General features: G+C 34.1%; 22 protein-coding genes, 1 long non-coding RNA gene and 4 other non-coding genes across 43 annotated transcripts; 15 read left to right on the top strand and 12 right to left on the bottom strand.

The window, feature by feature from the left end:
* Positions 1-4,428: 4,428 nt before the first annotated feature.
* Positions 4,429-18,814, bottom strand: LOC130641450 (NCK-interacting protein with SH3 domain-like). Its single transcript, XM_057448257.1, has 14 exons — positions 18,792-18,814; positions 18,469-18,670; positions 17,662-17,762; positions 17,312-17,484; positions 15,621-16,167; positions 15,215-15,341; positions 14,914-15,075; positions 12,368-12,454; positions 11,889-12,027; positions 10,508-10,588; positions 9,763-9,891; positions 9,598-9,690; positions 8,970-9,142; positions 4,429-8,645 (listed from the first exon to the last, which is right to left on the bottom strand). Exons 2-14 carry the CDS (start codon positions 18,634-18,636, stop codon positions 8,457-8,459), a joined length of 2,169 nt encoding a protein of 722 aa, XP_057304240.1. The 5' UTR covers positions 18,637-18,670; positions 18,792-18,814; the 3' UTR covers positions 4,429-8,456.
* Positions 18,815-19,409: 595 nt separating this feature from the next.
* On the bottom strand, positions 19,410-31,836 carry LOC130641480 (ubiquitin carboxyl-terminal hydrolase 3-like). Its single transcript, XM_057448295.1, has 16 exons — positions 31,712-31,836; positions 31,128-31,188; positions 29,097-29,180; positions 28,931-29,017; positions 28,768-28,849; positions 27,514-27,611; positions 23,370-23,489; positions 22,936-23,049; positions 22,307-22,448; positions 21,847-21,898; positions 21,502-21,588; positions 21,309-21,427; positions 20,718-20,840; positions 20,471-20,541; positions 19,937-19,977; positions 19,410-19,759 (listed from the first exon to the last, which is right to left on the bottom strand). The coding sequence occupies exons 1-16, from the start codon at positions 31,803-31,805 to the stop codon at positions 19,608-19,610; spliced, it is 1,527 nt and encodes a 508-aa protein (XP_057304278.1). The 5' UTR covers positions 31,806-31,836; the 3' UTR covers positions 19,410-19,607.
* A 2,712-nt stretch (positions 31,837-34,548) lies between these two features.
* Positions 34,549-46,260, top strand: LOC130641357 (zinc finger RNA-binding protein-like). 3 transcript variants are annotated; one of them, XM_057448138.1, is made up of 16 exons: positions 34,549-34,928; positions 36,961-37,145; positions 37,711-37,794; positions 38,178-38,345; positions 39,248-39,458; positions 40,641-40,780; positions 41,072-41,301; positions 41,676-41,784; positions 42,865-43,006; positions 43,094-43,279; positions 43,772-43,830; positions 43,909-44,110; positions 44,608-44,690; positions 45,324-45,531; positions 45,644-45,741; positions 45,862-46,260. In XM_057448138.1, the coding sequence occupies exons 1-16, from the start codon at positions 34,652-34,654 to the stop codon at positions 46,000-46,002; spliced, it is 2,523 nt and encodes an 840-aa protein (XP_057304121.1). In that variant the 5' UTR covers positions 34,549-34,651; the 3' UTR covers positions 46,003-46,260. The 3 variants fall into 3 exon arrangements, 2 of the variants coding, with proteins under 2 accessions (XP_057304121.1, XP_057304113.1); XM_057448130.1 differs by lacking the exon at positions 37,711-37,794 and adding an exon at positions 37,428-37,679 and having other exon boundaries at positions 34,550-34,928; XR_008982453.1 differs by lacking the exons at positions 37,711-37,794; positions 44,608-44,690; positions 45,862-46,260 and adding an exon at positions 37,428-37,679 and having other exon boundaries at positions 45,644-45,715.
* LOC130641376 (E3 ubiquitin-protein ligase NEDD4-like) lies at positions 35,090-103,850 on the top strand. 4 transcript variants are annotated; one of them, XM_057448170.1, is made up of 30 exons: positions 35,090-35,095; positions 83,631-83,703; positions 83,811-83,896; positions 84,596-84,677; positions 84,750-84,788; positions 85,077-85,130; positions 85,706-85,756; positions 87,314-87,375; positions 87,726-87,832; positions 87,983-88,056; positions 93,541-93,660; positions 94,642-94,709; positions 94,893-94,998; positions 95,281-95,325; positions 95,960-96,027; positions 96,143-96,338; positions 96,540-96,593; positions 97,078-97,132; positions 97,901-97,962; positions 98,141-98,206; positions 98,655-98,818; positions 99,125-99,193; positions 99,974-100,095; positions 100,346-100,416; positions 100,561-100,730; positions 101,463-101,523; positions 101,861-101,920; positions 102,032-102,139; positions 102,431-102,600; positions 102,981-103,850. In XM_057448170.1, the coding sequence occupies exons 2-30, from the start codon at positions 83,632-83,634 to the stop codon at positions 103,081-103,083; spliced, it is 2,565 nt and encodes an 854-aa protein (XP_057304153.1). In that variant the 5' UTR covers positions 35,090-35,095; position 83,631; the 3' UTR covers positions 103,084-103,850. The 4 variants fall into 4 exon arrangements, with proteins under 4 accessions (XP_057304153.1, XP_057304145.1, XP_057304135.1 ...); XM_057448162.1 differs by lacking the exon at positions 35,090-35,095 and having other exon boundaries at positions 83,584-83,703; positions 96,146-96,338; XM_057448152.1 differs by lacking the exon at positions 35,090-35,095 and having other exon boundaries at positions 83,585-83,703.
* LOC130654899 (small nucleolar RNA SNORD57) lies at positions 41,823-41,886 on the top strand. Its single transcript, XR_008984514.1, has one exon. It is a non-coding gene; the product is annotated as a small nucleolar RNA SNORD57 (small nucleolar RNA).
* On the top strand, positions 42,175-42,237 carry LOC130654905 (small nucleolar RNA SNORD57). The gene has a single exon (XR_008984515.1). It is a non-coding gene; the product is annotated as a small nucleolar RNA SNORD57 (small nucleolar RNA).
* Positions 42,577-42,640, top strand: LOC130654873 (small nucleolar RNA SNORD57). Its single transcript, XR_008984510.1, has one exon. It is a non-coding gene; the product is annotated as a small nucleolar RNA SNORD57 (small nucleolar RNA).
* On the top strand, positions 51,113-56,804 carry LOC130641420 (T-box transcription factor T-like). Of its 3 annotated transcripts, none has more exons than XM_057448228.1 (6): positions 51,113-51,262; positions 54,046-54,260; positions 55,368-55,635; positions 55,714-55,848; positions 56,047-56,323; positions 56,420-56,804. In XM_057448228.1, exons 2-6 carry the CDS (start codon positions 54,088-54,090, stop codon positions 56,692-56,694), a joined length of 1,128 nt encoding a protein of 375 aa, XP_057304211.1. In that variant the 5' UTR covers positions 51,113-51,262; positions 54,046-54,087; the 3' UTR covers positions 56,695-56,804. The 3 variants fall into 3 exon arrangements, with proteins under 3 accessions (XP_057304211.1, XP_057304202.1, XP_057304219.1); XM_057448219.1 differs by lacking the exon at positions 51,113-51,262 and adding an exon at positions 53,207-53,822; XM_057448236.1 differs by lacking the exon at positions 51,113-51,262 and adding an exon at positions 53,934-53,957.
* LOC130641399 (asparagine--tRNA ligase, cytoplasmic-like) lies at positions 68,415-77,227 on the bottom strand. Of its 4 annotated transcripts, none has more exons than XM_057448190.1 (18): positions 76,864-77,227; positions 73,821-74,011; positions 73,326-73,576; positions 73,110-73,199; positions 72,866-72,944; positions 72,482-72,639; positions 72,153-72,239; positions 71,942-71,998; positions 71,803-71,843; positions 71,360-71,596; positions 71,123-71,192; positions 70,833-70,898; positions 70,644-70,672; positions 70,418-70,502; positions 69,992-70,039; positions 69,646-69,729; positions 69,402-69,464; positions 68,415-68,675 (listed from the first exon to the last, which is right to left on the bottom strand). In XM_057448190.1, the coding sequence occupies exons 2-18, from the start codon at positions 73,993-73,995 to the stop codon at positions 68,475-68,477; spliced, it is 1,821 nt and encodes a 606-aa protein (XP_057304173.1). In that variant the 5' UTR covers positions 73,996-74,011; positions 76,864-77,227; the 3' UTR covers positions 68,415-68,474. The 4 variants fall into 4 exon arrangements, with proteins under 4 accessions (XP_057304173.1, XP_057304192.1, XP_057304183.1 ...); XM_057448209.1 differs by having other exon boundaries at positions 73,821-73,906; positions 76,864-77,205; XM_057448200.1 differs by lacking the exon at positions 73,821-74,011 and having other exon boundaries at positions 76,864-77,208.
* On the bottom strand, positions 88,949-90,538 carry LOC130641440 (zinc finger C4H2 domain-containing protein-like). The gene is made up of 4 exons (XM_057448247.1): positions 90,472-90,538; positions 90,141-90,306; positions 89,897-90,039; positions 88,949-89,475 (listed from the first exon to the last, which is right to left on the bottom strand). Exons 1-4 carry the CDS (start codon positions 90,495-90,497, stop codon positions 89,148-89,150), a joined length of 663 nt encoding a protein of 220 aa, XP_057304230.1. The 5' UTR covers positions 90,498-90,538; the 3' UTR covers positions 88,949-89,147.
* Positions 103,851-108,032: 4,182 nt separating the features above from the next.
* Positions 108,033-115,752, bottom strand: LOC130653807 (kelch-like protein 2). Its single transcript, XM_057456346.1, has 7 exons — positions 114,559-115,752; positions 113,840-113,888; positions 113,551-113,615; positions 112,869-113,016; positions 112,399-112,532; positions 109,100-110,409; positions 108,033-108,969 (listed from the first exon to the last, which is right to left on the bottom strand). Exons 1-7 carry the CDS (start codon positions 115,570-115,572, stop codon positions 108,516-108,518), a joined length of 3,174 nt encoding a protein of 1,057 aa, XP_057312329.1. The 5' UTR covers positions 115,573-115,752; the 3' UTR covers positions 108,033-108,515.
* Positions 115,753-116,475: 723 nt separating this feature from the next.
* Positions 116,476-127,771, top strand: LOC130653718 (uncharacterized). The gene is made up of 5 exons (XM_057456266.1): positions 116,476-116,488; positions 116,931-117,106; positions 117,475-117,562; positions 119,982-120,065; positions 126,299-127,771. The coding sequence occupies exons 1-5, from the start codon at positions 116,476-116,478 to the stop codon at positions 127,600-127,602; spliced, it is 1,665 nt and encodes a 554-aa protein (XP_057312249.1). The 3' UTR covers positions 127,603-127,771.
* Positions 127,772-128,125: 354 nt separating this feature from the next.
* LOC130641314 (WD repeat-containing protein 41-like) lies at positions 128,126-139,454 on the top strand. 2 transcript variants are annotated; one of them, XR_008982446.1, is made up of 16 exons: positions 128,126-128,264; positions 128,512-128,624; positions 129,734-129,782; positions 131,360-131,494; positions 131,977-132,039; positions 132,458-132,572; positions 132,979-133,044; positions 133,922-134,038; positions 134,374-134,531; positions 134,646-134,700; positions 134,850-134,919; positions 135,298-135,368; positions 135,620-135,681; positions 135,784-135,859; positions 136,674-136,742; positions 138,693-138,773. XR_008982446.1 is itself a non-coding variant. In XM_057448061.1 (16 exons), exons 1-16 carry the CDS (start codon positions 128,208-128,210, stop codon positions 138,768-138,770), a joined length of 1,350 nt encoding a protein of 449 aa, XP_057304044.1. In that variant the 5' UTR covers positions 128,126-128,207; the 3' UTR covers positions 138,771-139,454. The 2 variants fall into 2 exon arrangements, 1 of the variants encoding a protein (XP_057304044.1); XM_057448061.1 differs by having other exon boundaries at positions 135,620-135,677; positions 138,693-139,454.
* Positions 139,455-140,372: 918 nt separating this feature from the next.
* Positions 140,373-143,035, bottom strand: LOC130641347 (cAMP-regulated phosphoprotein 19-like). Its single transcript, XM_057448118.1, has 3 exons — positions 142,815-143,035; positions 140,875-140,970; positions 140,373-140,759 (listed from the first exon to the last, which is right to left on the bottom strand). Exons 1-3 carry the CDS (start codon positions 142,839-142,841, stop codon positions 140,517-140,519), a joined length of 366 nt encoding a protein of 121 aa, XP_057304101.1. The 5' UTR covers positions 142,842-143,035; the 3' UTR covers positions 140,373-140,516.
* Positions 143,036-143,169: 134 nt separating this feature from the next.
* On the top strand, positions 143,170-154,768 carry LOC130641324 (glycosylated lysosomal membrane protein A-like). 3 transcript variants are annotated; one of them, XM_057448093.1, is made up of 5 exons: positions 143,170-143,738; positions 147,384-147,480; positions 148,233-148,661; positions 152,472-152,980; positions 153,389-154,768. In XM_057448093.1, exons 2-5 carry the CDS (start codon positions 147,403-147,405, stop codon positions 153,561-153,563), a joined length of 1,191 nt encoding a protein of 396 aa, XP_057304076.1. In that variant the 5' UTR covers positions 143,170-143,738; positions 147,384-147,402; the 3' UTR covers positions 153,564-154,768. The 3 variants fall into 3 exon arrangements, with proteins under 3 accessions (XP_057304076.1, XP_057304067.1, XP_057304060.1); XM_057448084.1 differs by lacking the exon at positions 143,170-143,738 and adding an exon at positions 145,306-146,409; XM_057448077.1 differs by lacking the exon at positions 143,170-143,738 and having other exon boundaries at positions 147,307-147,480.
* Positions 154,769-155,496: 728 nt separating this feature from the next.
* LOC130641338 (protein disulfide-isomerase A5-like) lies at positions 155,497-158,977 on the bottom strand. The gene is made up of 5 exons (XM_057448108.1): positions 158,826-158,977; positions 158,115-158,196; positions 156,788-156,908; positions 156,243-156,452; positions 155,497-155,977 (listed from the first exon to the last, which is right to left on the bottom strand). The coding sequence occupies exons 1-5, from the start codon at positions 158,957-158,959 to the stop codon at positions 155,862-155,864; spliced, it is 663 nt and encodes a 220-aa protein (XP_057304091.1). The 5' UTR covers positions 158,960-158,977; the 3' UTR covers positions 155,497-155,861.
* A 2,692-nt stretch (positions 158,978-161,669) lies between these two features.
* On the top strand, positions 161,670-165,064 carry LOC130641294 (ras-related protein Rab-1A-like). Its single transcript, XM_057448036.1, has 2 exons — positions 161,670-161,968; positions 163,550-165,064. Exons 1-2 carry the CDS (start codon positions 161,699-161,701, stop codon positions 163,985-163,987), a joined length of 708 nt encoding a protein of 235 aa, XP_057304019.1. The 5' UTR covers positions 161,670-161,698; the 3' UTR covers positions 163,988-165,064.
* Positions 165,065-165,263: 199 nt separating this feature from the next.
* LOC130641303 (follistatin-like) lies at positions 165,264-173,517 on the bottom strand. The gene is made up of 5 exons (XM_057448049.1): positions 172,697-173,517; positions 169,676-169,864; positions 167,415-167,603; positions 166,617-166,835; positions 165,264-166,385 (listed from the first exon to the last, which is right to left on the bottom strand). Exons 1-5 carry the CDS (start codon positions 172,761-172,763, stop codon positions 166,153-166,155), a joined length of 897 nt encoding a protein of 298 aa, XP_057304032.1. The 5' UTR covers positions 172,764-173,517; the 3' UTR covers positions 165,264-166,152.
* Positions 173,518-185,396: 11,879 nt separating this feature from the next.
* LOC130641249 (protein lingerer-like) lies at positions 185,397-205,643 on the top strand. Of its 2 annotated transcripts, none has more exons than XM_057447981.1 (24): positions 185,397-185,470; positions 190,562-190,679; positions 192,138-192,221; positions 192,310-192,426; positions 192,720-192,918; positions 194,127-194,300; positions 194,601-194,658; positions 194,789-194,877; positions 194,983-195,030; positions 195,540-195,601; positions 195,678-195,811; positions 196,113-196,580; positions 196,689-196,971; positions 197,424-197,831; positions 197,983-198,169; positions 198,402-198,487; positions 199,275-199,331; positions 203,060-203,153; positions 203,521-203,580; positions 203,692-203,849; positions 204,079-204,145; positions 204,280-204,354; positions 204,479-204,540; positions 204,635-205,643. In XM_057447981.1, exons 2-24 carry the CDS (start codon positions 190,611-190,613, stop codon positions 204,896-204,898), a joined length of 3,303 nt encoding a protein of 1,100 aa, XP_057303964.1. In that variant the 5' UTR covers positions 185,397-185,470; positions 190,562-190,610; the 3' UTR covers positions 204,899-205,643. The 2 variants fall into 2 exon arrangements, with proteins under 2 accessions (XP_057303964.1, XP_057303955.1); XM_057447972.1 differs by having other exon boundaries at positions 204,079-204,169.
* Positions 199,585-201,968, bottom strand: LOC130641287 (uncharacterized). Its single transcript, XR_008982443.1, has 2 exons — positions 201,345-201,968; positions 199,585-200,735 (listed from the first exon to the last, which is right to left on the bottom strand). It is a non-coding gene; the product is annotated as an uncharacterized LOC130641287 (long non-coding RNA).
* Positions 205,644-206,190: 547 nt separating the features above from the next.
* On the top strand, positions 206,191-209,121 carry LOC130641268 (leucine-rich repeat-containing protein 61-like). The gene is made up of 10 exons (XM_057448007.1): positions 206,191-206,383; positions 207,072-207,161; positions 207,438-207,494; positions 207,596-207,656; positions 207,727-207,812; positions 208,102-208,170; positions 208,376-208,444; positions 208,663-208,719; positions 208,802-208,858; positions 208,946-209,121. The coding sequence occupies exons 1-10, from the start codon at positions 206,293-206,295 to the stop codon at positions 209,026-209,028; spliced, it is 720 nt and encodes a 239-aa protein (XP_057303990.1). The 5' UTR covers positions 206,191-206,292; the 3' UTR covers positions 209,029-209,121.
* Positions 208,608-255,439, bottom strand: LOC130641232 (laminin subunit alpha-1-like). Of its 2 annotated transcripts, XM_057447953.1 has the most exons (52): positions 254,836-255,439; positions 253,961-254,206; positions 252,859-252,927; positions 251,515-251,592; positions 251,004-251,232; positions 250,338-250,456; positions 249,968-250,058; positions 248,919-249,019; positions 248,666-248,771; positions 248,197-248,249; positions 243,393-243,501; positions 242,634-242,736; positions 241,180-241,252; positions 239,559-239,843; positions 238,838-238,944; positions 238,598-238,674; positions 238,206-238,349; positions 236,166-236,393; positions 235,465-235,571; positions 234,990-235,167; positions 234,515-234,664; positions 233,803-233,954; positions 233,073-233,186; positions 232,578-232,689; positions 231,570-231,766; positions 231,312-231,485; positions 230,706-230,822; positions 229,876-230,089; positions 229,122-229,330; positions 228,279-228,463; positions 227,751-227,889; positions 227,557-227,662; positions 227,167-227,394; positions 226,407-226,649; positions 225,541-225,672; positions 219,581-219,769; positions 218,839-219,155; positions 217,974-218,145; positions 217,774-217,883; positions 216,963-217,351; positions 216,501-216,686; positions 216,230-216,389; positions 213,759-213,914; positions 213,238-213,392; positions 212,355-212,537; positions 211,829-212,056; positions 211,422-211,626; positions 210,818-211,157; positions 210,383-210,499; positions 210,252-210,298; positions 209,483-209,720; positions 208,608-209,311 (listed from the first exon to the last, which is right to left on the bottom strand). In XM_057447953.1, exons 1-52 carry the CDS (start codon positions 255,151-255,153, stop codon positions 209,175-209,177), a joined length of 8,622 nt encoding a protein of 2,873 aa, XP_057303936.1. In that variant the 5' UTR covers positions 255,154-255,439; the 3' UTR covers positions 208,608-209,174. The 2 variants fall into 2 exon arrangements, with proteins under 2 accessions (XP_057303936.1, XP_057303944.1); XM_057447961.1 differs by lacking the exons at positions 242,634-242,736; positions 243,393-243,501; positions 248,197-248,249; ... (7 more) ...; positions 253,961-254,206; positions 254,836-255,439 and adding an exon at positions 241,574-241,681.
* On the top strand, positions 213,620-216,222 carry LOC130641277 (uncharacterized). The gene is made up of 2 exons (XM_057448018.1): positions 213,620-213,930; positions 214,549-216,222. Exon 2 carries the CDS (start codon positions 214,557-214,559, stop codon positions 215,106-215,108), a length of 552 nt encoding a protein of 183 aa, XP_057304001.1. The 5' UTR covers positions 213,620-213,930; positions 214,549-214,556; the 3' UTR covers positions 215,109-216,222.
* On the top strand, positions 241,875-241,946 carry Trnag-ucc (transfer RNA glycine (anticodon UCC)). Its single transcript has one exon. It is a non-coding gene; the product is annotated as a tRNA-Gly (tRNA).
* On the top strand, positions 244,586-248,279 carry LOC130641258 (galactosylceramide sulfotransferase-like). The gene is made up of 4 exons (XM_057447995.1): positions 244,586-244,942; positions 245,521-245,673; positions 246,252-246,473; positions 247,116-248,279. Exons 1-4 carry the CDS (start codon positions 244,677-244,679, stop codon positions 248,023-248,025), a joined length of 1,551 nt encoding a protein of 516 aa, XP_057303978.1. The 5' UTR covers positions 244,586-244,676; the 3' UTR covers positions 248,026-248,279.
* A 5,814-nt stretch (positions 255,440-261,253) lies between the features above and the next one.
* LOC130631600 (uncharacterized) lies at positions 261,254-263,288 on the bottom strand. 2 transcript variants are annotated; one of them, XM_057444422.1, is made up of 4 exons: positions 262,910-263,288; positions 262,531-262,566; positions 262,052-262,070; positions 261,254-261,438 (listed from the first exon to the last, which is right to left on the bottom strand). In XM_057444422.1, exons 1-4 carry the CDS (start codon positions 263,266-263,268, stop codon positions 261,415-261,417), a joined length of 438 nt encoding a protein of 145 aa, XP_057300405.1. In that variant the 5' UTR covers positions 263,269-263,288; the 3' UTR covers positions 261,254-261,414. The 2 variants fall into 2 exon arrangements, with proteins under 2 accessions (XP_057300405.1, XP_057300397.1); XM_057444414.1 differs by lacking the exon at positions 261,254-261,438 and having other exon boundaries at positions 261,722-262,070.
* Positions 263,289-272,631: 9,343 nt separating this feature from the next.
* LOC130653624 (tripartite motif-containing protein 59-like) lies at positions 272,632-273,341 on the bottom strand. Its single transcript, XM_057456176.1, has 3 exons — positions 273,063-273,341; positions 272,801-272,907; positions 272,632-272,717 (listed from the first exon to the last, which is right to left on the bottom strand). Exons 1-3 carry the CDS (start codon positions 273,332-273,334, stop codon positions 272,632-272,634), a joined length of 465 nt encoding a protein of 154 aa, XP_057312159.1. The 5' UTR covers positions 273,335-273,341.
* Between the last annotated feature and the right edge of the window lie 2,914 nt (positions 273,342-276,255).

Here is a 276,255-nt window from a genome sequence, read left to right as displayed (position 1 = left end):
GAAGCATTTGTCTGGGTGTAAACCCAGGGCTGAAGAAGATTCACCGCAAGCATAAATTGTGGTCACAGCTCTGCCTTTATTAGTTGTTAATTTCCGCGCATAACAAACGCGACACCTCTTCTTTGACCTGTGTTCCTTGCCTCCAGCACCAACTGGCACTAAAGTTGGGAAATGCCCCCCTGTGAGCCTTGAAACATCATTATTTGTTTGTTGTAGTGGTCCATGCTGAACGGTGACCATAAGCTTGATACACTACATAAGGTAATCAATGTATGATAGCTTATCATTCCTAAGAAGTTCGGCATGGATTTTTTGGGCATTCAAAGCAGATTGAAGTATCAGGCGAAAGACAATTTTCTTGTACCACTTGTATGTTTTACAAAGGGCTTGCACATTATGGAGTTGTTGATCAACGCAGTCAACTCCACCCATGTGTTGATTGTAGCCTTTTGTAATAACGGATTTGATGATTTGATTTCCATCTTTGTCAGCTTTTCCAGTTTCTGTCATAGCAGAGTTATGCAGCGTGGATAGCATGTAAGCAACTTTCTGCTTTTGTTAGACTTGTCCTTGCTGGCACAGAATTTACACGCACCATCAATTTTGACATCAATTTGGCATATTTATGCTATGTATAATTTTAATGCCGAATTCCAGATAGATAAAAGTAAACTACAGTATTCTGTCTTATCCAGGTATAAAAATAAAACGAACTGTGTAATAGAAATACAAGTATAAAGGAAAATCATATTTTTAATAAAAAATCCTGATAATTAATATTGTGGAAGTTTCCTTGCACTCTCCCCAGAGTGACACTAAAGAGATCTGACTGCATATCAATTAGTGTATGATCATGCTTACTAGGTTGTGAGGAAAAGATTTTGTTGTTTATATTTTTATAAATGCATGTATGTGTAAAAAAGTGTAAAAGAGAAGAAAAAGTGAAAACACAGAAGATGCTAAAGACACAAAAGGTCATGGGTACCTTCTCATATTTCATTATGCTCTTTTCTTTAAAAACCAGGCTCAATGCTCATTGCCTTCCACTAGAGTGCATGTTTTTTAATATAATGTCGGGATCTTGTCTTCTTAAAAAAAGATCGCAAAGATTCTTAAACAAAACACTAATAATAAAAACATGACCAATTAGAGCCATGCTTCCCCTGTTTGGCCTCTTCTGTTTGTTTGTTTTACAACTCTTTTTTACTATGCTACATGGTTATGATACTGAGTTTTATATTTATCTATTAGGCACCCATATGCCAAATAATTAGGTCCCAAACCTCTTAGAGTTTTAGATATTGGTTATTACTCAAAACTACTTCTAAAAATCTCTGTAAAATTCTTTGGTAATCGGAAAAATATATTAACTTTCGTAAGTTAATTAAGTTAAAACTTGAAACTCACAAGACAACTTTATTTCGATGAGGGAAATATTTTTGAGAATTTTGGTCACGTGATTAATCGGATTAGCCAATTTAAGTAAAAACCGGAAAATATGTTAAATAACTTTTATTTGGCTGTCAGAAACTTCAAACAGAATGCTCTAGAACGAAAGTAATTGTATTTTAGGCAGATAGTGGCATATTAGCAGCCCTTGTAATTAGAATTTTTTTACGTCAGCAATAAAACTGCCGATGTGAGATACATTTCAACTGATTTCCGTCGGCATTGCATCGGCAATTTTTTTTAGTGAAATTTTTAAGCTGGCAATAACTTTCATCATTCATGTTTTATTAGAGGTAGACCTCAATAAGCATCATAATTTCAATGCAATGAACTCCTAAGACGGTGATAAATGGGAATTGGCATAACTTCAAATGGCGAATTTCGTTAGGTTAATAGTTCACTGCTTTTTATGTTTCTACATGAACTTATTAGGTTAGGACATCATAAGATTGCATATCGTAGAAGTCGCCGATGACAAGCTTTGAAAATGCTTGTCACAGGCACAGTTTAATATGAAGTAAAACTGTACAGGAGACTTAATTGTTAGAGTCTTCATAGAACCTCTCTACTCACAAAACCGAGGGCAGGGCTGACTTATTGCCTGCTGTGTCGTGTGGGAGACAGAACTTCTGGACTTCTTTTTAATACAATATACTATTTTTTTCGATTATTATTACTAAATATATTTGATTTCTCTTTCCCCATTTAAAAGGATTTTTTAAACTTTATTCAAAAATTTTTGTTCTTTGGTATTACATCACGAGAACATTCGTCCGAAAGCTGTACACGACACCTAACCTCTCCCATGTTCTGGTTATATTTAACTTGCATGGGTACGCACTCTTCTTGCAGTATTCTCTGTGACCATAAAGATCAGAATGAGGCATGGTTCCAAATTGTCTTCCGTCTTTCGTCTGAGTGTAATACACCAGCCAAGCATAAGAGTGGCATGAAGGAAAGGGGCCGCAACTTTAATGTTCTCAAGCGTATGATCCGCCAACTCCGTAAATCCGATAACTCTGTGAAACTGCTTTCGAAGCCTACAACTTACAACAGCTCTGTCTACCATTTTTAATGAATGAATTCGATTCAGGGGGGTTTGATACTACCACTTAATCATTTTAGGGGCGTCGGAACTCGCGCATGACAAAAATTTGGCACTAAGTTCAGCCGGCTACAACTTTTTGTGATTTTCAAGTCAAGCGCGACGGTGGTCATTTTTTATATATATTGTTATCTCAGTTAATTGATTATAATTATGGTCATGTTATATATACCTTTACTGAGGTTCCAATGATTCGAGAATGTTTTCAAATGAATATTTTAATTTTTAAAATATTTTTGCTAGTCATCAGAAAGCAAACGTGTTTTTCAAATTTCACGGAGTTGAAGGATCCATTACGGCATTATCAGATGATAGTATATGTCGGATCCGGCTTATTTGTCCACAATTAAATGTATTTTTTTCTTGTCATACCCCCCGAACGGTCCACGACAGATAGCGCTACGATAATAAAAGTTTCAAATAACCGATATGTTGACGTTATGGATATAAGGACGTTAAATGTGTTTTTTTTCACGGAGTTGGCGGATTATACGCAATACGTTTTTCATAATAACACCGACCATTTTTAGCTCAGCCTAATGGCCTAATTTACTGAAAATCGACTTTAATTATTTTGTAGTCGCATTGAGTTAAGAAGCTCAAGCAAAACCAAAATTATTGTTATTTAAAAATTTCACAACAAAATTACGTCGGCAAATTTTTTGCCGACGCAACATCCGTATCTTTGTATTTTACGTCGGCAATTACGTTGGCAGTCCTTTAATATTATGAACAAAACCAATAGAAATTAGTTTTGCTTTAAATTCTTCCGATTTATCATCAAATTTTTTAATAGATTTTCTTCTTCTTTATTTAACATTTTAAGATAACCTTCTATTCGTTTCAACTTTCTTTATTTTAATTTAAGAGCAAATACTTAGAAAATCAAAGTGACACTATATTTCCTTGTTAACCACTTTTGTTTCATAAAATAATGTGATAAAGGATTTGAACCAGTTTGGCCTCCAAACCAAAATCAACAATTGTATATTTTTCACGATTCTTATGTTGTGTGTACAATATACACGTTAACAATTTTCACAACGATACAGACAAATTTGTCAAGCGAGTGGTGTTGCTTACACAAAGGTTGCAGCTCTTGCAAGTTTTAATTAAAAATGACATTGATAATATATGTAATTTGATGAAAAAAGAATATATGTTTTGGCATCCTTGAACTGCATGTTGTACAGAAATAGCTAATAATCTGTTCACATTTTTTTGCTTTGCTGACATAAGCCTGATTCACACTTACTTGCGTCTGCACTGCTTCTGCGTTGCTTCAATCTTGCGCACCCTGTGAACATAAAAGAAGTAAGTAACACAAGAACGACGCAACAATGCAAGAATATCAATTTTTTTATATCTTGCATCGTTGCGTTGCTCTTGCTTCACTCGAAGAAAATTTAAAAAAAATAATCATTTCGCTGAGAGAAGTGAATAAAGTCAAAATCATGACAACTGAAAATGAACAAAAATTGAGTGAAGCAGTTAGAAAATACCCCGTGTTATATAATAAACAAGACAAAAGTTTTAAAGATAAAAACAAGAAAAAACTTGCTTGGGAGAATGTAGTCAAAGAAGCAAGCTTGTTAGTGGTACGTAAATAATTTTTTTAAAAATACTTAATTTTTGTTGCTGTTGTTGTTGAATCTATTATATTGATATACCGTATTTCCTCTAATAAGCGCCGCGGCGCTTATTTAATTTTTGTGATTTTAGGTGCGGCGCTTATTAGAGGGCGGCGCTTAATAGAGGGCGGCGCTTATTTCGAAATTTCAGATTTCAAGTTTCTGAAGTTTTTGCCTATTCTTCAAATTCAATCCGTTGGTTGAATGCTATCCTTAGTAAAAGTTTTTTTGATAGATTTGGGGTTCTATAGAGGGGTAAGTAACGTACGAGAAAGAAATAACGGGTGAATTATCGTGTCTTTTCCTGTTCTCTTTCTATCAAATATAACAAAGATAATTTCAAACATCAATTTCTTCGTCGCTTTCTTGATCAGAGTCAATCAAATGAAACGGCCCGCATGCATCCTCAACATCCGAATCTGTTATGTTCTCAAAAGGATTTATTTGACTCTCTTCCTCTTGCAAGATATTCAGGGATTCTCTTAGCCGTGATGCCCCATCAGGACAAGCTCCCTCCTTTTTAAAACAGTGGATCTTGTCATCTTCTATATAAGACTATAGAGTTCGAATAAAAGCATTGAAATCTCATTTTCTCTTGATTTTCTAATAAGCGCCGCATTTGAGGGTGCGGCGCTTATTAGAGGGCGGCGCTTATTTCGAAATTCGAATTTTAGGTGCGGCGCTTATTAGAGGGCGGCGCTTAATAGAGGGCGGCGCTTATTGGAGGAAATACGGTATGTTAAGTACAAAGCATATTCCAATAATGTTAATTTACTTTTCTTTTGGCCAGTATTGCTGAAAAAATGTTCCTAAACATAAGAAATAGATATGGGAGAGAAAAAAGGAAGAGGAAAACAAAACAAAAAGTGGTGCTGGAGCTGAAGAAGCTAAATGGCCTCCTATTTTAGGTGCATTAGGCTTGCTAGAACCATATATTATTGAAAGGGAAACAACTTCTAACTGGCATGGCAACAGTGAGACAATAAGCCAAGACGAAAGCAATGAGATGGAGAAGGGAATTGGTGATTATGATGACAATATTTCAGTAGCATCAGAATTTTCAAACCCATTTGTAAGTGTAACAAATCCTAGTATCAGTTCCAAATCCACCAAATCAGCCATAGAAACTGAAATATCCTCTATCACAGGAAGAGAGCAGTTTCAGAAAAAAAGAAAAGTAGAATCTGATATGGAAGTCCATTTAATACTGAAGCTGAAGGAGAGATTAAGTTTTAAGAAAGACGAAGATCAGTTGTATGGAGATTTGTTAGCAACGAAATTAAAGAAGCTTTCAAAAATGGAAAAGCTGAAAGCAAAACATGAAATTGACAACATTATGTTCAAATTTCAACTTCAGGATGAAGCAGACTCTTTGTCAAAACAACACACCTATACTAGTGAAATATTGAGAAGCCCCCCACCAACCCCTTCATCCCCAATAGAAGTTTCAAGCCCTGTATACCAACCGCAACAACAATCCACCAATCAAATACTTTTGCCTGGTATAAATTCGTTCCAAAATTACCAGCCCCAAAGAAAACAGCAATTCAATGCACACTACCAAAACCCAACATATCTGAATATGTTAAAAGTGATAGCTCTCAAGACCAACAATGAATGTTGGCCTATTTAGAAGAATGAGAGAAAGGGGAATAACATGGACTAAAAGATTTTATGTATACAAATATTATTGTTACTTAACTAAAGAATACTTACAAAATCTAATAAAACTTATTCTTTGAATTGTCTTACCACTCCCCTGCTTCTTACATGTTCCCATTGCCAAGAGAGTGAACCTTCCATAGAGTTGATGTACGATTTTAAGTTTTCCCTGACCCCTTTAGCAGAATTAGGTGGTTGAGATCCTCTTATAGGCGGAATGTTGGTTAGTAAATTACTTTGACCATTAGAAACTAAGCGTCTCCATTCACCTTCCTTAATCTGTCCTTTGTCATCCCAGGTGTCAATTAAACCAGTCAGGCAATAACCAGCACTATTTGTTTGACGCAGAAATTTATGCAAACAAATTGCTGCTTGACTAGAATTTCTGCGTTTTCTGCCTTTGTTTGTATTGGTTGCATGAACACTTGTCAGTGTGCAGCTAGTATACCAAATGCATTCTCAATAACTCTTCATGCTCTTGACAATCTGTAATTAAAAAAGGCCTGGTTTTCTTGGATACCTTGACCAGGATAAGGTTTCATGAGTTATTTTTGAAGTGGGAATGCATCATTGCCAACTAAGTAATAGGGAATTGGACCAAAAACTGGCCAATTTTCAATACATTTGGGATTAGGAAGATTCATTTCTTTGTTAAAAAAAGATTTTCCAATAGCTGACCTGCGAAACTCACCACTGTCATTATTGGAACCATAATTCCCTATATCGAAAAACGAAAAAATATAACGGGCATTGCAAATTGCCATTAATACGAAGCTAAAAAAGCCTTTGTAATTATAATAAAGAGACCCACTAGTGACTGGAGCCTTTATCCTTACATGCTTCCAATCTATGGTTCCATGTGATAGATTCTAAACATCATAGAAATCTTTTGCAAAATATTCTTCCAATCACCTAACAAGAGTATATTAAAAAATTGAAAAATAACACTTAAAATAGAATAAAATACATGTTGTGAGCTAAGATCATTTGCGTAAGACTATCATGTAAGACAACGTGAATTGGAGGAAGAAAAACAAAACTTTGTAGATTAACAACATGTGTAGCCATTACAGAGGCCTGTTAACTGATGAGTCATGATGGCATCAAGTGATAATCCTCACTAAAATAGTCACAAAATTATATTATTTTATTGAGAGATTTTTAACACAAATACTGAGAAACATACCAAAGCATAGGAATCGAAACACCTTCAAAGATATATTTCCATATACACCAATTAGAATGGTGTAAGAAAATCATACTTACATCTCATCCAAGATGTCACACAATAAAATGTATTTGTTAATTGTCTCATGTTGATTTAGCATTGTCTTCTTATCACATCTTAATGGCCAAGAAAGTTCAGCACTTCCATCATTGTTTAAAACAAGAATACCATTCTAAACAATATTGACTATAAGTGTGTCCGCAGTTTAGTTCTTTTGGTTTATGACAGGTGTCTAAGCAAATATTACATTCTAATATCGCAGTAAGTTGAACTTTTGATAAAGCCATATTACTATAGAAAATTTTCAATTCTCCTAAAAATTAAATTTTATTATATAACACTTTGTTGACGTTACGGAATAATACAAAGTGCCAACTTTTCACTCACTGATATATAAAGTACTTTTGTTCAACAATGTTAGAAATAGAAGAAATGTAAGTTTTTAACAATAACAAAGAACTCATTGAAAATCTATCTTCCAAAATAAACAGCAATTAGCAAGATTTGGCACAACCAAACAACATAAGATCCTATGCTCTAACTATTAAACATTGACAAGTGCACCTTCACATTGACAAATTGTGTGAAACCAACAAAAAAATTGCTGAAATGACTTCTTGCGGAAACAAAAATTTGACAACCTTCTTTTTTACCAATTATAAAACACTACTCATATAACATTCACATTGCTAGTAGAAAAACACTAGACTAGTAGACATTAATTTAATCACAGGAATTTAACCTTGCTTCCTTGTCACATAAGAACAACAAAATAATTTGAGAATATAAATCCGAACAATTCTTCTTATCTAAAATATACATGTATACAAAAAGTTTTTAAAAAACTGTGCCATAAATAATAAACTATAAATGATATATACTATATAATCGATAAAATATAATTAAATTAATGACTATAATATTTATGCGCAAAATATTTTATTTAGACCTAACCTGACTTTAGAATGGCACTGTTACAGTCTTGACCATACCAGTAAATATTGAAATTTTAAACAGGGCAATTGTGTAATATGTTTTCCACTTACTATCTTCCTGTACTAACGATATGGGTAACAGAAAGTATGAATACTCTGAATTTCTCTCGCTGGACAAAACTGTTTAAAATTTCACCTGAAAAGCCAAAAAATTTATTCTTACAATTAAATTAACATTAAGGTAGTCCATCTTTAAAGGAAGGCAAAATATATTCAATACTAATTATTAAATTTTTGTCATTTTAAAAGAATTAGCTTTACCTGCTTCAATGTGTATGTGTACACAATACAAAAGATATAGTCACAACAAAAAGAAATAAAAGGTATTAACACGTTCCCAAAATAAAGAATTGCTACCAAAGACAACATAAAATTTGAAGAAAATTTTAGGAAAAAGACTGTGCAAAGCGTGTCATAATTTCTCGAACAATATAGACGTCCACTTCACTTTCTGTTTCCCTGTTGCTTAATATTTCTGAAAAGCATCGCTTGAATTCTTGTGAACGATGCTTGTGTTCATGGTAATGAGTTGTGTTCAATATACTGTGAAACAGAGACAGATATTCGGTCCGAACCTAAAGAGAAGGGGGAATAGGAAACAAACCTTTACATAAAAATAAAGCCATGCTTACATGTGGTAAATTGCTTGTGAACATGTACCCACAAATTCCTGTCTAATGTGCAAAGATTATAGCAGTAAGAAAAGAGCTTAAATCTGAAACCAAAATCAAAAGTAAAGACACAAACTCAAAAGGTTCTTTACAACACCAAAAGAAATAGCTACATCGCTGACCCATTTACACCAATGCTAAACAAAGCATTGATGGTTGTTGAAAGAAGTAATTCTTTGCATGAACTCTATGGAAAAACATAATCTCAAAAAGCAAGGTAAAATGTACCCTATCTTTCTTTTGTCTGTCAGTAAGTTGTCTCAAAATGATGTCGAAGAGGACATATAAGTCGTTAGTGAAGAACATTCCAGATGTTTTTGTATCCGCAAAGACATCCATCAGAAATTTCACGACTGAATCTGGACATCTATCGTTGAACTCAAATAAAGCAGTTGGGTCATCTGAAAGGGAAAAAAAATCTATTTCAAATACAAGGCGAGTTAAAAAGCAAAAACTCCACTTAACAAAAGCTATAATTACAATTTTTGCAAAAAAAACTTCAGCATTCTCTATGTTTTCGGTCTGATTTGTTTTTGACCCCTTTAATATTATAGACATAAGTAATAAAAAATGAAAACAAAACAATAAGTTTGTCTTTCTATGAAAAAGCTAGGGTGAACTCGAAAGTTTATTAAACCCTTATTTTGACAAAAAACCTAGACCATAGCAGGCTGTTTACTAAGTCTTAGACTTGCTCAAAGTATTGCATAGAAAATAAGCAAACACAAATTCTTTAAGTTCTTTTATTGCAAAGTGAAGAAAAGTAGAGGAGATGAAAGATGAAAAATGAACTGTTATAAAAAAAGGTTTTGGGAGTTCAAGGAACATTTTGAAACAACATTCGAAACAATCTTACTTTCTCTATTGAGCAGTAACAACACTTTTTCTGACAACGTTCTGAACACATTTCGTCTTGACATAACTTGCATGACAGTGTTTACTTTTGTTGCTGGAAATATCAATCATAATGTAGTTATTTACTTTCTTAAGATTGCGCTAATGTCTGACATCACCTACTTACTTTTAAAATGTAGATTATATGACAACAACAATCCAACCAAACCGTCTGCGACTTCGTCTTCTGTGTCAGCATCAGGAGGATCTTCAATTTGATTGAGTACGAACTCAATAAAATCCTCATTAAACTGAACTGGAAAAAAACTTAAGTCTTAACATTCTAAAGCTATCCTTGTCGATAGATAGACAACTTACTGTGGCGAGAAATTTACAACTGGATTTGCTGAGTGTTTAATGTTAAAAAAAAAACACAACAAAAATATAAATTTGTGACCTGCACGAGTTATATACAAGCGGTTAAAAGGTTTTTAGGTTTAAAAAAATAATTTCTTTGTTCCTCTTAAACACACTTTATCAAATTTGTATTATTTGTTCCCACAATACTTTCAATAAGTAAATGACATACAAAATAGCCCATAAGTTTGCACACAGACACAACTTATGGCGACACTGCTTGTAAACTGGATAAATAACCTTATTTTGAAGTTTAAAATTGTTTTCAAGGAAAATGTACTATGGGCCAGAGAAATTTGTCCCACAGTGCAGAAGGTCCCCATAGTGTTAGTTAGCAACGCACAGAAGTCCTCATAAGTCGTATAAATGCAAACACATGCAATTGCATGTGTCATGTTTTAATTTTATATGCACCAGACTCTCAGTACACTCCTTTAGTTATGCGCATGTTCCTATTTCTGAGTTTAGTAATAAAGTAGCAACAACTGAGTATGGTAATAAAGTCAAAATCTCACCATAATGATGATATGGCACAGGTTCACCAGTAGAAAATAACATGGTTAGTAAAAAGGATGAACTCACAAACTTGAAAATATCTAAAAAAAAATGAACGCAGAAGAAAACATTATGTGCATTTAGCTCAAAATTATTAGTGAAAAGAACAGAGTACTGGTCTCAACAGCCGAGCTTGACACGGCCGTTATTATTCTAAAATCATTATTATTCTAAATTCTATTATTCTACACATTTTAACTTGTTTGTAAAGGTTGAGTGGAGAAATTTTGGTGCAAAAATATCATAACCCTGCAACTTCCAAATTTATTCTTAAAATTGGTTTGCAGATATAATACCCACAATAAAACAACCAAGATAGCAGGCTTATTTTTCTGCTGGCTCTCATGGTTAATTGTTGATGTCAGCAAAAATTGAAATATGGTTTTGAATTTAGTGGGTTTAATTAGGTCGACGTTATTTCATACTGTTGTTAATTAGGCAAATAATTTAGAGGATAATTAAAATTTTCTTAACAGGCAAAACGAACACAATGTGTTTAATGTGATAAAGGGCGAAACAAGGAATTATTGTCTGTCTATAAGACTGTCCTAGCTGACAAATATGCCTAAGAATGTGAACAAAAAATGGTTTTGTTTGACTTTTTTTTCTTATATTTTTTTTTACATGCTAGTTCTGTTATGTTTTATCTCATTCTAACTCTTTTTTCAATTAATACCCACAACTGTTTTAATCAAATTAACATAAATTCTTGGTATTTTTAATTTCAGTAAGAGTCCCTGTTTTAAAATACGTTAATCTCTCATATGGTAATAATAGCGATTCTAAAGGTTTCAATTATGTTCAATTACTTGCATAGACAATGATTTATCATGTATTAAGACTAATCACCTTGTTTTTGGGTTTTCTGTAGCTTTCATAGGGCGTTAAAATAAACATATTTCCTTCACCAAAATAGGATGGGAAATATTATCTCAAAATATATATGCGCACCTTCAAACATAAAACTGTAAGAAAAAAAACTGTATGGTGCAATATTGTGTGTTTAGGCGTTAAAATGAGGCAAAAAAAAACATACACAGGTCATTTGTGTATAGAGTCAGGGTTTAATCACCACCTCTAAAGCTTCAAAATTTTCTATCAAAGCTATATTACAACTATTAGGAGAACTATTTCCCCTCTCATAAGAGATATCATTTACACTGTGTTTAATAGCTTGGATAACATTTTTTTATTGTGTAGTAATTTGTAATCAAGAGTTTGTAGCAAATTTTAGAATAGTAAACAATGATGAAAAGAAAAATGTAAAAATTAGTAAAAGAATTAGGGAAATTAAAGCCATGACAACTAGTGTAAAATAAAGTGATAAAAAAAATTACTCACCAGCTTGATCTTGTAGCATATCTTGTGCAAGCTCAGTGGGTAGAACGGAACAAAGGAGCTGTGATATAAACTGTTTACCAAGTTGACAGAAACATCCAAATGCATGAAGAAGAGATATACGAAGCTTAGAACGAGATTCCTAATAAAGAAAAAAGTCACATAGAAGGAGCAGAGCATATCTAGCGTAGACCTCTGAAGATATTTTGTAATCAGAACTACTTGTCGTTAGGCCGTGGAAAATTCAATAGGGGAATTGTCTGTTGTACAATATTTTCCGCACCACTATTTCATAACGCTTTCCCTTCTGTTAACAGGAAGTAACAAAATTTATTTGGATGGCAGTTATTTCTATGATTATAGGTGCAATTACAATCTGGATAAAAAACCCCTGGGTTTGAAATTGTCTTACAGACAGTGAGTTTTGTAAAAGATGAAATCAAGATAATTTAGTCTCTTATGGCAATGACAAGTTTTCTCACCATTTGATAGTATAATATTAGATCATTGATGTATCGATACTCATCTTCTTCCAAAACAGAACGACATATACTTGGATCAATTTCGTCCTTAAAAAAAGTTCACGCCAACATTATTAAAGGCTACTCAGTAATATTACACCACATTAAGTAGTAGGAAGAACAAAGTAGTTGAATCAGTGTATCGATGGACTGTGTTCAGACTTAAGACGATAAATTTATAAAAAAAACTACGCAAAGAAGCTATTTATTTGAAAAATGGTGTTCACAAGTTGGTTCAGACCGGTTTTCAAAAATCTTTAATACTGTGTTTACAATTATGCAATCTTATCCAGACTCATGAGTCTAGTTACTAAAAATAGACATTTAGTGGAATCGCATTTACATCAGATTTTACAAATTTATACAGATTCAGCATGAAAACGATAATAAAATAAAAAAATGTTTTTTCTAGATTCATTAGAATTCGCAATAATTGCTTGGATCCGTATAAATTTTGTAATGTAAACTGACAATATGGTATTTATCTGAATAAATTTGGTACAATACACGAATGCAAAAATTATGCATTTTTCTGTATGTGTGGAAACAGATGAAAACGAATAAAATATCTTTGGTTTCAAACTATTACATTTCTGTTTGAATCCAGATACTTTCTTGGAATCCGTATAAGTGCTTAGTGTAAACGTAGTATAAAAGTTTACTTTAGACAAAAAGTCATGCAAAACAGGGCCGACTTCTCATAAAAGGTAAAATAAAGATTTTGACATAGCTGTGAATAAAAAAGAGAAATTGCTGCACAAAAATCTTTTACTAAATACATGGTTCATTAATAATCTTAATATTCATCTCATCTCATCTGTTGACATGTAGGTACATCAAATTTAAAGGGGAATTAAGCCCAGATATTTTTTTTTCAGAAATATCTTTTACAAAGCCTACATATTTTGATGGTATATAAAAAAAATTGAAGTTTTTTGAATTTACATCTTTTCTAGCATAAAGTTGACAACAGTAATCGCCATGTAAAAATCAAAACAATATCTGCGGTGGAGATCTATGACGTACTTTACGTTCATTACAATTTTTTGATATCTTCTTTTTTTTTAAAGTTTTTACACAATGTGAATAAACATAACAATTCAAAAAATATAACTCTAGTCCGTTGTACTTTATTTCGCTTTTTCGTTGTTGTCCAACCCATGCTAGCATGGAAAACGGATGTTAAGCCGAGAATGATGATGATGATGTTGTTATTGTTTGTTTAAAAATGCTGAATCAAAGTTTAAGTTACAGTGTAAACCAGGATAAAAGATAAAATATTCAAAAGAAATTTATTCATTTATCAAAACTTCTTTGAAACAAATTGTTATTTGAGGCACATGGCCTCTCCTCTTTTTAATTGCTACTTAAGGAATGGCATTATTTTTAATTTAATTAAATAATCTGCGATGGTGTGTATTTTTATAGCATGTGGACCTGTAAGATTATAAAGCGAAAAGTGAGAAAATAAGAAGATACAAAGAATGTTTTATTTTTGTGTAACTATGAAAAATATGGTCTTTCAAATATTTACGAGAAATATATTTTTTGGAGACTTCCTTATTCATATATAAGGAGAGTTCGCAACATGTACAGGTACACCAATGCAAATTTTCAAGTCTGCTTAAATTTAATTCTTCTTCGCTATCACTAGATTCATAAGTCACTTTTTCAAGTTCTGCTTTAGAGTATTCAGGCTCATTCATGTAACATCCTGTTACCGACGTTTCAGAGTCACTTGAATGATCTACAAATAGGAGAGTCAGAGCAGGAGCTTAAATTTTCCATATCTCACTGCTTGCCTCAGTGCAAGCTTAAGGTAGGTTTCCATAAGACTGCATTTTCCGCTCAAACGGAAAAAGCTTGAGAGCTTTTCTCACAGGCATGCACAATGAAGTAGAATGACCGCTGACTCGACGTAAAAATATGCTCCCGAGCTTTTCTCAAAAAATTGAACTCATTCAACTTTTTCAGCGCGTATTTTATCTCTTGAGCTTTTTAACCAATGAAATTCAACAAAATGTAAAGAATTGCACAATCCAATTTCTTAGTTGTTGTTTCCTGTTACATCTTCTTTTAATTCGCTGCCAAAAAACACAATGTTTCATAGCCAAAGGTTTTTTCTGTTTACGGCAGCCATTTTATTCTAAACATCTTTTCTCTCAAGCGGGAAATTGATTTCCATAAGTTCAAACACAAGAGAAAAATGCTCCTTAGCTTTCTACGCTCGAGCGAAAATCGCAATAGTATGGGAAACCTACCTTTATGCTTCTTCAGCGTAAAATACGTCACGGTATATGGTGCTTACCGTTCGCTTATAGATGGGGTAAGTTTTATATTAAATCAATCAAAATAATATTTATTTTTCAAAATTTTGACCAGACTTTGGGAAACGAACATAATGTTAACCGAGATAATGCTATTTAAGTTTGAGGCTTAATTCCCCTAAAAGTTGTTGCAAATCTGTGAGTACCAAGAAGCCACTGATAAATTAAATGCACTACTACCATGATGCTCATCAAATTCTCCAGCAACTCCTTGATCACTAAGAAATCTTCATGTATGGCCCAATTTCGTTGCTGGGAGTCCTCTTTATGTTCTGTTAATTGGTTCAACACATCGTACAGCCGGTTTGCATCTTCCTCAGCCAAAGAGCCTTTAAACACATTCTAAAATTATGTACAAAAAACAAATTTCTACAGACAAGACAAAAAAGATTTCGCCTAGTGCTATTTTATTAACCTGGTGGGAGACAGCAATTATCTTTGTCCAATTGGAATGCAAAATAATCTGGAAAAAATATCTTACCAACTTATCATCCTGAATTTGCTTTATAATTTTCTTTAGTGGTTCAGAGATTGAGGGTACTTCGTTTCCAATGGTTTGTAGAACACAACGTATGGCTGCTAACGATTTATTAAAACTCATCTTACACCTAAAATTATTTTTGTTTCCTTAATGCTGTTTACCTACAGTTTGAATGAATACAATAAAATTTAAAATAAGATGCTTTGAAAAAGTAGCAATCAAGAACATCTAGTCAACAATCTTAATTAAGAGAAGTAGGATCCCTGTTGATCACTGTTAAAGATATTTTGGCTTTGTGATGTTTCATTTACTATTAGATATGTGGAAGAATTGATTTACAAATGGCAAAAATACCAACTACAATAACAACAAAAACATTATGTAGCAACGGCCTCAAATACTATACCTTCCTCTTACAGCATCAATAAGTTGTTTCCCCAAATCCTCGGGTACATAGCATTCTGTATCTTGTTGCAACAAAGACTTTGAAGTTATTGTACTCATGTCACTGGACGCAAAGGAGTCTCTCGATATGGTGTCATGTGGCACAAAAGAAAAACTTTCTGTATTTTTAGTACTTGGAGATTTTTGTATCAGGTTATCAACTTGTTTTGATTTTACATTTTCATCTGATCGGATAGTTTTGAAACTTGATTCACCCATTCTGGAGATTGTTATGTTACTTCCCTCAATTACCTTTAGCTTAACATCTTTTGTTGTTGTGCTCTTTGAAGTATTTACTTGATCCTTTTTACCAGAAGATGGTAAATATACCTGATGTGTACCTGTGGGACTGGTTAGGCTTTCATTTGATGACTCAGAACTGTTTCGTTTCGAAGGTTGTTTCATATTAAGAGGACTAATGTCCCCTTTATTAACTTGTATATTATAAATCTTACTACTGGCACCATTAGCGTTTGCCTCTGATGAAGCATCAGAAGTTGGTGCGGCATCTAAAAATCAAAAAGAAATGCCTTATGACTGAAAATTAGCAAAAGAGAATACTTTTAATATTTAATACTTAAATTTATAAACTGCCTGTTTTGGGAAGTATGTTTAGGCTTTAAAAGATGGGAATTCCACAACAAATTTGTATCACTCTTGGCAATTGTTGAGTGCCGACATGAATCAAAAAGGCTCAAATCCTTGAATTTTATCAGGCTATTGTGTTCACAAAAATGTATGGGCGCCACCGTAGAGAATTAGTCAATATTATTGTGATTGTTGTTAGCATAATGTAGATTTGCCACTTAATAAAGAACAACATCAAAAGCACCACCTCTACGCAAAATCCATAATAAGAATGCATGATGAACTTAAAAAAACATCTTCTATATCATGAAATAAATCCAAAAATAAGATCGTTTAAAAATCAGTTCAATTAAATATTATATTAAATATTAAAAGACTTATTATCTATTTATTTACCTGTATATTTTTAAATTTTTAAAGAATTATTAATTAATAATTGTAATTAATTTTCCAATACTGATTCGGAAAATTGAAGAAACAATTACTTTGACCTAATTTTTTCAGTTAACTTGTGGACGTGCAGAAACTTGACATGTTAATAATCCTACGCAGTTACTTATAGTGGGTTATGTATGTGTTGAACAACAACTCGCGTGAAAAGAACAACTAGCGTGAAAAGAACAGCTCGCTAAAAGCACCAGGCTTCCTCTAAAAATTCATTAGACATGTATAGTATAACTTAAATATGAAAACCAAGAAGGAAGTATTATTTTCATTACAAATTCAACATGCATAAGAAAAATAAATCATCACTGTATGAAATTATAACAGCATTGTTAAACGCTGCCCTTTGAATTTTCAAATTATTCTGCTCAGCCAATAATCTTCTATACTAAAATGGCTCTTTAATTCATGTTACTAAAAATCTTTCACTTATAATTCAAAAAACACACAATGGATCGAGGTTTTTATATGCCACACAAGGAATATCATTGTTTAAAACATCTTCAATATTGTGCATCTTTAGTTAAATCATGTTAGCCACCTTTAAGACTCTAGCCCATACAACATCACAGCAGGTCTGCGAGGAAAGTGGTTAGATAACTGGTTATTACTGTTATTTACCTTTAAAACCAGGTGGCAGAGGTGCAGAATATCTTTTGGTTGACTTTCCTTTTTTAATACTGTTTACAGGTGCTTGTGGAGCAAGTCTCTTAGGTTGGTGTGGAATTTCAGCAGTTGGATTAGTCCACAAACTCTTTCCTGATGAGATAGCTTCGCGATTTACCATCAGTTTTCTGTTAAGAGTAACAGAAGGGTACACTTTGTCATTAGGGTTTCCATTTAATTGCCAACACAAAATTCAAAATTTTTCCAGATTTGATCAAATCAATTTGACCATTTTCAATTAATTTAAGTAAAATTAAATTTAACAAAATAAAGCATTTTTAAATTTTTGTGGCGTGTGTACTTACTGTATATTTTTCCTCACAGTTTCATTCCAAACTGTATCACGAGAGTTATGAATAAGTTTAATTGATTCATCTATTGACTTGAGTACATCCTTCTGACTGATCTAGAAAATAAGGGTAATTATAACAAAATATGGTCAATGGCATATTTAGTAAATTTGATACTGTGATATACAATTCTTTACTTTTCTAAATGTATTTTGTCTAAAAATTTCTAATAATAATTTTAGTATTTTAAGGCGGCTCCCACTTTAACAAATCCATTTTTTTTCTAAACATTTTTTGTACAAAGATCTTCTGTAAAATATTTTTTTTTATAGTTGAAATAAAATAAATTAGGAAGTGGGAAAAAACAGGGAAAATTTATTTATTTATTTTTAATTTTATTTCTATTTTTAAAAACTTGTTGGCACGCATTTTATTTCGAAGTTGAAGAGAACCTTTAACTTTTGAAATAAATTATACAATGGTAGTAAATTATTAAAACATTTCACACTTATTACATATCAAGTAATTCCTTTCTCTTTTTTTAAGTGGAAATCCGCCCTTAAAGATATTTTTCTAAAAAGAATTTAAAATGTAAGGTGTCAAAAATAATGTTTATTTCTACACTCTGCGTGACATTAATTTTAGGTTCCCCACTACCATTTTTCTCAAGATAACATTAATCTATCCGTGCGTTCTACCTCTGTAACATTAACTAAATTTTGGAATTTAAGTGGGATTTGTGTGGGATTCAACACCTTATAAAATTACCATTTTTCTTTTTTCCCTAATAATTAAAATTTAATAAAAAATTACAATACAAACCTTATTTATTTCCAAGTATGAAGCAGGCACAAGACCAGTAATGCCATTTGTGCTCAACATCGACCACCAATGCTCATCAATTTGTTCAATCAAATTAAACTCATCTCCAGGTTTAAAGGAGAGTACATTTTTGTCAGCATTGGTATGTGAATAAAGCGCCTTGTACATAGCATAAAATTAATATGATATTATCTCAGTTCTCCTAAAAAAAGAAGAAAAATATGATAAAAAAACAGTGCAGAAATACGTGTAGATGACAGACAAAAGATTCCACGATAAAACTTTGCCTTTCAATAGTAAAAAATTTGGAAAAAAATAATCACCAATATTGTGTTGCTACTTTAGGCTCAGTGATGGTTTCACGTTGTCGATTTATTATTCAAACTTTTACAGTTAGGTATGTCACCCATATAAACTTTTCGTATCTAACATTTCTGCATGAAAAAAGACGGAAAAAGACAATGGATAAGAAGATGAATTATATTGTAAACTATATATACAATAAATGCAATATTTTTTTATATTATTGCACACATAATTATTAACAATATCCAGTCAAAAGAAAACAAATACAGCTTATCTAAAATTGTGTATCCAACAGGTACAAAACAATTTAAAACAATTTTGGATCAACATTCAAAAAGGAATTTTTAGGTTTCTAACAATGCAGAAACTAAAAACAGCAATTTGAATCTTGAACATGCAGAATATCAAAGAAGAAAGTATATAAAAAAAAGTTGGAAAACTATCAAGCAGCAGAGGGGGAAGTTTATTTGAAACTAAAGAGTAACAACCTATTTATGAAAAAAGAAAAGCTGTTTCTGTTAGATGATCTTTTACACAATTTTTACTAAATAAATACAAGAAGACAACTTTTGCTCCACCATCAGTTCAAATACTTAAATATGGACCTGTTATTATTCTTAAAATAAAACACATGGTAAGGTGAACAAATTTATTAGTAAAATGCCATTTTATGCAATACTAAACATCAAATGATTCACAAAAAATAATAGATTCAATGACAAAAACTCAAACAACTAAACCAAAAAATACACACAAAACAACAACAACACGCTGTCATTTAAAACTAATATAAAATTTTAAAAACATTTAGAAAATCATTCTATCTATTATAATTATTTGGCTCGCTTTACATTTTCTTTAATACGTTCAATAATGTTCACATCAGGATACTGTCTTGTGTAGAAGAGGATGTAACCTTTACAGTGTGTGATTGAGTCTTCGCTTGTTAACGAAACTGTACTATCATTGAAGTTATACCAAGCACCTAAAAGCACAGAAGATATTAAAATTAGGTGCAGCAAGGTTTAATATCTTTACATGCTTATTTTGGCACACATTAGGGCGGCATAAAAAAGCTGTTCTTGAATTAATGTAGCTCGGCTTTCAAATGCTGACACACATTATTATAAAGATTATAATACAAAATGGTTTCACAACTAACCTTCATGCCTAGCATAGGTTGTATAATGCCCAGAACCAGCCCTAAAAACAAAATATAAAGATATAATAGACTGTAATTTTTTGATGTTCCAAAGTAACTTTCTTTTGTTTACATCACTTTTGTTTGCGCACACACAATCAAAGATAAATTATTTTAGAACAATTTTACTATAATCAACATGTGGCATAAATTAATGGTAATGTTATACATTTGCATAATATATTACATCCAAGAACAAAAAGTACAAAGGCATAAGGTGTGTAACATAATATCAGATACACTTATAGAATGATGTTTTGCTTTGATTGCTGAAATTTGAGATTATGTTCTATGTTAGTCTTAGAGTATTCTTAACTTGCCAATGGTGATCATGGTTTATTTCGAAAAAACATTTAGCAGGAGAAAACAACTTTAGTGACAAGCATAGAAGAAAAAAAGAAACAGCACAAATGGAATCATTTCCAATGCATAAGTTAGGACTAAACCTTACTAAAATATAGAAGAGCAATTTCTTTCAAAGGAGAAAACACATACCCGCTACCATGATGAACAACAGCAGCTGCTAAGTCATAGACATGTGCCTTTGTTGATAGTCTATGTTGTTTCTAAACAAATCAAAATAAGAAAAAGTGATTGGTATGAAGCAACGCTGAGTCATAAGTTTTAAAAAAAACTCATAAAGGAGTCATAGTATCACTAAAGCTTTTTTAAGTATTGTAGAAACTTCATGTCAACTTGGCCTGATGTAAGAGGTATAACAACAAAACATGAAAAGACTTACTTGTCCTTGTTTTAGCATGTAACTATTCATATTTAACTCTGTGATTGGAAAACGAACAAATGTGTCCACTTTCGTTCGACCATGAGGTGAATAACGAAATCGTTTTAAATGAAGACATAATACCTAGCAAATATAAAAAAATAAATAAACATTCTATAAAAAAAAAATGATGCAAAATTTTATTTAAAGGCAGCATTGAAGAATATGTTAAAAAGGTTTACTAACAATTTTGAGCCTAAATGATCGAGATAGCAACTTTAGCAGTTTTATTTCCAGACGTTAAAGACTTTGCAAATTCTTAAAAACATTGAAAAGATTCATTAAAAAGAGGTGAAAAAGATTCAAAATGAAAATAGATGATAATTAAGCTGATCACTTTACCATTTTTACTGGTTTTAATTTTACAGTATCATCTATGATTAATAATTGGCGAGACTTTAATTTACTCATTTCCAGTTTGCCTGGATATTATTTTAACTACCAAGTATTGTGTGGGATGTATTAATTAGCAAAGTTTTGAAGAGAGTTTTGAAAAGTTATCATTTTTTGTAAATCTAAGAAGTGTTTTTACAAATAATTGTAACATTATACGTTAGGCAGCTGTAATAACCAGAATTTTTTCGTTGACGGCTGCTTCTTTTTACATTTCTCACATGTGTACCATTCGGATTCATCAAGTTCTTCAACTTCGATAAAACGTTGTAAACAATCTAATAAATAAGCATAACAAATAAGGAATGTCACTAAAATGTGAAAATCCATTTTATAAACAGCTGCAACATACCCGTTAGATGACAAACTTTGGATTTAGGTTCTAATTTTTGACCACTCGATTTCTTGGACGATTTACATGGAATGTCAAGAGATAAATCTAGAGTAAGGGAAAAAATTATTAGCAAATCAACATTCAGAGCACTCGCATATCTCAAAAAAAAAAAAAAAGGATTCAGATAAGGAAATTGTTAAACTAGTTTTATACATGACAATATATCAAAAATTTGTGTACAGCTAAAGATGCTGCTGTTTTTTCCCTTGCTGCAAATCAAAGAACTTGAATTGAGCACAGATCTGTGCCCTGATAAAGAATTGAGCACAGATTAACTATGGGAAATCTTTTATTCCTACTTACCCCAATAAGGTTCTTTCTTTTTTGAAATGGTTCCACATTTTAGACAGGTTACCTGAAAAGAAAATTAAAAATATATTTAGAGCATTTGGCATTTATTTAAATTATTGAAAATGAATAAGAATTTATTAACTTCAGTTAACATGAAAAAAGAATTAAAAGAACAGAAAAAAGATGGGTTTCTATTTTAATGAAATTGGTCAAATCTATCAACGTTGATCAATGCAGAATTAGGATTGCTTTCTACTTTTTCTCAATCAATGGCTATTTTCAATGAATATAAAGCTAGATCCCTATTAAATTCTTTTCCAGTAAAAAAAGTTCCTTCGGAAAGTTTTATTGGTACACAGTAAAAATTGAGATCAGTTCTGGTGCTTTTATCATAGAAAATCAACAAAAGGTAATAAAGTTTTTAGTAGTTGTGGAACGTTTAAATAAAGCATTAACCAATATTCATTTTTACCTCACTTTGTAGCTGCCCACCAAATATTCCAGATACAATTGTATCACGGCCATTCGAAAAAATATTAGTTTGTAACAATTCAGTATGAACTCGATCTAACAGATAATGCATAAATTCATGTGCGTCATGTTGTTGGTAACCTCTAAACAGAAAAAATGTCATTAAACAACACATAGCAACATTAGTAAACAAATACTCCCTTAGTTACAAATACTTAACCCTTTAACTAAAGACCTTAGAGGTAACATTAATGTCATGTAATAAGACCTCTTATAAGTTGATTTTAGGGCAAAAAAGTAAAAAAATATTATATATATATGTATTTTGTTGACTGTTTCATGGTATTCGTCAATTCAGATGTTTATCCTTATTTTATCAAAGATTTCTATCCCACAGTAAAACATTATAGCCTCTTGGAGCTTATTTACTCATTTTCTGCCATTTAGTAGGTACATATATAATATACATGTGTTACACGTTAAATTTACAAATGGAATGCTATTAATCTTAGACTGTTTTGTGTGTGCGAACATTTAAAAAACAAAACAAAAGAAGAAGAGAGTGTAGTAATAGAGAAACAGTTGGCAATGCACCACAACTATCAGTAAAATTCTTCCACATTAACCAACCTAAAACGTGGAACAACTTTCCAAACAACAGAAAATAATGCATCTGGGGATATAGCTGCAGTTGCACCTTGCCATAAAGCGCAAAGAATTTTACGAAGTTCCTCCACCAAAGATCTAAAAATACAAAGTAACCATTCTTAAAATTGATTAACTATCAAAATCACAAGAGTATCACCAAATCTGAATTTTGGCTACCCTGTAGTATGGTGTATTCCTGCATTTGATATCAGTCCTGTAACAGGTTTTTTTGTTTTTGTTTCAAATTTTTATTTTGGACAAATTTAAATTAAATAAAAAAATTGATTCTAATATTACTATTATGCTCGGCAATCGATGTTTGTTTAACTTTGGCTAAAAATGGTATTTAAAAAAGGGAAACTTTAAGGAAAGTTTTGTGGGGCATAAAATGCTTTTTTGGTAAAACCACAACTTACAGATCGTCAGGTTGATAGCTACGAGTGTAATATTTTTTAATCTTTCCATTGTCTCCTTTCTCATCGTTTAACTCGATTGCAGGAAGCTCCTTGAAATAGCAGCTGAAGTGTTTTAGATTACTGAAAAAAAAAACAGTACTTATACGAAAAAGTTTAATAAGACAAAAGAACAAAGCACAGAATGCAGAGCTGTTCAAGAAAATGTCGCATAGCACATACACACACACACAAGCGTTCATACACTCAAAACAACGTAGGTGCAATATCAAATCTGCCTGTAAAACATTATGAGAACTTGACCAATTCACCAAATCCAGAAGAATGCCTGAAACGGTTATCATCATTCTCGGCTTAACGTCCGTTTTCCATGCTAGCATGGGTTGGACGGGGTATATTAATGACCCTCTTCCAATCTGATCTAGACTGTGTTAGATCTAAACTCAACTTCCTCTCTATCAAGTCTGTCCTTATAACCTCCTGCCAAGTCTTTCTCGGTCTGCCTCTGGGCTTTGCCCCAGGAACTATCAAGTCTCTACACTTTCTTACCCAATTATCCTCCTCCATTCTTTCCAAGTGCCCCAGCCAATTCAATCTTCTTATCTGGATAACATCTTTAATTCTACGGAGACTTAGCCTGCTTCTTAGCTCATCTGAACTCTTTCTGTCTCTCAGACTGGCATTACACATCCACCTAACCATTCTCATATCATTCCTTTCTAAACGGTCAAGATCTTCCTGCTTCACTGCCCATGTCTCACTACCGTACAACATAACACTTCTTACACAGGCCTCATACAACCTACCTTTTACCTCAATTGACAGGACTCTGCTAGTCAATAAAGGAAGTAACTCTCTAAACTTTTTCCAAGCAGAACCTATCCTGCAAGTAACACTTCTTCCAACACCCCCTTCACTGCCCAACATATCACCTAAGTAACAGAAGTTCTTAACTATCTCTAACGAGCCACTGTTGTACATCATTAAAGCTGGAAATACTTCATTCTCTATAATCTCACCTTTGCAACGCTTGCATACAAACTGTATGCCAGCTCTTAACCTTCCACTAATACTACTGCACTTTTTATGTACCCAATGCTTGCAAGTCTGACAAAAAATTGAGTTACTACCAACCCCTTTCCTGCAAACTCCACAAGGCCACTTTCCAACTACAAGGTCACACTTGGCTGCAATGCTACTTATCATGACTTTAGACTTTGCTGTGTTTACCTTCATCCCTTTCTCTTCTAGTCCTTTCTTCCACTTCTCAAACTTTTCAACTAATTCTTCCATCGACTCTGCTATGAGAACCAAATCATCTGCATACAATAACTCCCATGGACAACCTGTTCTGAACTCCATCGACAGCGCTTCTAAGACTAGAATAAACAACAAAGGACTAAGTACAGAACCCTGATGTACACCAACATTTACACTAAATTCATCACTAAGTGAATCGTTAATCCTGACACGACTTCTAGCATTGCTGTACATAGACTGAACCATCGTAACTAGCCACTCATCCACACCTAATTTTCTCATAGCCCACCAAATAACTTTACGTGGCACTCTATCAAAAGCTTTCTCTAAATCTACAAAGGCAAAATAGAGATTCTTTCTCTTTCCTAAATACTTTTCCTGAAGCTGTCTGAGTAAAAATATTGCATCTGTAGTGCCACGCCCTGGAACAAAACCAAATTGCATCTTATCTATATCAATTCTTTCTCTAAGTAACTTATCAATCACTCTTTCAATAACTTTCATTACTTGATCAACCAACTTCAAACCTCTATAGTTACCCCTTTCTAATGCATCACCCTTGCCTTTGAAACAATTCACTATTACACTCGACTGCCACTCACTCGGAATAGCACCATCCTTTATAATCTGGTTAGCAAGACTTGTAATAAGCTCAACTCCAATATATCCAGATGCTTTTACCATCTCTGCAACAATACCTGATACTCCTGCAGCCTTGCCAATCTTCATTTTCCTAATAGCCTCCACTACCCATTCTGTCTTGATCTGCATAGCTGGCCCTTCTACGACATCATCATCAGACAAATTATCCTTGTCCCAATCAAACTCAGTGTTAAGCAACCTCTGATAATGATTCTTCCAAGCTACCCTTTTCTCCTCCTCTGTGCTAGCCAAAACACCATCATCATTACGTATACACTTCTCACCTACAATATCTTGATTAGTCTTCTTCATTTGCTTTGCTATCTTGAATACCTCATTGCGCTGGTCTTCCCTTCTTAACACATCTGCAAATCTGTTTCTCTCTGCTTCTGATTTTGCCTTATACACTGCTGTACGAGCCCGACGCTTAGCTTCTAAGTAAATATTTTTACTACCACCTGACTTCCACTCTTTCCAAAGTTTCCTCTTTTCCTTTATACACTGGTCAACCTCATTATTCCACCACCAGGTCTGTCTATGTCTAGCTGGTCCTTTCGTCCACCCACAGGTATCATCAGAAGCTTCTAGAAGACAATTCTTCAAAGTAGTCCAAGTATTTTCAACATTGTCACTATTACATTGACTATTGTAGGCTAACTGCTAAACTTTTGCACTAAATTGTCTTGCTACAATCTCTTCCTTCAGCTTCCAGACTTTTCGACGGGGCCTGTACTTTCCCTTGGCTTCTTTGACACTTTTCAAGATAATATCACAAACAACACTCTTCCCCCAATATAACTTTCACGTCCTTCACCACTTTCTTGTCTGACTTTCTAACCAAAAAGTAATCTATCTGTGTCTTACAACCACCTGACTCATATGTTATCAGCCTACTCTGTCTCTTACTGAATGATGTGTTGCAAACCACCATGTCCGTTGCCATTCCAAACTCAAGCAATCTCTCCCCTTCCTTATTTCTGCTCCCAAATCCATAGCCTCCATGCACACCTCTATAACCTTCAGATGACTTCCCAACATGACCATTAAAGTCGCCGCCCACCATGACAAGTTCAGTGTCTCCAAACTTTGATGTGACTGCTATTAACTCATCATAAAACTTATCTTTATCTTCCTCACTGAGTCCACACTGTGGAGCATAAACTGACAGACAAGTGACAATCCTATTACCTATCAAAAACTTTATCACTATAATACGACTATTAACACGCATAACATCTATTACTTTTTCTACCCACTTCTCTGCAACGAATATGCCAACTCCTCCATATCCATCACTATTACCAATCCAAAAAAGCTTATACCTTGCCCTCCTACCTTCCACAAATCTCACTGAAGCTCCTCTCCACCTAACTTCCTGAACACAACACATATCAACAGATCTACGTTCTAACATTTCAACTACTTCACCTGCTCTACCTCTCAGAGTACCAACATTTACACTAGCCATCCTCAACCTAGTGTTATCTACCTTGTGATGTGATAGCTTGGTAACGGTCTGACGATGCTCACATCTGACATCTGTCCTACCGTGTGCGACACCTTCACTCCTTAGAGTTCCAGCCCCGTTTACGCAGTTTGTCTGATTAACTATTCTTACGGCCATTATTAAAGAGTTTTGGCATTGTTTTACAGCTGGATGCCCTTCCTAGCGCCAACGGTTCACAGACCAGACTGGGTGTTTTTTAAAGTGACACCATCACTATGTGGCATTTCATGGGACTTCCACAATCGCCCCTTTAAACTAAGGTATGGTGGAGGACGTTCAACTCCTCTCTTGTCTCTTAAAAAGACCCTTCACCATCTTAAGGAGACCCTTCACCATAAATATATCGATATTCATATATCGATATATGATATTTGCTACATACAAATCACAAAAAATCTTGCTCAGGGAGATCTAAGAATGGGAAATAGGAAATCAATAATGCATCTTCTTCAGGGGGGATACTACTATTCCTCTAAATAGCGTTGCCCTCCTCCAATGTAGTCAGTGAGAAATTGAAACTTTTCGTTTTGTTTTTTCCATAGAGAGATTTAATTCCTGCTGGCTAGCTCACATGGACTAAAAAAAGGTTCAATTTATTGGACATGACAGTTGACATCATCAAGCTGACATTGTTATTTAATAAAAAATATGTACTAAATCTCTGCTAAGTTGTTGATTTGAGAAAATGGTTCCTCCATCCAATAGCAAACAGAAAAAATAATACATCTATTTACAAACCTTAGAGACTGTAAAATAGCATTCATAAAGCATGTATTTCCAAGGTTCCGAATTCCAACAGTCTTTAATTTTTTGGGTGAATTGCTGTACATGTTTTCCTACAAATAAGAGGTTTAAAAGAATTTACAAAACGTTTAGAACAAAGATGAAAACAGAGCTTATATGTAACAATTAAATTAAAAACAAAATAATCAAGATTTAAAGCGGTGAAATGTACCATGTTAAATGTGTCTATAGTGCTTAGTGCACTACAGCAAAGTTTGGTACATTTTTTTATAGCCTAAGATGTTGACCTGATTTCACTAATGACAACATATATAACTCACTTTGTTTAGCCACATGTTAGTTGTTTTAAGATTTTGTTGATAAAAGAAAAACAGTTATGGCAAATAATTCAAGCTCACAAACAGGATGGTATAGCGACTCTCTCAATCTTAACTTCCTTTTCTACATGTCCGAAAAATTATGCATGACTATGCTGTCATTTTCATAAATTTATTGTTTATTTTGCAGGTCATCACAAGCAAATAGGCAAAAATATGCTTGGTTTTCAAATTAAAAAAAATCTTTATCCATGTGGCTTAAATAAGACTTCAAAATTCATTTAGAAATTTCAGCTACATTTTAACAAAATTATACAGAAAAAAAAATTATACAGCGTTTAAAATTGTTTGAATAAAAATAACACTTGCGGCATAAAGAAAAAAATCAATTAAATTCGAGCCTGCTATGGTCCCCAATTGTTTTTTCAAATGAAGAAATTATCTACAATTAAATCCATGATAAAATGTCTGTTCCGCCTGAAAATGCAGCTTTGCAGACTTGCTTTATCCGTGTTCCGTCGGCATTCACCTCCACATTAGTTAAGAACTGCATGGCTGGATTTCTTATGTAAAACCTGGTTACCAACGACGAAGGAGCCAGGCAAGAGAGATTTATGTCTATGAGGTTTTTTAACTAAGTCAGGAGTCAGGTATGAGATTTAGCTAGGATGGTCAAGAAGGCTATGAATAGGCTTGCTCATGAATTAAAATGGATTTTACAGGTTGATTTTGAAAACTCAATATTTATTTTTCAGGCGTGCGATTAATCACACACCTGAAACAATTTAGGCGTGTGCCAAGGCATCTCCTGAAAAAGACTGCTTCATCTTGAACTGATGAAAATATAGACATTACACAGTTGTCTTTTAAAACTGTATAGCTTGGTTTGTTTATTTTTTAAATTTAAAAGCGAAAACAACAATAATCTTACTTTTGATGAAGATTTTAATAACTTTTTAGGAGTTTCTGGATGCAGTAACTGTTCTTCTGTTCGTTTTCTTCTTTTTCTTTGACTGAAACATAAAACAGAACATCCTCTAGTCATTTGAAATTTTGAAGCATGCCAACAATTAATTTCATAAAATCCTACTTACTGTGGGATTTCAGTTTGCAGTGCAGTTCGTATTAACTCCACTGTTCCAGTTTCAGTATCATTAATGACAAAATCATCGCATTGATAGCTACACAAAATTAGGAAAAAGTAGATAAACAGAGGATGAAAATGCAGCATAAACTTGCTTCAATGATTTTGATACTTACCAAAACACCATAAGTGAAGCATCAATGCATACAAAATGAAATTCATTGGATTCACCATGTGCTTTGCAATGTCCATTCACATACCTATACCAGACATTTGAAATTGGTTTATATGATGGACAATTTCACGACTTTCAAATATTTAAGACAATAAATAATTACTTGTTAGCTCTGCTAATCAAGAGATAAAAAAATCTTAATTTTCCTTTGTATTAGGGTTTAATGACGTTCCAAGGTAAAAGTGTCAATTTCAAACAAATATAAAAAATATTCTGAAAAAAAAAATTTTAGATCAATGTTATCAAGGTAGAAACATTCAAGCACAAAAAACAAGGCTTCAATATAACTAAAACAAACATAGGCCATTGTTAAAAATATGTTTGTTTCTTGCAACCAGCACATAAAATAAGCCAAGCAGCTGTTATTTTTTTTTAAAAAAAACACGAGATAAACGTATCATATTTATTTCAAGAGTCTCTGTAAAGTATATTCAGGAGAACTTTTTTTAGGAATTTTAGCCTACTTTATGTGAATTTCTTAAGATAGAAACATTTCTAAAATACTGAGACATAATACATGAATTACATTTTATTCTTTCAATATTTGTTACTGTTTACATAAAATTAAATAATTGACTAAAGTCTATTATTTTTATACATGTACTAGTTTGTTGGTTCAACTTTTATTTCTACATTTTACAGGAAACAAACATATGGTCCTACAATGGGTAAAAAAAAATTTCAAATAAAAATTTCAAAGGTAGCAACTGCTTGAAAATTATAATGGCTGTATTAACTTATATTTGTATACTGACAAAGAAAACTGCTACCTGTCCCTTTAATCTTTGATAAAAACAAACATAAACAAAACTTTATTTTGTTTGGCCATGTCAAAGCACAGCTTTGTTCATTCTCAATGTTTGTGCAGTTAAAGACTGGGTAAAAAATTAATATGCGTAATTATAAGTTTGACATCAGTGGTCATATACTACTTTCAGGACTGAAACAAAAAAAACATTAACCCCCTGAAGTAACACTGAGATGCCTTTGTCATTTTATTCCTTGTGGGATACATATGTAGATTGCATTCTATTCGTTCAATACATACTTTCAATATGAACCCGTTAGAGCGAGTTGACTCGAAAACCCAGCATAGTTTTAATGATTCTGAAGGGGTGTAAGTCGTGGCATACCCTCTTGTAGGATACGTCAAGAGTACCCTAGTCCCAACGGAAGTTCAAGAGGTGGATAGTTCTTGGAGAGGATACAAGTAAAGTAATAAAATGTATTTATTGTAATAACTCTTAAGGTCGGTCAGGATTTTTTTTAAAGCATGTCCATCTACGATTTATTATTCTTATATTTTAAAAGAATGTGCCAAATATGTACCACCAAAAAAATCCAAAAATGTAGTTGGTTGCATGATCTAACAGTAATATCACTTCTGTATTTTCCTTCTCCTTTTACGTAATTTTTTTCCAATGTGTAGGCCCTTAATTTTTTCAAAGTTTTGAAAGGAAGAAGAAAAGTAATAAATTATTCTTTCGAATTTTACCTCTTGGTGATGGGGGTAAAACTCACATTTTTTCCGATAAATACATTCATTTCCTTGAGACCTATTGGTTTTGTGTTTTGATGGAACATGACCACTGACGTAAATAGAATACATATTACAAAAGCCTTGTTTTTGTTTTTAAAATAGAGAATGTGAACGGAAGCATAAAGGGGAAGCTTCGAAAATCAGAAAAACAACATTAGAGCTTGGAAATTTTATTCTTCAACTTCTAACTTGAAATTCATAAATAGTAAGATTTGATCTTTCAGTTAACTGAATACTTGATTTAAGCAGTCACTACCTTTAACAATTTAAAGTTGTCAAATAACTTGTATTCGTTAGCAGCTATCAGTGTATTGCAAACCCACCTAATGCAGAATAAGCAATAGATGTCTCCCAGTTTTAAATAATGACAAAATGATCGTAGTTTTTAATACTAATAATTATTATGAAATCACCATAACTAAAAACACAAACCTGCCACATAAGACCATACCACATTTTAAACACATCCATGGACTTTTATTTGAACGGCATTCTAAAAAATAAAAAATTCAAATCAATTTTACAACACAGCATAGTAGTCAATGCTCAATGACTAGAACAGCAAACCACAGTTATACATGATGGCCTTGTTGTGAGTATTTACAGCTTTCACTAAAAGCCATGTCCCACTGCACAGTCAGATACATCAACCTACCTGTTCAATCTACCATAATTTTCAAAATAAAATTATGACACTTACAAAAGATAAAAAAGATGATTATGGGAACTGATTTGTTATTTTACTGATCTTTATTGTTTTCAAAAACTGCCGCAATCCTTTTATTTACCCAACATAATACGAACAAAGCAGTTAAGGCATGGCATAATAAAAATCACAATTTAAATATAATACAAATATGTCGATGTATAAATGAATGCCTCATGACAAGTTCAGTAAACCTAAACAATGTATATGCACACATAAGCCATCAGGTATAGATACACAAAGTTGTTATATTGCCATAATTAGCGCCATATCAAAATGGTCATAAAAAACTGAAATATTACTCTATTACCTGCACATGTCCATAAATTTCTATTTTCTTCAATTAACTTTCTTACAAAGGTAGGTGATATATCAACAGCTTTGTCTAAGTGTTTACATTCCATTTTAGGGTAACTAAAATCAGATTTTCATTAAGCATTTATAAAGACCACAGTTAGTAGTTTGTCATTTTCAAACACACAGAAAAACAAAACTGTGCTAAATACGAAGTCAAAAACAAATTTAGCATTTCACTAACATTTGCAGACTTTCACTCGATTTTAGGAATTGGTAAGCAGCATAAAATCAAAATATACTTTGTCAAAATTGAAACAACAGCCGTAAAGTAAATCAGTTGGTCCTGACTGCAAGTTAGCTCTTATATAACCCAATTGTAAACATTAGAACTTGAGCAAGATGACACTATCCTCAATGCCAATACTACCTACGGATGAGTTGCACATGTTTACAATAGCTTTGTATTTATACGAGCATCCTGACAGGCAAGAATGGAAGGACCACATATGGCAAATTGGCTATTTAGTCCTGGTCAGAAATGGCGTGCAGTGACATGTGTACTCCTTCAGGCATGCCTTAATTAAATTTGGCATGCTATCCTTTCCTCACCCCAGCTTAGTCCTAGCCAGTTATCAAAATTTCAATTTTTGCACATATTAGAACACTGTGGCTATTTTAAAGCAACATATTTTTAGCGTTCTAATCTTGACGTAAAGCCTTGTTCTCAAATTAGTCTTTTAGCTTAATGTTTAGTTTATAAAAAGTGAGTTTTGATGTTTTGGCATTTAACATTTAAAAAAGTGAAATATATAGCTTTTCTAAATTTTTCCTTTCAAAGATTTTCTTATTTACCAGAAAAAACTATATTTATATATAAAAAATAAAAACTGTAAAATAATATGCAAGAAAAAGCATTAGTTCAAATGCATTAATAAATACTGACATTCAACACAGAAAAAACATTTAATTAGATAGATTTTAGGTTTTTCCATCATGATTTAATTTAACCACAAGTGGTTACAATGTAAACTGTTTTTAACGATGCTTAAATGTTTGTCATATAAATTTTCCCTTAGGCACTTTTAATGGTTACAATGCAGCACCAAGTAACAAAGCCATGCTCTAGAAAAAAAATTTTGTTTTGTCGTTATATTTTCAATATCTTTTGAACAAGGACTTCTTATGTCAATTTTACCATCTTATTTAAAAGTACCTTAGCCATTACGTAGGCAAATGTCCAGTGCTGACCAAAATTACAGAGGTTGTAGTTTTTTTAAAAGTTTAGGTGATTGAAGTAAAAAGGGCATTGCAGTGGCATGATTTTAATTCAAACTTATGTTATTATATACATTTCTTTTAAGTAGTTAAAATGCTACATAAAGGGAACAAGAAAATAGTGAAATTTGTTTAACCACACGCCTATGATGCTTTTATGCCTGTCTTTTTGACAATCATACGTCTTTTCAGAACTACAACCATATTCAATTTTCCTGCAAGTCGTGCAAGTTAGACTTTGAACCTTCAATTTTAGGGAACTAAGTGCCTTGGATTTGGAATGTTTTGAACATTATATAATTTTGCTACAAAACAAGACCTAAGAGGCTTAAGCCATCATCAAAAATATGTCGAGTTCGCATCATGTAGACCCTGCAAAAATGAGTCAGTCGGGCGTATTTTTCCCCGGTATTTTCAGATCAGAGCAAGCAAATTCGTTCCCAGGGCCAAGACAGTACAGCGCCACTCGATATCGTTTGTAGACCATTTTTCGCCGCCCTGTAAACTGTCAGTAGCCACAGAAGTGCCCTAAAGAAATTAATTCTTACCGAAATTAATTTTCGCGAGTTTTTGTCAATTTTGCATAAATTCGTTCTTGCGAAAAAAAATTTCTTTTTAAAAAATATTTCGCGAAATTTTTTCTCGGTCTTTTTCCGACTTACTGACTCAGGTTTTTATTACCAAAAGTGAGTCGGTCGGAGGACGCGAACACAATTATTTAGCACTTTCTGTAGGCTTAGCTACTGAGAACAGGAGGTCAAAGCCTAACTTGCTCCACTTGCAAGAAAATTAAATACAGCTGTGCCAATTTTCTGAATGGTGTGTTGCACATCATCGGTAATTAGGGAGAGTGATGCGCTGCTTGTGTGCATGATTTTACTCCTGACTTACTAGGCCTACTATTTAGGATAATTTATAGTTTTTAAGTAGTCTAATATTGAAAATGCATTTGAGTTGTTTTTTCTCAATATTATCTTTTCTCCATTTAAGAGCAGACTTTACCAATTTTAGCTTCAATATTATTTTACTTAATATCATCAATCTTTGCAGTCTGCTGTTTTATACAGAATCGTTCTTTAAGAAATACTGGCTTAAGTGAGAGGGAATATATCAAATTGTTTTTTCGTAATAACGCGTTTGTACGGCTTGAACAGCAGCATACACGCGACAGCTCTGGCACTGCTTGGGGCTAACGGCTACAGGATGGACAGTAGTGTACCCTAAAATCGTTATTCTAGTCGCCTTTGTATCAACACACACATTTTTTTCATTACTACAGGTCATTTCTGTTAATTATGTGGCTAGCTATGCTCTTTTTGATAGTATGAAGCCGACCAAAAAACCGACCAAAACACACAAACGGAGACTACTCCGGTTACCATTATTCCAGTTTAAGGAGCCTGGTTTCACGCCACTCTACAAATGATTGGCCTAAAGATTATATATTTTTTTAGAGAAAGATAGACCATGTCAGTGATGTCGCTTCATATATTTATATGGACCGCCATTATGATTCTTCCTAATATGGTATTAATAGGCCCATAAATGTTATAAATCATCCCAACAAAGGCCACGGCACCTCGTTCGATTCCTTTTCCACGATTTAGAAAAAGCGTGGAGCTCGCGCTGGGCATTGAATGATAGCTATTTTTTGAGTTTAACCATCGTTTTAGCGGACATGGCAAATTATGGATATGGCTATGGAAATTATACTTCGCAACCGCAGCAGTACTCAACTGGAACTTATGTGTCACAAAATGCCTCCTATGGATATTCTGCGCAGCAACCTGCAGCCTCAAGAGTAGTTCAGGGTTATCAACCCGCAGGCAATACAGGATATAGTGCAGGATATGCCCAACAACCTCAAGTTCAATCAGCAGGAAGTGGTGGTTATGGGTATTTTCAAAGAGCTTCTGATCAAAACACTGCATATGTTGCCACACAAAAATCACAAGGTATTCTTTCTTACGAAAGCAGCTGTGTTTGTTTAATGTGAGAATTATTTGAAAGCCTATTTTAAAATAGCCTAGTTAACTAAGCTTTCTTCGAGTTGATAAAATGAGTTTCTCTCAAACAAAAGCTTACACACGAACGAATGACTCAGCGAAAACCCTGAGTTTAAATTGAACAATGTGACTAATCGCTTCGGAGGCCATTTTATTTCATCTGTGAGTGTTTTACCAAGCTTGGCCAAATCTGACTCAGGTAAAAACTTTGTAGAATACTAATGTTTGTTAGGGTGAGTGAAACCACTCGCTCGGATATTCGAGGTGAAAAGGGCTTTCCCCGATAATAATCACGTGAGCAGAGAACAATAGAATGAGCACGAGGGTGCCGATAAGCCGCATACGCCGTAAAAAGTGCGGGCGTTTTCGGGCGAGTTCAGCGTTTTAAAAAAAATTCAGGTATTTGCCTGAAAAAACCACATAGTCCCTAACAATGCCCGAAAAAAAAAGATTCACCATAAATAAAAGTATAAAAATTAAAATGAACTAACTATATGGTAGCTAAATTCTTAAAAGAACTGTTTTTTATGATTTTTGATAAGATTTACTTGATAAATAACTTATATATAAACAGCGCGTTCTTTCAACTGTCGTCCGCCATGTTTATGTACAAGGTGTTGCATTTCGGGAATGTTCCGGGCGTGTTCGGGAAAGTGCGGGCGGTTTCGGCGGACAACCGTCAATTTAATTCGAAAAGTAGCGCGAACTCGCCCTTATATATGCAGGCATTTGTGGCTTATCGGCACCCTCTTGAATTAGCCAATCAAAAAGCTTGGCCAGATTTTGGCCGCAGAAAAATCGTTTGAGAACCAATGTAATTTTTCCCACCTTAACTACTCCGATTTCCCTGTGGTACGAAAAATTATGCTGGGTCTCCTGGCTAATTTTATAATTTAAATTGTTGCAATAGATGAGTTGCGGCTTGACGTAATGTTTTGATATTGCATTGAGAACAATAGACATGTGCACAAGCATGTGTACGGGCAATCAACATAAACAACAGACAGTGACAATAAAAATATTAAGTGAAAAAATAACTGACACTAAATTCGGCAATGTCTGCTTTTAAACCGTGGCGCCGTAGATTAGTGGTTATAGCTTTCATACTGTGTGCAGGAGACCAGGGTTCAATTCCTCTTGCTGGCAATTCAATATGGGCGAGTGAATGTTGCCATAGCCTGGGGTTAACCCAAGCCATGTGAGGGAAATTGGGAAGATGGCACACTGCGTGGCCCGTTGAATGCTGCACGGGTCTACGTTCGTAGCTCAAAATGAGCATTAAATATTCTAGGACCCCCCATCTAAGCCATGGCCCCTCTTGGAAATAATAGAAAGGGTATATCCCTAGATATTTGTGAGGCTAGCCATGTAGAATATGCACATCACTTTAGGATTATTAGACATGGTATATCCCTCAATATTGTGAAGCTAGCACGACAAAAAATCTAAAAATTTTAAAGAAAACCGAAATGCTGTCAGAAGTTAGAGCTTTCTCCAGCAGTGCAATACTCAAAATCTTCATCAATTTTAACTATCTTTGTTATTACTATTTCTTTAATAATTACATAATCTTTTCTGCATAATTTCACAAGTTCGAGCACTGAAACTATGTTTATTTGTGACATTTTGAGTTTAAGAGAAATTGTCAACACCAAATATTTTAAAGTTAATAGTATTGCAAAAAATACAGATATATAGTCTGAAAATTACTTTAAGTAACTACTTTAAGGAAGAAAATTTTCACTAGAATTTAATTTCATGAATTGCCAAGAATCAAACTTTTGGGGGAATTTATTTGGCTATCTCATCAAAAACATATTTATTTTTTTTGTGCAAGTTTACTTTTTTCTCATAATTACTTAAAACCAAATTTTCGTGAGAATTTATTTTCGTAAATTTATAATTTTAATTTTAAAAAGGGTTACTGTCATCTGAATGAAGAATTGAAGCTATTTTAATTTTTTATCCTGTCCTTTCCTAGCATATGGTTATGCAAATACTGCTGCTGTAAAGCCATCCTATGTAGGTGGAACGACAGTCTACCAAAAACCACAAACATATGTTGCAGCAGCTCCAGCAAGCTCAACATTTACTGGCTACACAGTTCAGAGATCTAACACAGGAGGACCTTCGTATAACAACACCTCATCATATCAAAAGCCAAAAGTAGGTGCCAATGTTATTTTCCATTTTCTTGGTTTATACCAACTGTATAATCAAAATGGAAAATTTCTGATTTAAGAATTCACAGCTATAGTAGTTATTGAAAGCATTTTCAAGTGAGCTATTATCACATCTTGAAAATTCGAGAATTTCCTATTACCTAGTGTGGGAAATCAACAGTAAATGTTGTTTTGTGTTGCCCTACTTCCTTTTATTCCATTTTGGTTTTTATTTGCAAAACATGGTAAATCTGGTTCTGCATTTTAATTTTCTCTTAATTTCTAGCCTACTTCAACTGCTCAAAAGGGACCAAGTAGTTCTCACCAAAATGCTTATGAAAAAGTGGTTTACAATGCAGCCACTTCATTTCTAACACAACAAGCTCAGTCGTCAAAGCCTCCATGGCAGAAAAATGAGAAACCAACATTTAAATTGCAGAATCAGAAATCGGGTTGGCCTCAGCGATCGAGTGGTCCCCCAAAGCCACAGCAACTCCACTACTGTGATGTTTGCAAAATCAGTTGTGCAGGTCCCCAGGTATGCAGTTTATGTACAATTTTTCTTTCAGTATTATGGGTCGGTGCGTCCACAACCAAGGACCCAGCAACTGCATTATTGTGATGTTTGTAAAATCAGTTGTGGTGGACCTCAGGTATGTCCAATTTGTGTATGCAGTACAAAAGTCTTTTTTTTGCATGCACCAGCAGAGCTTTAATATTATTGTATTAAATGACTCCTCCTTATTGCATGCTATATCAAATGGCTGTGGCTTACCCCCAAATAGTCTTGTTATGACTAATATTTGGTAAAACATTGCCAGTCAATAATTAATAATTTAAATAATAATTTTTTCTTAAATATGTTAAGAAAAATTATTAATTCAAGGTTATTTTGTTGGAGACTTGGCCTCTTGCTATATTTGTAGAAACTCTTTTCCCTGCCCGTATTAACATATTGTGGACTTTTGTCCTGTTTATACTCTGCATTGTAGAGAATAAAATATGTTGTTACGAACATTGTAATGTGGAATTTTAGACATACAAAGAGCATTTGGAAGGTCAAAAGCATAAAAAGAAAGCAGCATCTTCTACAAGCGATATCAAGAATTTACCACCTGGTACATACAAATGCGAGCTTTGTGATGTCATATGCACTGGGAAGGATGCATTCAGTGCCCATGTAAAAGGAGCAAGTCATATGAAGGTAACAGTGTTTTACATTAACTGCCTCTGCATTGCTTGTTTGTTAATACCCTGCTAGTATAGTCAAAAGGAAAAAAGTCTCAAATAGCTTTAATCATTTTACCTAACCTTGCGAAAACTATGCTCTCAGTGCATTTAAAGTTAAGACCTAATATACACAGTCTCTGTTGTGAAAAAAGCATCATGTAACTGGCAAATAGGGATCAGCTTTTAACACCTCCCCCTTTTTATAAAAGGTGTGGTTCTGTTCATATGCTTTTGCCATTTGGTTTTTTCTGCAAATGAGTTCCTTTGTGACAAAATTATACAGAGTACACAATTTATAAAATATAAAAAACTTGGGTGTTTTTCGAAGAGTGTAAAAACGGAGCAAACAGGGATTGATCTTTCACTAAGAGAAAAAGTTTGTGAAAGGTTTTTGATTAAAATATCGATCAAAAAGAAAAATCACTGTAAGATATGGTCACAATATTAGGACTTGTTTTTAACATTTGTGTAGATAGGTGTGTTTATGCGCTTAAAACTTTTAAATGGAAGTATTTTTTAATAAGTGTTCTTTTTACACAACAGTGAATAAAATGCCTTTGAATGCTTTTAAATTTGTGGTTATGCTTATTCCATTTGTAACAAGTAAAAAATTCACTGTGTTTCATGGGACAGTTGAGAAGCAAAAACCTTTTTCTTTTTAAAAATCTTGAGAAGAAGTAAAAATTGCTTTTTTACCATTTGACTTTCCATAATCTAATTTACTTTTAATTGTTCTCATTTCTAACAAGGTGACCAGCAGTTCTTGAATCGTTTTGGATTTTTTGGCTTTTTTTCAAAGTTCTGTTCGCCATCCTATCTAACTTGTTTGTATGTTCTCCTTATCCATTCTTATTATTAATATGCATTGATTTATAGACATTGAAATTACATCAGAAACTCGGAAAACCCATTCCGGATATTAAAGTGCCTGAAGATGCAACACCTGCTGCAAAAAAGGTTGTCAAGACAACAGCTCCAAAAATCAATTTTGTTGGTGGAACCAAGCTCACATCAACTGGTGGTGAAGAAAAAATTGAAACTTTAGAAGAAAGTCAAAATGAAATACCTGTAGAGGGTGAACCTGTGGGTAAGAGTCCTCTTTCATGTTTTTAACAAGAAATTATTTGGCCCAATTTATAACTTGCATATTTTACATGAGCACGGTACCATTTCAATACTGTTTAACACAATTATAACAATATCATTATTACTTTTGACAACGTTGATAAAAATACATTGCATTTTTACCTGGAAAATTTTGTGCTTGGTTTAACATGGCCTGGACAAATTCGACATGCAGCCTTCTATATATATTTGTTTTCTATAATAACTAACTGCAAACCAGTATAACATACAACATAACGTGGAAAAAGATTAAAAGAAACAAAAACTACTTTACTTCAGACTTCGTAAAGCGCTATTTTGCAATGTGCCCAATGTTTTTTTAAACTTATGGCAATATAAATTTTCTTACCTTATTTAAAAGTAGCAATTATAAAAAAAAGAAGAATATCATCTAAGTTTAATTATATGTTTTACTTTTTTTTAGCATTTAATAATTCAATCCTGGGTACTAAGACAAGTCAAATTTTTAAAACCCTCATAAATAATCTTAAGGGAAATAATAATATTTATGTTTCTTTCAGTAGCATTTTTATGATTTTAAAATTCAACTTTATATATTAAAACTTACTACAATATTTTATCTTTTTATAGTCAGTTAAAAAATAATTTTATAGTAACAGAATATTATTTTAAGTAATGAATTTGGTGAGCATCCTTGCGTTATAATATTAAATATTGTTTGTTTGTTCCACAAGTAGTTACAAAGTTTAACAATTTCACGTACATTTTTTTGTACATTGGATTAAATTCTTGGCTGTGAACTTTGAAACTTGTTCTTTGTATGTTTCCCACTCCAAATAGCCTCTGTGCGGTGTACAGGGGTAAAGGAATATAGTTCTGACTCTTTCTTTTTAAAAAAATTATTTTTAAAAAAAAAATTGCATGCACTGAATTATTCCTACCTAAAATCTTACGAAATTTATGTGCATAAAAAAGTTAAATTCAAAATTCATCTACAGTAAATTCAAAAAAAGCTAAATGTTGTTGTTAATTCAGAGGGCTGCAACATGATTTTTTGGGGTACTGAGAAGAAAAGTAAACATGTAACCACTGCCTGTCCCAGGTAGACGTATTAGTGTATTATTATATAACGTGGTTCCTAACAACAAGTCAAGGATCAGAACTAAGTTTTTTATTTATTTAGGTGAAACTTATGTAGAAGACATTAAAAGTGATGTTGGAAAAATCATAGGCTTTAAGTGTACCTTGTGTGATTGTCGGTTTAACGATTTGGTTGCAAGAAATGCACATATCAAAGGCAGAAGACACAGACTAAACTATAAAGTAATGTTTTTGTTGTTAAAATTGAATTGTCTATCCTTCCTGTTCCTCCCAACAAAGGCTAATATATAACTTACCTTTTATTACCACCCGTTTATTTTTCAATAATTTCTTGCGAGTCCCAAAAACTCAACTAAGTTTGATTGCTAAGTTAGCATCATAGTTTGTTTAATACAGTATTAAACCATGGAAGCAACCTACAAATCAGTTGCCTGTGTTATGTTACAAAATTCTAGTGGAACCAGATCTTATTATCAAAAATCTTTTGATTTGATCAAGTTTTTGCTATTTTAGAAAAAAGTCGATCCTAAGCTTGTGGTTGATATGAAAGCAAGTCGTAGTGGAACTGGACGAATGAGTAGATCGGGTAGCTTGGAAGACAGGTCAAAAAATACTCGCCAGGAAATGGTGTGGAAACAACGGCAGCAACAACAAATGAGGTGGGAGCAAGAATTGCGGTTACGAGAGGAGGAGTTGAGAAGATGGGAACATGAAGAGTTCATGAGAAGAGCTAGTGAGGATAGGTTAGTTTGAAAATTTGTATAATCTGATTGAAATTTTTTGCAGCAGGTTACTATCATTTGAAAAACTTATAAAACTGAGTGTCCTTGCTGAGTTATCTTCTTTTTTTTTAATTTACAGAAAATCTGGGATCTGCAGTAGTCTGATTTTAAGGAACCACTGTGTTTTGTGCATGTAAGATCTTGTATTGATAGGGGCAATAAGTAAATATAGATTATTTTCAATGTTATTCCTTTTACTGCAGATTTTTTTCCCATACTATATATTTGTTGTCCTAATACTTTCCTAAAAATCTTAGTAAGATGCAGAAACATCAGGGAACATTGTTTTCTAATAACCTGAGATAAATATCTAAGTGTGTGCAATATGTGATTAGGTATTGGACCAGACCAGATCGTCACCGAATGCACGAGCTGGAATATTATGAGTGGGAAAGGAAAGAGAAGTTTAATGACTCACAAAACATGTTTGGACCACCACAAGGGGTGAGAACACATTAATTTATTGCTTTAAGGCTTCTACTTCCAAATGATGAAAAGTTTTGCCTGACAATGATGAGGGTAATAATGATTTAATGAGCCTGATGGAAATAGATGACCTAATATTTCATTTGAGAATGTTCAATAAATAAGTTAAGAATGCTTAACAAATAAGTTAACATTCCCGCAACGTTCCCTTGCATCAGGACAATAGTTATGTTGTGTTTATAACAACAACTGTCAGGCTAGTCATAAAGACACAACAGTGGCAGTTTTTGTTATGTTTTCTAGTTATTTTGGCAGAACAAAGTTTAAGTAAGCAGTATTTTACTACAAACAGCTATAAATAACCAATCAAAATTGTGTTAGTAAAAGCAGAAGCACTTACCTCACCTTTCCAAATGATGATGATTTTTCCTGATAATAATGAGGGTTAAAATGATTTAATGAGCCTGATGGAAAATGTAAACAAAATGTGTTCTGTTCCAAAAAATGATCGCACCCACTGTTTTTTTAGTCTGTAGTTTTTGTGCAAATTAAATTTGCATACCCATATAACTAGGGGGTGCCTAGTGTCTAGGAAATCAGGTAAATACACAATAATCCCCTGGTAAAGGACACAATAAGCCCCTGGTGAATGACACAATAATCCCCTGGTGAATGACACAATAATCCCCTGGTAAATGAGTTATTTTCAAGTCACTTAAATATTGACTGAAAAATTTTAAAACACAGAAAAATTTTAAATCTGTTGCCACCCTAAGGGAAAGTTTTTATTTGCTTGCTAAAAAAACTATTTCCAGATGATGAAAAATTTTGCCTGACAATGATGAGGGTAAAAATGATTTAATGAGCCTGATGGAAATAGATGACATTGAGCAAGTTCATTGATGCAAAAGTCAAATTGATTCTGGAGATTGTTTTTCATTCTTGTTGTTTCAAATAAATTTTCAGTACTAGATATACAGTAGATACCGAATGATTCTATAAACAAGAAATAAAGAAACCAAAGTAACAATGTTTAATCACTGTAAAGTTCAAAATATTTTTCTATATTAAAAGTTGTTAATTTTTTCATCTTTTTAGCCTCCTCCTCCCACTCCAGATGATCGACTTATCATGAGTAAACATGCTGAGATATATCCTACTGAAGTAGAGCTGAAACAAGTCCAGAATATTGTTGCAACTGCAGAAAAGGCGTTAAAACTTGTATCTGACGCACTTGAAGGTTAGTTTTGAGGGTTTTTTTCCTGAAAAAATCACTTTTCACAATTCAGTCTATGACATAGTAATTACCTATTTTTACTTTATTTAGAAGAAGGGAACAAGACTGGAGATAGTGCAGTAAAAATTGAAAGCACTGAGATAAAAATTGAGCCCTTGATAAAAGATAAAGATAGTTCTACTCGTTTGTTAAAAGGCGTTATGAGGGTTGGTGCCCTTGCTAAAGGGCTGCTTCTTCGTCGGCAACTCAATGTTGATTTAGTTGTTTTATGTGCAGGTATGTTGGTGAATCTTGCACTTTGACATTTCCATGATTTACTTCACCTTTGCTTTTTCCTCACCATTTGTTTAGTTGTTTTATGTGCAGGTTTGTTGGTGAGTCCACATTAAAATTAAAGCATGTGACACCTGGCGTTACCACTGTTTTTTTATTGCAATGCATATTCTAAGTGGTTTTCTTTGATACACAGCTTCTTCACTCAGTGATACAAATAACCTGCACGAAACTCCACAAACATTTGGCACATTACTTCTGTTTGCTATGGAATGTAAAATTTAGCAAAAGTTCTCACTCCTGTGAACAGCTTATGTTGCGATGTAAATTATTCAGATTAGTTGTTTTATTAAGAAATAGGTGTTAGCATATGCAGTTAGTGATGCAAAAAGGTGAGAATGAAAATAACTAGCTGTCAAGATACACTTCATATTATATTTTTCTTTCTCACGTAAAGTTCTTCATTGTGATTTTAAATTTTATTTTTAACTTTAGAGAGACCCACATACACTTTACTAAAAAATGTTGCCAGACTTGTTCCAGAGAAATTAAAGGTACTTCTGACAACAATCTTTGTCTCAAGTTGTTTATTCCACACACAAAATGCCCATTCTACGTTTTGCAATTTTTAGATTGCTGGACCAGATGAAAAATACAATATGTCCGTCAGTACTGCAGAATGTGCCCTTCTTATTTCTTCCACTACTGAGCCCAAATGTCAGATTAAAGTTGTTTTGACGTCCCCAACAATACGGGAGGAGGAAGAAGCAGCCTCTAAAGATGGCAGTAAGCCTCCAGAAGCAGCTGCTAAAACAGAACTAGTAGTAAAACAAGGTATTTTTTTTGTTTTGGTCCTCTGTTTGAAAGGCATATTTAAAAGTCTTTTTGAAATAACTCACGTTTGCGTTTTCAACAAAGGATTTGATTCCTCTTTTGATTGTGCAGATACTAACTTGTATAATGTTCGTTTGTTTAAGACGTCAGTCAGTTTAGTGTAGAGGATGTGGTTGGGAGATCAGTGAGAATGTTTTAACAGTGCACCTTTGCTCAATGGACAACCTTGTTAATTCTTTAAATACTCAACTATTTTAATCTATTCTATTCGAATTGTTTTTATTCTACAATTATATCTCCCTATTGGTGGGCAAACTCTTTAAAAAAAGACATTCATTTTTATTTCTCTTTTTTTTTATACTGTCATTCTTTCATTTGTTTTTTATTTAACTAAGCCATAAATTTGATTCTTCGTTATTTTGTGCTCCCCTTTTTGTCCTGAGCGTATGTGCTTAAACATACTGTTGGAAACTCGCACTGTCACTTCTTATTAACAGAGCCGGTTGATCCGAAAGATGCTTTGGACAAAGAGAAAGCTCTCCAAGCTTTAGCTGCCTTGCGGCATGCTAAGTGGTTTCAGGTTCGGTTGCTTACTTTTCTATTTCCGCCTCCTTCGTTTGCTCTACTAATGCAAGTATTTGTCACCATATTGTTTTTACTATGTCACAATATCAATTCATGGCATAAATGCTAATATCGTTATGTTCTTTTATTGTTTTTGAAGAAAGAGGCCTTGGCCAGGGTAAAACATGTTCCTTCGTATTGTTTATTTGGAGAGTAAATTTTAATAATCCGTCTTTTCAATTGTATTTTTATTTTCTATTGCCACCCTGCGGACGGTTTTAAAAGAGATATTTCAAAATTTATTTTAAGGACCTTGTTAATTGAACAATGCAGCAACCATTATAGATAACAAAAATTGTTTTGATATTGTGACCTCGCAGATACCTGGATTTTGCATTGCAAAGGCCTCCTTATTACGATATAGAAGCTTGTACCAACCATTTCAGATTTATCTATCCTTTTTCAACCTTTTGTAAGTTTAGTCATGTGTTGGTTGGTACTGCGCTTACTGCAGTGAAACAAGAAAGCCTTTGAAAAATGTCCGTAAGCAAACTTATGAGGTGATGTAAAAACGTCACAAGTGTAAGACTAAGGAAAAGATTGTGATGTCTGCGTTGTAGTTTCTTATACATGTGTGTTCGCTGTTCAGGCTCGTGCCAATCACTTATCGTCGTGCGTTATCACGATCCGCATTATGCGGGACATGTGCCAACGCGTTGCTGCATTCAAGCCATTGAACAATTGGGCAGTAGAACTTTTATGTGAAAAAGCCTTGGCTAGCAGCTTTCAACCACTTGGTCCTGGTGAAGCCTTTCGACGGGTATTGGAGACGATTGCCTCTGGAATTCTTTTACCAGGTATGGTCATGCTTGACTTTTGTAGGAGTTTTAAGAGCTGCTTCTTACTATCGCTACCCTTTAAGTACACAACCACGGCATCAAGAGCTTCTTTTTTTGTTATTTATGTCAGGTGGGCGAGGGTTATTGGATCCATGCGAGAAAGAAAAGTTTGACGCAAGCGGTTATCTGACTGTGCAAGAAAGGGAAGATGTCACGGCGGCCGCACAGGTAATTTTAAAGTTAATTTATTGGGGAAGTCAAACTTTTACATGTTCGAAAAGTCGTGAATTGGCTTTGCATGGTAAGTATTAAGTAGGAGATTTTTAACTGAAGTTACTGCTTTTTTAGCAAGCCCTTCGCCTGCAAGCTTTCAGGCAGCTTCACAAGATTCTTGGTGTGGAACCGTTAAAACCGATGTCGAAGCTAAAGCGTCCGGCTGACTCTTCGCCAGGCGAAGAAGGTGAAAATAAAGTGGCGAAGAAAGATTAAAAAGCTTTCGAGATATATTTAATTCGTGAAGAAACACTGAATCAATAGAAGCCTCGTTTCCAAGGCGAAGAAATTAGTTTGTTAGAAAACTCAACTACGTTCCCTTCGAGAAATTGAAGATTCGTATAATTAAAGATATTTTGTTGAGACTTGGGTTGTTGTAGACAAACGTTGTCAGTACGTTGTGCAAGATGTCACAACTGATGAGTAATTTGCTTATCTGTCAACGTGTACATATTTAAGAAAAATATTCAAACAGACGCTTGTTTTTTATAAGCCTAGCCAATACATGTCCTGTTTTTTGCAGATTTGTTTCTACTGCGTCAAATTTTTAATTTAGTAAGACAAGTTTTGTTAGCGCTGAAAGAATACAAGAAAGGATTAAGGCTATAAAGTCCACCTTGCTTTTTAGCGCATGGCACATTGTGCAGACTATTATTTGACATTGCACAGTAATAGTTTGTGTCGCTTGATTAGCGCCGAGTTAGTCATGTGATTCTCGCTTCCATAACAATTCAACCCAGTGATTAGGTATGACTTGTTACGTTATGAAGCGGCATTGCTCACTTGGTATTAACATCCACTTGTTGCTTCGTTTATATTAATTGGTTTTCTCTTACGTTAATAACATTTGGTGATATAAATATTTTATTTGTTTTAAGGTATTTCACAAGTTCTTACAAATAAATTACCGACAAGTGTAGTTTTCAGTATTTTAATCATGCGATTTTAAAACTAGCTGACTGGTTTTTATCAACGTGAACGTCGTCCTTGTTAACAGGGTTTGGTGCCGAAAGCCATTGGTTGCCCACTTTATCACATACAAAATGCCCGGTGAACGAGGTTTAATTTTTTAATTTCAAAAAAAAAAATTGAAAGAAATTTTAAGTGAGCAACAGGGATTCCATGGCTCTGTCAAATTTCTTTATATATTTTTGAGAGCATAATTTCTGGTATAGTGTTTCATTTGTTTTGAGATTCTATTACGAAGTGTAAATAAATATCATCTCACGCCATGATTGGGCGTATTTAGCAGAAAAATGTAAATATTCAACTCCCTAGATTAGATACCTGAGCTTAGTTGTAACGTGAATTATTACCTGACTGATACAAAAACCCGCTTATTGTGAAAAAATCCGATGATTTGATTGGTTTGCGGCTTATTTTAACGGGTCTTTGTGTGAAGTCATACTGACCGGTTTAGGTAGCCATGATTAAAATAGCAACATAAAAACGTCAACAAATAAAAAAAAATTTTGATAGCACATAAAAAATATAAAATTGGCTCACTTAAAACCATCTTTTCGTTTCAATTCACATAAACAATGATTCGAATTTCTTTTGTGTACTTACAAAGTTTTAAAATCAAACGATCTTAAATTCGAAAAGTATCAAAATCGAACATGCGTTTTTTTCCTTGGTGCCTTGGGAATAGCAACTAAAATATAGCATTGTTTTGTTCACAAATGAATATTTATTTGCAGACCAGTTACAGTCCGGTAATAAAACGGGTCAAGGGCACCTCGGGCTTTGTATTTTACAGTACAACATCAAAACCGGTCAGTATCCGTTAAATAGCTTGATTTTAAACTCGTATTTCATGTAATAAGAAAAGATCAAAAGAATACCGACAGGGTCCTCACCTTGCAGAATAAATACGCGTCAAAAAAATACTTAAGATTTATCAAAGAACATGCATTTGTTCTTAATACGCCACATCTGAAACGTGATTTCTACCTCATTTCTGGAGAGCTTTGGAATATTTCATGGTACCCTCCTTATATTTCATGCTTTTCGGAAATGATCTTTGTTAGTTAAGACTGAAGGTGAGAAGATTTATCGTGCATAGTCATATGTCAAGGTTTGCTAAAACTTATTTTGTGCTAAGGAACGCACAAAATAACGATGGGCATATTTCCTTTATTTACTCAACAGTAACGTGTTTTGTTTTTGTCATCCACGTGTTGTTTCTCCTTAACCGTGAAACGTCAGTGGAAACTATGCAAAATGGTTAGATATTGTGAAATAAAAATAAAATATGTATCAAAATCGGTGACTATCGTGAAAGTGCGTGCACTTTCACGATAGTCACCAGTAAAAATCAAGTCACAGTATGAAATAGCATGCAGAACTCAGAGGACGCGTAGCATACGAAGATAGAAGGCCGTCTTGCTGTAACAGGTTCTACGTCGTTTAAAACCGTGTATATTGCTGGTTGTAGCCTATCATTTCCAATCAATGCAAGACAAACTACAGGTACCCCGTAAAAGCCTACTCAGGATCAAATGCATATAAATAAAGTATTTTGATTGGCAACTTGTGCTGCCTATAATTTAAACGTGTCTGATTCACAATCGCTGACGACAACATAGCACAAACATCTTTGTGAAAACCAGGTCGATATAACATGGGGTTTTAACTATACGATGCATTGTTTTGTCATGATCGAAAAAAGCGATGCTAATCGCTTCACTAAAGAAAAACTTCTGTTTGGTATTTGAGCGTCAAAATTGACACTCTCTTTGATGTTATTGTTCGTGTATTGTTCACATGACATCTACAATAGTAACGTTTAAAAATGGAGTCCACTGTGTTTAATTGTATTGACAAAGCTGTGATATTTTTACCACCTTCGTTTTTCATTTTCGTTTCTTATGCTATCATTCTTATAATTGATTTAACATGTTATTATTATTTGTTTATTGTGATTCTATATATTATTTAGTTATTAATAAGTTTTTAATGTTTAAAGCCAAAACGTACGCATCTAGAAAGATTGGAGTTTGTGATCCTCGTCCCCAGGGTTTGTTGCTTATATGTCAAAAACCCCTGGGGACGAGGTTGAGTGTCTGTAACTTGAGAGTGTAACAATTTTTCTGTCTACTGATGATTACAAGGCGGCAAAAAGTGGCCCCAGGATTACAGGCTCCTCTCTAACCTTTTTTATACAAGATTTTCAGCCAGCCCGAAATACCAATGTTCATCAAAAAGGTAGTTGTTTTTGTGTTTGCTAGGAAAATGCGAGAAAAACAATCATTTTCTAAATTCAGATTGTTTTGTTGGTAGAAGAGCGCTGGAACATGAATGCGGACATTACAAACTTTCAGACGTCGCAGGACTGAGCACTAGCAAGGAGCTTGTAGGGACAAACTTTGCCGGATAGGGAGGGATAATAATCACAAACGATATATAGTTATATAGTCTGGCACACTTGTCTAGTTCACTAACTATTTTGAACCCAGTAAAATGTGCACTTGTTTTAACTTTTAGGAGAACCTGATGTCTGTCTTTTCGGCTTAAAAATATTTGCACTGTGAGAAAAAGTGTTTTTCAACCTTATATCTTAATCATTTCACCGACATTTTTGTACAAAGTTCGCACATACCCCTCGCAGGATTTCTTAAACTTTCAATACTACCGACTTTCTATATTCTTTACAGAACGATAGCTCTTTGTTTACGGCCTCAATATATAGCGCTGTGCTAAAGCTTGAACCGAAACTGTCATGGGAGGTGTGCCGATGAATCTTGATAAAAAATATCCCATTCTTGCTGCTAACATGAAATAAGCGCCGTAGGAAACCTCATACTTCCACTTTAATGTCAAGCAAATTTGCGTCTATTGAAATAATACAACGTGAATCTCTTTCATGTTTTTATTTGTAACAAGAAATGACGTCATATAAAATTTCAAGATGGCTACTCTGCTAATAGAAGATTGCCGAATTTATGCGACGATATCGATTTAGCATCGGATTGTAATCAGAGATGAATACAGTAAACATCCTCTTTAAAAACTATACGATTAAGTCTGCTTAAAATAGTAACAAAATATTTTTATCTTTTCTAAAAATGCTTCCGTACGTGCTCGTCACTAACTCTAAGGAAGGCGTCACCTCAATTTTTGTTGTCCTATTTTCTTAATAGGATTATGACGACGTCAAAATAAAATGCATAATGTGACCAAGCAAAAAGGGGAGGGAGGACTTCTAACATCAGACTTGAGGAAATTAAGAGGAGTCAATCTTTACAGCGTTTGTAGTTGATTTCCTTTTCATAAGCCAGAAAATTCTTGAACGGCTGCCGGAAATGCAAGCAATACTTTTCAATGTAAACTTGTCTGTAGGAATTAAGCAGTTTCTAAAATCGAGAAATACTACACCTAACAAACTTTGACCAGCCAGCTATAAATTTCAGGAAATCAGCTTGCAGTCCTATAGTTTTATTTGTTTTTATATAGATCACAAAAGTTCACCTAGTGCCTTCGTCTTCTTCGGCTTTTAACAATTGCTAGATCTCAATAAGCAGAATCCTTGTTTCCAGGGATTTTTGCCTTTCTGATAAGTAATAAAATGGCATAAATCAAATATAAAAGACGAAAATCCCTGGAAATGAGGCTGCTTTCAACATCGGTTGTAATAAATATGGAAATGAGACTGGACGCTGAGTATTTCCAAGATACTAACTTTGTTAATTTTTTTTTTGAAGGTTTCTTCCCAATATAAAAAGTCTAACAAGCACCAGGTTGTTCAGGATGCTACTCTGCAACATGCGAAGTGCAATATTAAAAATAGAAATTCTGTTGTCTCTTTAATATCGAATTTTTAATCTAAATTTGCACCATGTGTCTAAACAAATTTCCTTTTTACACTCGACATTATAATACAGCAGTATATTGCAAAAAAAAAACATATGAGGAAAATAGGTTTATGTATTTCTAAATTAAAACTAATTTTTCGTTTCCTTTGTTACAATAAATGTACGAAAATTTATTTTATAAATTTGATTAACCGTGACAAAACGATCGAAAGAGGTAATCCAATTCTCCATGTCTTGTTTATTAAGTGTTATTATGAACGCATTGTTATAAAGTATGCTGAGTTCATGACGCTTTACATTGAACCGAGCGACGTCCTCAATTAGTCATTAATTAGACACAATAACTTTGCAATTAACACTTAATAAATAACCAGATTGTTTTCTTTCTTTTACAAAACTAAACCGAGAAAGTTTCTTTGCAAAAAGAATATTAAAATAACCTCAATTCTTGTCATATTTTGTTGATGAACATTCTCACTTTCAAAGGTTTCGGTGTTACTGTGAAAAACCAAGCCACATAAGTAATTCACAAGTTCTAAAAGATGTTGTAATCTTCAAACAGACCACATTTGTTACCATTGGTTGCCATTATGAATTAAAGAGGAGCAAATTCGACAAAGTCTCTGAGCATATGTTGTTAATGGGTGCTTTTTGAGGTCAAAGTAAGTCGGCATTTATACACTTTGGTTTGTGCTAAAAATAATTTGTAAACTTGCCGATGTTGCCATAGCAATATGCAGTGGTACATTGAAATTTATTTATTTACACTTTGTAGTTTAAGAAAACAAACTAGTTTCCAAAGCTTTTTTTTTTTAGTGCTAATTTCTTTTTGCTGCATACAGAACCAAAACCTAAGCGTTGTCAAAACACAACAAAACGCAAAAAATTTCTTCTTTCCCTTTCACTTTTAAAAATGAAAAGAAAACCTGGAAACGAGGTTGGACAAAAAATTTGCTGCAATGCTGCAATATATTGAAAACGGTTAGCTACTTTTAGTTTAAGCAAAATCAAATTGTTTTCCTAGATAAAATTCTTGTCCACTCGACAAGCTCACAAGACATTGTAAAATTTAAGTTTCCTTATTTTATAACAAGATATAGAAAGGAACATAAATTCTTTATATTTCTAAATTTCTAAAAACTTTTCATTTCCTGGCTACGTACCATTTATAAGTCCTATATCACGGTAAGCAGAATTTTAGCAAGACAAAATCTGCGCAAAGCTGAGTGAAAAAGTTACCTAGTGTGAAACAAGCCTAAAATTAAAAGTCATGCAAAAGTAAATGAGAAATTAACCAGTGTGAATCACACCTGTAAGGTCATTACTTAATTTGGTGCTCGCTCTTCCGATCAAGTAAAAAAATACTGAAATCTGATCAAAGGGTGCTTATACGCAAAAGGTATACATTGGGGAGGTAGGGACGAAGTTGTTGAGGACACACTTATTTATTTTTTTGCTGAATAAGCACGCAAACCATGCAAAAATTCCCGCGTATTGTGTTAATCTCCCCCTCAGGGCTTATAAACACAATATTGTAACATACCAGCCACGCATGTTGTTGAATCTTTTAATGATTAGCGACCCTATGTAAAATATTTTCTTTGAGGCGCCGAATAAAACGGTTTTATTCTCGTTAAATAACCCTTGGGAAACAATCTTGATCGACTTTGTTAAAATAAATAGATAATGAATTTTTAGATGTTACACAATGCAAATAAATTCTAACATATGTGAAATGTTACAGAGTGTATTGAATTCCCACGGCTGAGAACAAAATTTTATTTCGGCTCATTGTTAATTATCTCGCCAATTTGAATAAATTAATTGTTTTGAAAAAGTCGCCGACATTTCTGAGCCTAACTGCAAAGCATTCTTTTCTGTTTTTGTTGATCTGTTTTCTACGTGTTAATACTATGCGAACATTAATTTAATAATTCTTTGTAAATAAAAAGTTCTATTTCCTTTTATATTTCTTTTTTCTCTCTCTTTTTTAATATTCTAAAAAAGATTATTTATAAAAAGCAAGTTTACGTAACTCATCAAGTTTGCATCAACAAATTTAATACGCTTAAACTCGATAGAATACGATAATTTCTCACAAGTTAGCGTTACTTCTCTACGCTATTCAATTCGGCAACTATATCTTGTTTCTACCAATATAAAAGTTTTATGTAGTTGCACTTCTTTTTTATCCTAAACCCTCCATCTTATGATAAAAACACAAGCTTAAAAGGCAAAATGTCAAATCAGAAATAGCGAAACAATATTTTATATCGACTATTCGCAGTCGGAACAAAATTTAATTCGACACTTGCTACAGACACTCCGCTGGTTTTCAAACAACTATTCGTGATAATCTCTCGGTGGAGCAGCACCAATACTGGTTTCTATTCGTTACAATGTAATTAAAATAAACGAATAACATTTCTGCAGAAGCGTACCTTAGTGTAGAAAGGAAGGATAATATTTCCCTAGAGCTTGTTTTTAGCGTTCTAATATATAACTCGCGCAAAAAAAGTACCCGTGTTGTTGTGTATATAGAAATGCTATACCAAAAAAGATCATCATATTATAAGTATTTTTGTTTACAAAACAAACACTTTATTGGTGATTCCTCACTCCCTTTTTCCACGTGATTGCCAACTTCACACCTAGAAAAACACCACCATTTCTTCATCTTAGTACACCACACGGTTTCTGAAGCTCGTTACCAAACTCCTTTCACCTTTTTCATAGAAAACGAAACACGCTTTCATTGTTTGTTTTTTGCGAGGCATATAGAAACCATGTCAGGCAGCTAAAATATTAATTTTCATTCACGTGTTATAATTTTAAGCTCGTTAGTGTGTTATTTTAGCTGTATATAGATGATACAAAGTGCGAATTTCATTATCCCTTCAATGCACTCACCAGCTAAACGGTAAATTTTTAAAAAACACCGCTATAATAAATTAGAGTGATTACTTAGTACAAATTAAAAGGCCACCGACATTTCATTGAAAACAATGGGACAAACAATAACATAACGATCTGAAGTTATTATATCTAGCTTGGTCTATTCGGATTGCTTTTGATTTCGATGTGTAATGTTCTCGCGGAAATAGCATCTAACGACGAGAGGCATAATTAGTTCTTCAGTTGATTATTTGATCTTCTACCGTGAACACCTCAATTCTTATACGAGGTGAAGTGTTGCGTACAACTTCGGGTGCGAAGAGAAAGGTATGAAAATTAATAAATAAATAAAAGATTTTGTGTTTATGTAGCAGGTCTTTCTATACAAGTTTAGCACCTTTTAACTAATAACACACAACCGCGGGGAGGCTTTTCATCAGTTTGCATGTGACCTTGGAAGAGGTAGGAAGAGGCCTCAGCGTATGTGTGATTATGTTAAAGTCTTTTACAGTTGTTATTTTTTTTAATAATTACTTTGTTATTTTTTTAGAACAAAATTTTTTTGGAAACGAGTGCGAATAGAATCATTATCATGAAGTCGGACTTCTCCATGGCCGCCATTCTAAGGGAAACTGATAAAAGTGTTACAACAAGGAAGGAGAAATTAACGAAAGATCCTCAACTTTGCGTGGCTCTCGAAGATGCAGACCTATGGAGGAGCTTTCACCGTATGACCAATGAAATGATCGTCACAAAAAATGGAAGGTAGAACATGTACTGATTTACCTTTATATTTAAATATTTTTTTAAATTTATCTATGTGGTTTTTTTTCATTTTGTATATTTTGGTTCGCTGAAATAAGCTAAAGTGTGAAATGTATATGACCGGAGAGTTTAGCAAGAAGTAACCAGTCGGTTTACTTATCACCTTAGTGAATATTTCAATTTGTTGTGATCAGTATGCGAAAACAAAGCAGAGAAAAAGGAGCGGGTGCGAAATTCTTAATCTCACGTGTTCACACATGCTACTTTTCAATGTGGCATTGTAAATTGTGTTTTGATTTCTCATTTGATAAGTTCCCGTGTAAATATTTTACTGTGAAATTGACCACGCTGCTAGGTGACCGTCTGACTTTAATTTTTTAGCGCGAAAACACTTTTGAAAATTTCTTTTCATGTATGCGGTACACAGATAATATAAACTTAAATTTCTACAGCTACAATAAATAAAATTAGAGATGGTATCGTAAATGTATTAATAACTGTACGTTTAATTAAAACTACGCATTTTTTCCGTCGTTTCTTTTGGTTTTCTTTGAACAATAACCGAAAGTCCCTCAATTTTTGCAAGGTAATTGCACATCACATACTTCCAGCCGCAATTGCACAAACAAATTAATAATACTAAATTGTTGTTAATTTTGTAACGATAATTCTGTTTCCGTTTTGAAGACGAACATATTTGCATTTACAGCGGCTTAGCATAGCTGAAATGAGACTATAGAAATGCTATTTTTAATCAGTCTCACTTTGATAAAAAATACTCAAAATATAATCACGGAAAATTTGTCTGCATCAAATTAAATATATATTTAGAATGTGTTTAATTAACTGTAATAGGTTACATTTACGAAATATCAGAAGAAAATAATATGTTTTTAAGATATTAATCACGGCGCATGCTATTACTATCTGTTATTACTGCCGCCGACCAAAGTAAAATGTTTTCGCGACAAATAAAACGTCACTTTGTTATTTTCGGCATCCGGTATGTTAGTATTGAATGCAGATTTAAACAGAATTCCAACTTCCTTTTTTTTTCCTTTTAACTTTTAAACACCGAAAATGCAATTTTATCTCTTGTTTTTATAGACGGATGTTTCCCGTTTTAAAATCCGGTGTAAGTGGGCTGGAACCGCAAGCTATGTATTCGATTATGTTGGATTTTACACCAGTGGACGAACATCGCTGGAAATATGTGAACGGCGAATGGTCTCATGCTGGAAAACCAGAACCAACGCCCCCAAGTAAAGTGTACGTACACCCCGATTCCCCGAATTTTGGGACGCATTGGATGAAAAGCCCAATAGTTTTCTCCAAAGTAAAACTAACCAATAAAGAAACGACCAATGGACAAGTGGTAATTAAAAAATTTTAAAGATTTATTTTTTTCATCAAAGTTAAACATTTTTTTAATTTATTTTCTTTTTCTTTTTAGCTGATGTTAAATTCGCTACACAAATACAAACCGCGGATTCACATTGTAAAAGTTGGCAGTGGTGAAAAGGTGGTTTCAACGCATTCTTTCACAGAAACAGAATTTATCGCCGTAACTGCTTATCAGAACGAAGAGGTGGGCTCTTTTTTTTCTTAAAACTTTATGAAGCAATATATGAGATTTCTCGTTTCCTCCACACAAAAAGCTACCGCGATTTAGCAGGTTTCTTGTTCATGAGAATTATCTGGGATTTATAGGATAAGCGCTTGCTAAAAAAGCCTTTATAACAGGAATATGTTTATTTGTTTAATTTTGATCTTAATTCTGGTTTAGATAACTAATTTGAAAATTCGTTATAATCCTTTTGCGAAAGCATTCCTTGACGCAAAAGAAAGAAATGATCACAGAGAGTTTATCGAACGCCGAGGTTTGTGTAGTTGCTGTACGACAACAAGATTACCGCTGACCTATGGTTTCACAACGCATGCGCATCATCCACTATCACCTATTGCGTCACCACATTACCTCAGCGGATGCGATAAGATTATGATGAGACATCATCCGTACGCACGATCAAACAACCCTGCACATAGACAATCTCTCTCGATATGTAAGTACCTTCTGATACTAGAATGTTTTTTAGAAATGATATGCTTATTCCACTATAAGTTTTTTGACTTTATATTGTAATTCTTTTCTTTTGTAGGTCATCCGTCATATGTACGTCAAACTTACGAAATTCCGTCACCAACAAAAACGCCTTCATCGGCATGCTCAAGATATTCGCCCACACACTTCAAATACGGGGACGACGATTTACACCGACATTCGATAAGCCCACCTATCACGCATCGTCATTCGCCGCCGACACTAGTTAGAAGTGACGTGTTGTCGTATCATGAACAACTAAGAATAAAACTTGAAGCGTCTAATGTTCATCACCGGCACGGACATATTGAATTACGTCATTCCAGTAGGTGACGTGTCGAGTTTTGACAAAAACATTGTAAATAATAAAAAAAAGATGTTTTCAGATTCTGTTGTATAGAACACTTATGTAAATATGAAGATACACATTCACAAATTTATAATTTTGTATTCTAATTTTAAACACTGGACTCTCCCATCTCTTTCTCCTTCCCAGGACTCTTTCTTCAGATAATAAAGATACGTGAATGCGGAACGACTTTTTACAGGTTTTTTTCAGCTTCGAGAGAAAAGGTAAGGAATGAACTCAGGGCAAGTAATGCGGAATTAATTAACGTTTTCCAATTTGGCTCAAATTGAATTTCCGCATTATCTTAAAACCATACAGGAGTTTTCCGTCTTTTACGGCGTTCTAAGGCGTTTACTTGTCTTACGTAGTGTGACTATTATCTAACAGAAACCTCACTGTTAAGAGAAGAAATACATAACTTCTCTAAAAGCTTCTAATTCGCATTTAAAATTTCCATTTTTTAAAAGAAAGCACTTGTCCGCCAAACAAACAAACGACTCTCGCATTTTTTTAAAAAATCCTGAAATTTTTATAAAGGGAATTATGGAGAAAAATGTATATACATCTAATGCATCGAGAACGAAGCAATGGATGAGCATCATTCCAACCTGAAGTAGCAAAATATAAGAAAAAAAAGAAAAAACCGGAAATTTAATACCAACAATGGGAACAGAATGTTAAGTAAGGTCCATACGACAACAACAAGGGACAAATAAGCAACATCTGAAACTTAAGCAACATTAAGCCTAAGTCCCGCGCTTTAGGTTGGTTGATGTCATTCGTGACAAACGTGAAGCAGAGAAACCAGTCTAGCGGTTCACAAACCCGGTGGTCGAATTTACGACAGATGAAAGAAGTTACAGATGCGCCAAGACACAGTAATAAACTTGGCAAAATAAGTGTCATTTTTCACGATAATCCATTAGTTACGTTCAGAACAATTAACATGTGAATTATGATGACAGAAAATACATTCCAAGAGCTCGTGCATAAAAGAAAAACATGTGTATATTTTTTTTTAAGATTCTACAGACTCTAAAACCTTCGCTGGCCCTTTTTACGTCAGTGTTACTGTTTGAAGCTAGAAATGCAAATCATTTTAATTCAACTGAGTAATAAAGCCTAAATGTTTTCCGACCTCATTCTCAAGGAATTTTACCCTTATCCCTCGTGAAAGGTTGAAGACCTTTGTAACCAGGATCCTACTTCTTTAGAGGATTGCACGGGCTGTTTTACACGTCCCAAGCCCTTTTTTTACCAACTTGGTTGTAACGTTGTCCCGGTTTGCCCTGAGAACGGGAGTGCTTTATTACAATTTAAGGGCCATTTTTGTTTAACTCTTTCTCCTAGGACACAGGTTCAAAGCAGTTGTAATAGCTACAGCATTATCAGACACATTAAAATTGGTGATGGGAATATTTTTTAAATGCAACAAATCCAAAAACAAGATCTTCATATCTTAATTCTAGAAGAGTAATAATGCGACCACAAATTTGATGACATGACATCACCTACCACGTGACACACGTGTGTGGGAAACCCGTGTGTTGTCTAATAACAGAAAGGTTTCGTTACGTCGCCTCGGCACCCTCGTCCCCAGGGTTTTTTGTCTTTTTGTTATGACCCTAGGGATAAGGGTGGTCGCCTCGGCTCTTCCTATGTTTATTCTACTAATGTTTTCTTTTCACATTTTTTACGTATGAAAAAAAATATTTAGCCTACACAGTCGAAAAATTTTGAAGAAATAAAAAATGGTAGGCTTGAGATGAAATTTATTATTACAGGACGTCCATCCTAAATTACAGCGTTCTCAACTGTTGTTACCTTAGTTACAACGTTTATTACACGACGACAACGACGGTTTTTTAAGTAATTCTTAAAAGATTGCTAAAAGATGTTTAACATCTTAACATAAATTTTTAAATTTATATAGTTGCGGTCACTTATCGGGGTTCATTAAATTCTTTATTTAAAGCCTAAAGGAAGAAAACTTTCTTTAACCTTTTGCTTATGTCAAAGCCGCTGGATTTTTGTATTTTCTTGCGGTTGCAGTGATTTTTAACGGACATCTAATTTTAATGTCTCGGACACGTCCGTCCGTTTACCTTGTATTGGTTGCGTCACGTAAAAATAATTGCGGAGAAGATAATAATTGATCGTGCACGTATGATGTGGAACATAGAGATCGAATAGTAGCTGCAGTTTTTCGAGATCAGATACATTTTACTAAAACATAGAATAGCGCGAAGCCTTTTGGCAGTTGTAAATTCCTTAGTGACTAAGAATTACAGCAAAAGAGATGATTTAGTTGACTAGAAATTTTACTAGAAATAAGAAGAATGTAGGTTTAAGTCTCCATTTCGTTGCTCTAGTGCTGTTACCCCATTTGGAGCTACCTAATTGACCTGCGAACTTTTTAACAAGCATGTTACTGCCGTCATACTGATATCTGGTGATGGTGTAGCATAGCCACAGTCGTGGGAGAAGGAGAGCCAGTTGTTAGGATGGAAACCCTAAGAGCGTAAACTTTCCGTAACTACCTTACAATCAAGCGCTTTCACAAAAACATCTTTAAACCCAACCTCGATCCCAGGGCCTTATATCAAAAAACGCTACAGGCCCTGGGTTCGAGGTTTGTTAAAACCTGTAGAGTCGCGTCTAAAGGTCAGTGATTTTTAAATGATTTTTAACATTTTGACAACAACAACAACAGCAACAAAAAAAAAACAAAAAAAAACGGTGCACAGACATTTTTAAAAATAAGTTTTATCTAAGTTTTCTCTTTGGGATAAATACTTTCCATTATACAATATTTCCTTTCTTACATTCACCGATCAACGAGCTGAGATGGAAGATCAATTAGCGTTTGTTTTTTTCGTGAAAGAAGAAATCAGAAATTTCCTACTTTTAATTAATAAACAACAGCAGATGTTAATTACAGCTATCGTGCGCATGCGTAATGAAGTTGTTTCGTCACGCACGTGTTTATTTAGAGGCACAGAATTTATGCTATTTTAAACATTAATTGCTCTGCATTGTGTTTTGGTAATTTGTTTTTATAAAAACTGTCTGCAAACAGGGAACACAGTCTAGTATGGGGTCGAGATAATCGAAGTTAAAAACCAAACGTGTTTTTAAAAAGCAGAACCGTTGTCACGACGTTTTACGGTGATGAAGGATAGGTTAAGCCGGAAGTTCTTTAACCTTTGATAAAGACCTAGAAAAATATTGTACGTGTACCTTTAACCCATTTGCGTATTGCATTAGTCAATTGCAACGTAACTAGACTGTATATAACCTAATTTTCTGGCGTTACGTTTATAACTGTACGTGTCAACAGAAAAAAAACTATTTTTTACAAAAAATTAATTGTTTGGTTTTTTTCAAAACCAATCATTGCTAACCATTTTGACCTGACAAGGTCATAGTTCAAAATATTCTGAGATGTCTGACATTCTATTGACGTACACGGATTAAATCAACTTTTCCGAATTAAATAAACAAATTGGTATCAGCGAGACAAAACAAGGCAAAATCTTGTTCGTTTTGACACGGTTAAAGCGGCTTTTAACAAAAGCCTTTTTAGCCGCAGCTACAAACGTTAAAATGCAACTCTTTTTAAGACGAGTCAACGCCCCAAGCGTTTGAAGCGGACATCTTTTTCAACAACTAATCAAAAGACAGAAAACACTACCATCTTTAGTATTATATAAAGTACCGTCGTTCAAGCGCAAAATGCGGCCAAGAACGCTCTTATTGAAACGGACCCTACAATTGGACGCAGAAATTTTAAAGTTTTCAAAATCTAATCGTTACTTAAGAGTCAAAATTTGTAAGAGTGGGGCACGTCCTGATATAAATTTGTTTCCTTATATTTCGGGGTATGTTGTAATACCGCCTGCAATACAAAAACAATACAAAACTTAAGGTTCAAAATTTTATAATGATAGAGTGATAACCAATTTTAATAACTAGTCGCTAGCCCGTGAAAAATCTACGGGTTCGCCCGTCCTTTTTATACCGCATTGCGTGCTTCTCGCTATTGCGCAGCTAAGCTACCATTTTGCGTGACAGACAGACAGACAGACGGACGGACGGACGGACGGACGGACGGACGGACGGACGGACGGACGGACGGACGGACGGACGGACGGACGGACGGACGGACGGACGGACGGACGGACGGACGGACATATCTTAATTCATATCTTAATTCTAGAAGAGTAATAATGCGACCACAAATTTGATGACATGACATCACCTACCACGTGACACACGTGTGTGGGAAACCCGTGTGTTGTCTAATAACAGAAAGGTTTCGTTACGTCGCCTCGGCACCCTCGTCCCCAGGGTTTTTTGTCTTTTTGTTATGACCCTAGGGATAAGGGTGGTCGCCTCGGCTCTTCCTATGTTTATTCTACTAATGTTTTCTTTTCACATTTTTTACGTATGAAAAAAAATATTTAGCCTACACAGTCGAAAAATTTTGAAGAAATAAAAAATGGTAGGCTTGAGATGAAATTTATTATTACAGGACGTCCATCCTAAATTACAGCGTTCTCAACTGTTGTTACCTTAGTTACAACGTTTATTACACGACGACAACGACGGTTTTTTAAGTAATTCTTAAAAGATTGCTAAAAGATGTTTAACATCTTAACATAAATTTTTAAATTTATATAGTTGCGGTCACTTATCGGGGTTCATTAAATTCTTTATTTAAAGCCTAAAGGAAGAAAACTTTCTTTAACCTTTTGCTTATGTCAAAGCCGCTGGATTTTTGTATTTTCTTGCGGTTGCAGTGATTTTTAACGGACATCTAATTTTAATGTCTCGGACACGTCCGTCCGTTTACCTTGTATTGGTTGCGTCACGTAAAAATAATTGCGGAGAAGATAATAATTGATCGTGCACGTATGATGTGGAACATAGAGATCGAATAGTAGCTGCAGTTTTTCGAGATCAGATACATTTTACTAAAACATAGAATAGCGCGAAGCCTTTTGGCAGTTGTAAATTCCTTAGTGACTAAGAATTACAGCAAAAGAGATGATTTAGTTGACTAGAAATTTTACTAGAAATAAGAAGAATGTAGGTTTAAGTCTCCATTTCGTTGCTCTAGTGCTGTTACCCCATTTGGAGCTACCTAATTGACCTGCGAACTTTTTAACAAGCATGTTACTGCCGTCATACTGATATCTGGTGATGGTGTAGCATAGCCACAGTCGTGGGAGAAGGAGAGCCAGTTGTTAGGATGGAAACCCTAAGAGCGTAAACTTTCCGTAACTACCTTACAATCAAGCGCTTTCACAAAAACATCTTTAAACCCAACCTCGATCCCAGGGCCTTATATCAAAAAACGCTACAGGCCCTGGGTTCGAGGTTTGTTAAAACCTGTAGAGTCGCGTCTAAAGGTCAGTGATTTTTAAATGATTTTTAACATTTTGACAACAACAACAACAGCAACAAAAAAAACAACAAAAAAAAACGGTGCACAGACATTTTTAAAAATAAGTTTTATCTAAGTTTTCTCTTTGGGATAAATACTTTCCATTATACAATATTTCCTTTCTTACATTCACCGATCAACGAGCTGAGATGGAAGATCAATTAGCGTTTGTTTTTTTCGTGAAAGAAGAAATCAGAAATTTCCTACTTTTAATTAATAAACAACAGCAGATGTTAATTACAGCTATCGTGCGCATGCGTAATGAAGTTGTTTCGTCACGCACGTGTTTATTTAGAGGCACAGAATTTATGCTATTTTAAACATTAATTGCTCTGCATTGTGTTTTGGTAATTTGTTTTTATAAAAACTGTCTGCAAACAGGGAACACAGTCTAGTATGGGGTCGAGATAATCGAAGTTAAAAACCAAACGTGTTTTTAAAAAGCAGAACCGTTGTCACGACGTTTTACGGTGATGAAGGATAGGTTAAGCCGGAAGTTCTTTAACCTTTGATAAAGACCTAGAAAAATATTGTACGTGTACCTTTAACCCATTTGCGTATTGCATTAGTCAATTGCAACGTAACTAGACTGTATATAACCTAATTTTCTGGCGTTACGTTTATAACTGTACGTGTCAACAGAAAAAAAACTATTTTTTACAAAAAATTAATTGTTTGGTTTTTTTCAAAACCAATCATTGCTAACCATTTTGACCTGACAAGGTCATGGTTCAAAATATTCTGAGATGTCTGACATTCTATTGACGTACACGGATTAAATCAACTTTTCCGAATTAAATAAACAAATTGGTATCAGCGAGACAAAACAAGGCAAAATCTTGTTCGTTTTGACACGGTTAAAGCGGCTTTTAACAAAAGCCTTTTTAGCCGCAGCTACAAACGTTAAAATGCAACTCTTTTTAAGACGAGTCAACGCCCCAAGCGTTTGAAGCGGACATCTTTTTCAACAACTAATCAAAAGACAGAAAACACTACCATCTTTAGTATTATATAAAGTACCGTCGTTCAAGCGCAAAATGCGGCCAAGAACGCTCTTATTGAAACGGACCCTACAATTGGACGCAGAAATTTTAAAGTTTTCAAAATCTAATCGTTACTTAAGAGTCAAAATTTGTAAGAGTGGGGCACGTCCTGATATAAATTTGTTTCCTTATATTTCGGGGTATGTTGTAATACCGCCTGCAATACAAAAACAATACAAAACTTAAGGTTCAAAATTTTATAATGATAGAGTGATAACCAATTTTAATAACTAGTCGCTAGCCCGTGAAAAATCTACGGGTTCGCCCGTCCTTTTTATACCGCATTGCGTGCTTCTCGCTATTGCGCAGCTAAGCTACCATTTTGCGTGACAGACAGACAGACAGACAGACGGACGGACGGACGGACGGACGGACGGACGGACGGACGGACGGACGGACGGACGGACGGACGGACGGACGGACGGACGGACGGACGGACGGACGGACGGACATATCTTAATTCATATCTTAATTCTAGAAGAGTAATAATGCGACCACAAATTTGATGACATGACATCACCTACCACGTGACACACGTGTGTGGGAAACCCGTGTGTTGTCTAATAACAGAAAGGTTTCGTTACGTCGCCTCGGCACCCTCGTCCCCAGGGTTTTTTGTCTTTTTGTTATGACCCTAGGGATAAGGGTGGTCGCCTCGGCTCTTCCTATGTTTATTCTACTAATGTTTTCTTTTCACATTTTTTACGTATGAAAAAAAATATTTAGCCTACACAGTCGAAAAATTTTGAAGAAATAAAAAATGGTAGGCTTGAGATGAAATTTATTATTACAGGACGTCCATCCTAAATTACAGCGTTCTCAACTGTTGTTACCTTAGTTACAACGTTTAGTACACGACGACAACGACGGTTTTTTAAGTAATTCTTAAAAGATTGCTAAAAGATGTTTAACATCTTAACATAAATTTTTAAATTTATATAGTTGCGGTCACTTATCGGGGTTCATTAAATTCTTTATTTAAAGCCTAAAGGAAGAAAACTTTCTTTAACCTTTTGCTTATGTCAAAGCCGCTGGATTTTTGTATTTTCTTGCGGTTGCAGTGATTTTTAACGGACATCTAATTTTAATGTCTCGGACACGTCCGTCCGTTTACCTTGTATTGGTTGCGTCACGTAAAAATAATTGCGGAGAAGATAATAATTGATCGTGCACGTATGATGTGGAACATAGAGATCGAATAGTAGCTGCAGTTTTTCGAGATCAGATACATTTTACTAAAACATAGAATAGCGCGAAGCCTTTTGGCAGTTGTAAATTCCTTAGTGACTAAGAATTACAGCAAAAGAGATGATTTAGTTGACTAGAAATTTTACTAGAAATAAGAAGAATGTAGGTTTAAGTCTCCATTTCGTTGCTCTAGTGCTGTTACCCCATTTGGAGCTACCTAATTGACCTGCGAACTTTTTAACAAGCATGTTACTGCCGTCATACTGATATCTGGTGATGGTGTAGCATAGCCACAGTCGTGGGAGAAGGAGAGCCAGTTGTTAGGATGGAAACCCTAAGAGCGTAAACTTTCCGTAACTACCTTACAATCAAGCGCTTTCACAAAAACATCTTTAAACCCAACCTCGATCCCAGGGCCTTATATCAAAAAACGCTACAGGCCCTGGGTTCGAGGTTTGTTAAAACCTGTAGAGTCGCGTCTAAAGGTCAGTGATTTTTAAATGATTTTTAACATTTTGACAACAACAACAACAGCAACAAAAAAAAAACAAAAAAAAACGGTGCACAGACATTTTTAAAAATAAGTTTTATCTAAGTTTTCTCTTTGGGATAAATACTTTCCATTATACAATATTTCCTTTCTTACATTCACCGATCAACGAGCTGAGATGGAAGATCAATTAGCGTTTGTTTTTTTCGTGAAAGAAGAAATCAGAAATTTCCTACTTTTAATTAATAAACAACAGCAGATGTTAATTACAGCTATCGTGCGCATGCGTAATGAAGTTGTTTCGTCACGCACGTGTTTATTTAGAGGCACAGAATTTATGCTATTTTAAACATTAATTGCTCTGCATTGTGTTTTGGTAATTTGTTTTTATAAAAACTGTCTGCAAACAGGGAACACAGTCTAGTATGGGGTCGAGATAATCGAAGTTAAAAACCAAACGTGTTTTTAAAAAGCAGAACCGTTGTCACGACGTTTTACGGTGATGAAGGATAGGTTAAGCCGGAAGTTCTTTAACCTTTGATAAAGACCTAGAAAAATATTGTACGTGTACCTTTAACCCATTTGCGTATTGCATTAGTCAATTGCAACGTAACTAGACTGTATATAACCTAATTTTCTGGCGTTACGTTTATAACTGTACGTGTCAACAGAAAAAAAACTATTTTTTACAAAAAATTAATTGTTTGGTTTTTTTCAAAACCAATCATTGCTAACCATTTTGACCTGACAAGGTCATGGTTCAAAATATTCTGAGATGTCTGACATTCTATTGACGTACACGGATTAAATCAACTTTTCCGAATTAAATAAACAAATTGGTATCAGCGAGACAAAACAAGGCAAAATCTTGTTCGTTTTGACACGGTTAAAGCGGCTTTTAACAAAAGCCTTTTTAGCCACAGCTACAAACGTTAAAATGCAACTCTTTTTAAGACGAGTCAACGCCCCAAGCGTTTGAAGCGGACATCTTTTTCAACAACTAATCAAAAGACAGAAAACACTACCATCTTTAGTATTATATAAAGTACCGTCGTTCAAGCGCAAAATGCGGCCAAGAACGCTCTTATTGAAACGGACCCTACAATTGGACGCAGAAATTTTAAAGTTTTCAAAATCTAATCGTTACTTAAGAGTCAAAATTTGTAAGAGTGGGGCACGTCCTGATATAAATTTGTTTCCTTATATTTCGGGGTATGTTGTAATACCGCCTGCAATACAAAAACAATACAAAACTTAAGGTTCAAAATTTTATAATGATAGAGTGATAACCAATTTTAATAACTAGTCGCTAGCCCGTGAAAAATCTACGGGTTCGCCCGTCCTTTTTATACCGCATTGCGTGCTTCTCGCTATTGCGCAGCTAAGCTACCATTTTGCGTGACAGACAGACAGACAGACGGACGGACGGACGGACGGACGGACGGACGGACGGACGGACGGACGGACGGACGGACGGACGGACGGACGGACGGACGGACGGACGGACGGACGGACGGACGGACGGACGGACGGACGGACAGACAGACAGACAGACAGACAGACGTATACGGGTATTATAATATAGATAGTCGTTATCCTGTGGAAAAATCCACGGGGTCGCCCGTCCTTTAAATTATCCCGTTGCAACAAAGTGGACAGAAATATATCGCATTTGGTATTGGTGCGCATTTTAAAAATTTCGTGTTTCCGTTACGGGACACGGTTTTCGCGGACACACAGACAGACAGACGACGGCTATTATTAAAGAGATATTCAAAATTAGGTGTCCGATGGAAATTTGTTGTTTACAATTATTTTGCCTATAGGCGAATGTGCCTTGATGTAACCACACAAGTTACCTTTTAACTTCTATTAGTATGTGGTGTGTACTATTGAATTAGAAGAAAAAATTCATGTAGTCTATTGTGAAAAAAATCGTTCCCTAGATAGCGACGTTGATATCAGACAAAAACCATGGAGACGAGGATGCGTTTTTTGAGTTAACTAGGGTGACCAGGGTGGACTTCAGTTTTGCCCCTCACCCCCTCGGAGACTACGGGTATGGAGAGAGACAAAGGGGTGGTTGAAACAAAAAGAATATTTCTTATCAGCTAAAAATTTCTCTTTCGCGGATTAAATTGAAGTGAGAGAAGTTTATTACGTTTTTCCATTTTCTTAATCAGGCGTATATTCATAGCTTTCTGTGTCTTTTTACAGTACACGTATTTTTTTGTAACTGCACACAATTCTGCAAAAAAAATTCTGCAAAATGACCAATACTTGATATAAACAAACTTGTTTTTGACCTACGCGGACCCAACTTCGTCATTAGGGATTTTTGTCTCTCATTGGTGCTGCGCTAATTGATAGGCCTGACCAACTCCAGGACTCGGATTTTTTAATGTTTTTGCGATTTTGACTATTGTGAGAAATTTTGCTTGTATTTATTTCAGCAAGTCCACAAGACAACAAGGACCAAAGCGGTATTTGAAGGACACGACTACGAACTTGGCAAATTTACTCTTTTCGGCCTAAGTTGAAACATACCTTACAGAATCTTTCATTTTTCAAAAATAAATCGCAACCTTGTCCCCAAAACTATTTTAGCTTTCAGGACGTCAAAATATAAAAAGCTTAATAAGTCCAAGGGAAGAGGTTGCTTTCTTTATTCCTTCCATTTATAAAAGAACTTAATAAGACAGATCTTTAACATAAGCATCAGAGACAGCGTAAGACGTATTTTGCTTGAACACAACAGAAATCACCCTTAAAAGTAACATTTAAAATTAAACTAAAAATCATTAGTTTAAAAACTAATATTTTTTGTCCGTTTTTTAACCAGGGAAAAGTGGGTAGCGGAGAGTCATGCATCTCATCGTCGTGATTATAAAAAACGTTCACGCATGACCAGGGAACCTTTTGCACGCTGTTTTTTTTATAAAAATAAAAAGATTTTAACCATGCTGGTCATTTTTCTATTGTTCTACACGTAGACCTATTGTTTTCAACCTGAAAATCCAACCTGGTATTTTTATAAGCATATTCCTATTTAAAAAACGCTCAATAATTTTAAGCATTTAGAATGAGTGACAATTTAGGGCGGCCAGCGAATTTTAAAATTCCAGGACTTTTTCGGAAAAATTGATTTTCAGGTCGATTTTTTAATTCTAAGTATAGTATTCAAAAAAAATGTTCCGAACCAGATTAATTAATTCGAGCTGTAAAATATATGGTTCTAAATGAAAGCGCACACATACTGTTTTCGCAGGACTATTTTCTAAAATGGTTGTTTTTCCAGATTATTCAGGACCAAGCCCTTTGGCAAATTAGCTAGAATTTTCCGGGTTTTCCAGGTCCTTATCCTAACACTAGTTCGCAGGACCTTTTTCTAAAATGGTTGTTTTTCCTCCAAGCTAATTTGCCAAATTATCTCAAATTTTCCTGATTTTACCAGGCGCTAATTCTAACACTAGTCCATCCTATATTAACAACGTGAATCCCCCAAACAAGTAACAACAAAATAATGCAACAATATAACTAAAACATCATTCTTTCCAATACCTTCCCCTACATCAAAACAAAAATATTTTCTATCTAAGGTGTACAACGCCCTATAAATCGCGGGTAGAAGCACACATCTCGAATATGGTAACGATTGGTCAACCAAGTGACAAAACGATCTAAGCCGAGGCCGTAACCTCCATGAGGGCAGGTTCCATACTTTCTCTGGTCGGTGTACCAGTAATAGGGAGACGGATCCAGCTTCTGTTTTTGAAACGCTTCCATCAGCTCATCCTGTAGTGGAAAAAGAGCCATATGACACAGAACTAACACAACATGGGTAGCGATGCAAAAATTTCATGTTAATATAATTATAGAAAGGTTGTCGCTTCTTTACGATTCATATTGCTCTCCCAACCTTGCTATAAAATGGACTTTTTCGTGCCAAAGTTTGTTTGTACTGAAGCTTGTTCGGTAATACTTTACCCCGATTTTGCGATACCTTCCATAAAGAAAAATTTAGGTTCGAAAACTCAGCTAACCAATTCACATAACCGATTTTATTTTATTTTTAGGAAACCCACCTATCTACTTAATTTAATTTAGATATTTCTATCTAAATTAAAATCATCAATATCAAAGACATCAACGTCTTATTCACTTGGCAAGGTAAAATAAATCACAACCATCATGAAAGCACAGCAATTTAATGACTCTGTTGCATCACTGCTTTTTACAAAGAAAAAAAAAACAAAAAAAACAAATCGTTTCATTAAAAACAATGAATCATGTCTGAAGATTGAAAAATGACGTGGAGGTAACTAACATTCCGCTTAGCTTGACTGAGATTAAGCAATACGAAAGAGGCATGTCATCAAATATTATTAGTTACACTATATTTGCCAGCCTACATGGCCACACACACACAAATAAAATCATTTTCATTTAATTAGAAATTCCACCGGCTGGCTGTGTAATAGTCTGGGCAGTTCATTAACATGTCACATATTCGTCACTTACATTATTATCCATTCTCATGGAACCACCAACAATTTCACCCACACCAGGCATTAGTAAATCGACCTGCAAAAATATAAAAATAAGTAAGGGAAAAGACAAATGATGGACTCTTTGCTATAGTGTTCTAAGCAATGACTTACAAAACCGTGACGATCATACACACAAAAGAAGAACAAACATTAAACCACGTAAGAACACAAAATATAAAAAGACACACACACACACAAACAAAACTATCACTTACCGCCTCCGCAACTCGTCTATCTTTAGGGTCCTTCTGCATGTAGAATGCTTTCACATCAGCAGGAAATCGTGTAAGCAAAATTGGCTGCAATACAAACAAAAAATAACATGCATCAAACTAAAAGTTCTAGATAAAATAAGTAGGCTTACACGGACAGAAACAGGTAGGCTTGCGCGGACAGAAACAGGTAGGCTTGCACGGACAGAAAAAAGTAGGCTTGCACGGACTGAAACAGGTAAAGTGCCTTAAACGGTGCGATTTATTCATACACATGCAATGCGATTTTGTTGAAGCCAGAGCCTTCTCAACAATTGCATAATGCTTGAAGCAAATAAAGTGGACATACCTCTCCAATAGCATCTGTCATTCTTCTTTCAGGCATCTCTGGAATATCCTAAAATAGTTAAGATTGATAGATGTATTCCATACCAACCCATTCTACAACACAAGGGGCAGGCTTTAAGCGACTCTTTTGTTGAATATAATCTGCTACAAATTCAGACAAGTCCTTAAATTGACAGCCATTAAGGACAGGCAGAACATTACCTAGCGGCAAACAAGAAAACATCATTATATACATGTGCTCGAACAACGAAACTTAGGTGTAGGACTTTCACGTTCTCCATTGAGTCCACATCACACTTTAAGACGTGAAAATCCATAAAGAACAACTTTTAGTAGAAACTAGATTTACTTTTTATAACCAGACAAAGATAACACCGCTTTATATTTTCTAATAACAAAGAATATACAAAACAGAACGAAACCATACCTCTCCAAATTCATAAAACGTTCCATCTTCTTTTTTGTAACCATCAGCTTTTAACCACTCAATAGCATCACTGTAACTCATGCGTCTACAAATATAATAATAGAAAGTATTAGCGACCACGAATCTAACCATTAAAATGCAAATGTAGGGCGTATACAAAGATTTGGGAGCGCATTTTTCACTGGACTTGGCAGCGCACTGTTTAGTTGACAATGAATGCACTTACTTAAAAGGTCTTTTAGGAGGTTGAAAGTCCTAAACGAAAATTAAATTAAATGATAAATTTAAAATAAAAGCTGCGGTGCGGATAAATATTTGTTTGGTCGTTTATACTGAAAATAATGGAAAAAAAAGCAATTCAAGATCAAAATTTAAATTTTGATTAATTATAACAACGTATTAATGCTTTCCTCACCGGATAAAGATCTTTTAGCAGCAACCCTTCAGGACTCTTTAAAAATCGATCAACAACATCACACACCTAAAACACAAACGAATGTATTTAAAATAAAATAACTTTTAATTGTTTGGCGGCAAAAAAAAAAAAACTCTTGTATTCTTATTGTGTCCCTGCCTTCGTAATAATATTAATCAAGGAAGATGAAAAAAATGACTAAGTAATGAAACTAAAAGTGTAGAAACCATTTCTAAAAAGAAGAACCTCTTATGAGATTATCAAAAGTGAAAAAATTGTAGTTTTCTTACCAAATCCTCTATTCTTGTCAGCAGTTCTTCAAAATCAATGAACGGGCATTCACCTTCTATATGGGTATATCTAAATTTAAACTCAAGTTTAAGAAAGGCGAGAATTTGACTGTCAAGAGAATGCTTGACAGAATGCCAGTGGAAATAACAAAACTTGTCAGGTCAGAAGTCTTAAAATCTTCAAAGTCATGGACTTGACACAAATCAACAATTAATTATTCTATAAAGCATACATACTCAGCCAAATGCCTTCTCGTTCTCGACGTCTCAGCTCTATATGATTGAGCAATACAAAAGCAGTCGCCGACAGCAGGTATGGCAGTTTCAAGATACAACTGAGACGATTGAGTCAAATATGCCGGATCACCAAAATAATCAAATTTAAATAATGTGCTACCACCTTCGCATTGTGTTTGTACCATTGTAGGCGGCGTGACCTCCACATATCCTCGGTCAAAATAATGGTCTCTAAAACTAAAAAAACAAAACAATCAGTACATACAGAATAAAATCCAAAAGAATGAAATTAATTTTCAGTAGAAATTATACCAAAAATGTGCTACTCAGTAACATAAAAAAACTGAAGGTAGGATATTCATTCTATGAATATTGAATGCAAAAATTGCATTAGCGTGTAATTTATGTTTTAAGAATATATAAATATATTTTTATATATTTACCATTGTGTTACTCTTGATCTTACGCGTAATATTTTTGAAAGCTAGAAAAGAAGATGATATAGTTTAAAACATCACCTTGTCACAGCAACAAGGACACAGTTTAGTTAAGTTAAGGGTTACAGTCAAAAACAGGTCTTACATGTTCACCTCTAAGAGCAAGATGCCTATTGTCTAACAATGTGTCTACATTGGAATTCTAAATGGAATAACAGAGAAACAATTAAAATACCTCAATACCTTGATAACATCTCTGAGGTGCCAGGACGATATCAGTTGTTGATATTAGTTTTATCTTTGCACAGATAAAAGTAAAACAAACATTGACAGTCATACTATTTATAAACTCTTACTTCGTTTACTAAATTGTCTGCACCACCTGGTGGAGCAAACCCAACCACCTCCCAATAATCTACAATTAATTCATGACCTCCTGGAGCCTAAAACAATATAATAACAATTTCTTTATATGTTAATATTTATTTGACTTGATGAGGCAGGACAAATGCGATATCTTATTTAAAACTGCCTTAGACAGTTTGTTAAACACCTTCCCTGATTTTTGACACCAAATTCTGAATTTTTTTCTTATACCCCAATGTTTGCTAGAAACAATGCTTAGTTAACGGTTCCAAACAGGTACTTTAATGACCACAAAAGAAATACATAAGCTCAGACTTACTTCTTTTCCCTCAGGAACTTCTTTTAACGTACCAAACACAGCCACAGTGGACTCCGTACTAAGCCTAACAGCATTATAAGTTTGACACAGCTTCTCAGCAAGAACACACTGCAAAAATCCAGTACCATCTCTTAGCACAATGAACATAAGATTTTTGCCTAAACTTAACAAAATCTGATCACATTCAATGCAATATTCCATGTTGTTGGTTGTTTGCTTTACGATTATGATTTAAACACTTGATTCTTTTAGAAAGTTCTCAGTTGGATTGAATCTGGCTATATGTAATAATTTTCTTGATTGGAGAAGCATCTTTTGTCACAAAAATTATAAAAGCATCGTTCTAATTAAAAACTACACAAAAATTCTAAAAATCATATGTACCTTGCTGTCTTACGCGATGCGCCCATCCAAACAATTTGACTCGCTGTTCTCTGTGGTCCTTTGTGTCTCTGATTTTTATCTATAAATGTACCATTATTAACAGAGGATTTGAATGATAAACATGTGAAAAGCAAACATGTGAGTCCTTTGCACTCTGAAAGCATTTTTAAACTAAATAATAATATATAGATCCCAAATCATTCACAATTCAAATTAAAAGGGGTGAAAAACATGTGAAACTCACTCGTTTTGCTACAGGCAGCAATTTATCCTCCTCTATGATGATTTTTTTTGCTTCTTCTAAATTCTTTTCATGTTGAGCAGCTTTTTCAGCCTAAATTATATAATTACTGTGTCACAAATTTGGTTTCTACAAAGAGCAAACCCAAAGATTGAGCAAAAAATATCAAAAAAAGTTAGCTGCTAAATCTTCAAACAAAACTTAAAAAAAATTTAACACCTCTCTTTTCTCACGATCTTCAGCTTTCCTTTTTTCTTGACCGAACAGCTTAGTCATTTTCTTTAACTGTGCCTTAGCTATAACTTCAAATCCAGACTTTTCAGCATCTTTTACGTCGACCATTATTTGTGGAAATGGTTCAGATTTTGCATGTCGCATCGCTTGGAGTACAGTCTTGTATGGTTTACCTTCTGTTCCATCTCCAGTTTCATCATTGCCACTCTTTTCTGATGTATAAATTGGAGGCATGTCTAGAGGATAATAAAAACTCTCTTTTAGTTTGATGAAAACCATCAATAATATTTTATACAAAAAAACTTCTTTTTAGCCACTTTTCTGACCGTTTTTATTTACTGCAAAAAACGGTCACCAAGTGTAAACAAATGGTATCAACATGTACACTATACTGTTGCAATTTATTTAATGGCTGTGTATAAAGTATCATATTGATCTATACTAAAACATATAGATAGGCAACATATGTATCAGACTAACCTCTAATTCCTAAAGTGCAAAGTTTTTGTGTGGGAAAAATGATTGGGAAGACTTGTGCTCGAACTATATGCAGAGGTAATGTTTTTCTAAAATTTGAAAAGTGTCTCTGAACAAGCCTTGAAGCTGACAGTATACGTGTGGCTGATAGTCTGGTTAACAAATAGTTACAGCTCATTCCTTTCAGCAAAGACCTGAGATAAAAATGAGACATTGCGTACTATGATGTAAACAACATTTCAAAAAAATAAACATTTTACTTGTTCATGATTTTTTCTAATTCTTTAGTCTTTTGTAGTATATTTAAAGAAGAGAAGGACAGTATTGTAATTAAACACATGAAATATATATCCATTTTGTCAGACATCCATTTTTTACAAATCATATCCATGAAGAAGTGCCATACAAATTGTCCATGCTTCACATCTTTTTAATGTTAAAAGAGGAGGGGGTGGGATTATGTGGCGTTAAAATCAACAATGTTAAAATTGGCCTTTTGTGCAGATTTTAAGGAATCACAAATACTAAATGGTAAGAAATAGAGAACACAAAACAGTTAAAATTGGTGATATAAACAAACACAGGTAAAATATTTTATTAATACTAGTCAAACCAGTTAAAACCCATCTTCAGAAGATAACCACCTCTCTCTTCTTCTACTAATTCCCCTGTTTTCAGTACAAATGATACTATGATGGCTAAGTTTAAACAAATGTTTGTGTAAAGGTATTCAAAGACTTTTCTATACACAACTTTGGAGTGCCTGGGGTTGTTGTTCTACTAATAAATTTTTATTTAAGTAGAGGTATGCACAATATATTGTACAGGATTATACAATTATATACAATATATTGTAGGAGTGGAAACTGTTGGGTGCACCTTGTAGGCTCTGTGTCTATTGACCACATTCTTCTATTATTAAGGATTTAAAGGGAGGCATGAAAAATGATGCTGTGTGGTCGTTCGCACACCATAACTAATTTCAAAATATTTTGGTATTTGATGTTTGCATGCCAAGAAATTCCATGGCGTGCAGTGGCTGTTTGCATGTGCAGAATAACAAATCACAAATTGTTTACTGAAAGGCACAAAGGCCGAATGGATTATACAGTGGTTGCATTTTTTGTCATTACTTCTTTCATGCAGAAAACAATTGGGAGCGTCTGAGCTTGTGACTCAGTAGTAGAAGTACCTTCCTTGTTCAGGTAGCCAAAATGTTTTTATATTGATAACTATTATATTGATCTTCTTTAATTAATCTTTTTTAACATTAGTCAACTGTTTTACGTTTCAAAATGTTAATCAAAAAATCCAATTCGTTGGCTACCTGCCATTAAGCATCTGTTATAATAATACTAGTCAATAACCCGTCAAAAAATCCGAAGAGGCCACACGTCAGCAACATATCAACTCTGCGGGCAACCCAGAATGAAGCTGCATGCAGCCATTTTGAACACACAGAATACGGCTATTAATATAGAGACAGAAACTGGGCACGTCTATCTGTAACTGGAAAAGTAGATGTGTTTATTTTTCCTTGATGTAGCCAAAAAGGTATGTCCTATTTGTTAACTGCCTACATGCTATGGCATGATGTTAATGAATTTAGACTTCAATTTAATAAAAAAGATTAATAAAGCAATTGCATTGCACTTTTATGTTTAAGGCATAATATGTTAAAATCGCTAAAAATAACTGCCGTCATCTCCCCACATTGGTAACTAGGGGCTACCTGAGATCAAATAGGGTAAATTCCCCAAAGCTGGGCCAACTTACTTGTTTCTGAACACATGGGTTGATGACTTTATCAAAAAAACCTTATAACCCAATATCTCTGTATCCGTTTAATAAAGGTACATGATCATTTACATTTTCTTGATCAGAGTATAAAATCTATACAATACAGGAAACTGGTATACAAATCAAAATGCAAATAACTGTTCTTTTTCATTGTCATTGTGCCTAAATGGATTTTTCCACAAGCTTTATCAATTAGTTGTTAAATAAACATGTTTTTGGTGTGTGAATTATTGCTGAATTGTGAATTAAGTCAAAACAAAATATGGCACTGACACTGTGGTCAAACAATCCAGAAAAATGTTTCAAGAAAATCATATCATAAATTTAGAAGGGTATTCTGTTTTCCCCCAAATATGACTTTATTCTTATGTTTGGGGCCTAACAAACATTGTGGTCAAATGTTCCTAAAACATTTTTGTTTGAAAGTCATATCAAAATTCAGGTGAGTGTATTTTTTGCACCAGATGTGATTGCCATTGCCACAAGAATACAGACTTGCAGTTAGTGTTTTTTATAGATGAATTCTGTTGTTTACATTTTCAGCTGTAAGCTCCTTTGGTTTTGGCATTTGCGTGGCAGGAAAAAAGACGAGGGCACTAGGCGAAGCAAAGTTATAACCAGTCCATTTCTTAGCAAAGGTATTCTTAGGTCTTTAAATGAATTCAAATAAATCAGAAAGCATTAATCTACACACAATAATAGTTTATAACCCCAATGATGTTATTGTGAGAAGAAATCTACAGGAAAAGACCTTTCTTCACCAAATCCTAGCATCTTTTTTCCTGCCATGCAAATGACAGAGCCAAAGAGCTTACCACTGAAAAGTAAACAAATGACGCCACACTGGAATCCGTATGCCTACCACCACCAACCTTTGTGTAAAAAAATTGCCTCTTGGAAAAATCAATGGAGTATTTTTAAGGGCAACTTATGGCTCAGGCAGGTGTCATATTTATGTAATAATACAAGACAAAAAAAAAAAGAAAATATTGATTAGTTAGCAGTTTGTTTTTAGTTTATTTATTTATGAATGTCTATGAAATTGCTGAGCTGGTAAGTTACTAGTTACTTTACAAGAAGATCCATCAAACCATATAAAAGCCCCCTGTTTTCATTAATTCTTGTAATTCTTAGAAGAGACAGAGCAAAATGAGGCACTCGTTGATCTTTTATCTAACTAGCTACTAGCTAGTAGGATAAAAGAGATGAAGAAAACAAAAATTTATAAGCTCAACAATTTGATTACCTGAAACACTCATATTTTTAACTTTCTCAACAACGTCTTCCTGAGGCATAACTAGTTAGCACTAGAGCTTTAAATCTTTGATTTACTACTTTATTTAACGTCTTCTAAACTGTCCAGTTCCGTTTTGATCTTTTTTGTTGTTTATCACAATCCGGGCTGATGTAACACGTGAATGATGAAATGAAAGCTCTTCGCCGCCGGAGTTTATAACACAACAATGTTGTCTGGTCAATCAATCCTCCAATCATTCATCTCTTGTTATCATATTATAACTTCGAAAAGGTTCTTTTATTCTAAGCATGTTATCTTGTTTAAAATATGTATTTTTTATTTTAAATTTTACATTTTAATTGTATATATATCCGAGAGGAAGGGTGTTCTCACTGTTCGGTAAAATCTGCAACTTTGTTTTTGTTCTGGCTATCCATTTCAGAAGCTTAATAATGGTTAAGTACAAAAGTTTTTATGCTTGTGTTCATGTCGATTTTACACGGAAGTATGACATAAGCCATCTTGGCTATAGCCCTATAATAGTTTTTTAAGAAAAAGCAGATTTGTTTATTCTCTTCGCTTTTCTCTCCTCCTCCAAACCCTTAAACTCTTGTGTGCAGCTATTATTGTTAGCTATAGTTTTCAGCAAACAATTTAAACCTGGAGGATCTTTCATATAGTTAGGACTGCTCAATCAGTACTTTTATGTTGTGGTATATTGGCAAGCCAGGCTGAATAAACCTCATAAGAGGAAACCCACTTTTACATAAGTGTGAGCTTTTAAATTGAAGTCACTGCTTCAAAAGTGAAAGTAATTTATTGTAAAACTTCCCTGGTTATAATTTGATTTAAATTTATTCTGGGTGCTACAAAATGCTAAGTTGGTAACACAGTACAAAAAGTATGTGTATTGGTGGTTACACACAACTACTAGCTAGTTGCAACTAGTTAGCTAGCTATAGCTAGGTAATACTTGTATATTAAAAAATATTTATTTTTTTCTGTTAATTAAAATGATTGTGTAATTTCTACACAATCCTAGAATAGAATAATATTAATATATACAATATTTTTTAAATACATTTGCAAAGAGAAAACACAACATTCGAATATCTAAATAAGTGCTTGTGACAAATTCGTGTTAATATGTTAATATTATATTAGGTTAAGAATGATCTAGAATAAACAATAAACATCTACCACATACATATACTGTGTATATAGCTATCCTTTATCCTCTCCTCAGTGAAAACAGGATTAAAATCTCACTAAAATGTGTACAGAAAGGGTATTCCTTCAGTTCAGTATTTTTAAGAAATGTAGAGAAGGCCATTCGTTTAATCCTTTGTTGTTAAAATCTACCATCATGGGTGGTGGATTTGGTTGTCTTAGTACAGGAGTTGGTGTGATCTCATCACAGGTCTTACCAACTGTTGAAAATGAGGCTGGAATGAGGCCAAGTTTTATGCAAGCTTTCTGACTGATGAACAGGCTCTCTGTGTCCTTTAAATAAAGAAATACTGCAGCCAGGATGGTTGTAATGTTCTGCCCGGATTGCGAAAACGGCCTGTTTACAACTGGGACAGCCCGATTATGTACGCATGGTCCGATTATTTTTTTTTTGCGCTGGTTATGTAGTGGTGACCGGATTATGAACGCTGATATAATAGCTAGCCAGGCAGGCTGTGATTGGCATTTTCTTCGAACTTTTGTGAATTAAACATTCTCTGGAAGATAGAACATCCCCCAAAACTAGACATGGCGAAAGAAAAAAGTCTCGACGTAATTCTTAGTATAAACCAACCTCGTCCCCAGGCCCATTTTTCTCTTTTTGACGATCTCGGACGGCGAGAAGAAATGAATCATTTCTTCGCGCCGTCTCGGATATCAAAAAGCGAAAAATTGCCCTGGGAACGAGGTTGAGTATAAACTACTCTTGTAGTAAATACATTTCAACATAATATACTTTGAAGTAACTAAATTTCATGGAACCTAAATTATTCTTTTTGCGGGAATTAAGTTTGGTGAAAAGTTATTAAACTTGCGAATCCCAAAATTTAGTGCTTGCCACGAAATTTCGTTTCATTTGAGAACAACAACAACTTTGCCACCAGGGCTATTTGCTTGTCAGAAGTGATGACAAAGGATATAAAAGCGGTCAGCCCCGATTATATTTGTTCTATCGGCCTTCCCGATTATGTGAGTGAGAAATAATATAAAAATATCCTATATAAGCCGGTCGGCCCCGATTACGTTCGTTCTATAAGTCTCGAATAATATTTGACTGTCATACATAAGTCGGCCTGCCCTGATTATGTTAGTTCTATAGTAAGTGGGAAATAATATCAAACTGTCTTATATAAACTGGCTTGTCCTGGTTATGTTCCTTTTATAAGTGCCAAATAATATTTTTTGAGTAATAAGCCGGCCTGTCCTGATTATGTTGCCCTGATTATGTATTTTCTGCCCTGTTCTTAACCGGGGCAAGCTGCCGTACTTAATCAGGGCAGCGTTTATTATCCGGGCAGAACAGTAACGTTGTTGTTGGCAGCCTGTGTTTTTGATGGTGCGTGTGTTGATCCCTAGAAAAATGTCAAACCATTTGTAGTCTTTCGTATACAAGGAGGCTGTGACCAGGATAAAAGGTTATGGGTTTGATAAATGATGATCCCAACAGTCCTTTATCTCATTATAGGAAAGGTGATCAAGGGGTATTATTGTAGGCTCTGTGAGGTCATTTGATTGCCACAGACTATCAAATATGGCATTTCTGTTGCTTGATGGCTTGTCAGCTCTGCACATATTTTCCATGTGTTAGAGGTATAGTTGCAAAAGTGGCACTTCTGTTAAAGGCTGGGCATTCCTTTTTCTGATGTTTATAGAAGTATTGCCCCCATGCCAACTCTTTTCGTAGTAACCACAGATGCTATTCCTTTTCTTCACAGCGTCGTTTTTGCTTTTTTTGTGCTGATTCCTCATGCTCTCAACGCCACGAGATAGGAGCTTGTTGGCAGATCTCTTCCCTGCTTCTTTCACCTCAATGAAGCGAAATATGTCCTCCTAGGGGCTGATCCAGAAATTTATTTTGGACGTCGATAGCACCGCAGATAAAATTTTTTTTAAGGCAACAAAAATACATGGCTTTAGGATATCCTTCGTCTTCTTTTTTAGTATAGAACATAGTTTCTTCATGAAAATACATATTTCTGTGATTGAAGTTATAAAAATACAATAGAAGATCTAAAATATCCAGAAAATTAGAAATAAAGCAATTCTCAAGCATTTTAAATTACGTGTTTCTAATTTGGGATTAGATGTCCCCAAAATCAGTATCCTGATGTCCAAATTGTCCTGGATCAGCCCTTGCCTCCAATACATATCTTGGTTTGATTCCTGAGATGTCAAGCTGGATGTCGTTGTCAGCTATCCCTCTAACTAGTGTGTCTTGTAGGATTTGGTGTTTTCCTCAGTAATTGCTAGTTTCTTGATAACAACAAGAACCTGGTCCTCTGATTTTTTAGTTAGGCTTCCCCCAGCTTCCCTGGTCAAACCTTCCAAAGATCTTTCTCACAACACTTAAGGTTTCTGCCTATAACATTAGTCGTGTTTTTGTAGTCGCCCTGTCGTTGTGAGGAAATATGATTTCTATTTTTTCCTGGAAACTGCTGATGGTATGGTGGGCTGATATTTCTTTTCAATTTTTGCAATAACCAGGGCAGAAACAGTGTCTATATGAACGGCAGAGCAATGTATCTGCAGCAATTTAGCAGCCAGTTAATCGTTTACATCTGTGGTGACGTTCTCTCATCAGGGAATGGACATTAATGTACGGCATTGTGAGCAAGTGATAAAAAATATGGAAGACTTTCCTACCTCAAGTCTCCCTGAAAGGTGGGTGCTTGTAAAGAGCGGTCTTTGTAAGGAGTGTGTGTCTTCTGCAAGTTGTGTGTAAGGATGTTTTGTACCACAGTTGCTCGAACTGATTAGTTTTGACATGTAATCTTACTGTTTACTTAAAGCCATATGATATGATTTTAAACTTTTAATGTTTTTGTGACTAATTAAGAAATATTAATTGGATGGAGGTCGTTGTTAAGAAGAGTTGGAGTGGCTGGGTTTTTTTGCAGAGTGATTTAAGATTTTAGATCAACTACAACTTGATTTTTTATGTACTGTAGGTAGCTATGCTTTAGAGATTCTCTGGCAATGTTATTTGTCTACATTTATAGCTACCATTATAGTTGCTATGAGGCTGGAAGTTATGCCATGCTGTATAAATCTCGTCTTTAAAGCTGGCCTCCAACCTTATAACAAGTTAATCTTAATCGAAAGAGATCATAAAAACATTACAGAAAGTATTATTTAATGAGCAACTTATAAAATAAAAGCACAAAAAGTATTTATTTATTCTATGTTTTCTAAAACCTTGAGCTTTGATTGTCGTTATTGCAGCATTAAAAACACGCTTTAAAATCTTGTATAAAATATCAGGATACCTCATGACGTCACAAGAGCCAAAAGAGGTTCAGACCGCATTCTTGCAGCATGAAAACTATGAAGAGAGATTTCGGAAATTAAATTTTTAAAATTTTTTTTGCTATCATAATTTTGATTAGCTTAAAAAATCTTTTAAATATCGTAAACATGGTTGTGTATAATAACATGTAAAAAATACAGACTGTCAAAGGATAAAAATAAAACAGGAAGTTTTCCCTAAGCTAGTTTAACTATGCTAAAATTATTATAAAAGTCATTGTTTTAATCAGTCGATTGAGATACCAAATCGTCTAATGACAACAAATTAATAATCACATTTTTGTAACCACAAATTCACAATCACATTCTGAATCTTACAATATTGATATCGAGGCAGAAGAAATCTATGTCAATTTTAATGTATGTAATCTTGGTGTTTGGGAAAGAGTAAATTGTCAAAACGCAAACGGAACCCTGCTGTCAGCGCAATTATGGAATATAAGGATTTTTTGATACCCAAAGCGTTTTTGCGTGCCATATCTTATCTATTATATTAACATGCAGTGGACAGAGAGAAGGATTGCCAACCTTGAATATAACGAGCCTTCGTCACACCTGCGTAAAGACCCTGTGAAGATCAAATTGTAGAAAACTCTCATGAATAACATAACTTTATTTATTTATTTATTTTAATTTGGAAACCCCATTTTAAGTCGTTTTTCAGAAACCACAGGCCCTTCCAATATATCCTGTGTAAACTCCATCAGGCTCGAATTAAGCACACAAATTTTTGTTACTCAAAACAATTGAATCAAAATCTTTGTCACTCACAATGCAATATTCATTCACAATATTATTTCTAAATTATCTAAAGAATATATTTTTGAATTATATACTTAATAATCAGCTTAGGCAAATATAAGGTTTATAACAGCAAAAACACTTATTTGTGGTCATTTGACTGCAACTGGCGCATTTACACCATGACGTAGTGATAAGGTTAAGCCTTAGCTCTGATATTTCTTCACCGCTATCACTGCAATATGTTTCCAACGATGAATCTGATAAACACCCGCTTTGTTTTAAGTCAAACTGGAATCCAATTACATCGTTAAAAACATTCTGATTCCGACTCATTCTAAAGCAATGTTTACGCTATGTCAGAAAACCTTTTACCAATTTTTTAACAAAATGTTTACGCTTTGCAAGGATGATTTTTGACAGTTTTATAGCAAATTCCAGCAAGGTTTTAGATGATCTTTCAAGAAATAACTTTTGCAAATAATAATTTTAAATAATTTTAACGAATTAACATATTTGTTCAGTCATTGTTATTGAATAATATAGATATTACCATGTGGACAGCTACGTTTCGACAGCTACAGCTGTTATTGAATGGCAAAGATCGTAATAATCTTTGGCTATTTATTAGTTGGGGAGATAAATAGAGGATCTAAATCGACCAATCACATCCCAGCCATTAAAGTAACTAACTTTTTACAGACCAACTGGAGGCAATCGATTGATTAAAATCTTTCCGTTTTCTAAAAGTTTGCTTTATGTTACATTTATTTTTTTAAAAGCTCGCTTGTCTCTAATCATATTTCACTTTGTCTAAATATTCGCTTTCCAAAGTGCGGGTTACCATATTAGAAGCTGTTGATTGTTTATTTAAAGGCCAATTATTATGGTGAAAAACCTTAATGTAAGTTTCCATACAACTGCATTTTCTGCTCTAGCAGAAAAAGCTCGGGAGCACTTTGTTGTTGAGTTCAAACTTATGGAAATCAATTTGCCGCTTGAGAGAAAATATATTTAAAATTAAATGGCTGTCGTAAACAGAAACCTTTTCGAAATTTAAAAATAACAGCTTTGTTTTTTATGGCAACAAAATAAAAGAGGACGTAACAGAAAGCGGAGCGGAAAATGCAGTCGTATGGAAACCTATACCTTTAGACAGTAGGAGTAGTGATATAATTATCCTTTAAAAGAAATTAGTGAGTAAAGAAATTGCGAACTAGCTTTCATGACTAAGCCTTCGTGACTTCAGCCAAAAATTGTGAAATAGTTTAAAATTTAAGTCTATAACACAAAAACATTGATTATTAAATTAAAATAATTTATAATATTTTAAAATTATTATCAAGACAAACTTCTTATATTCCTTAGGTTAAAAAAAACCTCGTGAGAAACAAACAAGCCACATCAAAATAAATGTATCTTCTTTTTTAGAAATATGAATTATTATCTGTATGTAGTTTTAATTGCACCATGTACTCAATTTTCTTTTTATTTATACAGATGTCAACTAATACACAAATTTTAGGTGGAACAGATTATGGTTTTAGAAGAAGAATATGGGGACTTCCTGCGGTATGCTTAATGTCATAAAAAATGTTTTTGATTTATTCTCCAAATAAACATTAAAGGTCTGCGTTTGTCAATTTCATTTCATTTTTTAAATGTTTTCTCTGTCTTAGACCGAGGAAGGACCCAATGTCAAAATATTAAAGGTCAAAATAATTGCAGGTGTAAACTTAGCAAAGAAAGATATTTTTGGATTGAGGTATATATTTTGCATCAATTTTTCCTTACTTTTTTTTTTGCAATGTTCATGGGTGAAAATCCACCCACTGAGTTAGCAATTTTTTGTAGACTTCAAGCTTGGACAACTAATAATACTCATAATAAATTTAAATTTGTCAGTTTGCATACTCTTCTGATTCACGTTAATTTCATGTTATAATTATATTCCTCGCTCTTTGTGTTTTTTTCTGGGAAGATATTTTAATTACTATGACAGTTCATTATAAATATCACTTTTCACTTACTTATAAATCAGTTGAAACCTAGTCTTTGTTTGCTGAATAAGTGTTGTATACCCTTCATTCTCCATGTTTTTTAAACAAGGCATTAAATCCCGAAGTCGAATTAGGTTTGTAAAGACTTCCAAAGAAGTGTATAAAGCAAACTTTCTTGATACTTGTATTTTTTAATCAAGGCCTGCCTCAATCTTCGTTCTAATTGTTTTTACAAACATTGTAGTAGACATTTATCATTTTTTGTTTATGAATTATTCTGAATTTATAAAATTTTAGACTCAAATTTTTAGTTCTTTTAATGCTAACTTAAAATATTTAAGCAATAAAGAAAATCTAATTATAAATTGTCAAGGGTGCTTGCTGAAAAAAAAATCTGCCACTTTAAAATGAAAAAACAATTATACTAGACCCTATGTTTCTTACTACAAAAATTTTTTTTCTAGTGATCCATACTGTGTGATCAAATTATTTGATCGTGAAAGAAGTAAAGTTCTTGCAACCCTTCAAACACCTGTGCAAAAAAAGGTAACACTCATTATATTTTGAATCTCTTTTCTTGCGTGGGAAGGACAATTAATGATTTTTGTTTGCCTTTAGACTTTGAATCCCCATTGGAATTCAAGTTTCTTTCTCAGAGTAGGTGTCCTTTTTTTGTTCCTGATTATTTTGCAACTACCTTTTGTGTAGTATGTGTCGACTGGTGATAACATATAAGATTGTTAAAACATTTTTCACTTAAAAAATGCACTTTTTTTTTCTTGAAGTGTTGCTTAATATAAAACTAAGGAACCTTTCACCATCACGCAGAAAATTAATTTTACATTCACTGTGAATGAAAGGAAATTGTTTGATTATTTCAAAATTGTTCTAACCTTTTTAGTGTATCTTTATTTTTCATAAAAACCTTTGTTTCTATCCCTCTAGGTTGATAAAGAAAACCATAAATTATTATTTGAAATTTTTGACGAAAATCGATTGGTAAGTTGTTTCTTCCAAGAAGTGAAATAATTTTTTATATATGTATATATGCAATTACTGTGGTAGTATTATAAATAAAACAAAAAAATTCACCGTCAAATTGATGTCATAAGCTATTAATGTCTAACGATGTACAAAAAATCACTCACTCACTCATTCAGTCATTCTAACGCATGTGATCAGAATTGGGAATTAATCATATACCTAAAATCCAGTGTTGCTCCTGCAAAAGTTTATTTTTTTCTTACTATTTTTAACAGAGATAAACTAAATTGTTTATAGTGAGATTATCCCTAAAATAATCTACAATAATAGAAAAATAACAGAAAGAAATAAGACAGTCTGTGCTTATTGTAACACCCTCCTTTATTATGATCTTTAAACTTTCGAATGAAAAAAACTCCAAATGTAGACGCTCCTATTAAAGAACTAATGCCAGGACATAAATTTCATGTAAGTAAAACTTCCACAGAAAATTAATAATTTAATTTGGTACTGGTAGATTGTGAAGGTAAAATACATTTTAAAGAACTGAAATTCCAATAATATTTTTACAAATGTTTTTATTTATTTAGACAAGAGATGATTTTCTTGGAGAAGCAGAGGTGCCACTAAACAATATACCTGTAAGCTTGTGTTTCAAAAAGTTTAATAAGTTTATTTATCAATGCTTGGTGATAGACGATTTTCCTTATCCTTCCCAATGACAGAAATTAGTTTTTGGTTGTAAAACATGTGTTGCTACTTAAGGAGATCCTAAAATGAAATGGTGTTTAACAAGTCATTCTAAATCTCTTGCTCTAAAAGATGTTTAAATATAATGAAAATTTTAACCTTTTTTTATCGCATCCTAACTTATCAATGTATAAATATTATAGAGTTGAATTAATTAACATAAAATACATAACATGGAAATGGCACTCTTTTGCTCTTTAAGGGAACCCTAAATTTTTGCTAATGTCCCCATAACTAGTGAATTTACATTACAATTTTTCAGGTAAGCCTGTAGAGACACAAAAAATCTGCTAAACAATGTTTAAAGTTTTACAACATAGTTTAACATCATTTTGTACTTTTTAAGTATGTGCCTAGGCTGCTTTGATGGTAGTTGGTTTGAGCTTTTTTATATTATTGTCCTAACTAAAATGTTTTGAGATTATTAATTGTTACAAGCTTCTTCATCTTATCATAGTCATGCATAATCGAATATTTCTTTATTTTGTAATATAAGCATCTCTCTAAATGTCTTAATCAAAGTTTAATACTGTCAGTCAGTATTGCTAACCTAAAAGTCGACACACCTGTGTTTCAGTGCATCCTTTTTATTCCTACCTATACTTTAAAATGCCACTATTTAAAGATTTGAAACCATCCTATTATTTACAGCCATGAAAATTTAGAAATTTAAATAACTTTTTTTATTTTACCTGGTTTATATTATTATATTTATTCAAATTTGATTTGATTGTTAATTTTTTGTAAAAACAACTTATGTTACCTTTGAAAAAGTCTTATCTGTTTGCCTTGACTAAAAAATATCAAATGTCAAAACGAAAAAAATACCTTTGCTATTGTCACCTATATGTGGGGTAACACTGTACATAATACTGACTCCTCGGTTCCCTCAAGGGCAACGCTAAGCTAAATAACAGGGTGACCACTCCTTCTTAAATTCCTTAAATAACCTTAGAAAAAGAAAGTCTCCTTAAAAGTACTTAAATATACTTAAAAAAAATTGAAATTTTAGCTATTCTTCTTAATTTCTCCTTATTTCTTAATTTTTCTGATCGTAACTTTTTTTGGAAATGTGTTCATGGATTGTTTATCAAAAGTGAAATAAGACATATTTCTTTGTTACATAAAATCCTATATTTTCTATCTTTAACGGCATAATTTATATGTATATTTGTATAATAAGTATAATTTTCTTATCATAGAACATAATATGTAACATTAAAGATAGAGAACTAATTAACCATCTTTTTTTATTTTTTTATTCTAGTTCGCAGCAAAATATCCTTAAAAAATGTCAATTTGTCTCCTTAATTCTCCTTAATATCCTTACTTTTGTTCTCATTTTATTAGCGGTCACCCTGAGTAAGTTTACTAAGGACTGCAAACTTTTGTAGACAGATTGTATGCCAAAGGTCTGGTATATTTATGAATGTTCTAACAACTTTTAGGAAGATGCTGATTTTGATGACGAAAGAACTGGTGCAAAATCTTACCTTCTCCAAGGTCGCAGGTTGGTCTTTTACATTCTTATAATTTTTCGATCAGGAAAGCAGTAGTTGTAATTTTAAATAAGGTTTTCTATTAAGTTTTGTCCATCATTAAACACATACTTCTTTTTTTGTGTTTTTTTATTCTTCATCCTTCTGTACCTAGTTTGAAGTCTCGTGTGCGTGGGCATATTAATGCCTGCCTGGCTTATCAAGTTACTCATTTCGATGGTGAGTTTCTATGTGAAAGGATGAGACTAGGTGTATAGAGGAAAACGAATTGCAAATTTTTTTGTGAAAGCTCACTTTTCACACTTCTAGCATTCAGTTTCATCCTTTCTAATTTCAATTTTGTTTTTTTCGATATGCACAGCACAAAATCACGTGTTCGAGGAGAGATAAAAGTATCACTACTCTATACGGCTAGTCGTACCAGTCAGCAGGAAGACCTTAGAGAAAGCAGTCAGGTTGAAAGTGTTGGTAAGGCTGCATAGTTTTTAGGGTTGTGTATTGAAAGAACGTTTCTTATCTGATGTTGTTTGATAATTAGATTTACATGTAATTAAATTTCTTTGTCAGAGGGACTCTTTTTTACATGTTGTTATTGTTGTGATTTAATTTGGTTTTTAGAGAGAGATGGTTTTCATGCAGCAGCAATTGCACGCGATCTTGACAGAATAATGACCCTGCCTCGTCCAGAAGAGGTTAGTTTACTATGTGTATACATGTGTCATTCTTTCAGATAAATTAAGAGACCTTTGAAAAGTTTGATAGCTTTTTGTATAATGTCTGTTTCAATATAACAAACTAGTCGATAAAGCCCATTGAAAAATCCACTGAGGCAATGAAAAAGAAGCGTTTTTTGAATTTTTATGACGTCAGCAACCCATCCACAAAAAAAATAATTCAGAAGCTTGTTTTCACGTTGGCTCTATTGTGTAGAGCTTAAGGCGGTGATCAAGAAAATATATAGGATCATGTACTTTTGATAAACGGTTGCAGAGATATTAGGGTTTAAAGGTTTTTTGATGACGTCATCAACACGTCTACTTTCGAAACGGATTTAGGGACCCAGGTTTGGGAAAATTACCCAAGTTGGTCCTAGGTTATCCCTAGTTACCCATGCGGTAAAAAATCATTGACGTCACCATCTTGTTTCCAAATTATGTGGCCTCAAAGTTTTAGGTGCACTGTAATGGCTTCATTATTTAAATTAAGATATTGACGTTAAAATAGTAATATTAACGTTGCGCCGTAACGTCAGATAATTTAACAGTTGAGACATAATTTTTTTCGGCTACATCAAAGGAAAATAAAGACATCCACTTTGCCTGTTACAGACACACAAACACACAGACACACTCTCCGTATTATTATAGAGATGACAGGAAATTGAAATAGGAGATAGGGAAGCTATATTTTATCACTTAGGACCAGGGTTTTCTTCCTTCTATATTTAACATGTTTTGTAAAATGTGCATGTGTTTAAAGAACATTACCTTGTCTGCTAATTTTGCTTTGCTTAAACATGCACAAATTATGTTCTTATTACCAGACGCGTGTCACAGTATTGTGGTTCATGTTATGATAGCATAGTTACAGTGGTGAATTCTTCCTGCTCTTTGCAACCACAACCTATTTACATTAATTAAAAAATACAATATTTTACATACAAATATACAGTTTCTAAATACAATATTGTGCTTATTTTGTGAAAAAGGAGTTAGATTTTAAAAGATGTTTGTTAAATTAGCTTATCTATTATAAGCTTAAAAAATGTTTAATGTCTCCATTGTTAGTCGCTTGCTTTTCTCTTCTTTGGATTCTTTGAATGACTTTTTGCTTTACATATCGGACAGACTGGTGCATTTCGGTGTATGCTGTGCTTGCACGACATACATGTTTTCATTGGTGGGCCTTTCGCAGAGCGAGGCATAGCTGAAAATACCTTTGCTGGTTGCTGTGGCATCATGTAGGAGGTTATTTTTGAAGTGGTAACCTGTGTTGGACTACTTGTACTTGTTGGACTTGGTATTAGTGTTGGACTTGGTGTAGATACTCTGCTTCCTTTGTTAGTTGTGTATGCTTCGTTAGCATCTGGGTAATGAATAACTGGTATCTCCCTAAATATCATATGTTTTCAAATTTATTTTATAAAAAATGGATGATTTCGCATTTTCAATACTTTAAAGACACAAACCCCAATTTTGAAAAATCTTAAGGATAAACGTTAGGGCTGCGAGAGAAAATTATTTCAAATTGTTTATTGGTGTACCTTTTGTAAAATTTTGTGAAACAACTTTATTGAAAGGTGAAAAGTTTGACATAAATAAATATAAATATGGCTTTTAATTTACTCGATGGTCTGCTGTTTACTATGGATCTTTAATCTCAAGTTATAAGCAATCCCCATGGTTATTCTAAAATTAACCTAATAACTGAGTGTAGATTAGTATAAAATTTGACACTAAATTTTTGCATTAATTTCATGTCTCGTTAGTTTTTACTGCAAGTAGTATGCAGTAAGAAAATCTATGAAAGTACCTGTTTAATCTTTTGTGACTTTCATCAATATTCTGCTCCAGTCTATTCAGATGTACGTCTGTTTTTAAGGGATGATGTCGACCGTAGCATTGTAAACGGGAATGCTCAAGTTGGAGCTCTTTATCTCTCATGCACAAACGTATCTAAAGAAAAAGTAACCAGTTTATTACATGCGGTATAAAGCAAACAAACAAAAAATTATTTCTGTGGGGTTTTTAAATTTCCTTTTTTAGGGTTGACGTACATGTTTCAAATCTTTTTGTAACAGCTTCACTGCATCGAGATGTAACATTTCCTCTCTTTGCAACATAAGTTCTTCATGTCGTAGTTGATTCAGTTGCTCTTCCTCTTTCTGTATTACATACATGTCATGTGATGTAAGAGACTTTTCATGATAAGTGAATATTTCTCTAGAAATAAAAAGAATAATTTTGTAACAAGTCTGGAGATTTCTGGAGAAATGGCTGGATGCAAATAACATTGTTAATTTTGTGTGAAGTTTGTGTAATAATGTCAAACATTCTCCTAAAAATACTTTATGGGTGGTTTAATCGAAAGGTTGAAATGTAACATACCTTGTATCTCGCTTGCACTCACTCATTTTAGGTTCAAACGTTTTTGTTCTTATGCTTTCACAAGACTGTGTGTTTACTAGTATCAACACCTTTTTATATATGCACACAAAACAAAAGAATGTAAAGAGACTAGCTTTCTTTTAAATGAAACCTATATAATGTGATTTTTAGAGGAGAGATTCCTTGTTGTTTATTTTTTTTTGTATTTATTTATTAATTAGATACTTCTTATTTTAACTTTGTCACACCTGTTGGAATTGAAATAATAGAGTCCTGTAGTGCAGTGTGAAGTAGTGGAAAGAAAGAGGAAAGATATACCAAATGCAGTGTGTAAATAAATAGATATATAATATGGGAAGGATTAAAAGATTAGATTATATTTCTTTAAAATTTGATTTGTTATTTATTATTTTTGTATTGAATGTTGTATAGTTAAGGAAAACAAAGGAATTTTAAAAGTTAGTCAAATAAAAATTGAATTCTTGATTTAATAATTCATGGATGATTAATAGAAGAGCAAATTCTATGCTGTTTTTATCCAATCTTTCTTTGACAAAATATGAATTTATTATTTCTTAATCTTTTGTATTTCAATAAACAGTAGTTCTGTATCGAAGCTTTGTTTCCCCAACTGGAGCAATAAGTCAAAGTAATGTTAAAGTTGCATTATATGGATGGTTTTACACCACCACATCGATGATTTTTGTTAGGCCCACAGAAAACTCACCTATGGTTAATTTTTAGTTATAGAATAGTTTACAGTGAATGTTTTATATATGCTGTGAAAAAATTGAAGATCTTCACACGAGTCGCAGACATATAAACAAAAATCATATCAAATAGCTCTAGCAATGAAGTAACGTAATAATCTCGCAAAAATAAAAACACCCGCAAAAACAAAACAAACAAATAGATTAGTACTATAGGTACTGCAAGAGATTTTTTGAAAGCCATGTGTTCATAGGATTTTAAAGTTAAGTTATTTTGAGTTATTTTGTATTGTTTTTTTGTTGAATTTTCTTAAACAATAACAAATATTCATGCAGGAACACTTACAATTTCCAGTGATTGAATGTTAAATTTTATAAATTATATAAAATTAGTTTCTTTACTGCTTTTCAATATAAATTATTTTTGATTGCTAAGTAAAATTTAATTATAGGTCTTTCCTTTTTTCTCAAACAGACTAGGATAAAATTAATATAAGTCACTTTAATAGCCTCTTGTGATTTTCCCACAGTATGTTACAGTACATACACCTGTTTCTGTGTCTGAAAATTTATTCTCCATATCTACTGTCGCATTCATCTACATGGAGTATACTCCATCACAGGTGTTTTTCAAAGCCAAAGAAAATATTTGTAAATCCATTGTTGGGAAAGCTACTATACAGGTCACTAGATTTAAGATACCTAAGGATTATATCTGCAGCATTCTGCAATTAGATGTGATCAAAATAATATTTGAAATTTTATAAGAAAACTTGTAGGTGTGCAAAGCTGAGATATATTTTCCTTTCAGTAAGTGCGGTGGAGAGACAGTGCTGGCTTAAATCCAGTCCTAAGAAATTAAAAATCTTATTCACTGGTGAAATAAGAAAAGGAAAAACAATTTAATAATTTATAACTAAATTTGATATCTTTTTTGTACTCCTAGTGGTAGGTTATTTACGTTTTAAGTTTTTTCATTTAAAGCACTTGAGTTTTTTTCATTACAACATAATAAAACAGGTGAAGGGAAAATAATTGTGTTTTATTTATTCAGAACATGAAAAGATAATTCACAGTAGTAGGGATTTAAAATCATTTTATTTCACCATCAAATAAAATGATTTTAAATAATCTTATAAACTAGTATCAATGAGTTTTATTCTTATTTTTGTTGTATTACACTTTAGGAGGCAGTCAACGTGTAATTTACGTCCAATTATACTGTTATTATTGTCCCTTATAGATTCTTGAAGTGTAGGGCCACTAAAACTTATACGTATTGGAATACATGAACTTTTAAGAGCACAACAAGGACCTTAAATGCCTAAAAAAGGAGAAACAAATAGTAAAAAAAAAGAGCAAGCCCTAGTGAAATTAATATCCACAATTTTTCACTGTCTTATCACGGCCTTGAAAATAAAGTTTTGAGGAAAAAAAATATTCTCATTTATTAGTGCAATTATTTACCCAGAATTCAGTTCTTTTGGTACTGTTCAATGAGTCTCCTAGTACATTTAAAGTTCTTATTTGAACTCCAGAAGCTGTGCAAGCTCAACTAAACAACTGTCTGTCTGAACGCTAGGCAGAGTTATCTTTCACTAAATGTTGTCTGGCATGACCGAGACAAGGTGTAAGGAAATAACAGAAAAAAAATAAAATATAGCGCGTCTCTTCAACCTTCTGAAGGTCTCAATTTCAGACGCTCCATATTTTATTTTATTTTTTTGTATTTTTTTGTATTTTTTTTGGAACAAGATTCCTCAAACAACAAAATGTGCTTAAAAAGTTTTTGTGAAAACCTTTTTGATGTAATCTTAATGTAAAGACAAAGTTACATAATCTAAGCAAAAATTCTGATTTGATGTCCTTTAAAAAAATATAAATTTGCTTTTTAAAGTGCGTCACCATGCTGAGCTTTTTGGACTTGTTTGCAACTACATTTACACCGTCCACCGTTGCGTGATACACAACAAAGAGTTATTTCATGTAATATCTTTCACAGAATTTAGTGTTGAACAAAAAACAATTCTAGATTTTTCAGACCATTTGTCCCTGCGTTGTCACTTAACTAAGTACCTTAAAAGAGATTTTCCACATAAATTGAATTTAGCGATCTTCAAAATGGCATTTTTGATGTGAATTTAATTTGGAGAAGGGTCAAATATTTTAAATAACATGGATTTAAATTACTGTATGTTGTCAAAATCACCATTTTTTTTTCTGCGTCAAAACCTCTCCTCTTAGATAGATTGAAGAAAGCTGTTTTCCTAAAAAATTTTTGTAACGCTGGCATCAATTTATTGTTAAACTGTGAAAGTAAACAACAGTCTGTCAAAATTTCTTTTGCTTTTGTATTTAGCCTGGCTGGGAAGCTGTAAACATTGAAGATGCAGATGAAAATGCGTCTGGAATCACACATCAACATTCCTTAGCAAGCACAAGCCTGGAACCTCTACCAAGTGGCTGGGAGGAAAGACAGGTAAGGAAGGAGAAAATCTAAATGCTGTATGTTCATACTACTTTTATAATTTTTTAGTTGTCGAAACATTTATTTTTATGGTGTTTTCAGTTCCTGTAACATTTCCTTTTTAATTTCCCTTTTTGTTGTTGTTGTTGTTGTTGCTATTTTTGGCTGTATTTGTTTTGAGTTTAAAAATACTCAAACTCATCAGTTTTAGTATGCAACTAGAACATCTAGGTCCGAAAATGTTAATTACCGTAATTAACTGTAATTATCAGCTCGTTTCTGATTGGTTAAATTTTTATGAATTTCGAACCTCTACAATTATATAAATACATGCTCAACACCATTTTACTTTGCCCGATGATGGGAGAAGGATCTCCCAAAACGTCGCCTACTGAACTATCATGTTCAAGAAACTTCTACAGTATTATGAATACTGAACAGACAAACCGAAATAATATCTTCAATAGAACAAAGAAGGTTAATAATTGATGTACTTTTCATTTTGTTGGAAAATTTGAAGTTTTCGAGAAAATAAAAAAGATACTTTCAATATTTTTAACACCATAATGCTTCGAATAAATGCTCCCTTCTTTTAGACGCCCGTCTATTAAACGCCCTCCTTTCAATGATTTTTTTTAACAAACATCCCTCTAATATACGCCTTCCTCTAATAGACGCTTGTTTAAATTTGAAACATAATGCGTTGAGTTTCATTGATAATGATCTTTATAAATATCTATATGAAATATGGGAAGAAGATATGGTTGAGCTGCACAAGCTCTCAATATAATTGACAAGGAAGATTGCCCCCTCTCCTTTAACGCCTCCCATTAAAATCGAAAAATTTAATAAACGCCCCCATAGTTCTAAGATACTTTTAAAATGGATTTTTCAATATTTCTGCTTCATATTATTTTCAAGTATCTTTTACATTGAGAAATCTGGATTTTATTTTAGGAAAGCTAGTGTATAATCGTGTTTTTTATGTTACAGGATGCAAATGGACGAACGTTTTATGTCAATCATTCAAACCGAACAACAACATGGATTCGGCCAACACGGTATGGTTGTGTTTTTCTATCATATAGGACTTAATTGCCTAATTACCAATTGGAACTTAAACTTATAAGCCATTTAATTTTCTTTGGGAATGAAATTCTCTCACCTTAACTCACATCTTGCGACACTTTAAAGAACTGCTTTTCCGATCATGGTATGTTAGTTTAGATTACGAAATTATTTAGAATTGCACAAACAACGCGTACTCCAAGTGAATCACAAGTGGATTTCAATCAAGAATTGCTTCGAAATGTGCGCCGTCATATTAGTGTTGAGGAATCTGCTGAGCTGGTATTTTTATTAGAATACTTATGATACTGGTGTTTTTTTCTTCATTTATTTATTTATTGATAAGCCAAGAACATTGTGGCATTTAGATTATAGTCGAAATTAATTGACCAGCAACGAGTTCAATTGACCAAACTCATTGTTGGTCAATTAATTTCGACTATTTATTCATTTATTTACTTTGTTTGTTTGTTCTTTATTTGTCTTATCATCTAAAATCCACCAGGTCTTATGATAAGATGGGTACGTTTAAAAAGCATCGATGACGTCATTTCTATGTTTTAGGTGGACCCTGAATCACAGTTACCCCCTGGATGGGAGGAGCGTAGGGTATGTTGCTATTTTTTATTTTATTATTATTGTAGTGAACGTATGAAAGAGCTTAAAAATTTTGCTAAAAAGATGCTGTATTTAATAGTTTTAACAAGTTATGTTGGATGTAACATGGTTATACCTATTCGGTTTCATATTTCGAACATATTTAAACAGAAAAAAATATTTAGGTAATGCAATATTTATTAAAAACAGACCTCTATATCTCCAGAACTAATTAAGATTTTTCAAAAATTCCTAGTCAATTTTCCAAGCTCTCCTATGAAGTCATTTTTTTTTAGTGGAGAGAGCTTTAAAAAGATTTTGCTTATTCTCTTCAAAGAAAAATCATGTGAAAATGTGTAAAATTCCAGAGATATTATGAGCAAAAACTTTAAATGTCGTTTTTAAAGTAAATACGAAAATTTTCTTAAAATTACGGTCGTCGAAAATAAACACGAGAAATCTACAAGGAAATTGTTTTTGCGGATTTTACTGTTTTATGTACTATTTTAACATGGTTGCATTTGAGTTTTTTATAATTCACATAAAAATTTTTTAACGCAATAAACCAAAAATATAATCCAATTTTTTTTTACTGACTGAAGTAAACACAGGCAATTATTATATAGATTACTTTCTTTTAATCTAGAATGTCAATGGTCAAACTCTCTTTATTGACCACAACACCAGAACAACTAGTTGGGTGCGACCACGATCGTAAGTAAAGGTTCATTAATAAACGCTTACAATTAGTTTAAGCGAGGCTAATTGAAGTAGACAAAGATAATATAGCAGATATGTGAAGATTATTTATTACTCATTTATTTTTCAGTAGTACGTCATCAGCTGTTGAAAATCAAAGTCCACCGGAAGCTGATGCCAATCCTAGACCAGAGCGTTCTACAGAACGCCTGCACCCGGATGTACCTAGTCAGAGTGAGATGCCCTTACCACCCGGTTGGGCCATGCAGCTAGCACAAAATGGACGCGTGTTCTTTATCGATCACAATAGCAGAAGTACAGTGTGGGTAGGTTGAGCAATGTCGTGTCGCAGCGTGTTAAAACCATTCGCAGTTGCATGGATATTGAAACACATTGTTAAAGGCGCTTTTAATCTTTCAGAAACCACGGTGTTTAGCTTCATCCATATCGTTTTGTGCTTGCAGTGGAATGTCGCTTAAACTCGTACTTTTTAGGATTTTGAATCTTGAATTGTTCTATTATAACAGGTCGATCCTCGAATAAACAACAAGAATGACGCCAAAGACCTTGGACCGCTTCCTGTGAGTATCCAGGGTACTTTCTTTGTATACATTTAACTATTCCGGCCGGGTCCGGAATTTACGGGAAATCACGCATTTCCCGTTTCCGTTGCTTTCACTCGGTTGCTAACAAAAAAGAACTTTTTAAGAACCGAATTTTTAAAAAAAAACTGTCTTTAAAAACCAGCGAAGTAACACGCCGATCTACGTAGGACGTTCTTTGCAAGGTTTTGAGAACAATAATACTTTGTAAATATATGTCTTATCGCGGTATGCCAGGCCCTATTATATTTTGTAGTGTGACTTGCATTGCATTAATAGGTCTGTTAGTGTTGAACTTCTAAGCATGAAACAAACAAGCACCAGGCATTTGGTTATTGGCGTAATTTAAAATTTGCCCACCAGTTTTTCTCCCTGAAATTTCCTAAACTTCTCATAGAATATATACCCTCTTGAAATGTTGTATTATAAGGTCATTTGGCTAAAATAAATTCTCTTATATTAGGCTGGTTGGGAGGAAAGAGTGCATTCAGATGGAAGAGTCTTTTTCATAGATCACGGTTTGTTTGTTTGTTTGTTTGTTTATTTTATTTAGTTTTCTTTTGTTTGTTTTTTGTTTTGTTTGTTTTCTTTTGTTTTGGTTCTTCAATACGTCTAGAAGTTTTTTATGTTGTGCAGATGCGACCAAACCCACCCTTGTGCTTCTTTTAAAGCAGGATTTTCACCAGCCTGGTTATTTGTGAGAAGGAAAAATAACAACTCATCTTGTTTTTGCTAACAATGCGTAACTCAATTGGAGTCGACTGAAATTGGAAAATTATAGAAAACTAGTCGGTGGCCCGTGGAAAATCCACGGGTTCGCTCGTTCTTTTTATACAGCATTACGTGCGTCTCGCTACTTTCGGTACCATTTTGCGTGACAGACAGACGTATACGGGTATTAATATAGACTAGTCGTTAGCCCGTGGAAAAATCCACGGGGTCGCCCTTCCTTTATATATCGCATTTCGTGTTTCCGTAACAGGACGCGACTTTCGCGGACAGACAGACAGACGGAATGCGGCTATTATTAAAGGGATTATGTTGGCTTTTTCAGCCGGCCTTTTGATTGGTCTATAGAGGAGATGTTTAATGACACATGAGAACTTGGCATTCTGGTTCGTGCGCATGTAATTTACATGCTAAAGAGACGTTCCCCTTTAAACCGATCAATCAGGACTAGCAATGGAAATCTGGATTTGCTTGCTTCTCTGTTTATTGTACTTAAAAATTTTTAATCCACTTTTTTGGGTGTTAATTTTTTTTGTAATTTTGTAATGCTGCTATAGAAACACAATCGACACAATGGGAAGATCCACGACTGCAAGTGCAAGCTAAAAAGAAATCACAAGTAACCCATATTCTTTATTGTTTTAATTTTTTCAATTTTTTGCTAGCTGTATCTTTCGTATAAAAATTGCTTACGGCTACAAATGTCCTTACTAAAAATGGTTTGTAAAAACGTTGGACCTTCACATTGTCTTTATATCACATGATCACCACTTTAGCTACATCTGATCTATTTTCAGGCGATTCCTTATTCACGTGATTACAAGAGAAAGTATGATTTCTTCAGATCGAGACTAAAGAGACCTGTAAGTAGCCTTATTTGTATGAAAAGACCTGTAAATAGTTTCTTTGAATGTAGGGACCTGTAAATATTTTTTTAATTGAGCAGACCTGTAAATAGTTTCTTTGAATGTTGAGCCATGTAAATAGAGCCTTTGAATAAAGAGACCTGTAACTAGCTACTTTAAATAAAGAGACCTGTAAATGGTTTCTTTAAATAAACCGACCTGTAAATAGGGTCTTTAAATGAACAGTAACTAGCTACATTAAATAAATAGGCTTGTAATAGATTTTATGTATAAGGGAAATTTTGTGATAAAATATCTATTTACACTGCATTATTTTTCCAACGAACATGACTAAACAATATAGGCCATCCTTTTTTTGTATTTTGGGATCATACGTTGTTCCGAAAAGGACTGGTCCTAACCACAGTGTGTTTGTTTTAACTGTACATTTTTATTGACTTCTCAGGAGAATGTCCCAAACAAATACGAGATTCACATACGTCGTAGCACCATTATGGAGGACTCATATCGCTTTGTTTTGTCGAATTGCGACAAAGTGGAATTGTTGAAGACGAAGTTATGGATTGTGTTCGATGGCGAAGTAGGTCTTGATTATGGAGGAGTGTCCAGGTGACTATTGATGTTCTTCTTCGCGGTTGTTTAATGGGCTGAAATGCAAGTAATTCACTGATCCGAACGCTCTTCCATGTTTAAATGTCAAACAGGAAATCAAACTAAGTCTTTTCTACTATTAACACTATCTAGTTATTGCTTGAGTATTTTCTTGAATTTGAAGTTGCTTTTCTCTGTCGTTATAAGAGGTGACATTAGCACTTTGCATATTGCCGCCCTTTTAACACTTTGTGTATTGCCGCCCTTTTAACTCTTTTAAGGAAAAGAGCATTTGAACAGACAAACCTTTCTTCTATTTTATAGGGAATGGTTTTACTTGTTGTCGAAGGAGATATTTAATCCGTACTATGGATTGTTCGAATACTCGGCTACGTAAGTACCGCGACTTATCTGTTTTTTAAAGAAAGTATTTCTCGGGTGCACCAATAAAATAGCAAAACTCTTTTCTTGGCATAAGTAGACTTAAGGTGAGAGTTCCAACATTTTCGGTTCATGTAATGCTTAAGTGATAGTGCGTACGTTATCCTTCTAAATTTTGCAAAAGGTTTGGGCGTGACGAGAAATATGAAATTCTCGATAATCAATAATTGTTGTGCATTTCAAATTTATTTATTAATTGTCTATTACATAACGCCTCAATTAAAAAGTTGCAAATGCCAAACAAATTAGTGCTAGTTTTCAAAGACTTTAAATGTTTAATGTATAGTTCACGTCGCTTCATTTTGGAGTTAATCCAAATTTGACGCAATGGACAACACAATGGACAACGCAAGTTTTTAATAAAAACAAAACAAAAATTTGCACATTAAAGACAATTTTTGGAAGCAATTTCTACAATACTAGTCGTTAGCCCGTGGAAAATCCACGGGTTCGCCCGTCCTTTTTATACCGCATTGCGTGCTTCTCGCTATTGCGCAGCTAAGCTACCATTTTGCGTGACAGACAGACAGACAGACAGACAGACAGACAGACAGACAGACAGACAGACAGACAGACAGACAGACAGACAGACAGACAGACAGACAGACAGACGTATACGGGTATTATAATATAGATTTCGAATTTTTCGCACTGTGGAAAACAGCCTTATGCATGTACGCTGTATAGCTGCTGTTACGTAACAATAATCTTCTTTTTTTCTCTTCTCTCCAGCGACAATTACACGTTGCAAATCAATCCCAACTCCGGTATGTGCAACGACCAACATTTGTCTTACTTTAAATTCATTGGTCGCGTCGCCGGAATGGCAGTGTATCATGGGAAATTATTAGACGGTGAGACGCGTTATTGGTTTTGTCAAGTTTGGTGTTGTGCATGTGATGTTCTGCTGATAGGCTTTTGTTCATTTATATTGCTTAGTATGGCTGAACACAACTGTTCGTTAAAACGTCAAAATATATTGCAGTATATAAAATATTTAAAAAAAAAAGCTTGAAAATTATCTGGAATGGAACAATAGTTCACTAATACTTTTAACCAGTTGTAGCATACGCATTCTTTGATATTCCAATGGTATTTTTTTAGCGTTCTTTATTCGACCATTTTATAAAATGATGCTGGGGAAGAAAATCAACTTGCGAGACATGGAGAGTGTCGTAAGTGTGACTTTGTTTTTGGATTTGAAGGGATTTGAAAACATCCACTACTTCAACACAAAACAGTACTATGCGTTCAACACCAAGTGTCATTAAAAAGCAAAGTGGATTTTTTACCTGCACGTTCCCTCTTTTGCTTTTCAGGATTCTGAATATTACAACAGTTTAGTGTGGTTGCTAGAGAACGACCCTGAAGATTTGGAACTGCGATTTCAACTTGAAGAAGAAGCCTTCGGACAAGTTGTGAGTAGGGAGTTGAAACCGGATGGCGAAAGCATTCCTGTTACTAATAGCAACAAGACGGAATATATCGAGTAAGTGTTATACTGCACCCAGGGCTTTCGAAATAATCCCATTGATTTCGTGTCAGAAATTTCAGGGTTTTTACCGATTTTGTTTATTTTAATTTCACTAAAATCTTTACTATGTAGATTTTAATGCTACAGTTTGCTATTTCAATATGCGATTTACTTTTGTTTAATTGCCACGAGAATGCTATGGAAGTAACAAACGCGAAGCTTTGAATTAAATTTTTGCGATCTTAATCTTTTTCCTAAAAAGTTTGAGACTTGTGTATTTATGGTACAGTAAATAAAAAAGTACTTTTGTTATGAATTTCGTATTGGGAAATTGCCGTAAAAGTAAAGAAATTTCTCACACTAAATACAATAAAATATCAACGCGTTCTATGTCCTGTTACCCAACATTTCTCTTTTCGACTCTTCGCTGCATATTGTTGGATATGATGGTTTGCAGTGTATGTGGCTGATTGAAATGTGTTATGAACGCGCTAGTTAAAAAGTGTACGTATAAAGCGAGGACCTTTATCTCCACATCACCAATAATTAACATACTCACGTTAAGTCTCACTTAACCCAGCCGAATGTACCATGTTTGTTTTTAGCGTGGAGAGCCGTGAGAGTGCATAGTTCTTCTAAAAGCCCCGTTTGAACAGCGTGAATAAAGGATTTTAAAAATGTGGAGAATCAGTTGATGCATTGAAATATATGTTTTTGTTGTATGTTCCCGTTTTGGATTTTTTATAGTTTGGTTATCAAATGGCGTTTTGTTGATCGAGTTAAAGGCCAAATGGGAGCCTTCATGAAGGTATACTGGTGGAAATGTTCAAAACAAAATTATTAGTAAAACACGCAATCTGTAGCCGAACTTTATGCGTGCTTCTCAGAAGTGAAGATTAAATATTTTCTTATCGCAACATTACCCCAAGAATACTTTGTTGTTCTAAAAGCGCAAATTCATATTAAATACTTGAGGCGCTTCTTCGTATGAGCAGCAATTTTTTTTTTTATTTATTTTCAAATAAACTTTCTTTGTTGACACTTGCTTGATAAATCTTAATTGGTTCTATTCGTGGTTGGTTATTTTACTTCAGAATACAGGATGATTTAGTTTATTTATAAATAACATTCTTTACTTCGTTTAGGGTTTCCAAGACATCATTCCTGCATCGTTAATTCAAGTCTTCGACGAACGCGAACTCGAGGTTAGTAAGTGCGACGTATAACTTTTATGATCATACCAGTAAGCTTGCTTTTTTTCTCCTCCAAGCCTGAGTGTTTTGTGTCTTGACAAAGTTTGTTTTTTTCGTTTTTAGTATTTGCTGTGCGGTCTCGGCGAAATTGATTGTGACGATTGGAGAAAGCATACGCAGTACCGGAGTGGTTACCATGACAAACATGCGGTTATTCAGTGGTTTTGGAAGGTGACTTAAAGTTCCTAATCCCACAAAGCACTGAGCCTTGCTAAGTTATTCTAGTTGCAAACGTTTTTAATTGTGATCTAGCTTTCTGTTATGCATCATTAGACTTGTACAAAAAGACAATTTGTCGTCGTCGTTGTTGATGTCGCCGGGGTCTTTTGTCGGGATAATAGCAGTAGTAGTTTTCGTTTATCCAGAATGTCGTTGTTTGTGACATCTGTAATGTTATTGTCGGCACACGGTGTTTTATTGCTTCATGAGTTTTTAGTTGAAATATTCACTTTTCCTTTCCAGGCTGTATTGACGTTCGATAACGAAATGAAAGCGAGGCTGTTACAATTCGTTACTGGGACATCCAGAGTTCCCATGAACGGGTTTGCTGAATTATATGGAAGCAATGGGCCGCAACGATTTGCTATTGAACGGTGGGGAAATGCGCACCAACTTCCAAGATCTCATACGTGGTGAGTTTTTTTTCTCGATTTATTTTTAAATTTTTCATACTTTTCTTCGATGTGTTCATTTAGCTGAACACACAACGCACGCTACACTCCATAAACATGCGTAAAAAATATGACCAATCAGTGTTGAGAATAGCGGATTAATACACACTGTCTACAATCAGGGAGTAAACGAACTTATAGATTTTCATATTGCTTTGGAGCTATTCAAAAGCTGTAAAGAAGAAAAAAATGGAACATAAATGATTCTTTTGTCTTGGATTCCTTTATTTTTAATAAAATATTTAGCACTATCATTCGAATAATGAGAAACTCTTTTTATTTTTTAACGAACGACCTATTTCTGTTTCTGTTTGTAAAGTATGTTTTGTCTTCTTTTTTAGTTTTAATAGACTCGACCTGCCGCCCTATGGAAGCTACCACGAATTACGCGAAAAATTAAGACTTGCTATAGAAAATACAGAAGGTTTTGAAGGGGTGGATTAAACAACGACTCGTAACATTTTCTTCAAGATATATCCTAAGAAAGTCGAGTACGTGAAGACGAAGCTCGCAAAGCATGAATGGAATTGAGAGTAGAACACGTGTAATCATCTGATTTTGATCGCCTGGGGTTAGTAAACAACGAAAAATATGCATCTATCGATGGGATGGATTTTTAAATAATTAAAATCGACATGTAGCTTTTTGTATCTTATTTTAGTCACACTGTTTTATTGTTGTGGACGGACGCCCTTTGCACTGGCATTTTTATTTTAATTGTTTGCGAACTACAGTTAATGCCTAGAAGGGGCCAATGAGATTTTTACAATAGTGAATTATCTGACAAAAAAGCTGCTTCTATGAATATAGTATAATTAAAGCTCTATTTACACCAGGTTGGAAAGGTATATCGTTTTTAAAATTCGATTAAGTAAAATTAAGGCGAAAAATTATAAAAAAACGTCTATTTAAATGAAGCACTTTGTCAAATTTGAAAGGTAACATCAATTTTTTAATACGAGATGCAGAAGAAAAAGTAAGAATTAAGAAATAGCAAAATAAATATTTACGGTTTTTATTAACGCAAATCTTAGCCTCGCTCACCTAATAAACAGGGATAACAGAGGCACTGTGCCATTTATACATATGTCATATATCTATACTGGATAATAATTCTGTTATAAAATAATTATATAATAACTTCTTTTTTTACGCGTTGAAATTGGCGATGTAACTGACTTTTGTAACGTATTTTACCAGTGATCGTACGACAGATTTTGTTATGTGTCGTGGCAATAACCACTGATCCTCAACCCTTTGTTATATATCCTGCTTTTCTTGTTTACCTTAAATAAATTTATGAGGTGCAGGGTCAGGTGACAATAATACGGTTGGTTTCACCCTCGTTCCCAGGGATATTTCTCTTTTTCATATCAAAATAGGAAAAATCCTTGAGAACGATGTTGCAGTTATATCTTTCCGGTTGGATTAGAAATCTAACAGTGCTGTTCGACAAAGTGCAGACATTTTTCTCAATGACGTGGCCTGTAACCTCGTTTCCAGGTAATTTTTGTCTTTCTGTTATCGGGTCGGCGGGGAACAGAAGATCGCCATCTCAACATCAGAAAAGGAAAAACTCTGTGATGACTTTTTTTTTAAATAGCGATGGGAAGAGGTTGGCAAAATACCAACCTCGTCCCCAAGGCACTTTTTCCCTTAGAAAGAGAAAAAGGGGCCCTGGGGACGAGGTTGGGCAAAATACATCACTATTAGTAATGTGATGTATTACTTTTGGCCATGATGTACGATTTCCTGATTTCCTGAAACCTTCAAGGTAAAATAAATAAATATATAAATAAATGAATAAATGTGAGTTTGGGTGGCTAATTTAAACAGTTGCTCATTTTTGCCAAAGCAAAAAACAAACGAACCAGTCCTGGCTGGTCATGCTAAACATTTTTCTCAGACTGTAAAAATAATAGCTTGGATAAAAAGATTGTTTTATCTGTGAGTGATAGATGTTATGGCTGAGTCAACCTCGTCCCCAGGGCATCTTATCTTTTCTGACATTGGGACGGCGATACGAACATCTTCCTGTCCTGATATAAAAAAGAGGTTAAATATCATGCTCAAGAAGAAGATCCTGTGAATGATGAGAAGGATAGCTGGCCATTTAATTTCCCTGAACGGAAGGAAAAGTTTCATGCTTCAGTTATTATTATAACCACTTCAGTGTTGAGAACACTGTTCAACGTGGGTCCTGTGTTCTGAATATATGCATTAGGTATACACCGGTATTGCATACCCAATTTTCCTCGCATGGCGTGGGTTGACCCGTAGCTGTGGTGAAGACACCTGCTACACATGCCCACGCTGTGGACCGAACCACGGACCTTGTGATTGCGAAGCGAACTCCATAGCCACAAGGCCACACGCCACTGTTCTGTTTGGCTCTAAAAGTATCTCGACTTGCGCTCTTTTTTAATGCTTGAGTCTTTTTGTGAAGTTTATTTTTGGTCGACACCTTAACAGCCATTATTTCCTGTTATTTCTGATATATTTCTTTCTCGTCTCCAGAGCTGTTGAAATAAACCTCTTAAAGTAATTTCGAGGTTTATTTGAAAGACCTCTTGGAATTTCTTTATCTCGAACTTGCAAGGGCCCAAAAAAATTGTTCGTGATACAAGGGACCAAGACTTCAGTTTGAGATAGAGAGAAGTTCGAGATAGAGAGATTCCATTATACTTTTTTTATGAAAATACCGTTTATTAATATAGTAGTAATATTAGTATACCTCCATGCTCTCACTGAAGAATTATGTTATTAGAATATATATTTTCGTGAGAATTTAATATTGCAATTTATCGAAATTTTTTTAGATTTCGCGATAATTTATTTCCGTGATTGAACAATTTTTTGCTACATAATTTTGCACGTTTATTGCTTTTATTCTACATGCTTTTTTATAACAATGCCAAATTTCTAAAAGGATGTTCAAAATTCTTGTTCTTATGTTTCTCAAACTCGTTCCCAGGGCATTTTTCCTTGTTGATAAAGTTGATAGTTAATAGCGTAATAACGGCTCAGGGCCACAAGACCCTGGGTACGAGGTTGTATGTTTCTATGTTAAACAATAGACCTATTGTATTCTACTCATCATCTCAACAGAAGCAAATTACGCCTGAATGAAAACAGAAGCAAATTACGCCTGAATGAAAACAGAAGCAAATTACGCCTGAATGAAAACAGAAGCAAATTACGCCTGAATGAAAATAGAAGCAAATTGCACCTGAATGAAAACAGAAGCAAATTGCACCTGAATGAAAACAGAAGCAAATTGCACCTGAATGAAAATAGATGCAAATTGCGCCTGAATGAATACAGAAGCAAATTGTACCTGAATGAAAACAGAAGCAAATTGTACCTGAATGAAAACAGAAGCAAATTGCACCTGAATGAAAACAGAAGCAAATTGCACCTGAATGAAAACAGAAGCAAATTGCACCTGAATGAAAACAGAAGCAAATTGCACCTGAATGAAAATAGATGCAAATTGTACCTGAATGAAAAACAGAAGCAAATTGCGCCTGAATGAAAACAGAAGCAAATTGCGCCTGAATGAAAACAGAAGCAAATTGCACCTGAATGAAAACAGAAGCAAATTGCACCTGAATGAAAACAGAAGCAAATTGCACCTAAATGAAAACAGAAGCAAATTGCACCTGAATGAAAATAGATGCAAATTGCGCCTGAATGAAAACAGAAGCAAATTGCCCCTGAATGAAAAACAGAAGCAAATTGCACCTGAACGAAAATAGAAGCAAATTGCACCTGAATGAAAACAGAAGCAAATTACGCCTGAATGAAAACAGAAGCAAATTACGCCTGAATGAAAATAGAAGCAAATTGCGCCTGAATGAAAACAGAAGCAAAAATGGAACAAAAATGGAACTCAAGTATTTTCAAGGAACTTACTATTTTAATCTGATTAAATTTCAAATGAATACTTACGTCGACAGTACAAATACATTAGGATCTCTTCGGTCTAGACACGAAAATAAAGTTTGATTTGGTCATTTAAACATTAATTACTTTCGAAATAAGAGCTTACCATTGCAGCGTTACATCGATTGACAAACTCCTGATTTTTAAAAACTAAATTAGACAGTATACCAACGCTGGTTTCAAGATGGAAGGTTATCACAATTCCTTTCGTAGTGATCAAAATGGTAGTGTTGTTATAGGCAGTCCCATGGTTGTCCTTACAGAACTGTCCAGATGACATTGAGGTGGTTTTTGTTAAACTTCGAATTAATAAGGACTTTTAGTTGTTGTATAATATCCACCAAATCAACTGGACGAGTATTTAGCGAATTATCTATGTGGTGAAACTTGCAATACATAGCAAAATACGATTGGGCAGAAACAAACTGCAAAATATTTTTGTTTATTTTGCCTTTGGTTCTATCTCTTTCGATTTTATTTTTTGGCACAAGAGCACCTGCTAAAAATCTTCGAAACTATTTGCGAAAACTTAAATTTGTGTCTGCCGAAAGTTTCTTTGTTCAAAAATTTTGTTTTTTCTAATTTTTAAAAAAACGACCAGTACATAGAAAATATACATAGGGTAATCAGAAAATCAATAAAACGGCAGTTTTTAAACTTATTATTTTCGTTATTTTCACATTTGGCTGAGGCTCTATCTATATAGAACGGATCCTGAAAATCCTTTTTTTGATCTTGAATGAATATATGTACAATATAAATGCTTCTAGCCTTCTTTTTGTGTCATATCCTATAATCATTACTTGTGAAATTTCGTTAAATAAATCATATACCCATACATTGTTTGACTTTAATAAAATTTTTTCTCTAAAAAAAAAATTGTGTCCAAAAGTAATTCTTAATGCAGCACACCTGTTTATATTAAATATTAAGACACACATCACATGATGGACACGACATACACCTATTTATATTGTAAAACTGCAAATGCTATCCTGTCAAATGTTATTCAAACATCAAGCTAAATAAATGACTCAGTTCCATATAAAGGAAAGTTTTCCTTCATGTTTGAAATAACTTTAAAATTCTTGTCATAAATGTAAATATTTTACTTTCGATTTATTTCCTGGGAAATCACATTTATTTTTAGCAGACAGGAAACAGGAAAGAACAGATATTTGTGACTATATGATTCACCAGATATCATGCGAAAGTGAAATTTGAAAAAGGAAACTGTGTTTAAATTTAATTAGTTTAATTTCGTCTCACAACGAGAACAAGAATGTAATGTAATGGAGATTGTCTTTTTATAAATCACAACGCATCGTCACCGCAACGCCTATTACTGATGACATCTAATGAAATAGTTCCTGATTACATAATTAACTTGCATTTAATAAAGCATTGATTTCACAAAATTTTGTAAAAAAATCAACAAAGAAAAGCAATTAAACATCAATTGAATTTCTTTTGTCAAACTTATTACACGACCACAGTATCTGCCTAAAAATTACAATAAAATAAAATTTGTAAATACACACCCTAGAAAAATACTATGTTCATAATTGCATACTGTAATTCTAATATACATATATTTTATAGATATATGGAAATAATTTAATTTTAATATACGCAAACACAAAATTTCAGCTTGCAGGACACAGGAGATTGAATCAATGCAGTGCTGTAATTATGGAAAAGACATTAGTTCTTTTTTAAAGACTTAACAAGACTTCTTAATTAAATTTTCTTTGATGTCAACCATTCATTTGTTCTTTTGTAAAAAGATTAATTTGTATTAATCCCATTAGGAATGTAACAAAGTAATTGCAAAATTCTTCTAGATTTGAACTCATTGTATAAACACCACAAGTATATATACATCACAAGGACAACAAAATGAAAACTAAAAAAAACCCTGAACAATCAAGTTATAATATTCTTAGGGCAACACATCCAAAATTACAACAGGTTTGCACAGAACCTATAACCTTCCATTCATTCTCTTCTTCATTGTAACATTCTATCGTGTTTGCCACTCTTCCACCAACAACATAAATCAAGTTATTTACCACAGCGACTCCTAAGCATCTTCGGCCATAATTCATTGGCGCTGTCGATCGACCCCAGGAATCTAAAACAGGGTCATAGACTTCAACAGTATTTGCAAACTGTTCTACATTATGGCTTCCACCAATAGCATAAAGTTTGTTGTTCAAGACAGCAACACCAAGACTCCACCGTGGAGTTCGCATTCTGGCAATATCTTCCCAAGTATTTGTTAAGGGATTGTAGCATTCACAAAGCTTTACTGGGTACCACCTGTTGTCTAGTCCTCCAATGACATAGATTTTATCATTCATTACAGCTACACCAGGATAATACCTACAACACACAAAAGCAGAATAATTTTCCAAAGCTATTTACTTAAACGTCTTTTTTGCCCACATAAATTTGAAAATAAACTAAGCCATGTAAAAAATATTATTCTATATACTTAAAACAAAACCCAGACCTGGCTGTATTCATTAATGGCAGGAATTTCCATTCACGAGCTTCAGTACAAAATCTCTTGCTGGTCTGCAAACTATTTCCACCTATAACGTAAAATTCACCATTAAATTCGCACACCCCAGCCCATTTGCACTGAATTTCTGGACCAGCAGCAAAATTTTGCCACAAGTTTTCAACTGGATCATACTTCATAACTTTATCATAACAAATTGTGTACAACTCTTCATTGGACACTATGACACGGAAGTAATCTTCTTTTGACACGTGTGCAACATTCATGTTACTAACTGTTGTCCATTTTAAGGTATCTACACTAAAACATTGGACAGTGCTCAATTTTTGACCATTTGACCAACCGCCAATGACATAAATATCCTGAGAAGAAGCCCTGGGTGTAAAGCGTTTTGGTAATATTGCATTTTCAATAGTAAGTTCTTGGTACTGATATTTCAAAGCTTCTTCAATGTAACTGGCTCCAATAGTAAAGTTATCCAACAAAGTTTGAACTATATTACTCTTTCGAATGTAATTTGGACTCATTAGAGGAAATCTAACATGTGGCAGCAGCTGTTGTAAATTACTTTTTCTGTTGTTAAAATCATATAAAATCCATTTCATTACAGCCTCGAAAATATAATCCTCAGAAGGTGCTCTCAATGAATCATCTGCAATCAATTCTTTTAAGCAACTTAAAGGCAAAAGAAGAAATTCCTCTTCATTCTTTACATCATTGAAATTCCAACAGCTGTAACGCTTGGCATGTTCCTTCAATTTTTTTAAAGAATATTGATGAGCAAAAGCTTGTAACCCAAGTGAATTTTTAGGTGACATATTCCGTCGCAAATACACTTCACATTTCTCAATTAAATCTTTTAACTGCAAAACATTTGCCAGCTTGATTATTTCTTCAACATTGTAACAATTAACAGTCAATTTGCCTGAATAGAAATAATCAATCATATCTCTTAAAGCATAACCATCAGTATGCTTTAAATATATAACCGGTTCTCTGGCTTCTATAAAATTTGTAGTAAACATGGCTCTAAAATATGGTGAGCAAGCGCTCAGTACGACTTTGTGTGCTGGCAACTTCATACCTTCGTCGGTGTAAAGTACGACATCGCAAAGTTCTCCACTTTCACGAAATATATTTAAAACTTCGCAAACATTAAATATATGAGAACTATCGTTTATAAACAAACTGTCATGTTCATCCATTTTTACGATATAATTCACTTTCACTCCTGCCTTGGGGGAATGTTGGTTTGTTTTGAACAAGGTCAAAAATATTTCCCATTTTTCTAAGCCCCGTGGTCACCTTTTATCTCTTCCTTTTTGGATGATATTCCATAACTTATCGCTTTACAGGTTTGACCATGGACCTTTCGAAATAGCAGACTCGCACTCCGCGCCCCTGCTTTAGATATAGACCCTCTTAATTTAAAGCTTGGTGGTGTGGGATTTAAAATTCGGAAGAAATTTTAATTATAAGAAAGGAATTTTGCAATAGAAATTGTTTTGCGGATAATTTTTTCCGATCTTATTTTGCGGATTTGTCACGTCACGCGCGTATTCAATTTTCCCCGAATCTTAAGGCGAAAGTCCACCAACACGACGTACTTAAGGATACGGTAACCCCCTTCAGAGTCATTTTTTTTAAAAAAAATATTTTTTTTAATTTTGATTCTTTGGCATAATTTCCTGATATTTTTTTAAAAAGAATCAAAAATACTTATTGTTAAGAGGGATAAAATGAGAAAAAATATTTTTTATCTTTTACTGTTTTCAATAGTGTGCTCAAAGTTTAAAGTTCCTTAAATATATTTAATCTGTATAATAATTAAAGAGAGTTTTTCAGAACGAATAAAAAATTGCATCTCTACATATAACATAGGAAACATTCACACTTTAATAATCTATACAAATCTATTATTATTTATCATCTATACCTTTTTAATTTTTTTCTTTATTTTTTTTCGTTTTTATCCTGTTATTTTATGTTATCCTGTTGTCTGTTTAACAATAACTACACCCAAAGTTCTGCGAAAATACTTTACCTTTAATTTTAAATAAAATATTCATGGGTTATTAATTGTTCATAACCTTTAAGTGGGTGTAACCATGATTCTTGCAGGTAAAGGCAAAGGTCTTTGATTTGCTTTTTCTCGAAATAAAATTTTTAGTCGTAACGGTATATATTTTTGTCGAACACTCCCCTCCATCTTGTCGAAATTGTACGAAAACAAGTTTGTTGCGACAAATATATCTTTGGCTACAAAACTTTGCTTTTTCTAACGCAGAAAGTGAGGAAATATCAAGTTATCGGTCTATCAATCTTAAAAATAGATAAATCAGTCATAAAACAGCTATTGTAACACAAAATTTGCGATATTTTTGGAACCACGTGTTCTTTTGAGTAAAAAAAGCAAATTTGTTTAGAGCTGAATAAGAGCTTCGCAATCATATTTTTTATTGAGGGGAGTGTTCGACAAAATGAACTGGAAGGGTGAATTTTTGTATAATTTTTTTTTCTCCTTTTTGGATTTTTTTATAGAAATACTTTATCATCACTCTAGAGATGATTTATTTGGCTTTCAGAATATATAGATTTGTTAGGGTTAATATAGCGAGCAGAGGAGATATTTTAAATATGCTGAGTATGTGCCTCAGGGGTTACCGTATCCTTAACGGCCGCCGTACGTCAAAGCGGCACAATTTCCACTGGAAACAAAAATGCGCACACAAATTTAAAGTAGGGGCGATATAAGAAGGGGCGATATAAGTAAACCTTCGCCTTTACTAGCCATAACTTAGCGCCAGCGAACTCTTTTTATTTCATTTTTTGTGACGCAGCTTACAAATACAACATTGCGTGAGTTTTCACATTTAGTATATAGCAGCTAAATCTCTAGCTCTCTCAAACTAGTCGTTAACCCGTGAAAATATCCACGGGGTCGCATGGCAAAGAGAAAGAAAGAGACAAAAGTTATTATAGAATGATAGACTGAAAAATGGAAAAATTGTATACGTATTAATAAGAAGCAAAAATCGCAAAAGTTTCTGCCCGCGAAAGTTTCCCCCTAAATTAATATTTAACCGATTATTGGTGTTGTTGTGTAGTTCCAGCGCCCGCCTCCCCCCCCCCAAGCTTTGTTGCGACTACTGGGGGCCTGGGGTCGTGAGTTCCAGTATCATTATGGCAGCCAAGGTACGAAAAACGAAAGCAAACCTGCTCTGTGGTGTAGACGATATGTATAATGGAAATCTCAGCTCGATAAAAGTCTAATTCCCCCCTTGTACCGTATTATAATAATAATAACACTTGTTAATGTTTTCTGTAACAACAATTTCTCCGCTGTCTTTTGTTTTTATGTGCACATAGCCTAGCTCTAAAATAGCTGGCTTAGGCCCATAATAATAGCTAGCTAAAGAAGCTAGCATCGCATATATTGATTTATTTTCTTACATTTTCAGTGCGTTTTTAGGGGCAACTTCTATTCTTGGGGTCGGAATGTTCTTCTTCGTTGCTTTCCGATGAGGGTACAAGTGAACTTTTCACGGTGAAACCTTACAGTCACAGTAGAAATCTTAATAAACAGACTTTACAAGCAAAACGGCGTTAAAATGTTGCAAAATGGCAAAGATTATGCACTATCTAAAACATATTAAAAATTTGGCTAAAAAAAAAGAAGAATTCCTTGAAAAATCCAGTATTGTATGATAATGGCATTTGTCTATTATTTCATAATGCCTCTGCTTTATCTAAATACTAGCCCGTGATTGGTTCTCAAGCAGAATTATGACGTGAACCCGACTGCAAGAATATTCCCAAGTTTCCACAAAAATGTCAGTTCCTTGCACTTTTTGGTTTGTGCCTGCACTGAGTATTAGGAGAGGGTGCCGATAAGCCGCAAATGCCTACATATATATACGGGCGAGTTCAGGCGACTTTTTGAATAAAATTGGCGGTTGTCCCCTGAAACCGCCCGCACTTTCCCAAACTTACTTGCCCAGAACATTCCCGAAGTACAATTCCTTGTAACAAACCATGCAGACGATAGTTGGGAAGAAGGCACTTGAAGAGAAAGGAGTTAATAAAGTTTATATATAAGTTATTTATAAAGTAAACTTTATCAAAAACCATCAAAAACAGTTCTTTTAAGAACTTCGCTACCACATAGTAAGTTTATTTTAATTTTTATAGTTTTTTTGAATCACATTAGTGTCTGTTTTTTACTTTTTCGTGCATTGTTCGGGCCTATGCGGGTTTTTCGGGCGAATACTTGGATTTTTTTCAAAATGCTGAACTTGCCCGAAAATGCCCGCGCTTTTTACGGCGTAAGCGACTTGTAGGCACCCTCGTGGAGTATTATATATACAAAAACCTGGATACACAGTAATAAAAATAAATAGCTAAGTGATTAGCTAGCTAGCTAGCAAAGCAATATATACACTAATTTTATGAGCACATATTTGTCTCCAGGAATTAAAAACTTGAATTAGTCTATATGCTATGTCTATATTTCATAATTACACAAATTTTTTTATAATGTTTTAAATAATGCTTTAAAAGAGAGTAGTATGGTATCCCGTCCAGTAATTCTGCATCTTTATGTCATTTATTTTCTATCTGCCTTGACACATTTTTTTTGTCAATTTGATTTTTTTTTTTTTATATTTTTATCTGCATTTTGTAGCCATTGCAGTCATGACTATAATATAAGTTTAAGGCGGAAGTCACAAATATCTGTTGCAGAGTCATTTGAGCACCAAAAATAGAGTCGGTCGGTCTGTGAATGATAACTCAAAGTTTAAAAAAATTGTATCCAACCATCCAGCCATAAAGGCGCGCCATTAAATCGCTAATGTTTAATGATAACTTTGGCACCTTATTTAAATAAAATTTTAGCGTGTCGTTTTCAACTAGTTCTTAGAACCCTTTTCGCATTTTAAAGCGAAGCACAACAATAATGGTGGGTAATGGCTGTGGGGAGACAACAAGCGTATAATATTATTGGAAATTAGGGTTGGTCAGGTGACTGTAACACCAAATATTTGTAACATCTGCCTAATTTGGTACTACAGACCATTGATCAATAAAGCATTTGAAATAATGGCCCGTCAATGATTACTGACGAATTTTGACATCTCAGAATTTAAAGATAAATGGTCGAATTGACCAACAACTAATTGTCACTTCCATGAACGAAAAGACGTTTCCTGAAATTTACGCAATGAAAAAAACATTGTCTATCTAAAACATAGCTAGTTATATATACACCACAAAGCATAAAGTACATAAGTACCAAAAACTCTAAGCAAATAAATAAACATATTTACATTGAGCTTTTTGAATTTAATAGAAAAAGGAGTTAAACAATAAAGTGCAACGCTATAATCGAAATCATGGCACTTTAAAAAATGGTATAGATGCATATTTTTAATAAAGTATCAACCTACATTTGTGCATGTGTTTTCTTCATTGGACACTATGACACGGAAGTAATCTTCTTTTGACACGTGTGCAACATTCATGTTACTAACTGTTGTCCATTTTAAGGTATCTACACTAAAACATTGGACAGTGCTCAATTTTTGACCATTTGACCAACCGCCAATGACATAAATATCCTGAGAAGAAGCCCTGGGTGTAAAGCGTTTTGGTAATATTGCATTTTCAATAGTAAGTTCTTGGTACTGATATTTCAAAGCTTCTTCAATGTAACTGGCTCCAATAGTAAAGTTATCCAACAAAGTTTGAACTATATTACTCTTTCGAATGTAATTTGGACTCATTAGAGGAAATCTAACATGTGGCAGCAGCTGTTGTAAATTACTTTTTCTGTTGTTAAAATCATATAAAATCCATTTCATTACAGCCTCGAAAATATAATCCTCAGAAGGTGCTCTCAATGAATCATCTGCAATCAATTCTTTTAAGCAACTTAAAGGCAAAAGAAGAAATTCCTCTTCATTCTTTACATCATTGAAATTCCAACAGCTGTAACGCTTGGCATGTTCCTTCAATTTTTTTAAAGAATATTGATGAGCAAAAGCTTGTAACCCAAGTGAATTTTTAGGTGACATATTCCGTCGCAAATACACTTCACATTTCTCAATTAAATCTTTTAACTGCAAAACATTTGCCAGCTTGATTATTTCTTCAACATTGTAACAATTAACAGTCAATTTGCCTGAATAGAAATAATCAATCATATCTCTTAAAGCATAACCATCAGTATGCTTTAAATATATAACCGGTTCTCTGGCTTCTATAAAATTTGTAGTAAACATGGCTCTAAAATATGGTGAGCAAGCGCTCAGTACGACTTTGTGTGCTGGCAACTTCATACCTTCGTCGGTGTAAAGTACGACATCGCAAAGTTCTCCACTTTCACGAAATATATTTAAAACTTCGCAAACATTAAATATATGAGAACTATCGTTTATAAACAAACTGTCATGTTCATCCATTTTTACGTTATAATTCACTTTCACTCCTGCCTTGGGGGAATGTTGGTTTGTTTTGAACAAGGTCAAAAATATTTCCCATTTTTCTAAGCCCCGTGGTCACCTTTTATCTCTTCCTTTTTGGATGATATTCCATAACTTATCGCTTTACAGGTTTGACCATGGACCTTTCGAAATAGCAGACTCGCACTCCGCGCCCCTGCTTTAGATATAGACCCTCTTAATTTAAAGCTTGGTGGTGTGGGATTTAAAATTCGGAAGAAATTTTAATTATAAGAAAGGAATTTTGCAATAGAAATTGTTTTGCGGATAATTTTTTCCGATCTTATTTTGCGGATTTGTCACGTCACGCGCGTATTCAATTTTCCCCGAATCTTAAGGCGAAAGTCCACCAACACGACGTACTTAAGGATACGGTAACCCCCTTCAGAGTCATTTTTTTTAAAAAAAATATTTTTTTTAATTTTGATTCTTTGGCATAATTTCCTGATATTTTTTTAAAAAGAATCAAAAATACTTATTGTTAAGAGGGATAAAATGAGAAAAAATATTTTTTATCTTTTACTGTTTTCAATAGTGTGCTCAAAGTTTAAAGTTCCTTAAATATATTTAATCTGTATAATAATTAAAGAGAGTTTTTCAGAACGAATAAAAAATTGCATCTCTACATATAACATAGGAAACATTCACACTTTAATAATCTATACAAATCTATTATTATTTATCATCTATACCTTTTTAATTTTTTTCTTTATTTTTTTTCGTTTTTATCCTGTTATTTTATGTTATCCTGTTGTCTGTTTAACAATAACTACACCCAAAGTTCTGCGAAAATACTTTACCTTTAATTTTAAATAAAATATTCATGGGTTATTAATTGTTCATAACCTTTAAGTGGGTGTAACCATGATTCTTGCAGGTAAAGGCAAAGGTCTTTGATTTGCTTTTTCTCGAAATAAAATTTTTAGTCGTAACGGTATATATTTTTGTCGAACACTCCCCTCCATCTTGTCGAAATTGTACGAAAACAAGTTTGTTGCGACAAATATATCTTTGGCTACAAAACTTTGCTTTTTCTAACGCAGAAAGTGAGGAAATATCAAGTTATCGGTCTATCAATCTTAAAAATAGATAAATCAGTCATAAAACAGCTATTGTAACACAAAATTTGCGATATTTTTGGAACCACGTGTTCTTTTGAGTAAAAAAAGCAAATTTGTTTAGAGCTGAATAAGAGCTTCGCAATCATATTTTTTATTGAGGGGAGTGTTCGACAAAATGAACTGGAAGGGTGAATTTTTGTATAATTTTTTTTTCTCCTTTTTGGATTTTTTTATAGAAATACTTTATCATCACTCTAGAGATGATTTATTTGGCTTTCAGAATATATAGATTTGTTAGGGTTAATATAGCGAGCAGAGGAGATATTTTAAATATGCTGAGTATGTGCCTCAGGGGTTACCGTATCCTTAACGGCCGCCGTACGTCAAAGCGGCACAATTTCCACTGGAAACAAAAATGCGCACACAAATTTAAAGTAGGGGCGATATAAGAAGGGGCGATATAAGTAAACCTTCGCCTTTACTAGCCATAACTTAGCGCCAGCGAACTCTTTTTATTTCATTTTTTGTGACGCAGCTTACAAATACAACATTGCGTGAGTTTTCACATTTAGTATATAGCAGCTAAATCTCTAGCTCTCTCAAACTAGTCGTTAACCCGTGAAAATATCCACGGGGTCGCATGGCAAAGAGAAAGAAAGAGACAAAAGTTATTATAGAATGATAGACTGAAAAATGGAAAAATTGTATACGTATTAATAAGAAGCAAAAATCGCAAAAGTTTCTGCCCGCGAAAGTTTCCCCCTAAATTAATATTTAACCGATTATTGGTGTTGTTGTGTAGTTCCAGCGCCCGCCTCCCCCCCCCCAAGCTTTGTTGCGACTACTGGGGGCCTGGGGTCGTGAGTTCCAGTATCATTATGGCAGCCAAGGTACGAAAAACGAAAGCAAACCTGCTCTGTGGTGTAGACGATATGTATAATGGAAATCTCAGCTCGATAAAAGTCTAATTCCCCCCTTGTACCGTATTATAATAATAATAACACTTGTTAATGTTTTCTGTAACAACAATTTCTCCGCTGTCTTTTGTTTTTATGTGCACATAGCCTAGCTCTAAAATAGCTGGCTTAGGCCCATAATAATAGCTAGCTAAAGAAGCTAGCATCGCATATATTGATTTATTTTCTTACATTTTCAGTGCGTTTTTAGGGGCAACTTCTATTCTTGGGGTCGGAATGTTCTTCTTCGTTGCTTTCCGATGAGGGTACAAGTGAACTTTTCACGGTGAAACCTTACAGTCACAGTAGAAATCTTAATAAACAGACTTTACAAGCAAAACGGCGTTAAAATGTTGCAAAATGGCAAAGATTATGCACTATCTAAAACATATTAAAAATTTGGCTAAAAAAAAAGAAGAATTCCTTGAAAAATCCAGTATTGTATGATAATGGCATTTGTCTATTATTTCATAATGCCTCTGCTTTATCTAAATACTAGCCCGTGATTGGTTCTCAAGCAGAATTATGACGTGAACCCGACTGCAAGAATATTCCCAAGTTTCCACAAAAATGTCAGTTCCTTGCACTTTTTGGTTTGTGCCTGCACTGAGTATTAGGAGAGGGTGCCGATAAGCCGCAAATGCCTACATATATATACGGGCGAGTTCAGGCGACTTTTTGAATAAAATTGGCGGTTGTCCCCTGAAACCGCCCGCACTTTCCCAAACTTACTTGCCCAGAACATTCCCGAAGTACAATTCCTTGTAACAAACCATGCAGACGATAGTTGGGAAGAAGGCACTTGAAGAGAAAGGAGTTAATAAAGTTTATATATAAGTTATTTATAAAGTAAACTTTATCAAAAACCATCAAAAACAGTTCTTTTAAGAACTTCGCTACCACATAGTAAGTTTATTTTAATTTTTATAGTTTTTTTGAATCACATTAGTGTCTGTTTTTTACTTTTTCGTGCATTGTTCGGGCCTATGCGGGTTTTTCGGGCGAATACTTGGATTTTTTTCAAAATGCTGAACTTGCCCGAAAATGCCCGCGCTTTTTACGGCGTAAGCGACTTGTAGGCACCCTCGTGGAGTATTATATATACAAAAACCTGGATACACAGTAATAAAAATAAATAGCTAAGTGATTAGCTAGCTAGCTAGCAAAGCAATATATACACTAATTTTATGAGCACATATTTGTCTCCAGGAATTAAAAACTTGAATTAGTCTATATGCTATGTCTATATTTCATAATTACACAAATTTTTTTATAATGTTTTAAATAATGCTTTAAAAGAGAGTAGTATGGTATCCCGTCCAGTAATTCTGCATCTTTATGTCATTTATTTTCTATCTGCCTTGACACATTTTTTTTGTCAATTTGATTTTTTTTTTTTTATATTTTTATCTGCATTTTGTAGCCATTGCAGTCATGACTATAATATAAGTTTAAGGCGGAGGTCACAAATATCTGTTGCAGAGTCATTTGAGCACCAAAAATAGAGTCGGTCGGTCTGTGAATGATAACTCAAAGTTTAAAAAAATTGTATCCAACCATCCAGCCATAAAGGCGCGCCATTAAATCGCTAATGTTTAATGATAACTTTGGCACCTTATTTAAATAAAATTTTAGCGTGTCGTTTTCAACTAGTTCTTAGAACCCTTTTCGCATTTTAAAGCGAAGCACAACAATAATGGTGGGTAATGGCTGTGGGGAGACAACAAGCGTATAATATTATTGGAAATTAGGGTTGGTCAGGTGACTGTAACACCAAATATTTGTAACATCTGCCTAATTTGGTACTACAGACCATTGATCAATAAAGCATTTGAAATAATGGCCCGTCAATGATTACTGACGAATTTTGACATCTCAGAATTTAAAGATAAATGGTCGAATTGACCAACAACTAATTGTCACTTCCATGAACGAAAAGACGTTTCCTGAAATTTACGCAATGAAAAAAACATTGTCTATCTAAAACATAGCTAGTTATATATACACCACAAAGCATAAAGTACATAAGTACCAAAAACTCTAAGCAAATAAATAAACATATTTACATTGAGCTTTTTGAATTTAATAGAAAAAGGAGTTAAACAATAAAGTGCAACGCTATAATCGAAATCATGGCACTTTAAAAAATGGTATAGATGCATATTTTTAATAAAGTATCAACCTACATTTGTGCATGTGTTTTCGCATGGAATTTCATATGTCTTTTAATACATTTGTCCCCATAATTAGTTATATACAAAGTTTAATAAAGACTTTTACTATGCATATATATTGTGTTCAAAATCCTAGTCACTCATAATATTACTCTGCTATAATTTTATTTTTTCTATAGGAAAAATGAAATGTTCATATTGTGGTGGCACAGTAACCAACGACAACTGTCAGAATGTTTGTGAAGAATGTGGTTGCATTCAAGGTAGAATCTATTTATTGGTACAGTTATTTTGTAATGTTGTGTTTTGGTGTTACAAGGTTTTAAACTGTTGAAATATAAACTTTATATATTTGCAGAGTTGCTTCGACTGCTCCAATAACTTTATGACTCTATGACTCTAAAATTTACAAGACGTTCTCCTATTTATATATTAAAGATAAGATACTTTAGAATGTTCTAGTATATTCCAGATGTTCTATATTTACTATTAGTAGTTTCTAGTATAGTTATCTTATTTCTGGAATATTCTCCAATGTCCCTTATATTTCTAGATAGTACACAAGGTTCTAGAATGTTCTTGCGGCAAGAGTGCCTATTTTCAACACTCCTCCTCACTCGCAGTCCGTAAGGTTCTTCAATCCGATCATCGTTCGCAACTTATCAAACTGTACTCGTCCGATTCCTTTCGTCATTATATCTGCGATCATATCTCCACTTTGACAGTACTTCAATTGGATTTGGTTTGATTTAACTTGCTCTCTTACGTAATGATATTTTATATCGATGTGTTTGGCTCGTCCGTGAAATTGAGGATTCTTTGTCATTGCGATGGCTGATTGATTATCTTCATTGATGATTGTTGCGTTTGGCTGCTTTTCTCCCATGTCTGCTAAAAGTCGTCGTAGCCAAATCGATTCCTGTGAGGCTTTTGATAATGCAATATATTCGGCTTCTGCAGTTGACAAAGCTACACATGTTTGTTTCTTGCTGTTCCAGCTGATTGCTGCTCCGCTCATCATGAATACGTATCCAGAAGTTGATTTACGATCATTCAAATCTCCAATCATCTTGATAAATTCATCAATACGTTTTTGATTGTTTCCGGCCAGTATGATATCATCAACATATACAGCGATTATGAATGTTTCTTCATCTGTTTCAAGCGTGTATATACAAGGATCGTTGTTTGATTGTTTGAAGCCCATACTCTTTAGATGTTTGTCAAGTGCTTCGTTCCAACATCTAGATGATTGCTTCAATCCATAGATACTTTTCTTGAGTTTACAAACCAAGTGTTCCTTTCCTAGAATTTCAAATCCCTCTGGTTGTTTCATATATATGGTTTCGTTAAGTTCACCGTTCAAAAATGCAGTTCCAACGTCGAGTTGATGTAGGAGAAGTTCTTTCTTGACTGCCAATCCAATCAACGTTCGTATTGATTCGAATCTAACTACCGGAGAAGTTGTTTCGTCATAATCTTCTCCATATCTTTGATTGTATCCTTGTGCAACCAATCTTGCTTTGTATCGTTCCACATTCCCATCAGAGTCTTGTTTCTTTTTGTATACCCATTTGCTGCCAACAACTTTTCTGTTTGGAGGTAATTCAGTCAACTCCCATACTTCGTTTTTGTGTAGAGAATCCAATTCGGCTTCCATTGCTTGCATCCACTTGTCTGCATCATGTCCTTTGATTGCTTTAGAAAATGTATTTGGATCTTCTTCTTGAGTGATGTATACCCATTCTCCGTAACGATCAGGAGGCCGTCGTTCTCTTACTTGTCGCTCTTGCTCCTCCTGTATTTGATTATCTGTGTTTTCTTCACGAGGTTGTAATTCGATCTCTACTTTTGGTTCGTCTATGTCACGGTCGTCTTTCAATTCACCACAGATTTCATTGAATGTCACATTTCGGCTGTAAAAGACTCTCTTCTTGTCGTTGTCATATAGACGATATCCCTTGATTCCATCACCGTATCCAAGAAATACACTCTTCTTGGTTTTTGAATCAAGTTTCTTTCTTTCATCTTTTGGTACGTGATCATACGCATCACATCCGAAAATTCGTAGATTTTCGACATTTGGTTTCTTTCCAGTTAATACTTCAAAGGGTGTCTTCCCTTTAACTGCTGTCGTTGGACATCGGTTACGAAGGTACGTTGCTGTAGCCAAGGCTTCGGCCCGAAATCGTTTTGGTAACTTTGAATCTGCTAACATTGATCTTACAGATTCCATGAGTGTTCTGTTCATCCTCTCTGCAACTCCATTTTGTTGCGGTGTTTTCGGAATTGTCAACTCATGATGAATACCTTCTTTCTTCAAATAGTCTTCGAACTCTTTGGATGTATATTCTCCACCATTGTCAGTTCTAAACATTTTTATCTGAATTCCAGTCGATTTTTCCACAGTTGCTTTCCATTCTTTAAAATTCTCAAACACTTCACTTTTGTGTTTCATGACATATACCCATACGTATCTTGATTTATCGTCAATGAATGTAACAAAATATTCTGCACCACTAAGTGATTTTGTTTCTATCTTTCCACAAACGTCGCTATGGATTATACCAAGGAGATTTTTCGATCGATCTCCTCCTGTCTTCGGAAACGGTATTTTGCTTTGTTTCCCATCAATGCACGGTTCACAAAATGTCGGTTTCTTTGTTGCATCATAATCAAACCCTTTAACAAGTTTGTCCCTTGCCAATCGTTTAAGATTCTGCACACCGAGATGACCGTATCTTCTATGCCAAATTTCTTCCTTTGTTGTAGCGTTATTATCACATTTCATAACTGTGTGATTCTTCTTATTTCTCAATCCATTACAGTTGAGATGGTAAAGGTTGCCATGCTTTGTTGCTGTACCAATGATTCCGTGTTTCGCATCCACGATGTCACATTTGAAATCTTCAAACTGAAACTTCTTTCCATTTGTTGCAGCTTTTGATACACTAAGTAAATTGTACGAAAGTTGTGGTACAAATAAGACATCAGATAACTTGCATACAACGTTTCTGTTTTCTGAAATGTTCATTTCCAAGGTTACTGTTCCTTTTCCAATTGCTTGTACTGAATATCCATCACCGACAGTGATATCTTGTGGTATTTCAAGGGACGAAATTTCTTCGAACAATTCCTCTTCGTTACACATGTGACATGTTGCGCCTGAATCAACTATCCAGTTACTTTTTCCTTTGACTGCCAAAGTATTTTCAGCAACTAAACTGATGATTTCTTCGTCATCATCTTCTTCTTCTTCAGCCGTACACACATTTTGCGGCTTCATTCGATTTTTACCGTACGTCGAAGGAGTCTGTCTCTCGAACTTCTTCGTTAATTCTTTGCAATATCGTTTCACATGACCAATCTTTCCACAGTGATAACATCTGGGTCCCTTTCTTGGCTTTCCATGATTCAATGTCATTGCTTTGACATTCGTTTCCAAAGTGTCCTTATCTTTCCGCTTGCTTTCCTCGTGTAACAATCGTTCAGTTACGACTTCAAGCTTCGGTACTTCAGCACTAGCCTCCAGAGCTGTAACTAGCATATCATACGAGTCTGGTAAGCTTGCTAACAAATGAACAACTTTACTTTCATCATCCAACGGGTCTCCAATAATTGCAAGTTCATCGAAAATTTCTGTCAAAGCTTTAACGTGCTTTTGAACAGATTGCTCATCTTTCAACTTCAAGTCATACAACTTCCTGCGTAGTGTCAATTTATTACTCCATGTCTTCTTTTGGAACTGGTCTGCCAACTTCTTCCAAACCTCAGTAGGATCTTCTGGATCTGGTCCAAGCAGGTATAACAGCGTTGGTTCCACCGACAAAACAATCGTTGCTAACGCACGATCTCTACGCAAATTAAATTTCGGAATTTCTCTCTCTTCAGTTGGAGCATTTTCTCTTCCATCAACAATTCCCCAAAGTCCATCTTTGATTAACGCCATTCTACACTGTACCTTCCAGGTAGCATAGTTTGTTCCATTCAATGGTTTTATCAATACTTTGGTGCTTTCCATCGCCATTTGTTCCGTATTCAACTAATCCGGATAATCCGTTTCAGGTTTCAGCAATATGATTTTTCGTGCGAACTTTACACCAATCCAAACCAAAATCAAAACAAACTCGTCGGACACACAAGATGGCTTCTTCTTCTTGAATATTATTTCTGTAAATATTCAATCTTCTTGGGCATAGACTGGGCCCATAACCTGTTGAAATGTAAACTTTATATATTTGCAGAGTTGCTTCGACTGCTCCAATAACTTTATGACTCTATGACTCTAAAATTTACAAGACGTTCTCCTATTTATATATTAAAGATAAGATACTTTAGAATGTTCTAGTATATTCCAGATGTTCTATATTTACTATTAGTAGTTTCTAGTATAGTTATCTTATTTCTGGAATATTCTCCAATGTCCCTTATATTTCTAGATAGTACACAAGGTTCTAGAATGTTCTTGCGGCAAGAGTGCCTATTTTCAACATAAACAGCAGTATTTGACCTTTCTGTGTGTGCAATATAAGAGCAACTAACTTTTTTTGTGTTTCACCTAAGTTTTACATTCTTAAAAATCAATCTCACATATGTGTAGCGCTAGCCATTACACGCCTCTCTGTTTTAATAACATCGTGTAATGAGTTGCATCTTGTGATGTAGCTAAAAAGATCTACTCTAATTTAATCACATTTTGATGGTTTAGAACAAATAAATTTGATTGTACAATTATAAATTAAATACAAAATAGGCTATAAATTATACGATTGCGCATAAGCATTATTAAAATTGCCATTGTATTCAAAAGCATATATGACCAAATATATAGAGGTTTATCTAATTAGCTGAGTAAATCAGGTAAAGGTGGGTTAGATCGCAATTCAGCAGTGTCAGCTTTAAAATAATGCAATTAACCTTTACGTATTAAACACAGTATCTTCGATAAAAATTAAAAAAAGATTTGCTAAGGATTGATTTCAGTTTTAAAGAAAATTTGCACATGGTGATATTGAAACAAAGTAAAAGTTAAGTTTATTCACTAAATTAAAAAAAAGAAAGAAAACAATGAAGGTACTTAAAGCTATGGTTAGATTGACTGATGTTTGTTGCAAGATTATCCTTGAAACTGAAGTTTCTCTGGCTAGCCAGCTAACCAGAGCTAGCTCTACCAGTAGCCAGTAAAAACACTTGAAATAGTCAAAGAATAACACATATTCCAACCTCTGGTTTTAAGCTATACAATACTTCTTTAGCAAAATAAGCATATTTTGGCTCTTTCTGGGAAATACCAAACAGCAGTGCCTAAAAAATTAATATCTATTTTGGCAGATGTTGTAAAAAATAAAATATGTTGTAAAACATTTTATAGTTTGGAACTCCCCTTTCGTCTTTGCAAGGGGTTGAAGTGGTCTATAAAGGGGGAATTTCATGGAAAGGGAAAATTAATTTTAAAAGGTGGAGTATGACCTTTATTAAAGGTAAGGTAGAAGGATCATCACTGTACATAACTTATTTAATGATAAAACTCTAAACTTTACATAGACTGCACTGTCCAACTCATATTCATATTGCCATAATACTGTTATTGAGTATTATTGAAATGCTTCCTATTCTATGCAGTTTTAATAATAATAGTAATAATAATTGCATACATTCAAGTCCAAGTTTGTCATCTTGAACTCTTTTTTAATTTGCAACTGATTCTATTCATTTTGGTTCATGCTTCACATGCCTCATCCGAGCATAGCAGTGTGATGTTTCTGCTGAGACTTGGGTGCTTTATCAAAAGTTTAAGGATGGAACATTTCTGAGAAAGAGGGAAATGCCAAGAAAGTGAAAAATAATTTCAAAAGGGTGGGAGATTTCAAGGAGGTTCAAAATTATGCATTTCCTTTGCAGGGTTGGGATGAGGGAGCATATACTATAATTGGACCACTAACTAATCATAATAGCCATTTTAAAAACGACGAGTATGTTTTGTTAGGAAAGACTATTGATTTTTTTTCATGTTTTTATTTTTCTGGCTTCTATCAAGCCTCTTAATGAATAAAATAGTACCTGTGGGATAAAACACATACAATAATACAACTGCATACCATATCACATACTTACCTAAACTTACTTCACTTTTGCAATTTAATTTTTTACCTTGACTGCTATTCCCACACTCTCCTTATAACACAATCCTGGCAAAAATATTTTTATTTGTGTTGATTGCTATTCTAGTAATCTATTTATATCTTTGCAATCACATTAAGCATATATTGAAATAATTTGCTTTTGGTACTAGGAGCAGTATGGCAGGTATCATTTCTAGGTACAAAAAAAATTGCTATAAGAATATTTTTAAACTGTGAGTGGAGATGGGCTTAAATTAATATATACTAAATTTACCAATTTTAAGCAGTGTATACCTGCAGGCTCTTGTCTTATTTCTGTACAAACTGCTTAAAATAAAGTAAGGTACTATACCAATGTAATTACCTTGTTTTAGATACAAACTATCTTGTTGGTGAGGACGGACAGCAAACATTGGCTAGCACATTTGCAAAGTTTGGAAATGATTACAAGGGTCGTGCCTATGCAATATTTAAAACTTTATTTAACCATTGCACACTTGTTCTGGAAACACCAACTAATATCATAAGAGAAGCAGAACTGTTACTTCCAAAGTTATGGGATGATATTAAGTCGAAACATTATCGCAACAAACATAAGATGATTTTAGCGTTGTTGTTTTTGTTGTACCGGAAAAATAATCTTCCAATGATTTCACGAAGGTTTCTTGGGAAAGCCCATGTTTGGTATCCTACTTTTGGAAAAGCTATTCAGTATATAAGAGAACTTTTTACTCTTCCTGATCATTTCGATGTAGATTTAAAGGAAATGATCAGAAATGAGGTTTCTGAATTAGTCAAGGTTGTTTTCAAAGAATCAAATCCTTCATTGGTACAAAAAGCAGAGCCTGTTGCTCTTCACTTAGCTAATGTTGTACATGATCAAGAGTGGGAAAATAAAGCATCAAAGCTGTATGTCTCTCATGTGGCTTGTGCTGTGACTATTCTGGCTGCGCAGTATGCCTGCAGTAGTTTGACAAGCCGAAAAACTAAAGCTGGTGACAGGGCTAGTTTTCGCTTTCGTACCATTAACCTTACTAAAGTTTGTGAACATGGTTGCGCACATGTGCGAATGGTCAGAAAAGTAATGAAAAATATCCAAACGAGATTGTTTGCAATAATGAAGGACTTGCCATGTAAGCTTGGTAATGTGACAACTTGCAAACATGTTCCAAGTATATTAAAGGAGCTTTTGGAGCATGCTGATTTGAGTGTAGAAAGTGACAATGTCAAAGATTGTGACTATCCTGATTTTGAAGTGCGTTCAGAAATGAAGTTAACTCTTCTGAGGGCTTTATCAAAGTGTATCCTTAAACACCCTTTGACTTTGGAAACTTCACACAACTGGGTTCAAACTAGCATGTTTAGGAATATGTTGCTCGATGAACTTTTAAATACAAATAATGACTCAAATGAACAACACTTGGTTGAAGTTCTGGATGGTGGCCATCTTGTTGTCAGCGGATGCCAATTTATGTTTGGACAGTTAGAACTATTGAGAGAATTACTCATGAAGGGAGGTACGTTGGAAGAAGTTATGAATAACGATTCACTTTCATTGGTGCAGAAATATTTAGACAGCACTGTATCAGATGATGAAGAGTTAGAGGAAATGAGTGACAATGAATCATCTTTGTATTTAAAAGATGTTGAATCATTGAAGGAACTGAACAAAGATTAAAATTTTGTGTGTTTTATTTTATTTGTGTTCCTATTTTTTTTTAATTCATGTTTATGGCAAAGGGACATGTATGGCTCCACATTTCTTTTTGTTGTTAATTAAATTTTATAACTTATTTCTCTTCAAATTGTAATAATTTATTATTCCTAAAATTGACAATATAACAATGTATCAGTTTTTACTTCTTTGCAACTGCAAAACACTCAATTTAGAGGCAAACTGTCTGTTGCGTTGATACTCTACTTTGTTCTTGCAACCCCAGGTTGAAGTAAAAGAAGACCTGTGAGCCTAATCTGTAGTTCACAAATTGTGGAAATAAAAATATAGACAAACTAATTTATTATGTTATGAAGAAGATCATTTTTTTTTTTAAATTCTTTTTCTTGATCAGCTGTTTTGTTTTTTAAACCTAGATCAATTTTATTTATTTATTATGTAACAAAAAGCTACTACCATTGTTTAGCAGAATTTGTACTTCTTTAAACATGTCTCCGTCTGTTTTTTATTATTGGTTATTATACACATATGGCATGTAAATTATGGTTTTAGTGTCAACATAAAATATAAAAGTGAAAATCTAAATTTGGTGATGACTCATCGTCACCATGTTTCGCAGTCTTTTTGGCGGTGGTTCCAGTGTTGAGAAAAAAAAGCGTGATGAGGTAAGGGTATTATATAATTGTCTAATTTAAAGTCAAGCTAAAAAACATTAGTTACCATTTGTTTGCTAATCTGCTATATTTCCTGTAAAGATAAGCACTGTTCAAACAAGAGACTCTATAACAGCAAATATGGTCTGAACATAGCTTTTTTTTAAAGGTGAACATTTTTTCTGTTTGCATTGCATGCTAAGCTGTTTTTCAGCAGGCTAAGTATTTTTTCTACTGCTAGCCAATGATGTTCCTTTAGAGAAATGTTCCAGAAATAGAAGATGACCAGCCGCGTAATCGTTTTAACGAAATTCAGATTTTGAATGGTCACACGGATGTTATACATTCCATTATAAAAATTGACGAAAATAGGTAAACTTGTGTATACATTTTTTTGATGTGTTTTAGTCTGAATTTGTCAAAACTAGTTATGAGTTCTTTGGGACATTCCGATTATCCAATTGGAAAAAAGGACAACATAATGTTTCAGACATGTTTGTAGACCTAGAGATACCAAGTGAAGAGTGCTGGGCCTTGCGGAAACTAGGAGTGAAAGAATAATTAATCAGTCTTGTACAAGGTCAGAGTAAATGGCAAACTAAGCTTTATCTTTAACATTAAAGTTTAAGTTAGTGTCCACTAAGGGTCCGTAATTAGTGCCCACTGAGGGTCCGTAATTAGTGTCCTGGTATTCATTATAGTTCTTGAAGCTCTATCCAGAGAATTTAGGACTGGTTGTCGCTGGAAACTGTTGATGACCTTGTACTTCCTGCTGACACAATAAAAGATATAACAAAAAGTCACCACCTAGAAAGATAGGCTAAAGTCTAACAGACCCACACTGATTGTAGAGCAAGGAAAGAAACAAGAAAGTTCCCTTGTGCTGTTTGTAGGAACAGTGCCAGTAAAAAATCCATCTGTTGTGGAAGCTTTTATTAGTGGATATGTCAAATTCTCTGCTGTCAAAATACTTTGCACCCCCGAACTGAAACAACAACTCTTATAATTCATTAAGATTATGATAAAATAATACCCAACTTCTGTTATCATGATGATATGATTAGTCAGTTGTTGCGAGGCCTGCAAACAGTTGCAGCCAACTATTTGATTTTTTGAACTACCATTCGATCTTTTGAACTGCTAAATACCAATAAATACCAGATAGCATCCCAAGGACGCCCTAGATGGAGATGGACTGACAACATCAAAAAAGACTTACAAAGAAAGAACCTTAGACTATTGATGTGCATGATCAGGAAAAAACAGAAAGGGGCTAATGCATAGACAGACAGAGAAAGTTACATTTTAGTATTGATATAAAATCACTATTTCTGTAGCAAGAAATTTAATTTTGTCGTGTTTGTATTGTATTGTCATGTATAAAGGGGCACAATAAGAAAAGGTAGAGGTAAAGGAGTTTAGGCTAATGTAAAAAGCCTGCAAGTAAACCCTTCAAAAATTTACGAATCTATTTTTTTCAGAGTTTTGTCGACTAGCCATGATAAAAAAGGAATTGTTTGGGATTGTGAGGTAAACTTTGATGTGTTTTTTTAATCAATGATATGTTGTTGTTTTGTTTCAGTAATTTTGGTTGACATGTCAACTAACTGCATCTTCTATGTATAGCAGTTGTTTTATACGTTTAATCCTCCAACTTGCTCCTTTTGTCAACTGTCAGTGTCAATGTCATATGTTGTATGACTGTTAAAGTGACAGTTTTGGTCTAAAGCGCCAGTTGAACTGTTTTTAATGCAAACATATGCTAGAAAATGTATCCTAGCATGTCAAATGGTCGAAAAAAAAATAACATGAATCCAGGTCGAATTTTCTTGAAATTGATAAGAACATAGCATGATATGAGATCCTTTACTTTGCTTCTTTTCTAACCCCTAAAACTCCTATAGGACAAAAACTTTTCACATTGTTTTATTTGCCAACGTTTTCGTAAAAACGTTTTGAAGTCCCATTTGGAAGTTGCCATGAAAACAACACTGTTGTCGAATGCTATTGTCCCGATGTTGATAGATAATTTTGAGTTGCAGCTGTTTGGCATTCTTTCACAGACCATTTAGATCAAATTTTAATGCCTTGCAACAAAAAAGTCAATATATAATGATGCCATCCCGAAATTGCTGATATCAGCGATTTTTACGCTAATTTTTTTGTTTTACAATATATTTATCAAATTACATTAACAGGATAGTCTTGGTCCTTTTTAAAGTTGTTTAGGTGCCCATTTGTTTATAGAGGAGCATATTGGCTTAGTCATTTTCATATTCATGTACCTAAAAATACTTTTGTGCTATTTGTAAGAAACTTCAAGATGTATGAATCAATAAACAAAATTTAGTATAATTTAACACGCTTGCATAGTTGGAAAATAGTCGGATCAATATTTGCTAAGGTTCACAGGTATAGCATTTTCCAGGAGACCTGAAAACCTTTAAATAACTGAAAACTTGTGGAAAAAAATTCTTATCTATTGAAACTTAGACTGCACGTCTGCAAGTCTGTGAGAAGCCATAGGGTTCTTCTTTGACTTGGCAATCATAAATTAACTAGTGATTCTAATGGTTTTGATCATGTTTTTTTAAACCCCCTTGTTTAGATCTATTTCAAGGGTTAAACTTGTCAGAATCTTTTAGCTTTTAAAAAAACTACAGGACAAAAATATCTCAACATGAGTGGAAATTGTAAGGATAGCGCCAAAACTTGTGTGTACAATTCCAAGTGAATTGAAAAGACTGTATATAACCAAACTGGTAGTGGGCGATAAAGGTTGTGGATAAAACTTCATTGTCATTGTCGTTTGGAAGTTATTATTACTACTGTTATTTACCCAGGATAGCCTCTTCAGTTTCTATAAGGTCGTGTGAAGGGGGTCCTAGTGCATTAAAAGCTCCCATTTGAAGCACAACAACCGCTCAACTAGACAACCACCTTAGATGTCAATCCTATTCTCATGCTGAACGTAAAGCAGATAGGATCGATTCACACTTTTGTAGTCTCTAGCATGACTAGGTCGGGGTTTGAACCCAAGACCCTTCGCACTGGTGGGGAACGCTCTACCACAAGGCCATCAGTCGATAATTATTTAATTTCTTAAGACTGGTGACATACTATGTGAGTTGGTTGGTCACACACGTGCGATAAGTTCTGCAATCCTCATCGAGAATTATTTGGACGAGCAGAAAAGTTTTTGTGATGTTATTGTGACTGCCTCCTCTGATCAAACAATTCGAGTAAGTCAATCTGATTGTGTAATATTTTTTCCATGTTTTGTTATGATTTTCACCACATTATTCTTCGTTTCTCTTGTCATCATAAACTTTTGAGAGTTGTTTTTTGCAAAATATTTCGCGTTTCAGAATTTTAAAGGTTTTTAATAACAGGGAAATTAATTACATACGCGAAAATATGATATAGTAAGTTGTCCCACTCACAAAAGTTTTTATATCCCTGTTATTAATTTAAGCTAATGCATTATTCTCCTTTTTCCTTTGAGGTATTGGTGAAATGATTTATTATTTCATATTCTGGTGGTATAAATAAGGTAGTAGGATAGGTTATGCAGGGAGGTCAGGACGTTTAGTCCTGCTGACGTATTTGACACCTTATAGTACCAAGCAACAAATTTTGATCATTCTATACATTTTTCAATGCTACCCACTGGCTGCAATGTCTTTTCTTGATTTTAATTTGCTTTTGAATGTTTATATTTGAGGTGTGGGAGTTGACGAATGGTCAGTGTAGAAAAGTGATTAAAGAACATCAAAGTCCTGTTAAGGTAATATAGGGACTGCTAAATTTAGTACTAACCTGGTTGATTCGAAAAAAAAAGCGCTGAAAATTTTTTTTCTTTGATACACTCTTGTGACGAGTTTTGCTACAATCTGTAGTCTGAATTTTTTTTCTTATTGCTGTGAAAAAAAGACTTTAAAAGGTTACAGAGTCGCATGATACTCTTCATGGTTTTGCTAAAATTGTTTATCATGCGAACCACCCCCGTAAGCAAAAAGAATTTAATACTAGTATGCCAAGAGTTTTTAGTACAAATGTGTATATTGGGATTGATAAGCTCACATTTGAAGTACAGTTATTATTATAACCGAAATTTAGACCAGTTTTAGCAAAAGGCCAAGGGGGCGTGGGGGGCGGGGCTGTAAAGTGCAACTTACTTTTTTTTTGTAATTTTATCTGTTTAGCGTTTTAGTGTGGTGTTGTTCGAACCAATGCTCATTCTAACAGCTGGTCAGGATATTTGTTTATGGAGTCATTCATTTCAATTGTTGTCGAAGTTTCAACGCAATAGTCTTGACTGTATGTTGCTTACAACTAATTTGCGGTAAAATTTGCGGTGAAATTTGTTCTCTACGTTGTGACAAAGAATCTTTCTATTTCAGTTGAATTTTTTTAAGAGTAATTGGATAACAAAAAGAATATTAAGGTGAAATAGCTCCTAAAAAGTGATATTTGGGTCATTCCATTTATGTATTAAATTTTACAACATTTAATGATTTAAGTAAGCGGTTATTTCAATTAGTGTTGTTAATGAATCAGTTGTAGTTTTTTTCTAAATTTTAATGTCTAAATGATTTTTTTTTGCTTATTAAGGGCGAGATATTTCTATTGGCATTTACACCAAGGCTAGACGTATTAGTATATTTTAGGCTACTTGGTAAAAAAACGTACGCATGCATTTAAGCTTTCCTGCTTTTTCTTTTAGATGTCCACACCTTCATCAACGCAAAAACGGATCGGATAGTTACAGCTACAGATCAGCCACACCTCAGTAAGACTTACCTTTTTATACTAGGGAGACATTTCAGGGTTCCCACCATTTAAATATCCACGAATTTTTTTAAAAAGTGTCCTTGTTCCCTATATGAAAAATGACAAATGTGATTCGTATGAAGATTTTGCTGAGCAAAGGAGAACTAACTTAAAAATTAGGCTAAAACCCTGGAAATAATATTTGGGAAATTGTCCGTGATTTCCTGAAATGCTTCAAACAGCATCGCTTGGGCAGACCTACTTTGGCAGGGGTGTAGGCCGAGTAATCAACGTCAAAAATGCGCTTGCTGCACTTTCTGCAATGTCCGCGTTATAAAACAACTCGCTCCATAACTCGGAAAGGTCTGACGTCAGCACAAATTAGCACACTTTAAGATTTTGCATCTAACCAAATAACATAAGATCTTAGGTCTGCTGTAAAAATTTGAGAAGTTTGACATGTTCAGAGTTCGTGTTACTTAGACAGGAGCGGCGTTCTTGTGTGGTTGCGATCTTCGAAATTCCGACATTTTATTATTTCCAGGATTGTAGTTTAGAAATGCTCGTTAAAAATAACAGTTACTAAATGAATTATTTTTGTATATTTTCTCCTACCTATTTTTTTTTTCTATTTCTTAAAAAGAAAAACTATTAATTTTATTACAAATTTGTTTTGAAGGTAAAAAATATCCCGCGTATCCCGCGTTGTTAATGTTTTTATCTGTTCCTTTTTGTTTTCAAGGTGCGTCTAACCACGGCTAGTTTAAAAATACATAGGAATTTTACGGGTCTTCTTAAGCCATGTACTACTTTTACTTTGAACTCTGTATTCTACTATTTTCAGCTGTTTTTATGTGTATCGGTTAACCATTTTTATGATATATGTTTCTCTCCAGTTGTGTATGATATTAAGAATGAGAGTGATGGAAGTTCACATGAAGAATATGTGATTAAAGAATTCAAAAGGCTACCACGTCATCGTGAATCGATAACCTCGTTGGTTCTTATATCAGGTGGGTACATATATCGCAGTAAACCTGTGTTCATACTTATTCCTGCAGTATTTGGTACTACTTCTCGTAAACACTTTGAACACATGTTGTTTTAGACTTATGTAGCGTTGTAGTATATGCCGCCTTCAAACTATTCAATTTTACTTCGACTGAGCTTCGTATTCTGTTTTGGCAAACAAAATAAGGGGAGTAGTATGACAAAGAAATTACTTCATTATGGCGTCGGCTAAGACACAAATTTGGAAAACAGATTTCAATCATTTGCAATGACAACTCGTCAACTTCAGTAGCTATCTGAGTAAGCGCTTTTCTGTATTTACTTTTCATTTTTTTAGACGCCATGTTCGCTTCAGCATCAATGGATGGCGCTATTATTGTTTGGACTACACATCGCCTCGAGCCCACTAGAAAGTTCAATCACTATGAAACTTTTATGAATACACTGGACCATACCTACCCTTATGCTGTTCAACATATTATGATTGCAGACCAGGTATCTTAAATAACCAACAACGCCCCAGGCGTTAATTAAAAACCGCCCCTAATCGATTATTACTTTCTTTGAACTCTCAAAAAATTGATGTTGCTTTTCTTTATTTTACTTTAGAGATATATCTTTGCTGCGATAGGTACCGGCTTTGCTGTGTACGACCCCATGTTAGGTATATGTTAAAAAATTCATTTTATCAGCACTGTACATATGCCGTTTAAAAAAATGTTTTTGTGTGCTATCAAGAACGATCAGAGACGCGACAACTGTAAGTAAAACTTAGCAATGGTTAAATAATAACAGGTTGGTAATTTTTTATAGATAAATGTGTTGCGAAAATTTTGAACGCGCATCATTCACAAGTGACATCCATGGTTTTACTTGACAATGGGTATGTGCGCTTTTACTCATCATTTTAAAAAGTGTGCGTCAGTCCAGTATTGCGATTGTGAAGGATTTTAATAGATTTTTATTTTTTGTAACCAAGTGACAATAGCGGTTAGCTACTTCTCATGAATTCTATAAAATAATAATTTTTCTAAAATTCACCTAAAATTATCTCAAATTTTTTACTATCCTTCATTCCCTTTATTCCAAAATTTATTAAATTTTATTATCTGGGAAAAGCGTGCAGGTGACTTGTCACACCCTACGCTAAAAACATCTAGAAATCTTGAGTTTGTTTTAAATAAAAAATCACAGAACTCTAGCCCGGTGGACCTTCAGCGGTGGTTTATATTCTGAAACTACGTCACTGCAAACGTTTTAGAACATATCTGGCTACTTCATCCCTGGATGGTACTATCCGATTGTGGGCGTCACCTCTCCCTAAGACTCCAGGTATTTTTGAATTAGTTTCTTTCGTGCTATGTCAGCAAAATTATTGTTTCAACAATTTGTTTGTCATTTGTTGGTTATCGATTTTTCGAATATTTCTTTGTGCAAAGTTCTATTACATAAGTAGTATTGGTCGTGTTTCACAAATATTTTTGTCAATCTATTGAAATGTGTACAGATTAGTTAGGCATGAACTAATATGGACGATGCGGTAACTTTTCAAGACATCTCTTTTTCTTTTTTCTTATGTTTAGAAGAGCTTGCGAAGGCGCAACAGGCGGTAACGCCAATGTCAAAGTTAGTTGGAAGAAGGTGGGTACGTCAATTATAATTGATGACCTTAAAAGAAACTCGTGCCTTAGTGTCGTTGCATTTATCTTCACTGATTCAGTACTGCTACATTTTTTTTCGATTGTAGAATTCAAGATTGTCGTGTGTTTCCAATCAAACTCGAGCTGGTTGGAATGTGTTTGGCCCACTCCAGCTCTGTCCAGGTAATTGATAAATTTTTATAGTTTGTAGTTTTTATATCATGTTATTTATATACAACATCCAGCATGAAAGTTTTGAGAGTTTTTCCGCATTAAACTTACTTTAAATCACTCAAATTTCGCGCATGTCTAAATTTCGCGCATGTTTAAATTTCGCGCATGTCTAAATTTCGCGCATTTTATTGTTTTTAATGGATCTGGCATTGCCAACGAGTTAGAAAACAAGAGTAATGAACAAGGAGACGACGTTGAGAAAACGAGTCCCTCCACCTTGACGGTAGGGATTGACAAATAAAGTCGGACAAATGACGGACGAACTATAATTGTAATTGATAATTGAAAGAAGCATGATACAAATATGGAACAAATATGGAACGAAAAATTGTTTCGCGCGCATATAATTTTAAATAAACCATTTTTTCGCGCTTTGCCCCTGCGCGAAAATTAGATGTGCCCGAAATTCAAGTAATAAAGGTGCCTAATTTTTCGAACATGATTTGTCTCGGAAATCAGTTGTTTTAATAATCCCTGTTTTTGTTTATTTTTTGACTACTTTGAGATGACGTGTTGCTTACCAGATGATTCGAGGTTTCCGAATTTAAGCCTCATGTTACTTGCCAAATGTTTCGATTTTTTCGGATTTAAGCCTCATGTTGCTTACTAAATGTTTCGGTTTTTTCGGATTTAAGCCTCGTGTTGCTTATAAATAAAGCATGCATTGTTTTTTTTAAAACATTTTTATACTCCGCTCATACATTTCACGTAATATTGTTTCTTTGATGATGTTTTTTATATATATTTATTTTTTTTTGTTTAGTCTGTGATTAAGTGTGGAAAGGAAGGTTTTATTTCGTGTGGGAACGATGGCATGGTTATACTGTGGAAAGTAAGACACTATATAATTCTCCACAGGTTTGACGTTTCCTTCGGTCTGACTAAACATGAATTATTTATTTCGCTATTAAGAAGTCGATTCATTAGTAATGTTAGCTTGATTAAAAGGACAGTTGGACACACGTTACAATCAATCCTTTATACATAGTAGACATTCATGTAACAACAGAAAACACACAACAGGGTGGACGCGCCTTCTGACGCCTGCTTAAAGGCTAAAGTCCACTTCGATATTTTAGCACGTCGGTTCAAGACGCACGCGTCAAAGTGCTCAATATTGCGCAATATATAGAAGCGCTTTTGTCCGCCTGTTCGTTTAAAAAAGCAAAATCATTTTTTATGAACGCTGAAAGTAATAACGTAATTTCATGATTTCGACCAATAAGTTAGCCTGAAAAGCTGCCATTTTGAGTTTGTGCGCGCATTTCTGCGTCCACAGTGGACATTGTGCCGCTAAGGGTTGTGTCGTGTATTGCGATCGAAGTGGACTTAACCCTTAATAACCTAAATACTTGACCAAAAAATTGATTTTTCCTAAAATGTAAAATTTTGTTCTTTCCATGTAGTAGCTTTTTCGCATGTCAGTATGTTTGCCAGAAAAGATCATTAGTTTAACTCTTTACTGGTATAAAGTTTGTCAAAATCTTCTAAAAATAGAAAGTAATAACGTAATTTCATGATTTCGACCAATAAGTTAGCCTGAAAAGCTGCCATTTTGAGTTTGTGCGCGCATTTCTGCGTCCACAGTGGACATTGTGCCGCTTAGGGTTGTGTCGTGTATTGCGATCGAAGTGGACTTAACCCTTAATAACCTAAATACTTGACCAAAAAATTGATTTTTCCTAAAATGTAAAATTTTGTTCTTTCCATGTAGTAGCTTTTTCGCATGTCAGTATGTTTGCCAGAAAAGATCATTAGTTTAACTCTTTACTGGTATAAAGTTTGTCAAAATCTTCTAAAAATAGAAAGTAATAACGTAATTTCATGATTTCGACCAATAAGTTAGCCTGAAAAGCTGCCATTTTGAGTTTGTGCGCGCATTTCTGCGTCCACAGTGGACATTGTGCCGCTTAGGGTTGTGTCGTGTATTGCGATCGAAGTGGACTTAACCCTTAATAACCTAAATACTTGACCAAAAAATTGATTTTTCCTAAAATGTAAAATTTTGTTCTTTCCATGTAGTAGCTTTTTCGCATGTCAGTATGTTTGCCAGAAAAGATCATTAGTTTAACTCTTTACTGGTATAAAGTTTGTCAAAATCTTCTAAAAATAGAAAGTAATAACGTAATTTCATGATTTCGACCAATAAGTTAGCCTGAAAAGCTGCCATTTTGAGTTTGTGCGCGCATTTCTGCGTCCACAGTAGACATTGTGCCGCTTAGGGTTGTGTCGTGTATTGCGATCGAAGTGGACTTAACCCTTAATAACCTAAATACTTGACCAAAAAATTGATTTTTCCTAAAATGTAAAATTTTGTTCTTTCCATGTAGTAGCTTTTTCGCATGTCAGTATGTTTGCCAGAAAAGATCATTAGTTTAACTCTTTAATGGTATAAAGTTTGTCAAAATCTTCTAAAAATAGAACGGCTTTTGTACTTTTCTATACCCCAAACGTTCTAAATTGTCCGAAAATTACTAACTTTAAAATTACTACATAACTGGCCGTTCTTAATCCCTCAATCGATTAGAGTCTTTCGGATTTTCTCCATGGGTATCCGTAATTACCAGTTTGACTGTACACTGTACATTTCTTAAGCGGAATTATGCTCCACGAATTCATGCATAATAAAATTTACCTGTCCGGATATTTTTAGCAGTGCTATCGGTACAATTTCATGGATTTTTGTTTTTAAAAAAACAGGTTCTGGATTAAACCAGTTGCTCTCTATAGTCACAAAATTAAAGCGTTTAACGGTTAAGTCTTCTGCTTTTATATATCGTAGGATTCAGAATTATCGAGAAGACGAAGAGATGAAGAATTTCGGAAAGTTTTATCGAAATTAGGATGGCTTGATCATTAGCGCAGTATTAATTTGAGATGTTATTTTCATTAAATTTTATTTTTTTACATTTTGTAGGTCCATAGAAGTTTTAAAGGTGGTCCAAATATTCATTTTTAAGCTGTTTAAAGTTATAGATAAATTATTTATCATTTTGGGATTTCTAGACAATTCTGCACTGTTTATAAGTCAGTATTTCAATATATAATTCGTCGAAAAAAATTTTTATCGCCCTTTAAAAAAAATTAATCCCCTATTTTACGATTATTCTTAAGCCGTTTTATTTAACTGGAAACTGGGGAAGACAATATAATGTTTGTCAATTTGTGTTGAATGTCGTATTTTACTTAGATAAGCGTGACGGCGTTTATTTAACTTTAATGCTTTCAGGTACGGCGCTTGTTAGAGGGCGAAGCTTATTTCAGGGCAGGATTATTTAAAAAATTTCATTGAAAGAGTAAACAAGGATATAAGTGATTCCAGTAATTATTTCTGGAAAAGAAAATTAAATGTTAGTCGCGTTTATGGCGCTTATTTGAGGAAATACAGTTGTTAATGCGCTAAAAATGTATTTTGTAATTTTATAACCTTACGATGTTATTTTTCTACACTTTATTTTTTCTCAATTTTTAATTATTCATGTATACAAGAAATATATTTTGTAAATTATTAAAAAGTAAAGCAATTGAATCGCATTTGTACGTATTTACAGTGTCATTTGTTAGATACTAGTCGTTAGCCCGTGGAAAATCCACGGGTTCGCCCGTCCTTTTTATACCGCATTGCGTGCTTTTCGCTATTGCGCAGCTAAGCTACCATTTTGCGTGACAGGCAGACGTATACGGGCATTATAATATAGATTGTGAGAGTGTGACTTAAACAGTTATATTAAAGTTATACCAAAAAAGGTCGTACCATCATGGTTTCTTTAAACTTAAAATAAAAACTAGGGTTTTAATAAAGTTGCTTCGTTATTATAATTAACAATCGGAATAAAAGAAATTGTGTCCTTAGTTATCACTGCAGACATGGCTAATATATCCGTAAAGTCGCCTTGCTGGCTACAATTTGAGACAAAAATATATGCACAATTCGACCATTGTTGGTAATAAAAGAGCATTAGTTAAGCTCCTATTACTATACCCTATGCAACTTCGTTCCTATGAACCCAGCAACCTGTCAAGTTGGTGGATGGATAATTCGCTTATTACTTATCGGATTTTGTGTGAAGTACAAATTTACTCAATTCACTGCGTGTAGTGAACAATTAACTCAAATTCAAAACATAAGAACTTTCGAAAGCATGTAACGAAAGGCCTTGAATACCCTTATTGTAAGAAAGATGTTTCGATGAAAGTTCTAAATCACAAAATGGGAAGCATGTAAGGCCATCAAGGACATCATCGTGACAAGATCAAGTCAATTTTTAACATTTTCTAAATTACACACTGTACCTTCATGTATGAACTCACATAAAAAAAGAGACAGTAGGTACTTTTCGATGTAGAAATTTGTTTTAACGTACAGAATTAACACGGGTAGGACGTGGACAAAATGAATATATACACTATATACAAGCTAATGCATGCTCACTTGTCGTAAAGAGAAAGGAAAAAGACACCGTAAAAAGAGAAACTTTTTAAACGCCACTAAAAATAGAACAAAAACAGAAAAACGTCTTTATTCAACCCCTTTTTCACGTTGAGAAGTAAATGAAAGAATTTGTCAGCCCAATACGAAACATGCATCTTTCAGACTTTCTCCTCGTCATTCGTCCATTACGACTTGATTCGATTTTTGCTCGTCGGAATCTACGGTCGGCGTTTCCTTCTCGTCGCTCGGGTGAGGGTGCGGCGTATCGCCTTCTAGCAAACTACTTTGTTTACTACAAGATGGCTTTCGCTGCGGCAGATTATCGGGCGTGGGAATCGCCTTGCCAATCACGATAGTTGCGTCTTTCTTTTTGGTGCTTTTTGCTACATTGTAATCACCTGAATCGAAATATTTTGCCTAAAAATAAATAAAACAAAAACAGAATCCTTTTGTTAACTGTTTGTATATCAACGGAGAAAATCAAGAAAACAAACAAATCTGATTTTAACCACAATTCTACTTCACAACTTACCCCTCCTTTTCCTTGTAATCGTTTCCTCAAGAAATCTGATTGCTTGGGCACACCATGTCCAGGAAACTTCTGCTTAAAACGGTCTGCTTCTGATATCTAAAAAAGTATCCATTCATTAAAAAGCAGTTAGGCAAAGAATTGAGTAAACATCGCTGACTAAACAAAATATTTACACATCACTTAGCTTTTCATGTTCATCAGCTTTTGCTCTACACCCTCCGTCACAGACGATGTATTACACAACAGACAATAGAGCAAAGTGCTAGAGCAAAGTGCTAAGGCAGAGTGGTCCATGAAAATTATCTGTAAAATTGTTGCAGTGGTTAATGGCTTTAGGGAAATGTAATTCGAAGGAAAAAAGTTACATAAAAAGCCGAACTTCCGTTATTGCCCTTTTTTGTCCATGTTCCAAAATAACATAATAAACAAAGGCGAAGTGAGGACATATATGAGGATAAATTACTTCCTTGTAGAGTGGAGGCCTACTGGCACTTAATGCAAGAATAACTGGCTTCCCTCAAGATATACATAAACTGCACGATGACAAACAAAAGTTATACTACTATCACATTAACTTCAGATACACAACAGGTTCCCCTGACTCCTTGTGGAGTGTTAAGTCCCATCGAATCCTATCTGCAATGTTTTTGGGAGTTTGACCACATGATGCATGGTCACATGGATTTTGCGAGGACAGAAAGTGGACCAAATCCACAAAAATGAGTTCCATAAAAAAATCCTGAAAAGCTTACAACTAATATGTGTTTTCTTACAGAAAAACAAAGTAAGAACAAGTCAGGCTGGAAAATGTTTCAGAAATAGAACAGTAAAATGTGACCATCACATTTTACTGGCTCTTATAAGACCGTATTTAACAGTCACAGATAACAGCAATTAGGGTACAATATACCTTAATAATTCAAACGCCCTGGGTGCTTATTAAATTTTAGATTTTTTTGCATGAGTGCTCAATGGTGGCACATAATCAATGGCCTCATTTAACAGGACAAATATAATTAATTCTTGTATTGCTTGTAGAAGAGGTCTGTCTAATTTCCTTAGTGTGTTCCCATGTGGACACACCAGGAAAATTAGACAGGGAAAGATGACTGGTGGAAAAGTGATAGCAATTTTGCTTTAACTTGATGAACTTAGTTATAACGAAAACACAACCTGCATATACTACTTATAAGGTGCTTTTTTGACAAATGCTGCAATTGAGGGTGAGGGATTTGTTAGAAGACTTCGACTTTTAAAGGTGCTTAAAATTCAGCAATTCAATTTGACGTTGTAACAATTTTTTGGGAGGTGAAAGTTTCCAAGTTCTAGAGAGTGCAGAGCTATTACACATTTTTTTGAACAATGTTAGGAAGTTTAAGCGAAGATAATTTTTTGGACCAAAATCTAGATAGCCAATCATCATTTCCGGACAGGTTTTTATTGTGGTTACTTTTCGTTAGGTGGACGTCACAAATATTTGCTCATCCAACAGACTCTATTTTTGATGGGAATTTTTGATATACTGAGTCGGAAAAGCTAGAATGACAAAAAAATATGATACGCTTGTTATCTCCCCACAGCCATTACACACCATTATTATTGTGTTTTGTTTTAAAATGCGAAAAAGGGTCCTGAGAACTAGTTAAAAACGGTTATGTTAATCATCACTACAGCAACAAAGCTAAACCAAATCGCTGAATAGTTTTGGTGTTGTTGAACAAACTTACAATATAAAATATAAAATAGTCCAAATACGATGCTATCATAATTCGGCGGCATGACAACTTAATTTTCAGATACCTGACTGTTAAAGTTTAAACATTTGCAGTTTAAATGAGCTTTAACAGGGTATATTGTGCAATTAGAGAGGCTAGGACTAGACTAGGGTAGCTATGGTTAGCCTCACTAATTACACAATATACTAGGACCTAGTCATTTACCTCTTGTGGAGCCTTGAATGTGGCCATTTTGAATCACACGCGTACAACAGGAACTTTTAAAAATCAACCACAACCACCTCACTTAATTTCACTCAATTTAAAAACTCTCTTTAATCATATAATCATACTCTTTATTGGCATAAATTCATATATTTCAAATTCCAAATTTTTGAGTGAGTTTGAGTGAGTTGACTTGACCGCGTATCCCTCGTTGAATAAAAATTCGAAAAATCGAGACCACATACTCAAACGCAGAAAAGAGCTCTTCTTCTGCGTATGCCCGCGTGTTTGAATCACATGATGGTCACTAGAAAGCAATATTGCACCGTGAGCTGTGGATGCAGCAACGCAAAGTAGTTGGAATCATCCAATCTGATCATTTTATTCAGTTCGGTTTTCGGATGTAACTCTGTGTGAGCTAGTGTTGTGTCTGCAATCGTGAATGCCTCTTCTCCCTCTATTTCCTGTAACTCTTGTTGAAGCCTAGCTACTACCAATTGCCAATGAGCCAGTTGGGCGCGCGGCAGTTGTGTCGTTGTGGAAACAAGCCTGTCCTTGGATATTTTAAATGTGAATTTAGCATCAAAGTTTATGGAAATAATGCAAATTTTTAACTTTATCCCAAGGCTTGTTTTGCCGTATCTTGGCTTCTCAGCTGAGCTAGTATGAAGTTTGAACTGCAAACCATTGTCAATTCATAGTTTATGGAAGAGGGTGCCAATAAGCCGCAAACACCCGCATATGTAAGAGTGAGTTCGGGCGAACATTCCCGAAATGTAATTCCTTGTGACATATACCATTCAGAGGATAAAGGAGGCGCTCGAAGATAAAGGAGTTAATGAAGTTTATATATAAGTTACTTATCAAGTAAATCTTATTTTAAACTATCAAAATCAGTTCTTTTAAGAACTTCGCTGCCACATAGTAAGTTTATTTTAATTTTTATAGTTTTTTGAATCATTAGTGTCTGTTTTTCTTTTCTTTTTCGGGCATTGTTCGGGTGTATTCGGGGTTTTCGGGCAAATACTTGATTTTTTTTTCAAAATGCCGAACTCACTCGAAAACGCCCGCACTTAATACGGGGTATGCAGCTTATCGGCACCCTCGTGTTTATGGTATTGAAACTTGTTTACCCTAACTAGGTCGCAGGCGATCATACCACATGTCACCGTGCTGCCTGGATTGTAAAAACAGCCTGTTTATAAACAGGACGGTCAGATTATGTGTGCATGACCCGATTATGTTTTTTGCTGTGATTGTTGTAGTGGCCGGATTGTGAACGTTAATATAATGGCTGGCCAGGCAGGCTGTGATTGACATTTTCTTTGTCTTTTGTGAATGAAATATTGACTAGGCATAGCGAAAGAAAAAAATCTCGACATAATTTTTCTCTGCAGGACAAAACACCAAACTGGAGGTGAAAACAGTCTCAACGTAATTCTTAGTATAAGCTCCTCTTGTGAGTTCATTTCAACATAATATACTTTGAAGTAACTAAATTTCACGGAACTAAATTTGTGGATAAGGGTGGGCTCATTTTTATTTTTCGTAAGAATTGAACTCTTAGGATGGCCTAAATTATTCGTTTTGCGGGAATTAAGTTTGGTGAAAGTAATTAAACTTGCGATTCCCAAAATTTAGTTTCCAATAAATTTTGTTTCATTTGAGAACAATAATAACTTTGCCACCAGGGCCATTTGCTTGTCACAAGTGATGACGAATGATATATGAGCCTGCTGATTATGTTCATTTTAAAAGTGCAAATAATATTTTTTAACTGTCGTACATAATAAGCTGGTCAATTACGATTATGTTGACCCAATTAAATATTTTTTGCCAAGTTTACAAATGGGGCAAGCTGCCGTACTTAATCCGGGAAGCGTTCATAATCCAGGCAGAACATCACCAGAGTGCTTAATGCTCCTAGGGACAGGGCTATGCGTAGTGCTAGGTAGTGAACGTAAACGTGCTTAATCCTGCAAAAGAGAGAAAGTTATATCATTACAAAGCTAGCTAGCAAGCTAGCTAGTATATGGATGTGGCCAAACGCTATACATTTACATGGCCTACATGTCTAGTCTTCTTTGCCTAAGTTGGAGATCCTACCCTGTATATCATAAAAGTTAAATTTCCGAAACACAGTATAGCTAACCATTCTATAGAATTAGCAGATTTATATGTTTCATCTTCACTTGTGTGTGATTTTAGCTAGCTATATAATGGACAATGCGAGTTTCAATGTTTACATTTTAACAGGATTCTTGCTAATGTGCAAAAAATAAATTGAAAAGCCAACAGGTTGATATAGACTAGACATGTCTAAACTACATGCAAACTATATTTTATTAATTTCAAGATCGAAAAAAATGGAAGATCAAAAAGGAACTGGAATTGGTTATTTCGTACGGTAAAGGTGCCACACCAGTTAATTCTTTCCACACTTATGTTTTTTTGATGGTGAGGTTTACACCCTACCCTTCCTCCTTGCTCCCTTGAGAGTCTTTCAAAAATCTTGTAAAATTAAAAAACACTAAAAACAAACAGCGTTTCTTCTCTAATTTTCTCAGAATGTCTTAAGATAATTTGTGGCTATTTTTGTGCACACCATCCAGAGGTCAAAGTACTGTGCATGAGTTTGATGGTTTGAATATAGTAGCTTTAAAAATAAAATTGTGAAATGAGATACACCACTTACATTTGATATAGCATGGGTGGAAATATTCTTATAGTATTCGTGATTATTTCTCACTGTTTTGTGATTGTTAATTCCTACCTAAATTTTAGTTTTTTTAATATCAAAAATTGATGAAAAAATCTTTTTTCAATATAGTTGATGTTTTGAAAGGTACTAAGAGCAAAAAAATGTTTATGTGGCACCCTGCCTTCCAACTTCTCTTGATAAATGCTGTCAATAATTGTTTTTGCTTGCAATCATTCATCGACATAATTATGTTGATCTTTTTTCCATAAAAAAAATGAACAAAACGAGCCTAAATTTTGTCAGTTAACAAAAAAAAAGAAAAAAAAACAGACTAAAAAATGTTTAAAAAATAAAAAACGGCCACCATCGTGTTAGATTCTACTGGCTCTTATAGAAAAGTGTTTATGATAGAATATATACATTAAATTAAGAACAGTGCATACCAAATTTTCAGTGATTTTAGGTCTCATTTTAGTACAATGTACGTCTCCATTTAAGATTATTTGGTTGATGCAATGTTATGTATTTGTGTTTTCTTTGAGTTTGTATCTGTTTTATATTTGTGGTAATTTTTTGGTCTCTAGCAATAGCAAAGGTTAACTTATATGTAACAGAAAATCTTAGGTGTGCTAGATTTGTGCATGTAGGATCAATTCCTGTTAAATATACCAACTCTGAGGTTTTCTTTGCTATGGACTGAATTAAAATTATATAAAATGTTCCATTTTAGTGACACGTATGATAGGTGCCCAAACAGAATAAACAAATTCACATTTCCAGTCAAGCATTATATGTCTCTTTCTCACAACAAGAATTACAAAAGGAAGAAAACTATTATTTTTGGTAGAATATATTTACAGTTCCTATACAGGATATGAATAATTCAAGTTATTGGTAATTATTTCTTATTAAGCTTTCAGCTGTAACCGCATATATATACAAAACTTTTTTTTTCAAAAGACAGGTTTACACTAGTGACACTGCTGATGATTTGTTTTGTTTATATTAGGGCTAAGTTAGAGTAAGGGCAGTGTTATATCCATATAACAAAATGAAATTTGGCCGAGGTGTTTGCATGGCTTCACGAAAGGTGGATAAGTGTGCTACTTATGGCTAAACATATCCAGTCAAAAGGTTCATGCTCATGCCCACACACATGCAAAATTTAAAGCTCATATAGAGTGACTGCCAGCAGCTTACTAAATTTTTACTCTAAAACTCCCTTGGCCAAAGGAAAATTCCCTATTTTTTCCTTTCCATAATACAGTAAATGGTTAAACAACTTGTAATGTAAAAAGTTGTATAAAAACAGGGGTTGAACCAGTAATTTATTTTGGGCGTCGATGGCGCCGCAAATGAAATTGTTTTAGGGCAAAAGAAATACGTGGCTTAGCATATGCACTGTCTTCTTTTTTAGTAAAGAACATAGTTTCTTTATGAAAATATCTCTTTTCTGTGGTTTTAAGAGTCTAAAAATATCCAGAAAATAAGAAATAAAGCAGCTCTAAAGCATTTTAAGTTACGTTTCTCTAACTTGGCCGCCCAAATTATATGTTCCCAAAATCGATATACCGATGCCTAAATTGGTTGGGATCAGCCCTTGAAAAAGACCTGTCCCGGTCTATTGACATGGTCATAACTTAACAATTTATTCCAGCAAATGTTGTTTTTCTTTGCATAGTCCTTGTGTATGTCATTTAAGTATGTGTCCCATAGCAACTTCTGCTGCCGTCCTGGTTTTTAGTCTCTTGGTTAGAAATATGTATCTAAACGTTTTTTCTATTGTTAACATTTTTTTTTGTTATCATGAATGTTAGGGTAGCTGGGTCCATCCACAGTGTTACAGTTGCATTGATTGTCTTTTTTAGGTGTATAATACAATCAAATATGAAAGACTTTGGATTGTTTGTAACAATTTTAATATTAGCACCTCTCTGTCTCGCTTCTACTCATTTAACAAGAACGGTATGCAGTGCGATTTGTTGTGTCTTATAGTTTTAAAAGTAATACGCATGAAAATCTTTTGTTGTTGTTGTTGGTTTTGTTTTTGGGGCGATTGGAGTGGAGTGGGATTGGAGTACTAATGTGAATGAATTATAGATGAAGGAAATAATTTTGGGTTGGTGGGTTCATAAAAAGAGGAATTAGCCGTAGTCCTTAATGAACTATAAATGTGTAAAACAATTCCTAAATTTGCTTTTAAGCGTAACAGGCATTGTCCCAATACCATAGTTATTTAACTCATTAAACAATCAGGGAATCTTTTTGTAAGCTAACCCAAAATGCTTTAAGTTGCTTCAAATTTAAGGCTTACATTGTGCAAGAAATTCCAGAAATCCTAAATTTGATTATCACATTGAATTACTAGTTTTGTTAGGACCTTTATGGTAAAAAGTTAATGTTGACATTTAAAGGTCAAAAACTGACTGAGAATTCCATACTAAAATATCTGGAAAATGAAACCTGTTCGTCCACAAATTCGGGAAATAAATTGTTTTGTATGTGTCACTGTTGTGGAGTGTGATTAAATTGGGAGTTAACAAAAATTTTCAATTATTTCAGTCTGATTATGATTTCAGTCCTAACAATGAGTAATTACAGCATTTTTTTATGATTAATAATTTTTGTAGGTACAAAATCTCCAAAAAATTTTCCTTTAAATATTTTGTCTTAGATGTAAATTCAATTAATTTGAGCTAAAACTTTTTATAATGTAGGTCAAAAGGGAAGTTAAAAAAGTATCATGTGGCAACATAACCCACCATGTCATCCATGAAACAGCCACTAGCACGAGTAACAAAAATGATGTCATCCACTATGTGTGGTGTGCAATCAATCGACCCACCATACTGATTAAACATGTTTTCAACAAAACCACTCTGAAAGTAAATAATCAAAGTATTTGCGATCAAAAAGGTTTAGCTTTCGAGTTTACCCCGGATAACTCTGGTATAAGCGGGCTGATCCTGACTAAAGTCTTTTCGTATGAAGATCCTGACGGTACTGTTAACTTTAACACTGACAATATAAAATATGAAGTAGCAGACAATTACAGGTGGGAGTACATCAATGACAAAGCAGAGGACTCTGCCATTTTTAATGGCACTACAAGACACTATCCAGCTGGTGGTAACATTATGTTTAAGGTAAGTACTTTGAGTGTGTGTGTGTGTGTTTGTTTGTTTGTTTGGCAAAAATAATGCAATTGTTAGTAGATATTTTAAAGCTAACAAAAGATATACACCCTTTTTATATTGCACTTTTTTAAAAAATGTTAAATATAAGTGACAGGAGTGTTGATGCTGTGTTTAAAAAGGATGGGTTGCACAAAATTTTAACTAAAGGATGGTAGTAGACTAGTTGCCTCGTTTTTTAAGTTTTTCCACATTTACTAAGGAGCCTATCACGTAAAAAAAAAATCGACCCAGCTTACTTAGTAGACGCTTTAAAAATAGCCAAATACACTAATTTGTGGATTTATCGATTTTTTTTTATAAATTAATAAAAGTAATTAACGATTGGTAAATAATATAAACAGGCGCTTACTGAAACACCCAACTTTTAAGCTCACTGGAACACTCAACTTTTAAGCTTCAAAAATTTGCATTAAAGGTACTGTCCGATTAAAAATCAACTAAAATTTTGACAAAAAATTCTTATTTGGAACTAATTTCTATAAAATAATTAAATAATTATTTGTTTTCTTTCCTAACACCAACTGAACAACATCTCATTCTTGTTTACAAAAAAGCATGCGGTCTCTCACTTCGATTGTTTATATGGATGGCGGATGATAGGCACTAAAGCGAGGCTGAAATAATATGTCGCGTGTGACGTATTTACCTGGAGCGCGCCGAACTGACCAAAATAGATAAAACGTGGGCCAGGGCTGATATTTTATTATATGTTTAAAATTTGGCAATTTTACCCCCTGAATTGTGAAAGAACGCTTTTTATGAATTATTCATATGGAATTAAAAAATCGAAAGCGAGAGATGTGTCTAGACCTTAAGGTAAACACACACTGTGCTAATTCTGTACGAACCTAAGTAAGAAGCTTTCGCTAATAAAACTTGAAGTTCAATATGACTTTAGCCTTAGGGTTGCATAGTTGTTTCAGCTACTCTAAAGACAACAATCAATAATTAAAAATTAGTTTCCTCTTCACTAGATGTCCCGCCACAGAGAGATTAGACTCAGATCGCACATTCAGTAAGGTTAGAGGCAGAATAATGTCGTGGTGCGCTGTTGTGAATTGCACTAACAACAGTAAAAAAAAAACAGGATAAAATTTTTTTTTCGCTGCTCAAGGATCCAAAAAAAAATCGTCCGTATAAGGAAAAACCAAAAGTCAGAGAAATATCTGAACGGAGGAAAGAAAAGGATGTTAAGGAGGTGAGTGGGGGCTGGTAACTAGGTGGTCGTTCGAAACTCTGTCATGGAGTGCCACCAAAGATGTTCACAGCGTACTCTTCAATAAAACCAGCGCTCGGAATTCTTCGTGTTCCGTAATACATTTTTTATCTGAAAAATATTACAATATTACTCAATCACACTCGCATCTAAGAATTACTCATGAAGGAGTAAAAACTTTTATACCATGTAATTGAAAATATTTAATAGAGTCCAGTCTTTTTCAGGAGAGGCGTGCGATCGCACGCGCACGCCTTGGCACACGCCTAAATCGTTTCAGGCGTGTGATTAATCGCACGCCTGAAAAATAAATATTGAGTTTTCAAAATCAACCTATAAAATCCATAGATCTCAGAAATTATTGAATAGTCCTGGTCCTTTTAATCCACGAGCAAGCCTATTCATAGCCAACCTGACCATCCTAGCTAATTCACCGACTCCTGACTTAGTTAAAAGAACTACGTAGACAGAAATCTCTTTTGCCTGGACCCTTCGTCGTTGGTAACCAGGTCTTACACAAGAAATCCCGCCATGCGGTTCTTAACTAATGCGGAGGTGAACGCCGACGGAGCACGGATGAAGCAAGTCTGCAAAACTGCACTTACAGGCGGAATAGACATTTTATCATGGATTTAATTGTAGATAATTTCTTCATTTGAAAAATAATTGGAAACCATAGCAGGTCCGAATTTAATGGATTTTTTCTTTATGCCTGTAAAACCGAAACCCACGGGCGGTATAAATTTTTTTCTGTAAAAATTTTGTTAAAGTGTAGCTGAACTTTTTGAATGAATTTTGAAGTTTTATTTAAGCCACGTGGATAAAGATTTTTTTTAATTTGAAAACAAAGCATATTTTTGCCTATTTGCTTGTGAAAAATAAACAATAAATATAAAAATGACAGTATAGTCATGCATACTATTTCGGACATGTAGAAAAGGAAGTTAAGATTGAGAGAGTCGCTATACCAGTACACGCTCGATCATCGTGTTTGGGGTTCACGATTTAAAACGTCCCCCACTTTTCTACCGCAAAATGAATGCGCAACAAAAATAACCTCGGAGCCCGTATCGCAGGCGTAACATTCTTTGCACGTGCGTTTTACATCGCACGCGTTACTTGATTTACACGTGCGAATCATCGCACACCTACTCAAATATTCCTGAAAAAGACTGAGAGTCTGTCTCGTGACAGCAAAAACATTCTACACTTCAGAGGGCATCCTCTCACATTTAGGAGTAGGAGCAACAAGGTTTCCAATATTATGTTCGTCTACGTCTTGAAAAGTCGGAACTAGCTCATCATTCGCTGTTCTTTCCGGCTCGAATTGAAATCCTAGAACCTGCGAATTATTTTCATTCATTGCTATCTTCATGAAGAACTTTTTTAAACAAAGGAAAAAAATTTTAAATAAACATTTAGTCGTTCGATGCGCAAGTCGGGGGGTTCGCCTAATAAGAAGCCAGGTAACTACGTCACAAGCAAAAATGTGCTGAATAATGAATTGACCCAGTCCTTTTGCCGCGTTCGAAAGTTCGTGAAGATGGTAGGCTAGTGCAGCAAGATCAAAACAAACAAACGATGGTGCTAAGTATTGGATAAATCTTTGTTGTTTAAGAGTGCAATCTTCGTTATTTTTGATACTTAATAAAACAAAAGAAAAGATATTGTTTTTTAATCGGACAGTACCTTTAAGGACAAAATTCATTTAAAATGGGTTGGCTAGAATTTCCGAGATTTCACGTTCATTAAAAAACTGGATGATCAAGTTTGTTAATGAACAAACTCGCCCAGCTGTAAAGATTACATGTGGTAGCTTCATCCACGCAAATCTGGCTGTCATTTCTATTTTCATGATTACAGTTATTTCAGTTTTCAGAAAGCACAGCTTTCCTGTACAGTAATAACAAAATGTTAAAGCCTTAACTTTTATCAACAAATTCATTTTAATTTTTAAAAATTTTTTTGATAAAAATAATAATTTACGTCTAACTTTTACATGTGTATTGCACCTACGTTATTAGCTTTATATAAAGATTAACCTATATCAAAGAAATCAAATACGAGAAAGGTCTATTAAGATATAAGTGACACACGATTGCTTTACGGCTTGTTTGAGTTCATACTTTTGCACTGTAGACTTTGCAACATAGTAACATTAAAGTTACAGTTAGATGTGAAAAATAGTACGTGCTTGTTGTATCATCAAAGTTGTTGTTCTCGCGTGGAAGCCCACGATGGTATTTCGTGCATCCTTCACATAAAACAATGAGGCAGAGGAAGGGAACTGAATGAGTAAAGATATATGTCATTTGCTATTTCGTGGTGTGTCATTTCGTGCGATTTTGGATTCGTGGTCAGACAGTCGAAATACGGCTCGTTGTTATTATTGAAATTGCTTCAGCTTGACTTCGGGCTGATTTTCGTTATTATTTTTTATATTAGGCAGTTCGCCTGTTGGTTTGCAACATCAACGATGCAATAAATTGTAGCAACCTATTTTTTTTTACTACGCCAGGTAATTATTGTTCCTCTTTTCGCAGGTACAAGCACATACAAAAACTACCAACGCTGATGAATGGCCGCACAACCCTGTAAATGCCAATTTGACGGAGTTTACGCTCGGTTTAAATAAACTGCCAGGTATCTCGGGGGTTGTACATTCCAGATATGCAGTTGAGGTGGTCGTTTTTCGTACTGGCGGCTCACGCAGTGTTAGTTACGACACAAAGGAATATCTAGACGACGAATACACCCCTGGTATCTTCAACATCTGGTCGGCGGACCTTCAGTCTGGTGGTGATAAAAGTTATGCTACGTGGAAGCCGGTAGCTTACGACAAGCCTGAACGTTCAAGAAAGAATCAGATATTTGCGCGAAATCATGGGAGCAGCGATAAACTCGACAAAAGCGGTTCTTTCCAGCCTTACGCGGGTAACATTACTTGGTCAATAGTGAAGGGGCTCCCTGACGTTCGTTTTTTCGGCGTTAACGTCACGTTCGGCTCATCAAAAGACGATGTATATAAGGGGAATAAGTCGGTTATTACGTGGTAAGATTTGCTTAAAACATTTAGCTCACCAGGCCTTGCAGCCAAGCCTAATTAACTAGCGAAAAGGATGAACGAATAAGAATCTCAAATGTAAAGCACCTGACAACAGAGTTGTTGGCAAACCAATTACACTTTAAAAACTTTTTCACAATGTCAAATCAGGCTACTGTATTTCCTTCAAATAGCGCTATCCTCTAATAAGCACCCCCTTAAAAACTAGATTATTAGCGCCGCTTTTTCATTAGCGCTGAACCCTTTGAGTTAATTTTAAATTAGTGCCGGGGCGCTAAGAAGTGGAAATGTGGTATTAAACAATACTGTAAATAATGCATTGCCATCTGCAACAGTGATTTTTTCGTGTGTTTTTTCTTTCTTGATAACTTGAGGGATCGTATGTTTTATTTTCAGGGTTGGAATGGTCGGTTCTGGGAAGCCTCCCTGCGATACATACTCCGACACGACGTTAGCTATTATAATCAGCGGACTCGGTGCTCCAGGTATAGTTATCCTAATTGCTATATTTGTGTTGCTGATTAGGCGAGTTCGACTTAGTAGACGCTCCAAATATAGTCAAATAAACTAATTTGTGGATTTATCGATTTTTTTTATAAACTAATAAAAGTAATTAACGATTGGTAAATATTATAAGCAGGCGCTTACTGGAACACCCAACTTTTAAGCTTACTGGAACACCCAACTTTTAAGCTTACTGGAACACCCAACTTTTAAGCTTACTGGAACACCCAACTTTTAAGCTTACTAGAACACCCAACTTTTAAGATCACTGGAACACCCAACTTTTAAGCTTCAAAACATTGCGTTAGAACAAAATTCATTTGACTGATAATTAATCATATTTACTCCTGCAATAAACAGGACGAAAGTTTATTTCAGTGACCTAATTTGTTGGTGAGCATTTCTGTTTTTGAAGCATAATAGCTGAATATTTTCAGCATTTTTCTGCTGCGGTAAAAAATTTTCTTCGGCAGATAGTCAAATTTCGCATCTTTCTCGAGTGGAGACGTATGTGCACTTAAGAATGTTTACAATGTTCTGAATACATGCAGTAAGATAGAGACTCCTTATTTTATGTATATATATAAACTGCTGGATAGAAGGAGAATAATTTTTGCACGTTAAATTAACGATTCGTAGTTGTAGAATCTTACAGTTCTCAGTTTAGTTGTTTTATAAATACCACTTTAAAGTGAACGCGATTTCGAGATTCTCTTTTTTTCAGTCTAGTGAGAATTTTCTAATTTATGTATCGTTCTGCACGCTTTTTTTTTTATAAGAAACATACTTTTTAAGTGCATCCGGATTTTTCTTTATTTTAAAGATGGTTTCTGGAAATGTATATTGGCCCTTATTACTACGATGCGATTTTGTAATTGAAGAAGTCTTTAACCTAAAGGTCTTGGTTTTTTTTCGAATGTATTTCATATAACAGGCGTAAATCATTTGATATCAGGTTCATGAGTACTTAAGTTGTTGTGTTTCCTTTTTTAAATTCTCTTCAATTATTTTGGATATCTCCTTGTTAACAGAAACTCAAATAACATGTTGTCCAATTTTTGACCGCCGTCGAACATTGGTACCATTTTAGTGACGTCATACGCAAAATTAATTTATTTAGTCCTATTAAGAACTCGAAAAGAGAGAAGTATATTTTTGCGTTTTTATGTTCTAGTTAATATTAGTAACTTTGTCACGTGACATATTTTGTAAATAATATTTTTTTGCATACAAAATTTTTCGAATATTTTAAAATATTGTTTTTTCATGTTATTATTTGTGTATTACATTTTCTCGGCTCACGGTTGTCAGGACAACCAATCCAATGAAGGTTTATTATTGGATATTTTTTTTGACATGTAACAACTAATAGCGGTAAAATCCGCGAGATGTTGCAAAGACCTTGAGAAGAGTTTGAGTTTTTTAAAATGTTGAAGCGGTTAAGGACCGTCGTTAAAAAATATCGGACAGGAAGATATAATAAATAAAACTATGTGGAAATGTTATCATTTAGAATTTTTGGAATCACCATTAAAAGTAACGCAGTTTATGCAAGTTTATGTTGTTGATAAATTTAACGACCGAATATGCTTATAACGTTATGCTTATAAAAAGTCAGGTTTTCAAGTTCATAAAGCCAACGCATAGAGATGTTTTTCCACTTTAGGTCTGCTTTTGTGATTGATTTCACAACTATAAGACCCTAGGGAAAAGTTTGAAAATATTGGAGGCATTGTACGTAGAAATTCTTCGAAAAAATAATTGTGTCACAAAGAATTCATTTTTATTCTTCGCAGTATTATACAAATAAAAAAGGCCGTATTCATTCTATTCCTGCATAGGGATGCGGCTTAGACAAACTACGGTCACCGTGCGTGAACCTGGTGCAGACTAATGAACAAACATAAGCTTGTTCTCAAGGTCTTTTCTTTTTTTAACATGTGAAGGCGAGACATAGAAAAGAGGCCCTGTGAATGAGGTTAAAACAAAAGAAACCAACATTATACAAATCGTTTCCATCTTCACTCCATATATGGTTAAGTCCAGGGTATACAATGAAATAAATTTACGCGCTTTTTTAATAAGCAACACTACTTTTCTGTCAAACCTCGTTTCTTATTTTTCAACTTTGAGGTTGGCTCGTTGGTTTATTGTGCGTTATTAGGCGTTATAATCAAGACAAGTTTGTTGGTAAATTGATTTTTCTTATTAAAAACGATATACGCTTGATTTTTCCACCCAGGTCATCCTGTATGGTATACAAGCGTTGAAGACCCGGGCGAGGTACCTTATTACGACATTGCGTCCGTGTATATTCCTTAAGATTGAATGTTTGTTATGTACAATGATGTTGGATACACTCTTTTTAACTTGACTTTTTCTTTAACGACCGTTTGTCATCATCATCATATTGTTTCTTCGCTTGTTCTCTCTGCTTGAACTCTACGCATGCTTTCTTTACATTCTCGCTGCAGTGCTTACCTAAAAGGTATAACAAACGTTTGTAGAGGTTCTTTTACCTTGTGAGGAACGGACCTTTTTCCAGGATCTTTTAATTTTGTGACGCTCTTAGGCGGTCTCTCCGTTACAACTACTCCCGGGTAAGAAACTTTGAAAACAAGGTTAATTTATGAAAAAATATTCTATCAATACATCAACCTCGTTTCCAGGGCTTCTTTTTTGTTTGTTAAAAAAAGCAGAAGGGAAGTCCTTGAGATGAAGTTGCATTTGCATTAATTCAACTTACTAATTTTTCCTTTCCCATTCGGTTTTTCGATGTTACATTTGGCACAACTAATCGCTCCGACAACAGGAGGTGCAGGTCCAACTGGTGAACTTGGTTTGTGGCGGTTGTAACTTGATTGTGCGCCTGGAAACGCCATGGCGTAAGGATTTCCACCGCTAGGACTCTGTGGTACCGAGTTCTCAACTGTTGTAATATAGCCGGCAAGCGCCTCTGGGAATATAATTAACAAGTAAATAAATGAATAAACAAATAAATTTTTATTGTTTCTTTCACGCAATTTTAGCCTTAATTCCAGGGCTGCTTCTCTCTTATTTTGATTATCAAAAAAAAAAAAAAAAGATGAAAAAAGGTTTGGCGCATAGCCTTGGTGAAGGTATTTTTTGTGCCTCTCGTTTCGTATAAGCAATTTTCATAGGGAATCATCTTTACACAGTGTACGTAAGTAAGGCTTCTCATATTTGTATATATCAAGATTACTCGAAAATTAAATGTGCGCTAAAAATGATGGGCGAAAAAAAGATCGTAAACTAAAATGTGAATTTCACCTGCTGTTTGCTCTCCCGTGTAATCACCAGTATATGTACCGCGATTGAAGTTTTTTAATTGTGGCCAGCTTCGTACGCCGTACATTTCGCACAATCCCTTTCCCGAACCAAAACAATCAACCTAAAAATAGTAAAATATTACAAACTTGATTTCAGTATTTCTTACAGCAATTACAACAAGAAAATGTGGAGTCAAGAAAAAGACTGGGGACAAGGTTGGTATGGTTTTAATAACCAAGTGAATTACGTGAACATTTATATAAGTTTTTAGGCAACTTTAGCTTTAATATAAAGAAGTCCCGAGTACTAAGTTTGCTTCCGCGCTTACAATATAACATTTTAACAACTTCGAACTCAAACAGCATCCTCGTTCACAGTTTGTTTTTGTGACTTTCTAATATCGAAGCATTTGCATTGCCACTTAAAAGATTTACCATCTAGCTGATACTACTAAAATATTTCTTTTTAAAGCTTATACAGTCGGTAGAGGGCAGTTTACTTTTTTACGCAAAGGTAGCAATTAAAAAAATGTAAAAAACAACTTTGCAAAATCGTTCTTGTTTGTTCATGTTTTGGCAATTCGCTGTTTAGTTGCACAAAATAGCGTTAATAATCCACGGGTTCGCCCGTCCATTTTCTACCGCATAGCGTTCTTCTCGCTACTTGCGCAGCTAAGCTACTATTTGACAGGCAGACAGACGGACGGACGTATACGGGTATTATAATATAGATTAGTCGTTAACCCGTGAATAAATTCACGGGGTCGCCCGTCCTTTTTATATCGCATCTCGCGTTTCCGTAACAGGACGCGGCTTTCGCGGACACACAGACAGACAGACAGACAGACAGACGACGGCTATTATTAAAAAGATTCTTGAGTGACGAATATAATTCATTCTATTTTCTTTCATATACAACACACATCTTTTTCAAATCTTTTGCAAAGCATCTTTAATTGTTTTAATTTATCCATTTACAACTTCAAAATCTATAGGGTTTTGGGCACTTACGTCTATTATTATATAGATCTCGAATATTTATACAGGATAAAGCCACTTCAGTGTTGGAAACACTGTTATTAATGTGGGTCCTGCGTTCTGAATGTATACATTAGGTATACACCGGCTAGCCTACCCAATTTCCATGGCATGGGTTGACCCGTAGCTGTAGTAAAGACACTTGATAAACATGCCCACGCTTTGGACCGAACCACGGTCCTTGTAATGCGAACGCCATAACCGCAAGGCCACGCGATATCTAAATCTCCGTATATTCGGATAAAGGCGTCAGTAAATTTTCGTCAAATTATAAAGTGCTTGATAAATACCTTAGCCAAATCTAAACTTCTCGTTCCAAGATTGGTAGCTGCGCGTTCAAATTCTGGTTCTAATTTCTGACAATCGCTACACCTAAAATGCAAAAAAATGTATTTTAACTGACTTTACTGTGTAATAAATTAAAGTATTAAGTCGGTTAATTTATTAGGGCTCTATAAATTAAATAAATCAAGCAACCTTGTACCCAGGGTTTGCTGTATATAGTCACCATTCTTAAGTCTAAACACGTGTACATCTGACATTAAAGCTATTAAAAACTGTTCACTTATTTCACGAAGAATTGTAACAAGCGGCGCGTTTTTTTCTAACGCTTGCGTGTATTTCCTCTGTGCCCGTTTCCATCAGAATAATCAAAATATGTATGACTTCCTGGTGGTAATCTGGCACTACCTTTTTACTGCTGCTCCAACGTCGGCGGAATTGGACACTGGCGAGAAGGAGATTTCTCTAATACATGGATCTGTATTTTGATGGGTCAAAATTAGGTGATCACGAGTTATGGCTACTAGAATAAGTATCTAGTACATATTTCAGGCTCATATTAAATGCGGTTAAAACTGTAATGCATAGCCTTTATAGGTGGTCGACACTTGTTCATTAGTGGACCCTTTTGCTTTGATGGGTAAACACTGTGGGCAAACTTAGTTTATATAAATCCTAGGCGACACGTAAAAAATTATATTGTAGATACATGTACGCACCAGGGTGCATAAAAATTCACCAATAACACCTCCTTGTCTTTAGCATATCCAAGAAACGTATTATCTGTAAGCTCTGAAACATAAGCATTTGAGCAAGCCACCATCCCCAGCAATATCGCAGCTAGTACTACCATTTTTTTATTTATTCTAAACTAAAAGATGATAAATGAAAAGTAAGAAGTTTTCATCAAATGAATTGAAGTTTAAATTCACAAATCATCTGAAATGTTTATGAAAAAAACAAGGGCCCCAAGACCAATTTCCTACCTTCTGCAATTTTTACAGGGTCTAACTTCAATAAAATAGTTTCAAAATGTCGTCCCAACGAGGTATTTTACATCTGTTGTGAAAAATACAAAAGATAGAGCAGGATTTCAATAAACTACAGAACACTTCTAATCGACAGACACCAGTTCTTCCTTAACGCAATAAATTCCTTGTATCGCAGGTTTTTCAGGTTACTGGACAACCCAAGTTAAATTTTCCCGCGAAATATCAGATTTATTAAAAAGAATAAATAAATAAAAGTTTTGTCTGCACGAAAGACGAACCTTTTTACGACTAAGAGCTATAGCTCTTAAAAATCAAATTCAACACAAAAATATATATGAAACGCGTTAATAGAGCATAAAATGTATTCCGCCATTTCAGAGCGTGCATAGCAAAGTATCATCCATCATTTGATCAACAAAGTAACCATGCAATTTAATAGAGAAATCCAACACAGTGTATATTTAAAAATTTAAATCTTTTAGATGAGCGAAAAAAAATGTAGCGTTACGCTTCACTGCATCTCAATCAGCAGGCTTGCCAATTTCTTGCAGTTTTTTAACGATGTACGCCTTCGTAACGCATGATTAACTTCACTGCTCTCCAACTACATGCGGTATGCTTTTGTTCTGTTTCGTTTTCTTTAAATATGTTTTTCTTTTCGTCTGTGTCACTAAAAGATAATTTTAAAAACGTTTTTATTTTGAAGGTGCTGCGAGAACTGTGTTTTATTTTCAAAAATTTTCTTAGTCGCCGTTTTGTCCAAGTTTTTGGCTACTTTTTCAATGTTTTGTATATAATTATGTTCTAACGGTGACAGTCACGTACCCTTAAGATAGAATAAGTTAGTTTTATTCAGTTCGTTTGCTAGACCTAGGTTTAATGCTCAAGAGTGTATCCTTTTTATCAACCTCGTCCTTTTTATATTTGGACGGCCTAAACAAATATATAAAGCCTGAAATCCTGGGGACGAGGTTGCTTCTTATATGAACTCGGCGTTTTTTTCCACCAATGATCCCACACCTGCAACACATGATGGGATCCTTATCCCTGCGATCAGGCGTTGTTAAATGTTTTTGACATTAGGATAGTTACGCTGCTGTCTTATTCAAGAAACATAATAGTGAAACAAGAACAAACATATTTTGTTCTTTTCCCAAGCATATTTCTCCCTAACTTTTAGCTGTTACACAGTACGCCATTTTTTTAGAATGTTTTGACACGCTGGTCACTTTTAGCGTAAATTACTAACCTCGTCGCCAGGACTAAACGACCTCTATAACTAAAACAGTTAACAAATTCTGGGAATGAGGTTGATAAACTTCCAAACAGCATGGTTCCAACTGGATTGAGAAATTTTAATAATTAAGAGGGCTCTGCGTTTGTTTCAAACAGAGATTAGAAGTGATATCATCATTTAGTTTTATTAAACACTTGAGCAACAACATGTTTTGTTCTGCTGGTATCTCACAGCAACCCATAGAATAATTGAAAAAAAACATGGATGGGTCGTTATTTTATAAATCTCCTGCAAGGAGAATAAGAGATAATTTTCCTGGAGAATTGATCCAACTGTTTTGGAGAAAAAAGTTTAACATTTGTTGCTAAATGGTTGCGTATCAAAATTTCAACAATGGTTTTTACGTATATTTTTCAGGATTTTAATTGTGTTACTGTTTAGATGGATAAGTCATTCTGAGCACGATTTAATTTCATTTCTTATAACATCTTTTATGCCCTTTCTTGAGGATGACGTCACAGTCGTGATTTTCAAAGCATCGTCGCTAACTTTTTCGCAGTTGTACCTGTATTTTAGCGTCGTCGCATTTTTCTCTACTTATGTATTGGTATTTCATCATCTCAAATTTAATCTTTTAGTATGTGTTTCGTTTTTTCCATAAACTTAACTACAGATGCATTTTCCTAACTTTGATGTTATTTTCTTGCGTAGCCATTCTTCCTCATTCTACTACACTTTTTGTTCAAATTTTCTGAAAACTAATATTTTATTTCTTAATTAAAAGCTCTCTACCGGCTTATGTATTTTCAAAAAAAAAACACTTAAATTAAAAAAATATAAAAATGCACAAAGCTCTTCGCAACAGTGTTACATTTATCAATCTACTGGCGTTCCACGTAAAAACATTCTAAGACTTTTTTTTTGTTTGGGTCACACGGCGGCACACTTCCACCCCCACTCCTACCCCAGGCTGATTTTATTTTTCATTTCGCTTCTTATTTTTCTTCATATTATTTTATCTACGTTTATTTATTATTTATTTCAAGTTGTTACCAACCCTTTTTTACTTCAACACATTTCCACATGTTCTTTGCCATTTTCCTTTTTTCCTTTTTTACGTTTTTACAATTACTATGGGATAGATTGCACCATGTGGTCCCAGTTCCAAAATTGGTGCCGAAGCCCAGTTTTTATGTCGAATTATGAATTCTATTTTACATTTAGGTCATTTAATATGTCCTTCTTACGATATATGATAAAACAGCCCTTAAGACAGCTTCTGTTATTTCAACAGTGTCGGCCACAGTTTAATTTTTTTAATATGTTCAAAACAAAGGTTGTCTTTGTATTTAGAGCTTTCAATATGTCCTATAAAAAGAATTGGTCAGAAAACCACAGTTGGTCTGACAAACAAGAACTTGATTTAATGAAAAAGCACTACATGTTCGCACCAAGTTATCTACATTATGACTACCTCTTCAAGATATTACTGATAGGAGATAGCGGAACGGGGAAGAGCTCGCTTCTTATTCGTTTCTGTGATGATTATTTCTCCAACACATTCATCAGTACGATCGGCGTGGATTTTAAAATAAAAACTTTGGAATTGGATGGCAAGCTGATAAAATTACAAGTTAGTTATTTATTGTTGTTATTTCTTGTGACAGCTTGGAACACAGTGTTTTTATGGCATTGGGTTAACCTTTGTTTTTAAAGACGATTGGCCTCTAGTTCCTACCGTATTTTAGTTCAGTTTTATTAGGAGAAATAAAATATCTAGGTCATAGATTTTTGCTGCACCTGTTACTCCCAATTCCATAATAATCTGTTAAATGACAGATAATTTGGCATTGTCGAGAAGCTTGTCGTTATCCAAGTGAACACTCCTTTTATATCTCGACAAATAGATCATATGGTACAATAATATCATATAATCGGCGCGAATGAAAATGATAAGAATTGTTGCTGCGATAATGTTAGGTAGCTTCATATGAGCTTTATCTGATAATTTTCGATTAGACGACGATTATATCCGACAATATGCACTAATCTCATGAAATCGCGCGTCCGTAAATCTTTAATTTCGTGCAGTGACTTTGATATGTTCTTATGACATTTCCCAGGCATTAATTAAGAATCGTTCTTTTTTCGTGGGAACGAGGTTGTTGGACAACCTTGTAACCTTTATGCTGCTACTCAACCTCGTCCCCAGGGCATCTTGTATCTTTTCTGACCCCGAGATGGCGATACGAACGTCCCGGGGTCAGAAAAGATACAAAATGCCATGGGGACGAGGTTGACTGCTACTCTTTGTTTTTTTTCCATCCAATCTTGTTCAAAATGATACTTAAACTACTTCTGGAACTAAAACGAATAATCTTATCATCACAAAAAATAATTAGAAGGATAACCAATCAAATTGCAGCATTACTGTTCTTCTATTTCATTTTTGAATGTTTTGAAATTATCATCAGATTAGAGATAACTCACAAACCGAAAAGTGTACGCTAAGACTATGTTCACACTTTGCGGATAGAGATCGATGAGTGTGTTTGTCCACAGGAAGCTAACCCTATCCGATATGCGAAACAGTTGGATTCCGTTTCGATGCAAAAAGTGAAATGACTTCGTTCGAATACTGAAATGGCATCGTGTAAACAAACTGGCGACTTTAAAAGAAAATCAAACTCCCAAGTTTTACTATTACCTTTAAGTCAGTCTTGCTAGTTTGCCAGTACACATTTTATTCCGAAATATTTCTCTTCGGAACGACATGTATCCGCAACACATAAACATAGTCTAAACTAAAACAGGAGGGAGGGACAAATCCAAACGTCTAAATATGTTGTACCGTGACAACCTCGTCCCCAGGCACTGTCGTATATAAAAAAAACCTAACAATCCTGGGACGAGGTTGTATCGTGAAACACCGAGAAGGAAAACTATTTTAAAATAAAAATGTTTTTATCGAGCTCCTCCCAGAGGTAAAAAACAACAACAACTGACTGTTTTTATTCACTTCACAACATTTTTCTTGTTTAGTATTTCCAGCTTAATTTTTTTGCTACTTGTAGCTGGCACAAAAACCTTTTGGGATCCAGGTTGATTTCCTTGATATTTGTGTCATAAGGCAGACCTTCATCTACTTAGCAAAGCAGAGAACGGTGCTTTGTTAACTATTTCTTGAAGATGCTTTTTCTACAATATATTATAGGTTTGGGACAGTGCGGGTCAAGAACGATTCCGTACGCTAACTACGTCTTACTACCGAGGAGCTCATGGTATAATAATTGTGTATGATATAAGCGATCGAGCAAGCTTTGTCAATGTCAGCATGTGGCTGTCAGAAATTGACAAATACGCGAGTGACAACGTGCACAAAGTATTGGTGGGGAATAAATCGGATAAAGAGACTGAGAGAGAAGTTGATTTTAATTCAGCAAAAATAATGGCGGACAAGCTGGGGATAGATTTAATCGAGTCAAGCGCCAAAAATAACGACAATGTCGAAGAAATATTCAATGGACTTGTAAAAGAATTAAAAACACAGTTGGGTGACATTGATGAAAAATGCACGAGTCAGCTAAAAGGAGCCACGACACTTTGTGAAGGGATTAATGTCATGGAAGAAAGAATGTCATGTTGTTGGTGATGACGTCATCATGTCATGAAAAGAAAATGTCTAGTATGTTGGAGATGACATCATCGTGTCATGAAAAGAAAATGTCTACCGTTAGTGAAGACGTCATCGTGTCATGAAAGAGCGCTAGTATGTTGGTGATGACGTCATCATGCCACAAAAATAAAATGGCTATTATTGGTGATGACGTTATCGTGTCATAAAAAGCGCTAGCATGTTTGAGCAGGAGAGGCAATGACGTCATAATCGGCGCATGTTTAGATCATAGCATTACAGAGGGTTAAAATTAACATGACCAAGAGAACCTTGCCCTCATCGCCAACAGATGTTGACGCATTTTGAGAAAACCACAAAACATTTCTTGTTATTTAATGATTTAGATTATTCGCGATATTTTCAGTATCACATTTTTGTAATTTTTTACAACTCTAGAGCTATTGTAAATATTTTTTCTTTACGTTAATTTTAACATGGGGCTTGATGATATGACAAAATATGTCTTCTACTTGCTTCAGTCATTATTTGATTGTAAACGCGAACAAACATGTACAAAGAAAAAAAAATATTCTGACGAAATATATACATACATAAAAAATGAAAGAGAAAATGTCATGTGCTTATGATGACGTCATAATGTTGTGATATCGAATCTGTTACCGCGGTGATACCAAAGAAATACTGACACGGTGTCTTTAGTGACGTCATGGACAAAAGTATTTCACGCTGTTGAATATTGATGTCGTAATCACAATGCCACAGTGAAGAAATAATCGCGATGTCTCTAGTGATGATACCATACAGGAGAGGCGGGTGACGTCATAATAGGCGCATGTTTTGATCATAGCAATACAGGGGGTTAAAATTAACGTTACCAAGAGAACCTTGACCTCATCGCCAACAGAATACCCACATGCAAAAAAAAACATGTCTGAAAATTCGAATAACCAAATGAGAAATTTGAGGTGGAAGGAGGAATAATTTGTGTGATTTATGTCATATCAAGCCAATATTTTTAAGTATTTTAAAGTTGACGTTGACTATCCACATTATAGTTGTATCTAAATTTAGAAACATGCTAAAAAGTAAGGAGAAAAGAAGGTTTTAAATATCCCACAGGTTACGTATGGAACTTAAAAAAGTACAAATCTGTGTAGAGAAACACGAGGCTGTATCATTACACATAAAGTTAATATAATATGGTTGAAATATATCATAATATATCATAAATTTCATCATCCACAAGAACTTATCTGTTTTAAAAACTTGATTAAGGGAAATACGAAAATAGTTTTTCAAAAATAACATTTTCTTTTCTTTAGTAGAACCATAAAAAAATTGAGTATTAATATAAAAGATATATAAATATGTACATATACAGTATACTATATGATAAAAAATAACAAATCACACACAGAGAGTACGAACTAGGCGTGTTTTTCGTTAACTAAACCGGACATAATGAATTACAAAATGCTATCTACAGAAATTTCGTTAGTAAACAATTAATTATATGTTTGAAAGGTGAAAATAAAAAATTTGGAAAGGTAAAGAAAAACAACTTAAGTACATAAAATTCTGGCCCTTATCAGCATAAATTTCAAAAGTTCGCGATTGTTAAGCTCTTTCTCGAGGAGAAATTATGCAATTAAAAATTAACGACACTCAGTGCATTCTAATCTTGGCTTATCTGAAAGAGCTCTGGAGATTAGAATATTGATGGAAATATTTAATAGACACATCAATATCTTAACCTTTTCGTGCCTGGTGTCCTCATATGGCATCGAACGGGGTTTGCAGGGGGAGGGACCCCTATTGCTTTCCTATGTGATAGGGGGTCGCTGTTAAGTACCTGATATGAACGGTTGTTAAGGAGATAATCAAAGGCAAAGTTTTGAAAATTTCTAAAGTTATGAGGCATTCAAGGGTTAACCAATATTTTTTTAACTTATAGGTCACTTTACCAGCAATCTCGTTCCCATGGCTCCTTATTGCTTGAACGACAGAAGAAGCTACAAAAAACAAGGTTGATATTACAAGCGCCAAAAATTTCTATATAGCTACACTTTCTTCTTATTCCGTTTCGAAGATTTTTTCTTCCGGCGGCTATCAGTCAAAAGATTTGACAGAAACAGCTTCTATCTCCAAATGTTTTACTTACATACGTATGACCAAGTATTTCAAGTTTTGCATTTTTTACCACTGAAATCTACATGGATAATCTTTCCCGTCTTACACGATTCACGTTTGAGGTCACACCAATCATAATAAACTTTTCCATTTGAACCACAAATTTCAAACAGAGCAACGCTAACGTTTTTTTCACAACAATTAATACACTGAGGTTTACCCTTACTATTGGTAACACATTTGTGTCCAACCTTGCAAATAATTCCATCACACCTCTCTTTTGCTAAAAACAAAATATAAGATCTTGTAACAAAATTTCATAAACATGCTCAAACTTCTTTTGAACATTTTGCCGTGTAAGCGCTAAATAAACTCTTACTTGATGTGCTACTTTTGATATAAGGGGCTGCAAGGTCGCTGTCCCTTTATATCAAAAAGAGAAAAAACCCGTGGTCGTACTGAACTTTGACATCATTGAAATAAATAGACTGCAAACGAACTTGTATATACTTACTCGTGCAGGGACCATGATGGGCAACTGCTATAACTTGATGCGAGTCGCATGCAGCTTTAAGTAGGTGACAATGAGATTCGTATGTTTTCCCATCCGCTGCGCATAGCTGCTGTCCTGGTATGCAGGAGGACGGACACGTGCGCGTGATGCAGTATGAGGCGCCACTTTGATCGTAAACACAAGACTTTCCATCTGAACATGTAACGCCCTTACAAAAATCTAAAAATCAAATAACTTTCCCATTGTTTTTAATGAATGTGAACTTGTATTATTTTTAAGCTCTACTGTTATACAGACAAAAACAAATATCAACTAACAAATACATTGTATTTTATAATCTACTCAAAGAAATCTCGGATTGAAGTTTGCTTTCTTTTTTATATTTGGAGATCCTTCACTTCTTTCGTAACTGATGACAGCATGTCTTGACTTTCCTCGTCAGTAATAGGGCTGCGAAAAGTTTTTTTATGCGTTTTATACAGAGCTTTTTCAAGGAAAAATGCCATTTAATGCAAAAAAAAAGTGTCCGTTCTATAAAGTGACCGTCTGTTTTATAGAGATTTTCTTGTGAGAGTTTGAGCTGAAATCAGTCCGTTCCAAGGAACAGTGTCCGTTATATAGAGGTTTCCGCTTTAGACCATGACCGCTTTAGAGAGATTCCACTGTATTTTTATTCCCCTGTTTTATTTTAGGTACTTTTTGAAAAAAATTGTGAACTTTGTACCAGATAAATAACGAAAAGAATCTTGTTCAAGACATAAGAGAGTTGGGGACGAGGTTGATAAGTTAAAAATATACCTTTACAATTTCCATTGTAGGCGATATCAACGTTGTTGATGTTACTTGCACATAATATTTTACTCATTTCACAACCATCTGCGTACGTCACTCCATCTGTGCCACACACTTTACCTGTCACCTTAGCACATAATCTCGAGTATTTGCAATTATTTCCGCTTTCACTGCATATCGTTTCCTTGCAGGCACCTATGACAAAGAAGTAATTAAAACCTTAGCCATATTTAATAAGAACCACTAACACAAAATTTGAAGTTATTTTATCAGGGAACAATCTGAGGCAGGATGTACTTTTTTAACACTTATTCAGCATTAAACTCTACGGATAATGACGATGACGAACAGTTCTGGGAATGGAGAAAATAGATAATGTTGAAGTGAGCCAACCTCGTTCCCAGGGTTTTTTGTCTCTTTTTGACACTGGGTGGCACCGAAACGCCGTCCAAACGCAAAAAAGTTTTATTATGCCCTGGTAACATGGAGGTTGGAAGTAAGCATATTTGTAAAAACATACATATATGATACTACTAATTAAAGAAAAACACTGTTTCTTAGTGAGACACACTTTATTTTGTTCTTTAATCTATAATTCAAGCTGAATATATATTCTTATTATTTGCAAAATATCAGCCTCAACGTTCTTATAAACGAGTTTCTTATAAAAAAGCATGTAGCGATTTTATCTGACTTTTACACTATAAATAGTAACCTAAAACCGTGTTCACACGATCGTTGAAGCACTCCCCCTCAAAGAAGGTTGTCTATTCTAAATATAACTCAAACTTTACACAGACTGTGCAAACAATAACAACTTTTGCACATGTATACTTAAAAGTTGAAAAGAGAGATATTTTTATAAAATGTATGTACATTTTCAGAAAAAAATGACAGTTTTTTTAATCTTCAGGTAAATGTTTTGACAGGGCAGACATTGAGGAATTTTAATGCTGATGTTGAAATTATACAAAAATTTTTTGCCACTGCTTTTCAAACTTTTTTATTCATTCAGTTTTCGATATATTGAATTTGTTGCATTTTTTTACAATTACAATTTTTTGTTCCATTTTTTCCCGCTCTTTTTATTTGCGAAGGAAATTGACATCAAAGCAAACAAAAAAAAATAAATTAAAACGGTGATTCTGAAACGCTGGTCACATTGTGCTTGTTTATAAATGGCCAAAAAAAATTTTTATTTTTCAAAAATTTATATACAGGATTGCTGTACATCTATTAATTTTTTGATCTGTAGTTCCATGGGTTCGAAAAATGTTCGATTTATAAACCAATTACTCTGCACCATGTACATACTTGTGATAAAACAGAAAAAAAATATCAGCAGTGACATATTTACACCAATCAAATAAACAGGGTTGATGTTCAATGCAAACAAAAAACACTTTTCTACACATAAACACATTCCACTGGATTTAATTTAGTAAACAAATACAACGGTTACTGACTAAGTTGTTTGATAAAAGCAGCGAGTCTTGTTAATCCAGGAATTATTAATAATTGCGTAATATCACATTATTTAGCGTGGCGGAATAACAGGAAGTTCGGTGTAGGTATGTTTGGTTTTGTCTTTTTTCTGTATTGATTTATTTACATAAAGTCGAGTGTTCACTTTTAGTTACCAGCACGTCATGTCATGACCTGGATATAATTGGAATTGTTTGAGCACCGATGTCGCCAGTGGCAAAGAAGACCTTTCACTGGAATATTATGTAACGACACAATTCACTTTTATATAATTTAATAAAACAGAAAATTTACAGAGTTGTGATATATAAACTTTTTGCTTGAATCCAGCAAGGATTGCAGGTCTGGAGATAAGGTCGATCATTGGTTAAAATTTAGCAATTCTTTTCCTCTTCACAAAACAAAACAAAGAAATGAAAAAAAAAAATTTCGTAAATTTTCTTTGCTTTTGTGGAGAACTTTAAATTCTTATGGAGCTTTTTTGTTTTCCTAAAGTTTCTGACCCGATGTAAAAATATCTAGGGTCAAAGTTCAAGAGGTATGCGTAAGAGGTATGCATATTTTCCTGTTTAATATCCATGTATTTTCGTCCCTAGAGCTCTCGGAGAAAGACTTACATAGAGGTCTAATATCGAGAATCACATGCCATGCCATCGAAAAAAACTCTTATGCGATTTTTCTTCCAGCCTCGTTCCCAGGGTTTTTTGCATTTTTAGCATCGGGGAAGCACAAGCGGCTTTGACATAGGCAACAAACCCTGGGGACGAGGATGTTTCTCCTACCTTTTGTTGCGCCTGGACAAGTTACACATGGTGCTTTGATTAAACCGTATCTGTATTTGAAAGCAAGAGCTGCAGATTCATACTCCGTCGTTGCAGTGCCTCCGCTTTTGCAACACGATGGAGAGTTGTCGAAGTACCCAAGAACTCTCCTACAACTGTCTTGTTTCTTTGCAGTCCAACATAAAAAACCTAAAACAGAGAAACTAATAACGTATCGGGAAAAATTTAGAATTAAAGTTATTGAGGGAAAATAATATTAGTCAGGGTGAAAAGAGTCGTAGGGATATTAGTTGCAGGAAAAAAGACTGTCCTTTTGTAGACTTGAACATAAAAAGGAATAGCTAGTTACTCCTCTTTTTTTGATGCCTGAAAAAAATTGCCGTGAACGAGGCTGAAACACCAGTGAAACGCCTGTATATCAAGCCTGTAGACAAAGCTAATTACAAATAGGGCTAGTATATTACCATTGCGAAAAAAAATAGGCCGTAGACAAAGCTGAAATACCAAAAAGGGGTGCAAAATTTTTTTTAGCAAATTTCACCCTAATACGCGAAAATAAATTTCGCGAAATTTACTAATAGTTCCAGATTTGCGAAGTTTCTTCAAAGAAATATGTCTGTCAGTTTTAACTCGTAAAAATCTCTTAAGATTACTTTTATCGAAGATGTCGGAATTCAGTTTCTCTAAAACGAAAGCTTAGAAACAATCAAATTTCTTGTAGCAAACCCCATTTTAAATCAACCAAGACAAACAAACTGATTTCTTACGAAACGTTGTTCATTAAAATCGGCCAATGAGCACAAGGCCAGCGTGTCCACATCTCACCCTCTTAAACAGTGCGGAAATTAATTATGTTTATTTTTGTGAGTAAAACCATTCGCTTAAAACGTCGTAGACAAAAAAAGTTTCTCAATATTAAAGAAGAATAAGCACAAACCAATCAAAGGGTGGAGTATTCTAAGCGCGAAAAATTCGTTAACAGCTCAGCGTGATATTTTTCAACCTTCTTCCGATTTCTCTGTGGTAAAGAAGAAACATGCTGGGTCTCTACGTTGTTGACTGCACGTGCTTTTATGAACACATTTTTGTTGGACGTGCAGCTTTACTCCGAATTTTCTTACGTGAAGTTTGTATCAATTATATGTCAAATCATTTTGCCCATAACCCTATTCGTGCTTAAGAGAGGGAAGTGAGAGGGAGGACTTTTTTAAAGCTCCTCAAATAACCCAGTGGGAATAAAGTTAAGAACAAGAACAAGACGGATTGGAATGGAAGAAAAATTTGATTGGCTATGGTGCTAATTAATATTTTGTTTTTATATTTTGTCTGTTCCTGTCTCCAAAAAAAGTTAAAATGATTTTAACTTTTAGTTTAGATCCAAACGGATGGGAACGAAAATATTTAACAACCAATCAATCAGATTCTAAAAGTTACCACTTTTTTATTCATTCTGCTCATTTCATTATTTCGAGAATATTCACCTTTAAGGTAAATTTTCACTCAAGAGTGGGACTTGGATCGCAAAATTGTGATTTCTGGAATCTGATTGAAAATTGATCTTGTGAACATTTTTTGTTGTTATTATTGTTTAAATATGTGTTATTAAAGAACTTAACAACTTAAGGCTGGTATTTGCAGACCAAACGTAAACAAGTAATCAATTCCTTATTTTGTTAAGTAAACAAACAGTAGACCGCTCTATGTTGGCACACCAATCCCCAGAAAAATAATGAATTTAGTACTTCGCTTGGTAATAAAGATTTAATCAAACTATGTTGGCACACAAAACTCAAACATATGATAAATTCAGTACTTCATTTGGTAAATAAAAGTTAGACCACACCATGTTGGCTTACACAAACAAATAATCAATTCAGTACTTTGTTGGTTACATAAACTTTACCACTCTATGCTGGTCCACCAAACCCTCTCTTTGAAACATGATATAAACAACCACTTCTCAAATGTGAGTCTTTCAAAAGCCTCATAGTACACTTAAGTAGAATTTTCACACAAAAAGACCTGGATACGAAGTTAAAAACTCACAAATCAGATCAACCGTCGATTTAACGGATAGATTAAAAAAACTGTAAACTACTTGCATTTTTGAGGATGGCAGAAATCGTCGACTTGTGCGAGAAATTCTTATTTGGATTTCTCTTATTTGGATTTATTTGGTGAAAACTTTTTATCGTTATCGTAACGACGTTAGTAGTTGACTTCCACGCAAAAAAATGTTGCAGTTACATATAAATTTATGATTCAATTTCTGGGAAATATACTTAACGCCAAAAAATAAACATGGCATCGCCAAATATTTTTCTTGCGTTTCTGACATCAAAGTACGTAAAAACATAATGTCTATTGTTTGATAAAGTATTTAAAGCGCATCTTTTAACCTGTGGTTTCCTAATACACGAAAATTATAGCTGGTAAAATATTACACAGTCTCAATTAGTGGTTTATAAGACAAACTGTCTATCCATCGTGCAGAAGATAGCCAGAAAAAAATGCGTCGATGGGTGCGCCTAATGCGGCGAATAAGCGTATAATGGCTACGAGGTAAATATATCAACTTCTACAAACTTTTCCTAATGTCTGACTTTTAAATAACCATCGAAGATAATGATCATATCTAGTGCTTTTGAACAATGACGAATACTAAACTAGAGTCGCACAATGCTGAGTTCGGATAAAATGTACGGTAAACAGATTTAATTCGACATACGGAAAAGTTGTGTTTCTTTAAAATATAGCCATACCTATCTACTTTAACTGCCATGACATTATTTAATTCCTTGTTTAGTGTGACAAAGAAATTGTCTTCACCCGCCATATTTGTTTCAAAACCGTTCTCAATTTTTTCTGCCATTTTTTTTAAACAACCAGACTCTGAAAATTTACATTTATGACAAATTTTCCAGACAAAAAATCTATATTTACTTGTCTGATGTTCTTATGCATACTCAGACACACAAACTTTAAAAAGAATGAAAAAAAAACAATGCTTAGTTTTCTTACCTTTCTTTGCAGCTACGGTTCCTATATTTTGACTGCATATGACAACAAGAATCAAAAAACATCTCATGTTTGTGGCTGTTTCTTACATACAGCAGGCGAAAATGATCTTTTAAATCTTCAACAAAACCAATAGATAAACAATGAAAAAATAAATAAATAATCTGCTTTAACTAATTCATCTTCATTTGCCTAAAATGTGTGATATCACTTTTAGCACTATTTTCGCTTTCCCATAAACAACAGAAGATTTACGATCACACATTTGTTAAAAATTTGTTGTGCATACCAGACGCGATAATGTAAAAACAGGCGCTCTTTTTATGAAAGTACACAAAAATAAAACAAACTTTGTACCCAGCTCCTTTAAAATACTGTGTTCAAATAAAACCACAGATGAACCAGGAAATAAATACTCTTTGCTAAAGATGTGGTTGACTCCAAAAATAAATAATTAGTTTGCGACCAACATCACTTTGAGAAAATTCTAAAAACGCTTAAAGATCTAACTAAAAACAAATCATACGACAGCAACAACAGCAGCAGTAGCTCCAACAATAAGAGATAAATAACAACAACAAAGAAAAAACAACAAACAACAAAAACAACAACAAGCAAAAAACAACAACAATAACAACAGCAGCAACAACAACAGAACGTCAGTATGAAAAAAACTTCAAAAAACCTTTTAAACAAAATAAAAAAGCAAAAATGTCTTCAAGTATTTTTTTTAAACACAAGTGTCACGTCCCGTGTCATTCATTGTTGATTTATCAGTGGCACAGTGGTGCTTCGTCTTCTCTATTTCATCGACGCAGCTATCACTATCTATAGTGAGATTCCCTAAAATGCTCCCAGTCTGTTTATGTATACATACCTTAGGTGGCAATTGTATTTTCGGGACGGGATAATCAAAAGGTTTCAGTTTCAAGGGAAACCCAATGTACTCAGTGAAAATAAATTATAACAATAAATTGGGCGACTGTTTACATTGTCTAGGTAACACATTCTTATTGCAAATATTTAGCTGTCTGGGTCTGTGTTCACTTGTACACATATTTGGAGGTATTGCACAAGTCAATCTGTATTCCATAAATATTTTAATGGGAGAGTAAGACTACTAGCGCACAAATTAAAACTATTTACTTTATCTATCTTCATCGCACGCAACTTTACTTTTATTTTTTAGAAATGCTTGTTGACCATGTTGATACACACCATTCTGGAGAGAAATTCCTCTGAGATATTAGTAAGACTAACTAGAACGGCCTAGTCAACTGATCCAATAATTAAGCGAAAACTTTATCGCTTGTTTACATTTTAATGCCGCCATTTTCTTACGCTTTTTATGTCCACACGATGCGATTTCAGCGCGAAATCTTTTTACTATTTATTTCAAAACGGAATCATTCGTCGGCATAAAAAAGATCAGTAAATAATTTTTGTAAGCATTAACAGTAGTAACCTGAACAAAATTTAGTCATACACAAAGATATTTGTTTAGTCTTCAAAAAGGAAAGCCGGCAAATGGGTGGTCGGTAAAATATTTTGGTCGGTTCAAAAATATTAGTATTTTAATTACTCTTCACCAACTTCTTTAACTGCAAAGAAGATTCAGTTTCATGTGAACAAACATCCTTTGCGGCATGAGATATGCTTCGAAAAAATTTCTGTGTGTACAGGATCAATATGTCGGCAGGAAATTGACAATTTTGTAAACAATGTATGTCGACCTTGTTTTGTATTTCGCGGGAAAAATTGAAATAAATCATTTAAATATAAAAAACGATAAAGCATGTTGTTTCAGTCAAAGACTATCTTAAAGAAAGTGTTTATTTAGGAGAAAATTTGATCAAGTAGGTTGTCTGGTAAGTGTAGTAGCTAATACGCCTTCTTCAACCGCATTAGAAGAGATGCTCAGGAAAGTTTAAGATTTTACTGAGGATGTTGGATCATCTTTTAGGCAAACACAAACAAAGAGAGCATAACATTATCATCCGGGCGTTTATACAATTCATAATTACAATACAAGCATTAAATCGCAAGGCGTACATCAATCTCTTTACCGCCCGGGCGACTAAACTATTCGGAATCATAAGACATGTGACATAGGAAAAAATGATAGTAGAGTCTCTACACCATACTCTTTATATTGAGTCTTAAAATTTGTACAAAATTTTTATCCCGAACAGAATTGGAACATGCCGCGTTCTCGAGTAAGGGAGAGGTTGAACTTATAGGCAGGAGATTCGTTATAAACTCTTTTCCGAAAAGTTTTAAGAAAAACATGAAATCGGTAAGAAAAAGTGGAAATGGAAGCGATGGGTTGCAAACGATTTTTCTGCGGTTAAAAATTGACAGCGCTGGATGATAGATTCCTTGCCATTATTCTTTGTACACGTAGTCAATACGGAAAAAGTTCTATTTCTTCACATTTTGGGTAAATGACTTCACTCATGCAAATATATTTTGTTGGTAAAAAGCCCAGATTAGAAATCTCCTAGAACAAGACTACATCAAGTCTTAATATTGGCTATTACTCGAAACTACCCCTAAAAATCTCTATGAAACCTTTAAAATGGGGAAAATATATAATAACTCTTGTTAGGATTGTCCTTAGAACTTTGTTTCATCAAGAAAACTCGTCTTACATGTTTTGGACAGGTAATTAATTCGATAACTCGATGTTTTCGGATTTTACCAGAAAATCTGCAAAAAACTGATTTTCGGACAATTTTTGGCAATTTTTTATGGTGCGAATCTATGTATAAACCGGAAAATATGTTACATAAATTTTATTTAGTTTTCAAAAACTTCAAACAGAATCCAAAAGTTCGCTCTAAAACTAAAGTAACTAAATTTTAAGCAGATAGTGGCATTTTGAACAAATGTCAAGCTTTTGATGACGTCATAAAAAATGTGCTAACGTAAGCAAAAATTTATTGCTGCCATTTTATTATTTTTGTGACGTACTATGTATTGCTAAGTTTGATTCACAAGCCTATAAAAAGCTTTTGGGTTGGGGGCGACCCTTCCTGTCATAATATGTTCGAAAAACCCCAGACTGAATAGGGTTAAGGTATTTCGTGTTGTGGCATGTTTGAATTTGCATGATAACAAATCGTTGTTAAGAGCATCAAAATCTGACTTGTGTATAATATCTAAAACAAACAACTGCTCATGTTTGCCACTTACTAATGAACTTTATGAACACTTTGGTCTAATATATATCCATAAATGCAATTAATGGTAATTTTGACCGGCTAAGTTTGTGTGTAAACACTTATTCTGATATATTAATTAACTAGTACATACCAAGTTGTAAAATATATCTAAAAATAGGCTTAAAATGCAACTAATGTTAATTGCGGCCGTTTGTAAACAATTATTCCGATAAACAAATGAGTATTTTTTTGTTTAACTTGTAATTATTTAGCAAGATTATTTTTTAGGTGGCGTCTATGACAGATATACGTAAAATCCTTTTACATTCTTGAATTTAAAAAAGATCTATAAATTTTCAGAAGCTACCGGGTACTACTTACAATTCGCTTCGTTCGTCCTAAAAAATAGGCTACAGAACCTAAGAACGAAGTTGAGTTCTTTGATTTTAGTCTCAATTTCTCTGCATAAAAAAGACACTGTAGTGTACTTTCATTTTCCTTTCTAGTTTATTTGTGGTCGTTTTTGGAAGCTAAATGGGAAAAAAATAATGATCTTTATTTTCACGGCTATGTTTTTCGCGCTTCTCAAAGTTTTGTTTGCCAAATTATGAAATTATATACCCAGGAAAAATTAGTTAAAATATCACTCCTGAAAATTTATACCCGCGAACAAAAATTAATAAGTACAAATAATTCGTGAAATTTTACCTTCGTGAAAATCATAAAAGGACTATGAAAAAAGTAACCGTGTGAATACTTCGTTGATAAAAAAGTTGTTCCCTGAAGTATATTTCATAACATTTTATCGTCATTCGCGAAAATAAATACCTGCAAAAATTTTCCACAAACATTTTTCTGCCACAATTATTATCGGCGAAATATTTTCAACTAACAGAATTGTCTACGCTCCAAAACTGTTAACTTAGAGCAGGTTTTGCTATAGATCTTTCTGAAGATATTTTCTAAACAAAAAAACTTTTGATTCAACATCTCAACTTTTTCTTTCCCCTAAACTTCTAAATCAATATAGCGCTATAACAAACCATCATTGTAAAAAAAAGACCCTATTAAAATATGGCAATAATGACATGAAAACTTACGCGAAATAGACACCACCAGTGCTATTCTTCTCTGCAGGGACTCTTGGCAAAATAAATTCAATAAAAAGGCACATTGTCCTGGGAACGTCGTTGCACAGTGCCACAATTAAAATTCTTCCATTCCGAAAAAAGAAATAGTCCTGGTAACAAGGTTGTGTTATATATGAAATGTAACGTCTAGACATTTGTTAGCGTGTCGGATGGGGACATGGACACCTTGACTACAAGCATCTAGTGTCAATAATAATGTCATCTACGACTCCCAACATGCAAAAGTGGAAAGAAGGATGGAATTTCGATGGCAAACCACAAGCAATTAAGAAACTTCCGTTTGTGTCTAAGTAACACGCATTCCAATCCTATTAAGTCGATATTCAAAACGGACTTAGTACTTCAGGTTATTATGGTGAGACTCAAAATCTCAAAGGGTAGTAATTTTTGCTTACGTTTGCACGCCTGAAATCCCCGATGGAAAGAGCAGATACCGCATTTTCGATGCTGCTTTGTTGACCAAAATTTTTTCAAAATTCCAGCAATAGAATAATGGCCAAGTTATTCCGTTTGGACATTTCCAGCAAAAACGGCTATTCCCATTATGCCCAGGTTGTTGTCCGATCGGATTATGATCTAGTATTAATCGGATTATAATTCAGTTTTAATTGGCATGCGATCTAGTGTAAAGCGAAATATGGTTAGTATGAGCCGAAATCTGCTATAGCTACATCTTCCACCTTTTTTATAAAGGAGCTGTTTATACGTTTAAAATTTAGGTAAATTTTTAGAAAAAGGCCAGTTCCATTCTGTATAGTTTGGTTTCAATTTCGCAATTCGTAGCGGTTTAAAAAGTTTGTTTTTGAAAAGCGGCAAATTTTTCTTCGTTACTTTTTCTACTTTAGAAAGATTTTAACTACCAAGCGTCTGCTATTTCCAGATTTTTAAGGATTTTGCGTTCATATCTTTGTATTAACCCAAATAAATTCTGACAGGCTCGGCGAGATTGTAATACGGTGTATTGTTCATAAGAGTGTCATCAATCCAAAAAGTGTGAACAAAACCAAGTAAACGAGAATGAGTAAACTCGACAACCCGAAAGGTGTTACTTGCGCAAATTCTCTTCAAAAGAAAACAGCGCTTCGACATATTGTTCTTATTTATTTATTTACTTACCGTTATTACGTTTAAATGACATGGTCGCATACTGCAACCGCATGACAATAAAAATATTTTTATTGACAAAAAAAATTGGCATAACACGTTCAATGCAAATCTTTTTTTTGACTCATTTGTGCTTTCTTTTTTGTAGTATACCCAATTACCACTTATTTACCAGACCCTCGGTTCATTCATTCATAAATCTTTTATTATTTCCTTTTCTATGCATAATTCTTTGCCTGAGAATGTTAATAACTATTAGAGGGTAGCCTCAGCTGATGACAACAAGCTGTGAATCAGCCATTATGTAACTGTTAGAGACAAAAGATTATTTCGTTGACGTGTAAATCTTATAAATCTTTAAAAATTATATTTAAATCCAACCTCGTCTCAAGGACCTCTTTTCGTTTTTTTTAAATCAGGGACGGCGCGCGTTGAAAAAGTAAAAAGAAGTCCTGGGTACGAGGTTGATTCAAACCAACCTTGTTTTCGGACAACTGTCTCATTGGCTCTATTAACTCTTTGTTATGGAAAAGAAATTAGGAGAAGAGACGGCTAAACGAACAAATTAAACAACAGAACTGTATTACAGGGCCATCAACATTACAGGGCCGTCGATACCGGAACAAAATAGCGGAGGGCTATATTTTGGTAGAAGAACCCATCACAGTTAGGTCCAGGTCAATAATTTTTTTAAACAAAATCTTCTAGAATTCTAAAAAACGAACTTTCTCGCCTCGTTTAATGTAACTGTAAAGTGATTATTTCTAGGTGTATATTCAAATGTTGTTACTTTTATATTTAATAAAAACCACGTAAAAATATAGTAAAAAAAAAAAAAAAAAAAAGAAATGTGCTTTTTTCATTTTGATAACAATACAGTAACAAATCATATAACACACAACATATAGGCCATACTGCTAACTTAAAATCAATAGGAGTATAACAGTGAGCCAAAACAGTGAGTTCTAAATATCGGCTGCGCTTGCACGACTTTAGTAGCTCAAATGGAAGCTTTAAATGCACTAGTGGCAGTGCCAATAGGAAATGAAGCTGCTAATCTGGGGAAATAATTTCAATGATGATAATAATAAAGTGTAAGTTAGTGTTTCCATTAACGAAAAGACAGAATTATTTCAAGGTCTGGATCTGTCAGCATTTTGTTTTTCTTCCTTTATGTTCTAGTTTTTAATTCAATTCTCCACTATCTTGTAATAATCTGAATGTGTGATCAAACTGGATGGTTTTTCTTGTTCTTTCCATTTTGCTCTGGATTTGTGCGCGGTCCAGGTGTTTTCCTTTACTTTTTTTAGATAGATTAGATTCGACATTCTCCAAATGTTGGTTGTATTTCAGTATGCATAAGCAGTTCTACTTCGATATTTTAATTTTACCAGTCTTACTAGGAGAAAAATGATTTTGTGAGATAAACTGTATTTAGTATATTTGACGAATGACTTATATTTTAGTTCCTTGTCTATTAGTGTCAACAGTACGTGTGATTCTATGCAAGCGGTAAGTCAATAGTGACTAGTAAAAGGAAAATGCTGTTTCCAAGGTTGGTGATTTCTGTACTATGTTGTCTACCTTCTTAATCTTTTTTTTATTATAGGAATTAAAATTGTGAAATTTATAATGAAAACAGTGGATTATTAAGGTCAACCATTACAAGTCAAACGTTACCTTTTTGCATCCTTGGTATTTCAAATTCCACTTAAAATGAATAAAATTGTAGGAGATGAAAGTTTATCATACACGCCACTAGGATAAGCTATCTGGGTGTGTATCGCTAACACATTGCAGCACGTAGTGTAGTGATTCTGTCCGCGGTTCCTAGGTCTGGCGACCACAGCTCGAATCCCGCTCACTGCTTGGCAGTATGTAGTGATGCACAAATAGCTTTACTTTAGTAAAAATAAAGTTACTTTGTGTGGTACCAGATTGGAACTCAAATTGCTCAAGTTAGCAATATTTGATTGTTCTTGCGTGGGAGGGACGCAACACATTTTCTACCCTGGTGTAGTACTGGAAAAGTAATATCTATAATAACATCTCCTATGGTATTCAAAACCATCCAAGGCATTCATCTACCCTCGGAAAAATGGAAGAAAATCGCGAAAGTTGCAAAAATGTCTGTTCCTGACGAAGGTGTCCCTCGGACCTTTTGAATTCAGATCTTCTTCTTGTCTCTAAAATACCCGAATAAACGAAATTTTAAGTTGATATCCTTTTGCAAAAGACCAGGAATACAAGACCAAATTTCCTCCAGAGAATGTAAAGACAACGAAGTTTTAACTTATTTAAGGGAAGCAAAACGGAGGACACTAAAGCGGAAACAAAGGTGCAAGAAATAGCATTACAATCAGTAAAAGAGAGTTGAGGAAAGGCAAAATCTCTTCCTATATCTTTTAATACAACAAAAAAATGCAGATTCTGTCTCGGGTCGTGCTGATTTTTGATTGCGGTTTTTCAAGCACAAGACCCCCCCCTCCAAGTGTTTCTTGGAATCGTGTTGCTAAAAGTTAGTGTCCGTTGATTTCCTCGTTGTCAACTTTTATTCCTTGCAGTTGTTCTCAGACAGGAAAGGTTACACAGTAAGCAGAAGCGTCTTGTAACCAACTTGTTGTTAAATTAAGTCCGCCGTTTAAGTTTTCTTACTTAATCTCCCTGGAGTTGTACTCTGCATGTTGACAACAAACATGTGCGCAGTACTTGTTAGGTTGTCAATCTGACTTTAAAGTATCTAACAGTTTAATACATGCCTAAATTAAGAAAATAATCGTCAATGTCATATGTTTTGTCTAATACTACTCACACCAACACATACCTAGTTTTTGCTACGAGTAAGAAAAGCTGAAGACGTAAGGCAGTATATATGTTTTCATGATAGAAGTCACAGAAGTGTGATGAAATCATCTGTGGCAAAAAGATAATACATACATGTTTATCTACTGTTGTGTTTTTGTTCAAACAACCGAACACTCTTTCAGGCTTTTGCAGGAATGGAATTTAGAATACTACGTTCGTCATAGTAGAAAAGCCCTAGCATCAACTACAATACAGTTTTAGCAAAATTGCATAAGTAATTTTTAGCTTTGTGATCCTAACACCCTTTTTTAATAAAACAGTATCGCTGCTCATTACCTTATCAAAAAAAAACATCAGCAAAATGTAACTAATTTTTACTGGCCAACAATTTTTGCTAACTTTTTGTTAACTAATTTTTACCAACAATTTTTGCCGATTTTTTGCCGATTTCTTTGACAATTTTGCTGATTTTTTTTAAATTCAGCATTGGAGAAGAGCAGGTAAGCATAGCAAAGGATACAGAGAGGCAAGAAAAAGTTGAATTAAATAGAACTGATTTTTTGCGATCAAATTGATATTTCAAATTCTACAAGGATATTCTACAGAGATTTTGTAGGTTCTGGACCTCGATTGGTTGATATTTTGGACATCTTTGATTGCAAAAGATCCGATTTGTTTATTTCTAACGATGCATTAAGCATCCCTGTAACTGATTTGTATTGTACGTATTACTTGAGTCTCCGAAAATCTTATTGCCACAAATAAATAGAATAATGTAATTGCTTAATGCAATTAGTGTGCCGGATGTTACCTTCTCAGCACACTGCTTTTTTAAGAGAAATATTTAGGGGGGATTCCTTCGGTCCCAACACATATACAAGACCTCAGCGGGTATTTTTTTATTAATTATTTCTCCTATTATCCATACCTTTACCCCCGTATCTCTTTTATAATCTGTTTGATTTTTCAACAGTCTTTAAATTGTGAATACTGCCAGTGGGTACACGACACTGGCTTAACGTTAAATAGACGTCCCTAAGAGACGTCAAAAATCTTTCATTTTCAACACAAATTCAACATCTATTCAAAGTCACATGCAACATCTTCTTAACGTTTTTCAACGTTGAAATGTCCACTGGGATGTCATCTAAAAATGTTTTCTTCAGGACAACCTCTGACGATTCAAGAACAGAATCTTGACTACATCAGCATTTTTCGTCAATGCTACTGGTAATACATCGGTGTCATTGGTGTCGCGATTTGTAACCTCAAACATACCGCAATCTGTTGTGTATATTTTTCTTAGGAGATTCATTGTTTTGATTGATTCACCTTCCAACGTTTCCAGCATGTTGATAACAACTACGCGTGATTCTTTGTCAGCCTAACTTCAATTAATTTTGATTTTACTTCTTTTTAAAGCAAAAATTACCTATAGGAGTTAAATTTACACTTTCCACATCTCAAGGTCAAATTTCTCTAACTTTTTTATCCATTCATAGCCGTCAAATTGACCTGTCAATGCAGGGGTGAAAAGTGCCTATCATAAAAATAGGTTTAAATGCTAAAAGTAGGCTCTATCCGCAACTAAAATAGAAAATAACTACATAGCGACACACATAGTAACCAATTTTAAGCTTTTTGGTCTATGTGTGACGCTTTATGATTACTAGATGCCACTTAAAGCATCTCAAGATTATATACCACAGTTAGGAATACTGACTGAAGTGCTCTATAAGCAGTGAGACAGATACTTGGTGTACCTCTGAGGTCAACTTGTCACTCTTAATTCGTCAGTTCAAAATTAGAGTTAAGACTTAGGTATTAGGTGTTTGGTAGTGCTACCTTTTTTAGTCGATCAAAGAGTCTACAAGATAGCAGGAAAATCTTTAAATTTATTTTTCGCGGTATGACTGATGCAACAGCGCCACAAAAAAATCCTAAAATCTAGTCCGCCATTGGCAAAATTCTTCGGACAATTAACAATAACGCTAAGGTGTGTGAATTTTAAATAAGACATATTTCCATTTTAAACTTCGTTAGTTCATTTGGCCAAGAAAATGTCATTTGGCGTCATGTTCATTGCACCAACATGCGCAACGGTTTTCAAGACGTTGAGGTTATAGCAGAAAAATCAACAATGCAGTCGCGAAGATTTGGATATCTTCTGTGTAAAAAACATCCAAATTCAACTTGCATTAATGCGCCAGTCTTAGTCTGTTAATCGTACATACTGTAATCCAATTATGGTGTGGAGTGTTCTATTCGGTCTTGTCGTTTCAATAACTGCAGCTTCAGGTGACTGCATCTCTGGATGTTATATTCCCTTACTGTCAAGAACCGTAACTATTTTGTCACTTTTGTTAAATTTATTTCCCACAGTCTTATTTCCGTATCTTCCTACGAAAGAAGTTGGTTATTTTGTTTCTTTTGGTGGTCAACAAACCTTTATAAAGATTATCTTAACATCGTTTTTACTTCAATACTTCTGTCATATCAAACCTTCTAGTTTCTAGCACATTTGTGCAACAAAACTATTTTAAATGTTGTCCTGATTTTATTTGTATTAGCTGATATTTTTTGCTAAACTAAACATATAAGGTACACCAGACGCAAGAGCGATATGTTGCGAGTCATAGTGGTACAGTACACTCCTGATAATTGGAACTTCCGATAACCCGAACTTCCGATAACTCGAACTTCCGATAACCCGAACTTCCGATAACATGAACTTAATAACTCGTACTGTTTTTTTGTAAACACTTGCCATCATCGATCTACTCAGATGCTCAGTCATAGATCTTCAAAATCAGATCGAAAAGCTTCAACTGTTGTTGAAGGTACAACAGTTGAAGATGTCATTTCTGCAGATGAAATCGTGATAGGTACCGCCACCCTTAATATTAGATGAGGAGTTGATAGAAGTTGATAGAAGAGGCGGCGAATGTAGACAAAGTCATTTTATTTTTTAATGAACCAACCGTTTTGGCAGGAAGTTATACGGCGCATTAAGGTGGTACCCCTAGAAAAAAACTATATCGCAGAGGATTATCTTTTCTGAAGATACTTGATAAGGATATCGTAGTATGTGACGGTACGACAAAATTAAGACAAAATTTTCATTGATTAATTACCCGTTGGTAGGAGAAGTATAGGCAAAATATGACATTTTGCTGCTCGCCGCCTAACTAAATAACTGAGTAACATGCATTATCTCAAGCGCTTTTTTGGCCGCTTTGGTTCCTCAAGGATCACGTGTATGGATTTAGTGCAGCGCATCTTCGCAAGGCTAACTCGTCTTCCTAGAGAACCGATGCAGTATTTTTTGACGACAGAAAAGCTAAAACAGGGCGAAACAGGCAATATCTAGACAAAATAACTGAAAGACAAAACTTCGATCTGAACATCGGTTTCATTTAAACACTAGGTGGTACTATTGCCTGCATCCACAGAAGAAATTGTAAATCGTGGGTGCTTCGATCTTGAGATTTCTCGTTGTGGATTCCGAACTTAAACGGCAAAAAACTTGTTTAAAGATTACTTTGCGGACATTCTTGACTTGTGGATCGACAAATTGATGATGAGTAAACTCTTACGAGTTCACTTCTGAGGGTGCGTCGTTAAGACAGCTTTCTGAATGCTTGTGGAATACCACATTTTATATTCAGAACTATCATACATTGTCTTAGGAGGCCCTAAAGTATCATCTAGCTATTGCAAGGAATTAAACATCGACGGAGGGACAAGAAAGCTGTCTAAAAAAGCGAAAAATGATTGTTATGGGCGTAACTATGCATTTATATTTCCGCTTGGTTGGAAAAAGTGGCAGAATGCCCAATAAAACGTAAATTTGTCATGAGCACTACTTGCCACGGTATTCTAAGATGAATTTGCTGTCAGAAAACAGCTAAAAGACAATTCTTGAAATTTAGAAATTTTTCTAGGGGAACCACCTTAAAATGAATTATACCAATCCCATATGGAGGAGTATTTGCTATAGTTCTCCACTTGTGTGAAGAAAGTGCTCACGTTAAAATATAATTAAATATTTTCAATTGGCAAAGTTTGTAAATAGTGATTTTATAAAACCTAAATGAAACGTAAAAATCAATAAAAACAACTATTTTTGATTTATTTAGTTTTTTAAAAAGAATTTTAGCCTTGGAACTCCTTGTGAGCAAAAATCTGGCTTGGTACTGACGAAACAAACTGAACATCAAATAATAATGCAATTAATTTATTTGTTAAAATAATAGGTCTTAGTCCAACAGGGTAGTTTTGTTATCAACACTTAAAAACTTATACTTTATATACTAGACTGGTACCCTTCCGTGCGTCACCAGTCCTGGTAGTAAACACGGCGAGAAAAAAGAAGCCCATTTTAAATTTTTACGCCGTACAATAACACATTATCCGGAAAGTAAATTTTCCAGGTTCCCTTACTCGGGGGCCACGCGGGTATGCCCTGCAACAATTCTACTACAGGTCGCGGCAAACATGGTCACGTGACAAAATGCACATTTTGAGTTGGTTGTAGGAGAAGAGTTATCGAAGTAAGTGAAACGAAATTTGTTTATCGGATTGTGTAAATAACTCATTGATTCTTTTAAACTGATTTCAGTAAGTTAACACATTTATAAGGTTATTTGTTTCCAGTAGCACTATTTTTTTAATTCTAAGCTGGAAAAATGTATCAAATGTTTAGCTAGCTACCTAGCTATACTTTACGCAGCAAGATTTTATTACTTTAGCTACTGTTTCTGCTACATTAACAAGAAGCAAACGTTATAAGGCATGAGGTTGAATGAATTTGACCTAGGATGAATGAGTTAATAATTCTACTGACAGGATCCTTAAAAATTAAAGTCGTAGTGTATATTCGTACGCACTTTTGCCCATTTTTGCGTATGTATATGTTCATCCGCTATTCGTACGTAAAGTGCTTTGGGGTTAGGGTTAGGGTTACGATTCTTTTTCCTTTTTTCTACGTATGAATAGCGCTACGCACTATTAATACGCACTTTATGTCAAATTAAAATGCGTACGAATATACAGTTCCAATTAAAGTGACAAGAAAGCATTTGCTAGTTGTGTTTGTGTACGACCTTCTCTCTTCCATCCAGCTAAGAAAAAAATATAATATGGTTTTTCTCACATTTTCATTAGGTGAAGCAAGAATAAACTATTTTAAAAAGGTTGTACTTACTCCTTTAGGATCTTTAAGGGTCGACCCTGCCTTATTTATAAAATTCATAAGTTTAATGAGGTCATAAAATCATGAGGGTGTTTACTCATCAAAAATGCTGTGGGCTTAAGTGACATTTTTGGCTAAAAATTGTGCTTTTCATCTGAAACTTAGTATACTTTGGCTGACAAACAGACAACAAGTCTATATTATAATCTAAACTAATTGTTAACGCTTGGAATATCTACCGAAATCTGTACGTTGCGGCAAAGTTGATGAAAATATATTGTATTGATTAATAAGATTTTGTGTGTGGTTTGCATGACTCAATTTTGACGGACAGCCAGCAATGGCTATTATTTTAGAGATTACATTAGCTTAGAAAATTCACCTTTCATTTACGATATATTTGTGTCTCAATAACAAAAGCCCACATAATAAACCACACTTCCCAAAATAGATTAAACACACACTATCACAAGTAATTTTAAATAAAAAGTCTATTTTTTCTGTATCCTTGTGAACTAAATAGAGGCTGCTGTTTCAGCGTGGAGAACATGTACACAATGAGTTCCCACATTTCATTAAAAAAACATGTTACTTAGCACAAGTTTATTTTTTATGATTTTCTAAGTATATATGTTTTATTTTGGAGCCTAGTTACATTTATATAATAAGAAGAGAAATATTAAAATACTAATTGATCAGGCCCATGGAGAAATGCAGAAGGACAATAAAAAAATAGTTTGTATTAGGAGTTTTTTTGATGTCGGCAGCGCAGTTAAACTAAAATTGACAAAATTTACAGGTTGAAACACTGATTAAAATAATACATAGTATTGTGTGTTTTTGACGATTGGCTAAGGAGTTATAAGTGTTTAAAAATTTTACTGATATCAGCAAAGACCTGCCAAAACAAAAGATTTGTATACCTGCTGCCTTCATTGTATAGAACGCTGATCAAGAAATTGTATAGGATCATGTATCTTTGACAAACGAATGCAGAAATATTGGGGTTAAAAGGTTTTTGATGACGTCATCAACCTGTCCATTGGGTTCGGGAAACTTACTTAATTTGGTCCTAAAGGGTCCCTAGTTACCCATGCGGTAAAAAATGATTGACGTCACTATCTCTCTAAGTTATTTGGCTTCAAAGTTTTAAGTGCACTGTAATAGCTTAATTTAAATTAAAATATTGGTGTTAAAGTAGTGATATTGACGTTGCGCCATAACGTCAGAAAATTTAAAATTTAAGACGTAACACTTTTGGCTACGTCAAAGAAAATAAACACATCCACTTTGCCTGTTATAGGCAGACACGCACACACACACTCCATATTATTATAGAGATTATATTTAGAAATTTCCATTTTTCCCATAAAGGGGAAATTTGAAATCATTTTTAGCCTCCCCAGTTAGTGTTTGGGGTTCACACTATTTTTCTGTAGCACAAATGTAGCTTTTCTGTCTGTCCTAGAAAAACAATATTGAAATAGTTATCCCTTGAAATCAGTGTTGCTAGCAACATCAAATAGAAATCACGACTACTAGCCATTTATTGCCGTTTTTACAAAGTTATAAATAGATAGATCATAGCATGATAAGTCGCAGGGAGCTTATAATGGTGGATATCATTTTGGTTAAATTATATAATGTAAATGTGATGCTCTCTAGGAAAATCGACCACTTCTCTTTTCGTAATAAAAAATACGAAATACGGATTTTCGTATTTTTAAAAATACGCAAATCTATTTTAAAAAATATTAAATTCGTATTTCATACTTTTGAAAAATACGGAATACGAATTTCGTATTTTTAAAATGCGAAATACGAAATTCTTTTTTTAAAAGAATAGAAAATAGGAAATCCTATTTTTAAAGATAGAACGTATGAAATTCTACTTTTAAAAATAGAATTTCGTATTTTTAAAACTATTACATGTATCAAGTAAGTGGTTAAATAAATTGAATAGAAAAACTACTCAATTTAACAAGTTTGTTTTTAATAGGTTTTTATATTGGCTCAATGATTTCACAGGGATGTTTTCTCGGCATTTTAGAATGATGTACACCAACTTTAAAGCTTTGCAGGAAAGTTTTCTCATCATTTTAGAGGGATATACGGCAACTTTAAAGCTTTGTAAGAAAGTTTTCTTGTCATTTTAGAATGAAATAGGGCAACCTTAAAGCTTCGCAGGGACGTTTTCTCGTCATTTTAGAATGAAATATGGCAACTTTAGAGCTTTGCAGGAACGTGTTCTTGTTATTTTAGAATAATATACGACAACTTTGAAGCTTCGCAGGGATATTTTTTCATCATTTTAGGATGATATATAGCAACTTTAAAGCTTCACCGGGACGTTTTCTTGTCATTTTAGAAGGAAATAAGGAACTTAGAGCTTCGCAGGGACGTTTTTTCGTCCTTTTAGAATGAAATACGGCAGATTCTATTGTTTTAAAAATAGGAATTAAAAGTTGAAGCGGACAATTTTCCTAGAGAGCATCACAAATTTTAAAAAAAATGTATATCTCCCCACTATGTTCACAATAGCTTTTATCCCCTTTGCTTTTTGTACTGTGCACCACCCATCAAAGGCTGTCCAAAAAACAGGTAAAAAAGCCTTTCTAAACACATTAGCATTTGGCAATACAAATGTGTAAACAAACCAAGCAAGCAAATAAAATATCTGCATTTTTTTCTTGGCAAGAACAAATTTGAAATAGAAAGGCTGTAAAAAGACTTCACAATTATTTTACTCATTTTCTGCACTAGAACACACAAATTGCAAGTAAAGTCTTTTTTTTCACATAATATTTAAATGTGAAAGTATGACAATGAATTGCTTTTGACCTGGTGTTATATTTCATGCTGAAATGGTTTCTGTGTTGTGCGTTGATGCTCACGTTCCTTCATGTTTATGAAAAAAAATTTCTTTACTTTGTGCACAATAGTTATCACATTTCCACGAGCTTTAGGTAGCGTCAGAACTTTCACTGTTATTATTAACCTATTGTTTGATACATGAGCTACTTTTGCATATCAAAAACAATAGTTCATTTCTGGCAAAAGAACTTTAAATTAGGTCATGTAAACTTCGCGAAACTCAATGTTTTAATGACGCACGGTACAAAGAAAAAAACTGTGCAATGCTTTAAAATAGCTGTATTTCGTTATTAAATAATCAAAATTGCTTGTGTTGTTATTCAATTCAGTTGTGAAAGGTTTTTAAAAAGAAGACATGTGGTAAACACAGTCACCCACTGGAGTTAACGATCCCTGGCAGTTTATAACATGTATTCGAATAGAAAATGGCAATCATGTGTAATTTGATCGGTCACTGACTTCTTTGTTCTTTAAATTTTTAATGCAATGTAGCTTTATTGAGCGTCATATACATTAAAACCCCAGAATAATATCTTTTATGTTATCACTAATAAAAAATGTTCAGTCATTTGTCAAATCTGCTCTGTCATTAACGATGACTGACTGTTATTTCGGCCCCATAATGTGAAAACAAAGGCTTCCGCAAATCTTTTTGTTTTAGTTTGCAATTGATGATAACAATAGAAAGCATCTAAGTTATTGTGTAAAAAAAGATATATGCAAAGGTTCTTTATGTAGATATTAGGTCATTATGAGAGGTCGTAAAATTGTCATGTGTACGTGTAAAGTTACATTCAGTAAATGCGGTAGTATAGATTATATATAGAGTAATATGACCAGGTGTCAGATTCAGACGCAATGTTCAGATGAAAAGTCAAGTGGTATTATATATGTCAGGGAAAAGTCAGAAATATCAACAGTTTTATTAATAAGAAAAATCTCAAGAATGATTGCTCCTGGCCTATCTTTCTAAACTAATTCCATTTTTCAAAATATTGGCAACAGTTTAATTTTGTATGTGCTTTAAAGAATTTAGCATCATTTTTTACAGGCTGTTCTATAAAATGTATGTATTAATTTTACATTTTTAGTGTAATCCAAGCTTTGTTTGAGTGCCTGTAGCAACTCAAACTAGATGGAAAATGAGGAAAATGTCAGAATCTTAAGTTTAAATAGTCCAGAATATTTTCATTTTTAAAAAAATAATAATTGGAGGATTGCAATAATTCTTATCGTTTTAAATAGTATTGTATTATGGTGGTCTTGCTCAGATGGCTGTTATCAAATTTTAAAATTAGTCATTTTTTATGTAATTTAGCCTTTCTTTATCATTTTTTGTCAGTTCTAGTCGAAGATTTAAACTTCTATGAACCTAAGTTGAAGCTTTGTCAAGCTGACAATTGCCAACTGTTGACATAATTTAATGTTTGACACAAGTAAAAATTATTGGGATTTACCAGGGAATTATCGAGAATTTGTTTTCGAGCTTCGACTTGGAAACCAGTGATATGCATAATAATATACCATGACTGTCTGTATTTGTTATTGCATCTTATTAGTTATTTATTCTTTTTAGAATATTGTACATACATATTTGTAAATAGTGGTTGTGGCTTTGATAAAGTATGAAGGAGATAAAGTCTAAGACGATTACTGCATCAGACAGTAGTCATGTCTCACAGAAACACTCCAAGGTAAGTGTTGTACTTAACTTATAAATAAGAGGCTGCAAAAGGTTAAATGGTCCAGGACAGCCTGAAACTTGAACACTCCTGGTGGGATCAGTTCGAAGGTATAGAAAATGTACCTTTTATTTTAAAGAACATATAAGAGATGGCAGTTGTAGGTTAGCTTGTCTTAGTGAATCATTTTACAAAGAAAGTTTCAAAATGTGAATCTTTTTTTCCCATCAATCGTTTATTTCACCCATTTCTATAACAGTGCTTGATATAACGGCTGAAAAACGTTAAGTGACTGCCAAAATTGACATTTGCCTGTCAGGATACAAAAAACAGACGTTCAAATTGACCGGCAACTTAATTATGCCTCGCGAAATTCGGCCAACAAAAATAACACATTGTTTAACAAGAGCATAGCCATACGGCTAAGCATAACGTTTATGACCACTAAAACTCAAAGCCAATACCACCAAAAAATTGACTTGACCAGCCATTTTAAGTTCTTGGCGGGTACGATGACCGCGAGGGATTAAATTTTTATTTTAAGCTCTGTTATAATGGTTGTTGCAACAAAATAACCATAACAAAGGAATCAACGACAAGTGGCAGATGGTGCTCCCAAACTACAGCTACAAATCCAGCACTATCAGTTGCTGTTAGGCTTTGTCTCCACAATTGTTTCAAAAAATTGTTTCAATTTATAGAATATATTTGAAACGATCTCTATATAATTATGAACTGAAGTTATTTGAAATGATCTCTATATAATTATGAACTGAAGTTATTTGAAACGATCTCCATATAATTATGAACTGAAGTTACCAAAAAAGATTGTGTCAAATTTGTTTCTTTTCATTTCAAAATGGTTTCAAAGCATTTTGTTGGGTTAAAAAATCATTTCGTAATTGTTCCCTCCTCATTTCAAAAATTATAATTAATTCGTTTCCACATTTCATTAAAATTCGTTTCACTACAAATCGTTTCAACACTTCTAAGCACATAATTATCACACATCATCAATTTCTGAAGAAATTTAGCTATCAAACTATGGAAATATCTGCATTCTTCGTCACAAAAATAACAAAAGGAGATTGAGGAAAGATCATTATCGTTTCATTTCATATAAAATTAGAAACAATTGTGGAGACAGTCACTTAAACAGCTATTTCCCAATTGGAATTCATCACAAATTTTCCAACTATATTTACTCCAAAATATCTCATTAATACTTGGAATCACTTTGATAAAATTCCTATTTTGGATTTAACAGCCACTATTTTAAATTCCTGAATTGCACACTGACGCAGTGTTCATCTATCTCACTCTAGCACAAAAGTCATTTTTATGCCATTTATATTAAAATTTTGAAACTTATAGAAAGATATTTGAAATAAGGCAGAAATCTTATTTTTTGTATGGGTCTCTTAATTTTTTTTATAGCTATATTTTTTTCTTATTAAACATTTATTTCAGGCTACAGAGGAACAAATAAGGTATGCGAAACTGTCACAATCAAATCCAAAAGAAGAGGCAAAAGTGCAGGAAAAGATAAAAGAGGTTTCAATTTGTAGTTTTTTTGATAGTTCAGATAGTCTGATAGTAGGATGAGTTAATAAGTTCACATTTGTTGTTGTTGTTATTGTAGATACAAGAATTTACACGCAAACCTCCTGATATAATAATGATCGCGCTTCATGACAGTAACTATGATACCAATGTCACTATTCAAAATATTCTCGAGGGACGATACGATGATGATCAGGTGTTGTGTTGTTCTTAGCTTAATGTATATTTTATGTTATGTTTGCTTCAAGAGATTTTATTTTTCTTAACGAAAAGGCCTCAAATTTCCTCAAATTTATATAGTATGAAATACTCCAGTCATAATTAACAGCATTAATTTATGGAAACATGCAACTTTTACAAATTATACAAATACGTGTTACCTTTTTTGCTGTTTTTATTTAAGAAAAACACTAACTAATTGCCCCTTTTAGTACACTACCAGTGAGGTAAAGATTTTTATTGATAATGAATTTATTTCTTTTTATCTAGGGTGAATGGCAAACAACTAATAAGAAGGGCAAAAAGCCTGGAATAATACAGTCAACCACAACCTCTGGAAATCATCTTAATACCACTGAGCCGAATTTTAACCAGAACAACAATATAACTAATTCTGAAAGTCTGGAAGATCAAGACCAGAAACCATCAACAAAGCCTGTACGATCCTCTAGAGGTGGTAATTCCAGAGGTAGACAATTTGTTAGAATTTTTGTCTTAGAGTTGTGGTACGATGCTTGTTTATTCAAATCATGATTTTTCAGCAGTAAAAATGATGTTGAAAGCTATTTTAGAAGCTATTTTAAAAACTTCCTGTTTATATAAAAATTATTCCCTTAGGGACCTCAGCTATTTTAAAAAGTTTCTGTTTATATAAAAATTATTCCCTCCACAATCGTTGCACATTTTATATGAATGAAAACAATCATAATTGTTTTAAGATTGTATTTTTGTTTACGGATCGTTTTGGAAGCGATTTAAAAACATTTGGAAACGACTGTAATTAATTTAGTTTTTAAGTTCAAGAATGGTTGGATGTGGATGCAAGTAGGAAATGATTGGAAAACAATTTTGAAACTATTCTAAACGAATCTAAACAAAGTTGTAACAAATTCTAAAAAAAAATTGTTTTCCTTAAAGCAATTAAAAGCAATTAAAAATGGTGAATTATAAACTGAAACTATTTTTCACTTCAACAGATGAACAAAAATTTATGTAAGGTTAATTTCTTTGAATGGACTAGTAAAATTGCAAATAGTTTTGAAATTAACTGTAAGACCTTGTACGATCCTATTTCAATGATGTTAAAAACTGTGTTGAATTGACTATGTTGAAACGATCTGCGGGAATGTTTTTGCTTCCTACGATAACGTTAAGGACAATGTTTACACAATCTACAGTCATGTTCTTGCTTTATGTGATCCTGTTTTTCATGAAATTTAACCGTTGACATTGATCTTTTTGCTTTCTGCAATCTCATTTCGTTATTTTTGTGACAAATAATGCAGATTACTTAAATGTCCTTAGAAATCGCTGATGCGTGATAAACATTATAGACAAGAATAAAAACACTTTTATATATATATGCTTCAGCTTAAGAGATTTAAAATGCAGTGGAATTCTATATAAAAAAAGTAGCAAAAAAATACTTACCTGTTAAGCATACTGATGAGAATGATACTTTCCCATAAGGTGACATTGATAAAGCAACATAAAAAAGATATGTTAGAAGAGAGCATTTTCCAGTATCAAAAGTAGATAAATAACTTCACCGTGGAAAAGATTTTTAATTAAGATGACATAAAAAAAAAGATTTTTTGTGTTTTTTACGTTCAAAGCATACTGTATTCTTACACAAAAGAAGATTTTCTCTTAACACCATGTTTAATATGTTTCCAGGTCGTTCATCATCATCACGTAACTGGCGTAACGATGAAAAAACTCCTACAGATGAAAAGTTTGACCTTCCACACAATAGAGAAGGATCAAGAGAAAGAAACCGTTCCACAAATGATAGAGGGCGTGGTAGGGGTAGAGGAAGAGGTGTGAGAGGTGGTGCTGGAGTGGCGAGAGGTACTTTTTTGTGCAATTTCAATGTTTTGTTTATAAGGAACTTTGAAACTACTTTAATATGGGAGACTTGCGAGTAGAGAATTTCACAGCATAAAAAACAATTTTTAGTGCTTTCTACTTAGACAGCTTAATTATTTGGCAAAATTCTCAACTTCTATTTTAACTTTTATTGTATCAGCTCTACTTATGACGAGCTCTACTGAACTAGGTGATTTTGAATACAACAGCCACATAGTGTCGGTGATGATTATCTTAACAGACAATGTGTTGATAATTTTCCTGTTGTGAATTTTCTTTTAGGATCACGTGGTGGTCGAGGAGGAGGAGGCTTTGGATCAAGAGGAGGTGCAAATAGAGGGTATTGCTTTTTTTTATGACATCAGTCTCACAGTATCGCAAAATGCGTGTCTCTGCTAAAATTGTATGTGTCATTTATATTATTTTTGCTCCTACAGCAAACATTTTTTATTTCGATTAAATCATTTTAGATCCCGTCAACAACGGGGGACAAATAGAGGAGGATTTTCAAAACCAGGTGATCACAAAAAAATAGAAAATGGTGATATTGGGACTAGTGGTAAATCATTTCTTTCTTTACTACTTTTGATAAAGAAATTTCTCTCTGAAAATATTAAAAAAAATATGGTTGTTTTTGGAGTAAATGGTGTTTTTTAATGTTTAGAAGAATCTTGGGATGTCGAGGTTGAGACTGTAGATAAAAAAACAGAAGGTATGCCATGTGTGCTTCCAATATTGCTTAGGAAAAACAAAAGATATATAAATCTAAATATTTGAAGTTTTGGCAGTATGGACATAGTGTTAAGCTGCTACACATCTCAGGCCTGTCAGTAAGGAGAGAGTGATCGCTCTCGCTTATGCAAAGACTCGTCCAATTCTGAGAAATGAGAAACTAGCTAAGCCATTAATTGCTTCCCCAATTCCACAAAAAGTTTGTCTGACTGAGCATTATCAATTCATCTCACATGGATATCTTTCGTATTATTTGCAGTAAAAAATAACTAAAATAGATAAAAAAGATTTTGAAATAAAATATGTGTTTTTTAACTTATTTTTTTTATTCACCCAGTCTAAATTATTGCAAACTTGGGCAAGCGATTTATTGCTTGGGTGCTATTTTCTTATTGATAGGTTTGCCGTCTAAGGGAGTCTTTTACAATCCCTTTTATTATTAAACAATAATACATATTTGAATACATTTATATATTACATTCTATATAGATTGGGGGGAAGAAGCTGTTGCTGACTCCAACTGGTCCTCCAAGGGTAACTGGGGTGATGAGGTAAAATTTATGCTTTTCTTTTTTTAAAAATTGAAAAAAGGATTGATATGTCAACACATTAACTTTTCCTGCTTAGCCTGATGCTGGAACAGGGACAAGCCTGTTTTCAAACGATTTAAATTGGTCTCAGATGAATGGCAAGGAGTCTGCAAGTTGGGATGAACCAAGTAGCATTCCCAAAGATGACAAGGAAAAATATTTACCTGAAAAGTAAGTGTTTGAAAAATCAAATCAATTTTTTTCTGCTTTACTATTATCACTAGCCTAGAAATTCCATTTATTAGTTAGTTTGCAACTTGCATAAATGAGCTTTGTAACCCCACACTCTTTGACTTATACCTCGGCCTTATCTTTCTTTTGTTTTCCATGGTGAAAATGCACAATTTTAAATCGTTTGTTTGCCTAAGAACATTCAAAATTGCAACATTATTTTTAAAAAATTGTTTACATATGGTTTCATGAAAGTGAAATGACTTAAAAACATTACTTAATAACATCTTTTTGTATTTAGTGTTGATGCGGCAGTAATTCGGTCAGTTCCTACTTCATCAACATCTGGCGAAGTCACCTCGTACCAACCAACAAATGATTTAAGTCGATACATGAATGCAGCAAGCAATCAATTCCCATCAAGCCATCAGGAAGGTGGGTTAACCAGCAGTCTGAATGATCGAGCATTTCCTCTCCCGTCCAGTTCTGTGGCTTCCGATTCAGTCAATCGGACAGTTGCTTCAATGCCAATGATATCGGGAGTCACCGAAAGTCATAAGCTGGAACAGGAACAGTTAAAGCCGCAACGAATGAGCAAACCTCGAAAGTCTCAAAATAAGTTCTTTCAACTGCCCAAGCAACCTGTCGTCATGCCTCGTTCAGCACAAATGGTCAATGACATAAAAGATCAATTTGCTGGTCTAGAATTTGGCAGTGGACCAATAAGCCCGAGAAAAGTAGATGACAGCTCAGCTGTTGTTATGCCTAGGTATACTTTAAATTAATGGTGTTTCAATAAAGTTCTAATGTTTCACAATGAAAACTTGGCGTTAAATGTTTCTGTCGAAATTCACTTTTGTGCTTTTCTTCAATTTAGTTTAAGCAGTTCATCTGAAGTGACAAGCAGTAGAACAGAACTAACTGACGTATCTTCAAGACATGTCGTAGCTTCTTTGGAAAACGAGCCCTTACTAACTCAATCATCACAAGGATTACAATCGCAACCAGTGATTCCTTCATCGCCAGCCAAACTAGAACCTACAAGTACATTGTCAACTTCAAAGAGTGATATGCCGAAAACTCCACCAGGTTTTAAACCTCTAGAAAAGCAGGCAGTTCCACGTTATATGGGATCCCCCGGAAGGGGGATAAATCATATGGTAAGCTTTAAGATTTCTTTTCTATGTGTTTGTAATAGTCTCATAAACAAAGACCTTGTTATATTCCTCCTTAGAATGAGTTACTGCATCATGGCCAGTACTATTTTATATGATGCTTTACTTGTGATTTACTTTGGCTAATTTTAAATAGATTTTGCTCCATTATATTGTCATATTATTATCTAAATCAGGTAGTATTTGCACCGCGTTCTCAAACTGACAAACAGCTAACTTCTTGTAAACATCATCTGGATGTGTTACTAATATATTGCCCCAGACAGTGTGATGGATTTGTTTGTGGCTCATAGTTTTGGCGACCACAGAACTAAATCGACTCGATTTAAAAAAATACATTTTTTGCTTTACACTCGCCTTAATTATGCACAAAGTAGTTGCTTCAATTGCTGAATTATTTTTTGTTATTTTGTAATTTTGCAAACTTCTTATTTTAGGGGCCTGAACCTATTCCATTTCCTCCATCAACGTCTCATACATCTCCGACTAACTCATCTTCTTTGAATGTGTTTTCTCGTGGTGGTGGCTTGGGAACAAGTGTGAACGAACACCAGAATTTCCCAGACCAGCAGGTTTATGATGACAGAGAGCAGAACTTAAATGCTGAGAAAGTCTTGGCTGAGCAAAGGGCGTTAGCTGAAAAGCAATACTTTGCTGATCATCAAAGGGCGTTGTCCGAGCATCGTGAACGCGAAAGAATGATGGCTGATCAGAGGGCATTTGTGGAACAGAAATCATTGGCTCAACAAACGTTGTTATCTTCCAGTGACAACTCAAGGTCTCTAGATCTAACCGATATGAAAAACGGTTCCGATACGCGAACAGGCTTGAATGATTCTAGTGGAGTGAGTGGCTTTTTCTCTATTCTTGCTGTTGTTTTAATTTTCTAAATATACACAAGGAAAAGTGTGTATAACCTATAAGCTAGCAAGGAAGCACAAAATGTAGCGAAGTTTAGAAAAATTGTGGTGTCATTATTTCTTATTCTTTCTCAAGGATAATACGAAGCCGCCTAAGAACGATGTTAACTATCTATCGAATAAGCTACATGGGAATTCTGCGACGTCATCTCCATCAAGTCATCAATCGTCGTATGCGTCTAATTCAACAGTGTCAAATGAAATGTTGGGTCTAACAACTGCGACTGGAGTTCAAACGACAGCAAAAGCACAAAACTCTTCCAGTAAGTATTTTGTTTTGGTGCACACCAGGAGAGTTTGGATTTGATTACCACCACTAAAGTGTTCTCTAACTGCAGTGTTTGTAGTCTGCTCGAAGCAATTGTTAGATCAAAAGGGATCAAATTTTCTGTTACGTAAACCTCACTCCGATGAAAAGATCAAGTGGTGATAAAATTAATAACGAATATTTTTCGTTCCAGGCTATTAAAACATTCATTGCTTCTTCTTTTTTAGATAAAGTGACGGGTGCACCTCCTGGTGTTGTACCTCCCATGAATATGTATCCTGGTGTCCAACCTGGCATGATTCCAGCTTATCAGGTAAAAAATGTAATTCCGTCAAAGAGTTAACGTTAATTTTTAAAGAGACGTGTTCTTTTATCAAATTTTCACGGTGAAATATGCTAAGAAGTTCGTCAAAGAAATACCTACTGTGAAACTCTAAAGATTCTTTAAAGCCCCTAGTACTATCATGGTATGCAGAGGAGTCTTAGAACCCTTTCTCTATCATAGTATGCAGAGCGATCTTAGGTCTATTTTGCAGCAAGGAGATTCTTTTTGATTTTTTTTTGTGTAAGAGTATATACCACCCGGCTACATTTACCATAAAAAATTTAAAGAAGGGAAATTTGAGATAACGTTTACTTCAAAATAGATTTTTAGGCTGGGTAACTCAACGTTAGCTATTTCATTTTTATGTTTTCGAATTTTTTTGATATTAGTTGCCGGGAAAATTATCGGAAAACTCGCTATTGCGAAAGTAATTACTTTTTCAAAACACGATGTACGCTGATTTCTCTCTTCTGGTTTACTTGGGAACATACATATTTATGTGAATTTAAACTGCAGCAGTTTTATCTTATGTCTTCGACATAAACGTCCTTGAAAAAAACACGGAAATTAAGAAATATAATGTCATGGAATTTATTTTTTAACGAAATTTGGTTCGCAAGCCTTTTTTGCAGAGGTTAATTCCCTTTCCGATAATTACTTTTGTGGTTGCTATGTATTGCACGCTTAAAATTTGCAAAACTGCCTACCGTAGATCAAGTTTTATAAAAAATGAAAATAAAATTTGTGTTAGTATTTTTGAAATCTTCTTTTCCAGCACCAACCTATACATGGATACAACTATGAAGAAATGCTAATGCAAAGACAGCTCGTTGTAAGTGAAAAATATATCAAACAGGAAAATCCCTAATGTTAATTGTGTTGCTATGGCAACAGTAGGCGTATTATTATTATATTTTTTGGAGGGGAGGGGGGTAGTATTTTACAACCTATTGACCATGCTTCAGCAGGATTAGCTCCTTATAAAAGTAAACGTTAACCCCTACACTTAATTCAAGGATGAATGGTAGATACACCAAATTTCAAACTTAAATGATAGAACTACTGGTGTGTCAATTAAGAGAGAATTCTTTTCGCAAGAGTCATTTTTCTTCTTATAACATAAGTATCAATACAGGTTATTTACGATTTTTCTTTTGTTGCTGATAAATATGTAATGAAGCATATAGGATATTTTTGTCCCACAAAATGTGTCATATTCCATTTCTGTTCGCACCCGCTGTTTTCTTTTTTAATAATGGTACCTGCGGCTGTGTGCGCCGTAGTAACTTTTTTTTTGCTTGCTCAGCATCAGAATTAGTCATTGTTTATAACCGTGTTTTGATGGTTTTAGACGTGATCTGTTGCCGTGCAAAATACTAAATTATTGACGACGTGTAATCGCAGTGCATAATATGTCTGCATTGTTCAAATATTTACGAGGTATTCATGGTACTTGGAACCAGCCACATGATTCGTATCAAAACATAAACACCGCCTTTTTAACATACTATTTTAAAAACAAGATTTTAATGATATAAACAAGTGTACTGTTGTGTTCTCGGTCGCCGGTTGTTTTTGTAATTTTTTTTACGTCTTTATCATAACACGAAGCATTGTTCATCGTATTTATCATCGCTTCTGTTTTTAACGGATTGCCTGTTGTTTAATTATCACTATATTTCGCCTGAAAGACGTCTCCGATTTTCGCCAATAATAACCCGTAAACACGCGACCGTATGGCGTCTTCTATTTTTATCGATTCGTCGTTCGAATTGGATCGCGAAATGTTTTGAGCTCGATTTGTTTGTTCTCGATTGTTTGTGGTGTTACGGCGATTGCTTGCTTGTTGGTTCTGGTTGGTCGAGTTTATTGGATTACTGTTGTTGTTGCTTCTGTTGTTATTGTTGTTGTTGTTGTTGTTTCTACTATTTACATTGCTATTGTTATTTTGTTGTCGGTTGTTTCTTTGACTGTTGAATATCTGTGGTAAATTCACTTCATCGTTCTCCATAGTCAAGGACTCGAGGAAGTCTTTGATCTCCCTCGGAGTGATCATCTGTGACGCTCTTTGTTGCAATGATTCGCAGTATATGGTTCGCTTGCTCGAGATGTTTTTTAAATCACGCAGGAATGTCCGGTTTTTTTTTATATTAATTATGCATCCACTGCTCGTCTCTGATTCATCTGACTTTTATATTTTTGATTAGTTCACTTTTTTTTGCGAGGTTTATTGTAACTATGGTGAAAAACAAAATATGTATTGAGTGAGTTACATATAACACTGAATAAGTGGGTATTCTTTACAGAAAAACCCTATTTTGTTAAGTCATTTCCAGAGGTAAATTTTTTGCTGTGTTTTTTTGTTGTGAATAAAATACTGTGATTTGTGGTGAACTGTGAAAATGGCGGTAAAGGCTGTTTTCCTTTCAGGAACAGAACAGAACAGAACAGAAAGTTTTCTACTGGTAATTCATAATGTTGCACATATTTCAATTCAAAAAGTAAACACTTCGCAATTCCCACGAAATGAAATAATCCGATTGACTAAATAATTTTCTGCCCGTCGTTTCCGTACACAACGCAAGAAAAACGTGAACTTTGCTCGGAACGGAACGGACAAGAAAATTTTCTGTTCACGTGATGTAAACATTTTTAATACGCATGCTCAGATGTTCGTTCCGCCGAATATTTTGTTAAAGTTGAAAATAGCCATAATAGAAAAGCCATTGATTATCCAGTCTTTGTTCTGTTCTGTTACTTAAAATGTGAATTTTTTTAACACGCGTCTATTTTGGACTAAAATTATTGGCAAGGGGTCAGCTGGTTGTAAAAAATATGAACTCACCTTTTATCAAGTCCTCCACATCAAGTCCTTCCTTCTTTTCAATTTTTCGTTGCCCTTTTTAGTAACTGCTCGTTGATTTGGTAAAATTTTAAAACTGTCGGAAATTTGGGGAAAATTGCAGACGTCATTTAAATTTCGCACGTTTGGTGAATACCTTACATGCGTTCATCACATGCTTATTGGATATTCATATGATTAGACCATAACTTTTCCCGGGGGTCAATGTTTCTTGCGAAAAAAGTAATGATGAGATAAAATTAATTAGCGAGGAAAAAATCATTGTCAATAGACCTTTCCCGAATTTCCCAATTATGCCAAACTCAATTATAGAGGTCAATATTAAAAATGGTTCTTATCCCTAAGTTTCTTAGCAACAAGTAGAACAAATTACCTAATTTCGTAAATATTTCTTTTCGTTAAGTGACTTATTGCAAGCTAAAAGTTACGGTCAAACCCTTCATATAACTAAGCTTTCTAATTAGCCTCGTATTCAAAATAATTATTTTCTTCAAATCTAAATAAAATCCAACCAGATTATTATATTGCTCTTAAAACTTCAATTTTTTCATAATAATTTATTATTATTTCTGAATATCCTTATGTAAAGAGCACAGAACCATTATAAAATTTTGGATGACGTCATAATTATAATAATTTATGAAATTTTGGAAAGGTGTATTCGGCTGAGGCGTGTGTTTTTAAGATGTAACAATTTTTGTTGTTTTTTAATATAAAATTTATACCTGCTTATCCCATTCTTTTAACAATCTTACACCCCCTGATTTTCTCTAACAAATTAAAGAATTTGCTACAAGTGTCCTTATATAAATTCAAATTCATATGAATAAATAAAAGATATAAATTTATTCATTTCTAAAAAAATCAGGTGATGTATTTCATCAGGAGAGTCTTTAAATTTTGATGAAGTAGTGGTCTTCTTTGCTATAATAAACGAAGAAGGTTCGTTAATTTAACAATTTTAGTCAGTGACCGTATAAAAGTGTGAATTATGGACGAATTTGTTAAAGTTAATTCTTTGAGTTTTGTTTACCTCTTTTCATAGCAAGTGAAGAAGGATAGGTTAATTCTCCTTTTAAGTAGTTTTAACATAGACCTATTCTTTTGTCATCAGTGAAATCACTGCGCATCGTTCGATACATTGGACATCGGACATTGCATCATTTTGCTTTTAAAATAATAATCATCTCGATTTTCCCTAAAATTTCTCTTAGCAATTGCATCACTAGCAAGGAGTGGTAAAAATAAATAATAAATCGGATTCCATTACTTTTTTCCCGGTAGTTTTCGGGACACATATTTTTTAATCGGTCGCTTGTTAAAATGTTTAATTAAAAGCGTGGAGTTTAAAAATGTTTTTTCATATCTTTTATCTATTCTTTTTTATTTGCACACGAAAATTACCTCTCTCCACCATGCCTCACTCCCCCATACCCTCTCTTCACCCTCACCTCTTTTCACCCTCACCCAATGTATGTGCTAATAACGCACCCAAATTTAAAGAAGAAGCCGGATTTACATCTTGCTTTTCTAAACATCTGCACAGCCGTAACACCCACCATGGCTAAATATTGGAAAAAATAGGGAAACCCACTTGAAGTGAATGTGATATAGTGCACACGAGCAGACTGAAGCTATGATTTAGAAGTGCAATTTAAACTTGTCGTCAGTGGAGTTATGTGTACATCCTTGTTTAGTCTCCGTATGCTTACGATATGTCTGTGTTCCAAGCGGCTGCTGCTGCATCTGCTGGTGTGAATACGACACGAGAGGGCTTGCAGGCGTATCAAGGTAATTTTTTGTTTTTCAATTTTATGGCAAAATCGACACTTACCTGGAGAGGCTTTACGAATTTGTGGGATGCAGGAGAGAAATGTAGATCGTATTTCAAAACCTGTTTTGTCGATTACGCTTAAGTTTTTGCTTAATATTTTGAGAAAAATAGATCCCCAACGCACGAATGCTGTCAGGTCCTTCAGCAATGTTTAAACAAGAACACATGCTTGCGAAACCTCAGATAATTGGTTCCAGATAAATTGTTTTGTCACATGTATAGCTACAGCACATTCGAGTGTCTTCTATGGTGTATAAGACATGATAAACGTAATTAGAATCGTATACGGAACCAGTGAAATGAATTGTTTTGTTACATGTTTAGGTACAGATCCGAAATTCACACGCGGTACGGATGAATCGTCCCCTGTTAGTCTACAGCAAGGTTTGTAATCATTCAACTTTTATCATCCTTTTTGCGTTCAAACTCGTCTCTATATTTGGATTTAGCGACAGTATATCTTCATCATCTACGCATGTTTATTTTACTTTACAGGTAGTCATCATGTGGCTGCAGCAGCTGCACACCAACAGGCAGCTTACTTGAATGCTACTGGTCAAATACCATTTGGTTACACATATACATACCAACCTGGCGTTGTACCCACTGGTGGGGTTTACCCAACTTTTACTGCACCATCTGGCATGTACCAGGTATGGACCCCTATTTCAGTCCCAAGCTATACATTCAGTCGACTTCTGATATTTGATCGAGTACTAATATTAGAGGACAAATGTAACATAAAATTTAACATTCTGTCTGCATTATTTTTCTTGATAACGACATCGGGTACCTCAGTCTTTATGAACTTGGTAATCAATTTGTAATCTACGTTCATCTTGCATTACCCTGTATTCTCCATGTATTTTTTCCTTTTTCTAGGTACCACAGGGAAAGGGTGTTGGCGGTAACCAGTACCCGTCTCAATATCAAGGCCACGCCCAACAAGGTGTGTACAGCTCTAAATATTCAAGTAGGTTCTCTCTTTCTTTTGGTCATGTTAAAAATTAGAGCGTTCTCAGTTTGTATTGAAGTTGTAAATCAATCGAGTGTCGTAAGGAGGTTAAGTTGGATTGTTTTTAGGCTCTGTCAACCATGATTTTAATAAGGCGAGTTACCAAACAGGATTGTCTCAGCAAGGCAAAGTATCGCACAATGGTAAGTCCGTACAAAAAGGGATTTGCTTTGAAATTCTCTTTGTAGAAAACAAAGTAGTTTTTATTAAGTTGTAAAACTTAAGGTTAAAAGTTTAACTTTTAAGCTTCACTTTCTGTTTATTTAGCCACTAGTAGTCCAATTCAGGCAACGCCTCAACCATCCCAGCAATCTGCCTTTAAGACACAGGTATTATTACACCTACACTCTCGCTATAAAGTGCTGTTTTACTGTGCGTCCACGATGCCATCAGGATTAATGTTAAGAAATTTATCTTCTTTAGTACACCCAGGACAGCAAAGGATTTCTTGGTAACAGTCCCACTTCTGCAAACATTCACATGCACAACCAAGCACATTTGAGCAACATGAGTCATTACTTGTTGCAGCAACCTGTTGGAGCCACCCATATGGGTCACCCCCATCATCAGCAGCACGTGGACCCTGCCACCCACCGCAATCAAGTCCATCAGATGCAGTTTAATGCCAATCAGGCGAAGAGAGATTCCAAAGTGCCGTATCAGTCTTACTGGTCTGCCAACCGTTAGAAAAGATGTCCGTTGTGAAGACAAAATACGTATATGTTGGCTTAGGATAGCCGGTTTATTTCTGGCTGCAAGGAACTGTAAAATCTTTTTGAAAATTGTTAAAACTGCTTTCTCTGTATATCTGCTTTAGATTGAGTAAAAATTAAATACAAAAAATGCATGTACATGTTTTTCTCTGACAGATCTTTAAGTTTAAAAAAAAATAATGTATTAATGCTTGTAAAATTATTATACGTCACTTGTTGGTTTAAACGACGTCGTTATGTTATGACGTTAATTTGATGTCGTTTTTTTTCTTATATTTAATTTAGCTGCCTTGACATTTTTATTGATTTTGTTTCGTGTGACGACGTCAACAAATTCGATTTCGTCGGGAAATTGTTCGAAATTAATACGACTAATCTGACGCGTCATGTAGTAGTTCATCGTCGTTTTTAGCTTGGTATTTTGTTCAGTTTGTGTTTTTAGGATGTTGCGTTTCTCATTTTTTTCTCTCTCTCTGACTCATAAATTTCATGTTTAGATCTAGCAAGATTTTTTTACTTGTTTAAAAGTATAGGATATTGTTGAAGACATTTGAAAACTTAATTTATGAAAATGCGTTTACTTCTGTATCATATACGACACCGGCTTTAAATATTTGGACTTTTTTAGTACGAAAGAGAAACAAAATATGCATTCTATCGTAGTTTAGTAGCATTTGTAAAAAATCTGGTTAAAATACAAAAAAGATACACTTTCACAATTTTTTACTTATTAGCCTCTGCGAAGGAGAACGTAGGATTTTAAGCGAGAAGAGTAAAGGATGATTTATGTAAAACGCAGACCGTATGATTATTTGCGGGTTATTTGTGTCGACTGTGAGAAGTCTGCGAAAATGTTTAAAACTGAATTTTGTAGTTTGAACTTCTATTCATAATCTCATTTTCAATTTTCTTTACGTCTACATGTTTAAGCATAAAAAATAGTTTGTCATTTATAGTAAGAAAAGTCCCATTCTTTAGCGTAGTTGTTGACCAGAAGTGCGAATCAAAGCAACAAATTTCCAGGTTTCAAACAAGAGCAAATTTTCGTTTTTAATCAAGATTTTCACGACAAGTAAGACTGGTTTTAAGGATAATACTTGCTAAAAGCCTGCAAATAGCCTTGTCAAGTTATTGATAGAGATCCCTGTTTTGTTTTCAACAGAGCTCTATCAAATAAGTTTATCTCAGAGAGCTCCGGACGGAAAGAAGGGGATAAGTTTGCTTCTGTTAAGACAAACAACATTTTGAGTTGTTGGAAATAATATCTTGTTACATCCTTTTCTTTCTTGTAGTTTTTAGTTACAGTGAAATTTATAATGGATGGTGGATGAAGCATCTCAATTCTGGTCTGTAGTTTAGTTTAAAAAAATGGCTCAAGTAATTACTTCGCGGTTTCTCAAAGATGAAACACAGCAGTTTGATTTAGAAACCATCTTTGTTTTAAGTTTGAATAATCGAGGTAAGATTTTTTTCTTTTACTTCCGACCTGTACATTACGACTAAGGAAGAAACTTTTTCTCATTGCTGTTCTTATCCACTATGCTAATGTTACGCGGGAAGCGAAATAGTATTTTACTGTCACGGGGGAAGCGGAATATTATCTTACTAGGTGGTGGCGTTTACTACGTCGCAAAATTGAAAATTAAATCCGACATTTCATATTGACCGTAATAATTCACTAACAAAATAAATTACCAAATATTTTCTCAAAGTGGGTATTCCGTGTGGTGGGGAATTGAGAGATATTCGTCAAGACTCTGGGCATATACGGACTAAAACTACTCATTTCTGTCGTTTTATCAGGAAGTTTTTGTGTGCAGATTCGTAGCTTTTTACTGCCAGCGTGCACAGTAATATTCCTCTAAAAAATCAAATGGCCAAATATTTTTTCAAACTGAATATTTCGTCTGGTGGGGAATTAGGAGATATTCGTAATGATTCTCACCATAGAAGGAGCAAAACTACTCATTTCCGTCATTTTGTCAGAAAGTTTTCGTGTGCTGTTTCATGACTTCTTCCTACCAGCGTACTATTTTGTGGGCGCACAAAAAGTCGTGCTAAATATTAAGCAGGATACCAGCATTACATCTGTTCAACGACAAAATGTTGCGACAAATTTCCGTTAATATATTTTTCCATTTATTTAGGTATATTCGACCTTGGTTGCATAGGAGAATGCGCTAATCTTGTTTATTTGGATCTGTCATCAAACAAACTGTCCAGTGTCATGGCGCTTCGTAAGATCTCTAAATATTCCTCATAAAAATGTTGGCAGAGTAAGAGTAGAATTTGTTTCCTTGGATTGTTGGACTATATTGTAAAATGTTTGTTTAATATCTGATTCGTGAAAAGAAATTCCCAAATATATTTCTGGGGACCATATCATATATATCCAGCAAAACTCCATATTGTATTTTCATTGCATCATAAAATAAATCCGGCAAATAATTGATTATGAGAATAGCTGTAATCCCCATTCAGGGAACAGGTGTTAAGAATTTTTTAACTTCTAGGAAAACTAACTTGCTTGGAAAGCTTAGATGTTTCGTTGAACCGACTTGCGGCACTGTGTAAGTATGGTCATGGATGAAACGTCCTTGTTCAACCTTACTTAATTTTCAGCCTAACCTATAGAGCTGAAGGAATAACCCTTAAATTGACATTTCTTTAGCTGGCTTGGAACGCCTCGAATCGTTATCACGTTTAAACATTTCAGGCAATTTCCTAAACAGGTGCGTATAACTACATTTGATTTTACTCTGCTGAAATGCAAATGGCCAAACCTTTACTCTTTTCTTTCAGTGTTGACACTGTACTCCCCTTGACAAGATTGGACAAATTGAAAACGCTGATTTTAAAAGACGATAAAAAGAATTTGACAAACCCGCGTAAGACTGTTTTAAATGCCGGGTTACCTATTTTTTGGTTGTTGTTGCCGTGACTATTGAACTCGTTTCTTTGCCTCGTTTTACCTGACACAACATAGTTCGCCTCAGTTTAAATAGTTTATAGTTCGCCATATTTAATCCAATTCTTTGTGGTGCTGTTCCTACTGCCATAGGCTATACTCCAATTTTAATGTATTCTGTGTTTAGATCTATGTCTAAGAGTTGAAAATGAATTGCCCAGCCTTTGTTTTTAAGAATGTTTGGTGAACTTGGCTATTGTTTTTTTTAGTTTACGCGTCCAACTGTGATGCATCAAAACAGATTGTGGAACTTTTACCTTGGCTTGAAATTATTAACGGTAATTTTATGTTGGGTTTAATTCTCAGCGAAAAATTGTTATTTGTTTATGCATAGTTCCGCAAATTATACATGTTCTCTCGTCTCAGTTTGCAATTACTGTAAATAAACGATAACTCTAACAGGGTGTTCCGAAACTTTAGAGGATCAGCTATATACCGTTGCAGCCACTGACTGTACTGTAATGTCTTTATTTTGTTATCCAGGTGAACCACAACTTGGCGAAGGTAAAGAACTCAACAGAATATGTAGTGAAATGGATGTCTGCTCATCTAGTAAGTAATCTAGGTGGCATGCCCTTTTTTGGGGTGGGGTATACTCAGACCCCATCCAGTTCATGAGTTTTTACTTCATTTTTTTTCTGAATTTGCGATCTCCTGGTTTTTATCCTAAAAACTAGTGTTCAAGACCAAAAAGTAAAAAAAAAAAACAGCGATATAATGTTCTAGATTTCCCAAAAAGTGATGTACAATTTTTGTCATTCATTTTTAAGAATATAACCATTCAGTTTCCAAGCAGTTACTCGATTGGAAAGCCTCAACATTTGAAGGTAGGAACAAAACGCTCGTTATTAGATAAAATTGTACCGTGTGTGTACGTGTTACTTCACAAGGCTATATTTTCTTATTTAGAGCCTTCCTTTGTTCGTCTTGGGTTTGAACGAAACGGCGCGTACGAAAAAGCAGAAGGTAACTTAGTTTCAACTTACGTTTATGTCAGGGGCTTTTGTTGCGCACTGGTTTTGGTTCTCAATTTTTTATGTCTGGGTTGTTTAGAGATTGCTAACAACTGTGGAAAACGAAGCATGGAGGCTCACAAAATATTAGAAGAGATGCGTGCATTTGTGTTTGACACGTGACATGACGGACAAAATGGTGTCGTTCATGTAGTGTGTATATATTTGTATATGAGGAATTATTTATTTTTTGATGAAATATAAAAAGAAACTTGATTTTTTGAGCGACTAATTCTTATTTACAACTACCTAAAAATGAAAGAAAGAAATTAAAATGTTGGACAACCAAACACCACATTGTTTCCATCCACGCTCGATTGGATTCGTTCTGAATTCTGCCCGAGAGACACGAGCTGCAAGCATCCATCGAAATATCTTGTAACCTGGCCAGGTTTCTGTATACCTCCTACAAGCAAAACAAAAAGATACCATGACAGACGAGAGGTGATGAGATACGGATACAGGGTCCTCTGGCTCTCCAACATTACGAAAGGGGTGAGGGGTTTTTAAGCTGTATTTGTCCCAATATATTGAGCATGATTATAGTTCTCGTAAGGGAAAAAATAATGTACGCTACCTTTGACACCACCAATGTACATAAAACCATTGATTTGTCCACTATTGGTTTCATCCACAACTCCGCCTCCCATGTTTAAAAGAGAATCAACTTTGATCCTCAAACTTCGCGCGGTTTTACTGATTTTTAAGGTGTGCCATCTTTGATCACACAGATAGTAAGATTTGTCTCCTTTTGAGTCTTTCCACACAAATGTTTGACCTGGTTGAAGCATGGAAGGCTTGTAGTGGAAGTTGATCTAAATAAAAAATGACAGAGTTGCTGGGGACAGTTTCTTTGATCAAATAATGTGAACAGTTATCCGAAAAAGTATTAGGCTGTACTTCAAATACCCACCATTCTTCCTTTGCCCGTACCCGCCTGATTTTTTTAACCACCCCCCCCCCCCCCCTCCCTCCTCCCCGTGTCTGTGCGCACACAAATTGTCATATTTAGTATTAGTATAGTTTCTGAGTACAAATTTTTTATTCAAAATGCTACTCACGTACATAGATAACAACAACTTGTATAATGCTAACAAAATCAACAAGGAATACCAAAAAGATAAAGAATGTCTGCTCACAGCAGCTAACCCCCTCCTCTTCTAAGTTGCGAATGTCCACACATTACATAAAATGGGTGTGATGAATCACACCTATTTCATGTAATTAGTTATTTGCGACCAAAAATTGATGGTGATTTTGGTTGAGCATGCGTGCTTTTTTCAAGCTGTTAGGTTAGGTTAGGCAAACATCTAATATCTATACTTGGTAAGACCGACCATACATACCTTTCCATCTTCTAACTCCAACAACATATATGACCCAAATCCACTCCCTACGAAAAACGAATCTCAATCCTTTAAAGACAACATTAAACCATCGTGGACGTAGCATAAACGAAATTGTTTAAAGATCTTACCGACACCCACTCCATTTGGTGTTTGGTTGGAGAATAAATACAGGAGTGTTCCTGAACGTTTATACGTCCTGAATCGAAGCTCGAGAGTAAAATCTGGGTGCAGGATAAAATTGTTGGCTGAAATTAAAAAGTCGGATACAATAACAAGCACAATTCAGTCTGCATGGAACTGAAGTAGTTGTCCAATGGAAGCACTAAATGTTGGAATTTGTGTGTTGAATCTCTGATATTGAAAAAACAGCTGCAATCACTTAGCGATCTCTTTGGCATTGGTCTCAGCATGAGAACAGGATTAATGATGGAAACCCCATAACCTAGACTTACTTATTAGCAGCATTAAAGAGAGGGTCTACAACCTATTTTCAAGTCCTCGTTAAGCATGGAAAAAAAGACCAAAAAGCGAATATTAAAAAAGAAAATTAACGAAGTGCTCACCGTAATTTACCCACGAATCTTTTCCGTTAAAATAAACACCCGTCTCCGTGTTAGAATAACACGAAGTTGTTCCCGTTTGCGTTCCACCGAGATCAGGTCGTGTAAAATCTATTGCGTACGTTTCGAATCCCGACGATATTTCGAATTTGCGCAGACAACCGTTGAAGCCATACTTTCGTTTCATGAAGTGGTTAGCAACAATGTTGTTAGGTAAGCCTCCAATGTACAGGGGTCGGGTCAAATAAAGCGGTTGTGCAGCTTGATCGTGACGCGAGTTTTTGTACTCCATCGTTTCAGGAATTAGGATGGCACCGAATTGATAAATACGGAGCAGATATATCTAAAATGATATCGAGTTCTTTATTTGAAGATAAAGGTAGCCATAAATCACCAGCCTCGTTCCAAGGGCATTTTGCCTTGTCATGAAGTTGATAACGGCGTAATAACGGCTCAGGGGCCACAAGACCCTGTGGACGAGGTTAATGAATAACCTCAAACTGATTGAAAATTCCAGGAGTGGGAAGTACAAAGCATTTAGAACTTCTGAAGGGGACGGAGGAGAGCTAAACGAGGGGAGTTTGATTATAAAGCTTTATTCTCTAACCTTATACCATTTTCCTTCTCCCGCGTAATTCGTCGTATTTCCGGTCTCTATGGTTACCTTGCCTTGGCCATTATGAAATTCATAACGCAAACGCCCATTGATAAGTTCTAGTGACACATACTGCGTCGGGTTTGTGTCGCTGTTGGCGATGTAAAATATGACACCGTCACCAGAAACGGCACGGAAGCTCATCGTTACAACAAAACTGCAAAAATATAACGCAATAAATTAAATTTGTTTATAGATCCAACTTCAGTACACAGGATAATAACCGGTTTCAAATTTCAAAAGTTGTGGCTTTGAGTCAATTATAAAACCACCAAAAACCTTGTTAAATTAAATTCGTTTAAAAGGCCAACTTGATTGCTAAAAATATCAACAAACTTAAGATAATATTTTAAGGCTACCTTGTCTGAAAATACTTCTGCGTTGTACTTGCTGATAATCGATAGCCGATGTAACTTTGAATGCTCGCCCATGGTACTTTTCCGAAACGAACTTGTAAAGGATCTGGAGCGAATATCAGGTCTGGGAACGAAGCAGCACAGGCTGGCGGAGGTCGAGCTTGATTACTCCCAGGCGTTATTCCAGCGTATGACACACCAACATAGCTTCCACTAAAGAAATTCTGTTGCCTATGGAAAAGAGAAATTGGAAATTTGTTGGGTTTTTTTTAAATCACATTGTTTAAGCCGCAAACGCTCCTTTCAGTTTTATTCAAATTAGCATCTTATTCATTGTTGTAAATTTCGCGCCATTTAAATTTTAGTCGGTTACTCTTTGACCTACGCGTTTCACAACGTAGTCTCTTTCCAGCACTTTCTAACTCTTTGCCAGGTTTTCTTCCAACATTACCGACTCATCAAATAATGACAAGAAGACCTGGGAACGAAGTAGCATTTTTCTCAGTAAGCTGAAAACAAAATGTCTTACATTCTGTTAATCAGGAAGCTTTCAAAATCTATTTGCAGATGTCTTGTAGTGGGCACAGCCATTCCTATTTGCACGCCACTTGATAACCCTCCTATGTACACGTCACCAGTACCGATTGTAGTCAGTGCAACGTTGCCAAACCATCCAGTGTAAACGATTTTTGCGTCGATCTGCAACTGGAAACTAAAAAAAACATTTGCTTCTTAATATTAAAGTAAGAAAAGAAAAAAGCTGTCAAAGTGTGTTCATAGATGTTTGGAAGATTCTGTTTTAATTTTGGTGCAATGCAGTCTGGTATAAGTATAGTTAAATTCTCTCCTTCATCGCCGGCTATTTAAGACTGGTACCGTTCTTTAATGGCTTTAAATTTACTCTACAATTGATGTACACCATCTTCAAATTGTGTTAGTTGAAAACAGGTACTATAGATGACCAATTACTTGGTATTTTTAATTGTTTATTTGGAACACCCCTCCCCTTAATTGGTAGTTTGGGGCACTCCTCCCTTGATTGTCAATTTGGAAACTCCCATTTTATCTATTTATCGAGATGAGCAAAGTATTTTTCGTTAGAAATTTATTTTTTATCTGTTATGAAATTCACAATGCAAGTAGTCTACAGAAGAGAAGCAAGAGAGTAGTGTTGCATTGCTATTTACCGTTTAACAAAATAAAACAACCAGTATACTAGCAGTATCCATTTTGTCCACTCTGCAGCCATATGTTAATTTTTATTACATTAATCCCTCCCGTTTAACCACTCACCCTTTCCCAGCGGTAATTAGTACTCAAGGGTACCTCTTATAAAATCACGAAATAGTTCGGTAGTTAGCTTGCTATCTGTCCATCTTTGCAGTGTATAAACAACGTTGGAGAGTACTTACCCTCCTCCTGTGTAAGCAAGGCTCATATTATGCCATTGTCCGTCACTCAACGTAAGATTGGAGGAAACATACGGCGCCATTATACTGTTGCTGCGTTGAAGCACAACAACCAAGTTTCCAGCTATCAAGCCCATATAGAAATGATGCTGCGATGCCTAAATCAGGTAAGAATAATTACTCTAAGAGAAATTATTTCCCAGAAGCGGGATTATTATCATCTCCACATTATAGCAGCCCCAAAAGACTGTAATTTTCAATTACCTTCCTTATTTTGTACCCTGGAGTTTTAAATTAAATCTCTTGCGTATCAGGCACATGATTTTTAACCCCCCCTTACATGTATGTATCACTATTTCACGTGTGACCATTACTGTTTAGAGCTGAAAACGATCTGCTGTGCGATTTATGACATTAACAAAGCAAAAACACTTAAAAACTTCCATACAAATTTGGGAATCACGATCCACACGCTCGAAGATAAAAAAAATTAACGCGGTAAAACAAAGTAGATAAATTCTTACGCTTCCCGTCTTATACATAATCAATCCACTGAGTTGAGATGTCTTGAAACTGATGTATATAGACGAAACAACAACCGATCGGAATGTCTGAATCATCGCGTACGAACCAGTTTTTAACCACCACATGTAACCATAGAAACGGACCCCTTCGACGATCTAAAAAAAGAAACAGGTAAAATCTAAGTATTATTCACTAAACTTGTCGTGTTTTCGCACTTTTTACGCGTGTTTAGTTGGAGACATTCAGAACTAAAAAAGTAACAAAAAAGTAACGAAACGATAAAATATCGATAAAATATCGATCGCCGTCAAAACGTCGTTTTGACAACACTGGTGCACTGGGTACGAAATTAATAAAATTCCGGGCCAATTATGTTGCGTAACTAAATATGACGTCAAATTGATTTATGTTTAGTAAAAGTTGGTTACAAATTTTATTCGACGTCAATATTCTCAGGAAGTGGTTCGTTTTACAAAAAATATAAATAAAAAAAAAGTTAAAATGGATTGCTCGCCAGAATATGTCGAATATATTGAAAGGATACAACTACCGGTAGATACTGCTGGTGATGAGCAACTAATGAGACGGAAAAAACGACGATCTCGTCATATGACGATGAAGTATGACAACATGTCGAAGATGATTGCCGATATTGAAGCGGCGAAAGATCTGAGCGGAGATAATAGTTCTTACGATAAAACCTATCTACATAAATAAGTAGGGACTTTCAGTTCCTTATGAAACAAAAAAATGAACTTTTAATTCATTACAAAATAAATTAAATTGTAGATAAACGTATGGTTAAAGCTGAACAGCCATGGGAAGTACGTAGAGGAGAAGAGGAGGTAAAAGGAAAGCCTTCGGAAGAAGATCAAGATGGTGGTAAAAGCGAAGCTACGGAGAAGGGTGAACACGAGAACTTAAAATCTTGCTTGAATAAGAAAAAAACACAGATTGATCAGTTGGAGGGACAACAAATGCTCGATACAGATGAAGCTGTCAACAACAACAAAGCCAGAAAAGTTTCCTTTTCAGATGAGGTGTCCTATTGCGAGGATTTTACTTTGATAAAAACCAACAAGAGGCAAAAGTTTCACAGTTTCCGCAAAGCTACCATCATCATTGATAAGAAGAAAACCGTTCTTGTGAAGTCCATGAGAAAGCTGATTGAAAAACACAAAACAACAAAGCTGGAGTTACTGGAAGAGAAAGAGGCTGTTGCAGTGAAAATTGCAGAAGTTGAGTTGCTCAAATTGGTTCTTAGTGGAAAGGAAGTCGAGCTGCGGGAGAAAGAGAAGGAGATTTCTTGTATCAAAGCCGGTGTGATTGACATAAAAGTAAGTTTGTAAAATATCTGCTATTCGTAACCTTTTTTTTAAATTAGCGAAGATACAAATGGCGCCGTAAAAATCAAACGCTTACGAGGAAGCTTGAAAAAGTTTCAACGATCTTCCCTTAAAGTTTATTTTCATTCTAGATTTTATTGTTAATACACTTCTTCTTTAGACAACTGTCGGTAAATCAATCAAAAAATCAGTTACTAAGCTGGATACAGTAGAAGAAAAAATCAGAGTTGATATTGAAAAAATTGAGCGAAGGCTTGCACAACGCTGGCGTTTTGTCGGAAAGAAAAAACTTTTAGCAGAAAAACAAAAGCTTGCTGCTATGCTGGACACAATCTGTGCAACATCGCAGACATTACAGAAAGAAGCTGTCTTTTTGGACACCTTTCGATTTTAAAAACATTTCACACACGTTGTATATTTTGTATATTTGAAAGGGAAGCGGTGGTGGTTGTACATTTGTTTGTAATGTTCAGATGACCACTTCTCTTTTGTCTCAATGAGAACTTAAAAAGCGGTTTGATCTGTCGACTAACTGTCTTGGTCCTCACTGGTAGCTCAGTTGGTAGAGCGTGACATTAAACAGTGTCAAGGTCGTAGGTTCGATTCCTACCCAGTAATTTGACCAAGGCACAAAGCTAACGATCATTCTGCTGCTTCAGTGCTCAAAGTGATAAATGAGAGTGGTTGTTGAATGTATTGTAAACTCGTTATATGTCTGTTCTGTGTCGTGCAGCTACGCTCTTTCCTTTTAAAATCTTGTTTTTTTATTTTGTTAATATATTTTCACATACACATGCTGTTTATTTTGTTGCAGGAATACCCTGTACGTAGTAGCAAAACGGCTGCACTGCTTTAAAAAATCCTGATTACACTAAAGTACCAGAAGCTAAGAAAGTTAAATCGTCCGAGTTTTACAACCAGGAGCTTAAAAAAAGTTTTCATTTTGTGTTTCTTACAATCTCTGGTTAAATATACATCAAGCCGATAGAAGGCTTGGCCAACTGAATCCTTTACCAATGACAGGTGACCTGGTGTATTACCCAGAAAGTGCGCCATAAAAATTAAATATACAACCAGACAGAGAGGCAGGCAAAGAAACAAGCAAACAAACAAACAACTTGTACCTGCCCATTTATCATCCCATAATAACTTGTATCTTTTTCCTCGATTAGGTACTGCGACGATAAGAAACTGCGATGGATTAACTTCCCGGTTGTGACATCACTGAAAGACGCATATCGCATATCGCCAGCAAATTTACCGCTGACGGGTGGAGGAACGGGACTATAGATATACAAATAAGAAAACCATAACAAAGATGCACGTCTTAGTTGGAATGTTAAAATAAACATTTATAGGTACTTCCATGTACACAATGCACGAAAAATTACTAACCTGTTGGTTGAAGTCGAGCCGAAGATGATTGCGATTCCTGTGGGTAGGTTAGTCACGCCGATGTAGTTTGTCTTTAACTCAGAAAGCTGCAAATGTGCTGGGTTTAAAGATCGCACACTTAGTGTCGCGTTTACACCACTCCGAGAGATCATGACTCGATACCAGTCCCCGTTGTTGTAAAAATTACTAAACAAAAAAGGTTTGTGGGTTAAGATGTAAATAGCCGTCTAGCTAGATACCCGGTACGACTTTTTTAACACAGTTGTATCTAGCATGTTAATTCTGGTTTTTCATCCAATGCTAACTAAGTTTTTTATTTATTAAAATAAAAAATATTGCCCAAGATGGTGCAATATGGACATCGACATATGCTAAGATAAACATCTCTTTTTACTATTCGATATTAGCTGGCACAACTGAGGCCTAGATTGCATAACTCGGAACAAAAACAAAAAAACTCACTTATTAGTGATAATGGCGATGTTGCTCCCCAAACTTGTGGCGAACTGGAACATGAGTTTTCCGCCGAAAATATACAAGCCGTAAATAAAGCTTCCAGTTTGGCCGGTCACACCAAAAATGACGATATTATCTTTCAGCGTACGAAATTCTAACTGCACTGACGAGAAACTATTACTGACTAAGAATGTGCCAACTCTCTGTCGTATATAGCCGTTCCCAAAGAAAGTCACAGCGGAGCCATTGCTTGCTGGAGGCAGTCTGAATCGATAATTCGCGTAAATTGTTTGCCCACTGAAGTCAAAACTGTTCCATAAATTGTACGATACTCCATTTAAGTAAAAGTTGTCGTAAACACCGTAAAAACTGCCGTAAGTGCTTGTAAGTTGAGTCTATAGGTTCAGAAGGAAAAAAATCAATTTAAATTGTAGACACATGCCTAATTTTATATATGTTTATATATGTTTTATACATTACGCATGTAAAGACTTATATAGCGTTATATACATCCTCATCATATATACGCCTTTACCATTCAACACAAGTGCCTAGCTTCACCAGTCATTACTTGAGATTGAAGTTCATTCAGTTGTTTTAACTTTAATGAATACATTACAAAATTTATACGACCTTTTGGGTTATCTGTGTACCAGTATCACATATATAACCACAAAGTACGAATGTGAAATTCATAACAACAAAATCAATTAAAAAAGAAAGGAATAATATAAAAGTATCTCAAAGAGAAATATCAAATAAACACATGAAAAGGACAAAGACAAAATGAAAAAAACAAACAAACATGTTTCCCTACCATAAAGCCGCTAGGAAAACCATTTAAATACCATCGGCTGTTGACATCGAAGCTCATGTAACGGACATCACCAACATAGGCTGATTTCATCATGACCATTGAGGAAAAACCTGAATGCAACATATTTACAAAATAAGTTTTTCGGCAGGATAACCAGAATAACGCGAAACTAAAGTAAAATAAAACAAAAAACCACACACCTGTGCTGTCACGAAGAATAAAAAACGCCTCGATTCCCGATCTGGTCACGTGGACAGTATACCATCGACCAATGGCAAGCTGCATTGAGTTTTTACCGATAACGTCACCATATCCAAGATTGTAAACAAAATACATGTAACCGTTTTTCATGTACAAACCCATAGTGCCAGTCTAAATGTAAACACAGCATAATCGCTTAAAGGCCATGTTACACATAGAAAACATTGCAAAAGCTGTTATAGTAAATTCGAGCTACAGTCTTGGTCAAATACATTGAGAGAAGACAGCTAATTTCGAATTTTTTCGCCACAAAGTAATTGCGTTGGCTATTTCTATATTAAATTCACGCATCTTGAACTTGCCAAAGTTTACTTGTTTATGTTCAGAGTGGACTTAGCCATCAGTTTAAGTCGGAACGTTTATGTTGTGCTAATTGTTGTTGACGTCAGCATGACCGTTTACCATTAATTTCTATGCTTTCGTGATTCCTGACATTATTTCGTTGCGCGGAGTGCTGGAGAGTACAACTAATTAATTTCAACGATCTTTACCTGGTTTACGCGCTGGTAAAATATATGTCGCTTTTTTTCACAGTCGTAAAATAACGAAAAAAATGTCTTTGCCTCAAACGTCTTGGCCAAGATAAGCCTGGAAACTCATTACTTAAATTTAATAAATATACAGTATACTCTCCACATAACGAATCTTCAATATAACGTTTTTACTATACGAACCTAAATTTATTTCCCATGCTTAAGAAACCCTTATAAAAACCTTCTGATACGAAAACATGAGCTTTTATAGTGAGAGGTTCCCTTTTATGGGATGCAATAAATAAAATAAAAATTACTCATTCGTACTCACCATTAGATTTGTATTTGAGAACAAATACCACAGGATACCGTTTAAACTTTTTACTTGCACATCAAACTGCACGACTGTGAACATCATACGTGTAAGGGTAGTGACCCCCCGTAGTGAGAAGGTGGACTGCGCACGCTGTTTGTATTCGATGGTGAACGGCATCTGAGAAGCGATTGATTGCAGTTGTGATAGCTTCGAATTCATTCCTGACTGTTTGTTCTCTATGTTTTGGTTAATGATGGCGAAGGAGGCTTGCATGTTGACGGCTTGGAGCAGGTTGCTTTGCTGGCTCTGTACCTTTGTTTCGGCTTGTGTGACTAGTTGGAGGAACAAAAAAGGAAGATGTTGTGTTATAAAAAGGGTAATGTGGATACACCTATACTAAAATTCACCAAGAGCACAAAAATGCACGAACTTCAGGATGCGCGCGAGAGAAAAAGAAAATGTATAAATCATTCATTATTAAAAAATAGCTTAAAAAGACTTTCTTATTCAAAACATGTGAGGTCAAAATTAATTATGGATTTATTTTCAATTAGGAAAAACTAATGTTCTGTTCGGTCATTTCTCTTTTAGTAAAAAACGAGATCTTAATGTAAGTTTGTCATTTCTTATTTTTTTCATTACCTTCAAATTAGCTAATTAGCTAAGAAAATCTTTGGTACTAATCCTTACAAAACACAGATTTGATTGGCTTACATAAAAATCGCGCAACATGATTTGCTGACTATTTCAAACTTACCAACTGTCTGTCCCGCGTTCAGTGTGCTGGTAATGTTGGCTGAAGATGACACGAGGTAGTTGTATTTCGAAGTCAAATCATTCACGTTGTTGAGAAGATTTTGCGTTTCTCGTAACACTTGCGACGCTGACGAAACAGCTTGCGAGATGACGACATTTGCGGCTTCCAAAGCTGCTTGGACGACTGAAGCTACACGAAGGAAATGTGAAACGTTAGACACGTGACTGAACGTGCTAGAAGGTTTAATGTTTACTTGCACACTCCACCGCCGGGCTCGAAATGTAATGTTTGTCTAGGTTATGCTATCAAAATTGCAACTGTTACAGCGGAAAAGCGCATGCGAAAACGAGCAACTTTTTCGATTGCGTTGTTATCGCACAACTGGTTTCGACAACTTTTGTCGCGTTACTTTCCCTATAATGTCTAAGCAGATAAGCTAAAAAATGATACACACGGAGGGTAGGCTTCTTGAAAGATCGTTTGGATAGTTATAAATCGGGATAACAGTCAAAAATGAAAATTTATTCAACAAGCTATTATAGAGGGATATAAATCTAAAAACGGATAAAAACAACAACAAAACGGGATTCTGATACTGAAAAGACTATGTTTCTGATGTACAATACGGAAATACAAATAGGCCTAATCCTATTCAGGCTAGGCTTTTTGGCAGCACTGAAAGGCCGGCCTTCTCGTCTTCGAAAAGGACGAAGGAGACATCTTATTATAAAAATTGGCACAAATATTTGTTAGCACATTGGAGAAAAATTTAAATAAAAAGTTGGATTACGTCATGAAGTCCAAGATGACGTCAAAAATATATAATATACTAGTCGATAAAGCCCGTGGAGAAATCCACTTAGGCAGAAGGACAATGGAAAAATAGGTTGTTTCAGATTTTTTGCTGACGTCAACAGTGCAGGTACAAAAAAAATTGGCCAAGTTTAGTTTATTCGTTGCCTATAACGTGTAAAGGTTAAAACGCTGATCACAATAATGTATAGGATCATATGTATTCGACAAAGGAGATATAAGGTGTTAAAAATTTTGTTGACGTCAGCAATGGCCTGTCAAACCCAAAAATTTATTTTCAAGAAATTTGTGTACCTATTGCCTTCATCGTATAGATCTTGAAACGCTGATCAAGAAAATGTATAGGATCGTGTACTTGAGACAAACGGATGCAGAGATATTAGGGTTTAAAGGTTTTTTGATGACGTCATTAACCTGTCCATTCCGAAACGGATTCGCTGACCTAGGTTTGGAAAACCTACCCAAATTGGTCCCAGGTAGTCCCTAGTTACCCACACAGGAGATGACGTTAGTTATTTCCACCCGTTTCCAAGTTATTAAGCCTTAAATTTAAAAGTGCAATGCAATGGCTTCACTAATCTTAATATACTTTCCTTTGACGTCAATATTGCTTTAACGTCAAAGTTTGCTAATTTACAGAACAAATTTATAGGCGATGTTTTATAGACTTTATCAAAGAAATTTTATCAACTTTGCAAAAGTGACAGACAGACAGAACTGGCGTATTATTATATACTAGTCGATAAGGCCCGTGGAAAAATCCACTGAGGCAGTATAAAAATGAAAAAGAAGCCTTATTTGAATTTTGATGACGTCAGCAACCCATCCACAAAAAATAATTCAGAAGCTTGTTTTCACGTTGCCTCTATTGTGTAGATCTTAAACTGCTGATCCGGAAAATGTATATGATCATGTTCTTTTGATGAGCAGTTAATGAGATATAAAGGGTTTAAAAAGTTTGCTGACGTCAGCAAAGACTTGCTAAAATACTAAAATAATTTCTTAGAAATTTGTATACATGTTGCTTTCATCGCATAGATCTTGAAATGCTGATCAAGAAAATGTACAGGATCATGTACTTTTGACAAACGGTTGCAGAGATATTAGAGTTTGAAGATTTTTTGATGACGTCATCAAACCGTCCAGTCCAAAACGGATTTGGGGACCTAGGTTTGGGGAACTTACCCAAATTGGTCCCAGGTGGTCCCTAGTTACCCACGCGGTGAAAAATCATTGACGTCACCAACTCGTTTCCAAGTTATTTGGCCTCAAAGTTTTAAGAGCACTGTAATGGCTTCATTAATTTAATATATAAGATATTGACGTTAAAAGATATTGACAAAAGAACTCGAAAAACTCGCGCATTCGAGTGGTAAAAAATATCGTCTTTGCAAAAGTCACAGACAGACAGAACTGGCGTATTATTATAGAGACTAGTCGATAAAGCCCGTGGAAAAATCCACTTAGGCAGGAGGACAATGTAAAAATTGATTATTTTAGACTTTTTGCTGACGTCAGCAGTGCAGATACAAAAAAGAATTAGCGAAGTTTAGTTTATTGGTTGCCTGTAATGTGTAGAGGCTAAAACCCTCATGAGAAAAATGTATAGGATCATGGATTTTCGACGAACGTATAAGGAAATATAAGGGTTTAAAAATTTGGCTGATGTCAGCAAAGACCCGCAATCACACATAAAATTTTTTTCCAGAATTTTATATATCTAATGTATAGATTATTGTATAGATCTTGAAAAGCTGATCAAGAAAATGTATAGGATTATGTACTTTTGACAAACAGTTTCAGAAATATTAAGGTTTGAAGATTTTTTGATGACGTCATCAACCCGTCCATTCCGAAACGGATTCGGGGACCCAGGTTTGGGAAAATAACCCAAATTGGTCCTAGGTGGTCCCTAGTTACCCACGCGGTGAAAAATCATTGACGTCACCACCTCGTTTCCTAGTTATTTGGCCTCAAAGTTTTAGGTGCACTGTGATGGCTTCATTAATTTAATATAGGATATTGACGTTAAAGTAGTGTTATTTTCGTCGCTCCGTAACGTCAGAAAATTTGACATATTAGAGTTGCATTTTTCGGCAACATCAAAGGAAAATGAAGACATCCACTTTGCCTGTCACAGACACACAGACACTCTTAGCGTATTATTACATAGACTAGTCGATAAAGACCCGTGGAGAAATGCACTTAGGCAATAGGACATTGAAAATGTTGGTTTGCTGTCGTCAGCATTGCAAATCCAAAAAAAAAAAAAAATTGGCGAAATTTAGTTTATTCGTTGCCTGTAACGTGTAGAGGTTGAAACGCTGATCAAAATAATATAGGATCATAACTTTTCTACGAACAACAAAAGACATAAAAGGGTTTTAAAATTTTGCTGACGTCAGCAATGGCCCGTTAAAACGCAAAAAAAATTTTTCAGAAATTTATATCCCTGTTACCTTCATCGTATAGACCTTGAAACGATGATCAAGAAAATGTATAGGATCATATATCTTTGACAAACGGTTGCAGAGATATTAGGGTTTAAAGATTTTTTGATGACGTCATCAACCCGTCCATTCCAAAACGGATTCGGGGACCCAGGTTTAGGAAACTTACCCAAATTGGTCCAAGGTGGTCCCTAGTTACCCACGCGGTGAAAAATCATTGACGTCACCAACTCGTTTCCAAGTTATTTAGCCTCAAAGTTTTAGGTGCACTGTAATGGCTTCATTAATTTAATATAGGATATTGACGTTAAAGTGGTGTTATTGACGTCGCGCCGTAATGTCTGAATATTTACCATATTAGACATGAATTTTTCGGCAATATCAAAGGAAAATGAAGACATCCACTTTGCCTGTCACAGAGACACGGAACTGGCGTATTATTATATAGACTAGTCGATAGGGCCCGTGGAGTAATCCACTTAGGCAGAACGACAATGGAAAAATAGGTTGTTTTAGATTATTTGCTGATGTCAGCAGTGCAAATACACAATAAATAAATTGAGAAACTTGTTTTCATGTTTCCTCCATTGTGTAGAGCTTACACAGCTGATCAAGAAAATGTATATAATCGTGTGGTTTTGATGAGCGATTAATAAAATGTAAGGGTTTTAAAAGTTTGCCGACGTCAGCAATGGCCCGTCAAAACCTAAAATTTTATTTTAGAAATTTGTATACATGTTGCCTTCATCGCATAGATCTTGAAACGCTGATCAAGAAAATGTATAGGATCATGTACTTTTGATAAATGGTTGCAGAGATATTAGGGTTTGAAGGTTTTTTCATGACGTCATCAACCCGCCCATTCCGAAACGGATTCGTGGACCCAGGTTTGGGAAACTTACCCAAATTGGTCCCAGATTGTCCCTAGTTACCCACGCGGTGAAAAATTATTGACGTCACCACTTCGTTTCCAAGTTATTTGGCCTCAAAGTTTTAAGTGCACTGTAATGGCTTCACTTATGTTTATATACTTTCCTTTGACGTTAATATTGTTTACCGTTAAAGTTTGATAAATTACAGAACCGTTTTATGTATGTATATGTATTTTATATTTTATCCACTTTGCAAAAGTCACAGACAGAAGCTCTGTATTATTATAAGAGACTAGTCGATAAGGCCCGTGGAAAAATCCACTTAGGCAGAAGGACAATGGAAAAGTAGGTTATTTTAGATTTTTTGCTGACGTCAGCAGTGCAATTACAAAAATATTTGGCGAAATTTAGTTTATTTGTTGCCTGTACTATGCAGATGTTAAAACGCTGACCAAGAAAATGTATATGATCATATCTTTTTGATAAGCAGTTAATGAGACATAAGGGTTTTAACATTTTGCTGATGTCAGCAATGGCCAGTCAAACCCCACAAATCTTTTTTTTAGAAATTTGTATACCTGCTGCCTTCATTGTATAGGTCTTGAAACGATGATCAAGAAAATGTATAGGATCATATATCTTTGACAAACGGTTGCAGAGATATTAGGATTTGAAGGTTTTTCGATGACGTCATCAACCCGTCCATTCCAAAACGGATTCGGGGACCCAGGTTTGGGAAACTTACCCAAATTGGTCCAAGGTGGTCCCTAGTTACCCATGCAGTGAAAAATCATTGACGTTACCACCTCGTTTCCAAGTTATTTGGCCTCAAAGTTTTAGGTGCACTGTAATGGCTTTATTAATTTAATATAGGATATTGACGTTAAAGTGGTGTTATTGACGTCGCGCCGTAATGTCTGAATATTTACCATATTAGACATGCATTTTTCGGCAATATCAAAGGAAAATGAAGACATCCACTTTGCCTGTCACAGAGACACGGAACTGGCGTATTATTATATAGACTAGTCGATAAGGCCCGTGGAAAAATCCAATTAGGCAGGATAACAGAGAAAAACAACCGTCATTATAATTTTGATGACGTCAGCAGAGACATGTCAGAACACAAAATGTTTTTTTCAGAAATGTGTATGCCTGTTGCCTTCATCGTATAGATCTTGAAACGCTGAGCAAGAAAATGTATAGGATCATGTACTTTTGACAAACGGTTGCAGAGATATTAGGGTTTAAAGGTTTTTTAATGACGTCATCAACCCGTCCATTCCGAAACGGATTCGGGGATCCGGGTTTGGGAAAATTACCCAAATTGATCCTAGGTGGTCCCTAGTTACCCACGCGGTGAAAAAACATTGACGTCACCACCTCGTTTCCAAGTTATTTGGCCTCAAAGTTTTAAGTGCATTGTAATGGCTTCACTAATCTTAATTAACTTTCCTTTGACGTCAATACTATTTTATCGGTAAAGTTTGGTACATTACAGAACAATTTTATAGGCGATGTTTTATAGAATTTGTTAAAGAAAATTTTGAAGAATGTAATCCACTTTGCAAAAGTGACAGACAGACACACTTAGCGTATTATTATAAGAGATTTTCGAACCTGAAAAAGGCTAAAACGGTGGAACATAAAGAGGTTAAAAAATGACTTTGGAAAAGTTGGTAAGGATATGTGAAGTAAAAGAAAATCATGTTTTCTTCCTGACTACCTGCTAACCGATGAATCACCATGGAAACAGACTCATAACAAAATTTTTAACAGGCCTGAAGTATCCACGGCAAAAGAACTAGTTCGGTAAATATCTTACCCGTTGACGATTCCTGCAGAAGAGTAGCAACGCTGACTTTTAAAACAGGGAACAGACGATTGATTTCGTTCCACTGAGGGAGAGCAGCATGGAAGGTTGTGTTGGCTGTATATAGAAGTTGTTGCAGCGTCGCTAGGAATAAAAACACATCTAAATCAAGCTAAGGAATAGAAAACTTATCCAAATAAAGCGTGTGTTGAAGACCAACTAAATTTAATTCGATAGCCATTTTTTTTATAGGCACCACGAGGCTGAAAGTTTTTAAAAAACGAATCAATTTTTTTAAACAACAGCCAGCTTGAAGTGGTCGAATATAAATAAGTGCAAAAACAAGAATTAGAAAAACACAACACCTTAGTATCAAACGACACGAAGATCATATGACAAATATGATGAAAACTAAACCTTGTTTTGATTGATACAATAATCTGACTTAGCAAGCAAACACGTGATCGTTTCAAGTAAAAAACCAGCAAAAGAACAAGTGACAAGAGAATTTTTATATAGCTTATACAAACGAAACCTTCTTATGATAAGCACTTCTATACAACCAAAACGGACCCTTTTTTCAGGAACAGATGAAGTGACAGTCAAACTCCCATAACAAAACCTCTATGATTACCTCCGCCCCTCCCTTATCAAGGATGCTGGGAAAGCAGAGGGGAGAGGGAACCTGGACTTGCACTTCCTTGGCAAATGTTTTGAATTCACAACATTGAGACCGTGGAGGGGGAGTGATGAAGTCAAAATTTACTTGAATTTCTGAATTGACTCACGAAGGTTTATCTTATAAGAAAATAGGTATAATTGAATTTAATATACAGGCACAGAAAATCAAGCCAACCCCACAATTCGAATCTACATACACTTTAGCTGGACTGTGCGTCGCAGTTCCGATGCTCCTGCACCTTCTAGTTTCGCCACTTGTGCAATCCAAGGAACAATATCACCAGTTTGTCTTCGATAACCCAAAAGTATATATGAGCCTCGATGTCCACTAAAGAAAGGTGCTTGTCCTCCGAGTTCCAACAGACGGCTCATGATATTGTTGCGGTACTGTGTAGCTATGCTGCCAGATCCCTGTTTGACAATAATTACAACTTTTCCAGCTAAAACATAAAAAAATAATCATCGAAAGCTATGATACTATTTAAACTTATCCTAGATTTTGGATTATCGTGAAAAACCCCACCCCCTCTCAAGATTTTTTCGTCATTTTATTAATGCTTACAATGTTGCGCCTATCATGATCGTTTGAATTACTGAAAGTTTTTTTTATCCTGTTAGGCAGCAGTGGCTTAGTTGAGCAGCATTGTGCTCAGGAACTGAGGCTTTTCTGGTTAAGTCCTGCTAGTGAGGGTTGTAAATGATAGGTCTCCTGGAAGTACTGCTGATAATATTTTTTAGGGGATTTTTAGGTGAAAACGTTGGTTGGTTGAGCGGATTTCACTATAATTAAGACTGACAAAAAGTAGCCCCCTCCTTTTTGTGGCCTGTGCAATGCAGTGTGACTGCATAGTTCAGTGGTTATGGTCTTAAGAGTCGTTAGGGATGTAAAAACGAATCTTTAAAACAAATTTGATGCAAAAGTTCATAAAATTGTATAAGATTAAAACAATCTTTTACTTTGTATTTGTTGCAGGAATCTATCATACATCACAGCAGCAGTGGGATTGATATCAGTGCGAAAGTTTTGAACTTGCTCGACAGCACCCGTTCTGTAATTGACCAACAATACACTGTGGCCATTGAGATGTGGATGGTAATCAATGCCATTGATTTGAATTATTGATCTTGGAGGTGACTGCACGCCAGCACTGCCAAGAGTTTCAGATCGCAGGAGAAGGTTTAAAGCTAAATGATACCCATTAACATTATTATAGATCAGTAAACAAACCAAAAAAAGAGAGCAGAAAATAACAACAACACAACAATATCAAAGACAATAAAGCAATAAATAAATAAATAAATAAAAAAATAAAGAACGAACAACCGAACGAATAAACAAGAGCTTACATCCATAAGTTACATTCCGTTGTTTCGATTGTGCTAAAAACCGTTGAGCTGCAAGTAGTTCAGCATTTGCTTGAGAAGTAAACGAGGTGACAGATATACCATTGAGCTGAAACAATGTCATTTAACTATCAATATTGCGTTCCAAGACTAACTACACTCTTTCATTAGACAAGTATCAGAGTATAACCACTTACAATCTTTGTAATGGATTGTACGGATGTATTAGCTGCCACAGCAGCCTCGAGCGAGGAATTGATCAGTCGGTATATTTCATTGTATGTGTTGACTGCGTTCACAGCTTTGGCAGCATATTGTTTTGCCTTGTCAAACTCACTAAAACAAAAACTTAAATTATTACCTTTTTAAGGACATAGCCTGTGGAAAATTACAATTGGTTATTTCGGAATTCATTTTCACAGCAACTTTCAATTTTTCTATCACTAATTAATTCCTAAGGTTTGGTGTCCTTTAGATGCTGAAGAGATCTGACGTTGGTATAAAATTTAGAATCCTTCTAATAGTATTCCCTTTACAATAGTATTAGATACGGATGGACCTATTCTATAAGGGCGATCAAAAGTATTCCTTCTTCCAACTACCTGCTATTGTCACCGACTGTTTCGTCAACCAACCATTGCTAGCGACTTATTCATCCATTTTAGACAGAAACATGCTCATTAGTAAACACAGAAAGGTAAACTTTAAAACCAACAAACTCTAACCTGGTCAGCAGTTGAGCCTGTGTTTGCAAGCTGTTAGCGTGCGACTTAGCAGTAGCATGTACTGTATTGACTTCAGTGAGTAAAGATTCCACAACATTTATTTGTTGACGCAACATGTTTTGAAGGTCGAGCAAACCATTTTCGCCAGCACCAGGATAACTTGAAGACCACCTCTCAGTGTAATGCTAAAAAAGTAAATAAAAAAAGTAAATTAAATTAATATTAAAGAAATAATAAACAGAGTGTTACATATCATAGAAAACTAGTCGTTAGCCCGTGGAAAAATCCATGGGTTCGCCCATCCTTTATATTTACCCGTCGCAACAAAGTGGATAAAATATATCGCATTTGATATTCGTGCTTCCGTAGCACGTTCTTCTAACTCAGCGGGGGGTCCGCGCAGAGACAGACAGACGGAATACGGCTATTATTAAAGAGATATAATAATATATATTCATATTTATTTGCAATTCTTTAATCTTTTGGGAAGGAAAGGACAAGTTAAATTTACAGCCAACATGATCTTTTGTGAATTACCCTAAACTAAAAACACATTTACCATTGGAAAGAGCCAACTAGAACAGTTTTCACGAACTGTACCTACTTTCAGAAGACACTTGCTACTAGAGGTATCTACATCAAAATTCTTTAGTATATATGGTAACAACATCACATTAAAATGACAACGATAACTACGCAGAAGAAGGGACATATTTCGTTGCTCGCTAAATACGGTTCCTAAAGAGTTTCGGTTTTCGGTTTGTTTACTTTCTTGGCCCAAAATGTTTAAAGCTTGAAAAGGTGTAAACAAAATGGCAGACAATAAAATGAAAGTTCTCTCACTTGTGCAGTCAGCGTGTACGTGTTTTGCATGTCTTTAATTGGCATGATGTCAGCCAGATTGATGACAACCTCACCCATGAAATCATCAGAATTATCTGCATCGTAATCGTAAAGAGAAATAATAAGTTTGGTAACTTGAATTTGTTCTGGTGTGATAAAAAATGTGTACGTTCCGCCAATTGGCCAGTCCCAAGTTGGATCCAATGTAGCTAAATTCAAAACGTATCGTATTTTTATATGAAAGTTTATGCAAACATTTGGAAAAATGCTGAGAAATTAAAACAGAATGTAAAACAGTAACTGTGAAAAAAGATTTATAAGACAAAATTGTTTTCTTCGCCATAGTAAAATTATTATATACAAGAACACACAAAAATGTACAATAAAACACACGAAGCTTTTTGTAAGTAAAGGTTTTTACTTACAAAAAGCTTCGTGTGTTTTATTATACATTTTTGTGTGTTCTTGTATATAATAACTTGTAAAACACATTTAACAATAATTCTCTTTGAAATCTCCCCTGACATTTTGGACCAATAAATGCAAAGATTTTTTTGCAGGAAGACCAGGCAGGAAATACTAGGACATTATGGTATTTCCATCGACCCTTCTTCGCAGTGTTAAAACTTCTTTAATGCTACATTGACCAATACTAAGAATCAACTGTAACAACACAGGGGTTAACAAAAAAAATAAATCGAAAATAAAATTTTGCACAAAAAATATATATAACAAGCTGGAAAAACATTCAAACCTGTTTTAGGTGCTGATTCCAAAGGCCCTTGATTAAACCATCTCGGAAATATTGAAAGTTTAAAATATGGGTCCGATTTTAATGATGGATAATCACGAGGAACAAGATGGTAGCCCCGTAAAACATTCACTCGTACAATGCTATTTTGCGGAACATATGGTAAAAACATGACTTCGATACCACCAGTAATAGTCTGGGTGTGCATACGAATTTGCTAAAGATAAAAAACAAGATATTATAAAAAAGAGGTTATCAAATAATTACAAGACGCAGGCACTAGACAAGGAAAACAATGTTTCTATAACTTAATTTGCCTATTTTTACCTGCTTCATTAAATTGATAACATGACACAGGGTAGTATAAAGATAGCTTTTAATGTAAACAAACATAAATTTAGTCTCCGACAGAATTTATATTGAAGGAGATTTCAAAATTTTTTTAGGAGAAAACAAACCTAACCTAACACTTAAAATGCATATTGGTTGATCTTTTTTCAACATGTAGCAATAAAAAATAACTGCTTAAAAAAAAGGAATATCAGAATAGACATTTTGAAAACTTTTTAGAAGGAGTCAATATTTTGTGTTCAAATTAGAGATTATTTAGAATATTTTAAGAAGGTCTCAATATAAGGTGTTGTCACTCTATAAAAATGCAAGTCAAACAAACTTATCAATACAAAAAACTAAAAGGATACAATAAGCTGTTGAATATAAGTCAAAACTGAGGTTGGATATAAAATCAACATTTTATATCCAAACAATTTCATCTAGACGATTTTGACAACGAGGTTCGAACTAAATATAACTGATACTTTGAAAATACACACCTCATAAACTCCCTGTGTCTGTTTGTAAAACGTATCAGTTTGTGCCAATAATGTTCGAATGATGTTCTGTTCATCTTCAGTTGCCATTATAAACTGTCTTTGCGAATCAATATAACTCTAAAAGAAAATTGCCAATATGTATTACAGTTCATTTCACAATGAAATTCTTGGTTAACATACATCAAGAAATTATTCATATGCAAAAAATAAAATTCCTAACAGAACAGTCTAGGTCCAGTGCCTTAAGAAGCAATTTCCTTTTAGGGGGCTTCAATATAGTGTCTTCTCGAGGACAAATTAGTTTTGCACGTGAGAAATGTTTTGAAAATTAGCACCTCTAGATTGCCGGAAAACGCATGGAAATCTGACAAAGTATGTCAAGTAAAAAAACCCGGCTAGATGTTCTTTCGTTTTTTACATCAAGATAATATGGCTTGTTAAAAGACTTTTGACATTCTTCATATACCGTAATGCATAGGACTGTCAAGACACATCACATGTATATACTACTTTACATGACATGGTTTATGTCAAGGTCCAAACTACACACACTGGAACACGAAGAAAAGTAAAAACAAACTTATACAAGCAGAGAAATACACATACCTTTGTTTGATTCAATAAGCTCTCCACTTCTTTTCCTGTCGCATACACAGTTTGAACATTTTGCAAGAATGCTGCACGCGATGATGCCCATTGTTGTTCTTTGTTTTTAAAATATTCTTCACTTTGATCCATCGCTTTTAAATATGCGACAGATAACGTTTGTTGATACGTGACCTGAAATATTCATGAACAATAAAAACATCAAATATATACTTCTATCTGTTTCCAACTCTCAGGAACCTTTTAACCAAAAATTACCTGCTTTCCAATATTAGTTATGTTACCAAGAACTCGATTGGACAGCGCTAAATCTAAATCGATCTGTCTCTCGTAAGTATCAAAATCAAATGTTGGAGAATTTTGAACATATGAATATGCCATACTGACAACTTTTGATGCTAATGAGTTCAAATTCACAAGTTGTGAAAACGTTGTTGATGCAAAGGTGTTTGATTCTAAAAGAAGAATGTTAACATGTTGGAATGAAAAGTTTTTGAAATGAAAAGACTAAAACTTCCAGTAGTTATATGGGTTCCAATTGTGTTGCTTAATAAGAGAATTTCTGGATTGAAAATGATATTTATTTTATGTTTTAAAAGATAAGAAGTTGTTTATAAAGTCCCTTTTTTCATTTTCAAGTTATTGAAGATTTAAATATTTAACTTTGAAAACTTATGATGTCATAATTAAGTTTTTAAAAAAATGCTGGCATTACATTTTTCTACTTATAATATGGATAAAATCACTCTGGGATTTTAAATTTTTGCATTGTCAAGATATCATTGAGAGCATTAGTCCACATTGCTTAAAAGTTTTGATATTTTTGAAGTTTGCAAGATATTCTAAGCATTAATTTATATTTAGAGAGAATCTTCAAAGCTAAATATCTTACGAACAAGAAAAGATTTTAAAAAAAAAATATGGAAGACTTGATAAACGACTTTTTATTCCTTATAACAAGCAAATATATATTTTTCAATGCAGGATTTATTTAACAAAACTTTTGAAGGAAAACAACAAAAAAGAAACTTAGAAAAAGTGACAAATAAAAAAAATATTTTCTACCCTAGCTAAAAACTTTTAACAGAAATTTCCAAAACAACAGAAAACACATCGACTGTTCTTTCAAGGAAATGCGGTTAATACATTTGCAGTGAACAATATAATGCTAAGCTATGCTATACTGTGGAGAAAATATTTCATGTACAGAATGCTTTATTTAATTAAACGTTAAACGCAGTAAGAATAAACAAGAAATATCTGCACCTTGACTAGTTTGCGAAGCTTTTAGAGCTGCGTCATATATCAATAACATCTTTGCACCACCAGCATTCGCGACACCAGTCAATTGACTAGCTTGCATGGTAACAATGTTTATCTGATACATGAAACAAAACACTCTCAGATAATACAAATCTGTGCATGTAAAAGGGTTCATGTATGTAATTTAATTATAAGAAACCGTTAAAATATATTTTTTGTACTCCCCATGTAAGTTAAGGCACATAAAGAACAATATGAGAGTTCAGCTGATTGAACTATGAAATTTGAAAAAACTTCTGACATCTTTTGGACAGTTAAGGAATTAATTCCCAGTTTTTTTCTGTCTACTTTACAAATAAATTATTGAACTACAGTGGAGAAGACTAACATTTAAATAGTAGATAAGATTGATCGGTAAATATATTGAACATCAATCAAAAGTATGCAAAAATAAAAAGCTACTCTTGGCAATTTCAAATTTCAGTGTAGTATACTAACCTGGTTTATTAAACTTGTCAAACGTGCATTCCATGGAATCAAATAATTGTCTTGCAAGCGCTTATAATCTTTTCGTCCTTGTGCCACACGAAATTGAAACAATGCTGCATTTAACTAAAAAGATGGCGGATGTGTTATCCATAATCGTTGGTTAAATAGGTTACTTAAAATGAAAATTAACGCTAAAACAAAAAGAAACTGGTATAAATATATATATGAAATTAATTGGCTTATGCAGTGACAGTTCATCTAAAAATAATAAAATTAGAACAACAGATATTCAGAAGCAAAAAATGCTTTGTCATTCTGTGTGTTGCAGACCTGTTCTTCATTTGACTTATTATACAGGTCACAAGGATAATTTTTTTGCTCCTGCCTTCCTATTGAATGGCCAAATCCATTACAATGTTCAGTTCACTAAAGCCAATCTTTCCATTCATTATTTTACATGATATATATACACTAAATTTAATGTATAATTTCATGTATACTGAAGCTTTGCAGTAATGTGAAATATGTAAAACATTTTTATTTATTGAAAAAGCCAATCAACCTTTATACTTCACTAATTCAGATTTTCTATCTAATATTTCCTATGAGCACAAATCCATTATCAGTAAGGAGCAACTTACGTGATAGCTTTGCGATAGATACAAGTTAAGTTGCTTAACCAACATATAATTTTTCACAAAGAAAACATATAACAGCTTAACAAATTAAGGGAACTAACTTCAGCTTGTTGCAACCGTCCTTGAGTTGATACCAACTCAGCTTGAAGGTTCGATAAATTCTTTGTTAAATTCAAGTCCTGTTTTACGTTTTTTAACTTTATTGCAACTTCATCAGCATGTGACTGTAATTTCCTTGTGCAAAGTGGACATTCTAAAAAGGAATTTAGAACTTCATTTACGTAGTACTACACCAACCACAGCTTTTGGCATGAATCAAATTGACGATATCAATAAGGGATTTCCTGCATGACTTATAGAATTTAAGGATGCATTGTTCAAGACTGAATTTACAAAAGACCTAATATAAGGATTTGATCATCTAAAGCAGCAATGTGTCATATGGAGTTTAAGGATGCATTGTTCAAGACTGAATTTACAAAAGACCTAATCTAAGGATTTGATTATCTAAAGCAGCAATGTATACATAAAATCAAGCGCTACATATAACTCTATTTGCATTTTGGAATAAACAACAGTATATTTAAATGTGATTGACAGGATGCCACTGAATTCCATTTGCTCCCAATAATTGGGATTTTCAGTACTGCGGAAAAATTAATTTGCTGCTCTTCAACACTTAAATCAATAAAATATAAGACAAATGCTACTACTAATTCACTCTAGTTGTTTGTATCAGCAACATTGATGGTAATATGTTATTTCTTCCCCATTAAATACCCTGCATATACTGACAATAATAATTAAACTTACGTTTACACCCATTGATGCCAAACTCAGCATACTGCTTCATGCACGCATCGCAAGCTCTTCCCATTACCCCACTTTTGCAATCACACTGTCCAAATTCATCATTAATGCACTGAGTGTTTAGCACTGTTCCAGTGGAGTTACAATTACATGCTGCAAAATAAAAACACAGCTCATGATACCAGGGTTAAAGTTAATTCTTCATGTCTGTAGAAGTTACAACGTAAAGTGAAAATATTGACATATTTGTTAATCCATGACTTGTGCAAATGATTGAACTTAAATGTTATTTGATTTTGATTTTTATTAAACACCTTTAGCTTGTGTTATAGTTGAGAAGTAAACTTTATTTCTGCGTTTATTTTTTAAATTTTTAGTTCAGTAATATTTTTTGTGAAAATTAGAAACCAAACATTTACTTATTCATTTTGAATTTTCCAAGATTCTACGAAATAAAAAGAGAATTTTGATTACATACTTTGACATGACTTTGAAGGTAAACCATAAAATCCTTGCTTGCACTTGTCACACTTCAAACCTTCGGCCGATATGAAACAAGAACATTGACCCGTCTCGGCACATTGTGTATTCATTGAGCCTTTCAAGTTACAATTACATGGGGTACAACCGGCTATACTTAAACCAAAGTAATTTGTCTAAGAATAAATGAAACAGGTGTTAAACAAGAGAAAACAGCCAATATGTATGAAAATCAAACCTCTGAGCTTTCTAAATGAAGGCATTGTATTTTATCAAAAAGGAAATTAGGTCATTTTTAAATAACTACATAAACTTTATGAGACAACTGACTACGAGGGATGCAAAGAAGGTATGATAACCTTAACAAAATTCAACTCTTTTTTACATTTTCTAATTCGTGTGACACCATACATAAAAATTAAATAACAAATGTATGTCCTTCACCCATCAAGAAAGGGAATAATGAAACATACAGCACATTTGTCGCATTTGGTGTTGACAACGCCTGGTCGACAAGGACACTGTCCTGTGACTAAATCACATGATTGATTGTAAGAGCCCAGTACATGGCAATCACAGGCTAAAAATAAAACATTCAAGCAATATATATATCACAATAGTTTTCTTTTCTTTTATTTATTTTCATTATTTATTTACATTTTTGTTTTTGAAGTTTAATCATACTGTAAAATTTAGAAATTTAAACGACAAGATAAGCTGCATGAATTGAAGTACAGTCAATGACATTGAGTTTTAAACGGCTAATCCTTATAATATCATGGTTGTACAGAAAATAAAACCATCTATATTTGAAAGTTAGTTTGTTTGTTTTATTATCGCATTTAAAATTTCACCAGCAACACTACTGTTTTGCTTAAACAAAACACTCTCTTGTCAATAAATGTTGATTTACCCAGTGCCCTTCAGTGGCCAGGTTTGGCCATCAACAGGACAACTAAACAAGTCAAAAACCTTGTCTCAAAGCCAATAGAACTTCCACAACTGGTAAAGCAGGGAAGAAATAGAAAATTGAATTCTTTGTAAAATATCTTTATATCCACTGCATACCGGATTTTTGTTGGAAGATATAAAATCACGATGAACAAACTTTCAATTATATATAGCCTAAATATTAAAGAGATATGTGGTTACTACTGAAGGATATTTTACTTACATCTACATTGGCCTTGTAAAACATCTCCAAAGAATCCAGGTTTGCACAATTCGCAATGATCTCCAAATGTGTTTGATTGGCAATCCAAGCATTTTCCATTCCGTTCACACTTGACACTGTTACCATTGCAGGCACAGGCATCACAAACCCTTCCCTGTGTGTTGATGGGACAATTGCAAGCACCAGTGTTTGGATTACAAATTGGGTCAGGCCCTTGGCAGCCACAAGCTGGAAAAGAAAAGTTTTTATTTACAAGTTTCTAAATTGGAGCTGCAAATTTTACAGAATAATATCCAAGTAGACAACAATACATGCCCTGTATGCTAAGAATGTACTATTTACTCAATTTATGTATTTACTAGACATTCAGTCCCCAATGGCATTGATTGAAATAAATTCAACTACAACACATGAAGCCACCATAGCAATCCCAGTCTTTTTAGGAATATTTGAGTAGGTGATTCGCACGTGTAAATCAATTAACGCATGCGATGTAAAGCGCACGTGCAAAGATTGTTACGCATACGACACGGGCTCCAAGGTTATTTTTTGTTGCGCATTCATTTTGCGGTATTAAAGTGGGGGACGTTTTAAATCGTGAACCCCAAACACGATGATCAAGCGTCTACTGGTATAGCGACTCTCTCAATCTTAACTTCCTTTTCTACATTTCCGAAATAGTATGCATGACTATACTGTCATTTTTATATTTGTTGTTCACTATTCAGGTCATCACAAGCAAATAGGCAAAAATATGCTTTGTTTTCAAGTTAAAAAAAATCTTTATCCATGTGGCTCAAAACTTTAAAAAAATTTACACCGCACAAGTGTTTCGTTTTTACAGGCATAAAAAAAATCCATTAAGTTCGAGCCTGAAGAAATTATCCACAATTTAATTAAATCCATGATAAAATGTCTATTCCGCCTGTAAGTGCAGTTTTGCAGACTTGCTTCAACCATGCTCCGTCGGCGTTCACCTCCGCATTAAGGCGGATTTTCACGAAGCGAATTGAACGGCGATTCGATGGCGAATTCGCTTTTTCATTTTCACGACAAAATAAATTAGGCGCCAAAGTCATTGTTTAATCGCGTTCTAATTGGTCAAAAACTAGCAGCGAAATCTTTAGCCGCGAAAAAGTAGGAACTGTTTCTACTTTTTAGTGAAGAGAATATTTCGATGCAAAGTCAAAATAAACAAAACTGCGCATGCTCAGATACAATTCGCCGTCGAATTCGCCGTTCAATTCGCTTCGTGAAAATCCCCCTTTAAGAACCGCATGGCTGGATTTTTTGTGTAAGACCTGGTTACCAACGACGAAGGGGCCAGGCAAAAGAGATTTATGTCTACGTAGTTCTTTTAACTAAGTCAGGAGTCAGTGAATTAGCTAGGATGGTCAGGTTTGCTATGAATAGGCTTGCTCGTAGATTAAAAGGACCAGGACTATTCAATAATTTCTGAGATCGTGTCCGACCATGACGGAAATCTATCGGACGTTTTGTCTGACGAGTCTCCAAAAATTCTTTCGAGGGCTTCCATCGCACGCTACAAAATGGACTATAAAGGTTGATTTTGAAAACTCAATATTTATTTTTCAGGCGTGCGATTAATCACACTCCTGAAACAATTTAGGTGTGTGCCAAGGCGTGCGTGTTCGATCGCACGCCTCTCCTGAAAAAGACTGCAATCGTTTTAAAAACAATGTGCACAGTTGTTGAGTCTGTTTGCAGGTTCGTTTGTAAACAATTTCGGTTTCCCATCATTTTTATATTCAATTTTTTCTGGGAATAGCTTACTTGAGGCATTTAATTATTCACGTTTTTCCTCTTGATCCATCATGAATAATGTTAACCATTAAATAAACCTAACAACTCCAAAATTTTGAATTCCTGGATTACACCTTGTTTGGTATATAGTTGCACAAAATTTTTTAGAGTAATTGGATAAGTGAAAACATTTTCCAAATTTAATGAATTATAAAAAAGCAAAATAAACTATAAAAGTTAACTTACTAAAATGAAAGGTATATAATTAAAACCTACCTATGCAACCTGTGTCGGAGAAGTCGTAAAAACCAGGTAAACAATAAGAACAATCTCGACCACCTACACCAGATTTACAATAGCATTGTCCACCAACTTTGTTACATGTGGCATTAACAGAACCAGCTGGGTTGCATTTACAGGCTATAAAAATACAACATATTATATTTTCTTATTTTTTTACTTAAATAAAAATTTGAACATTTTATAATACTAGTTGTTAGCCCGTGGAAATATCCACGGGTTCGCCCGTACTTTTTATACTGTACTGCGTGCGTCTCACTACTTGCGCAGCTAAGCTACCATTTTGCGTGACAGACAGACGTATACGGGTATTATAATATAGATTTTACATTGAAAATTGATAAAAAAATATATGTTAGCAAACTTACGCAAGGCTCCATCCTCAAACTTGATTGTCATACTGTATGCTGCAGCCATGCAAACTGACTCGTTTGCAGTTCCAATTCTGACAAAAAAAATTTAGTCTCAATAAAAAAAAAAAAATGGCAGATATGTATTTTTTCCTTTATTGAAAATAGATTTACTTTTTAGTATTAAATTATTAGCACAATCTTAATTCATTCACAAAACAGTCATTTAAATCGTGCTGCATACTGAAATAAACTTACCCCAGGTCATTATTCTCAACATTACAAGATGCTAAGAAACTTGCTCTAGCAGAAGCTGATAAAATTGAGGCTGTCATAAATTGAACTGGTATGGCAATGATGCGTTCCTATAAAGTGTGGTGAGAAAAATTACGTTTAAGTGGTTTTGGTTCAATTTCAATATTCTTACTCAAGAATTTAAAGCTGGGTCAATGATTTTGTGAAACACTTTTATAATGGTTTGAGCACATTTATTTGTCATATGAATTTGATGGATGGAGGATTTTGGCAAGTTTAAAAGGAGTGAAACACATCAAATAGTGCAGAGGTTCACAAATTGCTGTACATACACAGGTATTATACCAAAATGGATCAAACCTCTACTTTTTGCAGAAAAATTATTAAAAATGGAGCAGCATGCAGAAAAAATATTAAAAATCTATGTCGTAATTTTGTGTGTATATTGTAATAGCTTATGCAATTAACCACTACTATACATTTGACACAACCATTGGACACTTTTTTCTTTTTTACTGCTTTTTGTGCTTTTTAGAAAAATTGTCCTGACCCAATCTTTCCAAGAAATAAGACTTTAAGACATACAAAGAGTCTTCTGCACATTTTATGAACAAACTTAAAATAAGGAAAAAATATGTGTACAGATATACCCTAGAAGAAAATAATTTGTAAGCCCCTGTAGTGAAAAACAAAAACTTTTTTTAAACATATAACATATACATACCATCATAAAGGCACTGTCTATTAAAGTAGATGCTACTTGGACACTGTAAACACCTGCTTTCAGGAAAAAATAAAAATTGGTTCCTTGTTGAAAGGCTTGGTAACATTCTGTGACACATTGTGCAGGATAAGCAACAGGTAGATTTGGACCAAATAATGCTGTAGTTGTTCCCATGAGTTTAAGACTTAAAGTCAATGTGGTGATACTTTCATCCATTAAAATATATCCAGCAAAAATTTTGTACTGTGAATCATGTGGTATTGTCAAGGTGGTAGTGAGTGTTGACTAAAAATAAGTAGAAAATTGCAAAGAAGAACATTTTGCTATTATTTAACAAACTTTAACTTATAAACAAAAGTCAGTCGGATGATGTTAAAAAGGTCACATATTGGACAATAACTAAGTTATGCCGAAATGCAGCCTGTCTATGTGTGAATAATAAAAAAACAAATTTGTTGCAGCAGCAGTTATAGAAATAGGTGAAACAAATGAATGATGAAGAAATTGGATTTGTAATTTTAACATTTTCTTTGTAATGTGATTGGTAAGACGGCATGTTGATTAACAAATTGCCAATTGCGACCTGCTAATTCCCATCTATGGTGAGGAAAGTCTAAGATTTGTGCATGAGTAAAGAGAATCTGAGCTTATATGCTAATTTTGCGTTACAGGGTTTAAAAAATTGTAACATTTTCTTCCAATTTTTGAAAAAGCTCCTTTTTTCCGAAGGTAGGTAAGTATATAAAATTGATCTGTATTTTTGAATAGTTAAAAAACTCTAAATTAAATAAAAAATGAATAAACTTTGATTTGCCATTGCTTAAAAAATAATAAGAATATGGTTACCATATCCTTATCGAGGTAAACTTCCACTCCAAGATAAAAAGGTAAAAGGAGAGAATTTAACCTAAAATTTAATTGACTGACAAATTCTTATGTTGTAATTAACAGAAAATAATGAAATGAGTTCAACTTTTTCTGTAAACAAAAATATTTTTGTTTTTCATTCTCAATCACACATAACAAATTCTGTATATATTTTCATGTGCCACAATTCATTAGTATCTTAAGTTGATTAATCTTCAGTAAGACCTATTTTTGTAAGGTCCGAAAAATACATTATACAAAAAATAATTCTCATGAATCAGTCACGACAAGATATTTTGCAAAACTTTTTTCGCGACTGAACTACTAGGTTTTTTAGTAAACCTAGCAGGTTTAATATATTTTAGGCTTATTTATTGAGATAATGTAGCCTTCACAGAGGCTGGCCATCATTTTATTAACTACAAAAAAGAAAATTTGCCAAAAAAAACTAGAAAAGAAAAAAAGAAAAATCCTTAGGCTTTTCTACAAAGTATCACAAAGTCAATTCTTAGAATTCATTTATAGTATATATATACTTATACAAACATTTACTTTTGCAAATTTGCCTTTCCAGGTATTTTTACGCAGACAAATTTTATGACGATGGATAAAATTAATATTTGTGAGGATTAATCAACTGAATACAATTTATGTGACAAAATTTGTGAACCAAACTGTCATGGCAGAATAGACACAAAACTTCACCGGTTCTTATTTAAACTGTAAGTTTTCACCACAAAAGATTAAGACATACTTGTGCTGCTGCATATAGGTATCTCCTTCCTTGTATGTAATGCATGCTTGGAAAGTAGTATCCCACTTGGATCCTGCAAAGAAAAAAAAACAAAAACAAGATTGTATTACTTTTTTTGGAATACTTGTACTTGGTATTCGTGGGTTGTACGCACATTAAAAATTACATTTAAGAATGAAATTAGCTGGCATGCAAGCATAGATCGTTTGCAGCTAGATGCAGCTAGATAGCTAGCCAGACAGCTAGTTAGATAATTAGTTAGATAACAAGTTAATCACCTAAAGAATAAATAAAAATAGTTACAGCATGGTTTGAATTATACACGAGTATAACAAAGACACAGGATGTAAAAATACACGTAAGGATACGTGAAACTGAATACGAATTTCCTTACCCATTTTTTAAAAGCCGCCTTAAGTCAAGAAACGTTCTTAGCGTTTAGGAGTAAAGTAAGGAGCGCACATGTGGAAATATCCGCCATTCATGTTTACATCTGACAGTGTTTTATGTTACGGAACCGAATTTGTTTCTTAAAATTTCTCATTTAATATTTATTTCTTATAACGAAATAAATATCTTAAAGTCATATTTATAGGTTAAACTTTTTTTTATCACGGAAACAAACAAAATAATTATATATATTAAATTTAATTAAAAAGAACGTTTAAATTTGATTAAATACAGTCTGTAAACAAGCGTCGGTGGTGTAAAGGTTAGCATTGTTGCCTTCCAAGCAATAGATCCGGGTTCGATTCCCGGCTGACGCATACTTTTTATTTTTTACAAAACAAAAAAATTATAGGCGTTTTTAAATGGGCGATTCTTGTACAAGAGAAACCGCAGTGGATCTCTTCTCAACCACAATACCATGGATTTTTTTTTCTCATTTTGTATATCTGGGAGAGTGGCTTGAGTATCGTAACTGAAAGAAGCGACACTTTGAGCCCAGGGAAACCCAACCTTGCGCCTGCGTCTCTCTTTTTATATTGGGAGACGATCGCCGTCCCGATCTAAAAAAAGATCCGACATGCCTTGGGGACGAGGTTAAGGGGGGCGGTGGTCATCTCCCTCTTAAAAAGCGTTTACTTTTCTTGACACGTCAAAAAATTGTTTATCCTGAGAGGGCAGAGTTTTTCAACATCGATTAAAAGAATTAAAGAACTGTATATGACGTTTATGCAAACTAGTCGTTAGCCCGTCCTTTTTATACCGCATTGCGTGCTTCTCGCTATTGCGCAGCTAAGCTATCATTTTGCGTGACAGACAGACAGACAGACAGACGTATACGGGTATTATTATAGAGATAACACACGAAAATTCACAAAAATACTCTTTTTTTTGTTTATAAGAATATGCTCTATAAGAATATTTGGCTGGGGTTAAAAACAACGAGCCTAAACAATGTATAGATAATTAAACACGAGTAGAAATTTTGAAAAAGAATAAATACTTACTGTTTACATCTTCGACTATAGATATGCGCTCTACATGTGCACACACCAGTTACTTTGTGACATATATAAGGACTAATCGAAGCTCCCACATCACAATCGCACCCTACGCAAAAATAAGAATTTTTTTTGTTATGTGACGTAGCGATAAAAACGATAGATCCAAAAGTTAATTTTTTTATTAGTAGAAAGGAAATCATAAACGTGACTATGAAACTTTCATTTTAGTGGCTTACAGTTGATACAGGTAGTGGAGAGATTCGTTGACACCTTTAGTCATTCAGAGAAGGAAAGAAAATAAAGTCACTAGGGCTAGGGAATGGTCCGACTTTTTGGAGCTGTATGGAACTCGAGCTGAGATCTCGCTAGGCAAGCGGCCAACTCACTCATCAGCAACCGGTTGCCGAGGAGATCTCGCCCATTTTACCCAAAATCTCGGCAAGCAGGCTGGATAAAATTCTATATAAATAGTAACAAAGCAGGCTAGCTCGCCTAGGCAAGATGGATTATTATGCTCACGTAATCAAATTCTTTTGTTATGACAATTATTTTTTTGTTCTGCACTTTTTAATCTTTTCATTGTTCAAAGCCAGCCCACCTAAAAGAGGTAATTTTTTGCATTATAGAAAACCAGCCCGGTAAATGAGCCAGCTTGGTTTGCCGAGGCTGCCCACCTACATATAAACAGTCTCAATCTATTTAATGGACTTGTTTATACTACACTTCTAGAGTACCATCTTTTTTAGGTTCTTCAATACTTACATTTGCATCCTTCAGAATGGTCGTTTCTTAAATCGTAGTAACCATCTTTACATTTGGAACAGTCCCGAAGTTTCACATTAGCTTTGCATGGACACTGCCCAAAAAAATCCTATAACACAACAAACAATGTTTTTATGGCAGAGAGAACTGAACTAGACCTTTTTTATAGTCTGGAATAGCGTGAAAAGTTAACACTAAGAAATGACACACTGTTCACCTGGTCCCCAGATCTCCTTTTTCACTCGTTGATAATGGTATAGCAAGTGAAAAAAGAGCCTTGAGGACGAGGTTGAACATACTGTTGAATTGTATGTATACTCTTTTTTACTGATATGTTGGTTTTACTATTTGAAACTTTACTCGTTAAATAGCACCATCTGTGAAAACTAGATGGTTAATAGGAAGAGAAGAAAGTAAAAAGGGAAATTATTTAACAGATTTTAGTGAGTGGTGTGACTTAGTGCGGCATCGTATTATATTAGGACATTAGCTCGCAAGCCAAAATGAGACAAGCGAAACTATTTATTTGTGGCTCCACAAAATCAGAAGTCAAATCATTAGTTGACCTATATATACGTACAAAAAGGTACTCGAAGGATTCATGGTGATTTTCTGTCACCGTAAATGCAAATAACGTTGTAAGAGAATTTCTATTTTATTTTTAAATCGCTTTTTTTCACTATAAACGTAAGAACAAATTAATTGTTGTTTTTTCCATTAAAATGCTGACCCGAACTCGATGAGACAAACTTGCTGTGTGTGTTTACAAACTTTATTGCGCTAACTCACAAAACGAGAAGTTAGCAAATAACCTGGTTGCAGTAAACAAGCAAAATACAATTGTGATTTTCATAGTTCACGCTAAGGTTTCTAAAAAAGTATGTTTACAGTTTCGGGCGTCTTACCGTGATAGTCTAAATAAGTTGTATGCCACTGTTTTTCAACAGAGCGTACGAAATCATACCGAAAGTGATGAAAAAAGTATGCTCAATTTAATCATATCAATCGCTATTTTCAAACATGATACCAACGTGAAATCTGTATAATTTTTTTATTCTTCTTGCTCATTGGTTCTTGTTATGAAGAATTCTTTTCTCTTAAATCTGGTGTAAGCGAGGCAAGCACTGAAATTCAATGCACGAGGTCGGGGTGTATTTGAAACATTGCATTACTTAAATTTTGAAACTAATGTTGCTAAGTTTTGCTAATTAGGATTCTATCATTTTAACACAATGTGGCTGGAAAGCACTCAAGTAAATCAGTTTTAAAGCACATTTGGCAGCCATGTTGAATACAAAAATTATCACAGAAGATCAGGAAAAACAGCAAGTTAAAATCGATAGTATTGCCATTGACATTGAAGCTGGTTCATCAAATGCAATGGTTTACATTCGATCAATATTTTCCATTGTTGTCGTGTGGTTGTTTACGTTTTGTGTGATAATGTTGGTGTTTATCAAAGTTGATCATTTACGGACTTATGTTATCAGAGATTTAATCCCTGTTAAAGAGTTGCGAGACTTGGAAAAGAAAGCTGATAGAATAATAAAGTAAGTATAGCTATGTCCCCTTGGTTTTTGGCCTCTTTTTGGCTATTTCGCTGATTCATTTTTTCGTGGATTAAGTCACAGCATAGATAACTTTCAACAACATGGAATTACAAGCTGTTAAAAGACATTGTTTCTAATGTTAGAATGGTTAATTTGACAAAGACAAAATTGAAGTCAGGGAAACAAAATCTTTCTCCAGCTTAAATAGCCAAAATATAAATAGAACCTGATCAACTTTAACAAACTTAAGATCAGACAAATTGGAACAAGAAATCAATATGGATGATCACACAGGTTATAAGCTCAAGATTCTCGCCGTTCAATAAATTACTCTTCTAGAATGTTGTCACAAAGTAATCACTAAGAGGTAATTGATTTAAAACTACATGATAGATAGATCAATCATTTTTAAGAGCAAAGTGAAAAACACAGTAACTCCTTTACCCTTTAACTCAATCTTTTAACAAAACCTTGATCTCGTCACAATCTGAAGACGGGATCATAACAGTAGCTTACAAGGCTGCTTGGCAAATGACAAATGTCAAATTTAACCCAATCCATTTTCATTGTATGTTTAGTCATCAAATTGCACAAACACTTGACATTGAAAGCTCTGAATCAGAGATTCGAAAGATTCAAATGAAGTTAAACAGAAGATATAACCAGTTGGTTTCATCAACATATTTCGACATTGCCAAGGAGTACAAAAGAATCATGGAAGGCGGTGCTGTGTAAGTAATTACTTCAGATTGATTTCAGTTCTTAGTATGGAGGAAGAAGAGAAGAAGGTAAGAAAGGAAGAAGAGAAATCTAGTGCAGAAATATATATGCAGAGACACTGTGGGTATTAAATTCAGACCGAAGATGTTGGCAAATGCGGAAAAAGAATACCGCAGAAAAAAAGCAAGCATGTGCAACGAACCCTTGAGCATTTATTTTTACTCTGTAATTCCGCATTTACAGCAAAAGCAGTAGTCTGTACTAATAAAGATCTCTATAGATCTATAATTTGTATGTTTTGTAAAAATTGCGTTATTAGGTATCAAAAATTATAGCCAATAAAAGCTGCAATGGAATAATGAATACGAAAAGCAACTAACGTAGCCTTTATTTGAATAAAAATTAAAAAATATAAAGAGTCAACAATAATAGCTAATTTGCCAGTAGCTATGAATTTTTTAAATATAGCTTATCAGGTTTGTCATGGAGGTAGAAATAATACCTGCATGGTTTCGTTGCAAGAGACGATAAATCTTCACAGACAAGAATACGTTTTGAAATATTCGCAGTTATTTTTTGTTTTTATTAGATGCACACCTCAATCCAACGTCGTATTTATCAAAACACACAAGACAGCCAGCAGTACCGTGACAAATATTCTAAACAGATATGCTGATTTGCGAGAACTAACTGTAGCACTGCCGTCTATGGGAGATTCAAGATTTGCATGGCCAAGAAAATTTCATTGGTCTAGCGTAGACCTATTAAGATTGCACGATCAACCTGCAAATATGTTGACGAACCACGCAAGGTAAATTCTTTTTAACAATGTCCTTAGATATAGTTTTTTTTCAATTCTTAACTCAAAACAATAAAACAATTTTCTCTGGTGTTTGAAAGAAACAAATAATGTTTTTATCTTCATTCAAGGAAAATATAACAACCGCGTGAATGGTGAATTTATATGTGTAAATTCATGGTTTTCATTTATGAAGGAAAAACTTATTCGACCAAATACGACTGCTAAGGAGGGCACGACCCTTAGCCTGTACACCTCCTCCTTTTTTAAACATTATACACTTTGATTAGTTCACATTTTTATTTTTATATTTTTATTAGATTTTCAGTTCCAAGTTGCCATATTTTGGTCCAAAGAATATTATTGAAACAATAATTATCTAAAACACAGAAGAAGCAATGTGCAAAATAACGTCATAATTGACATTTAAAATAAAATTGATTGCAAAAAAATAAATTTCGATGATTGAAAACTGGGGCAATTAGAACTCCTGGATAGAAACGAGAAAAATGTGGACTACTTCATTCTTAAGAAGTTGTTTCCATTTCACTTTACGATTTCCACTTCACGACAGTAAAAATATCAGAATCTCTCTTACTGTCCATCATAATGACGTCCAAATAATCAACAAATTTTATTATCTCCCACTTTTAGATATAATCGCGAAGAGATGGACATGATTATGGAAGATAACTCGAAATACATTACCATCCTTCGTGACCCTGTCACTCAATTCGAGAGTTCCTTTTACTACTTTGAGTTCGATCGAGTGTTGAAATTAAACACCTCTGCGAATCCTATTGATGCATTTCTACAATTTCCTGACGAACATTTGTATAACTTAACATTACGGCTTGGAGATCTTCCTGATACCATGAATCTTATTCAAAGTGGGATGTTTTATGACTTAGGTTTTGATTTTATGGACATAGAATCTGATGATCGAATACAAGAAGTGTTGGAGAATTTAGATTCTGAATTCCATTTGGTGTTGATCATGGAATATTTCGATGAGAGTTTAGTGTTGTTGAAAAAAGAATTATGTTGGGATAATGACGATATTTTATATATAAAACAGAACCAAAGGTTGAAGCATTTAAACTTAACTGAAAATGCAAAGGATAGGATTAGAACTTGGAACCGTGCCGACCATTTACTTTATCAGTATTTTAATAAAACCTTTTGGAAAAAAATAGAAAACTACGGACCAATGTTTTGGCAAGAAGTAGAAGAATTTAGACTACGGAACAAAGAATTCGAGAGAATTTGTTCACCAGAGAAAGTTACCAAGAAAGGGTTTAAAATCAATGTTGATGTGAATGCATTTGTTATGAACCAAAAAGTGGATCGATTTCATAGATATTTATGTGGAAAAGTATTAAAAAGTGAAGTCGAATATCTATCGTACTTTCGAACGAAATTTCGCGCCGATTACGGCTACCAAAAATTATTAATTGCAGAAGGTTTGAAACCTATTGAACATGAACGCAGACTGCAAAAGAAATTAAAGTCCAAAGCACAAATGGGGCCGAAGTTTTTTAAGCTTAAAGGCTTTGAAAGGTAGTGAAGGTTGCTGTTGTAAAAATAAATCCTTTTTTTAACGTGTGAACAATCTGTTTTGTAATTTTTGTACTTTTAAAGCGTGAATTTACTTTTTTATAAATACATGACACAAAATAAATACAGAATCAAATAAAAATAAAGAATTTAAAAATTTCGTTCTAATTGCACATACCTTATGGCAAGTATTTAATCTTTGAACAGTTCCAGGAAGATGGCAGGCGCATGCTGAAAAAGATAATTGCTTCGTTAAAGTGATTGATACAAAGCTGCTTTAAAGCCACAGCATTAAGAACAAAAGGTTTCAAAAAAAAGTTATTAGAAATGCATGTAATATTCTCATTCTATTAGCTGTAATGTAATATTTTAACTAGCTGGAGTTCTGCAGATAATTTTCCTTATTGTTTTATCTTGTTCATGTACACTGCCAACTGTTTAATGTTTCGAGATTCATTCAAAAAATGCTGTCAACACTTCTTTCAAAGCATGCAAAAGCCTGATTCTGTCAGTTTCTCGATATGGCCAAAGTCAACTGCAGCATTAGCTTTAAAGGTGAAATTCTAAGTCTATCTAGTTTAAAGAATTGGACCTCCAAGAATACCAAGTTTTAACAAAAAGAAATTATTTCTGTTTGGGTAACGTACGCCTGCATCCATGATTGTTTGATGCTTCTAGTCGGTAGAAACCATTCATGCACATGTCGCATTTGCTACCAATCACATGTTGTTTACAAAAACAGTCACCAATGTTCTAAAGGGAAGGAAATATATGTTCTCTGTCAAAAACTTTGCAGTTTTTTTCGGTATAATTCCGTTTCATAGGTATTGATACTAGTACATAATGGATTTGGAAAAAGCTTGATGCAATCCGATAAAAGCCCTAAAACTAGCTCTTTACCTTTCCAGGAAATAATTTTGCCATTTCAGCGTGCCTGATACATTCCAAGTATTGAATACCTGTTGACGAAGGCCTACTACCAGCCAAAGAACAACCGCATGCTAGAGAAGAGATAAAGAAAATAATTAAAATTAGGAAATGCTAATCACAATCTGCTTTCATTTCTATACATTTGATAAATGGAAATGCAAAGAGGTAATATATTATATTACTTGAAAAACAATGAAAAGCAACGTTATATATAATACATTATATGTAAACTAAATATCTCTAACAGCAGGTTCTGTAATTTTGACGTGTTTTTGCATGCAAGTGATGGCATCTCAACGATTTCCTATACCATAAATCAGTTTTTGAGAAACCTTTTTAAACATTCCAAGCAGTGAGTCCGCAGATATGATCTTTAAACTTTTGTGTTTACTCCCCTCACCCGCCCTCCCACTGTTCCAAATAACAGAGTTTGGGAAAATCTGGCATATAAAGAGTGGATTCCTCTAAAATGTAATTTTCTTGTGTGTCCATCCGTCACACTCATGCGAAGCTATTGAGGTACTTCTCGATAGAAAATATGCTATATCATTATTTTGAAGTTGAAATTTGGATATTTTTGTAAAATATAAGGCTTAACCTTATTAAAAAATTAGTTTCAACTTTATTTTTTCATGTCTATGTTAACATACTTCGTAATAGGCTCGTATATAAATTTGAACAGATCTTAAGTAGCTAAATCGCGAAAAAAAGGAGACGAATCTTGATTTTTTGACATCTTGATGGAATATTGTAAAGCTACTTGATAGGTATCTAAGATATCCTGGGCACTGAATTTAAAGGTAAATAATTGAAAAATATTAGAACTGTTGATTTTGCGTATGGTCGCCAAGTTATCGTTATTTTTCGAGCATGAACTAGAATGTTTTTATATTTAAAGTTAAAAACATTTTTAACTATACAATTCTGGTCTTACTATGCACAAATATTCACCAATATCTTGTTTAAAAGAGCTCCACGATTATGGGCTAGGTTTTTTTTATTAAAAGTTGTTCACTCACGGGGACATGCATCTATGGATGAAGCATCCACATTAGGTGGTCGATAAAAAAACTGCTTGCATTTTTCACAGTTGATCCCTTCAGTATTGTGCTAGAAAATATAAAGGAACAGATTTTTACAAGAATTTACCTATTCTTCATTCTTTCATTTATAGTAGTTTTAAGAAAGATCATAAAAATGGTGTTTTACATACTGTGGACACTGTTGAAGCATAAAAGTAACGGCCTTATACAGACTTCAATAAAATTTTAGCCTGAGATCAATCAAGCCGTTGTGAGTATTAGTGCCAGAGGTTGAGACCATTGTCTAAAGTTAACACCTCTATATAACTATGCTCTTCATAAATCTAATAAAAAAAATATACATTACCAGGCAATTTAGACACACTCCACCACCTGAGTATTTTCCATGGATATCCAAACTTAATTTCCGATCCGCTACATTCTTATCATACCGACAGACTTGACTGTGGCTATGGCAATTACATTCTAAAGTGTACGTATGGAAATACAGCTAGTCATATATAAAACAGTAGGATAAATAATAAGCAAGTTAACGCCACGGCCTTGTAATATTTGTGTGTCGAAAAAATGAAAAAATTATTCGGTAAGGTAAAATGACTAGTCTATTATACCAGGTATCGATCTATCTCTTCAGAACTGTAACCCTCATTCTCGTACAGTGCTTATTAAAACTGAAATTTATGAATTTATAATGTTTTGATGGGCCTACGTATAATCGTCAAATAATTTTTAGATAAAACAATATAAATTTTAAAAAGTTGAAACACTTTCTCCAGTTTTTAATGTATCGATTATTATCAACCACCTTCGGAATAAAATTCAATGTTAGAAACACTATTGGAAGTTTGTATTGTAAAAGATAAAATTGTTCTGACTATATCACGGAAACCAAAATTATTAAACCACAACTTCTATATTCCAATTTCAAAGGTTCGCATTATGGAAATTGGTTGGGCGCCTGAAAGTGTCTATTTTTTGGCCTAGAATGATGAATGGTAAAAGAGATACTTACGTTCACAAGAACTCGTGGAATCAGATATCCAGGAGGACTTAGATCCACGTTTCCATGGATACTGGTTATAATAAGGGCAGCACATTTCACAATGGGTACCGCATGTGTTGTCTTGACACGCACAGGTACGGGAGCCAGTGTTGACATTAAGAGGACACGAAATACCATCGCCGTGTCCGTTGCAATCACATCGCGCGATTAAAGAGATTTGACTGACTACATAATGGTGCTGAAAATGAGAAGATACATGTCATTGGGATCGGGATGGAATTTTGTTACTTACTTACAATTGCCCCTAAGCAAAGGTTTATAAATTTGTCTTAAAATGCCTTTAAATTGTATCTTTGTAGCATATGGAACTACATATGATTAATTTTAGTTTCTGTAGTAAATTTCCTGTAGTCTACACCATGTGCAAAGATCCCCAATGCTTAAAAGAATTATCCCTGTCCTCACTAAAAAAACATGACATATCATATAAAGAAAATTTTGTTAGACTGATCTCACATACCCAACGTGTATCGATGAAATCGAACTTTCGATACATTCCGGAAAATCGAATGTAAACATTTGTAACATTCATCCATTTCTATAAGCAAAAATATCAACAGTATTGAACAGTACGATTTTGGAGCCAGAATGAAGCCGGTACTGTAGCTTCTAAAACAAAAATTTTGTGTAACACTTGCTAAATAATTTACTGCAGGTCCACAACAAATATTTCGGAAGAAATTAAAACACAAATAGGAGCGCCTCGAAGTTGCAAATGTTGAAAGATCTGTACAAAAACTAAAGGCGGTGATAGACGATCCGATTAATCGAATTCGATTTGTCGAAATTATATTGAGCATTAAAAAAAAATTGAAACTTAACAGGTGGCAAGGTGATGATCCACGATCCAATTCATCGAATTCGATTTATCGAAGTTATATTAAACATTAATATAAAACTGAACAGATTTTTGATAATTTCCTTTCGATAAAATGTCTTTAGAGAGTGAAGACAGAGTTGAACTCGCTGCTGGTACAGTTATTATTAAAACAACTAAAATTTTAAGAAAACGTTAGAACTGAGTGTGTTGTTACTTTTCTATTAATAAGCTTCATTCACTGATAAAATTCTCGTTGATTTCAGTTTTATCCTTTTTTGACAACATGATGTTTTCAAAGTTCCTCTGCTAATGTTTATTTTTTATATGGAAACTCACAATTTTTGAACGCACATTTGACGTACAGATTTTAGGAATTTTAATTGGCTAAAAACCTTTCGATTAATCGAAAAAGTTGAACCGGTTCGACTTTTTAAAAATCGAATTCGACAAGTCTAAGCATGCCGAAAGCATACGATTTTTACATGATACAAGATCCAATTAATCGAACTCGACTAATCGATCGTGTATAACCGCCTTAAAAAATGCCTAAGACTATCACTTTTTGTATTGTTACAAGCATAGATGGGCCTATTTAACATGGCTAGCCTCATAAATATCGAGAGATATACCTTGTCTGTTAATTTCAGGAGAGTCCATGGCATAAGTGAGAAAGTCCTACAGTACTTAATCTTTATTTTGAGTTGAGTAGACCAAGTTAGCACCCATGCTGTGCCAGACAACTCCCTCCATAATCCAACAGCCCACACAGTGTGCCATCTCCCCCTTTTCCCCACATGGCCGGGTTAAAACCGAGGCTATAGAAACATTCACACGCTCATAGGGAATCGCCACCAAGGGGATTTCAAAACGGTAAGAGAAGTAACAAAAAATCCTTTGCACAATTCTCTTTTTCAGGGATAGATGAATTTGAATAGCCTTATAATAGTACTCTTAAAAAAAATACTAAAAAATGTGAACAAATACCAGAAGAGCTGTCGATTCATAAACATTGGATCCGTCTCCTCGTATCTCCCCGTTCAATTCAATCAAAACCTAAAAAATGCATAGTGCATAAATAAGCAATACACAACGTAACTTTTTAATATCTAATGTATTGAACGTTTGCAAGACTTGAAGCAGAATAACAACTGAGGCAAGACTCGATGCAGAATAACAACTGAGCCAAGACTTGATACAGAATATCAACTGAGCCAAGACTTGATGCAGAATAACAACTGAGGCAAGACTTGATGCAGAATAACAACTAAGCCAAAACTTGATGCAGAATAACAACTGAGTCAAGGCTTGATGCAGAATATCAACTGAGCCAAGACTTGATGCAGAATAACAACTGAGGCAAGACTTGATGCAGAATAACAACTGAGCCAAGGCTTGATGCAGAATAACAACTGAGGCAAGGCTTGATGCAGAATAACAACTGAGGCAAGGCTTGATGCAGAATAAAAACTGAGCCAAGACTTGATGCAGAATAACAACTGAGGCTAGACTTGATGCAGAATAACAACTGAGGCAAGGCTTGATGCAAAATAACAACTGAGACAAGGCTTGACGCAGAATAACAACTGAGGCAAGACTTGATGCAGAAGAGAAAACTGTCGAGATGATTTTTTGTGCTGATTTCATGTGATTTGAGAACTAGTTAATAGAATTCGTAATGTTATTAAATTTACTATACTCTTTGCTGTAAAGGTTTGTAATGGAACGGATCGGAACCGATAATTCTGATTTTTTGAATCTCATTGGTTCATAATATTTTCTGCTCCATTCTATTCTAAGCCGTTCCAAAATAAAGTTGAGATATTTTAACATTTTTTGTGAACTGGAACGCAAAAAATTATAAAATTAAAATAACAAAACTTAAGTATTTTTCTCCTTTTGCTCCGATTCATTTTACTTTTAAGTGAAAATTCAGCTTTGAGAACGCTTGAAAAATCAAAAAGTGAACGAAATAGACAACACTAACAGCACAAAATTGTAGACACCGAAATCCCCTTTGTATGTAACAAACAGATGGAGAGACGGAACGGAGAACTGGCGTATTATTATAAGAGATTGTGATTCTCACCTGTTCTCCATACTCGAAGGGATAACCGCTGTATTCTTGACATAACACTCTGTTAATCTTTTGGTCTGGAAGAATATAAATTTCGCTATCTGGAATTCCAAACACTGTTGTACATTCTTGCCGCTGTGACACCATGTAGTGCCATGGTGTGTATGTCTTTCCAAAATCTGACGATTTGTAGATAGCTATTTGACCTGGTCGCCTGTAGTCACCGAATTGGAATAATAACTGTTTGCCAAATACAGCCTGAAATATAGGTTAAAATTGACTATTTGCAAATAATAACAAGTCAAAACAAAAACCTAAGAAAGGACAGCTAATTTTCATTCGCTATCATACCAAAAATGGCTCTTGTTGCCTTTACAGATAAGCTCACTGGAGAACCAAAACAAAAGACACTCAAACTACTCGTATTATTATGACGAAGTTAGAAAGTGATTCCTAAATACAGGATGATAGGATTAGTTTTACAGCGATGCCTTAAAAATCTCCAATAAGGATCAGCTCTGGATATAATGAGAAATATATCCCTGGTTTTAAGCCCGTCGGTATATATGTTTTGTTAAAAGATCCAAAAAAATAAAAATAACAACAAGAATTTAAGCGCTTTTTTGTTCATATTTCTAAAGAACCACAAGCTACAATATGTTTTATTCTATTACTTGAGATGTTAAGATGTTTTGGTGTTAAAGAAATTGCTTTATTTTGGTTTTGCATTTAAGATTTTACGGTATATAGTCAATCATAAAAGTCAAAGTCCATTTGTAAATATCCACCACATAGGTTGTAATTCCAGTGCCAGTTTGACTACGGATTACAATGTGAATAATACTTCGTATTTCAAGTCCTAAGATTTAAGTGTATTAGGAGCTTACCTGCTGAAGGTTAACATTAATGTACGCTTTGTCAACGTTATTAGTCGACTGCCATGACGTACTGATGTTGCCATCTGTCAAGTATCTTGCTGGTCTTGCTAGCAGCGGGTTCTGCGCATCACAAACGGATAAAACACGCAATCGCGGAGCTACGTATCCCTCCTTTGTGTTATAATATTCTTCACGTGGCGAACCACAAGTAATGTTTGCAATGACAGGTTTATACAAGAAGGCGTCGAAACCTTTAGCTAAAACTGTGGCTCGTAAGTAATTAACTTTTAATGAGATCACCAACAGAAGAAGGTAGAATGTCTGCATGTTAAAAAAATGCTTCTCCAAATTATTTAAATTGTATTTAGTTATAACTCTCAATTTATGTTACTGTAGTCCGCTAAAAAAATGGACTACAATATTCTCCAATGAACGCTATTCTTTCCTTCAGATTGAAATAGCGCCCAACAAAAATAAACTGTCTAAAAAAAAGTCACCAGATGTCAATTAAACTTCATGACCTTGTTGCATAAGCATTCCAACAGTAAAGAAAGAAAACTTACAAGAAATCTAAAGTACCTTTCAAACACGCTCTGTTTCAATCAAGTGTCTTTCAAATGCATGCAGAAGATGCGCGAAACAGATGCCAACTTGAATAATCACATTGAGCGCTGGTGAATACATATTCAAAATGAATTAAAAATCCATGCTACCCGTGTTTTTGTGTGAGCTTTTTTTGCTCAGACGCTTTTTTTTAAAAATATACTCTTTTTCGATAATATCTGAAAGAAATACTTTAAGAGAGAATATTATTGCAACAAGAGGGTATAGTCCTACTATATTACATTGAAAATGGCAGATTAATAACTACAGCAGAATCTTCAATTTATATTGCAAATTTTAAATGCTTTCTGTATATGCTAATTCAATACGAGCGTTCTTTTCGGTTTTGTGAATATAAGTATTAAAGTTTGTTTGATTCTGCAGGGCGTATTTGAATACTCTACAAGTAAAAATCAAAAACTGCAAATTTAGCTAAAATGTTTTCAAACTGTTTTTAATTATTGTTGATTTCATTTTAAATCTTCACAAATACCAAAAAAGGTTTCCAAAGCTTTTCTTGTCCTTGTTATTGTGACTTCATCTTCCTTGGATGCATGTTTTCTGACTGAAACACAATAATTAATTCTTATTTCCATTATGACAGCAACAAAAAAATTATTAATCTTAAGGTCTACCCGAAACGTGACATATTGACAACGTCGGCCTGCCTTAAACGGATGTGACTTTTTTCATTCTTAGTACTTGATTGATAAATAAAATCACTTGAAACCCAGAAGTTTGAAGTGCGTGGATTTAATTCTCTTTAACACTCCACTGTGTTCAAAAATTTAGATAGCGTTTTGTAACTTGTCGAACTCAGCCCTTCATCAATTTATTTCTAGTATTAGTTCACGAAATTTGAATTTCTTGAATTTAGCTTTACTATGACACCAGAACAGTGACTGGAGATCTTAATTCTTTTGTGTAGACTGCAAGGTTTAACTTGTTTCACTTGAACTCGATCAACCTGTCGTCCCTAGTGTTGATGTGCGTTGAAATAAGTCCTCAATCTGCTTTAGATTCTACTAGACTCAAAAATTGAACGGAACTGAAGGAATAATTGTATATTTTAAAATCTAATTGGTTGATTTTTCTTGCTTTTCGTGCAGACAGGAACGAAATAAAATATAAAAATAATTAGCAGAATACTCAATGATATAAAAGTATTTTTCGTGTCGTTCCAATCCGGTCTTTTCATGAATGGAAATTTAATTATAAACAATAAAAAAAAATAATTTATTAAACTTGAACTGACTGCGTAGTCTAGATCTAAAAATAATCTCTTCTTTTATTTTGTACAAAGCAAACAATGAAAATGAAGCAAAGGCCAGATATGTAGCTAGAAAATAGCATATATGGAGTTGATGTGAGCTGCCTGGAGATGAGAAACTTTATTGTTATTTTTGTTAAAAAAGTGTAATGTCCATTTGATTTTTTGTTTTTCTTCAAAACCAGAATGTTAGGCGGTTGCATTGGGTGGCGGGTGTGAGGTCCAATACAAAGCTGCACGCCGCAGCGATTATTACGAAAAAGTTCATTATGAAAGTTATATCATAAGTAGACACAAAATACATATGCTAGAAGTAAATAGACGATGTATCTAAATGTATTCTTCTTTTCTCAAACGAAACAACCAAGGTAAAATAAGTTGTACAAAGTTAGCTAACAATAATAAAAGTTCCTAAAAAGTTTTGCAATGTGAAATTTTCTCACAGCCATCTACATTGCAAGTCGAAAATTAAATTCTGGCCTAGATCGCGAAAGTTGGATTACGAAGGGTTAGGGTTAGGCTTTGCGAAAGCGAAATTCTTTTAAAATTGTTGCCAGATAAAATCTTTATATCACTTTCATCCATAATTTGTGAAGTTTTGAGCATTAATTATTACTCAACTCTTCAATTTGACTTACATGGATGAAATCTTATATATACCTCCAGCAACTAATTGTTTTAATAATTATCTCTTTAATAATAGCCGTCTGTCACGCAAAATGGCAGCTTAGCTGCACAGGTAGCGAGACGCACGCAATGCGGTATAAAAAGGACGGGCGAACCCGTGGATTTTTCCACGGGCTAACGACTAGTTAAATATAATGCGATGGTATATAGCGAATGATGATCCAAGCATACTGATGTCAGCAGCGGGAATCCCTTTATGAAACAATGCTCATAGTCACGTGATCTGATAGCGAGAGTTAAAAATTTGAAAATAGTGGACATTAAAGAAAATATTCGATAATATTTATTTTATATATAGCTTATGTCAGCAGCGGGCATCTCTTAATAAAGGTAATTTTCTATATGACTATAGTTTTCGCAGCCTTAGCGCGAATTTTTTTTTTTGTGGAAGTTGCGATAACGTAATTTATGCTAATTAAATAGATTTCGAAACAATGTGGAATCACAGCCATTTTTGGTTTACTAAAAGCGTCCTTACTGACAAAAAATCTGGCGCAGAGTAACAAATCTCAATATATTTAATTAATGTAATTCCCAACACATCATTGTTTAAGGTGATATGATAATTTTGAAATCCTCCCCTGCGTATATTTATGAAATTATCTTGTGCTAACTAGCGCACTGATATATAGCATATAAATGTCTCAGAATGCTGATGTCAGCAGTAAGAATACCTGAATAAAGGTGAGTTCCCATATGACTGCATTTTTCTCTCGAGTGGAGAAATCTTTAGAGCTTTTTCCACCAATTAAAGCCAGCCTTGTGAAGGCCACAAACAGCCACATAGTTTAAATGTTGCAAGATAGATCAATCACAAGATCTTGAAAAAAATGATTAAGTCATGAATTACTTGCAAAAGTGAAATAAATGTATCCGTTTTACAGACAAATTTCTAGTTGGATAGGCCGCTGTTACAAATACTTGTAGGACAATCTTAGCAGGGATTTGGAGGACAAAAAAAGATGAAGGCTGCGGGGAATCCTGCTTTAAATAAGAAAAAGACACCCAAGAAAAAGGTTAACCTTCGAACACATTTAACGTTGTCCACAGTACCAGTCTTTCCCCTTCACAAATTTTTCACAACATTACAATGTTATCTCAAGAACAGTTGGTTGACTCTTGACAAGGATTTTTTTAAATACGGAATTACGTGAGTTACTAAAGACTGGTAGGATAAGAGAAGTGGCTACCGTTCTTCTTCTTTCTATACCTTCCCAGTGATTAATTATCGAGTTTTTAAATTTGTTCTTTTTTCTCCAACGTACACGTTAGCACAAAAATTAGAAAAAGTAAAGCAAAGAATAATTAGAGTAAAGAAAATATAAAATTAGATTTTACTATCTTATTGAAACATGAATATCATGGAACTTCAAAATGAACATTTTAAGCGCTTTAGAAGCTGTAAGAACTGTTCTTTTGGAAAAAACAATCTGTTAAAAAAATCATATGAAACGCGACAATACTCTGGTTACTCTTCTCTTTTGATGCAAACAAAAACCGCTTTGGGTGGGACAAAAATGAGATATAACCTAATGCATTCCACGTGAAGAAAACGTCAAAATTCGGTACAATCATAAAAAACAATTTGGAAGACAGATAATTACGCGACCCATTATATGATTAAGACAGGCAGCTCAACGGAAAAGTTACAGGTCACTTTTTTTTTAAAATCATCACATAAACTTATCATACTGATACATTAAGTCAGTATGCTGACCGCACAACTAAGAAATGAAAAAAGTGATTTCGAATATTAACACAGGCCCTGGGACCATTTACCGTAGATTGGTTTGCAAATGACGAAAAGGAAAAGCTTTGACTCAAAAAATTATTGTCCGGAAACAGAATGCGTTAACGTCGTTAATACCTCATGGAAAAACAAAAATAATTCACTGGTGCCGCCGATCCAAACTCAACGGTTTTAAAACACTACCATACTAGAAAAGCTTCGAGAACACTAGTGATCTCAAATTAGCCCTCAGCACTGTTCTACTCACTTATAAGACTTCACAAAATTCATTGAAAAACTCAGGATCTTTGAAAATTCCTTTGACGTTACTGAAGAAAGTTCCAAGTAATCCTTATTACGCTAAAGAAATTTTAAAACTCATTATAATAGCTTTCAAATTGCAATGTGAACAAACCTTATCCACCAGGGGCAGTGATATTTTCGTTACTGCACTAAAACACGGGCTCACTGGACACACGAAAACTATCAAAAACTCTTTCAAAACTAATCAATAATCATTTTTACAAAATCTTCACAACTCATTTTGCCCAACATTGGGAGAACAAAACTTTAAGGAATTGAGCAAAAGATTTACCAGAACATGTCATAAAATTTTGCGGAAAACAACACGATGTAAACGTACTATATTTTTTGATTGATGGAATATATGGTGTCAAAAATATTTTGTCTCCAAATTCCAGCCCTGCGACTAAGAGTTCCGTTGGGTTTTCCGATTAATAGCGTGTAATAAACGGACCACTTAAAAAGTCAAGGTACAGGTATTTATGCACACTTTAGAACCACATAGACGTCTGTTTATGAAGTTTTAGGGGGTAAAATAAGTTCTAGTCTCAAAAATATTTTAAATATCATTAAATCTAAAGATTGTTCTGACGAGGGTACAAAGACAACACGAGGATCCATAAGAAGTTAATTAATACCTTTAAAAAGATTTTAAAGTCATTGCTCACTGGCTTTTTGTTTAATAAACTTATATGTTTCTATGCAAAATTTTGGAGGATATAGCTAGCTAGCTAGTTAAAAAGGTTTGAAGTTTATTTTATAAAACAGTTTGAGTTAAAAGCAGTGTAAGTATAATCGAATAAATCATGGATATCTAATATATGTAGGGAACTTCTCTGTCATTTTCAGTTATACTTTATCTCAAGCCTTCTTAATTAAACAACTCTTATCCTGAAACGCTATTTTCACAATCTGACATGCTACAACAATTAATACAATAATAACCGATTACCCCGGGCTGTACCGCAAAATATCGCCCGAGGTCTAAGTGCCGATCGAACTTGCGAGGTCGGTGAAATGACTACACTTTACCAAGAAATATGCTCGAAGCCGCTAAACGCCTGCTTCAACTACAATAACTCCGGTTGAACATTTGCACATGTCAATCATTTCTTTATCAGTCAATGTTAAAACTGTTTGTCCATCTGTAATATCAGCATGTTTTGTTGTGTATGGTTACTAATGTTTTTTTTCTTCATCGAAGCTTTTTTAAAGTTACCTTTAACCTTAGAGAGTTAGTGGCTGCAGCACTAGGTCCAAGGATATGTCTCCCCTTAGGAAAGAGTTATTTAGTCCGGTGTAGCTTTCGGAATCGTTTTGCTAGTAAATTAATTGTTGCACTTTAGTTCGGAACAGATGCAGATGTAACTGATATATTTTGTTACAACTACACGGTTCTTATACCACTAAGATGTCGGCCACTACTAGTCGAAATTCTTGAGTCTTTTCTGTGTCAGAAGTTAGAAAATAAATAAAGTTTTTTTTTCATTAAGTGCAGCAATTTAGAATTTTTTTACTCGTCATTGTTTAAGGAGATTAAGATTTTCACATTTCTAACATCTGCGTTCCAATTAAGACTAATTTATGAATTCCCTGAATACTAATTAATGCTTATAATTGACTTTGTCTCAATACGTTTGACTCAAAGGTTGAAACGCGCACCCGATCCACAAAAACTACAAGCATTTTAATTATTTCCTTGTCAAACAAACCTTGTTTTCCCTGGCAACACTGACTAGTTTATCTCTATTTTCTTTGTCCTTTCTTTGACTGTAAGCCGACAGAAAATAATTTAAAGAACTATTAATAACATAAATATTCAAAAAATGTTTATTTCATCAGATTAAACAGCACATTCCCATGAAAAAAATTATAAATATAATTAACGACACAAACCAGGAATCAATTATACACATTTTCACTCACACTCAGAAAAAAATTAACATCCTAAAGTTCAAAAACTTTCTGTTAAATTTCAGTTCGTCACTTCGCTATTTTATAGCGAACAGGAAACGGTTTTCTAAAAACAAAACAAATTAATAAATAAATTATCTGGTAAAATGAAATAAGCGGAACATATAAAAATCCACTTATGGAATCCTAAAAGACCAAAATGTTTGCATATAGCGAATATTTGGGTCAAGGGATTTTTCCAGTCCGCATGGAGGATACGTTAATCAAGCAATGAACATAGTAGCGTGAAAAATAAAATAAAACGAAATTAATAATAGGGGCTTGGTATACGGGGAACAAAACCTGGGTGAAGTGATTTTTGTCGAAAGATCGCCCAAAAGACGAATTATGAATAATAACGGATAGAATTTATTATGATGAATAAGTAATTTTCCACAGTTAGCTAGCTTTTTTAGCAGACAGAGCTAGAAAGATTTTTACAAAGGTTTACACAAGTCGTGTATACAATTTTGTTTATTTAAAGACAACTTCCAGGTAGTTGCTTTTGTCTGAGAAACCACGCTTTATTTGCACAAAAGATATCTTTTGCATTTTTGGACTATGAATTATTCAAGTGCTATTATTTTTGTTTCAACCAATATATACATAGCTTAATCTCTTTTTTAGCGGAGTTGAGATACAAAATTAAGGGTTCGACCAACACCAGTAATGGTACTTACACATATAGTTTGACAGCATCTAGAAACAAAAAATTAAAAAGTTAAAAATATGAACCATAACAAAACTAAACAGTGCAAAAAAATTGAATTGAATTAAATTGTGAATTGGCTGCTTTTGGATGTGTGACATAGATAGCTTGAACAGTGTAAAACTGCTACTTTTAAGGAACTAATTTTCGCTTTTTAGATTTCGGTTTTTACCGTAAATTAATTTCTTCTCGATGTACAAAAAAATAAATCTTCTATTCTATTGGAATACGCAAATATAGCGCTAACAAAATTAGCTTTTTTTAGCAAAAAGTAGGGTCAATGTTAAATTTTCACTAAATGTGCATATCCTAACTTCTAATTTACTTTCGCAAAATTAATTCCCTGAAAAATTATGCAGATATTATGCGAGCAAAAAACGCGAAAATTAATTCTCTCAAGGTAGCGACTTTATACCTCCCGAGAAGCTGAAACGTTGAAATCATACTTACCCTGTCGGGTTTGGAGTGTCTTTGCATGAATCAAAACTACGATAAACAAATGAGATACGATAGTAAAGAATTTACTAGATAACAATATTATAATTGGGTTGGCCGTAACAATATCAGAACTTTTTTTCTTTTTATCTTAATTGATGTGGAGCCCAAACAAATTAGAAAACAATCCTTGGGGAAATTAAATACTTATCAAACCAATATATACCATTTTTTTATAATAATTGGCCTTTTACATATCACATATATTATAACATAGGTCTGTCAACAAAATGGTAATTATGTTAATGTCAAAAATGCAATCCATCACAATTCATGGTCAGCGGGCCTAAATAAATTTGTACCAAATAAAATAAATGTTAAAGTAAACACTTACCACCTCTGGTAATCTATTTCTCGTTTTAAAAAATCACTTCGTCGCAACTGGAAATTTCTCTTGAAGTAATCACGTCGCCGTTGTTCAAAATCATTTTCAACTGCTCTATATCTAGGTCTCACAAAATCAAAAGAGTACGGCAGCCTCTCTCTCTTCATTTGGTTGTTAAATCTCTGATTATCCGCCATGTGTGAACGGAATAAATCTCTTTGTGGAAACAGTTCTTTCCGTTCTTTCTGATCATTGGACGGCGCATAATCGTTGAGAAATGACGAAGAGCGTAAATTACGCCGGTTGGGGGTATAGCTTGTCACAACGGTAAAGCAGAAAAACACTATCAAAGCACGTGCAATCAACATCTTTAGTTCTAGGTAGTGACAACGTCCTCTACTCGCCAATGCTTAAAGATAAATGACAAAGTGGTCTCAATATTTGCTGTTTTTTCAAAATCTTTTGTGTAATTGCATATTGTGATAACTCCTATTTAAATTCCCCAAGCTTCTATTGTTAAAAACAATGTGTTTTGTTGGAATGTGTTTTAATTAAATTTTAATCCCAGCCTAATTATTTTAAAATTACGCCTTTGTTTTTTTAAATTTAAAAAAATGTATTGCGTAGTTATTTTTTCTTTCTACAAAAGTCCCAGCTTGCTACTGCAGCTGGGACTTTTGAATATGTCTTGTCTTCAGGTCCCCTTTCTCTGTAAGTGATAAATTGTCACTTACATGATGCTGAATATGATCCAAAAGTCAAAACATCAAAATTCGAAAATTTTAAAACACATGCAATTCAGGAAACCTGTATCATGAAAGTTAATTCCAGTTAAAAAAAAAACATTAATGGAATAAATATTTGCGAGAATTTAATTTCGCGAATGAGCTGAGATTGTTCCAAAACTTGGATGCTTAATGCTTTTTTCTAGCACAAGTTTGGAACTATTTATCAAATAGTTGAAATAGTGCTTCATCAACATCGAATTGTTCTAATCAGATTCATCAAAAGAATAATCATTTCAGTCATTGAAGACATGTAGGGAGTCAGCGACAGCAGACACTCCAGATATACGGCTGAAAAAGAAAATGTTTTTATTATTGTAAAAATTTTGCGAATTTGCGAAACACAATTATTTAAAGTTTTCGAAGAAATAAATTTTGCGAGAAATTTTGACATGCATTTTATCAAGACGCTATCTGATCATAGAAAATGATTTTACTGTTTCTTGCACATGTATTTTTGTCAGAATTGCTATACTGCCAAAAAATCAGGTTCCCTTAAAACTGCTTAAATCAGGAACACTGAAACTATGATAATGGTGGCTATTTCTTTTGGCTTAACAAACCTGCCTTAAAACATGCCTGTCATCTTTCAGGTCATTATTTCAATTTTCAATAAAATTTTTTGAGTCTTATTTTTTATAGTGCTGCCTTTGCTAGACATTTCTACCTTATATTCTTTTCGGTACTTGTACTCACATGTTTCTTGTTATTAAAATTGAACAAGTATTTTAAACAAAAGAAAATTTATTTTTTGAACAATTTTGGACTGGTCTTGTTTCACTTATTTGGTGGCATTCGCCATTCCTTTGTTTAGGGGTTTCCAATTTGGTAAATAGATAACTTTAAAAAGCTGTTCCTCAAGGGCCCGCATGAACAGTTTCATTATATAAAACAAATATCCATCAAGTGTCGTCTCTCTTATGAAATCCTGAAAATTTATGCTTGAAGATTTACAGCTGGCTAACCTTAAACGATCTTAAAATTTAGTAGTGGTTCCACCTATCTACTTTTACTGCCAGCCGTAGTAATATAAAAGCATAGATATTACAAATAATGAACAGCTAGCTAGCTAAATGCCTTTAGTTGTGCCTATGCAATTTTTAGAATACTTTATACAACAGCCTATGTACGTATCTGTGTAATGAAACACCAAATTCAAAGTCTACTTTCGCTCTTAACGTTGTATACGCAGATTCATCCGAGAGTGTCGCGTAAAAGGAACAGGAGATAGTCAACTTTTTTTTCGAACGAAAAAACTGGGTTTGCGTTTTAATACACACACAAAATCACAGGGCTGAGTGTAATAAAGATAATGACAAATCTGGAAAAGAGTTTTACAATATTAAGTAAACTAAAAGATGTAATTAGCAGTTAATTAAAATCAGACATCCAAAAGACAGAGACATTTCAAGCGCATCATGATAACGTATGTAAGGAACCATTTCGATATTTTGAATTGCATATGGTCAGTAGGATAACTAAGATATTTTCAGGTGTTGCTTTCGTCATTACAATGTTCATAATTATTTGCTGTTTATTCATCATTTTTTATTCAGTTGAAAGCGTTACCTTAGAATTTCACATTAATGCAATTTGTTTTCTATTTTTGAATTGATGAATTGAAATTTGAAGCCTTTTACGAAATATGTTAACATAGACATGAAAAAAATAAAGTTTTAAATTTTTAGTTAAAACTAATTTCTTAATAAGGTTGATCCTTAAATTTTACAAAAATATCCAAATTTCAACTTCCAAATAATGATATAGCATATTTTTCTATCGAGAAGTACCTCGATAGCTTCATATGAGTGTGACGATTGGACACACAAGAAAATAAACTTTTAGAGGAATCCACTTATCATATGCCAAAAATTTGAGTTGTTCTGGATTCTCCAGTTAAAATCCAAACTATAAAAAGTAACATCGAGTTCTGCATTTATTTTTCCATTCAATTTAAAGAAAATTGGTCCGGCCTTGTCCATCCATCACAGAGTTTGATGATAAAAGTTTCCGTAACTAAAGAGATTTTTAGTCTATACTTTAAATTTATCATTTCACTATCTCTCAGTTATACCGTTTAACGAAAATTCTCAATAAAAAAATGACAGTTATTCTTAAAACACTTCTATCAACATTTAGATGTTTTGTCCATCCATCACGAAAAAATAGATATACCCGTTACTGTAAATTTAACTCTAATTAATTACTTTTCTTTTTCTTTTTTTTTCAAACAATGACTCCATGAATGCTGTTTTATGACTTAAAAACATTTTTGTTTCCAAATTAAACTTTTTTTTTTGAAGTAGTTTATTTATATTTTACTCATTAACCGTGACGGATGAACAATTATAATGGAGATATTCAATAAGATATTTAAAATTAGCAAACACTTCATCCACAAGTAGATTATACTACATGATTATACTACCCTTTTTTATTTTATCAATTGCCAATATTTTACGCAAAGTTCATATATCCTTAAATTTTGAATTTCGTGACGAATGAACACTTTTAAATATTTGGAAATTACTAACGCGTAATTTTTAAAATGAAACTAATTACTTAAAACATATTTTTCACAAGCATCCTTATAATAACGAAAATGATTTTTCGAATAGTAAGATACTTTTAATTTTGTGACATTTTACTGCCCATCCGTCACGTCTATCCTTCACGCTTGGAGTACACTTAACAATGAGTCATAAATTTCAGAAAAACTTAAAATTTGTAAAGAAAAAATTATTTGAAAGAGTTACTGATATATGTAAGTTTTTTCAGAAGTATCAAATTTTATGTACCGTTAAGAATCTGAGATGCAACAAATCAAAATGTTCTATTACCCTTTTTCTCAATTTCTATTTTGTCCATCCGTCACGGATCGTTTTATTAACTATTACACATATAGACTCATAACTCTATATTACCAGTGAACTTATGACAGGTCAAAGTGTCGTTTGTCCATCCGTCACAAAAAAGGGTTTCGTAATAGCCTATTTGAATCTGGCATGTATTTACTTTAGCCTATAGTCAAACTGCTAAGTTTAGCGTGGATTTAATTTGGCACATTTTGGCAAAATTCGCTATATTTATTAAGTTTTTGTAACAGTTTTTTGCAAGTTACAAGTCAAGTACCCCTTTGAGACAAAGGAGTAATTCCTAGATTATGACATCTAGCTAGCGTGCTATATTTCAATGAGGAAACAATAAACTTTACCAAAGGCTAGCTTGATAAGCAAAACATCTAATGTGTTTTAAGACTAGTTTTAACATTGGGCCTTAAATTAGGCAAATTGCTTAGCAATTTTTAGGCTTTACATCTATGGTATGATCGGTCCCTTTCCTCCTCCTTCACATAACTAACCTTTAGTGTTTTATATTCACCACTTATGAACAGAACGTCAAAATGTCATATTGTATGACAATCTTTTCCCTTGGTTTGTACCTTTTTAGAAAATCTTTAAACGTATGTCTTTTGAATAATTTTATTTTAGTTGCAAATCTTTTTCATATTCTTTTTAGACATGCAAGTTGAAAACCACGTCAGAAATCCTAAATTTGCTTCTCATAATTTTTTATCACCAATGTTATTCCTGTGTTTGGAAGTACAGAGAATAAACAGGAAAATCTTTGCACAAGTGTGATGATGTGTCTACTAGCTATACATAACAGAGCAACAAGGTTTAAACTTTTATTGAAATAGTCACATCAGTTGTTTAAAGTTGGAAGATGCATTTAGCTCGACTAAAACGAAAATTTTAGAGGACTAATGGTTTTTTTAAGTAAAAAAATATTAAAAAATAAGATTTAGTTTTATTTAGTAACGGCTTTATACCTGTCCATGTACATGTTAGCAAGATACATGTCTTTTCTCACCTCACCACATTGCAATAATCCATGTTTTTTTAGCTGTGAAAATAACCTTTATTTTCATTTATAATGTTAACAATAAAGGAATATACTAAAATGACATCTTTTATAAAAATATTTACTGCACGACTTCCCATTTTTTGTTCAATGCATAGAGCATTTTTCAAAGTAAGGAATTTTCTCATGTTTTAATGGTTTTGCAACAAACTCCGCCATCTTTAAAGCAAATCGTTGCAATGTTATTACGCGTGAATAAATTATCTATGCCATATGTGCACCAATCACTTTAGAGAACTCGCCGGTCCGTAACAAAGGTTTCTCCACCTTCTGCTTCACTCCTTGACTGCATATGATTTATTTTAAATTATTTGTAATCATATGTAAATAAGGCCTAATTTGATTCATAACATTTTGACGACTTCAAAGAAAAACAAACACGTCCGCTTTGCCTGTTACACCGTTACCGTATTGTTATATACGAGCGGTTAAAGAGATATTAAGCCATTAAAGTTTTTGAATGATTCCAACACCTGTTCCAGAACAAGTAGAATGACCGAGCTTCGGGAAATTGATTGCATTCTTGTCACAGGCGGTCAATAGTTACTCACGCAGGAAATGACCTTAGTATCTTTCGCCCTTTTTTAACTTAATTGACTTATTTAAAATCAGGTTATTTACGTCAAACAATGTATTAACATCATGACAAAGACAATTCGTCAATAAAATCAAATACGAAACAAAAACATCTACTTTGTAAAAGTCACCGACGCACAGACGCACAGAGGACTAGTCGATAAGCCAGCACCATTTTAAATATTTTTCCCTTCTTTTTTCTTCTTTTTATATTATTTTCCTAAAGAGCCTGCACGTGTGTTGCATACATTGTTCCGCAATGATGAACATGTGCGCAGACATTTTGAACAAACAAAACAAGTAATTTACTATCAGATGATTATTCAATTCGTAGTAAAATTATTAATGACTGTCTTCTCACCGCAAATTTTAATACAAGCAATAGCTTTTCTGTAGTTAATTTCTCTCATTAACACCCGTATTTCTTTTCTGCACATATTTATTTCGCCCATTCCTTCCTGTAAAGTAATACTTTATGCTGACGGGCGAGTTCCATAGATCTTTTCACGGGATAACGACTAGTCAATTAAACTTCATACTTTATTTTGATACCTTGTAAATTTATATCACAAATCTTTCAAATTTACTTTAAAAACCTTTAAAGTTTATAAATATTGTCCTTCAAGTGTATCGGGGATGCACTGTTAATAGCAAATAAAAATAACACATAACATTCTGTAGTTTTCTGCATTCTTATTTGAAAATAAATGCGATTTTAGTTCGGTATTTTTTCCTAAATAACAATACTCAATACATAGTCATCGAAAAATGGAGAAGGGGTAATAACTGTGCGGCACATTTCGGTGATGTAGCTAGACTGTAGGTCTGTCATAAATGAGATTAAAAAAATGTCAAATGAATTGCTGACGAAGAAGAAACATACTAATTCTTTTGAAAAAAGAAAATTCTAAGCAATAGTTATACAAATCCTATTTAATTTCCTCTTATTCGCTTTTAATTTGAAATTGTTTAAGTAAATTAAATATCTTCTAACATATTACAAACTTGTACACTTTCCTAAATCATTTTACTCATCAAATTTCCAAAAAAATATATAAATCAACTTCCGATTATCATTTCAAGCAATATATTCAGAATGTTTTCTCAGCGGATTGATCCTAAAATCTATATTCTTGTATAAAATAATGTGCAATACGACTTTTGAAATTGCGTAAGAAAAAAAGTAATTTATTAATTAGTTATTATTCATTCGATGTTCTTGTGATAAACGTTTGATAGTGCCATTTTCAGCAACATCATAAGCAGTTTGACCACTATTGTTTCGTATATTCACATCGATATTTGGTACAGACAACAACAACTTCACACATTCGATATGACCTTTCCTAGATGCATCATGTAATGGTGTGACATTCCATTTGTCTACGTTATTAATGTGTGTGACGTCTAGATTAATTAAAACTTTTAAAACATAATGATTGTTTTGAATTGCACTCCAGTGATATGCATTACCTTGATATTCATCCACAGCATACACATCACTACCAGCATCAATCAAACATTGTACTATTGATGACTTGTTGTAAAGTGCAGCTTGTATCAACAGTGTGCTTTTATTATCACCTCTCATTTCAACGATGTTTGGATGATCAATAAGAATTAATTGGAATTTTTTGACATCACCATTTTTAATGATTTTCACAAGTTCTAAAACAGATTATGTGATGAAATACTAATTGTTTGGCTATAGGAAAGAGAAGACCAACACCAACCCAACGCAACACCTCCAACAACAACTATTTCTAAAGTTCTCGAAATTTCATTTTTTTCTCGCCACATAATTTTGCCTCTAATATAACTCGTTGTGCGCGTTTCATTTTTGCTAGGTTCTACGGCCAATCAAATTCTTCACATAAATGGCTAGGTCTAGGGCCTTGTTCTGTTCAGGCCGTTTAAATAAAAAAGCTCAACAATTTCTGTTGCAAATTATGCGATAATAGTAACGTAGAAAAGAAACAGGAAGAAAACATAAAGAAAAAGTCCACTATTTAATCGTTATGTGGTATGCGAGAATAAAGGGTAGTAGAATTAACTCTGTTGATGTTACTTGTAAAAATTTGAGTTACTGCTGCTTTCATAGTTGCTTGGCAGGTATGCTACCTATCGTAGAATATCAAAAATGATAGCCTAGTTTTCATATTTGATGACATGTCTATGTGCTAACGTCACCAAAGACTGTAAATTTTGCGATATACTGTTGCAATGACCACCTGTCTTCTTTAAAATTGTTATTCCTGAACTGACTATTTTTATGTCTTGTGCTTCGTTTTCTACGACTGAGATGATCACAGCATTGGTTTTTTAATTCAAAGTTAAAATGATACATTTAGCTCATAGATTAAGAAAGATCAAGCAGCGTTGCTTTGATGTTCGCATGAAAAAATACCAAAAAGTACTTATTCGCATGCTAATTCTTATATAATTTTTCCGAATAATGAATAACATTAAAAAATATAGTTTTTATTGCATATAAATAACATGTAAAATAGCGTAAGAATTACGTTATTCGCATTGGTATGAACCTGCCTTCATTCAAAATCAGAATTGTGTTCGCAATAAAAGATAATTATATTTTTCTTACCTTGCAGCCCTACAATTTGTAACTAAATTTTCCGGCAATCAAAAATTACAGACTGAAAATTATTGTTTAGTGCATTTACAGAAGTTCTCGAAATTTACCGGGTAATAGTACAAGAACCAGTAAATCATTTAAAATCCTTTAAAGAGAATCAAGCAGGGAACGACGTCCAAATCAAATTTATGATTTGGAAATGAGTGGAAATGTACCGCTAGGTTCCTAGGAAATATAATATTAAAATATAATACCTTTAAATGTATACACCTTTCTAACTTCTCTTCCTAGCATGAGATTACTAAAAAGTAAACACAATATATTATCACTTTTAATTCTCAAATTTACTTTAAATTTTCTTATTTTAACTTTTACCAAAGTCTTCAGAGCGTTCTTGCTTTCCCCTGTTTTAATTTCATGCAAAATAGTGTGTCTTAACTAAGAGGACATAATAAGGCCCGATGAGTTGTTTGTTGTTAGCTCTGTATGCGCCGTAAAAGTTTAAAAGAACTGACTTTGTCTGTAAGATCTGCATGGAAACCGTTAAGTGGAGAAGAATTTGCTAAACTTTTAAAGAATTCAACGTTAGTAACAATAATAGTATAGCACGTGTTTCAAATGCCACACCTGACTTTAAGGGATGTCCAATTGGTTTACCTTGTTTTCAATTTAAATTTACAGCAATTAAATTTTGGGGTTTCTAGTTATATATAGTACAAATAACAAAAATGTAATTATTAGTCCAACCTTTTTTCCTTTTCCAGACCACCAGTGGCACCAACTGGATTCGCAATTCCTTAAAATTAATGGCACAACTTTTACGAAAGAACTGGTTCTTCATAACTTATGTTAATTATAATAGCTTTTTTGTCTTCGTGACTTCAAAATAATCAGAGGTCAAAAAAGGGCGACTTTCTTTACCAAAAATAGGCTCGTAACCGTGCGTGCAAAACTTAGAGGTAAAGGTGAAAGAGCCAATTCGAATTCTGCAGGTGAATAATAATTTTAAAACAAATACTTACCTTTTAGACATCCAACTAAATCCATTAATTTTTTTTGTAATTCCAATTTATTACAATGTGTTTCGGTTTCAGTGATACGACAATCATATACATTATTATGCCCAGCATCCTTAACAGGGTTTACATTATCAATAGAAACTTCTATTTCGCCTAACGGATTTACTACTAAATCATGTTCATTCAATTTATGTAGATGTGAATTAAAACAAGGAACAGTTGCGGGAATAGTAGATAATTCACGAAGATTTCGCTCAATCTCCACTTTTTCAGCTACTAGTTCAAAGGAAGATTTGGCGTTGAACGCCTTCACATATTCTAAATGATCTTTGATTTTCTTATCATCTGTGTAACCATTTGCAATAACATTGGTTTTGAAGGCTTTAAAGTCTTCGTCAAATTGCTTTAGTATATTTTCCTGTTCATTATTCAAACGTTTAAGATATTGTTCCACCCGTTTCATTTTTCTCACTTCCAATTCACGAACTAATTCTTCTCTGCTATTTTGAAATCCGGTCAAGGCTTCGCCATATTTCTGGTTTAAGGTTTCCACTAATACCCTTTTGGTGTCCTCAAATGTCTGTATAAATGACTGGAACCAGTTCTTTGCTTCAACTCCAAAGTCAACAATTGTTTTTCTTTTGTGGTTTTTGTGTTGCCTGTTGATACAATAGACACATGTAAACGTGTTCTCGCATTCAATGCAGACGTTATTTGCAAGCGAGTTATGTTGCTCACACAACGGTTTTATTTCTTCCGATTTTTTATCGAAAGTTATTGCAGTGAATGATCCTGCCTTGCAAGAATGTACAATTTGGCACTGATCACAAATCTTCATTCCACACTTTGTACAGGAGAAAGTAACTTTCTTCTTGCACTGTGTTGAGTGCTGACAAATTTTAGACTGATGACATGACGAGCTAAATACAAGGTGAAACTTTTATTTATGATCTAAAATATGAAGATGTAAATAGGCTTCATTAATCCCCTTTTTCAACATTACCGTCCTGCACGCAAGCATGTAATCTAACTTGGAGTACTGCCTTGCAATACTTACTGTAAACAAACTGCTTAACAATGATATTACTTTGCTTTGGTTTGGTTTGACATCTTAAATAAAGCTAATCTTTGGTGGCGTACACAATTAAGATGGGGCTTTTTGCCTCGACCTAGACTATAGCATTTCATTGATTCATCATTTCAACGACCTTTTTACAAACGTTGTGCTGTTTGCTTTTCAGATAAGAAAGAAAAAGTGAACTTACGGTTCTCTGTCTGCTTCTGTCTGATCTACAATATCCGAAAGTGAGTAATTTGTTGGTAGACAAATTGTGGTCTCTCCTCTACCAATTCTCACGTTGGATTTGCATTTCAGTGGACATAGAATTTCTGCACTTCCGTCTTCTTTAAAAATCAAAATTTCATCTAAACAGTTCTTGCAATACGTATGTCCGCAACTGAGAAGTTTTGGGCGTTCAAATTGATCCAAACATATCTTGCACTCTAACAATGCAAATATTTTTCTAGACAAAGCCATTACTTGGTTATTTTTAGTAGGTAGTTTACCTAAATAAGTAAAAGAAGGTAATTATAAATCAGGTAAAACATTTACTTGACAATTAGTATGCATTTCTGCTTGCCTCATGGTTTTTGGCCCCTTCTTTTAGGTAGAAGCTTACATATACGTCCATAATGCGTTATATATTCCACCGTGCGTACATAGGAGTTCTCGAAATACACACAAATTGTTCAAGCGACGCTTTATGACGTGGTATAGTAGCAAGAAATCAAGACAAAAAACATTTGTTTCTATGATGCGCATTCCTTGTACGTAGCTTTTCATCGTTTGAAGTTTCTACTGTGAATAACATTTACGTAAACTTCTATAAAAACATTGATATGTACAGTAGACGGCCGTTAATTCGAATGGCACTTAATTCGAACTTTCCGTTATTTCGAACAAATTGCCAAGTCCCTTGAGTTTGGTTTAATAAAGTCTTTTATCTTGAGCTGCTTAATTCGAACTCCGCTAATTCGAACATTTCGCTAATTCGAACAATTTTTTAGTCCCAAGGCTGCATTATGCTCGTTAATTCGAAATTTTGTGTATCGATAAATAAAATCTTATGGGAAAATAAAAAAAAAACGTTTTCATTTTTATTCATTTTTATCGCATCAATGGTGGCAAAATTTCCTTCAATTTATCAATTAAATTGTCATTTTTAATAAAATGAAGTTTACATGGAATTTGGAGGCCTTGCCCATCGCCAAGCAAACAACGTTAAAAGATTTTTATAAAAAGTTGTAGTAAAGTTGTAATAAAGTTATATTAGCATAAAACCTTTAAACGTTTATCAAAATTCTTGTTTTTTCTGAACTTCCGATAATCCGAACATTCGTTAATTCGAACAAATAATTTAGTCCCTTGCGTGTTCGAATTAACGGACGTCTACTGTACATAAAGACGAAAATTATATAAGATCTATGTTTACATTATGGGGTTCTGTTTGTCTGTAAAAAATAATGTAAAGTCGTGTAACATATTCTTACTCTAAATTCGATAAATACAAAAATTGCCACCAATAGCTTTAATTGGTTTGTGATGATAAAGATATTTAATTAGCTTTCAAACAATAAACGTTTCTTGGTATGGTGCGTAATTGTATAGCTCCACATCGTTGAACTTTTAGTGCTCTCAGCTGTTTAGTTCTTGTTTATTTGCAAAATTAACTTCCTTGCAAGATAGCAGATCAACTTAAATACTTAGTTCGTCCTTTATTTTTGTTTATAGATATAGTTGTGGTAATTTTGTTTATAAAAACCGTTATTAAAGGAAAAATAACGGCATTCCATACTCACACTGTGGTTGTTATTTACTTTGATTCGTCAGGCTTTTTGAGCACGTCCTATTCAACGCATTAAGCTTTGGGAATAGCTGTTGACGTAAAAGTAATCTCATTTTATACTCCCATAACATACATGTTTAGATAAAACAAATATATATTTACCTTTGCCAATATATTACATCTGTCGAAATATGCACAAACTTTTGCAAAGAAGAAGAAACCTGTGTAAGTTTTCTTAATCTTAATTTATAAAGACCGCTGAAGGTAGTATGATTGTCTTATAAAAGCATCACTAAAAATCGTCAATATTTTTCTTTTCAATGCACACACACTTTGCCACTTATGTCTTCTTAGTGTGCATATATTAATAAATATGCCTCAACAAAAACTGTAGATCAATAAACAGCAATCATTGGTATGGTGCGAAATTGCTCAGGTAGCTCTCCACCGTTACATAATCTTTCACCAGCCCTTAATTGACGGTAATGCTTATGTCATGGGATTAAAAGTTTGGGCATTAGTTGTTCATATAAAAATGATGTTTATCTTCGATTTAAATGTACAGCAATATATTTTGTTCATAAAATAGCTAACCAGTTAAAAAAAATTAATTTTTGAAAAACATTTGCTATGGTAACAAATTGGATTGTAGCTACGTGGTGAAGTGACGGTCTAGAACTGTTATTATTCAAACCGCAAGTCCTTAATCATTTTAAGCACGTCTATGGCAACCGACGTGCGAGATCTAATTGCTATAGCCTACTTTCCGTGAGACGTATGTTTGATTATTTATTGAGAACAATAGCTATGTGCACTCCTCCCCATAGTTGGTGAAAGTTGTGTTCCAGTGATCGAAAATCTGTATGAATTTGAGCAACAACCATTTTGTCCCATGTAGTCCTGTTTTTATGTCTACGTACAAAAATGCGTAAACATTGGGAAAAAATTATCGAACGGCGCAATTACAATACATAATAGGAAAAATATAAAATATATAAAAATTCTGGTTTGCTCATTATCAGTACATGCTGACGATGAGAAAAACCGAAAACATTTCTATTAATAGATTTTGTTGGCAGCCTTTTTAGGAACATCTCAAAAAGCCAAAACATTTTGGTTGTCCATGCCTGGATAACGAAACCTGTCAATATTACACGTGATATAAAATTCGTGCAATTTTCTTTTAATATGAATTTTACACAGCCGTGATACATAGCCATCTATGGCTTCCGTTAAAAACACAGATCGTTTGACGAATACATACAATACATGTAGGAAAATAGAATAGAATAGGAGATATAACTTTCAAGGATAAAATCATGAAAAACAACGTCTACTCTAGCTACTTCTGATACGTTTTAAAAGCGAAAATACTATCGTGTAGAAATATTAATTAGAGCATATAAAAACAAATAAGAATGAAGTATTACTAAAAAGGTAAATACGTATGTATTTGGAATAAAAAATGAAAAAGAGATATATCACGAAGGATATTGAACTCTTTTGTTTCTATTGAAATCATTCGTGATGCGATCAATTGCAAATCCATTCATGTTGTCTTTTTAAATTCTAGCGCGTGTCAGTTTCAGTAAATTTCATTGGTCGAGAAAAC

Source organism: Hydractinia symbiolongicarpus, chromosome 1 (genome assembly GCF_029227915.1).
Source record: "Hydractinia symbiolongicarpus strain clone_291-10 chromosome 1, HSymV2.1, whole genome shotgun sequence".
In the NCBI taxonomy this organism is placed as follows: domain Eukaryota; kingdom Metazoa; phylum Cnidaria; class Hydrozoa; order Anthoathecata; family Hydractiniidae; genus Hydractinia; species Hydractinia symbiolongicarpus.
Note: the sequence above shows the minus strand (reverse complement) of the source record. Positions and strands in the feature narration are given on the sequence as shown.

What these genes read in the sequence shown, in the direction of transcription:
- LOC130641338 (XM_057448108.1), bottom strand. Translation starts at nt 158,959, where the DNA reads ATGGTAGTACTAGCTGCGATATTGCTGGGGATGGTGGCTTGCTCAAAT. An exon ending in GAAGTTTAGATTTGGCTAAG is followed by an intron (nt 156,909 to 158,114) that starts GTATTTATCAAG and finishes TACTATTTTTAG; the next exon opens with GTTGATTGTTTTGGTTCGGG. An exon ending in CACGGGAGAGCAAACAGCAG is followed by an intron (nt 156,453 to 156,787) that starts GTGAAATTCACA and finishes TTATATTCCCAG; the next exon opens with AGGCGCTTGCCGGCTATATT.
- LOC130641303 (XM_057448049.1), bottom strand. Translation starts at nt 172,763, where the DNA reads ATGAGATGTTTTTTGATTCTTGTTGTCATATGCAGTCAAAATATAGGA. An exon ending in TTGTCCAGGCGCAACAAAAG is followed by an intron (nt 167,604 to 169,675) that starts GTAGGAGAAACA and finishes TCTTTGTCATAG; the next exon opens with GTGCCTGCAAGGAAACGATA. An exon ending in CTACAATGGAAATTGTAAAG is followed by an intron (nt 166,836 to 167,414) that starts GTATATTTTTAA and finishes TTTGATTTTTAG; the next exon opens with ATTTTTGTAAGGGCGTTACA.
- LOC130641277 (XM_057448018.1), top strand. Translation starts at nt 214,557, where the DNA reads ATGGTTAAAGCTGAACAGCCATGGGAAGTACGTAGAGGAGAAGAGGAG.
- LOC130641324 (XM_057448077.1), top strand. Translation starts at nt 147,322, where the DNA reads ATGAATGTTAGGGTAGCTGGGTCCATCCACAGTGTTACAGTTGCATTG. An exon ending in CTACTCATTTAACAAGAACG is followed by an intron (nt 147,481 to 148,232) that starts GTATGCAGTGCG and finishes TTTATAATGTAG; the next exon opens with GTCAAAAGGGAAGTTAAAAA. An exon ending in GTGGTAACATTATGTTTAAG is followed by an intron (nt 148,662 to 152,471) that starts GTAAGTACTTTG and finishes CTCTTTTCGCAG; the next exon opens with GTACAAGCACATACAAAAAC.
- LOC130641420 (XM_057448228.1), top strand. Translation starts at nt 54,088, where the DNA reads ATGAAGTCGGACTTCTCCATGGCCGCCATTCTAAGGGAAACTGATAAA. An exon ending in ATCGTCACAAAAAATGGAAG is followed by an intron (nt 54,261 to 55,367) that starts GTAGAACATGTA and finishes TTGTTTTTATAG; the next exon opens with ACGGATGTTTCCCGTTTTAA. An exon ending in TAGACAATCTCTCTCGATAT is followed by an intron (nt 56,324 to 56,419) that starts GTAAGTACCTTC and finishes TTTCTTTTGTAG; the next exon opens with GTCATCCGTCATATGTACGT.
- LOC130653807 (XM_057456346.1), bottom strand. Translation starts at nt 115,572, where the DNA reads ATGGATGAACATGACAGTTTGTTTATAAACGATAGTTCTCATATATTT. An exon ending in AAGAAAACACATGCACAAAT is followed by an intron (nt 113,889 to 114,558) that starts GTAGGTTGATAC and finishes TATCATTCACAG; the next exon opens with ACCGACCGACTCTATTTTTG. An exon ending in CCATTAATGAATACAGCCAG is followed by an intron (nt 108,970 to 109,099) that starts GTCTGGGTTTTG and finishes TGTGTGTTGTAG; the next exon opens with GTATTATCCTGGTGTAGCTG.
- LOC130653718 (XM_057456266.1), top strand. An exon ending in GTATCATTATGGCAGCCAAG is followed by an intron (nt 117,563 to 119,981) that starts GTACGAAAAACG and finishes TTTTTTCTATAG; the next exon opens with GAAAAATGAAATGTTCATAT. An exon ending in AGAATGTGGTTGCATTCAAG is followed by an intron (nt 120,066 to 126,298) that starts GTAGAATCTATT and finishes ACCTTGTTTTAG; the next exon opens with ATACAAACTATCTTGTTGGT.
- LOC130641376 (XM_057448152.1), top strand. Translation starts at nt 83,602, where the DNA reads ATGTACTCAATTTTCTTTTTATTTATACAGATGTCAACTAATACACAA. An exon ending in TTGAGGAATCTGCTGAGCTG is followed by an intron (nt 94,999 to 95,280) that starts GTATTTTTATTA and finishes TCTATGTTTTAG; the next exon opens with GTGGACCCTGAATCACAGTT. An exon ending in TCGACGAACGCGAACTCGAG is followed by an intron (nt 101,921 to 102,031) that starts GTTAGTAAGTGC and finishes TTTCGTTTTTAG; the next exon opens with TATTTGCTGTGCGGTCTCGG.
- LOC130641480 (XM_057448295.1), bottom strand. Translation starts at nt 31,805, where the DNA reads ATGGAATGTAAACACTTAGACAAAGCTGTTGATATATCACCTACCTTT. An exon ending in GCTATTTTACAGTCTCTAAG is followed by an intron (nt 23,490 to 27,513) that starts GTTTGTAAATAG and finishes TTTTTTTTTCAG; the next exon opens with TAATCTAAAACACTTCAGCT. An exon ending in AAAGTTGTTCCACGTTTTAG is followed by an intron (nt 22,449 to 22,935) that starts GTTGGTTAATGT and finishes TTTTCTGTTTAG; the next exon opens with AGGTTACCAACAACATGACG.
- LOC130641294 (XM_057448036.1), top strand. Translation starts at nt 161,699, where the DNA reads ATGTCCTATAAAAAGAATTGGTCAGAAAACCACAGTTGGTCTGACAAA. An exon ending in GCAAGCTGATAAAATTACAA is followed by an intron (nt 161,969 to 163,549) that starts GTTAGTTATTTA and finishes AATATATTATAG; the next exon opens with GTTTGGGACAGTGCGGGTCA.
- LOC130641440 (XM_057448247.1), bottom strand. Translation starts at nt 90,497, where the DNA reads ATGAGTGAGTGCAAGCGAGATACAAG. An exon ending in TACAAAAAGATTTGAAACAT is followed by an intron (nt 90,040 to 90,140) that starts GTACGTCAACCC and finishes CTTTTTCTTTAG; the next exon opens with ATACGTTTGTGCATGAGAGA. An exon ending in AGTCACAAAAGATTAAACAG is followed by an intron (nt 89,476 to 89,896) that starts GTACTTTCATAG and finishes TATGATATTTAG; the next exon opens with GGAGATACCAGTTATTCATT.
- LOC130641347 (XM_057448118.1), bottom strand. Translation starts at nt 142,841, where the DNA reads ATGGCCACATTCAAGGCTCCACAAGAG. An exon ending in CATTCAAGGCTCCACAAGAG is followed by an intron (nt 140,971 to 142,814) that starts GTAAATGACTAG and finishes ATACTTTTTTAG; the next exon opens with ATATCAGAAGCAGACCGTTT. An exon ending in GATTACAAGGAAAAGGAGGG is followed by an intron (nt 140,760 to 140,874) that starts GTAAGTTGTGAA and finishes ATTTATTTTTAG; the next exon opens with GCAAAATATTTCGATTCAGG.
- LOC130631600 (XM_057444414.1), bottom strand. Translation starts at nt 263,268, where the DNA reads ATGTTGATTGCACGTGCTTTGATAGTGTTTTTCTGCTTTACCGTTGTG. An exon ending in GAAATAGATTACCAGAGGTG is followed by an intron (nt 262,567 to 262,909) that starts GTAAGTGTTTAC and finishes TGTTTATCGTAG; the next exon opens with TTTTGATTCATGCAAAGACA. An exon ending in GACACTCCAAACCCGACAGG is followed by an intron (nt 262,071 to 262,530) that starts GTAAGTATGATT and finishes TTTTGTTTCTAG; the next exon opens with ATGCTGTCAAACTATATGTG.
- LOC130641258 (XM_057447995.1), top strand. Translation starts at nt 244,677, where the DNA reads ATGTTGAATACAAAAATTATCACAGAAGATCAGGAAAAACAGCAAGTT. An exon ending in AAAGCTGATAGAATAATAAA is followed by an intron (nt 244,943 to 245,520) that starts GTAAGTATAGCT and finishes TTGTATGTTTAG; the next exon opens with TCATCAAATTGCACAAACAC. An exon ending in ATGTTGACGAACCACGCAAG is followed by an intron (nt 246,474 to 247,115) that starts GTAAATTCTTTT and finishes TCCCACTTTTAG; the next exon opens with ATATAATCGCGAAGAGATGG.
- LOC130641357 (XM_057448130.1), top strand. Translation starts at nt 34,652, where the DNA reads ATGGCAAATTATGGATATGGCTATGGAAATTATACTTCGCAACCGCAG. An exon ending in AAGGAGCAAGTCATATGAAG is followed by an intron (nt 38,346 to 39,247) that starts GTAACAGTGTTT and finishes ATTGATTTATAG; the next exon opens with ACATTGAAATTACATCAGAA. An exon ending in AGAACTAGTAGTAAAACAAG is followed by an intron (nt 44,111 to 44,607) that starts GTATTTTTTTTG and finishes TCTTATTAACAG; the next exon opens with AGCCGGTTGATCCGAAAGAT.
- LOC130641450 (XM_057448257.1), bottom strand. Translation starts at nt 18,636, where the DNA reads ATGTACAAGGCGCTTTATTCACATACCAATGCTGACAAAAATGTACTC. An exon ending in CATACTTGGAAATAAATAAG is followed by an intron (nt 17,763 to 18,468) that starts GTTTGTATTGTA and finishes CTTATTTTCTAG; the next exon opens with ATCAGTCAGAAGGATGTACT. An exon ending in ATATAATCTACATTTTAAAA is followed by an intron (nt 9,691 to 9,762) that starts GTAAGTAGGTGA and finishes TGATATTTCCAG; the next exon opens with CAACAAAAGTAAACACTGTC.
- LOC130653624 (XM_057456176.1), bottom strand. Translation starts at nt 273,334, where the DNA reads ATGGCTTTGTCTAGAAAAATATTTGCATTGTTAGAGTGCAAGATATGT. An exon ending in ACAGAAGCAGACAGAGAACC is followed by an intron (nt 272,908 to 273,062) that starts GTAAGTTCACTT and finishes GCTTTATTTAAG; the next exon opens with ATGTCAAACCAAACCAAAGC. An exon ending in ACATGCTTGCGTGCAGGACG is followed by an intron (nt 272,718 to 272,800) that starts GTAATGTTGAAA and finishes CCTTGTATTTAG; the next exon opens with CTCGTCATGTCATCAGTCTA.
- LOC130641314 (XM_057448061.1), top strand. Translation starts at nt 128,208, where the DNA reads ATGTTTCGCAGTCTTTTTGGCGGTGGTTCCAGTGTTGAGAAAAAAAAG. An exon ending in TCAAAGTTAGTTGGAAGAAG is followed by an intron (nt 135,678 to 135,783) that starts GTGGGTACGTCA and finishes TTTCGATTGTAG; the next exon opens with AATTCAAGATTGTCGTGTGT. An exon ending in CCCACTCCAGCTCTGTCCAG is followed by an intron (nt 135,860 to 136,673) that starts GTAATTGATAAA and finishes TTTTTTGTTTAG; the next exon opens with TCTGTGATTAAGTGTGGAAA.
- LOC130641268 (XM_057448007.1), top strand. Translation starts at nt 206,293, where the DNA reads ATGGCTCAAGTAATTACTTCGCGGTTTCTCAAAGATGAAACACAGCAG. An exon ending in GTCCAGTGTCATGGCGCTTC is followed by an intron (nt 207,162 to 207,437) that starts GTAAGATCTCTA and finishes TTTAACTTCTAG; the next exon opens with GAAAACTAACTTGCTTGGAA. An exon ending in AATGGATGTCTGCTCATCTA is followed by an intron (nt 208,445 to 208,662) that starts GTAAGTAATCTA and finishes TTCATTTTTAAG; the next exon opens with AATATAACCATTCAGTTTCC.
- LOC130641399 (XM_057448190.1), bottom strand. Translation starts at nt 73,995, where the DNA reads ATGAGCTGTAACTATTTGTTAACCAGACTATCAGCCACACGTATACTG. An exon ending in TTGCACTTTAGGAATTAGAG is followed by an intron (nt 73,577 to 73,820) that starts GTTAGTCTGATA and finishes ATTATCCTCTAG; the next exon opens with ACATGCCTCCAATTTATACA. An exon ending in AAGTTCCTGAGGGAAAAGAA is followed by an intron (nt 72,240 to 72,481) that starts GTAAGTCTGAGC and finishes ATATTGTTTTAG; the next exon opens with GCTCCAGGAGGTCATGAATT.
- LOC130641249 (XM_057447972.1), top strand. Translation starts at nt 190,611, where the DNA reads ATGAAGGAGATAAAGTCTAAGACGATTACTGCATCAGACAGTAGTCAT. An exon ending in GACGATACGATGATGATCAG is followed by an intron (nt 192,427 to 192,719) that starts GTGTTGTGTTGT and finishes CTTTTTATCTAG; the next exon opens with GGTGAATGGCAAACAACTAA. An exon ending in AATCTGCCTTTAAGACACAG is followed by an intron (nt 204,541 to 204,634) that starts GTATTATTACAC and finishes TATCTTCTTTAG; the next exon opens with TACACCCAGGACAGCAAAGG.
- LOC130641232 (XM_057447953.1), bottom strand. Translation starts at nt 255,153, where the DNA reads ATGCAGACATTCTACCTTCTTCTGTTGGTGATCTCATTAAAAGTTAAT. An exon ending in TCTGCAGGAATCGTCAACGG is followed by an intron (nt 219,770 to 225,540) that starts GTAAGATATTTA and finishes TCCTTCGTGTAG; the next exon opens with CTTCAGTCGTCCAAGCAGCT. An exon ending in TGGAGTTAGAAGATGGAAAG is followed by an intron (nt 209,721 to 210,251) that starts GTATGTATGGTC and finishes TTTTTTATTTAG; the next exon opens with ATCAACTTCCACTACAAGCC.